Source organism: Periplaneta americana, chromosome 9 (genome assembly GCF_040183065.1).
Source record: "Periplaneta americana isolate PAMFEO1 chromosome 9, P.americana_PAMFEO1_priV1, whole genome shotgun sequence".
NCBI lineage: Eukaryota > Metazoa > Arthropoda > Insecta > Blattodea > Blattidae > Periplaneta > Periplaneta americana.
This window is the reverse complement of record NC_091125.1, coordinates 177,277,793-177,539,224: the sequence shown is the minus strand read 5'-3', so window position 1 is coordinate 177,539,224 and position 261,432 is coordinate 177,277,793. Positions and strand designations below refer to the sequence as shown.

At 36.7% G+C, this 261,432-nt stretch overlaps 10 protein-coding genes across 12 annotated transcripts; 4 read left to right on the top strand and 6 right to left on the bottom strand.

The window, feature by feature from the left end:
* Nucleotides 1-2,105: 2,105 nt before the first annotated feature.
* On the bottom strand, nucleotides 2,106-18,775 carry mats (MOB kinase activator-like 1). The gene is made up of 5 exons (XM_069836548.1): nucleotides 18,347-18,775; nucleotides 12,769-12,935; nucleotides 12,456-12,683; nucleotides 11,860-12,023; nucleotides 2,106-9,768 (listed from the first exon to the last, which is right to left on the bottom strand). The coding sequence occupies exons 1-5, from the start codon at nucleotides 18,358-18,360 to the stop codon at nucleotides 9,688-9,690; spliced, it is 654 nt and encodes a 217-aa protein (XP_069692649.1). The 5' UTR covers nucleotides 18,361-18,775; the 3' UTR covers nucleotides 2,106-9,687.
* Nucleotides 18,776-20,605: 1,830 nt separating this feature from the next.
* On the top strand, nucleotides 20,606-55,226 carry LOC138706815 (heterogeneous nuclear ribonucleoprotein F-like). Its single transcript, XM_069836544.1, has 11 exons — nucleotides 20,606-20,762; nucleotides 23,150-23,289; nucleotides 27,583-27,741; nucleotides 27,959-28,102; nucleotides 31,941-32,079; nucleotides 48,137-48,312; nucleotides 50,043-50,347; nucleotides 50,676-50,795; nucleotides 53,298-53,454; nucleotides 53,999-54,073; nucleotides 54,481-55,226. Exons 2-11 carry the CDS (start codon nucleotides 23,193-23,195, stop codon nucleotides 54,522-54,524), a joined length of 1,416 nt encoding a protein of 471 aa, XP_069692645.1. The 5' UTR covers nucleotides 20,606-20,762; nucleotides 23,150-23,192; the 3' UTR covers nucleotides 54,525-55,226.
* An 11,276-nt stretch (nucleotides 55,227-66,502) lies between these two features.
* LOC138706814 (eclosion hormone-like) lies at nucleotides 66,503-75,670 on the bottom strand. The gene is made up of 2 exons (XM_069836543.1): nucleotides 75,609-75,670; nucleotides 66,503-67,851 (listed from the first exon to the last, which is right to left on the bottom strand). Exon 2 carries the CDS (start codon nucleotides 67,839-67,841, stop codon nucleotides 67,605-67,607), a length of 237 nt encoding a protein of 78 aa, XP_069692644.1. The 5' UTR covers nucleotides 67,842-67,851; nucleotides 75,609-75,670; the 3' UTR covers nucleotides 66,503-67,604.
* A 19,998-nt stretch (nucleotides 75,671-95,668) lies between these two features.
* LOC138706810 (UDP-N-acetylglucosamine transporter TMEM241 homolog) lies at nucleotides 95,669-106,407 on the bottom strand. 2 transcript variants are annotated; one of them, XM_069836537.1, is made up of 5 exons: nucleotides 106,047-106,394; nucleotides 103,997-104,203; nucleotides 100,654-100,815; nucleotides 100,182-100,309; nucleotides 95,669-98,001 (listed from the first exon to the last, which is right to left on the bottom strand). In XM_069836537.1, exons 1-5 carry the CDS (start codon nucleotides 106,173-106,175, stop codon nucleotides 97,662-97,664), a joined length of 966 nt encoding a protein of 321 aa, XP_069692638.1. In that variant the 5' UTR covers nucleotides 106,176-106,394; the 3' UTR covers nucleotides 95,669-97,661. The 2 variants fall into 2 exon arrangements, with proteins under 2 accessions (XP_069692638.1, XP_069692639.1); XM_069836538.1 differs by lacking the exon at nucleotides 100,182-100,309 and having other exon boundaries at nucleotides 106,047-106,407.
* Nucleotides 106,408-106,508: 101 nt separating this feature from the next.
* On the top strand, nucleotides 106,509-127,053 carry EloB (elongin B). The gene is made up of 4 exons (XM_069836542.1): nucleotides 106,509-106,664; nucleotides 110,742-110,835; nucleotides 119,637-119,778; nucleotides 121,984-127,053. The coding sequence occupies exons 1-4, from the start codon at nucleotides 106,662-106,664 to the stop codon at nucleotides 122,093-122,095; spliced, it is 351 nt and encodes a 116-aa protein (XP_069692643.1). The 5' UTR covers nucleotides 106,509-106,661; the 3' UTR covers nucleotides 122,096-127,053.
* A 4,631-nt stretch (nucleotides 127,054-131,684) lies between these two features.
* LOC138706811 (esterase OVCA2) lies at nucleotides 131,685-147,939 on the bottom strand. The gene is made up of 5 exons (XM_069836540.1): nucleotides 147,690-147,939; nucleotides 144,351-144,516; nucleotides 139,946-140,143; nucleotides 136,029-136,169; nucleotides 131,685-135,325 (listed from the first exon to the last, which is right to left on the bottom strand). The coding sequence occupies exons 1-5, from the start codon at nucleotides 147,720-147,722 to the stop codon at nucleotides 135,114-135,116; spliced, it is 750 nt and encodes a 249-aa protein (XP_069692641.1). The 5' UTR covers nucleotides 147,723-147,939; the 3' UTR covers nucleotides 131,685-135,113.
* A 178-nt stretch (nucleotides 147,940-148,117) lies between these two features.
* LOC138706807 (WD repeat-containing protein 36) lies at nucleotides 148,118-163,637 on the top strand. Its single transcript, XM_069836533.1, has 3 exons — nucleotides 148,118-150,237; nucleotides 151,865-152,139; nucleotides 157,003-163,637. The coding sequence occupies exons 1-3, from the start codon at nucleotides 148,707-148,709 to the stop codon at nucleotides 157,861-157,863; spliced, it is 2,667 nt and encodes an 888-aa protein (XP_069692634.1). The 5' UTR covers nucleotides 148,118-148,706; the 3' UTR covers nucleotides 157,864-163,637.
* Nucleotides 160,640-167,145, bottom strand: Ndc1 (Nuclear division cycle 1). Its single transcript, XM_069836536.1, has one exon. It carries the CDS (start codon nucleotides 167,070-167,072, stop codon nucleotides 165,348-165,350), a length of 1,725 nt encoding a protein of 574 aa, XP_069692637.1. The 5' UTR covers nucleotides 167,073-167,145; the 3' UTR covers nucleotides 160,640-165,347.
* Nucleotides 167,146-168,129: 984 nt separating this feature from the next.
* On the top strand, nucleotides 168,130-256,298 carry LOC138706808 (heterogeneous nuclear ribonucleoprotein U-like protein 1). 2 transcript variants are annotated; one of them, XM_069836535.1, is made up of 17 exons: nucleotides 168,130-168,255; nucleotides 209,411-209,640; nucleotides 214,145-214,323; nucleotides 214,727-214,791; nucleotides 217,555-217,697; nucleotides 217,785-217,881; nucleotides 219,816-219,928; nucleotides 220,280-220,540; nucleotides 220,626-220,748; nucleotides 220,944-221,072; nucleotides 241,971-242,139; nucleotides 243,410-243,613; nucleotides 244,131-244,209; nucleotides 245,818-245,998; nucleotides 248,992-249,163; nucleotides 251,067-251,209; nucleotides 252,822-256,298. In XM_069836535.1, the coding sequence occupies exons 1-17, from the start codon at nucleotides 168,207-168,209 to the stop codon at nucleotides 252,933-252,935; spliced, it is 2,451 nt and encodes an 816-aa protein (XP_069692636.1). In that variant the 5' UTR covers nucleotides 168,130-168,206; the 3' UTR covers nucleotides 252,936-256,298. The 2 variants fall into 2 exon arrangements, with proteins under 2 accessions (XP_069692636.1, XP_069692635.1); XM_069836534.1 differs by lacking the exon at nucleotides 168,130-168,255 and adding an exon at nucleotides 203,430-203,692.
* On the bottom strand, nucleotides 173,896-203,255 carry LOC138706812 (dynein regulatory complex protein 8). The gene is made up of 5 exons (XM_069836541.1): nucleotides 203,228-203,255; nucleotides 200,621-200,731; nucleotides 190,414-190,537; nucleotides 185,083-185,293; nucleotides 173,896-174,478 (listed from the first exon to the last, which is right to left on the bottom strand). The coding sequence occupies exons 1-5, from the start codon at nucleotides 203,238-203,240 to the stop codon at nucleotides 174,470-174,472; spliced, it is 468 nt and encodes a 155-aa protein (XP_069692642.1). The 5' UTR covers nucleotides 203,241-203,255; the 3' UTR covers nucleotides 173,896-174,469.
* Nucleotides 256,299-261,432: the final 5,134 nt, after the last annotated feature.

Here is a 261,432-nt window from a genome sequence, read left to right as displayed (position 1 = left end):
TAAAGTTGCAGTATACTCCTCTTCCCTTCTGTGGATAATTACACCAAGCTTGAAATTCCCTTCGCCTAAGTAACAGTCTCAATTGTTTAGTAGGGGATCGGGATTGGGCTGTGGTTTAAATATTCAGCTTTTGCACACAGTGATTTTTATGGCCTCATAATCTCTAATGCCGGTACTTTGCTCTTCACCGTTCGCCCATATGAAGCCACGGTCATTTCCCAGAGTGCACCATAGAAGGCTGGTCTATGGCTACACCCGTGATGATGGAGATTTGTTGGGATGCCACGGAGAAAACCCCATGTTACCTGGACCATGGGCAAGTTATAAATCAGGGTACACTGGGGATCGAACCTGGTTTCATGGGATTGTAAGTCCTGTGCCCTAGCCACTAGACTACCGTAGCAGCTATTTTAGTCTACTATTGATATTTAGTTGTTGGAAATACGCTTCCCACATGTCTCGTAGAATTGAGAGGTCTTTGAATTTGTAACTTGACTACAACATGCTTTTCGGAATGTCACTTGCGAGTTGTATTTCTTTTACAGCACTTTTAATTAAATTTCTGCTTTTATTAAAAATCTTGTGGGAATTATGTTAATAGAAGCTGTTTGAAAGAGAGATACCAGAGTAGGCCCTATAAATTGATTGATTTATTAATAACTGTAAATTTTTATGAGATTGCAACTCATGTGTTGTCATAAGACTTCCCAGGTTCCTTTTTTTGGGGTTTTATAATGTATGATTTTCGTTAAAAATTGAAGTTTTATGAAAAGATGCTACTCGGTATTTAATTTTGTCGTCTTTATCAGTGCAGCAGGTGTTGCATACATTGTTCCAATTCAGGTTTTTCAGGATTAATTGTTAAACCTATTTCTTGTCGAATCGGGCCTCCCTGCATCATTCCACAGATAACTTATTTCATCAGTTCGCCCATTGCGGGTTTATATTTGTACTTAGTTTTCTGTGACAAGCTTCATGAGAACTTCCACACAGGCAATGGAGATGCTGAATAGTTGCTACTAATGTCTGTGACCGATGCTGTTGAATGTTTCTGCTTTTCTGAGAATTCCTTCACTTAAATTTATGTTAATAAATAATCCAGGAGTCATCCTTCGTGCTTCCCAGTATTTTGATACAAGCTCATGGTGAAAAAATAAGATGTAGAGATGAAGAACAATAGTATCTGAAACAAGCAATGCAAACAAGAGACCATGGAAGCAAAATAAAGAAGATAAACGTGAACAGTGGACAGCTTCAAACACTTGGGGTGTACTATAAGCAGTAACATAAGCTGCTGCCGGGAAGTCAAAAGGAGGATAGCAATGGCCAAGGAAGCTTTTACTAGAAAAAGGAGCATCTTCTGCAAGCCTCTGAAAAAAGAACTAAGGAAGAGACTAGTGAAGTGCTTTGTGTGGAGTGTAGCATTGTGCGAGGCAGAATCATAGACATTATGACGAAGTGAAGAGACAAATAGAAGCATTTGAAATGTGGATATGGAGAAGAATGGAGCTTGTGAAATGGACAGACAGAATAAGAAATATAGCTGTGTTGGAAAGGGTGGGTGAAGAAAGAATGATACTGAAAATGATCAGGAAGAGAAAAAGAAATTGGTTGGGTCACTTCCTCCTGAAGGATGCACTGGAAGGAATGGTGAATGGAAGAAAAGTTCGGGGCAGAAGAAGAAATCAGATGATAGACGACATTAAGATATATGGATCATATGAGAAGACTAAGAGAAAGGCAGAAAATTTGGAAAGATTGGAGAATGCGATTTGCAGTGAAAGACCTACCCTTGAGCAGAAAATTATGAATGATCGAATGAGTGTCTGAAAGTACAAACATTTACAAATTCCTCCTATGAAAACAATGACGGGAGAGGGAGTTGGCTGGGGACAGGAATGTTTCTTTGCACTAGGGGAAATCCTCCTCATTCCACCTTGTTAGCAGGTGACCTTTGTGCAGTTACAAGAGACATCTGATGTAAATCATGCTACAATAATCCTCTGGTATGATGCATACAGTAACTGTTTATGCAGAGAGCCAAACATCTCTAACATGAGTGGGGTGGAACAAGGAAGACAGAGGGATGAGTCACACACGACAGCTCTGTGTTTACCACTAAAATATTTATACAAGGTATTTAAGTTTACATTACTAGCATACATAAATAATGTGATAAAAAATTTGTGCTCGTGTTGATAAATTACATAGCATTGTTTCACAATTTTTTTAATACTTCGGTACATCACTATTATAATATTATTGTTGTGTAATTCACAAAATACTTTGGCAATTCTTTCTGTTCTATACTATGAAGCTGTCCAATTCCCTTGAACTACATCCATTGTGCACTGGAACAAATTTTAAGGAATATCACATTAGTTTTAAGGCCGTAGAAATGTGTTAAATGCTGGGTTAGCAATCTTCAATTTTAATTCAAAACAAATTCTGTCAAACCAAACATACAATTAAGATTTTGTGTCTGAACTTGCAAACTTCAAAACCAACATGTTTTTGTATCCTTTAGTTCACATGTCCCAAGATCACACTAGCTAATGTAGGCACCATAAAATAGTTTGAAAATAACAAAGGTCAGTTTTATCTCGACTACAAGAACCAGTACACACTGCTGATCCATTCGCTCCACACATTACACATCCTTTTCTGCGTCTTGTATAAAAATCACATCACGACGTCTGCTGCCTTGAGTGTGGCCTTCCAGAAACTATTTACATTAACTACAGTTGCATTAAGCATTTTCATTGCAAAGCCAATATATGAAAATAAATTTCTACTGCACTGGGTAATCTGCTTACACATTGCAGAGGATGTAAACTCAGAGACATCAAAACATTCATCGGATGGCTACAAAAACATCCTGCTATCATGTATAAAATAATATGTTAGCTTCCCTTTCCTGTTGTAGACGAAAAATACCGCTCTGATATACTGTAGCTCATGTCCAGACGTGTCATGGCATCACATTTCCAGTTCAGTGTAACACAGGTTGCCTACAAGGACATTACTTGGTTTATAAATTCCTCCACATTGGAAACAACAAAATTTCAAGAACTGAATTTCCGTGATTTCACTTCTTTTTTTTTTCTTTCCAATGACAACCATTCAACATATAAATACACCTAGACGCGTTACTGCCTTGAAAACACATAATATAACAATTGTCAGGGGAAACATTACATCCTGCAGCACTACTAATAATACACGGATCTCGTAAGGCAAGCTACATCTGCATTCCAACTGCTGTAACCTAACGTTTATCTTTAGCACCAATATGCAGCACTCGTTATGGGGAGTGATCAAGAACAGTCCCTTTCTTTGCGTAATTTTGTATGAAATACGAGGTCCGTCCATTGTATTACCTGGCTGTTGTATTGACTTCGAGAGCAGTGCCACATGCCAGCTGTGGTTTTATATAGAAACCAAAATGCCATGTCAACAAATTGATCTTACAAGGGAACCGTCTCAACTGGGCCACGGCTATTTGGATAAAAAAAATTATACAAGCTAATTTTTGTATGATAAACAACGTGGTAATAGTCGCTCATGCCGCTTTTTTTTTTGTTATTAATGATATAAAAAACTTTAAACAAGGACGTAGATATGCCACTTATGCGCTAAATGCAAGCAAAACAAGCGCCAAGTTCTAAAACTATAGTCTTCATTCTTATTTAATTTGATAGACATACCTTCATATAAATGTAACATATTACATTCAATTTAAATTTTAAACTAATCTTATCAATGGTAGTGTGGATTCAAAACGAAGTGGTTCGAACAAAGGGCCATGGAACAGTACAGAGATATTTTAACAAATGCTGCTTCTTCACAGTCTTCCATTGCTACTGTTAACTTGAAGTAGAGTTTGAAGAATATTTCGAAAACCAATATCCATTTTGTTTGTTACATATCCAGATTGCCGCCACGCATCTCGTGCAGTAGGGCGGAACAGAACTGATGTTGGAGAACAGAATGTAATGTTTGTTAAAAACTCTATCATGCAAAGTTCCTGTACTATTTTAATTATAATTTTGGTCTGAAATAGTCTTATATTATCCGAATTACAATATAACTATACTGTCGGAAAAGTAAACTTCAAGTGGCTGCACAAACGTTGTGGTCTTGGGAATTATTTGCATCTGAATTGTTTTAATATTTAAAAGCATCTTCATTTCACGGTCATTACAAATGTTTTTATCAGTTTGTCCACTTCATGAGTCTAGTACAAGTAATATATCATCCTTAACATCAGGCATCTTTTCACATGGTTTTTCGTGAGTTTTCCCTTAATTGCTAGCATCAATCACAAGATTAAATGGGGTTTCCCTTTCAATAGTTCAACTTTGGGTCCAAACTCTCCTTTCGGTTCTTGGAAACAAAGGTAAATTCGAGTACTTAAGGTACCAGCTGATGAAATATGGACCTGTATAGTATAAGAGAGCGTCATAGAAGATAATGATTGCACAACTGCATAGCTATGCTTTTCACTTGTCTGTGATGAAGTCCTACTAGATAACATCTCGTATCCAGATCGAGACTGGTCGGTGTTGAATACACAGTCAGCGTTGTATGGTGTTTCTGAAATAATTTTGTTTATATTTGTCAAAAGTTTTGCTGTTTCAATTAGCATAGACTCATCCTGTTTTCTTTCTTAAAATGTCGCAGAATCTTTTCAGATGCAAGTAGCCGTTAATTGTGTGTGTTTTTTATAATACAGCCCAGTCTAAATTCGTGGACAGTTAGGTTCGGTTGGCGGGATATCTTGAACGCCTGTAGCAACTCCTTTTTTTTTTATAGTGTCCCGTATGTTGGACTGGGAGGTTTTTTTTAGCATATTTTACTGTACACATATTTATTTTTTTTGTTGTAAATATAATCGGATTATTGTTGTTTCTGCGGGCTTTTAGGCTCTCATAATGAGCTGTAGTCTTTTTGTACTTGTCAAGAATGTTTGCATTTTTTCGTATGTGGACCACTCGTTTTTCAGGACTTCAAGTTTCATATTCACTAGTGGAAGGTCCTAGATCGGATTCTGAATGTATACCTCCTTGATATAAAGTTTCACCACTATCCGAATAATTATCAACGTCCAAGTGTCACACGTTGCAATAAATATCCTGTTTTTTTATATTTGTCAATATAAGTTGTAGAAGTTCATAAACAAATGCTTCACCTTCTGCTCCTTCTCCGACCATTTCACCATAAAACTTATCAACTTCCAGTTTCAAAATGTTCACAACACTAATGGGATTAATGCACATCATAATATAAGTTTCCTATTCAATACAAAATGTAAACACAAAAATAGTCCGTTCCTTACGAAAGAAACATAAGACAAAATACGAGTAATACAGATGCAACAAACTGTGCTCGTGGATCCCATCTATTTTCAGCCGCAGAGAGCGCCCGCCATAGCGGTCACGTTCAGCTCAAGAGCAGAATAAGTCTATGTGTTCGAATTTCACGATTTTATATATCGCTAATAACAAAAAAGCGACTATTACCACATTGTTTTATCATACAAAAATCAGCTCGTATAATTTTTTTTATTCAAATAGTCGAGGGCCAGTTGGGACAGTTCCCTTGTTAGCCTGTCTCTGTATGTTTCCTTCTTTGATATCTGACACCAGTAAGAGTTCTTACTTATTAATTATGAATTGTAACTAAGTAAGTTTGTTTAGACATGAATAAATATAAAATCACAGATTCTGCTTTAAGGAGAAATTGAGGCGAAATTTGGAGCATTGTTTTGTTTTTAAAGATACACATTATGCTCTCCAGCTAATACCCATCTTGTTTTGCAGTAAAAGTGTCCTTGCTACACAATAGAAGAAAGCAAATGGTCTGTTGTATAACTCCTGGCAGTCATTTTCAGAATTGGCAAAGGAATTTTCTTGTCTTCACTTCTGATTGAACCTACTTCTTATTTAATGTTAGTTGTATGCATGAATAGGCTACCAAATTATAGGACGCGTCTACTGCAACTGTTGTAGAAACGTTTCATGGCATTCATTGTATCTGAGCAAATACTGTACATCTGCCCAGACTTCTTTTCCGTACTAACATCCCCAGTCTGTTGAAATCTGTTTTCTTTCACTCTGTGACTTAATGAAGGGGTCTAAAAGCTATGCAGTGTATGACTGATTAATCACAGATATTAAATAACCTACGTCAGCTGAATGATTGGAATGGTGATTCACAACTCACTTCACTGATGAAATACACATTCAAAATTGTCTTCAGCTCAGTTGACCAAAAATGAGTCGCCTATAATTCTTCTTCTTCTTCTTCCCTTCACATATTAGGCCCTGTGGCCTGGTACGATCTCACAGTTCAATTTTCAACCAGCATTTCATTGGACGACCTAGAGATCTCTTCCCATTTGGACAATAGTGAAACTTGGCTTTTGGGATTCTATTTATATGCACGCAATGCAGACGATTTATCCATTCGTTCTGATAATGTTATATGTGACGCATAACAAGTTCTAATTGAAGAGCTTGCGGGAAAAAGAATGAATGTCACATTTCTATTAAGGATTACATAATGATCTAATTGAGTCTATAACTGCAAGATGTAGTGCTGTTTCTATAGAAAATAAAGGAAAGGATTACTGTATTCGTGGTGATAATTCTCCTTTTTACCATTTTTCATAAGAACACCATTAAATTTCGCAGTAATCCATTGAATTAGATAATGACATCAACCTTAAGAAAACTGTGACATTCATCGTTTTTCCCGCAAACTCTTCAATTGTAATTCTTCCATTACATTTATGATCCCATTTGGTGTATCCTGCTGTGTATCTAATCGATTTCATTTCATTAGCTGTTACTCTGCTTTAGTCTTTCTTCCTCAATGTCCATGGCTCACTACTGTAACAAAGTACAGGTCTCGCCAAGGTCTTGTATAGGCGAATTCTAGTATGTCTTTGCACTAAAGAAGGTTTCATAATATTGTAATTATTTCCATTGTTTTGGTGTATTTCTCTGGAAGTCCACCTCATCGAAAAAATGTAACATGTATCCCAGATATATAAATGAACTTCATCTCTATAATATTTTGTAATTCAAACATTTTTCTAGGCACAGGGTATTTTCTGCAGAAGGGCGTCACTATAACTCGATACAAGTTGCCACAGTGGTCTATTGGCTAAAGCGCTGGACTTATAATCCTGTGGACCTGGGTTCGATCCCCAATTTATAACTTGTGTTGGACAAGCCCATGGTCCAGGTAGGTTTTCTCTGGGAGCTTTGGTTGTCCATCTTATCTCATCACAGCTGTAGTGCACAGCACACCCTGTCTACAGAAGAACCCCGACCAGCAGAGTATCCAGCTGTCTTTCTCTCACTCTTTTCTTTCTTTGCTGCAGAAAAACGTATGTAGAGCTATACCATATATTCTTTTCAGGTGTCTGTTATTATAAGCCTTTATCCTTACATATTACTATCTGCGATAATGGGAACAGTTACTACTAGGTCACTACCTGCTTTCAAAGAAATAGTCCCAAGAACATCCACAAAATTTAGAGCAAACCCGTGCAGCATTCAGTCGTTGTTCTACTGTTCGAGTGCCCGTACTTCATAATTTCTATGCAAAATATCTTCCACGGGTGTCAAAAATACAAATAATTGATCAGTTTGGAAAAAGAGAAACCGTGGCTCATCTCGCATCAGAATATGAGACTGGCGTTGCAAATGTGCGCGATTTAATTAAAAACAAAGATAAAGTGTATAAAGTCTGTAAATCTACAACAGGAAACCTCTACTATTCCTATCCTTCCACAAAGAATCAACGCAAGGGATTTACTTGACCCTTATAGACCGGTTGTTGACAACCGGACCTAACTTCTGATTCACAATCTAGACCACGGAGGAAATTATGAAACTGCGTTTTGCACTTAATTTATAAAAGTATTTTATGGTACAGATTATCCGTCCAGTCCACCCCCTTGATTACCACAGGTTCTACTGTATATAACAGGCTTCGTGACGAACAGCCAAGTACCACCATTAGCAAATAATAATAATTCAATACTATTAACAACAGTCTTAAGGGAAATTGTGCTAAATATTTCTTCACATTGAAGATAAATTGAGCCCTGATAAAAAAAAAAAAAGTTACGATTATGGTCATTCCAAATTGAAGGTAAAGCCTTGCCTAATATCTCACAATGGCTACCAGGAGTTACATATGTGGGGCACTTGCTGACGTGACCCAAGATGCCTGATTGAAACATTCTAGGTGAAGGTAAAAAGTTAGGTGAAAAATTTTTTAATTCCCAGTTGCCCTATGCATCGCATATTTTTGTGAAGAAACATTTTCGACATTTTAATATTGAACCAGATGTCAGAAAAGAATGACATACAGAGGGACATTTAGTTTAAGAAGTTACAGAATAAATTATATTTGTTTCCTTGTAATATAGATTAGGAAAATTAAATTTGTCCCTTCTTTTCTTTACTGAATCAATTTTATTTTAACAATTTAAGCCTATAGTTCTTTTACTTATAACTAGCTCACATCCATTTGTAACCAACATAAAAGTGTCGATATTTTCAAGTGTTGGGTTCATCACCTGATATTTGAAAAACCAGGGGTTTGCAGTCCACTAGAATGTTGGTTTTAGACACTGGTCACCTGAGTGCCCAAGTGGAAAGTTTTTGTGGGGCATTCCTGTTCCCCTTGCCTTCAGTCATGAGAGATGCTTGTGTAAGTGCCCGGCTTTGGAAGATCAGATCAGATTGAAATAAGAGAAAAGTATATTTATAAATTAAATTTTATTTACAAAACTATTAGAGATACAAAATTGGAATAGTTTAAAGAAAAAAAGTGTTCTCAGAGTATAAAATAAAACATAGTTTCTACAATTTGTAGAAACTTCAGACATGAATATTTTATGCTATCTGTAATGTAACTCTTTTTTTATGTCCCTTTTACAGTTGTGAAATAGAATGGTGTTATTTGCCTGCAAGACATAAGAGGACCAAAAAGTCTGCCATGCTAATCGCTGCTGGCAACTTGACAATTACAACAGCCAGCCAAATAGGTCAGAACATACCGCGATATAAGTACTGCCTGGCTAATGCCACTCAATACAACTCAAGGACGAATTGGTTTCCTACAAGTTAAGTACTTCCCTGCCAGACAACCGAGCTGAAGGATATGCTAATTCATTCACTATCCATGAGGATGACTAGCCGCTGGTAGATTCCCGTAGACCACCAGACACGTTAAGGACTTTTTGACTGGGCTTATGCTTTAGATCTTGGCCTCATGGCGAGCTCTGAGGACATAATGTTAATGCATAACGAGACAATTGTGAATGTATGTAGTTAACAACAGACTGGTGCTAGCAATACGTATAGAAAGCAATTGTAAGTATTAAATTGGACGAGGAAGGGATATAATTATATACCAATCCACTCTTGACTCCAGACCCTTCAGTTCAGTTGATCTTCATGGTTCTCGTTATGCTTGATGTATACTCACAGGGTTTAATTAATTTTGCTAATTTTATTAGTTTGTTACTTTGAGTTCAGCAGCATATGTTGGACTTTTCTTGCTCATAGCTGTACCAATGGCCCAACATGGGAACTCACTATTCAAGGCATTCTTAAACACCAACAGGAACAAGCTACAGTAGTTCATGTCATGCAGCAGAGATGTTCATCGACACTCCTTTGCAGTCAACTTTTCGATCAGTTCTTGAAGAGGTGCAAGCTCCCTTCTGTCAATAAGATTGAATTCCTGAAACAGAAGATAGTTTACTTGAACACAGGATATGTAACAATATTATTCAATATAATAGCCTGTTGTACTAAGTACAATGAGCACGTAATACCATTGTTCATCTGAGTCAGTTATAGCTGGCTATATTATGGTTCCATGCCTGTACATTTGATAACAACTGTTGTCGTCGTTTTCAGTATCAGTTCATACTATTCAGACACAATGGCATGGTATGTAACAGAGAGACAGTTTCTGCAAACAAAACGAAACAGGAGGAATGTCTTCAACCACCCCTTCTGGACCATAACGCCATGTTTTCTTCCTGTATGTCTTGTGCTTTGTGCATTAAAAGATTTCACAAGAATTAAAACTGTAGTTTCGCTGTACACTGATGTCTGATTGGTAGTGCGTTATTTCATGGCTGATCGTATAACTTTACAAATCTATAATATCTGGAAAAATAAATAAACGAGTTTCATAAGATAGAGGATTAGTGACAGGTTAGGTTTGGTTTGTTCTGGCTTTTGGTATGCTTTGCATATACACTTTGGTAGAAAAGTACACAGATTTACCCTGGACCGAAGAAAGTGTTTTCCTGCATAGTGCAACATCAAGATGGTACCACTGGGCTGCATGATCATTGTGTGTGAAAATGGAGAAAACAAGCGGTCAGGTATATCAGATGGATTTGTAGCGTTCGCAATGATCACATTGTGTGCTGCAATTCCAATGTTATTTTCAATTATTTAAGTATGTTTTTTCCTCCAATGTTTGGTAAGTCTCACTAAAATTCCAAGTAGCTTTGGAGTAAATGTAGGTCACTTTGTTTGAAAAACATTGGCTTATTAGACAATATGGGTAGCAAGAAAAAATGTCCTTGCACATCCTTCTTGATGACCTGAATTAGGAACTGCTCTTCAGCTGCTGAGGAGTTGAAAGGTATATGAGATTGCATGAGACAAATATTTTGAAATCCTATTCAGTTAGTGATAACAAAGAAGATCTTAGCTGTGTCAGATAAGACTTACTGTATCCAAGAAAGTTAAAAGTATTTACTTATTCGATAACACCATATTCAGTTTCTATTTGTCCTTTTATTATGAACACCACCACCTTAATCTTTTCGCTTGGAACTGTAAGTTTGTGTATTTCTTTTTGTTTGCATATTTCAAATTAAATGTTCTTCCCATTAAAGTGGAGAATTAGGTACAGCAGCTTTCAACCATGCCGTTACGATGAGAGTCACCTGTAACTAAGTACACGATGTCGCCAACATATGGACATATTTATCTCTCCTCTGTCGTTCTTAATATTACTGAGAGATAGTGCCACTGTTTGCGACAAGGTTAGGTAGGGTTTGATGAGAGAGATCAGTATCAATTAGGTGTAGTGTTAGGGTTAGATAGGGTCTGATGAGGGGATATATTAGTGACAAGTAGGCCCACTGTTTGCAACAAAGTTACGTAGGGTTTGATGAGAGAGATTAGTATCAATTAGGTGTAGTGTTAGGGTTAGATAGGGTCTGATGAGGGGATATATTAGTGACAAGTAGGCCCACTGTTTGCAACAAAGTTACGTAGGGTTTGATGAGAGAGATTAGTATCAATTAGAAAAGGTTTCAACGATTTAATTATGTTTTCTTTCCTGTATGTAGTGTGAGGTGATAGCTCATTTAACCCTGCAGCGACGTCTCCTAGAAAAATTACCAATATTTTCGTTTCTCAAATTAGTGGATTTCAACGATATTCCCCAGACTACAAAATATTTGTTCTCCATTTTGCTGTGATAACAGGTTATGATATCTTCGAAAATGTGCATTTTCTCTTTGTGCATTACAAATTCCTCATTATATGCCATAAATCTTGCACTTGACTAGTGCAGTAAATATAGACATGTATTTTACTAGCAACATTTCGAATCTGTTTTATTTGACATGGCCCGGTGACTAGTGGCAGGCGCAGTCTGTGCTGCTGTACTGTCTGAATTCTCCACTTGTTCCGTTCTTTCAGAATCTAATATACAAGGACGATTCTCTCACATAATTAAAATGTATATGAGAATTTATTCTCATCTACCTACTGAAGTAACATGTTACTGGCTGAACAGTACCTGAACAAAGAAGATGAAATGCTTGAAGGATGTGTTTAGATGTGCCTCCTCGCCTAACTGGACCACTTCTGAAAAATGCTGATGGTAGATATGAGCATAGACTCGAAACAATCTCTTCAGAATTGTTTTTGCTATTGAAAGGAAATTTTTAGGGAAAGGAACACCTGAAACAAAAAACAGGAAGAGCTTATCAACTCACAACTGTATACTGTAAATTGCAAAGGAAGGTAAGATGTGCAATCAGTTCAGATTTTTTATGGACCAGTTTATTGTTTCATCTTCAAAATTCGCTCATCTGTGTCAGCTGATGTAACAAGTGAATGAATAACATATCAATTGCAAGATTGTAGGGTTCCAGTGTCAATGGATTTGAAGAAGATTTTGGAATTTTACAGAGATTTGATTTCTCAGACATTTCAGAACAGGTTACATCTCCCAGGTCTTAGGACATCTTACCCAATAGAACCCTGAAAATGAAACTTACTGTATAATGTAGTTACAAAACATCGGAGAAATCAAACTTCAATAAACCCAAAATCATCATCTGAGCATCACGATAAAGTGCCGAACCAACACAATGTGAACAATAATCTGACCTATTTTGGAGGGGAAAAGCGTCTCATCATCCAGCTGATCCTGCACCCACGTCATGAGATAGTCAATGTACTTGGGAGCAGAGCACTTTATGGGCTTCTTGACTGTCAGCCCATCAGCCCAGTGATATTCGTATTTTGGTCCTGCCGACATGATGGGGCAACTTTCTTCTGTGCAGAATTCTGTGATGGTGCCATACAACATGTTGATCTGATTGAAGAAATCCACAGCTGCAACAAACAACATGCATGTGGAATACAGAAGTGTGTTGGAAGGCTAAAGACCGAAAGCTGAAGGGAAGGGTAGGCCACTTACTGTTGACTGCAACCCACTCGTTCAGGTCCTCTCCTTCCGGAAGCATGACAGCAAGGCGCAGGTTGCCGGAGCCCAGCGTGGCAGCGGCATGCTTCATCAGGTCGTACTGGTGAGTGCCCTCTGGGATGTTCTTCTTTGGCTTGAATGTCTTCGAAGAACGGCTTCCACTGTGATAAGTGAATTAATGGTAGAGAGACAGCAGGATTCAAAGCTCTTTCTTGTATGTGTAACTGCCTGGGTCATATACAATCTGTAAATCCTGGATGAGAATGGTAAGTCAACGAACTGCCACTTCTACTATTATCTACTATCTCTGGCTCGAGAGCTCTATTATCACATGCTCTGCTCGTGGCTAGTAGTACACAAACAAAACTCAGATCCAAGAGCAGTATTAAAGGTAAGTCAGCATTGTATTCTGTGATTTAAATTTAAATATAGTGAACAGTTCAACACAATCCAAAAATTGCAAATTTGTAATGAAAGTTTTATACATTTTTAAAAACAGATATCAGCATTAAGCTAATGGCATAGTAAAAAACATGAATTCTAGTTCACCAATATTGCGCTAACATGTGCTAAAGTCGTCTGCAAAATGTACAGAAGCCTGCTAGCAAACTAATCTTCTAAATTACCTCAATAACTGTAACATTAATTTTATGACTGTTGAAATATAAAGAAGATAACTTATGTCCAATATGCGGCTCACAGCCATCTAATAACGGACTTCCATTTCGTTATAATCAAAAGTAAATTCAGATCTGCTCAAAAACAAATTCGGATGGAGCAAAAGATAAATCTGAGAAATTATATTGGCTAATCCCCAGATAATACCCCAAGTGTCACACACAAATCAGCTATTACAATGTTCAGATTGATAACAGGTCATGATTGTTTGACAAGCCATCTGCACAGGGTAGCAATTTGCCTGTGTGTTATGTGATGCAGCTGAAGAGATGAACATGGAACACAGCATTGCTACAAGGAGATGACATCTTACAAAAATACTGGAGTGCAAGATGGCAAATGACTTCATTGTCAAGTGCGTAGGCATTCAAATGTACGAAGGAGAAAAATAATAACTAGTAGTGGAGAGTTGGCATGTCTGCATTCATGAGAGAAATTTTGCCGTTTTTATTGCTTGAATTAGTATAGAAATAGAATATTGTCATGGATTCATGGAAGGCAATTAACAGCTGAGGACAACAATTGCTGACAGTGTGCATTTCATTATCGGAAGCTAAAGGTGAAGGGCTAGAGCAGTAGTGTCAGAGTTGTAAGCTCCGAAACCAGTTGTGGTGCTAGAGACGTCCAGTCGGAGCGTGAACTTGCTTATGTCTGTGGAAGCACCGGAGTTACAGTGGAGTGCTCCGCTCCGTTTAGGCTGTGTCTGACAACGCTGGGTTAGAGGAAGTGTAAGAAAGTGAAGGGAGGAAAGAGACATTACGTGTAACTGAAATTCGTGAATAATCCTTGGAGCAGAAATGAAACGTAATATTCTAAGTGGAGAACACAAAATGAGAGGCAGAAGGATTGGGCGAGAATATGGAGAACCTGAAAACCATCTTAACAATTCTTTGGACTGAAATTCATAAAAGGGTGGGCAAAATAAGTAAGATCCTGCAGTAAAAACGTTGATGTCATGAATCCTGAGTCTCCCAGACATAAATTTAGTGAATACGAAAATCCGTTTTCCTTCTGTGAATTGAAAACAATATGTTCTGATGACCTAAACAAAAAGTATGAACATCTGGCTAATGTAGACTATATCATTGTTACCGTCGTCGTCGTTGTCTAGTCAACTGTCAAGACAGGATTCAACCTCATAAGTGACACCAATAAGGCATCACTCATGAGGCAACTTGATTATGGTGACCTTTTAAATCTATGTGAGCATCTCAAGGAATGCACCATTCTTGATTAAAATTCTGCATTGTACAAAGTAATTTCAGGCAACTGATGCTGGAGGTCACACACAATGTTAGAACTGGCTTTCACTAATGTGTATGGAAAATAATATCCTGGCTTCAAGCAAATTATAAAGGAATTCTCTACAGATGATCAATAATAAAGGATTCCTGGCAATTTCAAAATGTCCGTCTCTGAGTATGATTTACCAACCAAGTATCATTTGTACATATGTTGAAATTGTTGTTTTTCAAGTTCAGGACTCGTTATATTGTTCAGCTGTTTGTACTGACTAATCTTTGCTGTACCGGTACATCATGTTTTTTATGTTAAAACACTGATTTTGTTGGCAGTACAGTAGCCTAATTTACATTTTTACTCCGAGTAGTTGTGTAGCAGGGCCCAGTGCACTGTGCCTATAATGCTGTAAAGGCAGCCCTGGTGGCACTTGCTTTGCTACCCAAACTCTTCACTTATGTAGGCCTATAATCTGAACATCCATTCTTATCAATCAAACGTAGGTATTATAATCGGTGGACCTTACAATCTTATCTAAACGAAACTAAAAATTATGGCATGCATATAGGTTAAATGTTGCTCAATATAATCATTTCATGAAGATAATCGATTTTTAAAAATGAACTATACAGAAGTACAAAGTTGCATAGGCAATTCGTGAGCTATGGCTATATTGACGATAATTGTAATTATCACTTCCCCGTCCAGTCGACGCGGGTAGCAAACACCATATTAACTTCTTCAAAATCAGTTCAACACAATCCAGATATAATTATTGATCTTTCACTTCTCATTTTTGCGCGAAGCGTTTGTCACCGATCTATCTCATCAAATCCTACTAAACCTATCACTATTTGTCACTAATCTATTTCATCAAACCCTACCTAACCTTTAGCGATTCGCAAATTTATAATTAAAAATTACTGTGCATTATAAAACGCATAACATGATCAACTTATGCTATGATGTAAACATAAACTAATCTCAAACGTAAAGAAAAGTAGAGCCGGTTAAGTACGCTCGGTGTATATGCATTGTTTAACTGATGATATCCTACGTAGCATTTGCTTTGCTACACAAACTTCTCACAGATATATAAAATTTTACCTACACTAAACGTGTAATTGCCATTCTTTCTGACACACAAAATCCAAACAGAACACAAAATTGTGGCATGAACTTACGTTTGTAAATTCAGAGCTACCGCCCAGCATAGAGATGGCCGATATTTCACAAACCGATATTTTGTCACAGGTATTTTTTTGTCACAGATAAACCTGTGACTGATGATGCGAAATATCTGTGACAAAATATCGCTATCGAAATCTGCTCCGTATTCAGTACTCTGTGACTGTTGCAACGTCTGCGACTGATATTTTCTCCTCTACGTCGTGGGTTTGCGCATGTGCATGATACAATAACAGCAATCGGGCGGTGGTATTTGATTATTTTTTCGTGATATTTTGTTCAATATTATTTTTTTCAAAGTGATGATGTGTTGCAAAGTTATTAGCGGCATTATAATAATACAATCATGAATCTAACATTTTGTTTTCATATTAAGTCTATATGTTTTATAAATATTTTATATATTCCCCCGAGATCTTCACATTTTCATATTACTGTGAATATATATTAATGTATAAGTATTTTCCACTCAATTTTTACGCAGTAACAATATTTTTTTTAGTTATACTATTAATTACAAACAGAATAGTTACAGGAGCCTACATTATTTTAATAACTTTACATGTACTTCTCTCATTTATGTATGATCCAGTTTCAATGTATAGCTCAAACACGAACAGTGCAGGGTAGTATTAATTAAAATAATTAAACTTAAAATAAAATTATTTGTAATAAGTTCATTACCGGTATGTTGTTTATGGTTATTAACTCTTAGGAAATCGCACAGTGCTTTCTAACATTGGTACTCGTGTGGGGTGTTATTTTACCCAATTAATAGGCCTAATCAATGTTCTAAACTTGACATTTAGTGATATTTATCTAGGTATTGTTAAAATCATCAACTTGCAAGTAATTTTCAACTTTTAAATATAATAATATGGGGTATTAGCAAAAATTGTCGATTTTATAAATTCCAAAAAGATCTGACATCTAGCAGACACTGCTCCAACAAATCGTTCTCATTGCCCTTGCACACTTTTAAAATAGACCTACACTTACACATAAATGGGATAATTAATTACATTTGAAAATAAGGGGTATCAAACGTAAATCATGTTAGTTCATTCCGTATCACTGAACGTTATGCTCTTCCGAACTTTCGAAGCATTTCTCACAAGCCGACAACAGCACCTATAGAATTAAAACCGAACGAGATAAAACTTATTTGGCTAAACTAACCTTGAGGTAGTTTCCTTCGTATTACCCTTATACACCTTGCATATACGAATCTGTGACAGGTTAGGTTTGGTTAGTTTAGGCTTTGTTATGCCTTAGATATACGATCAACTGCATCTCCACAAACAATCAAATTCGACGATTTTCACATCCGAAATCACCGAAACTGCCTCAGCGCTAGTTTAACCTGAGCAACTGTCTCTCCACAAAAAAATTCCTTATAAATGCAATGATTTTCACATCCGAAATTGCCGAAACTACTTCAGCGCTAGTTTCACCATCTTATTATAAATGATGTAGTGATTACACGATTTAAATAATAATAATAATAATAATAATAATAATAATAATAATAATACCATTGGTTACCAATACTTTATCTTGTGTAAAATCCTGTCTGAACAACTGTCTTGTTCTGTAATTATTTTCTATTGTTTTTCCGAATACTTATGTTTCGTTAATTTTTATTCTGACTCAATATTATAATGTTAATGCACGACTTAAAATAATTTATCGATTATATTATATACAATAAAAAGGATCAATTTTTAAAACGATTAGGATAATCACATAACCTCAATTTCTCCGTACCCAACTACATTAAAAATTATCAACTGATTTCGTATCTACAATCAACTACGATATAACCTCTTGGTATATGAGGTTAACTTTTTACATGTTACTGTTCAGTTAGATTAGTATTTATTTGTTAATGGTACATGTACATAATTTATTTGTTGGATTTTCCCATATAAACCACTGAAATGTGGCGTGTATAGAGAAATCATATTCACATTGCACTGCTCTTCAATATTTCCTGTTAATTTTTATCGGTGTGACAAAATATCGGTATAATTCATGCATATTGTGCTTACTTAGCGATATAAAATATCGGTGTGACAAAATCACAGATAAAAGTCACAGATATTTAATTGTCACAGTCACAGTTGTCACAGATACTTGAAAATATCGTTTAAGCTCAACTCTAGCCCAGCATAATTCGCACTGGTGTTATAAATCAGAAGTCCATAAGCATCAAATGACTATGGAGATATGTGACTTAATACAATAAAATTATTTAATCCTGGATAATCCATTTTTAAAGGAGAAGCAAATAAATGTATAAAGTTGCTGACAACTTATTATTAGTTCCCCCGTCCAGTTGACACTAGAGTAATGAATAAATGAATAACATGGTAAACAGTTCGTACAACTAAAACAACACCATCCTTAAGTTTTCTTTGTGGAATATAAACACACAATGTTATCAAATACATAATTGAAAACTTACAATAGGAAGCTCATTATGTGATTCCAAATCCTTGTCTGGTCTACGATAGAAGACACCACTATCAGTTATGTGAAACTGACAGTCTACTTCAACTTATTTTTGTAATGTTAATAATGTTAAAATGTGGGTTTCAAAATTATCATGTCCATTTGTCTGTCACTCAGTAAATATCCACAGCTGAGTTCACCGCAAATATGGCCGACAACACGTAATTTCCGCTTATGCGCAGAGACCATAACGTTAGTACATTGCAGGCATTGTATGCATCAACGATCTAGAATGATTGGTAATGCATCTTCGAGCATTCTAAAGTACTTTTATGTTCGAAGGTATGCATATTGCATTTCAAAAAGCTTTCAGTGCAATGAATCAAATTAGTTTCGAGAATGCTGTGCATATGAACATTTGTCAACAATATTGCCGACTTTCATCAATCGTATCTCCCGAGCCCCTACCATGTTTCCAAATTGAAGCAGCGAAAATACATCACTTGCAGAGTTTCTTCTCTGCAAGGGATTTCGAAAACGCAATTTGAATTCGTATTGTATTGCGTATCCGAAAGCTGAATGTTTTTCTTTATAGGAATACTACTACTGTCTAGTATATTCAGTCACGAAGCTCAATACGTAGTAAATATGCATCCATAGATAGTTGCTAACCACTAGGATCGCTACTATCGCCTCATTACAGACAATGCGAAATAGTACCTGCACAGTCTCTTGTTCCTAGTACCCTCATAAACTCAAACTTTGTGACATCCTAGTGGTTAGCAACTATCTATGTTTGTATATTTAGTAAGTATTGAGCTTCGTGACTGTATGTAGTAGACTGTGATTGCATAGAACAGCCCATTGTTGCCAGCTGGACGGAAATTCCGTCAAAACTGACGGAATTTCAACGTAGCGGACGGGGAAAAAGTTCCTTTGACGGGTGACGGATTTTCTGGCGGAAATTACAATTTACATCATTTTTTTTTTTTTACTTTTTTAGCTGCTGTCATTTCTAATTATTTAACTTTTGGGGGGAGCGTAGACCAACCCAGCACATCAACTGCAGATGATGTGGATGGATAATTATTTTAATAAAAATTGCTAAGTTAGCCAAATTTTCTTTTTAATTTTATATAGATATATTTAGTGAGTCTTATTACTTTTAATTTTGACGGATTCTGACGGATTTCCAGGTGCTAGACTGACGGGAATACAAGTTATGTGTTGGCAACACTGGTACAGCCGTCTGCTAGCCAGTGGTTCTCCCAAAGCATGGCGGCGGACGCAAGCTTCAATTTGTCCCTACTCAAAACTTCTGCGCTGCCTCGGCTGTAGGGGCTTGGTATATATTAGACCAACAAGCACAATGTATTCTGTGCTCGTTGTACTAGACTGTGGTACTATAGGAACAATAGACTGTGCGATCGCTACGATCCTAGTCGCTAGCAACTAAAGTTCAAATGCCATTGGATGCATATTCCCTACGTATTGAGCTTGTTTTTTTTTTTTTTAAAGATGGGACGTGACAGGAGCGTTGCGATCGGAAAAACAACTGAATGTCACATAGCGTAGTAGGCCTGTTGCTATGGTAACAATGGTTGAGTTGTCAAACTTACAGTTCGCACGTGGCGAGTACTTACTAGCTCTCTTGGCGACATTTATTGTGCATACAATGTTAGCATTGGTACGTTTCATCTTTGATTCTCTGTCGATTTTTGTATTGTTTTCTTACCTTCGCGTCAATTGTCAATGAATGTTTTAACGTCAGCCATCTTAACGACAATTGCTACCTTCCATCAGCTGGCAGCGTGGTAGTCCATATTGGCAACATGGCACTGTAGTTCCAAGCTCGGCCGCTTAACTGTCATGTCCCATCTTTCAGAAAAACAAGTATGATAATCTTGTATTATACTTCTTATTCAGAATATTGCTTTTCAAAATTCAGGATCCTAAGGTCTACCAAAATTGTTGGTCAGATGTTTACAATTAAAATCTATCAACGTGGAACCAGAGAATAGCAACTCCATGGAGTACTATAGGAAAATCGCAATGTGCAAGAGTGCGTTTATAATTCTGTGCTGAGCCATGGCTAAATATATAATTAAATATTCATCCATGGCTGAGCTTTGTCAACGATGTTTGAATTACTACACTGCAGAGCATAGGGGTGTCCTGTGTCTCAAGATTCAGACCAAAGAGTTTGTAAGTATTACAAACTCTTTGGTTTAGACAGTTCACAAACTCCATCAACTACAAAGTTGTGAAAGCAACCAATTATAGCGATTGTAACACAATTTCCGAAGCTACTACTTCCGCTTGACGCCATTCGAATTTGGTATTCTTTATGGACGCCATTTTGACTTAGTTGGGTGTTTGTGAGTTTACAGCGGAGATATTTTGGCATATTACACAGTGTTTAAATATTGGTAAGTTGTATCTGCTTTAAGTATATTTTTCGATTTAAGCGAATTAAGAGCACTTTGTTATATAATTGGTCATAAATGTATGATTTGAATCATCGCAGTATTGAACTTGGATTTCTTAATTAATTTTCACCATCAGAATGCAGGAACGTGGTTATTTATCTTTGGAAGTGTACTTTTTAGAAGGATAATATGAAGTATTTAATTATGTGTAAGTATATGTTTATAATAGCTATTGAAAGTGTCCATAGATATTTACACTTACTCGAAATGCTTTGTCGGACTTCCAACTATGTATCTTCATTGCAGTTGGAATTTGTTTAGGGAAAATTTCAGTATACCGATTCCTCACTGACAATTATATCTTAAAATACTAAAAATAGCGGATTTGTCTGTGTTTGTTAAATGCGCATCATCATACTATGAAAAGACACTTTTCAGTGCCAATAATTTATTTTGTATGCACAAGGTTGGACTTCTGAAGTAAGAGGGAAAGTATGGAATCCTTGTTCTGAAAGTTATCGGGCGCGCTTCCGAACAGGGGGAGCGGTATTTCCTCTAAGGTTAGAGCCCAGTTTAGGTGTGTGTGTGTGTATTAATCGAAAATTAGGGGCTAGAAAATATTGAGAATAGGACGCATGTTTATACGACATTTTTTTTCGATTAATATACACACACCTAAACTGGGCTCTAACCTTAGGGGAAATGCCACTGCCCCTGTTCGGAAGCGCGCCCGTGGGTTTCAGTGTTGCCAACATAGTAATAATACTACACACGTAATCAAACCAAACCTAACCTTTTCATAATACTACACCTAATCAAACCTAACCTAACCTGTCATATAATATACCTAATCAGACCTAATACTACACGCCTGTAGTAACATACCTGACATTTAGTATCATTTCGTTTTCATGTATTGCCGGCTCTGCCAATCGTGTCGGTTTCCATCTAGTAGATCATACTATTTATTACTAATTCGAAGAAGCAATGACGACTTTCATAATAATTACATTTTACATGTTTCGTGATATACTAAATGTGTTAATGTAGTAATAATTCTATATAGCCTATGGTACAATAAGATTTGAAATGTGTTGTGGTTGTGATAAAAGTATTGATAATTGGTTTATGGCGTCACATTGGCAGTGATAAAAATGTGCAGTATTCGTTCAGTGGCTGGTGGAGGCTCTAGATTGACCCAGAAATAATATAAAAGGGTTATGGCGAAGTTATCTTTGGGGCAGCGGAAGGCTTCCCCCCCCCCCCGCTATAAACCCCCCCAGTTGTATCGTAAATGCAATGAATATCGTCTTTGCAGGTAGAGGAAGCATTGACACACAAATGTAGCCTATATAGATAATGTCATTTTAGTGCTAGTAGTCACCTTAGGCCTATATCTAATTCGCATCTACATTCAATGAACGAGACGTTTTGAAGTAATAAAACACTGGATATCGTTCGTAAATTGAAGTTGGTACATTGCATTGACAGTTCACTGCTCACTGTTTACCGTTGATTTCACTGGGTGCTGGTTAACTGTCGTGTTAAGGGAACGACTGCTTAAACTCTATTTTCAATGGGCCTACCCTTTTTTTGGATAAACTCCAGAACATGGATTGCACCCTTTCCCTCTTACTTCAAAATTCCAACCTTGTGCACACAAAATAAATTATTGGCACTGAAAAGTGCCTTTTCGTAAATATAATGCACATTCGACAAACGCAGACAAATCTGCTCTGTTATCGAGTGTCTAATGATATGAAGGTAATAATGGCAGCGAAATGAGTCTAGGGTTCAGCTCCGAAAGTTACCCAGCATTTGCTCTTAATGGGTTGAGGGAAAACAGGACAGCATCAAATTTCTTACAGCACCTGTGTTGTCAGTAATGCCTCCTATGGAAACTGTTAACACACATTGGCGCAAATTCTGTTTTGTTTATGAATTGCTTCATGCTTTTATTTCAAAGGTACTGCAAGATAACACTAAGAAAGAATAATTCTCGATATAGCTTCCATACTGCAGTTCCCTTCTCAGACTGAAAGGGACAGGACATCAGTTCCATTTTCAAGTCCATCTACAATACCCATAAAGGAATATTTTCGAATTTCATTGCATGCTTTTGTTCTGCACATGTTAGTCTGCTCAATCATACTACCAGCCTTTCAGAAGGTTTCTCTGTGCATTGTATTTTTTTTCATCCGTTCCTTGGTCCCAATTCCTTGTTTCTTGTTGAAATATTCGCTTTGTTGAAAAGTGTTTTTACAATTTAGCATTTGGGCAGCATACTGATACATGAATTCACGTCAAACATGTTGTGAGAAAGGTTGGAAAAGTCAAGTTCGAAAGAATATAATTGCAATTGTTGTAATTGGTGTGAACTATTTCAGAAGTACCTAGTTCACCAGCTGCAAGGTATTTCTTTTAAGAAGCATGTCTGGCTCCGGAGACCACGATGATGAGAGCTATGTTGTGAAGCTGCGAGGCTTGCCCTGGTCGACCACAGTTGACGAGATCCTCAAATTCTTCAGTAAGTAAATAGTAATAATAATAATAAACATACCCATATAGAGTGTGGATTTGTCGAACTTACGCCGTTTACAGCACTTCATCAAATGTGTGAAAGGTTGCGGGTTCGATCCTGGGCCAGGTCGATGGCATTTAAGTGTGCTTAAATGCAACAGGCTCATGTCAGTAGATTTACTGGCATGTAAAAGAACTCCTGCGGGATAAATTCCAGCACATTCGGCAAAGCTGATATAACCTCTGCATTTGCGAGCGTCTTTAATAAAACATAACATCAAATGTGTACGAACAGATCTCTTACACAAGACTACTATGTTATTCTTTGTTTTGTTTGTTTGTTGATCAAGTGTTATAAATAATCTGTAACAGAGAGATATGTTCAAGAGGTAAATTAGGTGCAGAATATATATCCTTTTCCCTAGTCTTGTGAGCCAGGTGAAAGCCGAAGCTGGACTTGGACAGATTCACACTACATGAGATTGTTGGAAATACATTATTTCATTAAAGAAGGTACACGTGGACATACCCAAGGAACGAAAGGAGATATCAACTGGTTACTGGCACAGGAAAGATTTCGAAATTGCTTAAGAAAATGCAAATACTCGACCAAGAGTGGCTATTAACTCAAGATCATGTCCTAACCGATAGGCGAAGTAGATGGAAGACAGGTGACGAAGATATTGGACGTGGAAAAATTGATGAACAAAGAGGAGAGAAGAAAATTTTCAAGAGAAAGCTGCTGAATTAGAACCCACACCTGAAAATAGTAACGAGTACTGGATTCACCTAAAAAGCTGTATACAAATAACAGCAGAAGAAACAGCAGTGAAAGTATGAGAATTAAAAAAACCGTAGGTCATAGGGAAAATGTTAGAGAAGATGGAGGAAAGGAGAAAATGGAAAAACATCAACATTGAAGGTAGGAGAAACTACAGAAAACAACGAACTAAGAAGAGAAACTGATTAAGGAAAAGAAGACTGGATGAAAGAGAAATTTGAAGAAATAGAGGATGTAGAGAGAAAAGGAAGATATGATTTAATGTACTGCAAAGTTAATGGACATCACAAATAAGAATAGGAAATCCATGTGGTTGATAGAAGACGAAATCAGCAATGAAATAACAAACAAGTAATATTGAACAGATGAACGAAATATGTAAAAGAGTTATATGAGACAAAGAATTGTCCAGATAACATAGCTATAGAAGATGAAGCAGCTATATCAGAAGACAAAGAATTTTTTGTTCTAAGGGAAGAAGTTGAGGTAGCCCTTTAGGGAAATGAAAAATGGAATGGCAACAGGAATTGATGGAATCCTCATTGAATAGTGAAATGTTTTGGTGAAGACGACATTTTTTTTCATTATGCAACGAAATACACAAGTATGAGAGGCGAATGGCCTGAAGATTTCACAGAGACATTGTTGCTGCCAATACTGAAGAAAAATAGCAAGAAATGTAACTAGTTGAGGACTACCAGCCTGTTATCACACTTGGTTAATGTTCCTAATGATGAATAATCACCATCATGCTATTTCAGCATGGTTAATAAGAAAAATGTCCCTCTACTTTGAAGCCCCGTAGAAAATATAAAGCTTTGAAGAAGGCTGTGCATAAATACCACATCTCAAATCTTAAAAATGTGAGAAGAAAAAAAACTCGTAGCATGACAGGGTTCTCTAGATATGAAGTACGTACAAAACTGTGCCAGCAGAAGTGCAGGCTTTTAATGATGACAAAGGTGGTCCAACAAAATATTAATGTAAAAACGCCTAGCAATACTAGCAGGAGGGAAGGAAATGTCTAAATTATTGTGGATTTTATTAATTGTCATCTTAACAGAAGTTTTGGGATTTCGTAGTGAGATTAAAAAAATACAATCTGATCCATTTGGGAAAACATAAAATAAAATGACTATAAAATTTGTAATGGGGGTGCTGTAGAATTCATTTCAGTTCTAATATGATACTGAAGCACGGGAGTTTTGCATCATCATTGTTACCACATAAGAAACAAAAGGAGTTATCAGCAAAACCTACTAAACAAAATGCTTCTTCTATAGATGACAAAGCAATCTTCCATGTCGGTGGGCGACTGAATAGTGATGTGAAAATTAGCATGTCTCACATGAACTCGAACAAGCTAGTCCAAAAGTTAGTTTGGTGCACCATAAGTCTTATGATCTGTGTGGGCCATTTATCTTCGCAGAGGAAACAGTTCGACCAGGACATGTTGAAAAACTTTTAGAACCACAACTGCAACAGAAAAACATGGGTATCGTGTTCCAACAGGATGGTGCACCACCTCATTGGGCAACAGATGTCTGTGATTATCTGGACGCATTTGACAACTGGTGTGGCCTCCATATTCCCCGGACCTGACACCCTGATTTCTTCCTCTGGTGTTTTGTGAAGAATGATGTGTATGCACAGCAACTTAGACATATTCATGATCTCAGAGCAAAGATTTTTTCAGCTTTTGCGAAAGTTCCCCCTGAGATGTTAGCCCACACATGGGAGGAATGAGCCATGTTAGTGATGGTGGGCACGTTGCATGTACAAATTATTTAACAGTAAATAGCAACAGTTCTCATTTTATCACGTTTTTATTTTGTCTTCCCAAACGGATCAATTTGTTTATTAGTACGAAAATATATTTTAGAGTTAGGAATATAGGTACATGTATTATTTTCAAAAATGTGAAGAAATGGGGTTTCATACATGGCCTCCTGAGCCCTGAAACATTTGTTTTATTTTAAAAGTTCAGTATTATTCTACACTTCAAAAAAAAATCACTGAAAAATACTGAACAAATTCTGCAGGTTACAGTTAGGACACAAATGCAGGTATATTGTGCTGTACTTCAGATCTCTGCACATATATGTTATATTGTATGAAGTATGGTGAGGTATGCTATACCCTGTGCTCAGGAGGATATGACCTTTAAATTCACCTTCATCTATGTATTGAAATATACTTGTTTGCCTTTTTCCTTACTCTTTTAGCTCTCATCTTCTATTTTGTTCTTGTATTGTTTTGTATGCTTTGTCTAATGGCAACCTCTAATTTGAGGAAGCTCTGATAAATAAATAAAATGTAATTTATGAGTATGCAATATTTACTAGCTATACAGTATATACATTTTTAGGCAGACGTCCTATTTTTAGTTCTCATAACGAATCTATTTAATACTAAAAAATGCTGTATTTGTATTGAATAAGTCTAAAATGGAAATATTTATTTATTTATTTATTTATTTATTCTGGTGTAGTTAAGGCCATCAGGCCTTCTCTTCCACAACACCAGGAATAGAAATACTATAATATAGAAAAACAGAGAAAAAAACACTATACAAAATAAAGCTATACAAAAAATAGAGAGAGCGATAGAGAGAAAAACCACTATAAACAAAGTAAAGCCACAGGAAAATATACACAAGTTGCAGTCACACAAACTTTAAATGAGTGATTAAGTATCATAATTAATTGTATCCTAACTAATTAACTAACATAAACAAGAAACTTGCAATTATAATCTAGATTAAAAAAGAAAAAGAAAAAAAAACGCAAATCAATACTTCTAGCAATACCTAAAAACATTAACTAAGACAAAATTTTCCAATTTAATTTTGAATTGTGATAAAGTCCGGCAGTCCCTGATGTCATTAGGTAATGAATTCTAGAGGCGAGGTATTTCTACAGTATAGGAAGATGAGTATAAAGACGTTCTATGATGAGGGATAGAAAGAAGTGCTTGATGTCGGTTTCGAAGAGTTGTAAGAAATTGAAAGCGCGATAACAGATAATTCGGAGTAGAAGTATGCATGATTCTAAACAGAAGAGACAGTGAATGTATTGTTCTTCGTTCCTTCAGACACACCCATGAAAGTAACTGGAGGGAAGGTGTTATATGGTCAAATTTACGAGTATTGCAGATGAATCGTATGCACACATTATGAACACGTTGTAGTCTCTCAGCTGAATGAACTTACATTAGTTAGCAAGGAACCGCAGTAATTAAAATGGGGCATTACAAGCATCTGAATAAGATTGTTTTTTAGACTAAGTGGTAGAAATTCTTTCATATGGAACAATATTCTCTGTTCTGTAAAATTTACCAAATGCTTTATTTAGTACAAGTTACATTGTTTGTAACATAAATATTGTTGTTACTGGATCAAATATTTTTTGAGAATAATAAGAGATTATTGTGGAGAATGTTAGATCGCTAGGTAGTGACATGTTACAATAGCATGTATGATATGAAAAGTATGTAATATTAAAATATTGTGTTCTGCAGGTGACTGCAGCATAAAGGATGGAAAACTTGGTATACACATGACCATGTCGAGAGAAGGACGTCCTAGTGGTGAGGCTTATGTGGAAATGGAAACAGATGAGGATATAGAGAAAGCTTGTAAAAAGGATAGAGACCACATGGGACATAGATATATCGAAGGTATGTATATATTTAAATTTCCGAAACAGAAAATGCATAATTGAGAGTAATCTCCTCTCCCCACTCCTACCCTTTCCCCTCTCCTCTCCTCTCCTCCGAAGAAAATGTGTGGTTTATGTGTCTGTGCGTGCAGATTGGAAAATGCAGAAGCTTGGAGTTTATGGAATTTATTAATTTGAATCTGACTTTTGATACAAGCACTGCGCCTCTGTTTCAGTGTTCAAGGCCAAAAGATCTGAAATGGAATGGGTTGTAAAACGTAGTGGCTTGAACTTGGAAAATGCTATGGATGATGGTTGTGTGAGGCTTCGGGGACTACCATTTGGCTGCTCAAAGGAAGAGATAGCGCAGTTCTTTTCAGGTATGCTAGTACATGACAAACGTTATTCTTTAAGATGCCATGTTACTGCAATGAAAATGCCACTGATAATTAGGTGGTCATTTTAAAGCTATTATTTTGACAATATAAATTTCATTGATTCGTTTGTTAATTGATCAATCAAAAAGGGATCAAATTGACAATCGGTTGACCAATGTTCATTTCTTATATTATGTGAGCAGAATTAATTAAAAGAATGAAATGCAAACTTTGTTACATATCTAGTTACAACTTTCAGTGAGTTGTAAATATTGTTTAATGATGACTGAAATAGCATGATGGTGATTATTCGTCATTAGGAACATTTGACTGAATTAAAAAAGAGAAATACAGACAATTGTGCATAATGAGCTCTGTGTATTGTGTGTCATTCCGTAGTGTGTGTATTAAATTCAGATTGTTGATCATGTACCTTTGAGTTTTACATTTCTGTTTTTACTTTTTTATGCTTGTAGTCAGTAAAAAATCGCTTGTAATGTTGTTCCCTATGAATTATCACCATCAACCTATTTGATTTTCACATCATTGACTCTTTAATATGGAAATTTTAATTTTACTGATGCTGAGAGTGCATTGCAAAGACAGTAATTTTATTTTATTATTTTGGGCTCTTGTAATGATGCATTCAAATTTACAGTTTGTTTACAATTTTTTTCACTGTTGTTTAGGGAACTAGCGTACTTGCATAATGCATCATTTATTGTATTTACTCGTGTAATAGACACACTTTTTCCCATAATTCTTTTATTAAAAATACAGCTTGCGTATTACATGAGACGAGAAAATTTTAGGGAAAAAAATCATTACTGACATCCCACATGACAGTCGCATGAGAGTGTCAATATATCAAACGCATACGAGCAGCAATAATGTAAATTAATGAAACATTGTAGCACAGTGTAAACTAAAACTGAATACAAATAAACCAAAAGCTAGATATACTTTGTGAAGGCAACGCTACCATTATTCTTACCCTATACACTGTCAGTACTGGCTTAGTATCACTGTCATCCTCTACTGCACAATCACTTCTGAACCACCAAGAGCATTCTAAATGCCTGTCTTCAAAAAAATTTCTGTAACTACTGCTGGCGATATCATGTCTGAACCCTATCTTATCCAATCATACAAATCATTTCTATTGTTGATCACCGGGTTTTTTTCCGTCAGCATAATTTTGTTGCTCCCATCTGATGCCCGTGCAGTTTCTTGAAATGTGACCCTTGCGCGAAAAGGGACCTAAAGTCGTGGAAGGAAATTTTACAGGAGAACAAAATAACGAATTTGCGGTGTAAAACTGCATTTGTATGTTTTGACATTTTGCGCTACCTGTAGGCTTTTTTTTTACATATTAAACTAGGACGTAGTTTTACACAATGCTTCTTAAATACCTAAATCTTTCTTATAGTTGCTAAGAAAACAAATGAAAACTTTAATTTGCATTTTTCTCGAAAAGTATATAAACTAATATCAACATTCAATAAGTAATATATTAAAAACTATAGCACCTAGAACCATGAATTAAAAAAAAAAATGCTCAGTATTTCATCCTCTTTTTGAAACCACAAAAAAAAAAAATAAAAATAAAAATCCGACTTTAGGTCCCATTTCCTGCAACTAGTCACATATTGTCTTAAATGGTTCTTCATGCCAACATCTAAAGATTGGAGAATAGAAGTGAGACCACCAGGTATTACTGCAATATTAGTTATAATTTCTGAAAGAATTTTCTTAGTTTTGTCTCTTAGATGACGTCAAAAACTATGACACTTCAGCAGAGCCGGCTGCCGAAGTATAACACCAGGCGGTGTTGCTACACTGCCTTCACCCAATCTCATACCATATCACCATCCACCCTTTTAACTTTTACTCTAACATGAATCCCTTGAGATTATTTAATTTTCAGCATGGTTTTTCTTTTGAAGATAGCATACGGTGGTGATTTCCTCCCATCTGCAGTTGCTGCAGCAGTTTTCTTGCAACTGGTTGTATGTATTAGTTCACTGCTTTCTCCCTTCTTAGCTATTGTTGCGCTAGTCAGGTATCAAAGTAGACAGTTTTATCTGCGTTGCCTATTTATGACAACAAATAGTTCTTATTCTTCTTTATTTGAATTATGAACCTGTGAAATTTTACGATGTTATGCTTGAAATCTCGCGGCATTCCCTGACAAAGATACGTTGTTCTGAGTGAGAGCCCATTTCGTCTTATAAAACTGCATATTCATTCCTGCTTGCTTGAAATTCAGTGAAACTGATGACCATACTTCTTGCAGTTATAGATGCTCTGTGTTGCAACATTTCATGTGAAGCACCAACTCCATTACACAACTCAGTTACATATTGCTATAGTTCATGTTCAGTAGCTGTTCTACTTCCCACTCTTCGGACCTCTAAATGAATTTCCAAAAGTGCCTGTTTCTGTTTTCACCAGTTACGCACATTGCATTTACAAACTGACAGGCAGCCTTATTTCCATGAACTTCTGGAAATTTAATTACTTTTAGCTTGAAATTTGCACTTATTGGGGTTCATTATGAAGCAACACAATAATAACCACAGAATGCAAGCACCACTACAGGAGACAAATGCTGCTCACAGCATGTTGAAAAGAACCAGCTGATCACAATCCATTTTTATATTTTAAAAAGAACCAGTCGTAATAAATGAACTCTTCATTTTAAAATTTGAAACATGAGTAGTGCATCCAACATTACAGTTGTATATTACCTTAGGTAGCAATTGGAAATGTATTCTACATTATGCGAGGATTTTTTCCCCTACATATTACTGTCAAAAATTGGGGTGCATACATTATGCAGTGTTGTCTATTATGTGAGTAAATATGGTATGCCCATTTTACTGAGAAGTATATAATAGAACTGTGTGCAGATCATGTATATTACATTATTGATGATTGGGCGGTATATATATTTTTAAAGAGTTTTTATTTTTACGTGGTCCATACCGAACAGTGAACAGTTCCAATTATTGGCATTTTGTGCAGTTGGTGTGTCTGCAATTCCATTGATGTAGAATAACCAGGCACCAATACATATTCTGAATTAGCTGGATCTCAGCTCTCTCTCTCCTGTTTGTACACAATCTAATGGTGTGCACTTGATTACATAAAAATCCGGTCCCTAATTATTACCAAGCACCATTTTTATCCAACATAATACAGTTGGATGCTCTAGTCATTTGGCTAGGTGCGCCTTCTACAAATGTTTGGCAAGGACTGCTATGATCAGCTAGTGTGATCAGACTGATCGACTATTACTTTGCCCTTTAATGTTGGAGAATGAAATTGTTCTCAATGGCAGATTCTGCTGAATGGCTGCCTTCAGAAGTTAACATGGAACTAGACATGTTGTGTAATAACTTCATTGCATAGCTGAGGAAATAAGATGCAAAAATTTCTAACAAATTCTTGCCCTTGTCAAGAATCATCTTTGCCGGTATTACTCTCTGTATTATCGTACAATTGAAGATAATTCATATATAAGGAATTGTACACTGCCAAGCTAGTGGAGATATTGTTATTAGAATCGAACTTACACTTCTGAAAATTGTTCGAAAACTGTGCCATGTTTATCTGCCACATTCTTCTGCAGTTTGTTAGTCATTTAACATACATGTTTGAATGTTAGAAGCAGTTGAGCACGGGACATGGAGTTAGCCATTAGCTTGGTTGTTGAAAACTTTGTAATGCACTCTCTGCAGCACTGAGATTCTTCCTCTGCTCATTGGATCTGAATACTTTGTTATCAATCTAATTTTGTTGTGTGTTGATTGTGGGCATATGTTTATTGGTTGGGTAGGGTTGGAGATAGTACCCAACGGGATTTCCCTACCGACTGACTACACGGGAAGGAGTACGGGGGAGGCTTACGTTCAGTTTGTAAACAAAGAAGTGGCAGAGAAAGCTCTGCAGAAACACAAGGATAAAATAGGACACAGGTGGGGAAGGCTGATATGGAAGGGAGGGACCGGGTGGGCTGAAAACCCAAACCTCCTGTTCTACTACGGTATACCTCACTCTGTCTTATAATGCATCAGCTGGCTGGGTGCGTGTCTGTGTACATTGTAGAGTAAATTGATAATCTGCCAAGGGCTTGGGGTGCTCTCAAGGTAGGTGCTTGCAATTCATAATACTGTATTGACTTCATCATCAGGTAAGAAGGGATTTTTATAAAGTAATGTTGATCTGTTTTAGTAAAGATGAAATCTATATAGACAATTGAATTCACATGGCAGAGCAATGGCCAGACTTGGAGAGAATATGACGCAGACTTGTCTTGATGTGAACCTTGAAAATGATCGTAACCCTTTTGCTGCTGAGTTCGGTATGCCACCAATCATTAATCTAACACATTCATATTACATGTGTTGAGTTTGTTTCGTGTATGTGAAGCTATGCAGCAGAAAGGTTAACTCTTCGTTATCATCCTCTAATTTCGTAATTTGAAAATGGTTTGTTATTAGAGATACACAGTCCAGAAATGTAACACAGATAATGGATCATTATGTTATTGCTGTTATCCTAATAAGCCATTTTGGTTTATGAAATATTTGCTTGAGATTTGATTACACATGTAAATGTGAGTTACAATTTCTAGCTCTGTGAAATCTCTTGACTAGTATGTTTATGAAAAATCTTTTAAGAACTAAGCTTTGCTATAAACAAAGTCATATACAGATGTTTCAGAATTCAACTGAAGAAATTTAGGGGGTCCTAGGTAAGTATTTTGAGGTAGGGAGCTAGGTATCTGCGGGTTCAAACTTGCACGTAATTTTTTGGGCCAGTATGCCTCTGATTGAATCTACACATGGCATAATGGATACAGTCTCTGTGGCACTATTGTAACAGGATGAAGTCGAAATTCAAACTTCAGCAGGTACTTTCTCTTTAACTAATGTAACTTTTAAACTCGTGTTGGAACATTAAAAAGCCAGCTCTAGTTATTTTTGCAATGTGCGTAATAATGACAGTAATTATCTTATTACTAAGATGTACCGAAGTACATATATTTCCATGTAGGAATTCTGCATTCCATATGGTGAAGAAAGGGTAGAACCGAGAAAAATTCTCTCTGCGACCTGGATTCGAACCCGGGTTTTCAGTTCTACGTTCTGATTCTTTATCCACTAAGCCACACTGGATTCAAATTCCAATGTCAGGTTGAATCCTTCTCAGTTTAAGTTCTACCTTTCTGTTCTGCGTTGGTGCCTACCCTCATGTACTGTGTCATCATTCTTCACCATATAGTAATTATATTATTCAGATGGGTGAAGAAAGAATGTACAGTGGAACCTCCCCTTCCCACTTTTTTTTTTTTTTTTACACTTTTTAGAGGACTGACGGGAAAAAAAAATTAAATTACATGGAAGTGTAAATGACAGGAAATGCAAGACATTAATTAAAAAGTTCAGCATTATCTGTCAATCTAATGTGGCCACAGTTTAATCATCTTAACACAAAATAAATTACAATTAACTGTACACCATTTGAAAAAAAAAAGTGAAATCTTTGTTTGCACTCGCTTCTTTTGCATTTGAATCTGTTCCACCTCTGTATTGCATCCAGATGCACTTGCAGCACATCGCCTCAAGATGATGAGAGCATCAAGAGATGGCCACTATTAATAAGGAGAAATGTGCACAAGTGTGCAAGAGTTGATTTGTTATTATTCTTTGTTGTATTCGCTAATCGACTTGATTCTGTTCTTGCATTTTATTATGTGATATCTTTCACAGAACTGATCACAGAGTTCGCACACGCATTCCAGACTAGGAGAGTGGTAGTGTTGGGTCTTGTGGTGGTAGCCATGGATCGCCAGACTTGTTATTGTATGTCGTAGATCTTGGTTGGGTCCTGCCCAAGTTCTGTCGGTCATCGCGTTTGTGCTATAGAAGTCATGCCAAATCTCGTCTCTTTTCTGTCTCCTTTCCTCTAGCAGTCTGGTCGAACTCTCGGTAGATGGCAGTTTGTACCGTAGGTCTTCTATTAAGAAATTTTCCCTCGCCAACTCGTAGGCTATTCTCGATGGCGCGTGTTTTGAGATCCCGAGAGCTGCTTTCAAGAACCGCGCTTTGACGATTTCCGTAGTTCTGAGATCTCTTAGGCTTAGGTTGGTCCATATGATGTCAGTGCCGTAGGTTATTATTGGGACAATTTTTGCCTCGAAGAGCCTAATAGCAGTGTCCAGGCTGAGCTGCCTTACATTCTTAATATCATAATTGCCTTGATTGCTGATGTTGCCCTTTCTTTGACATGGATCTGGAAGGACTTTGTCGTTGTTTGCAGTCTTACTCCCAAATATTTAAATGCGTTGGTGACTTTTAGTGGTTCATTTTTTTAGTAGAGCGTGTCGTCCGTCTTTCTACCTCCCCTCCTGAACTCATTTGTACTGTTTTGTCTTTGTTGATCTGGAGCGGGTGTTCGTCTGCCCAGTTTACAATCCGGTTAAAGGTTTCTTGCACGTCTTCTTTCTTTGTTGAGCCTAGGGCCATGTCATCGGCGTATATAAACAAGGAGGTTGTGGGCAGGCAAACTTGAGTTACATCAGCCGTAGCGATGTTAAAAAGCAATGGACTCAGCAGGTCTCCCTGTAATATCCCTCTGGTTTGGGTGATTCCTTCTGATATTGTGACAGTGTCATTTTGGCCACTATCGATACCTATATTAAGATCTGAGTATTGGAGATGGTCTTGTCTCTTATACTGTGTCCAACTCATACTTTGAACTAAGAATGTATTTACGTTTTTTGCTGTAGGGCCACTTTGCCTGAAAGAAAGTTCGATGTTCGATTGGTTCTTGATTTTAGTGTTCAATGTAGACACGGAGAGCCCAACTCTTTCGCAAGTTGAACACTTGTTACCACGTGAGAATCTGCACTTTGTGGAATTTTCATATTCTCTTCTATAGGAATATCTTTCTTCTTCATACTCGGAAAAACACTTGAAATGATTTTAATGTGTGTTCAATCAGCTTAGCCTATATTAGGCAATAAATTACAATGTACAACATAGTGAACCGAAAGACTGAGATACAACACAGCATCAGTTACAAGGATGCCAACAGTATGATTCGAGAATCAGACATTCGATATTAATATTGATCGATATGTGCTGAGTCAGCAAGATCGACCATTTACTACAATTGAAATACTGATATTGAAATTCAGTGCATCCACACGAAAAAGAACCTGAAATAATGGGAAATACATCTTATGAGTTGTTGATGGCAGAAAAACAGTATTTTGGAGGTGTAGATGAATAGATGGGATGAGCAGAAAGTTACGTAAATGAAGGAAAACTTAAATTGCGAGAATGTAAAAATGGGTTTGCACTGTAGTTTGATAAATGCATATTCATTACTCTGGACAAGTCACAGTATGTTTTTCAATTAATAGTGTACATAAATTGTGTCTACCAGTAGAAAATATCTTAACAAAATGGATAAATGAGAAAAGAAATTTCACTTTTTATCATTCTTAGAGGAGGAAATAAGCAATAGTCAAGAATAAAATTACTGTGCAGTGTAGTATGTACATAAAGGAAGACAAATTATTCCTTTACTATTATTCACTGCTAGTTGGAAAACAAATTATAGAAATTGTTCAAAGTAACGACCTCCATCTTAAGTATAGTATTTTTCTGCAACAAATCGAGTACTTTTTCTGAAGTTTATAAATTATTTTGACTTAACCATTAGAAACTACGTACAACTAATTTCCTACAACTTCAACATTAAAATGGGACAAAAATTCATGAAAACAACATAGAACACAAAAATTCATGAACTCATCACCTCTGCAACCACAAGCCAGCGTGTTTCTAAAAATACCTGAGCTCCATAGGAGTGCAATATAACTGACTCAATCTCAAATGAACCATTGGCTAGTACTGTACGGTACTGTACTCTTACCTGAAACAATGCACGAGTTAACAAATAAAAAAAAGCCAAAACAGAAAACCCCATAGATAAAATACTTACTATTAAACCGAACTCAATATCAATAAAGCAATCTTTTTAAAATCATATTCAAAATTAGCTCCTAAACCAGCCATAAATATTTTAAACCAGAGGAAAGAGAAAATTCATAAGTGTCATCAATAAAGTTACTGGTACTGGGATTAAAAAAAATGTACCACAGTGACGCTCAAACATACTAAGTTTTGACCTCAGATCTGACGTGTTGCCCTTACACCACAATCTGTTCTGAGATAGGTTACAATAACGAAAATGAATGAGTGTGAAAGAGGCAGTGCAGTAACATGCTGGCAGTTTTACAGATTTTGTGAAGGCTAATTCTTAGCAGTTGAGCTTCATCCAATCCCTAATAAGGTTCGAAACCTATTTCATTTTAATATTGGATTGTGAGCATCAAATGTAAACAACTTTAACAGATGATCTAATTCAGATACTTTTTGTGGGTTCCCTATCTCAAATTGTTTACCTACAACCCCTCTATAACCAGATAAATTTCTTCAATTGAATTCTGAAACACCCTGTATGTAGATAAGATTGAGCCAATTTAGGTGGTAAACTGTGCATAGGAAGAGGAAGCAGTTGACCTGTATCAGTAAATTGCTACTTTTGTCATTGGATCAGAAAAACGAGAAAAATCTAATGCTGGATAGTCATAAGTTGCAGGTTGTAGACAAAGTTCATGGTGTGATAGTAAGCAATTACAAAGTACTGTGTAAGGTTACAATGTGAAATATATAGGAGACTGGTTATAATGTTTTCATGCAAGAAAGTAGTCCACCCACTTTATTGTAAATATAAAAGGGTGCTTGTTCTTTGAAACAGAAAGTGATAAAAAATATTGCAGTATTTGAGGAATGTATCTTCTTTTACACACTATTGTAATGTGTTGAATTGCAGTTAATGTTAAGTAAAGTAGTGATTTCTTGTTTGCTTTGGTTTTCCATTAAATTAGTTGAGACAGTGAGCCTTCGATTTCAGAAGCTTCGGTGAGTTGATGGCAGTGAAACATGTTATGCATAGGAGACAGTCAGATGTCTAGTTCATAATGTTTATTCCTATAAAACTTGAGTTCAAATACCAAAAAGAAATAGGTGTATATTTAAGAAAACGAATAAGAAAATTTAGGGGTAAAAAAGCTTCCATTATTTGAGATGGTGTAAAGTTTATAAGCTTACGCATATTCCATTAAAATAATTCTTTCATTTTCATATGGATAACATAATTATTGTAAGAAAGTCTGTAATCTGGTAATTTGAAGCACATTTATGCAACTCTTTCTTGAAATAGCAGTATGCACTCAGTTTTGCTAGCGTAAAAGAATTTTGAATTTTGAGAATGCTACAGGACATTTTAAATTCTTCTCTTTTAAAATCGTGCAAAACTCTGATTTAAACACTTCTTTTTCTTACCTTTTCAAACCCTCTGTGTTATACTGCACAGTAAAGGTGTCTTAACTAGTAAAATTCTGTAATAAACATCAGTCATTCATATTTAACCTATAACTGTCTGGGAGATGCATCACTAGTTTAATTTCGTCATTGCAAGAAACGGACATTTGAGACGAGCAATAAGGCCAGTGATGTCTAATTTCAGTTGTTTAGGTACAAGAAGAAATATCTCCTAGATTATTGGTTCATCAGTATCAGCTTGCCAATTCTGGATGAACGTAATATTATATTAGTTACAACCTTTAAAAAAAATAATCCCCCTGAATTTGTTGCAACCAAACCTTGTTGGGGGTGATTGACAGGTATCTGTTCGGCTCTCTAGACATTGCATTGTGACACAGCAGTTGACACTGGAGACAAATCATTCTGTAATCGAAGTGTCTACCAGTAACGAAAGTAACCAAAAAGTGACTAATTTGTGGTAACTATAAAGTAACTAACTTTTGTTCCACATTTTCGTTAGGCACCCTGGTTCATATGTCCATACTTTGGACCGATTGTGTAATACATACAGTGCTGAAGGATGAGTGGAACAGAGAAAAATTCTCTCCGGCACCTGGATTTGAACCCAGGTTTTCAGCTCTATGTGCTGACGCTCTATCCACTAAGCCACGCCGGATTCCCATCCCGATGTCGGATCGAATTTTATCAGTTTGTTTTATCTCTTGGGTTCCCTCTAGTGGCCTACCCTCATGCACTGCGTCATAGAGGTGGAACTTAAACTGAGAGGATTCGATCCGACATCGGGATGGGAATCCAGTGTGGCTTAGTGGATAGAGCGTCAGCATGTAGAGCTGAAAACCCGTGTTCAAATCCCGGTGCCAGAGAGAATTTTTCTCTGTTCCATTCATCCTTCAGCATATGACACAGAATTTCTGCACAGAAATATCACATGTACTTCGGTATATCGTAATAGCCATGATAGTGTTTTACAAAATGGCAGGCATAAATTGTCAAATTACTTTCCAGAGCAACAATAAAATTTCTCGGACAGTGTAGTTGCATTTTAAAAAAACTTGGCTTGTGAACTTGATTATGACTTGTGTGTTCACCTACTGTCAGTAGCCCCAAAAGGCATATTTGTTATAAGGATTCAAATTGAGATGAACCACAATTGACAAGAGTCCATATGCCAAAAGGAAAAGATGTTATGAATCCAACTATTCTGGAAAGCTGAGCCACGAAATAAACTTAAATATTTTCTATACAATATATTAAATTTGTCTCGACCATCTCCAACAGATTTCGCCATATTGTACATGGTGACTTGGCTGTGTTTCTGATTAAAAAAGTATTGAGATACCCCTGTGATAGCTGTATATTGTATGTTCATTTTTCGGTTTGATTATTAGATGTAAATTATTAATTGCCTTTTGCATTTGATAAATTAAATAATTGAGGTTTCAAATAAAACAACAGCCCAAGTTTAGAAAACCAAATTTTACAGGAGACGGTTTTATTTGAATTATTAATATCTGGGTTGCATTTTATTAACAAGTTTTATGTTATAGTTTTACATAGTCAAACTGCATACAGCATCAAGTTTTAATGTTTGTATGCTTGTTGGGTACAGAATAATTAAAGCTTATCTAACTAACCTTGACTTGACACGTTTTATTTTAGCTCTTCTTTGGTGTACTGAATTAGATTTTGCTTCATTATAAATATACTAAATGAATATAAATTCACATAAGCAATAATGTCTGCACAAAATATATTTCAGACAGAAATAGAAAATTAGCTTACATCTGAATATCGATTATTAGGAAATCCATAACATTATAGCAATACTCTAGTAATCCTAGTAGTTTCTGTTTTGTTGATTACGTCAAGAACTATGTTCTTTTGAATCAGAATTTTGGTATCTGACTCTTCACATTCTCCACAGACAGATTTTGGATGGGCAAATGTGTAATGGAAATTATTTCGAGGGGAGGAGGGGGGAGAATATTGAAAGCTGCATGCTGCCCTTTACTCAACATTTTGTTCTGCATACCTCTTGCTGAATGTTGTTGGAAAAGTTTTGCTCCTCGCCACAGTTTTTCATTATCTTAAGCTTTTTGTCTCCATTGTGCAGCCTTAGCATTTTCAGACGAATTTTACAATCAGATTCGCTCGAAACTTCGTTCAGCTGGCGAGCATCCTCCATTTTTCAGATTTGTCAACCCAGTGACTTTGCAGCAACACACAATTCCAAATCAGCAGTAACGAAACAATGACCAAAGTGATAAACTTGGGAGATTGTTGAAAGCTGACATCACTAACATGTATAGACATGGACTTGGGGAGGTCAGTCTGCCTTAGCAGAACTAACACCTCAAGAAATCTGAATTTCGTAAAAGAGGTGACTTGGGGGCTGTTGTTTTATTTGGTACCTCGATCAATTAGTGTTTAACCTAAAAATTAATTGCAAAACTTTTCTGTATGACAGTTTAAAATCATACAAATCGCCAGCTTTTGTAACACAGAATTGTGCATGACCATCACTGGTTTAAATATTCGGTAGAGGAATAGTTTTAAAAAAAGTTTGTTTTCAGTATCTCGAAAATTTGGTAAATGCATTACGAGCATGAGAGCCTGCATCATGCTTACACAGTTTTTGTTCCCCCCCACCCTAAAAAAATACGTCTTATTTGTTGGATTAGAGATTGCTTCTTTTTCCAACTTTGATCTACATTCTTCCAGTCTGTAGTCAGCCAGCATACCAAGTTTTGAAAGCATTGATTTACTGAGAGACCAAAAATTCTGTCAAGAATCTCATGACCTTATGTCTTGTTTTATAGTACAGATGAAATAATTATTAACTTTTAAACATTTTAAAGCAGAAAAAATTCAAGTGCAGTAGTAATGTTTTGCTTTATGTTTTAAATATCCATTTTTGAACAATTTTTAAGTTGACATTAGTATTTTGATGTGAATATGTGCATATGATTCTTTTTGTAGGAAAGTTCACTTTATAATAAGGAGAAAATAGGAATGAATATAACAGGGATAGGAATATAATTTGAATATTTTTTTAACTCCCATGTTAGGCATTATAGATTGGTGCAGAGTTAATGTAGGTTTTTGGAGGAATGAGCATACACATAGCTTACAATTCAAGTCGTGTAACATAAGTGATGTAACTGTTGTGAGGAGGTCTTTCTGTGCAAGAGAACCGAAAATCATTCATTTTTATTTAGAAGGAAACTATTTTTCTTAGGATTCTAGTGAAACCCTTATTTACATTTTTCTGGTGACTGACAAGTATTACAGAATTATTTGCGAAAGAAATTTGAATACATTGATTAACAATAACACAGGCCTGTGAAATTAAATTTTTGTTTTGCAGCACAGGATTGAACAGATTTCTAAATCTAATTTTAGTGTGCTGAATTGAAATCTGCTTACCATTTTTTTCGTATCATGTACAATTTTTTTGCTATGCGGAAAATAAATATTTAATTTTTTTTTAGCAATTTCTAATTTTTACATACACATCAATATGCTTGAAACACTGAACACTGTAAAACATGATCAAATCTCATTTGTAAAGATACCACAGTTTAAAATGAATCACAAAATTTTGAACATAGGCTACCTTACTTACTTACTTACAAATGGCTTTTAAAGAACCTGAAGGTTCATTGTCGCCCTCACATAAGCCCGCCATTGGTCCCTATCGTGTGCAAGATTAATCCAGTCTCTATCATCATATCCCACCTCCCTCAAATCCATTTTAATATTATCCTCCCATCTACGTCTCGGCCTCCCCAAAGGTCTTTTTCCCTCCGGTCTCCCAACTAACACTCTATATGCATTTCTGGATTCGCCCATATGTGCTACATGCCCTGCCCATCGCAAACGTCTGGATTTAATGTTCCTAATTATGTCAGGTGAAGAATACAATGTGTGCAGTTCTGCGTTGTGTAACTTTCTCCATTCTCCTGTAACTTCATCCCTCTTAGCCCCAAATATTTTCCTAAGCACCTTATTCTCAAACATCCTTAACCTATGTTCCTCTCTCAGAGTGAGAGTCCAAGTTTCACAACCATACAGACAACTGGTAATATAACTGTTTTATAAATTCTAACTTTCAGATTTTTTGACAGCAGACTAGATGACAAAAGCTTCTCAACCGAATAATAACAGGCATTTCCCATATTTATTCTGCGTTCAATTTCCTCCCGAGTGTCATTCCTGCTTGTTACTGTTGCTCCAAATATTTGAACCTCTTCACCCCTTCGAAGGACAAATCTCCAATTTTTATATTTCCATTTCGTACAATATTCTGGTCACGAGACATAATCATATACTTTATCTTTCTGGGATTTACTTCCAAACCGATCGCTTTACTTGCTTCAAGTAAAATTTCTGTGTTTTCCCTAATCGTTTGTGGATTTTCTCCTAGCATATTCACGTCATCCGCATAGACAAGAAGCTGATGTAACCCGTTCAATTCCAAACCCTGCCTGTTATCCTGAACTTTCCTAATGGCATATTCTAAAGCGAAACATAGACTACCTTAGAGAAATTATTTTGTCTTCCGCTTCGTTGAAAACAAAATGCTCAGTTGACTAGCATTTGTGATCCTGACAAGGTTTTATCTGTTATTCGACACTAAGATTAGTGAACTGTGATGGACACATCCCAATGACTCAATACTTAGTTTGTATTTATTGGATGTCCTGATGGAAGCTCTCATGCTGCTTTTACTTAGGCTGGACGCGCACGTACTCGTATTTAGCGAAATTGTTTTAAGCAGAAACGTTTTTGTTGATTGCAGAATCTGAAAACAATTTCTTTCCAGCAAACGTTTTTGAAACATTGATGTCATATGAGACAAGAAGCAAAAACAGGAATCAGTCTTGGAAAGATGTGGATGATGCAGTTGTAGTGCAGTGTTGGATGGAAATTACTTGTGCAGAAGACCCAGACAAATGTTTATGAAGGCATCCGTTAAATGAAAAGGAAGTAAAGAAAACACTTTGGAGAAAAGTTTATAAATACATTTGAGTATGGGTGATATGCGATTAGTGACAAAATAAAAAAAGTGATTAGGATTCGTTAAAGTATTTCACTAACACAAAGAATGTTTGTTTCTTTAATGGCCAATTTCATCAACATCTGTTGAAGCTAAATGATCTGTTAGAACTATTTTAACAGGAGATTTAACAGAATGTCTGTTTCATCAACATACATTAAGACTAATGACTTGTTAAAACTTCTGTTAGTTTAATGCCCTGTACTCCATCTGTTGATTTTAACAAGTTGTTAAGATAGCTGGCAGACGAAATGCAGTTATACTTGGAGGAGCAGATGGAGCTATACCATGAAGAAATGATTTTTTTTCTTTTATCAAATGGAACATTTCTGGAGAGATGCAGACTCTCCAAGGTGTTGTTTTCAATGTTACAAGAAACTGAAGTGAGGTTATATTATCCATCAGAAAGAAATTATCGGCACCTATGCAACATCTACTCATAACCCTAAAATTTTTTATGCTGGGGTTTTGAAAGCAACTGCAAGTCATGTAGTTTATAAAGTTCCTGCTGCTATTGCCACAATGAGACAACACTACGTTATTTTTCCATAGGAGAGGAATATCGAAATGTAATGAGAAACTTTTATGAAATAGTTCCAGGAGTCGCGCATATAGAAATTAGTCTTCCATTGGTGACAAGTGAGATTTTTTTAAATCGAGACAGTTTTTTCGTTAGTATTTCTCGCTATAATAATGCGTTTTTATCTCTAGCTGCTCTCTTTTCAACATTTCATTTTCTTTTTTCAGTTCTAGCAATTATTCTTTAGTCTTAAATTCTTTCACATAGATAGGAACTTTGCACTGCTATGTCTACATCTGGAAGATTGTGTTATTTTTCTTTTCATTGAAGAGGTACTTGAGTGGCAGGAGATTGTGTTATGTTTTCCCTCCCCCCCCCCCCCCAAAATAAATGTCAGATTATTATAAATTGTTCAGTAACCTACATTTTCATTAATTATAGTAATAATATTGTTTAGTATGTTCTGCGTGCACTTGAAACTGCTGTATTTTCAGCTTCATTGTAAATTATTGTAATGTAAGCTCTTCCTCAGCAAGAACTACTGGGATATTGGCACCACTAATAATGTTTTCACCTGAAAAGTGTAATTTTAACCAAATGTGAATGTACAGAACTAATTAATTCTCTATACAGAGCTATACAAAATGATTATTTGTAGGCCTACTGCTACAGTCAGTGAAATAAAATGTGTGTGTGTCTAATGTCTACCCACTTCACTTTGCGTGATTCAAGTTCCGCATACTGCGGATAGATGGCAGGTCTGTGACCCATTTTCATATTGTGCACCACTTCAGCAGGCCACATTATGCATGATGTGTATCTGTGAGGAGTTATGTCGTGTACTAGGGTGAGTGTATGTTAAGTGTTCATGTAAGTGTAGTGTAGAGAATGGGTGAGGATGATGAGGAAGGGAGAAGGGGAAAACTGATGCCGGCACGTAGCCTACTCCTGTCGAATAGCACCAAGGGGGCCACCAAGCTTAACATCCTCATCCGATGGACGAATCACTATCAACAGTGACATGTGCCTTCCCTTCATATGCACTCAGAGAGTGAAATAAAATGTGAAATACGTTTGTTTTTAAGTGTTTGTTAGGGGATCTTTGCCATTATATTCAGCATTGCAATCCTATTGATTTGGCAACGATTTAATTTGTTGCTTAATTATTGGCAACACTTTTGAATTGGTATCCTCTGTTCCTCCTCCAGTTCTGAAATGTTCGAGTTTCTCAGTTGCTTCAGCTTTTTATGCATATTTTTTTTCACATTATCATAAAATAATTTAACTACTTTACAATTCACTTTGTTACATTCATTTACATGTTGCAATGCATTCTGTTTGTCCCTGATACAAATGTAATCCGTTCTCTTATTTTCAGTAAGGCACTATTTGTGAATTAAGTTAGTTGCCAACTCATAATTACAACAAAACACTTTACATCTTCTGTTCTTGATCCATTTCTATTACTAGTTTCATTACTCAACTGATCTGTACAAAGTTAATGCAAGATTTTCCCGGCATACACTTTGAACATGATAAAAACAAAATAGTAACACCACCTGAATCGAGGCAGCATTCTGAAAGGAATCCTAGATTCTCATAACGCAATAAGTTTAACAATGCATTACTTAACAGATGTTGATAAACACGCTCCTTTTAACAAATTGTTAAATTACTTACAACTTGTTATGTAACTCCATTAAGCTACTGGGTGAGCAGAACAGGTTTCACGGTCAGCTGGCTATGCCAGTCCAGACGACCTGTTTACTGTTCACCCAGTGCTATGAAACGTTTGTTGATGTAACTGGTCATTTAAGTGCATGTAAATAAGCATGTGCTACGAATAAAGTTTTCAATAATAATGATAATGTTACTAATTTTGAAACTAATCAACATACGTTTTTAAAACAAAACTACATTGAATATATACAGTCCGTATAAAAACTCAATGTGTTGGTTAACATGTAAATTAAAATGCTCCCAAGGATTGCTTGGTTGGAACTTATGAGGGTTTTTTTTGTTGACAGTGGATAGACCTCATCAACCACTTTCCATGAAGGACAATTTTTCAGCTTCTATTTATTTCCATATTCACCACACCTGTGGAGTAACGGTCAGCGCGTCTGGCCGCGAAACCAGGTGGCCCGGGTTCGAATCCCGGTCGGGGCAAGTTACCTGGTTGAGGTTTTTTCCGGGGTTTTCCCTCAACCCAATACGAGCAAATGCTGGGTAACTTTCGGTGCTGGGCCCTGGACTCATTTCACCGGCATTATCACCTTCATTTCATTCAGACGCTAAATAATCTAGATGTTGATACAGCGTCGTAAAATAACCCAATAAAATAAATAAATTTTCATATTCACAAACATTTGCTCGCAACTCATTCAGGACACTACTGTACCTGTTGTAATAATTTCACACCACTGCAAACCACGTTGACAGGGAAACCTGCACAATGTTCTGACTCCACGCAACGGTCAGTGTTCGTGCTACGAGGAGCCCTAGGTCTACTGTATCATGCTATACAGAAACTTTGCGTTTTGCTCAGTCATGGTTAAATTTGCTCAGTTGTGCTGTACAGCATTTTTACTTTTTGCTCAAACATACTGTACAGCATTTTTTGTAATTATGCGAGATGAATGTGCGGCATTGTTTTTGCTTAAAACACTTTTGCTAGATGAATGTGCGCCCAGCGTTAATAAGTTTTTCAGGAAATATTCATGTCGGTACCTTCAACTTCTTGAGCACAGTTTTTAGAATATGCTCATATTATACCCAGGCCGTTGCAACCTTGCACCTGGCAGCTTAGCGTGGTGTTGGTAGTGAGAGATGCGACATTGCCACAGTGACTACTTACTATGCAGAGTTTGCTATTCTGCTCTGTTAATTCAAATGATAATTATTATGTAACTATGTTCTTTGTTGCTATCCTTTGATATCCTCTGTGTTAAATTATCTGCAGGAATGAATGGATGGCCATACATACCGACAAATTCCTTCATTTGCACCAATTCTGTTGTCTGACTATTTACGCAAGTGTAAATGCAATTTACCATTTTTTATGACATTTCACAACAGCTAAAAATTATTTATAACTTCATAACACTAACATACAAATTACGTACATGATAGTAACACTACGTAACATAAGCAAACTGACAAGAAAGCAGCATGAGTAGCTAATAGAAAATGCTGTGTTCTGATTGGTTCTTCTCTTTCACCCAAGTGTTTTCTTTTTGGCCAATCTATAACTTCCCAATCTCTTTCTCTGGCTTTAGAGTCCCATTGACACAAAAAGCATGAAAATTTGGTGTACCCTTCTTGTCCCAATAAAATACTGCATACCTGCACATGGAAAAAATAAGTAGGCTAATTATAATGATGTCGCTTATGGCACAGCAAAGGCTAAAGTCGTATGCCTAGCAATTCTAATACTGAAATGGCAAAGTTTTAATTTTGTGTTAATTACAGAATTGTACGTGATACGCAGAAACTAGTATTTGGAAATCAGGGCATTGAATTTGATCTTTATGACGTAAAATATTCCGTGCTGCAAAATCTTTGCAGATTGTGTAATAATAAAATAAGAATCGTTGATTTTATTAATTTAAGAAAAAAATGTAAATGCATTGAGGATTTCATTAATTAATGCAATTCAATGACAATGCTGATGAACTATTGCACAAAGATATCTTACGTTCATCTTTTCATCTGTTATGTTTTTCTTTGTCAGGTATTGTAGCACTTGTTGTACTAGTACGAAAGTTCTGCATCAATTTTTACATTTACATTGCATATGTATCTCTCTTCGATAATGTACGAAGCCATACACAGAGGTACTAGTGATCTCTTTTCTGCTATGTAATGGTACATTTGAACCATAACTGGTCTCAGAGTGCACATTAATTGCACTGTTTGGAAATTAACTGATTCTGTGGTAGTGACACTGCCATTGTGTAAAGGGAGGGCTTCACTGCATGTGTTGCAAAGAACTGTTTTTGGATGGAACCTTGTTATATAGGTCGAAAAGTAAAACGACGATTCCTGACGAAAGTTACGTTTATCTGATACATAGCCAAGACACTCCATTGCTGCAGAATTGAATCTAGTTTTCATGGTAATCTCTAGAATATGTAGTCAGTAGAGTAGAATGAAAACATTGAGCACGTTCGTGATTTGTGTGGGTGGTGGTTGTGGGCACCACAGTGTTGTGGTAACGACCCTGTATGCCCAGCTCAAATATAATTTTAGTTAAGGTTATTTCTGGTTGTGAATGCATAGTAGCTGGTAAGAGTAATTGTCTGCAGTTTGCTATTGAAGGTCAGTATTGTCCATCTATGTGGATAATGAACATTGTTAATAGTGTTGTGTATTTTCCAGCTCTGAGAACAGACTCATTTGACTAGCAAATACACTGCATTGTTTGTATGTATGTTTTGGCTCTTCACGAGTTTCTGGCATTGCCACAAACAGATATCAGTTCCGATCATTTGTTTACTTTCCTATTATAATTTTCTTTTAAGTTTAATAAATATCATGGCAGAAGTACATACTTCCGTCAGCCCAAACTTTAAAGGGGCTGTATGTGGAGGACTGATGTAAATAACTACAATCTGTAGTCCAGGCTATAAAAAACATGAGCAAGGTGTTTGAAAGAAACTCTGTGATCTGTCTGAAATAGGGGGGAGGAGGAGAAGAATTGTAATGTGAAACAAAACTGTAGTGCAAGATATTTTAAGACGAGTATTAAAAAAAACTTAATACTCTGAGTGAAAAAATCTTAACACAGGTTTGATTTTGTTTTCCTTGTTTTAATTATTTCTGAGATGGTTGTAAACGAAGCAATTTTGTACAAAGTGAAATAGAACCAGTTTATTTTATACCTGATAGTTACCTAGAAGCAATTAGGTGGACAAAACTGATGATTGGAAAGCTGGATTTAACATTAATATATGCAAATTGATGATAAAATTACATAATATACAAAAGTGTTTGTCCACATTATGACTATAATCCTGTGTCTTATTCAGGTACATCGAAATATTCCGTAGCAGCTTGTCAGAAGTTCGAGCTGCTATTGGACCTAAGATGCGTCCTATGGGACCAGGGGGATTCAATCAGAGACCGGCTCCTTATGATCGAGGTGATCGATTCGGAGGGATGAATCGCTACAACAATATTGGAAGAGGATCTCGTAGCTTTAAAGGTGAACATAACCATATGACATTATCTGATCTGTGATGCGATAATAGTGTTGAGAAGTGTGCAAGTTTTGTGTTATAATAGGTGTCTTACATACCACCATATTAATACACCTAATTGTAAGCTATGTGTTTTAAATAAAGGTGAATAGGAGGTTTTGTTAAAATACCTACAACTTGGATATGGATACATGACATTCTGTGTTATATTCAAGTCTAACCGAAAATCATTGTAGATGTGACAGTATGGGTAAAATTTTGTGTAGTTTCGGAGGCCCTGTGTAACTGTTCTTCTTAGAGTTGTCAGCAAAATGAAGGAATTTACATATTTCGAGTCTGTTCCTTGAAATCATGTCACCAAACCCTGGAGTAGATATTATTCTTTTTGTGGAGAAATAGCTTATTGTCGGTTTGTTTACTATTCCCATCACCATAAATAGTGCGATCACAACATACATTTCATTCACAGTGACAGAAAACCAATTTGTAACGGAGACCTTGGGCTAAGATCTTAATGATGATAAATTGTTGCACATAACGATTGGTTTCAGCAACAATGGTCTCAAATGTATTTTCAGCTCCATTTAAGGACCATTGTTGTCGGAGAAAACCTCATGCTGGACAGCATAATTGTCCATACTTTCCCACTTCTGAGAAGAATGTTCACTTTCTCGATTGTCAGCTAACGCATCATCAGTCTCTTCCACACCTCTTATGGCATCGGCAAGAGCCAAGTCATCAAAGCATCGTCTTCACTGTCACTTTACTAGATTCATCAGTTGTTTCTAGTAAAACCTCTCTGATTTCGTCACTTTTCAGTGCTTGGCCAGATTTGATGTGAAGACAATGATAGGGTGGGGGGGAAATAGCTCGAAACAATATATTCATTCATAGCTATGAACAGCTTGTGTTTCGTCTGTATGTAGGCTTACTTCTGATTGCACCACACATCAGGACCACGAATTCTCAGAAGCTGAGGTCTTAAGAAGTCGAATAAGATTGAGGCAAAGCCATGATCCATATACAAATCAGTAACAAAGACACACCTTTATATAAAAAAAAAGAGAACATACTTCGAAATTTTATGAAATATGTGATGCTGCGTGAGAATAGAAATCGCTACTATCAACATTCCCCTCACAAATATATATATTTTTTTAATCCAATACCACCAGGTTGTCTTTTCGACATTTCTGGTCTTCTCTCCTGGCTGTGGCTTAGTTGTAACCCACTTCTGAGGTTGGGGCGCCTGGAAGGCGGAGTTACATTACCCCGATGATGTGATAGGATGATTATGATAATGTAGTGCCAGGAGAGGTCTTAAATCTAAACTTAACCTAAATTCCAGACCATGAATGAACACAGGAATAATCCCCTTTAAGGAAAAATTCCTGTGCTCTAACCGGGAATCGAACCCGGGACCTCATGAACTATAGCCAGAAGCTCTGACCACTAGACCATGAGGCTGGTCCCCTCACAAATATAAAGAGATAAGTATGAAACTGTGTAGAAATGGATACGTCGAATCTTCATTTACAAAGATATACCACTACATGAAAAATATCTGAACATTTGTAGTCGTCACAGTGATTTCAGTTATGAAATAGGCCAAGCACCGACATTGGCGGAAAGAGGTTAAATGTGTTGATTTGGGACAAACCATTGGACCAAGTCCTTGGGGATTCAACTCATCCTGGAGCAGTAAAGCATTTCTAGTTCATTTTTGTGACTCCAGGTTTTGGGGACTTCGATGATGGACCAAGTCCTTGGGGATTCAACTCATCCTGGGGCAGTGGTGGTGGCCCAGGTCTGCGAGGCAACTTGGGAGGACGTGGTGGTGGTCTGAACATGAATATGAACATGAATTCCGGTGGTTTTGGTGGACTGGGTATGGGCCGTGGAGGTCGAGCTGGTGGGGGTGCCGGAGGAGGAAACTGGAGCAGTAACGGAACTGGATTGGGTGGAGGGGGTGGTGGCGGTGGCCACTGCATTCACATGAGAGGTTTACCGTTCAGAGCAACCCAGTCAGACATTGCTGATGTGAGTACCATTACACGTGAAGATGTAACGCTTCATGATAATAATGATGTAGCTTTCATGGACTTAAGCTGCTTGGGATCTTGTTTCAAAAGTCGTTTCATGTCTCTCCCCTGACTTCCTTCTGTTACACAGGAGGATACGTTCAAACTCGCCCCTACACCGCCATTTAAGCTTCCAAATACATATAGACATTATCATAGTTTATAGTTCATTACTGGAAATATTATTTCAGGATTTTGCATTTTATTAGAATCCTTGCTCTGGGTTTGGGTGTAGAACATAGGTAGTGATTATGAACACCTTGTATAATATAGTAATATTCTTTCAGTTCTTCAGACCAGCGGTGCCAATAAACATTCGTCTTCTTTATGACAACAGTGGACGTGCATCTGGAGAAGCAGATGTTGAATTTGCAACTCACGAAGAAGCTGTCAAAGGAATGTCCAAAGTAAGTTCATAGTTACAACTTCGACTTGATGCTGTGCCTCGACACATTTTTGCTATGTAGATCATTAAATTATTCAAATAAACTTCACTAACGGAGGCCTTTTTTTTTTAAGTTAATTACCACTATATGTAAATAACTGAAATTTATTGTTTCAGTACAAATTCAAATTCTTATGTGTTCGTATTATTTTCACAATCTGCGTGTGTTGTGGATTCTTGTGGTCATGATAGCTCAGAAATAAAGCTCTTGTTGTGATACTTGAACTGTGTAGTGTAAATTATTATTGGGAAAATTGCTAGACGATTTCGTTTTATGTGGTTGATGTGCCTGTCTCTGAAGATTCAAACCTGGCTGAGGATCATCATGTATATAAAATACAGCATATCGAGTACACATTTTATCCAGGATGGAAAGTGAATCTATGTGAACTAAGTTTGTTGCAAGCAAAAGAAGAAATTGTCAACAATGGTGATTGACCACCTGCAATAAGCTACTTTCAGAAGCAGCTGACATATTGATGTACTCTCGTTTTTTAATCAAAACTAGCATCTGTAAGAGTAGATTGTTGCACACACACACACACACACACACACCAAGAAGGAAGAAGAACCAAAGGATTTGCTACTGAAGTCCCATACTTCTTGCTTAACCCAGTGGACTCATATTTGGGGATGAATGTGCAGTGTGTTGTAAAAAAGTTGATAAAAAATGTGTGTGTATCCAGTGCCTACCCATATTGTGGTTAGGTGGCATGACTGTGATCCATTTTCAAGTTGCATTCCACGCTATGCATGATATGTATCTGTGTGGAGAGTATGAGGGTGAGTTTAAGTGTAGTAGAGGGAATGCGTGAGGATAATGAAGAAGAGAGAGAGCCTGTACTGGCATGTAGCCTACTCCTGTCAGATAGCACCAAGGGGCCCATCTGACAGACAAATGACTATCAACAATGACATGTGCCTCTCTTCATATGCACTGCACAGATACGAGGGTGAATCAAATGTAAACAAGACTTATTTTTTTATTTGCCAAGTACATATCACTTTTCTACATAATCTCCTGCTTTAGAAATGCACTTAGCCCATGTAATGACGGCTTGGTGATGCCCTAAAACGAATGGGGTTGTGTCATCAGCCAAGTGCGCACGAAACCTTCCATGTCTGCGTTATCCTCAAATCGTTAGTCTTCTAGTGCCTCCTTGAGTGGTCCAAAGAGATGAAAAATCGCGGAGCGATAGGTTTGGGCTGTATGGAGAGTGGTCGAGTGATGTCCTCATTTCTCCCAATTTATGACGAGTGAGAGATGCAGTGTGGGGCCGGGTGTTGTTATGAAGGAGAATGACATCTTGTATTGGTTGGCCACGTCATTTGCAACTTTAACTTCACTCTAAAAGTCACAGTAATATGCTGCTTTGATGGTGCGACGCGAGTGCAAAAGACCACGCCAAACAAAAAACACAGTTGCAAGCACCTGCCAGCTGACAGCAAAGTCTTGGCTTTCCCTCACCCTTCCTTCGGCACTCTTACTTGTTTTTTTTGACTTGGACGTGTAGTGGTGTACCCACGTTTCATCACAGGTGAAGACGCGATTCAAAAATGCATTCCCTACATCTGCAAACCTTGCTGAGTGCCTCTCGCTGACCTTTAGGCGTGCCACCTTCTGTTCTTCAGTCAAAAGCTGAGGAACCCACTGAATCTCACACTGTGTTGTCAGCTGTGCTCTGTGAAGCTGCATGCCACCTTGCTGCGCATGTTGCCATGATACACATTACAATGATTTATCATGCGATGTCTAAAACTACTAGTATAAACATATTGTTTAAATTGTAACGAAGTGTTCTTATAAGCAAGTTTAATTTAGCGATATTCTTTGTATATTATACATTTTATTATTTTAGAAGGAACTATTTTAATGTGATGAAGAAAATCACAAGCATGAGCTTAGAGGCGTTGTGCGTTCAATAGCCAATCAGGAACCATCATGCCATTGCATTTATTTACATTTACTTCGATCTTTAGCTGAAAGAGAGTAGCACAGAGCTAACTAAGACAATCACAAGATTTTAATGCAGAATTTATCAGAGGCTGTGCAGAAAGTATGTAAGGTGTGGTTAATGTCGCACTCATCAAACAAAGCAGAGAGCAGCACATGTACACGGGAGAGTCGGTAAGTTACCCCAGAACCATTGAATGATGCTGTAGATTATCGTAACATTTTAAAAGAGCTAAAGATAGGTTCGTTATCTGTTTAAACCGACATCAAATGTTTCTTGTGGAGCTCTTTTGGAACCAAGCAATTTAAACATTTTGAACTGATTCTTACATGGGAACCACTCACTCAGATTCACTCAAACATGTGATCAACAATTAAGACTGACCATAGTAGCAGTGTAATGCAGTAGAATATCTTTCTTGGCTGCAGAAGCATTTTGCAAAGGATTGAGCCAACTCTGTGCTGTGGTCCTAAATCGTGTAGTTGCATATTTTATTTTTTTTCTTGTAGGATAAAGGTCACATGCAGCATCGGTACATAGAGTTATTCCTAAATTCCACACCTGGAAATGCTGGCGGAGGCAGTGGCGGAATAGGCAGCGGTAACTTCGGAAGTATGGGTGGTGGTGGTTTCGGAGGTGGTACTGGAGGTGGCGGCTTCGGAGGAGGTAAAAACTCGATATGAACTATTGTTAGTCTGTAAAATTCTAAGAAATAGCTACAGATACGTAAATTTTCCATCATGTCATTTTGTCTCTAGTGGCTGGTCAAATGCGAAGCCTCTATGTGCTGGCTGGCAATGTTTGGTACTGGCATTATTTCTAAAATTGTAGTAAATTCTCATTCTTTCACACTAAATCAATATCGAAATTCTTGAACATACGTAATGTCGAGTCCTCTCTTCTGCTAAATTCTCACTTTAAGCAACTTGCTTCAAAATATAAATAAAAGCAGTTTCATACTGCAGGGCTTTATATTCATACAGCCATTCGAGCTGAACATAGAAAAGTAAAAATATCCCAGTCCAGTGTAATTCAGATCTGGACTGCTTTGTGCACATTTGACAGTGTGAATTTGTACTTCCCCTTTGTTAATAAGTTAGCTCAAATTCTTTCTCTTGTGGTTCAGCTATAATTTATGTGCATTGTTGTTTGTCCATGGCAGAATTAAGATGGAGAGGCATTGCATGATCGAACTTGTGTGTGGTTGCAGGTCTCGGCAGTAGTTTCCAGCGAGGTTACTCCGGCAACTTGGGAAGTGGCATGGGGTACAGTAGCCAGATGGGAGGTAGTAATTATAGTTCATTTTAAAATTTATGATGCATGTCTCTCACGTATGATAATGTGATTAGACTATTTCTTTGAGGAAATTTTATTGTGGCTCGTGTTTGAAGGCAGGTGTACCAACACCACAGCTTGCTGTGTACCGATCTCGTGTAGTGACATTGCGCAAATTGTGCGTGCACGATGTTTTGTTAAGATTTAACTGCCTTTTGTTACAAAGCCATTTGTATAATTTCACGGATTTTGAACAATGGCTTCCTCAGTTACAGCTGATTATTATGAAAGAACTTTAATTTGTTGTTCGATTCAGATACTGGCCTATGTGTGTGAAGAAAATCATACTGAACTTTCGATATCAAAATGAAGTAGTCTTAGTTTCTACCTTAATAAAATTGTATGTAATTTAAACAGATTTGGAGAGTGAAGCAGATTTGAAGAGTGAAGAATGTTGGTAACTAGATGTTCATGATTGGATGCATACAGCACTACAACTATTGACAGTATTCATTAAATTGTTGATTTGTACCATCAGGAACAAGTCTGTGAAGTTTAATGAGCAAAATTGTGTTGTACTTCATAGTATGAGAACATAAACTTCCATATAGTAACACATTTTCGCCATTTAAAGAATATTTTATAATTATGGGGTATGAAATTGGAGTGTTAGGCAGGGGATAAAATGCATTTACCTGGTTGTTGTAGATATTTCTGTTAGCAACACAATTTTGTGGACATGTAAACTGGTTGATGTATACATTTCTTGTATCAACACAATTTTGTGGACAATCAACTTTAATTTGTATATTCAGTTGATTTAAAACTTTTTGAATGTGTGCTCCTTTGCGCACACCACAATATAGATAAACCGAAGGTAAATTCTCCACTTTATATTTGAACTTTTAACAACTCAGATATTTCAGTTTTGAATCGAAAAGAAAAGGTTACATCCAGGACAATCACAGAACCTTTTTCCAAGTTGTGTTTCACGGAAGAGTGTAAAATTGTGTTGACTGTATGTGGAAATTTAATGACAAGAAATTACGATTATTTAGGATTTGGTTATTTTTCCAAATGTTAATCCAAAATAACATGTGGATGTAGTTTTGTGTAACTATACAGTACAAGTATCATCAAAATTAAATGTTTTGTAATTTTTACATACAGTACTTTATTTTTTATGGAGCAGCACAGAATTTTATCTTATTGAAGATTTATCACATCCTGGTGAACTTAGGTGGCTTTCATTTTTTCGTACTCAACAACACGCAGTTGGTGGCATCATAATGGAGTTGCTTCATGTACACTGGACCTTCTTTAATACCTTTATCGATATGAATGATTGTACCTTAAATTCTTTCCTTTTGTCCATCCTTAATCCTTGCAAGATTAGAGTATATGATAAGCAGTCGCAACAAAATAAGGCTGATGAACTTCAGATAAAAGCAGATTACAAAGTGATTGTTGTTGAAGCTGTATGTATTAGATTCCTGTCGTCAACAGTGAAGTCAATATTAGCTACGAAGTGCCTTCCTAAAGTGGTACTGAACTAAAAATCACATTCTGGAACGATATATTCTAAACAACATGCATTTAATTATACACACAAACCATCCTACGACTAATGGTTTCCAAGTAACACTCTAAACGTGGATACTTGCAATGCACGTGAGTACATTCAGAGCTTCTGGCTATAGTTCATGAGGTCCCGGGTTCGATTCCCGGTTAGAGCACAGGAATTTTTCCTTAAAGGGGATTATTCCTGTGTTCATTCATGGTCTGGAATTTAGGTTAAGTTTAGATTTAAAACTTCTCCTGGCACCACATTATCATAATCACCCTATCACATCATCGGGGTAATGTAACTCTGCCTTCCAGGCGCCCCAACCTCAGAAGTGGGTTACAACTGGTCAGGAGAGAAGACCAGAAATGTCGAAAAGACAACCTGGTGGCATTGGATTAAAAAAAAAAAACATTCCTACTTTAGCTAATCATGTTATGTTGACTACAATTAATGTCCATATCGCGAAAAATACCGTTCTTCTTCTTTCCATAGCCAAGCGTTACGCAGCTGCGAGCTTTCACAACACAAGCCATAGATGAGGCAGTGTGATGGCAATAGCAGTGGTAGACAAAATTTCTTTTCTCGTATATTGAGAACCATTTGATATTTTGAGTTGTGGTTTTCAGTGCTGTAATCAGCTCTCTGTTGTCTACAACATATTATGAAAAAATAATTTTTTGTTCAGTGCCCCTTTAAAATATGCGTCATTTGTGCTTCTAGAAGCTGGTTTCCAATGGTGGTTTTCATTAGTCAGTATAGATCTCTGTGATGTCCTGAATTTTTTCCTTTCAATAAACTGGAAATTATGTCAAAACATTACAATTGCATGAACATGATGTGAATGTAGCTTTGTTTGGGAATAACATTCTGCAGTACTTAATTCACATTATTGTCTTAAATGGAGATCACAGAGCAACATTTGTACAAACAGATTGTATCTTTCCCAGAGAACATGATGAGCTGCTCACAGCCACTTGTGACAAGGTTCAAGAATCTCTGGAGCTCTAGATTATACGACTCAAGTTAAATGTCAATTCTGATGAACTAATACATTTATGTGAGTAAAATATAGAGGATCCTTGCATTTAATGCAGTAATATATTGAGAGTTATACTGGGTAGGCCAAAGAAACAAGAGATTTTCAAATAGTGCAATGAAACTTTTAGATATTGTAACAGATCCATCATAAGCCCCTGTCATGAATTTCACACAATCTGAACAAATGCCTACACAGTGAATCCAGTCTTGCAGTAGTGCCCAGGTAACATGTCTTCTACTGATTCCCCATTAACATGTGCCAAAACTGACAGAGTGGCTAAATCGGGAACATAGTTGATTTCTCAACTTGATTCCCCCTCCCCTCTCCTCCAAAAAGAATACTAGAAACATTTCCGAAATTACATTTTCAGCGTAGTTTGTCATGTTGTTTATCTGACAGTAGATCATGTTGACCTTATTTGTAAAAGATTTTCCAAGCATGGACACCCAAATAATTAAATGTTTTTAGCAATTCTGTAGCTACTGTGATAAAATGCTTTGAGAGCATTTTCATTGTGTCTGTCCCGTTTTTAAATTGCTCCTAAGCGCAGACTGCTTTCAGCCAAACATTCATTTCAGATGTGTACAGATATGGTTTTATAATGAGTGTCATACAACTCAATTGTCAGTCATAAGGAGTTAAACACAAGTTTGTGATTTGAGAAGTTTGAAGTCAATGCAAAAACATTTCCTGTAGTATGAACTCAAAATGCAAGTCAATTTTATTAACCGATTAAGGCAGTGGTGGGCAGATACTACCCTCCACACAGAGGAGAGTTTGTGTTGTAGGGGAATGTGCAGTGGCCAACATAATATAAGGTATGAGCACACATCACCTCTGCTGTGTGTTAAGCATGCTCTCATTAATGTTTTACAATTAAATTAATTGTACACATTCTATTACAAGAAGTTAATATAGAAATAAATGACAATTACCTTAATGTCCATGCTGACTGAGCAATGTCTGAACTTTCATTTGAAGGTAGTGAATACACTATGAATTGGGAAATACTAGATTTTAATTGTTCATCCACCAGATATGAAATATCTTCTATTCTTCTCCCTATAGTTAGTAGTACGATGAGACAGACTAATGCTTTCATATTGTTCCTTTTATTCAGGAGATATAACACTGGTCACACTTTTAAACATGTTTAAACAAATTCCCTGTCACTAAAAGGTTTCAATGATTTTGCGACTTCTCATGCAACTGTGTAACTGGTAAGAATTTCCTTTTGTTTTCGAGTCAAGGCATTTGCCTCCTCTCTATTCTGGTTACTTAATATTTCGATTTTTAATTTTTCAAGCTACTCCGTATATTCTGGCCCTATAAATTGAAATAGAGGGAAATAGAAACGATAGAGCGAAATTTTGTTTAAAAATTTGTGAAAACAGAAAAATGATTTAGCCAATATTATTATTTCAGCTTATTGTGTAGGCATTAAACTTCAAACGACGATTACTTATCTGTAATTAAGCATGCTTCTTATGACATGTATATGTCTGTGCGTTCCTGTGATGATCTTGTTGCATAGTAAGTATATCACATTTTCTCCATAAACATAACAGAAACCACACCTAGGGAGCCACTGCCTTGGAGAATATTGACTTTTCCGGCTATTAGACCTGGCAGTAACAAATAATTACGCCTGCCCGCTGTCACGACTGTAATAATTTAGTCAGGTATAGAGGTCACAATTTTTATCTTCTTTTAGCATTGATCAACAGTTTTTTCTCCTGGTATCTGATCTTCCTGAGGCATCTGCCCCACCAGATATGGTGCACCCTGGACAGTCACTTCTCAGCACTAGTGACATCCATGAGCTGTTCTGCCATTGAAAAAAGGAATATGAAAGAGATGACATTTCTTAATCATGTCTAAAAGTCTATCCCCTCTCAGTTGCTGAATCTGAAATGTTGAAATTTTTCTCTGTTCTGCCGATTCTTCACCATATAGCTTCATTATTGTGGTAATTGGAACGTTGGTTGGAGTTTTGTCTTGCATGTTGTAGTGATGTGGTTAGTTTAAGGAAATAGCTGGTTTAGTGAGACAGTTATATTTTATGGAATTCGCGTCATGCAGAAGTTTATACGAATTACTTAGACAATTTAATTCTAGTCTGATAGAACAAATTTTTTGTGAGTTGGTAACAGTGGTCTTTGAAAAGGAAACTGCATTTCAAGAAGACAGATACTGTACCCAGAAGAGTGAAATAAATATTACTTACTTACAGAATTACAATGTATACAGACATCTTTCTGTGCCTGAAATTTATCTTCCTTCTCCACTTTTGGCTGTCCATCCAGTCCTCTTTCATCCCTGTTTCAGACTTCTTGTATCCATGAGTTGCAAAGCCTGCCTAAATTTTTTTTCTTAGATCGACACCATTCCTACACCTTTCTGAGTAATCTCTTGTATTGCATTACTCGTACCAGTTCACTGGATACTATTGTCACAAGTCATCTTGATCTTTACATCCCCTAGGTTGTCTTTCAAACTGCATGTACTCGTCAACGTAATGGCACAGCATGGATGTTTCTCCCCCAGGTAACACGACTCTTTTCTGAAAATATTCGTCCTTTCATTGCAAGTGTAAAAAAACTTGGTTCAGCCACTGGCAGTATGAAATTAGGTACCTTCTCACGACACTCCAGTTTTCAGCCTAGTAGGTCTTCACTAATCTGTAAAGGGTAAGCATTTAAATATCTTGTGCAACCACCTCCTCTCTCATCAGGGCTGGGATCATTGGCGGAGTTACCAGATATAATTCTATACATTATGCTATATAGGCTACATTAGATATATTATGTATATATTTTTATAATATTATTTTACAGGCTTCTAATTTACAATTTTGCACAATTTATATCGCTATCATTATTGACATCATCATCGTCATCGTCGTTTGGTCCAAAAATAATTTATTTCGTCAATGGCATACATTCTTCTGGACTTCTGAAGGTATTTTTCCTCAATACAGTGAAATGTTTTCATTACCCATTCTGATACTCTGCTATCACAGCACAGAGTCCTTTCATTGTCAAATTTCTGAGTTAGACAAAGTAATGTCTGCCGTCATATTGTGTGTTCAAATAAGCTATAGTCTTTCACCTTATCCCAGGCTAACTCGACTGCTGTTGTGAGGAGGTAAGTGAAGACTTTATGACCATGTGCTACCAAAAGCTTGTCTACCTGGCATTATCAAACTTGATAATGCTCTCTGTAGGTGAAGTAAGTGATACGCTACAACTTTGGCAAAGGCATTTTGTTTCTGTGATTTCCTCCAATACAAATTTCACAATATTATTTACTTCCGATACAGCATTGTTAAATATATTTTTTATTGCGGTTATGTTTCTGTTAATTTTCATATCTAATACAGTGGTCATCAGCACTCGCTGAAATGGGTAACGGTAAGCTGTGCAACGGTATTTGCACCCTCATGCAGAAAGAGGAGGTAGAAAGCGCACATGGCCAACAGCCATGGATACACATTGGTCCTGTATGAGACTCTTGCCCGAGGGTGCACTGTGCTGATGACTGCTGGTCTAATCCTCCCTACAGTTTTTATGATACAGTAATCTTAAGCTCTTTTTAGATTGACAAAATGTGAAGTGAACTTCTTTATCCACATCAGAATTCCTCTCCTTCAGCTTTCTAACCCATTTCCCGGAGATCTGGATAAACCAATTGAAAGTTCTCCAAAGGAAATTTTGTTTGCCAGGAGATATGTCTGACATTCTAGATAATATATACCTAGATTGTTCGGTGTTATAGGCTTTGACGGTAACAACTTTTGTCAAGTTTACTATGCTGCCATCTAGTTACATAAGGAATCACGTTATAATTCCCATTTGCATTGCATTACCAACCTACTGTACTGCCATCCCGTGTTCGTTTATGGCAGAAGGGTGGCGATCCTGGCAGTTCTCTTCAAAGTGCAACCGATTTTAACACAGGAATGGGCAATCTATATGTAATCTGGGCTGACATGATGTTTTGTACAGAATGTAAATATAAAGGTCTCGGCTTCAAAGGTCAATGGGAAGCATGTTTACAGTATCTCATTATGTGTAAAACTTTTTGAATCTTGTCTCTACAAGAAACATCATAGCAGAAAAGAAGGTGTATTTAAGAAAGTCAAAATTCCACCTGAAAAATCTGGAAATAACATGTTAATAAACGACAAAATCTTAGGAAGCACGTGTGTAGCAAATGGGGTGCGCATCCACATAAAGGGAGAGGTGTTATTTTATTTCAGTCGATAGAATTTGTTTTCTTAAATTGGATGTATCTTCTCTGAATGACGAGATGCAATTAAGATGAATGAGTGCGTGACACATGAGAAGTCTTTCCTTGGACAGTTTCGATTGCAGATATTGTAACAGAATTGAATGTTGGCACGTCCTAGGATTCTGCCAACATGAACTTCTGAGAAATTCACGCCATCACAATATCAGAAGACTTATTAGCACGAGCCCTTAAACATGAAGAGGTGCACTGTGTTGCATCTGAATTAGAAGAGCATATTGTGAATTTTTTTCAACTCAACAATAGGATTTTATTCTTCCAACAATAATTCCTTTCTACAATTCGCCTTAAACGCTCTCGTCAACAATTGGATTTTCACTCAACACAGTATTCGTTATAGCACTCCACTGACGACAATGACAATTTACTTGGACTAGTACGAACAACAATGAACTGTTAATCTTCACTAATATTTACAAATCAGAACTATTAGTTCTCAGTTCACAGTTCTTCTATCTCAGTCACTCGAGTTCACAGTATCTCGAACCACAGACCTTCAGAGACAGTTCACTGTACTCGAACTCAGGTCCCTCCAACTGCGGTCCACTGCACTCGAACTCAGGTCCCTCCAACTGCGGTCCACTGCACTCGAACTCTGGCCTTCGGATGCTGATACAGTTGCGGACGCACACTCGAGTCGAACTCCGGTACACAAGACTGGCTTGCTTGCTCTGGCTTTCTCACTGACTGGCTGACTAATCAACTGAAAACTGCTGTCGTTCCTTCGTGTCCGTAATTTATAACCACAGCGACGTAGCCTCGAAAGTTCCACGCGTCTCTAGAGATGGCACTCCAGAAAAATCCAGAGCCCTCTCCTCTCTACCAGCACCAGATGCGCGCGCACTCTCTCGCCGCGTAGGCCCTTTCCCCTTACTTCTCTCCGCCGCGCGCCATCCCCGCGCGATCTGCTTTCTTGTGGGACGCTGGTCGTGAGTTCGAATCTCACGTCGCTGTCACAATATCATGGCTGTAGACAAATAGTAAAGGTTTTGTGTCAGATAAAAGTGTTAGGTTTGAGACAAATCAGTCCCAATCATCTGAGGTGAACAAAGAAAAATTTATGAATCCACTATCTCATATTTTTTAAGGAAAATATCAGATGGAAGGTGTGAATTAATGATCCGAGCTAGGGTTACCATCCCACAATTAATTGTTACAATTTTAAAAAGTTTTGAAATTGACATAATTCCAAGATTAAAAAATCAGTGGCAGTCCTCAAAAACATTAAAATGAAACATAGTCCCCTTCATTTTTAGTTTGTTTTTGCATAATTTGCTTGAACTGATTCTTATTTTCTGTTTGCATAATCTTGATTCAATACCTTTGCGTAATCTTTACTCAGTACTTAAATTTCTACCAATTATTATTACCACCTGTTTTTTTTTTAAGATGGGACATGACAAAAGCGCTGTGATCAGGAAAACAACTTAATATCACCGAAAGTAGCTTTGAAAATCAAGGGAATTGAAAGTGATCATGACTTTCTTTCTCCTGAAAAATCTGTTTAAATGCACATAGCGTATTTTGGAAGTGCAGCGACATGTCTGCGAGTTGCATGCTGAAACTATAGGAGACGAATGTGTGAAGAAGCTAGTGCTGTGAAATATGACGTCATAGCAGTGTATAAGGCTAGAATTGGGAGGTGGAATAATATAAGTATTAAGTTAACATGCAAAGAAAGTGAGAGTGAAGGTGCTGAAGTCAGAATAATATTTTATGCTATTAGTGATTGGAAATGTGGAACTTAATCCTGGGCCTGAAATGGAGATGGAAAAACTACAAGTGATATTGGAAAATCAATATAAAGAATTTTCAACGAATGAAATGACATCAGTGATCTAAAAACTATGTTTCCTTCTTTCTTCCAAAAGTTTGAATTGATCCAAACGACATTCAAGGAGTGAAAGAGTATTCTTATTAGATGAAGGAAGAAATGGACAAATTTGCTGAAGGAACCATAGATCACCTGAAGAAGTGTGTTGTGCTAGTACAGGTTGCAGGATTGGGGAAGAGAGGGGTGGAAGCATGGGGAAATAGTTTGTTCCCTCCATCTACAAGGTCGAAGCCTTCAGTGACGTATCAGTAACGTTTGGCAAGCACACTGAATACATATCTCGCTTCCCCTACCATAACCAATGACGCGAGGGTTGAAGGAAAGGGATGAGTTATGTGTCTCGACTTGTGACGTCCGCCACAATTGTAGCACAGTTTTGCATCCCTGTGCTAGTACAACAAAGGAAAAATAATATTGTTATTTTCGGCATAAATGAATCTGGTAATGAGAGAAATTCTGGAACTATGAATATTATGTCGGATTAGGAATAGAAGATTCAGATTGGTGGATTGATTGCGTGAGGTGACTGATTCTACTAAAATTCATATCTTTAGCCAAGAAAATGCACGTTTCCGCGAAATACAAATACTTCGCAGGTACGAAAATTCGTACCTATTGAAAATGATTTTTATGTACAAATGAGGAATACAAGATATGAATTTTAAAATTATTGAATGGATGCTAAAAGAAGAGGTCACAGAGCATTTTTAAGATGAGATAAATTAATTGTGAATGGGAGACAATTTGATTTAAAATACTGTAGAAGACATTATCATTGATTCAAACTGGAGACAATCAGCTACAACTGCTTGCAAGAAAGGAAGTGACTCGGCGCAGTCTGATCCAGGAGAAGCAAGCAGACATGAGGCACGTGTAGCTCGTTGGTACTGCACCAGAGATTGAGTGACGTGCCAACAGACTTACGAAATTGTTTTGAAACTACTGACAACAATACAAATATTCGAGTATAGTAGTAACAAGAAGCCACAGGGTTTATAACATGAATACGTTAACCTGAATCTTGAGTGATCCCAGATACATTAGAAATTTGATAAAAATTAGTAATAGAAGCTTATATGATTTGTTACACGAAGTACAGTGCCTGTCAAAAGTTTAAGACACCCCTTTTAAAAACAACACTTTTGTGAATATAGGTTCATATACTTTTTTTTAATTGATGCTGCTGAAGTTGTACAGGGACATCATTTTATTTTTACTTCAATTTTTATTGTACCTGAGTTTTTGAATGTACTTCACTCCCACCCCTTCTACTAGTAAACTTCCAACCGTTCACGACACAGAGCCGAGGGCGCGTAAGCAGTACTGAGTGAGTACAGTACGTTCCAGAAATATGTTCGCGTTTTCCAGTGACGAAAGAGCTTTCAATATTGAATCATATTTTCGCACAGGTACTGTCGTCCGTTTGCATACGTCGCATCCCGGTTTCCCCTACCTGCTTCTGTTCGCTCCTCTGTAAAGTCTAGTAGCTGGGCTGTCTTAGCTCTTTTCTGAAAACATTAATTTCTGTTAGGAATTGGACGTCTACGTAATATTACACAAGTATTTAAAATAACTTAAATAAAAGGGTCTCGTTAAGTAATTAACTGTCACGTGATTCCCTCCCCACTTTCTACGACCCTGCGACAAAACCACTTGAACGGACAGTAGATAGCATTTCTGAGTAATTTTATCTTTTCGGATCGGGCAGAAGTGAAGATTGAATTTACAGTACGTAAGGTACTCTTTTATAGAGTAGGTATAGAATTATTTCAACATGAGTTACTCGTACGAAGTACGAACCTGGTAATTGGAATTAGGTACAATAGTCTATAGTGTGATAATATGCACAAAAGAACTGAAGCCTGTATCGAAATGAACGGCCACCATTTTAAAAAATGTGTTTAAATATCCATATTATGATTATTTTTCAATTTAACTTCATTCTCTATATTGTACGCTAATGTGCTGTAGACAGTATAATATACACTGCATAATGAATACGTCCGCATGGATAGCTCAATTCGTGAGTAAAAACACTAAGTGTTAATACTGTACTGTATTTTGATTAAACAAAAATCGTAATGAAAATTATCAAACTCAAAATTGCGATATTTCCTAGTTTACGTAAATTGATGAACTACTTTTCTTCCCTCTTATACCTACTCCAGTCATGGAAGGGGTAGCAAACGGTGTTTCCTGTTTCAATCGTTAATAGAAAGGTATAGCCAGATTAATATTAAAAATGTTAGTAAAAATAAAATGATGTCCCTGTATATTTGGGTCATGAAGACATGCATTTTGAAACCTTTTGCAATTTTTTATGTGCTTTAGTTTCTGAGATATGTCAAAGTTTACGTTTATAGAAGTTCCGCATTTTTAAAATAAAACACGTCAGATGAGGTCCGCGACTGCTTATTCAATATATTCGCAGCTACCCTCCATATCTCTTCTATCCGCAACCTGAGGACGCGCCATGTTGTGGTTATAGGGAGACATTAATTAAAACCCTGGCATGATATGCTTACTACCTTGACCTTAATTCTTTATAGTATTCCTGCAAAGTAGGTTATCTGCATTAATAGGCATGCAGTCGAATGATGGGGCTTCTGCATACTTTGATAGAATAACGATACCCTGGTTGTTGGATTTGTAGAAGATGATCTACAGCTTGATCTGCACATTATCTTGGTCAGTTCTCAAACAGCTTTTGTAAATCCTGCAGGTTCCTGACGTCAGTGTATTGTCGGGTGAGTATTACTATTGTTACTGCATTCTCACAAAGAACATACGTGATGCGTATATTGTTGCTAGAGTAGCAATTTCTGTGCTGTGCAAGAATAAAATGACTAGAAAAAAAAGTCGACAGCAATTCGGAAGGCGGTAGTCTGCTAGCGTTTGCGTCGAGAGAGAGAGATAGAGAGAGCAAGGCAGCGTACAACATTGCCACATCGTACTTCACGCGCACGTGCGATGCAAATAGTGCAGGAGAGAATTTAAATTATCAAAAGACAATAATGACCTTAGCCTTTGATTACTGTAAGCATGACACCAAACAAACCCTGTTTCCTTCACTAACAATATTCTTTGCACGGTTCTCAGTCCCACACCACATGCTTCTGGAGTCGTTTCTTGCATGTTGGCAACGTTGCAGTCAGCATCAAGATGGCCGATAGCGTTGTGCTCGTTAACGTTTTTAAAATAATTATACACAAACAATATTTTCCGCACCTACCTGTGCAATACTTGTTTTTTTTTTTTACAGTCTCTTCTTCCATTTATTAATCTTACATATACACACACACACACAGCAAATGTTAGTTTTACTTATTCAATGTATTGAAACACTCACACGTGAACAAACGAACTTGGGAAGTTCTTGTTATAGACTGATTCCGATTGGTTCTGCTGTACAAGCTTGTGACGTCACATGCCAGAAATGCTACGGCGCATATAGCAGCCGACTGTCTTCCGAACTGCCGTCTAGTCTAGATGTGAAACTTTTCTGAACGACATGTTCATATAAAGGACACACGGTCCTAGAGTCTGAGGAACAGCGGTCAGCTGTGTCAACGATATTGGGAGCGCACTGGAAACTTCCGTGTGGAGTTTTATCAAATAACTGTATTTAATGCTAGTCTTTGTTAACAGATGTTAGGACGAGAAAGGATTTGTGTGAAAATAAATATAAAATGAGAAATTGTAAAATAATATTTCACCTTTTACTCATTGTAATGGGGTAACAAAAAACAAAGACAAAAAACATTATATCATGATTGACAATATATACATAAAAAGATTTACAGTTTCATTTATAATCAAATTTTATAAAACGAGACATATATATAATTTAAGGCAACCCCTGAATGCATTACACACGCATTACACAAACTACATAATATCACAGTCCATACAAAATATTTAAATCAAATTGTTTATCCCTAGTTCTATTGCAGTTCTGGTGCATCTTTTATTAATTCTTCTAAGCATTATTGGCATGAAAAAATATTTGGTCCCTAGGCAACAATGCTTCAATATTTCTTCAGTAATTTAAGATTTAAAGTAGGCTACTGTACTTGGCACATGTAAAATGAAGACCTAATGACCGAACTGTTTGATTCTTTCGATGGTTAGTGGGGTTTAAAAAGGGCGCGTCAGCTACTATGGCTACTTGCGCCCTTATCTAAAATCTTTCACTAAACACAAATACAATACAATAACCAGAATACTTAGAAGAACTAAAAAGCATTGTCACGGTTAAAACTAGGCAAACAAATGCAGTTTCAACATAAAAAGATTCTTTCGAAATAACCAGATTTCCTTAGACACTAAGCAGAAACTTGAAGAATGACGAAACGGGGTCGAGATCTTTTTGTTCGGAGCCCATTAATGCAGATGGAATGTTGGATTATATTTTTCTGTCAAATTACAATGTCTGTGAACTACTTTCCAGCTGTTGTCAAATTAGATAGATCTCGACACAAAATCTGTATAGACATTACGTGGAAAAACATCTAATGTACAACTATGTCTTCCTAAAGACGAAATTGAATTTTTCGAAACTATTTGTAAAGGGTTGCGGTAAAATCTGTTAAAACAAATGAGATTTAAATGATATCCTAGTAAGGTAAAGATCTGATAATACTATGAGTGCTGAAACGCATTTCCACGTAATCCTGCAGAAGATACGGAAGGTAACGGAAAGCAAGAACGTAGTTGAAACGGTTCGCTTGCATACTCATCCAGTATAAACATATTTGACGTCATTCGCTGCCAACATGTGATGCGAGAAGCTATTCGAACTTGTTGAGGAAGGGCGCGATGGAGGCGACGTCCTCGCAGTCGGGGATCATCTTGCCCTTGAACTTGACACAGGCGTCCGCGCACAACTGGCCCTCGAAGTAGGGGCCGAACATCTTCTTGCACTGCGCGCAGTTCCGGATGCAGACGCCGATGGAGTACGTGGTGGCGTCGCCCGGCACGACGGCCAGCACCAGCAGGGACAGAGCCAACAGCGCGCGACCGCACATGACGTCACTACTGCAACAAGAAAGGAAGCGCAGACGACAATTTATTGTTTGTTTCTCTCGTTTGGCAACAATTCAGGCTTTTATCATCTTGTATATTATATCACCAGCATGAACCGGTCAGGTTTAGGTTCAGCCGAGCCTGTTCCTACATTCAAGATGATCTTGCTGCCCGCCTCGCTGCGCTTTAGACAAAATAATGAGCATTAAATGGATACAAAAACCAAAATGCCAATTTGACGTCGTTCGTCTGTCATGCGGAAGGGAGCAGGTTCGAGCCTCATGTCTGTAGGTTATTGTTATTATCATCATCATTATTTATTTCGTTTTGGGTTATCATTTGAGTTATGAGCAAGAAAAAGATATTTCTACAAAATCGAATTACGTTAACTATGCACTCAATACTATTAAGACATCTTGAAACCTTCTCTTGTCCAAAAACATACAATAATTAAAGCCTATAAAACACTGGCGAAACCTATTCTCGTGTATGGAAGTGAAGCTTGGATCACACGTAAATGTGATGAACATCGAATCACTGCCAATGAAATTAAGTTTTTAAGAAGAGCTGCTGGCTATACTGGATTAGACAAGAAGAAAAATTAGGATATTTTGAAAGGATTACATATCAACTCAATTTTAGAGAAAATTAAAAATTATAGACAAATAGAAATCTCATGCCACGCCGAGCCGAGCCGAGCACTACATTTCGGCCCTTCGGGTCGTCCGCTGAAACGATAGCGTGAGATCCTAACAGGCCACCAGGCTTAACACGTGATAGGAAGAAGAAGAAGAAGAAGAACGTTAAAATGGAGTTTTACATCTTGGGACCGATGTTTCAGTTTGTTTAACAAAAAGTGGAATAATTATAGCTCAGTCTCTATGGGTTATTATTAGACTTGACCTTGAAGTAATGTTACAAGAGTTAGGGGTAGAAAAATTAGCTTAATCTTTTCACTACTTTCGGATATATGCATGGGTTGGCAACACTGCTGTGGAAGCGAAACGAGACGGAATTAATTATCCTCACTTTAGTCTATATCTAACTTATCTCACAGTAATGGACTTTCCCTTCCGACCCAAAGCGCATGCGCTGTGGCGAGAAGGAGATAGTCTTGTTGAATTACCGATCCAAACTTGTGTTTCCGCCATGTTCACAAAACGCGAATAGCGAAGTTGGTTGAAAATGCCATGTGCCCAACAAGACAAAGTCATGTGGGGAAACGGCGTTACCATACAGAACAGTGGCGAGGTGGGTTAGGGCTTCCAATGAGGGACGTGACTCGTCCGGGGCGCGACGTCGGACCCGAGCCAAGAGATAGGATTATCGCTGCGTACCTGAGAGTGAGGAAAACTGCATCGCGGTGGGTACGATACGACGCCGCTCAAACTCAGTTGGAGACACTTTCCTATTGCGCTTGATGAGACGTAAGCACTAATCCAATAAATGACGTCACCACGCGTCGTGTAGTGTGAAAGTTAAGGTGGTTCTAGCACAGACGGACGTTTATGCCTTGCGAAGGAAGCGGCAACACTTTTTGGAGAACCCTTCCACCATTTTGCGGGGTAACGCTCGGGCACACGTGGCATACTCTGCAGCTGGGGTTGGGAAGTGCTGTGAATATGACGTGATCCCAAAGATGAGGGAGCCACTTCGTGGCATTCGATTCCCGAGATTCGCTCAACTGCTGCAGGGATACTACGACCTCCACATCGCTGGCAACGAGTTCCACACAGACATCAACCTTTGTATTAGGGGCGCGAATTACGTGGAGGAAGCTGCTGCATGTCTGGCGTGGTCAAAGTAGCTTTTCTGACAGAAAAGGAGAAGTTCTTGATTACGTAATGAAGAAACTGGATTTAGTGAACTATATCGATGACGTCATATCATTGTAAGGAATATTACCTAAGTGACAATTTATGTAGAGTGTTTAAAAAATGGACCGGAAGTAATTACTGAACTAGCTAAGAACAGTCCGTGCTTGAATTGCAGTGAAACACCGGCATCTTGTTCTGAATTGACACCCGGTCCCAGCAGAGGAACGTCGTAGGAAACTGAGGAAAGAAGCAAGAAATCTAAGTGGAGGCATTATTAGCAAGTAACTAACTCACGCTGGCTGGTCAGATCAGTTTACAGTCGGAATAACGTTGAAACGGAGATTTAGAGGACATGTTTTTGTTTGTTTTTTCATAATTGTGTTTTATTTTATTTTTTTTTAGGAAAACAAGCTATCTTACAATTTTTTTTCCAGTCCAGCCTAATAGTAACTGATAGAATAGTAGTTGGGCATTAATTATTCCAGTTTTTGTTGAACAAACTGAAACATCGGTCCAAAGGGTCTAAAATTCCATTGAATGTCATTCAAGAGATGAGCTCTAACCCGCTCCTCTCCGTGTAACACATAGATGTCTTAATCGTCTTAGCAATGGCGTAGCGTAACAACGGTAACAATCAAGATGAAGTTAGTAATTAGTCTTAAAGTTAATTGAAGGTAAGTTCCTGAGAGTATAGTACACTGTACCATACTTCATGCACAGAGATCCGAAGGGTAGTATAATATGTCTACATTTGTGTCCTAACTGTAGAAAACAATTAATAGCTTGTTCAACCATGGAGAATACTAAAAATCTTTCAGATGGTATACAGAAAAATACAGGGTGTCATTTAAAATGTTTCCGATGACGTCACAACTCACAACAACGATATCAAGAATGGTTTGTTTTTGTGCAAAAGTCTCTTTCAAAATATACTATTTGACATGTGCGAGCGTTTTTCGAAAAAAAAAAAAAAAAAAAAAAAAAAACATTTCCATTTAGCTATAGCAGAAAATATGCGTGACTTTTGAAACAATTGTTAGGAAAAATCTCTGTATATATGAGACAAGCAAAGGACTGCATAAAACCTCTTTTTGCCAGTAGAGATGCCGGCATCGTGTATTTTCGTGAAATTGTCGAAATCGTCTTCCGCAGCGTCGCACTATTTTGCCCTTAGCAAAACTGGCTTCAAATTTGGACGAGTCCTTAAGAGTTTGTGAGAGCTGCACCAAATCAAGCAAGTCCTGATGTGACACGATAAATGCGGCACATGTTTATCTTGAATATTCCTTATTTCATCTTCAAAATTAATCTTTCTGTGATCAGCAATCAATTACATATAATCTCTAAACACCTCTGATTGAGGTTCTGGCTGATATGTGGCAGTACATCTCACTTGTTTGTCTGTAGCTAGTCAGCGATATATGCTATGGAGGGAGAAAGGAACTGGCCTTCCTACCCAATTATCTCCCGGCTTAGTTGTCTCATGAGTGATGCCTTATTGGTGTCACTTATGAGGTTCGGGCAGTTCACTAAACAACACCAATCCCCACTGTCGTAGCATAGGCACGTTGTGCTGTACAAATGTTTGTTTTCTTTCTTAAACTAATCCATCTTTACGGAAGTGTCATATAACTCGGTATTCGAAACGGCCCAGCTGGACTCGAAATAATATAATATAGTCTACTGCGGTAGAGATGGCACTTGAGCCGTGATTGGTTGACGCTTACCTCAAGTTCCTCAACAGCGACAGAGCACCACAGCGCCGGAATACGGGTCGACCAGAACTAACGCAACCCCTCGAGAGAAAGGAGTTGGGTTGCCATCACGGATTTCTAGATGGGTCAGGACCAAGGTTGCTTCCGGTCTTCTACTTCCGGGAGCTATTTCTAACAATGCACAGGGCTCGTAATTGCAGAGAATCAATCTTGATTTGGTTGCTGTGGACTTCCTAGTTGACGTGGCTATTTTTAAAAATGTATTCAGCAGGGTTGCATCAAGCAGCCTTGACAGCTGATACAGTTATATCGTGACTCAGGCACTTCTTTTACTGAGGCGATTATCTGCACGAGAAGTGATGGTGCACTTCATGAAGGAAAGGATTTCATTAATGTATATGCGTCACCTTGTCATTTGTGAAGTGTGGCAATAAACGTTTTGTGTCTGCTTATCATTACAAAACGCCATAATTATCTATTCTGTGGTGTATGTGTGTATGTCTATAAATATTTTCAAAATAGGAGACAATATATGTGGCGACATGTTTAATTTGAACGTGAAATATATGACGGCTATTATATATTTTTTTAATATTCAAAGTATTTCTCTAACATATGTTGGTACTTTTGTAACGATGGAGCATTTCATAATTTTACGATGATTGACGAGACACTGGTAGAAATTCATAATTCCGCCATTTTTAGTGAAGTTACGAGGTAATTGTAGGCGAGTTGTGATCAGATTATGTACAAGATTTCTGATCAAATGTTCATTATTTACGTATGTAGCGTTAAAATGATTAAATAAAATACTTCCTGTCAAATAGCAATTCAATTTAAGAACCAAGCTGCAGTGTTGGCAGCTAATTCGTCCCTCGTGGACGGACTGTGTTGTAAGCTTCATTTCAGTTGATCGCGAAGACACGCGAGTAAACACAACGGTTGATAATCAGTGGAACCCATTTGGCCTGTTCTAGTGAAACATTAGTGTATATTCATAAAGAAGGAGCAAATTTCACCGCTCTTATTCTCAAAGCACTGTAATCCCTTTGTTTAGCCGGTAATATGATAGCATATAATTTCGGGTTCCTGGGAATAAATCGTTGGAAATTGTTTCATTTTACCTTAAAACAGTCTGAAAGTTAAATACCAAATACATAGAGGAAGTACAGTATAGTGATACTTGAAAAGTCGGATTCGTAATGTTCATAAACATTATCGATATCGAAAGGTGCCGTGTGCTTGTCTATCATTCTGCTCTCCTCAGACTTGGCTCTAACACAGTCAGACTAGTTTTTTTTCTTTAATTTTTAAGTATCACAATTATGTTGTCAAAATACCATTTATTTGAAAAGTTAAAATTAAACTTATTAAAAGTTAATTAATAATTTTTTATGTAAGCATTTGATTAATTTCGCTTCCAATCTTTCGTTACACGTGATTTATTCGTTGAATGTATTTGACTTTCTTCTGCTCTTTATTTGGTATTTCTTTTCTTATCTCCCATGCCATCATTCGAATTTTTCATCTTTAGACTAATATAAATTGATTCATTTACAAAGCACGTATGTATTGGTACACGAAATATCACAATTATTGTTAAGATAGGTACTAAATTTAGAAAGAAAAAAAAAAAAAAGGAAATAAAGAGAAGCTTTCCTTGTAGGAATCCAGTGTGTCCTTGAGACTCGTTCAGATTTATTAGCCGAGCCGCTAATTGCCACTTGTAGTGACTGACAGGTGGGTGCGCGTTCCTAACCCAGAGCAAGGACTGCTTTTTCAATCATCTCCTGTTGCCAAGCGTGCTTTACATTTCAGGTCACTGATACAGCCACCCAAAGAGTGCACGATATCATTTAGAACTGTTCCCAAAAGTTGAATTCTTAATTATTCCACAATGCAATTCACACATCAAATTGAAGGCGTCTCCTACAACTGAATCGTATCGTTCAAGTTCGTTTCTTAAATAGCCTTTGCAGTTGAAAGTAAAATCACATGCTTCGAAGTAAGTATGCCAGTAGAAAATTTTTGAATAAAAGAAAATACACACAAAAAGAAAAGTTATGAAAATAATCTCAAGGTTCTAATATTTTTGAGAGAGAAGAACACGAGGAAGATATTTAACTCAGGTTTCAGAAATCAGCATTTATCGAAATCCCACTGCGACTTGTTATGCAAGCGTCCTAGCGGAATATGCAGAATGCCACAACCCACGGAGAACTTCTCAAGCCCATAAATATAGAGGGAGCGCGAGAAAATTACGATTGTGACGTTGACAGACGAGTACTAAGCATATAAAGCATTAAGAACGCCAGCCTTGCTATTTAGTAGCACATACTAGTAGGCTATTTTACGACGCTTTATCAACATCTTAGGTTATTTAGCGTCTGAATGAGATGAAGGTGATAATGCCGGTGAAATGAGTCCGGGGTCCAGCACCGAAAGTTACCCAGCATTTGCTCATATTGGATTGAGGGAAAACCCCGGAAAAAACCTCGACCAGGTAACTTGCCCCGACCGGGAATCGAATTCCTGGGCCACCTGGTTTCGCGGCCAGACGCGCTAACCGTTACTCCACAGGTGTGGACAGTAGCCTACTACATATATAAAGCATTTAGAACGCCAGCGGATGTGGATGTAACACTGTAAGAAACATGCCCTCCGAAAATACCTTTATTAAATAATATTCCGATATACTGTACCACGGTCAAGCTATAACGGAGGAGAAGGTAAATGACATCCCACATAACTCCGTTTATGGGGATTCTATAGTTTTGCTTTGCCCCCCCCCCCCCTCACTCCCCAAGGAAACGTTCTCTTTCCGCCTATGCTTTCGATGTACCCCAATCGAGTTGACCTCAAGCGCCTGCAAAAAGCTGAGTCGACTTCACGCGAAACCCGATCGTTGGAGAAGTTGCGGAGTCAACATGGTCAGGCGAAATAGAAAAATATTGTACTGTTCTCCAACCAGGAGATCAACCGTGAAAGGAATGTGCTTACTATTGCGTCATCTATTGGAGCGAAGTAGATAGATAATATTATCGTTATAACGTCTGTTTAAAAACCATGCGCTCTCCTGCATTTGTTATTTCCTGTATGGAGAGATTAAAAGACCAGGAGATTAACAGTGATCTAATTTTGTAACTAGGGTAGTATAAACATGTGTGTATCAATGTTATTGTTTGTGCTGTGACAGCGAGCCAATAGAGATAAGAGTACCCACGTGTGTGACCTTATGACATCAACATTCATTCACAGCATTACCCCGCTTCGTCTCATCCGGCAGAGACTTTCTCGTGGTTGGAGCGCAGTATTCTGGCTACAGTGTATTAATTTATTGGTGTGTGTATTCAAAGCAATAATTGGCACATGTAACCAAAACTGGCAGCCGTTTTGACACGATTTAGATTTCACACGAATCGAACAAAATTTGTCAGCCTTAACTTATGTAGAAGTCGCGGTCTTGGTCAGATCTGCGCTGTAGGACTGTAAAGTAACATGCCTAAACATGATTTCACGGGCGGCGCATTTTACAATGATGGGAAGTTGTAAAATGCCAGAAGCCTCCTCAGCCCGACAACAAATTGTTGCGCTTGTCTCAATTCAGTAATAGTTGTGCTCCCCTTCGCAGATCAGGACAGGGTTATCAAGACACGGCTGCGTTCTTAATAATAAATCATATTCCCACCTATTAACTGATATATATTTGATTGTTACAATAAATTGTTCGCATGTTGGTACTAATGAATTGCACGTTTCTGTGTGGCCTGGTTTCTCGTAGTTATTTACCTTTCTCTGTTGTTCCGTCGCAGTCCAACATCCCGAGCGAGGCACTAATTGTGCTAGTACAGTCTTCACTCACAACACCTTGGAAGTGTTTTGGACATTGGTTTTCCTTTATTTTATTTTACTGCGACATCTAATGCTTCAAAGTAGATTTCATGTTCAAATATTTGAAATGTCTGAAATTCCAGATATTTAAAAGAAGGAACTTATTTTGTTACAGTTTTTATATTTAATTAGCATTTTCCTTCGAATACCATAATTTTGGTCCCTTTTCCAATGCTTAGGATATACTGTACGTTCATAATAACACTTAACTACAGAATGTATATTTCGACGCAGACTGCAAACTAAGTGGAAGTTACAAAACGGAAATGTCCGATACAAATGACCGTAGAAAACAAATTCTAGTTCTGCAGCTAATTCCAGACTTTGAAGACATGCACTCACTCACCTATTCGAAGCGTCCAAGAAGGTGCAGATCGGGTTAGAATGTTGTGATGCATCGAAGAGGGATCTTCTGCTTATATAGAACGAGAATCCAATAATCAGATTACTGGCTTCCATTACCGCAGATGCCTGGCCGCGGGCGTTCTTCCTGCGCAGACCCCCGCCAGTCCTTCCTGAAGTGACGCCGTCGCAGCGTCTGGAAATTAGAAACAATGTGAAGGCTATGAAGCATGGCTGGCGCCGTGCACCACGATTCCCTGCATGCGGCGCTCTTCTATAGCGTCCTCCCTAATGACAGTCGTCCATTCTTGGCGATCTGGTTAAATTTACTTTATTATTATTATTATTATTATTATTATTATTATTATTATTATTATTATTATATAGAAGATCAGCGAGACATTCGAAATTATAAACAATTAGAAATATAGATATAGGAGATGAAATGAACATTGAACATTCTGTTTTGGATTATGTGAGATATAAGCAGTTGGCCTGGTATGGGCATGTGAGAAGAATGCCAGAAGAAAGGTTACCTAAAATGGTGCTAGAATGATGTTCGCCTGGGAGAAGAAGGAAAGGGAGATCTCGAAATTCATGGTTATAAGAGATCAGAACAGGGATGAGAGACTGCAGACTGAACGACGTGGATTGGATGGACAGAAAAGAGTGGAGAACAAGAATAAGACTTTAGGTACAGAAAGATGCGTAAACATTAGAAATCTGTATATAAATAAAAACATTATTATTATTATTATTATTATTATTATTATTATTATTATTATTATTATTATTATTATTATTATTATTATTAAGGCATATGGCTCGGTTAAGAGAGAAGTTTTATATAATATTCTTATTGAATTTGGTATTCCGAAGAAACTAGTTCGATTAATTAAAATGTGTCCCAGTGAAACGTACAGCAGAATCCGTATAGGTCAGTTTCTGTCAGATGCTTTTCCAATTCACTGCGGGCTAAAGCAAGGAGATGCACTATCACCTTTACTTTTTAACTTTGCTCTAGAGTATGCCATTAGGAAAGTTCAGGATAACAGAGAGGGTTTGGAATTGAACGGATTACATCAGCTGCTTGTCTATGCGGATGACGTGAATATGTTAGGAGAAAATCCACAAACGATTAGGGAAAACACGGGAATTTTACTGGAAGCAAGTAAAGAGATAGGTTTGGAAGTAAATCCCGAAAAGACAAAGTATATGATTATGTCTCGTGACCAGAATATTGTACGAAATGGGAATATAAACATTGGAGATTTATATTTTGAAGAGGTGGAGAAGTTCAAATATCTTGGAGCAACAGTAACAAATATAAATGATACTCGGGAGGAAATTAAACACAGAATAAATATGGGAAATGCCTGTTATTATTCGGTTGAAAAGCTTTTATCATCCAGTCTACTGTCAAAAAATCTGAAAGTTAGAATTTATAAAACAGTTATATTACCGGTTGTTTTTATGATTGTGAAACTTGGACTGTCACTTTGAGAGAGGAACACAGGTTAAGGGTGTTTGAGAATAAGGTGCTTAGGAAAATATTTGGGGCTAAGAGGGATGACGTTACAGGAGAATGGAGAAAGTTACACAACACAGAACTGCACGCATTGTATTCTTCACCTGACATAATTAGGACCATTAAATCCAGACGTTTGAGATGGGCAGGGACTGTAGCACGTATGGGCGAATCTGGAAATATATATAGAGTGTTAGTTGGGAGGCCGGAGGGAAAAAGACCTTTAGGGAGGCCGAGACGTAGATGGGAAGATAATATTATATGGATTTGAGGGAGGTGGGATATGATAGAGAATGGATTAATGTTGCTCAGGATAGGGACCAATGGCGGGCTTATGTGAGGGCGGCAATGAACCTCCGGGTTCCTTAAAAGCCGGTAAGTAAGTAAGTATTATTATTATTATTATTATTATTATTATTATTATTATTATTATTATTATTATTATTATTATTATTATTGTTGTTGTTGTTGTTGTTTGGCTATTTAACGAAGCTGTTCCAACAACTAGGTTATTTAGCATCGAAGGAATTGGTGATAGCGAGATGAGGCCGAGGATTCGCCGGAATACTGACATTCGCCTTACGGTTGGGGGAAAAACTCGGATAAAAAATTAATCAATCACTCAGCCCAAGCACAACTTCGGATCAGTAGGCAAACAAGCCTGTACGCACGTGGTCTTTTATCCTTTCAACTAGCCTACTTGTTTCAGATCCTGCGTCCTACACCTCGGCTGAGGATACACACAGATCTGATCCCTGCGATGAAAGGAAAATGAAGCTCGTCGTCGAGAAGGCCACTCACCTCAATAACACAGTATAGCGGCGAGAACTTGTAGTAGTAGTAGTAGTAATAATAATAATAATAATAATAATAATAATAATAATAATAATAATAATAATAACAGCAACAAAGACGTCTTTTTCACTTATATATTTAATTTTATTGATTATATCTACGGTCAACGAGTCAAAGTCAGGATAGGAGAAGAAATGTCAGAAGAAAGTGAAATAGGAAGAGGAGTACGACAAGGATGCCCTTTATCACCTACCCTGTTCAACGTCTACTTGGGGGATTTAGTGAAAAACTGTTTTCAGAACAAGGGAGGTGTGATAGTAGGAGGAAGGAGAATAAAGTGTGTAAGATTTGCTGATGATATGGCGTTGTTAGCAGAAGAGGAGATGATACTAAAGCATATGCTACTGGAGCTAAATGACAGCTGTGAGCAGTATGGGATGAAGATAAATGCTAACAAGACGAAGACCATGCTTATCGGAAGAAAAGTAAAGAAAATAAACTTGCGAATTCTAAATGAGGCAGTAGAGCAAGTGGACAGCTTCAAATACTTGGGGTGTACTATAAGCAGTAACATGAGCTGCTGCCAGGAAGTCAAAAGGAGGATAGCAATGGCAAAGGAAGCTTTTAATAGAAAAAGGAGCATCTTCTGCGGACCTCTGGAAAAAGAGCTAAGGAAGAGACTAGTGAAGTGCTTTGTATGGAGTGTAGCATTGTATGGGGGCAGAAAATGGACATTGCGACGAAGTGAAGAGAAACGACTAGAACCATTTGAAAATTTTGAAATGTGGATATGGAGAAGAATGGAACGTGTGAACTGGACAGACAGAATAAGAAACAAAGCTGTGTTGGAAAGAGTGGGTCAAGAAAGAATGATGCTGAAAATGATCATAAAAAAGAAAAGGAGTTGGCTGGGGTCACTGGCTGAGAAGAAACTGCCTACTGAAGGATGCACTGGAAGGAATGGTGAACGGGAGAAGAGTTCGAGGCAGAAGAAGATATCAGATGAGACGACATTAAGATATATGAATCATATTAGGAGACAAAGAGGAAGGCAGGAAATAGGAAAGACTGGAGAATACTGGGTTTGCAGTGAAAGACCTGCCCTTGGGCAGAACACTGTGAATAAAAAAGTCTACGGTTTTTTCGTGTAACAGGTTGTGGAATAGAGTGCCCTATTGCCTGCCAACCTAGGGTACAGAAACCAAATCAGCATGTTTTGGAAGGAAATTCTTTAGAGAAATGATGTTCTGCTCATCAGTAATCTATAATATATGTTTTTACTTGGTTATTTAACGACGCTGTATCATCTACGAGATTATTTAGAGTCGATGGAATTGATGACATGTAGGTCTAGTTCTGACTTATCCCGTCCTATTTTTTAAATGACTGAAGATTTTCACAGATTTTTCTGAGCACTTGAGGTCAAGAGAAAGTAATCAAAAACAGCTGTTTTTAATGACTGTTAACTTTGTAGCACACAGATCACACACATCTAGCATCTCTTAGGGCCGTATTCATAGACATTTTTAGCGCGGGTTTCCGGTGGATGATCAGCGTTTTTCGTATTCATAAACCAGTGTTAGCTATAGGATATGATTTGAATTCTGTACTAGTAACCAGTGGATATCCGGGGCTAGCTTAGTACGCTCGTAGCGCGTGCTGCGAAATGTCTATGAATAGCACCCTAAGTGCTTTCTGGCTCAGCTCATAGATGGCGTTACTTGTCAACAATGTGACTGAACGTGTCTGCCCAACAGCAGTCCTATACCGATAATGTGAATACGGCTTAATTTAATAACCTGCCACACTCGCATTCAGATCAGGGAACTGTTCTTCTTCAAGGAAGATTCCCCGACAGCGGAGTCGGGAATTGAACCCGGCACATCCAGATGTGGAAGCCACATAGGTGCTGACATCTTAAAATTCTTGAAACATGCTCATGTCATGTTACAAACTGCGCTACCTATGTTTATAAACTCGTAAACATACGGAAACATCTTGGAAAATAGATGAAGCAATGGGAACATTTATCGTTGTTGTTAATTAATATAAAATATAAATCTAGTCACTGTTATTTTTGCAAACTACTTCCTCATTTTGTTATGAAAATATGAAATAAATACTTAAAAACATAAGCTATATAATCACTCACCTACGATGATAGTGTTTCTCCCTACAGCTCTTTTACTGATGAACTCGTTGTCTATTCCATCGATGTTAAGCTTCTTTCGCACAATGCCGGATTTAGGTATAGTGTCGCCCCTTCAACTCCCACAAACAGTTTACGAGCAGCTATTATACAAGTCATGTTTAGCTTAAATTAGTCTTAAATGAAATGTTACATTGCAGGAAACAGTAAATTACTGGAATCAAAATACAGGCTTCTTACTTGTGAATTATAAAGATTTCCTTCGCACTTTCTTCGTAGAGAAAGCATTGATGATGTCATCAAGTCGATCATTCTGACGAAGCACATTAGATCAGAAACATAATTATTCAGACTTATTCATTGTTGGAACAAAGGCAGGCTGTGGTTTATTGTTAAGTATTGGTTTTGTTGGTGGTGTAATTATTACGAGTAGGCTACTGTAGTTCGTACTTCGATAGGAAATATAAAGTAAATTGAAAAATATACTCCAACTCTTTGCGGAATAAACCTTTCACATTGAATTATATAGTGCGTATGCTAGAAAGTGATTAAATAGTATTATACATCTTGATTACACAACTTTTAACACTGTACCACTTCGGAATATGTATGATATGACTTTATTGTGTTAAATTCTAACGTACCTTGTTTACATGTTGTGAAGATGACCCATAAATAGGTCGAAACATGTAAACAAGGTACGTTAGAATTTAAAACAAGAAAGTCTTATCATACATATTCCTAAATAGTATTGTTGACGACATACTACATTGGAAATGTAACTGAAAGTTGTGGTTACTGTTCATAGCGATAAATAATAAACACTCATCCAATTTGATTTTCAACAATACATTCTTTTCGGAATATTTATGATAGGAACTTTCTTGTGTTAAATATTATTCACGTACCTTGTTAACATGTTTCGACCTATTTTCGGTCATCTTCGGAACTGGTCGTTGTTGGTCTTGGTGCCTCTTGTTTCCTACGACCAGTTCCGAAGATGACCGAAAATAGGACGAAACATATTAACAAGGTACGTGAATAATATTTAACACAAGAAAGTTCCTATCATAAATATTCCGAAGTGATATAGTGTTAAAAGTTGTGTAATCAAGATGTATAATGCATTCTTGTTTATATGAGCAATTAAATTTAAGCATTTTCAAAGTACAGAGTGATTTATGTAGAGCTAACAAATTTCTTTCTTTCTTTATTTCAAAACGAATGGTGCTATCCACAATTTGTTTACCTCAAATGTAGAGTATCTTTGGGAGATTACTAACCTCTATAGCAAATGTTACAAATTCTTTATTTATTCGGCTGGAAATTCATTTAACGACCAGTTTTTAACGTCAAATTAAGCAGAAGTTTTGATTCTGTCACGAGATGCGCAGATGTTTATTCTTTATTCCTTATGTGTTGGCAACTGCTTTCGACATTTTGTTTTAGTCAATGAAAATGCAACACTGGATTACGAATTCACTCACAACTACTCAAAAGCATACCGGTACCAGAGAGAATTTGATGCTCGTAATCCCCACAAAGAGACAAAATACTGGGACCGGTGTATCTGATATCTCCTTTTGTCCTTTGGGCATGTCCACGTGTGTTTTCTTCTTTTATGTTGTTGGAATAATGCATTTCCAACAATCATTGCATTCCTTTTACAGAAATTCACCAAAGATTTTCCTCTCTCATTTTTCCCCAATCCATATTTTCCAACTATTCTTCCATCTTGCCCTTCTCCAACTACTGCATTCCAGGCGCCCATTAGGGTTATGCATGCTCCCTTCTTCTCCTTCCCAACTACCTATTCTATCTTTGTCATAGCTTTCTTCTTTTCTTCGTCTGCTAATCCATTATGTGGCATGTAAATTTGCACTAGCATAGAGATCCCAGACATCTCAATTTTGAAGCCTTTGTCCCATGTCCCATCCAGATGTCTCACAGGACCTATTTTTGTACCGCTTTTTTGATGTTGCTTTTCTAGATCTCGTTTTGCTTTATGATTTCATGTGCCGACCTTGAAAACCAGATCATTTTTGTAGTATTTTTTTTAATTTTTGTTGCATTATGTCGTGTACATTTAACAATGTGAGTCCATGAACAGGAAGTAGGCAGGGAACTTAGTAAAAAAAAACGTACCACAACAATGACAATAGGTGTTCGTATAAAATATTTGAATATATTTTTATATTTGTAATGTACAGTATAGAGCTATATAAAATATATTTAAATGCACTCCCTAGTTCGTTTTTGAACTACCTACAACTTATTCGCAACAATGAGCCTGCCTCGTAATCATGTGACTGTCGTATCACCGGCCACAAATCTTGACTGTTAAGCAATATAATTATGATTGAAGAAAGGCAAGTCAATAGTCTTTGTTTAGTGATAGTGACATAAGCGAAAGTATGTGTTTTAAGGTGTAATTATAGTGAAACATAATTTCAGTAATTTTTTTTTTTACTTCCTTTCGGAAAATCGGAAGATTTTGACTCAGATACATACTCGTATATTCGTAGTTTTTTTTTAAATTATAGCAATTATTTCTTCTTCAGTTGCAGATCTTAAAATATATGGTACTGTTGCTACATCTCTGTTAGTTAAGAATGCAGAGTTATTGTTTTTCTATGGCAAATTGTTACTTAATACGCTGTCTGCAATCCTTATATAGTAATCATTAAAAGCATTAGCAATCTCCATGAGTCATTTAAACTTCTGTCATTATCATTAACATGAATATTCTTTATATTAAATGTTTCTCCCAAACTCATTTTGTGATATTCCACATTGCCTTTCATTTATTATTTTAAGTATTGATATATTTGTTATCATGTGGCTTTTTTTCTTCCCTAATGACTTCGTTCTAAACTTGTTCGTACTATAATACGTTTTAAATTCTTCAGTTGCATTGTGATCTTTCAGAAATCTGCCAAGGAACCTTAATATTCCACTAGACTCTTTTATACCTGAGGCTATCTATTTCTTTTGCTGATAATTGATTTTTATTCCCTTTATGGGCAGAGCATTATGAAAGCAGTACGTAAACGATCTTAGAAATTGATATAAGTAGTATTTGCAGACTCCCAAGATATCCTCTCTAATAACTAATTTAAATATTGTATATTTTCATCGATTAAAGTTCTCGTTAACACTTTGTTAAAACATAAAATTTACTTAGTTATACGTTAAAAAGTGTTAAAATTGTTAAAAAAGGTATATACCTTCGACAGACGGCCCGTTTTGACGCTATGTCACGTCATCCTCAGTGTCTCTCAAGAGACAATTTTAATCCTTTGTAATGTATGACTAAGGCCGGGTGCACACAGAATCAGACGCGACGCGACGCGGCGCGGCGCGACGCTACGTTTTGCTTTACAACGCCTCGCGACAGCTTAAAACTGTCTGCTCGCGACAACTGATTTGCTGGCTGTGGGATTGGAAAACTGGCCTAGGCTAGAAAATGGCGTCAATAATTGAGGACTGTCTATATGAAAAATTCTATTGTAGTTGCTTATTATTTCCTAAGGACGCAAGCTCCTAAAAATCTATACGATTGAAAGAGTCTTAAAATTAAAACGTCATTTTTTATGTTATGACCAGACATCGGATTCTAGGGCAAATGCCTATTTTGTTTCTTTAGGAGAAAAGTAAAAATAATTATTAATATTTGTGTTTCATGGAAATTGAAAGGTATTCAAAGAGTTTTATAGTGCCCTAAAATGCCCTAAACCGGTTATTAGAGCCTAATTTGTTAATATTCGCCTAAAATGCCTAACTCACTGTAAAGTTTCGCATTTTACTCTTACTTTTTCTAATTTATACATGCATTCACTGCGAAATTTAAGGCATTTAAAAAGTGGAAAGTTTGCTTCACACCGGCCATGAAACCATTGATAAAGGAAACAAAATGTTTTGAATCTCACGACACTCGCAATAGATTTCACCGAATTTAACATGTTTGGAGGCATAAATGCCGACAAAGAACCAACCTTAGTTTTGAAGCAGGCAATAATCACAACATGTGCTGCTACCGATTCAGAGATATACTATACTATAAAAATGACTGTTTTCGGTCTGAAACCGATTAGCTGTACTGCCCTTCAGAGTGTCATAAAATCACAATTTTTGGAGAAAGAGTGTTTTTGAAATATTTATGAAAAGTCGTAAAACTGCGAATTAGTAGGGTAAACCGTTACAAAATATTTAAAAGAATGGCCCTCCTAGTGTTAACACTACCAGGAAATGCAACAATAAGTGGAACTTTGTATTTTTGTCCAATTGAATCTCAATAACAACGGTTCATTTGAATGCTCGTTAACAGTTGCTCTTTCCCTCACCTTATTTGTGTTGAGAAGTTTTGAGCGGTAGGACGTTTTCCTGTGAAGTTTAACGCCATAATGCCGAAAAATATAAGTGCAAAATCTACATTGATCCGGCAATGGATAACAGAATATTCAGAATTCACTTATGATGGAAAAATAATATTCTGCAAGATTTGTAGCAAACAGGTATGTAACAATAGTTGAAATATATAAATTCTATTAATTTTAATGAGTAGGCCTATAATATTTATACATTGACTGAGCTATCCTGAGGTATAATTCTTTTTAAGACCACTACACTTTAACCTTTTAAATTCCGATAGTTAAAGTATTTGCAGGTCATTAAAATTTTGATTGTTCGAACCCACTAACTTTGTGATAGAAATACGGCAATACAACAATTAGGATTTTATTTTAATTCAGTTTACTTTACATTTTTAGATTTCGCAAGAAAAGAAGTGCCACCTAAAGCAGCATGTGCAAGGAGCGGCTCATAAAGCTAAAGCTCAGCAGAAAAATCAACTGCAACAAACTTTACTAACACAGCCTACTTCATCCAATTTCAGCAGCAATTTCTATGCTGATTTAACCAGAGCGTTTGTTGCTGCTAACATTCCCTGAAATGTATTGAAAATCCGGTTTTAAGACAGTTTTTACAAAAATACTGCAAACAAAATATCCCATCTGAGTCGACCCTAAGAAAAAATTACTTAGACAGAATATACAATGAAACTTTAGCTTCCATTCGGGAGGATATAGGTGATTCTTACATATGGGTCTCTGTGGATGAAACCTGAGATCCTATGAATAGGTATATAGCAAATATGGTAGTAGGAAAACTTAGTCCTGATGGACCTTCGATTCCACACCTCGTATGTGTTAAGGAACTTTCGAAAGTGAATAGTCAAGCCATTGCTTATTTTGTAAATAAAGTCCTACAGTCTTTATACTCAGGTAATATAGACGATTCTAAAGTTCTGTTGTTTTGTACTGATGCTGCCTCATACATCGTTGCTGCAACTCCACTTCTTAAAACATTTTATACTAACCTCACGCATGTAACCTGTCTAGCACATGTCCTTCACAGGGTTTCTGAAACAATCCGGAATGAATTTCCTCTTGTCAATTCGTTTATTTCTAACACAAAAAAAATGTTTTTGTAAAGCCCCATCCAGGATTTCAATATTCAGAGAGAACTTTCCAGATATCCCACTCCCACCTCAGCCGGTTGTTACACGATGGGGAACCTGGATTCAGTCAGTGGTGTATTATTCAGAGTATTTTAAAGAAGTGGTCACAGTTATTGATAAATTACCTGAAACTGATAGTGCAGCGTGTGTGAAGGCAGTGAAAGATTGTCTGAATGACTCACGAGTGAAAAACGATATTGCCTACATAACATCAAACTTTTCTTTCATACCTGCAAGCATTGAACAATTTGAACGTGAAAAACAATCTCTTTGTAGCCAAATAGCAATAGTAAAGGAAGCTCAAGTGAACATACATTCTGCTGAACATACATACAAACTGGGAAAAAAGGTAAAAATAAGTGGGACAACGTATTAAATAAGAATGTAGGATTTTCATTGTTGGAAAAAGTATCAAGAGTGATATCGGGGGAAAGTGTAAATGTTCCAGTAAGTATTGATGTTTCTATTGTACCTAATTTAAAATTTGCGCCTCTCACATCAGTTTCGGTTGAAAGAAGTTTTTCTGCTTTCAAAATGATTCTCAGTGACAAAAGGCAAAGGTTAACTGTGGAGAATTTAGAAAAAATTCTGGTGGTGTACTGTGCAGATAATTATAATAAAGTCTGAGCATGGAACTGAATTTCAATAACTTAAAATGAGTATTCTTGATATCAATAATCATTATTTCATTAGTTTCAATATATTAAATTTGTGCAGCTCTGTTTATAAATATAATATAATATTCTTTTTTAATGTTTGAACATACTTTTTTGTGCGTATTTTAGTGTATAACTAAAAATTTCAGTGAAAGAAATAAGTATGATACCTTGATGTGCCTAAAATGCCTATTTTCATTAAAATAGAGCCTAATTTTACAAATTTTGAGCTTATTTTAGGCGCCTAAAACTGCAATTTTAGTGCCTAAAAATCCGATGTCTAGTTATGACTACTTCATGACTCACAATAAAGAAAAATAATATATTAAATCAATAATGAGTGATAGTTTAGAGCAGAGAATTAGGCTTACTACAAATTACACTGGTCGTCAGTCATTTTGCGCCAGACATAAAACTAACAAATTCTTAATAATTTAGACCTCCTGAATTAAAAAATAACAAGCAAAATGTTCCATCACTTCGGGTTTTCGAGATGCACAATATAATTAAATTTTTATGCATTTAATTTAAAAATCACCGTATTTCGTGTGTAACTATTTTCTTTTACAAATGTGAAGACCCATTATGTGAAAACAAATGTAGTATATGTAGGGCACCATGATAGAAGCACTTGTAGAAAGGGAAATTATTTTATTGCCCTTCTACGAGTCTATTTGGAGGGAGTGAAACAGGTTCGCGGTATAAATTCACTTGAGTTTACCTGATTTTACTTGAGATGTGCATTTTTTACACAGTGAGCTTAATTACATTACTGTAGTTTATATCTTGCAATATATCACCATGTCAAATCCACTTCTAGAAGCGGAAATTGTTTTATTGTCCTTTTCGGTTCCATTTGGAGGGGAAGAAACAGGTTCGCCGTATGAAAACGCTTCAGTTTACCAGGATATTTCTGTGGTGTTAGTATTCTGTGTAGGACGTGTAGGCTATTTCTTTAAAGTGTGCTTTAATGATAATATTCAAAGTATGAATGGTTTATATGTGCGGATTTGAAGGTTTTAGCAATGCTTTTTGGAATGCAATTAGGCTACACAAAATTTTGCTGCTTTCTGTACGAATTGGACAGTCGCGCTCCAGATATTTTATTTTTATTTTATTTTATTGGGTTATTTTACGACGCTTTTTCACCATCTAGGTTATTTAGCGTCCGAATGAAATGAAGGTGATAATGCCGGTGAAATGAGCCCGGGGTCCAGCACCGAAAGTTACCCAGCATTTTCTCGTATTGGGTTGAGGGAAAACCCGGGAAAAAACCTCAACCAGGTAACTTTCCCCAACCGGGATTCGAACCGGGCCACCTGGTTTCGCAGCCAGACGCGCTGACCGTTACTCCACAGGTGTGGACTCGCGCTCGAGATATGCATTATAAAATAAAACGACAATCACTAGAGCCAGGGAAGAAAAATGTTATACATCAACCCCTTGTACCTCAAAGCGAAGTAATTTTACCCCTTTTACGCAATAAGTTAGGGTTAATGAAGAATTTTGTTAAAGGGATAAATTATAAAACTGAAGCATTTAAAAATATCCAGGAAAAATTTCCTGCTATTAATAATCGGTGGCGCTACACCCCGTGAAGAGCCCAGACCGACCAGCCGGCTGCTGGCCTCACGTCCACATGCCAAAACAGAGGTGGACGATCATCCAACTAGAATGGAGGTATTGTGTGGTTAGCACGATGATCCCCCCAGTCCTTATATCTGGCTTTCGCAACCGGCTTTCGCTACCTATCGTAGCTCCCCAAGTGCATCACGATGCTAGGTGGGCACCGGTCCCATACATTGGCCGAAATTTCATGAGAAAATTTCTTCCCCCATGAGGACTCGGACCAGCGCGCATTCCTTAACATTTCCTGCTATTAGTGGTTCAAAATTAAAAGAGGGAGTTCTCAATGGACCACAAATTAGAGAAATAATGGACAATCACTTCGAATCTTTGCTGGAAGGAAAAGAGACAGCCGTCTGGATTGCATTCAAGGAGGTTGAATTAATTTTCTGGATAACTGTAGAAGTGAGAACTATGAAGAACTAGTGAAAAATTTACTGTTGGCGTATTAAACTAGGGGTTGTAAAATTTCCCTGAAAATTCACTTCCTTCACTCACATCTTGACTTTTTTTCCCGAGAATTGTGCGATTTCAGTGATGAGCATGATGAGCGCTTCCACAAGAAATTTCAACTATGGAAAAAGATACCAAGTACAATGGAGTACCAATATGCTAGCAGACTATTGTTGGACTTTAGCTCGTGATGTACCTGATGCCCAGTGTAAAAGAAAATGAAGAAAAAGAAAGCTGTAATCTTCTGAAAAGTGAATATTTAGCCTTATTGTCATTATATAAAACAATATTTTGAATAGATATAAATTCCAAAATTTCTCAAAAACCGTAACCAACAACTGTTTTTATTGTCATATTCGTATTCAGGAGGCTCAAATTATGTAGAAAACATATATCACATGTCTAGCGCAAAAAAAAAGTTAACATTTGTTACGCAGTGTTATTATTATAAATTATGATTCACCTGGTGCTTTCATCTCATTTGCAATTTTTCACATATTTTCAGAAACCACATTATTCTCGTGATATTGTTTCAAAGATTGTACAGAATATATCTTTCCTGTACTAAATCAACTAATTTATCCGCATCGAGCTCCATTATGAATAATGTGCACTACACAACAATAGTATTTTTTGTAGATAATGACAGCGTGCAATCATAGCCACTACTAACGCATGCGCAGTACACTGCCGCTATCAGACTGTCTCCTCGCGACGAACTTCTAGCAGTCATTCGAAGCTGTCTCTTCGTGTCGCCTTGTGTCTCCTCGCGACCGTCGCGCCGCGTCTGATTCTGTGTGCACCGCACCATAAGAAATCAATGGGAGACAAGTACCACGAGACAAAATGTCGCGTCGCGCCGCGCCGCGTCTGATTCTGTGTGCACCCGCCCTAAGTAAATTTTATGTATATTTTCATCCTCTCATAGTCTAATTATTTCGAATTAATTGTATTCTTTAAGTTTTTATGTTGCATTTTCATTTTCAATTCTATAATTTGTGCAAAATGATCAGGGAATTTTTTAGTAAACTTAATTCCCATCACTTAACGTAACTGGCATCAAATTGGGTATGTCAATTGTTGTCCTAAGCCTCTTAGTAAATTAAAACTGTAATACAACTGATTCCAAAATGATAATAATTAACTAACTTTACTTACCCGTACTCGACAATGTTACTATATTAAGAAGTAAATTTGGAGCAGAAGACCAATGGAACTTGTTCTATTTATTTAGGTCAGGAAACCTTTCATTTTATATACAACAGATACAATTTACAAAGATGATTACATTCCATCTATTATTTCTTGTGACCCTTTATTAGTTTACTTACATGATATTCTCTTATGAGTAGCTGTGCAATTATCATTTTAACTGGCAGTACATATAAGAGTTACATCTTGATTAACATAATTTTGGTTGAGATATATTTTCATTCAATAAAATGTCATTAAAATTCAAGTTACGTAGAAATAAATACAAAGTCCCACATACATTACTGTGGGGTTTCGATTATTGTCGTTAATTCGTTGCACAAAACTGCAACGATTATCAAAATGGCGGTCACTGGATCATCTAAACCCATGCTATTGCGACAATTCATTCTTAAAATAAAACATATTATTGGTAGCCAGATATGAATATCTTTATTTTAGGTTATAACTTTGAAAAAAATATATGTTATAAGTAATATCATTCCATAGCATTATCAGACTGGTTTAATTTAATAAAAAATTATTAAATCTATCCTACATTCTTTCTTAAAGGACGTTAACCAAATTGTGGGTTTCGATGGAATTCTTCTTTTTTTAATATTACAATTAGTAGATGCCTACGCAACAAGATTCCCGAAATCAAAGATAAGGCAAGTTACTGGATGCTTGAGATTGTGTAAATGTTAATTATCCAGGCCAAATGTACTAGTCCATGATCCAGACAAAATTATGACTAGTAGAATTTAGACAATAATCGGAGTGCAATCATATTTATGAAATATCACGCCATGGATACATGTATCTACCGTAAAATAAAACAAATAATTAAGGAAATTTCTTACCGATGTCAAGAACAGTAAAATAACTGTTCGGGAATGAATGCTTGACATTTGATGCATGTAACTTGATTCATAAATATACTCCGTTGAACAGTATGGATCATCATCTTATTCTGTATTATATCCATGAAAATCTTCAAATCGACTTTTTCGTGTTATCACAACAATTTCCTTGTACTGAGCGAAAACGAAATGGCTTGTTAGTTACCAGTGCTCCATAGTATTTGAGACGTCAGGTTTCAAAATCGAACAATTCCAGCTTCAATTAATTTGAGATATGCAAAATCTTAATTCATGGAAGAGACGAAAGTTTTGTAAGCAAATAATAAGTCTGAAAACTGAGATTAGCTTTAAAACTATACCATGCAGTTCCCAGAGCTGATTCAGAACTGGAATTACCCGATTTTGAAAATTGTTAAAACTGCTTACAGACAACAAACATAACAAATGTCAATTCAAGTGGCAATTTATCACTTATCTTTCCTTGTTGGCGCCAGAACCAAAGTTAATCACCTACCTTCAAAAACACTTAAAAATATCATCCACGTGATACTAATATCATAAACTATTAAGGCAAGATGATATATATATATATATATATATATATATATATATATATATATATATACATACTAGGTTCAAAAAGTTCCCGGAATTTACTAGTACCATAGAAACAACGTACCTTAAACACTATTCTACAGCATTCCCTTCAAAATAGTTGCCTTCCGCAACAACACACTCTTGCCAACGCGTGTAGAGTTCCTGGAAGCAGGCCTGGAAGCCATTTTGTGAAACCCATCTTAGTGCTGTCGTCGCGTTTGCGATAACCTCTTCAACATTGAATCTCCGTCCTTTCAGATGACTTTTCAGACGGGGAAACAAAAAGTAATCAGGTGGTGAGAGATCAGGAGAGTATGGTGGATGATCCAAAGCAGTTATGTTGTGCCTGGCAAGAAAATTCTTTACAATAATTGCGCGATGAGCAGGTGCATTGTCATGCATAAGGAACCAGTTGTTTTCTACCCACTTTTCTGGACGTTTCCTTCTCACTGCGTCCCGGAAGCGACGGAGGATTTCTACGTACAATTCTTTCGTTACAGTACGACCTTCTGGAATGAACTCATGGTGGATGAGACCCTGAGAGTCGAAGAAAACTTCCAACATAACTTTGCCTTTGGAAGTGTCCCTAGGAAATTTTTGCTTCCGAGGAGATGTTTTCGATTTCCACTCAGATGACTGTCGTTTAGGGACTGGGTCGTACAAGTAGCACCAAGTTTCATCACCAGCAATAATTTTGTTTAAGAAATCACCATCCTCATCAGCCATACTGATCATGTCCCCAGCAAGAGTCATTCTTGTTTCTTTCTGTTCTGCCGACAACATTTTCGGAACTAACTTCTGAGACACGTAATGCATGTTGAGATGCTTGTGAAGAACATTGTGTACACTTCCGACTGATATTCCGACCTCTGCTGCTATCTCTTTTATGGTTTTACGTCGGTCGTCCCTCACAACATTACGCACACGCTGAGCGATTGCTTCATTTGTTGCAGTTGTTGGTCGGCCGCTGCGTACGTCATCTTTGATGCTATCGCGGCCACCAGAAAAGCGTTTATGCCAGGCATACACTTGAGTTTTTTTCGTTGCTGCTTCGCCATATGCTTCTTCCAACAATCTTAATGTCTCTGCAGGAGTTTTGTGTAACAAAACACAGAACTTGATGTTTGTACGTTGCTCTGTGGACATAATTACAAAATGCGACGAACAAACAAAACACTATGATAAACAATTGCCTACAACTCAAAACCAACAATCGCCATTATCAACAAACTTTAAGGAAATGACATCATGAATGTTACCAACAAAACAAATGTATAATATCTCTTGTTATATATTAATACGAAAAATGGTAGTAAAATTCCGGGAACTTTTTGAACCCAGTAGTATATATATATATATATATATACTTCTATGAAGTGTGATTATCAGAGTAGGATGAACTTTCATGTAATCTGTTTTCACCAAATTCATTAAGAGAGTCGTAATTAAGAACTTAAACTGGATCCAACCAGTTCTAACCCTGAGACCTTCGAAATTCCTGCCTGACAGCTTCTATTACACACAATATGCGATTCTGTGATGTCGATCTTAAAACACTTGAGGTAAAGCCTAGATTATGATGAAAGGTAGGAAGTTCGTACCGAAACTGGTAAGTTGTACGAGCTTGGACTGTATACAGTATCTACCGAATTAACAGTAGCAATGCAGCTTTAAAGATCAACAAACATGTACAGTCGAGTGGTAACCAAACTTGCCTTTGTGCCATGTGCCAATCATCCAGAGAAAAAGAAACAGAATGAACAATAAAATTACTATTGGAAAAAACAGACAATGACTGGCAATTAGAGTAATTCACATTATACATAGATCGAGAAAGAATAAAATTACCTGTCTACTCGAGTCAGATTTAATCCACCGAGTTAACTCTGTGGTAGCGTGTCTGCCTCCAGACTAGCCGGCCTGCGTTCGATCCCTGGCAGGGTCAGAAATTTTCATGTAAAATTTCTACCTTGGAACTAGGAGAATGGCAGTGCAATCACTAGATTGTGCACCAATATGCCGGTTAAATCCCAAATCTCTCTGCAGTGAATATGAAGGGAAGGCATATGTCACTGTTGACAGTGATTCGTCCGTTGGATGGGGATGTTAAGCCTAGCAACCCCCTTGGTGCTATTCAACAGGAGTAGGCTACATGCTGGCACCAGGTTTACCCTTCTCCCTTCCTCGTCATCATCACCCATTCCATATACTATACTACACGAACAGTTACATATACACTCATCCTAGTACACAACATAGGCCTGCGTCTGGCCGTGAAACCAGGTGGCCTGGGTTCAATTCCTGGTCGGGGCAAGTTACCTGGTTGAGGTTTTTTCCGGGGTTTTCCCTCAGCCCAATACGAGCAAATGCTGGGTAATTTTCGGTGCTGGACCCCGGACTCATTTCACCGGCATTATCACCTTTATCTCATTCAGATGCTAAATAACCTGAGATGTTGATAAAGCATCGTAAAATAACCTACTAAAAAAAAACATAGGCCTAACTGTCAACAGGTACAGCGTGGCCTGCCGATGTGGTGTGCAACTAGAAAGTGGCTCACAATCCTGCCATCCATCTTCTGTATGCGGAACCCGAATCACGTAAAGTGAAGTGGGTAGGCATTGGATACATACATGAGTCAGATTTTGAATCTTGTACCTCCCATGCAAAGAAGGATATTCCACATAGCCCTACTGTATAATTGTTACGTAAATACGATGAATTTATTTAATAACCAAAACGTTAGTTAATATTTAGGACATCATAGACGATCAGTGATACATTAGGTATGGTTTGTTGATTGTTGAGGTTTTTGCCATACTCTGTATATACGTTTTTTCGTAGGCATACCAAAACCCTAAACAAACCAAACCTAACCTTCCATTTATTACTGGCTATTGTGTATAATTCCTGAATTAGTTACTTTTACCATACCATATGTATATATTTCTTAGCACAGGGTCTCTGAACTAATATTCATTTTGTAGATTATGTTTCCACGTTACATAATTTCCCGTAAATTTTTTCTCGGTTTGCTCAAATAATATGATTGCCAGCAAATCTTGAAGTACTGAATTCAACTACGTGTAACTGAAAGTTTTTCATATTGAATCAGTGCTTTTTCTTTTATTGTCATTTTGATGCTGTTAATATTAGTGAGGAATCTCATAGAATCTATTGGAGTTGTTTTGATTCCACCAGCAACGAGTCTGAGAGCTTGGTTTTGAACATATTCTACTTCGTTCATGAAAGGTGAAGTAATTAAAATTTCTCCGCAGTATGTCAGCACTGGTTGTATAAACATTTTGTATGTAGTGCTCAAAGTATTCCTAGAGCATCCCCATTTCTTTCCTGCTAGTCTTTTTAGAAGGGAGAATCTTTTACGAGCTTTTTCAGAAATGTATTTCAAATGGTTGCTCCATGTTAACTTACTATCGAAAATAACTCCAAGATATTTGGATTCATAAGTCCTAGGAAGGTGTTGGCCATTGTATTGGATATTGAATTCTCTTTCTTTTTTACCAAGTGAAAATATTTGGTAGTTACTTTTGCTTAAATTGAGTGTCATCAAATTTGATGTATTCCATTCATGTAGTTGATTTAGAGCTTTAAGAGCATAATTTTGAATTTTGTCTCTATGTCTGTAAGATCCGGAAGTCCACAAAACTATATCATCTGCAAATAATGCTGTTTTCATGTTTGATTCCTCTAATAGGGAGGGTAAGTCATTTATATAAATATTGAATAAAGTTGTGCTGAGGACAGCGCCCTGAGGTAGACCTCGATATGTTTCTCTGTAACTAGAAAGTGAGTTATTGAATTTAGTGGCAATGAATCTTTGACTAAGGAATTCTGATATCCATCTGAACATATTGCTGGAGATACCTAATTTCTGGAGTTTTAGTAATAATTTATTTCTCCAAACAGAGTCATATGCTAGCTGAAAGTCAATAAATATTGCCAAGGTATCTTCTTTCTTGTTAAAACTGTCTTTTATTTCTTGGCCGAGGCGTATGACTTGTTCATTGGTAGAGTGTAGTTGTCGAAAACCGGCTTGTCTTGGTGATAAAAGATTATGGGATTCTAAATACCAAGTTAATCTGTTGGAGATCATGGACTCCATGGTTTTTGCTATCATGCTTAACAGTGCTATTGGTCGATAACTATTAACATCATGAGCAGGTTTCCCTTTTTTGTGAATTGGTACAATGATTGCTTTTTTCCAAGCTGCAGGAATTGAGGTGTTCCATGATAAATTGAAAATGGATAAAAGTACAGACTTGGCTTTTTCCCCCAGATGTTAAAAAAATTCGGAATGAATGTTGTCGGGGCCAGGAGACTTCTTGGTTTTTAAATTTTGTATAGCTATAGTTAATTCTTTGGAAGTAAAATTTTGATGAAATATTTCAGGTTTTGTGATATTACTAGTAATATTTTTTTTTTATTATTTTTATGTGAGATGTATAGTATACACAGAAGACAGCTAGTGATCTATATGCATGGCTGCACTCAACCTGAAAACTATGTTTTGGTACAAACTTCCTACCTTGAATTATGATGTTCTTTACGTAAGATAATGTGACAGGTCTGAACATAACACACGGAGTCATATACCAGCTTAACTTAAACTTTACGTGGTCAAGGTTTTTCTTCCAGTTATAAGTTTCATGACCCAGACCAGTCAGTCAGTGTAGGCGCGGTAATCTTTTTGAATTTGCTTTCTTTTTTTTTTTTTTAACAGCAAAAACAAAAGAATACACGAGAAGTAATGGTGGACTTTACTAGCACTAATTAGAAAACCACTATATTGAGGATAAAGTATCTGACCTTGGAGCACGGATATGATTGTATAGCCTGTGCACGATATTACTGCACTGCTGTGTACATCCGAGACACGACGTAGATAATCTTAAAAATAATGTACAGATTCAGCGTGTAAACACACCCCAACAACAATGAGTATAAAGAATAATGTAAAATATAATGTGTATGATTAGTAATCATTATAAAAATAACTTTAAAATCTTCTCTCAAAGTTTTTTAAGTTCTTTTAAATTTATGTGGGTGCACAAATAACATATTTCAACAAAAGTAATTTATCTCAGGTTGTTTTTCAATAATATTTTAAGGGTCCACTGCAAAAAGGGGAAATGTCGTAAATTTGTGAAAAATCATATGAAAGTTCAGTACTATAGTTCAAAGGGAGTAGAATACAATACACTTTGTTGCACTGCAAGAAAGATGATAGTACATCATGTTGACGAATTGGTATACAACACAAAAAAGGGGGAATGTTATCAAATGCTTGGCTGTGGATGTTCCTCGTCTTTGTTGCACAGGGGTCAATTGGATTAGTTTAGTTTCGCTAAATAAGCATGTTCTGTAATTAGTCTTAATTTTGCTTCTGCCAATTTATGGGGTGTTTGTGGAATGATCTCTGGTTTATTGATTAAAATATTCCATTTTTTATCCTTAGCTTGTTTGTGTATATTTGTCTTTATATTTATTTTTAATTAGTCTTTTTATAGATATGAAAGTAAATTCTTAGTTTTACTTGGAATTAATTTGAAACCTTTTCTGCAAGGAGATCAGCAGTTTCGTTGCCAGCAATTCCACAATGTGCAGGTATCCATTCATTGCAAGTGGACTTTTTTCTGTAACTTGTGAAGTAGTTGTATCATTTTCTAGCATTCCTGAATTTGGATTGACAAAATTTGATGCGAATTAAGTGCATAGATTGCTGCCTTAAAATCTGTGAATACGACAGTTTTTTTTTAAATTTGTCTATTCTATATAAGAGCTGTTGTAACACAATATGAATGGCCGTTATTTCTATATCAAAATTTGTTGTATGATATCCAACTGGTTGATAAAATGAGAATAATTCGCATGTAGCTCCTGATCCTGTGAAGCATTCTCCTATTATTCACAGCTTCCAGTGCTAGAGCCTTCAATGTAAGTTTCGATGTAACTAATTCTTCTAATTCCAGTTGGGTGTTAATCGGTTGAAAGGTTAAAGGATTTTCTCTGATCTTTAGATTGAGGAAGATTGTAACTTTTGATAGGAAGTCAAAGTTTAAATTTCATTTCCTGCAAAATGAAATAAATTCGACATTCCCCTTTTTGCAGTGGACTCTACATTTGTTTATTCTGCTTCAACTCACCTAATACAGTACACATGGACATCTAAACTAAAGTTGTCAGAATTTGTGTCTTGTAAAAAAAGCTACTTTCAGTGAGAATTAAAATAATGTTCAGCACAATGCATACAGAAATGGCTGCTGCTTCTTAGTTTTACACTGTCATTCCATTAAATTATAACGGAAGAACACTGTCTTACATATACGCCACAATGTCTGCTGAAGTGTAAAACACAGAGTTTCAATCTTGTTAATGAAAATACACTTGTAATGGAGTGAAAGTAGTTAAAAATCACATTCTGCTTGAAGTCTGCCATCATTCACCTAATCGCAACTATTTTTTGATACTCCGAACATTAAAGCTAATATTCTGTCCACTCCTTACTTCAGTGTACATGTCAGTCCGAACACCTGCTGGAAAATATCCGTTACAAAATAATATACAACTATAAAAATATACCATTATGTTCTTCTCATAAAAATATCACTTGCTGAGCACAAGGAGTATAAATAAATGCACACAAACAATAGAGTTCCATTCTTAGATGTCCAGCATGTCGTCGTGCTTCTCGAGGGACTCGTAGTCTGCGGGGATCAGGATGCTGGACACCAGGTTGGCAGCTGCGAAGCCCCACACCGAGAAGGAGAGGTCCGGGCTGAACACGGGCAGCGCGACGACACAGGCGAACAGCTTGGCGAGCGCCTGAGTGCGCTGGAAGCGCTGGTCGGCACGCAGCCTGGCCGTCCACAGCTGCAGCAGGATGCCGAGCACCCCACTGAGCACGCAGCCCACGTAGAAGCGCACCTGGCGGCGGTGCTGGAAGTGCAGAACGGAGAACGCCTCTTCCAAGTAGAAGCTGGATGGCGCAAGCACCACCACACTGTGACCATTAATGCAGCGTTACTGATACAGCTTTCTACCTGCCTGCATGTTTTACTAGGAAGTTAATGGGCTTTTGTTTCGAGAAATAACACAATACTTAAAAAACTCGTAAAATAATTGTATATATACAGGATGGGTTACAAATCGCTTTCCCCAACACTTCCTTATATTTAATTACATTCAATTGACATTTGACTACACATTTCTTTACAGATTTTGTTCAAAATGGAGGCCCTGTTTCTCGATACACAATTCACAACGTTTAGACACTGATTTACAGATGGCAGAATATAACTCACGATTTTCATCGACTTTCACGAAAGACGGTTCGATCATCTGTCGCAATTGATACAGATTCTGCGGTTTCTGAGCAAAAACATTCTTTTTCATCACCAATGCTGTGTTCTACTGTGCTTCCACCAACGTTGTAGCACAAAAACACGTTGTTCTGTGGGTAATTTGCGATTCGTTGCAAGAAACTAGCAGTTATTGCATAGAGGCGCAACCCAACACAATAAAACAAAACAACAACAATAACAAGACATAACATCGGAAAAACAGTTGACACACAAACATTATTACACCAGCTATTCGTTTATTCAAGTTATGACATCTGTATATCTGTACAGGTATGAAACCTAAGAACGAATATTGGGGAAAGCAACTTTTGACCCACCTTGTATTTTTATTACATAAGATGACATGATACAGACACTACATCCCAAAAAACTTCGATATCTGAGAAATTAATTACCATTTACGCAATCATACCTCCAATAATTGAGAATTGGCATGTTACAAAATGTAATTCTATGAATGACTTCGCAAAATGACATAACCCTAACCCGCGCTGTGGACTCACATTACACAAAATGCAGTTGGTTCGAGTCCTCATGGAGGAAGAAATTTTCATGAAACTTCGACCACTGTATGGGACCAGTGCTCACCCAGCATCGTGATGCACTTGGGAAGCTATTACAATAGGTAGCAAAATCCGGTTACAAAAGCCAGCTGTAACGACTGGGCAGATCATCTGTTGGTACCACCCCCTCCACATACTATGTTACGTCATGGAGCACAGTAGATAGTGTTTCCATTGGCGAACTGTTTACTTTACAAGATCAAAAGGTTATTAATTAATCAGCATAACTAAAACAATGTATTTCTGACAATAAATTACTTCCAAGCATATTACTCTGTGGGAACGATGTGGACATTTAGCAGAAATTAACTCTACAATATTTGGTTCCATTCACTCGTAGTATAGAAGGTAAATTAGAGTCAATAATTCAGAATCGTTTTATCATTCAAAACTGAAAATAATTTCTCACAATTATGTACAGTGATACAAACATTGCTGCCAAATGTCCATGAAAATTATGCAAATTAGGAGCCTCTTTTTGGTTTATCAATTTATATAGCTCAACCCTGACTTTCCACAGTTCTGCAGGCGAGTTACCGCTCTGCAAGCAAATACACTCATATGTGGGGTTTTCTAGTTTGACTGAAAGTTGTAACAATGCGTGAGTGCACCAATGAACATTGTTCTGGTTTTTTTTGTTTGTGTACACATTGATGCGTGGAAGGTGTGTGTTACGAACTATAGCTCGCCTCGTGGTGTAAGGGGCAAAGTAAGGAGTGACACAAAACAGCATCTCTGTGCTAACCACAAGATACCTCCATTCTGGTTAGATGATCGTTCACCTCTGTCATGAGACCGGCAAAACAGACTAAAGTGTCCTCAATTAATATGTATGGAATTATCCTTCCAATTAGAAACTTCCTCCGATAAAAATTTTAGAACTCAATCCTCATTTCTTTCATATCATTGCATCTCAGTACCTATGGAAGCACTTCCAGGCACTACTTTATTACGAAAAAGAAAAAAAAAAAACTTCATTACATCTCCTCCATCACATTTGAAAACTAGCAACAGTTATTCTCAAACACCCTATATAGATGTTGTAGTTGTAAAAGTATTCCATGTTAAGAAAAAAGCATTGGTCTTATAGGCCTCGCCTAGTGCACTGTACAAGCTATGTGATAGGTAGGCGTTGCTGGTCATTTGATGGAATAGCCCATATGCTCAATGCTTTTTTCTTAACGTGGAATCTGCTAGCAGGTAGCCTGTATGAGCTGGACTGGTGTTATTTTAAATGTATGTAAATTAAAAGTTACCTAAAGAAATTACTGTAGTAAAGTTTGTCCATTTCAGTGAATCGTGGATTTGTTATGCGTGAGTGCAAGGTCTGCGCAGTGAGGAACAGGATGTGGGCCAGCAGCCAGGAGTACCCGGAGTCAGCAAACTGCACGCACACACATCAGTTAAATGTCAGACTTCATGTGTAGGTAATTCTCTACAAGCAGTAATTACCGATCAATTCTCACCCACCCAAAATTAAATTCTTGGGATAGTATTGTAAATTGTCCCTATACTCCACTCTTCTTAAGTACTTGGAAATCAGTTTGTTTCTGGAAAAAATGCAGACTTCGTGGGCTAAAAGAAAAGTGTGGTTTCTTACATAGCAAATCCTATGGTCTAACTTGACTGCATTTCTAATTCGAAACCTAACCATCTGTAAGGTTTTATTTAACGAACAAATGACCCTGAAGACCTCTAGCAGGGACATGCCATAAATCTACGACTCACCGGCATGCTGATGTCCAGCAAGATGATGGAGACTGCAGTGCCCAGACTGATGACCCCAGCCGTTACCTGCACCAAGCCTGGGTTCAGGGGACTAGCAGAGTAGTCTAACAGGAAGATGCAGGCCAGCGGGAGGTTGCACACTGACACGAACACCGGTACGGGCTGTGGGGAGAGCGGAGCACAATCAATTCTTTGATACTAGACATGCTACATGACACGCGACACTTCTTTTGATCCGTGACCTGAGAAAGAGTGATGCATCCCAAGATAACATGACAGCAAGCATGTTCAGTAGCAGAATCTTTAAATAGGTGATTAATATACTTTAATATGTGGAACTGCTGAGCAGCTCGAGTGAGGTAAAATACAGAATAAGAAACTTGGTCACTAACAGGCACATACGGAAATAATTCTAATGTCTGAGAAGACGCACCAAACAGAGTTGTGAATGAAAACACAGTCATTAAAATTGAAATACATTATTTTGTATTTTCAAAGGATTTTAGAAGTATTTTGTTCTTGTACAGGCCATTCGTTATCTCGTGAAACCTACCTGCGCGTGAGGGGAAGCAGAAAGTGGGCTGAGAAGCTTCCCTCCCTCACTACCTCACTTACCACCACCATAAGGTTCTAATTGTAAGCTATGCTTTCATCAGATAACAAATGACCTATAATTGAAATACAGACAACTGATGAATATTTATTTAAAAAGGTACTTCACCTTTAAAAGATGCAAAGTTTGAAACTTAGAATAATATTGTAAAATCTTGAAACTAATGCTTATTCCGAATTTAATGCAAAATCAGAATACAGTATATGCTATTATCAATTTTACTTAAAAACAGACCAAATGTCAGGTTAGTACAGCTCTTCCAAGTCACTGTGCAGGAGGTTCAACTTGTTTGACCTGCCCAGAAGCGATGTAGCTATTCTGACACTGACTGCAGTCCACTGCTGCACCTTACTGAACATCCCTACCACTGCTGCACTCCATGACAGCCAAACAAACACTTGTCAGATGCACTGCAGTAATATACAGCAAACCAACTCACTTAACTATCCTATGAAAATGAAAAGTAACAAACAGCAACGTTTCAATACGTATTTTTAAGAATAAAAGGAGTTATTAATAATATATTTAAACCCACAAAATCTCCAAACAGTACCCGATTAAAAATGGATAACACTTTGGCCCTTCCAATATTAATAGAAGACACTAAAAGCCAAGGAAAAATCAAGAATTAGAGCATCTGAAATTCAACTTATGAGAAACACTGCACAATGTACGCGTATTCTGTCAGATTATAAGAAAAAATGAAGAAATTCTATTATTAATTAAAAGTTGTCTCAGTTTTAGATAAAAACCAGAAATGTGGCTACAAAAATAAATAACTTGTCCAACACATGGCACGAAAACCTCTCCCAACAATAGTTAAATATCATCAACCTGGAGTAGTGGCTGTCAGCACGTGCTGAAATAAGGAGTGCATCGCAATATGCACCGTCGTGCAGAAGGGAGAGGGAGAGAGAAAGCATACCTGCCAGCAGCCATGGATGCATGCTATTGCAATGTATTATCTGCAGGTAAGAGACACTAGCCCGAGGGTGCACTGTGCTGATGACCGCCACTCTAGAGAATGACAAGAAAGACTTGTAAATGAGCTATTAGACAACTGAGACTGGAACTAATCAACCAAAGCTATGCAGGCTATCATTATGGTGATGGTGATGGTGATGGTGATGGTGGTGGTGGTGGTGGTGGTGGTGGTGGTGGTGATGATGATGATGATGAAAATAATAATAATAATAATAATAATAATAATAATAATAATAACAATAATAATAATAATAATAATCCCTGTTATTATTAGTATTATTGTAAATCGAAAGTCGAACAATAAAATGCCAAAAGCAATCCTGAATTATAATGGGAAAAAGTCATTAAGGGCGTCATAGGAAATGGTGAAAAGAAAACTTTGGTAGATCATAACAGATCTTCAAGGACTGCAATCTATGAGGATTATCATAATCACCACCACCACCACCACCACCACCACCACCACCACCACCACCACCACCGTCATCATCATCATCATGACATCTTAAGCATTTATCACTGAGGTTGCGAAAGTGAAGAACATGACAAATGTTAATATGGTGCAGTCTTGTTTCCCAGAGTCCAACCCTTTAAGACAGCGTTCAATGTACAGCATGTGGTCAGGGACATCCACAGGAAGATGCAAAATTTCTTTAAGTGCACTCTTCAGGACTTTGTCATTATTTTGTAAAAAGGTTCTAGGAATTTTACTTAATGGAATTATTTGTAAAGGGCATATGAGAGTTGGCGATATTGAAGAAGGCAAAAGTGATCTGATCTGTAAAGTTAACACCCAAATAACGTATCGTGTTAGTTATGCCATGATCTTCGATTTCACAGTTGTAAAGAACTAAGTTATCATTACATAATTGATCTTCCCGAATTGAAAGGACTGATCATTTGGGAATATTAATTTCGAGACCAATTTTTATGAATGACCATTCTTGTTCATTTTTCTCCTGCTGTAGGGTCTCTGCCTATGATCACTGTGTCATCTGCAAAACTCGTTGCAGTTAGTCTGGAAGAAATAGTCATACTGTGAAGTTACCGAATCTTCCGAAAGTTCATTCAGAATATGGTTGGTAATAACGGGGATCCCTGTGCAAAACTCCACATTTGAAAATGATTGGTTTGGTTTTCAATTTGTGTCGTACTGTCAAGCTGTGGATTCATTATTAATTCTGAAAGTTTGGTGGGCAGGCATATCAGAAGGCCGCAATACTGCACTGAGACGATTATAGCCAACATTGTGGAAAGCTTTTCGAATGTCCAAAAAGACGATACAGGCCCTCTCTTTCTTTTGTTTAACTGACTGGAGGATACATGTGTTCCTGGAGAATTAGTATAGTCTCTCTGGTGTTCATTGAAATTGACGTAACTGTGGAGGCGCTCTCTCGATTACTTTCCGAACAACTGAACAAATTGTTACTGGGTGCCAGTCAGATAATAATACACCAAAGTTGGTAGTGGTAGTGATGTTGATGAAGAGAGATTAATGGAGGAACAAAGACACTAACACCCATTTCAAAATCGTATTTTTTTTTTACAAAAAACTCCACTAAGAACTTACCAGAATTTCAGCCCAGGCCTTTGAAGTGGAAAGCTGATGCTCTAATGGTGTACCTAAATTATAATTGAATCACAGTATCGGTATACTGAAAGGATTTACCCTGTAACTTAGCAATCCTTTGTACCGGCACTGCACTCCAGATGTCTGGTTTGCTCTTATCCCATATCTGCACTTACCAGAGCTGCTAATGCTTTCGATCCTGCCACAATAGCTCCGAGGAAATACAAGCAATGTGGTAAAAGGTTGATTACTGTTGCTTTATCTAGCAGAGTCACATCTAACTGCTTCTTCATCGTCAGAAACTTTAATATTAAAACGCCAACTAATGTCTGCCATCCTTGAAAGATCGTAGGATATGTAAACTTCAATACTGAGAGCACATACTGCAAATGAACACAGAATGCCACATATTAATATTTCTGAGAACAGCACACAATGGATACAAGTTACGGTATTTTGCGGAGTCCTGGGCATGTGGCATATATTTATATGAGCATACACTACTGCGCATAAAAATTGCAGTTTTCGGTATGTAAGACGCACCCCGTTTAAGAACATTACAATTCGAGAGGGCAGGGGTGTGTCTTGTAGATTCATCAAAGTTTTACAGAAACTGACAGGCGTTCTTTTCAATGAGATATTGCCTCCCTACTTCATCCCAACTCGCCAAATGGAACAAAACATTAATTTAACATGCAATTCGTACGTTTTAAATATCTGCAAGTGATATTCCGTCCCACGTTAGCGTTGATATCTAATATTACTTCTTTCAAGGAAGAAAGGCTACTCAAAAGTCGATGAAATGAGATGGAAATGTGGAGAATTGGAAAAATACGAAGAGATTACAGAAGGTAATTTGCTAGGAGACGTCATTGCATATAGACCACTTTTACACTAAACCTAAACTTAGTGTATACAACATATACTAAAACACTAACCTAACCTAACGTAACCTGTCATAGATTAAGGAAAAGGTTAGGTTAGTTTAGGGTTTTAGTATATCTTGCAAAAACAAATTTTAGGCTTAGTGTAAAAGTGGTCTATATGCAACGACGTCTCCTAGCAAATCACCCCAGAGAATTAGAAGAAATCCTGTCCTAAAACGCTTCTTCGTTCTTACACATTTCACAGGTTTTTGTCGATTAGCGAACTAGGCCTATTGTATTTTTGGTGAGAAAAAATAAGCTAAATGATCAATGGCTTGGGCAATGAAAACAATTCTACAGGCCCACATCACTGACAATTTAGACAGCTTTGTGGACTGCTTCAAAAATTTTTCAGTAACTAGTATCGAGCATTTATTAGTGTAGTGGTATGTTCCAATTATCTGTTTGCACCTTTAGCTTGGGAACTGAAGTTAAATGGCTAGGTACTGGGAGCACTACAGTTGAAGTTTAGAGAAAACAAAAATATGAGCCAAGAGCTCACTAATTAGTAAATAAAGCATATTTAATTGTGAAAGTAATAAACATTCTGAAGTGCATCTTCTCATGAAGGACGCGTTGGTCGAAATTGACTCCAGACTGCTAAATGAAATGTGATTTGTCTTGAGAAGTGTCATATGTGTTCTTGTGGTTGTTATTTGCTAATGTCGAAATTATTTATAATTAATGTTGAAATTTTATATGTTATATTTTAGTTAATGGACTGTGTTGTATTTTAATTCTGTTGTAGCTTAGTAATTATGTGTACTTTTGGCATGTCCCATATCATGTACGTGATCAGTTGGATGCAATACATGAATATGAATTAGATTAAATTACTGGTTTCGAACAGTAGCATAGTCCACACCTGTGGAGTAACGGTCAGCGCGTCTGGCCGCGAAACCAGGTGGCCCGGGTTCGATTCCCGGTTGGGGCAAGTTATCTGGTTGAGGTTTTTTCCGGGGTTTTCCCTCAACCCAATTTGAGCAAATGCTGGGTAACTTTCGGTGCTGGACCCCGGACTCATTTCACCGGCATTATCACCTTCATCTCATGCAGACGCTAAATAACCATAGATGTTGATAAAGCGTCGTAAAATAACCTACTAAAAAAACAGTAGCATAGTTTATATTTAACTTTCAAGACGACTCAACACCGCTGAATAGGACTACATTCTGACTTCTCGGTTTATCCTTATGGGAATTATCACATAGTGTATAATTCGTATGTTATAAATTAAAGAAGAATAACGTTTTCTTTATCCTTTTCGCTAATAATTTATCCATACGCAGGTTATGTTTACCTTATTCACAAATATCGCCGAAACAAATAAAACTATATATGTAATATACTCAGAGTATTCTGATTTAATTACAAATTTTATTGCATGTTTCCATAATTGAAAATATTCATGTACTTTTGAAGTGTACATTGCCACGTTTATTTTCAGAGTTTCAGACGGTCACTTCTTGAAAACATAAACATATCTACAAACATCTGACAGTAGATTTGAACGTATTCCTTCAGAGACAGATTTTTCTCCGACTTCACGAAAATCGACGAAAATAATTACATAGATCTTGATTAATACAATATTGCTAATCATCATTATTACGTGTTAAATGCCTCTAAAGCGCTTTCAACGTTGTATTCGTCTGTATACTTAAGTTAACTGATTTCAGTATAAAACACTATGAATATGAGCATAATGAACTTCATAAGTTCAAATCAAGGATCCGATAGCTGACCACAAGAAGTTACCATTAAGCGTAACGGAATATATGAGAACACACACATGTTTTCAGAGTTGCAGTATTCATAAACTGCGTTGGGTGTTATCTGGCACAAATTCTATTTCGTACTTCGTTACTGGAGTGCGAATAACTTTGGAGATTGCTAAACAGACAACTCCTTTAAAATGGTATGAATAGTTTGATTTTTTACATAATAATATTCCATGCATGGTGTGAAAAAAGTAATATATGGAATAATAGGTTATCTCACCGCCCTGATGTACATGCTTTATATTTTGGAATTTCTCTATACCTATTAATTACGTGGAATTGTTTATTTAAAATTGAGGCCGCAATTCTTATTTTAAGGAAGACTTTAGTTTCTAGATGCCATACATTGGAGCGTGTGTACCTCATCCGCAGTACTAAGACAAATGGATCCGAGAGTGACCATATAATTTTTGAGTCGTTTTACGACTACACGTAAGAGACTGAATTGGTGCATGTTTTAAAAGAGGGAGGATTGATTATTTTCTTTATGACGAATAAATAAAATAACATTTATTGAATCATTACTATAGGCCTGTTGTTTTTTAATGTCTCTCTAGAAGTTAGGTCGCTATGGTCCCTAATTCTTCACGAATATCTGCCGGTTTCTTTAAATTCTGTTGCGATATTAAAATATGAACTTGGAGTACTTTTTATTTTTTTAAGATTGACATGTTGTAGAAGTAGAATTAACATTTTCCAGAAATATGAATTGTATTAGGCCTAAATTAGTTTGGTTTTCTTACCATTTAGTATATTACCGAAATCATCTTCAGTATGGTTGAAAATAACTAACCTATTTAGCATTTTGATGTAATTTCACATATAAGATTAATGTGATTTAGTTTAGCTAGTTATCACTATTGTAATTGCGGTTGCCAGGTGTCCCACGTATATTTGAGATTGTAAAAGCTTGTCCCTTACGGAACGTCCAAAATCTCGTATTTACGAACCAGTAAAAGAATGAATTTTTACAGTAGTGCTGGGTGAAACTAGCGCTGAGGTAGTTCCGGCAATTTTGGAAGTGAAAATGGTTGAATTTGTAAGTGATTTTTTTGTGGAGCTGGATTTGAAGAGTTAAGAATTTTACGGATAAATATTCGAAGAAAAGAAAATTGTTTGGAAATGTAAATTACATTGAAAAGAGGTTGCGTGATAATGGAAGTGCAAACGTTTGTGATTTCTAGTGAAGGGAAGGAACACAGGGATATAAAACACACAATACAATGTAATGTGAAGAACGCAAAACTTGTATTAATTCAATAACCACTGAAAAGTAGTGAAGCACAACACATCTTAAAAATGAAATAAACACAAAGTTTCCATAATGTAACTTAGTTTGTATGTCCGCCATTACGCTAGCCAGTAGTGACAACACCACTAAACAAAATTCACCAGGCTTTGAAAATCCTTCACAGATTCGTATATGCAAGGCATAACAAAAGCCTAAACTAACCTAACCTAACCTGTCACAGATTATGGAACGAAATAATTTTTAAAACCACAAAATGTCTGATATAAACAAAATTAACCATTTATGATTCGACCCTACGTGTCCTTGTTTAGTACACTACAGTAGAACATCTATTATCCGTGGTAATGAAGGGGATGAACAGAACGGTTAATCGAAAAAATCGGATAATCCGTACCATAAAATGTTTTCATAAATTAAGTGCATAATACTTTCGGTTTCGTAATTTCCCCCATGGTGTTGTGCTTAGCATGCTAGATATTACAGTAGATCAGAAGTTCACTAATAAATCTGGTTGTTAGCGATAGGCTTTTAAGGGCCACAGAAATTTCTTGTAATGCACTGGCTGGCTGAAGAAAGATAGAAATAGTAAAGGTCTCGTATTGTGGATTTACATACTGTATATTATTATTATTATTATTATTATTATTATTATTATTATTATTATTATTAAATCGTGCACAGTTGTAACGTCAATCTCGTATTCTGATGTGAGATGAGTTACTTTCCCTTTTTCCAAACCGCTGAATTATTTGCATTTTTTCGATACTTAAGTTATCAAACACGTTTTCTTTTGACAGACATTTTGAATAGAAGTTGCACAGAAGGGCCACTGGAAAAGTAGGACAAGACTGAGTGGTGCACGGATTTGCAATAAATTGTGCGGAAGATTTTGGGGTAGCCTAATTTCTTTGAAAGCAGGTAGTGCCTATTTTACAAGTTGGGAAAACATCCACAAGTAGTTGTTCCTGTTGGCGGCAGTGGTAGCAGTACTGTATAATGGTAAAGCCTTGGAATAACATACTCTAGAAAAAAATACATACTAATATAAGGTACAACACAGTACTACATTTTTTTTTCTGCAGCAAAAAAAGTAAAATTGAGTGAAAGATAGTCGGATAATTCGCCAATCTGTTAATAGGGTGATGGATAAAGAGGGATAAGTCAATTTGCAATGTATGTAAACTTCTCTTCTTTGGTACTGAACAAAATCCCTTTGTCACAAAATACGGAGCACTGTAACTGCATCGTTGATGACTTAATCTCTTTAACACAAGAAAGAAGTGACTGTGAACAGTTCAAATCTATAGTTATCCCATACTTAACCCCCTTTATACGAGCACCCTCGAGTTGGGGTACTACTGTATAATGTTCACAGAAATGTTTGCAGACATTTATTTCATCATAGTTTTCCTTAAATGTTCCTGTCATTTGGAATTAATGAGTTCATTTGTTTCCGTGGTCAGTTTCTTCCTGTTGCTCCATACACACTGACTTCACATGGTAGTCACAGGTATCACTTACAGGCCAATAATATAGTGATGCTGGACCATGTGGATGCATAAACTTAACAGCTGTGTCCCTTTCATCAGTATTTACTGCTTCTACAAATCCTATGTGAATCATATACACAAGCCATGTAGAAGTTTGCATACTGACTGTAATCATTGCATGTGTCTTCAAAAATCATATTGTGAGACAATGTTGTAATGTTCATCAGCACTTACCCTGTTGACACCAATTTTATTTATTGACAAAGGTACAAATGATTTAGACTGTGAATATCAGGAATTGTAATAGCTTCCTGGAATTCATTCATTCATTCGAACACAGCTTCAATATCTCTGTTTCCCTACAGAAGTTATAGATGACCAGGGCAGAAGTTGTCTAGGCTTTAAGGATCTTCTGCAAATTAGAGTTTTAAAGTTCCACCAATAAGTCTTACCATCATATGGTGACTTACCATGACTAGTGGCAAAAAATGACCATTTTCCAGTTAAATTATAAAAGTCTTGGCTATGATAACACAGGTTAAAAAATTCTTACAGTTCTTACATTATGTAGCACAACTATCAGTAAAGTATTCAGTATTTGTTAAATTTGGCAGAAATAATAATATAATTGGTTGTGTTTTGTTTAGGTACAGAGTGAAGTGGGTATAACTGCATTAATTTTAAGAACAGAATCTTTAGGTTGTAAGTAACCAAAAAGTCAAATGTCATATTGGTATTTGAATAATGGTTTAGCAGAAAAGAAATAGGACCCTAATTTGTGTCTGAAGTTTGAATCCCACTTGTGATAAAATTATTGAATATTGAGATGTATGCGTGGTAAGGTAATGTGAAGAGGAAACTGAAAAAATATTCCTTTGTCATTTGCTTGAAAAATGCTTCATTTGTGTAATAATGTACAAAATTAACTGATTAAAAACACATTTAAGTGTGACGGAACATTCAGGGAAGTCTGACATCGCTGCACTTAAAGGTTGCTCGGCAAGTGTAGCCTACATTGTCTAGCTGCGCTCTTATGCTGCACCTCAGTAGTAGCAAGTCTTATGCAAGTCTTTTCGTAGAATTCCAAAAGGTGAAGTCGATTAAGAACAATTCCAGAATGTACTAATTTTGAGTACCGTACTTAGATATGGGTAGATAGATATGCTGCTTACCAGATCGTGTCTATTGACTTTATGTCACATAAGAAATGGTACATCGAAATGAGAAGATAGTTTTTTCAATTACAGCCTGAGCAATATAGATCTTGGTTGTAATAAGTTCATATAAATGTATTATAATCTTTTAATGTTTTCCTAATTTCTAAGGAAAAACTATTGATATGTTTCACTCTAGTTCACTGCACTTTGCACCCATGAGCAAGGATCAGCTGTAAAATAACATGCTTTTAAAGTACGGTATAGGTGCTGATTTATGAAATTCTGTGGTTAATAGGGATGCATTTCTCATTGCAGGACGTTTTTCTTATGATACGGAGGAAAAAACTTACTATTTTCACAGATGCAAAGGACACCACGACAGTACTGGAATTAAAGAAGATTATAGAAGGTGAGTTACAAAGCCTGGAAGTTTGGGCCAGTCTCATCAGGAAGAACTGCATGTTATGAATCTAACTTTATTGCAAATTCAGATGACCATCTCCTTGGGACAACATTGATATTCTTAAAATGCTGCTTCAATCATGACAATACACAGTTAGTGGCTGAACTGTTGTGGAATATTTACTTGGAGTCTAGGATTGATGAATTCTGAAAATACTTTTGGTGTCACTGAATTTACGACTGCTTTGAATAGAAATTAAGCAAGTGAAACGAAATAGGCCCTATAGGATAAGCCAAATTATACAATACATTACTTAGGACTTTGTATAAGTCTAAGAAGTTGGAGCGAATATATTATAATTGAGACATTCTCTGAAGTAAGAATTTAACTCAAAAATCTTGAATTTGAAATAACAGAGCATCAGACATTTTAGATCTTCTATAACAGCAGTGCACAGAACAACATTCAAATGTTTCTAGAGGGCGCTTCATTTGTTAGAGGGAACATACATTGAGTTGTTATTCCAGGGAATGCCTCAATTTCAGTACATAAAAAGAAAAAATAAACACAACTGATAATAGCAGAGGGATAAACTTTTTAAACTCGGGATGTAAATTTATACGTATATTCTAAAAAAATAAACTATATAGACATGAAAATAGTATCGGATGCAGCATTAGTGATTGCAGGTATCGAGCCCTTATACTTGACTGGAGCAGCTGACGCAGAACTTACACTACTTCGAAAGGAGCGCACATATGAGGACACACTTTTAAAGATGGAGGTTGAGAAACCGACCCATCTCTTAACATCCGGACACCCAGTTTCTTTTTACGTCTTCGTCAAATACACCAGTTGCATGAGTAACCACAATGTACAGATCTTTATAGATGGATCAGAAATATCTAAAGAAGGTGCTATTGATCAGGTCGGATGCGCTTTTGTTGTATTCTGCAATGCCCAAGAAATCTACACACAGGCGAACAAACTTTCACCTGAATGCTCCATTGCTTAAGCCAAGCTATTAGCCATTAGGTAGACACTGATATGGACTGAACTTCGTAATTATAATTGTTGTATTTACAGTTATTCTCAAATAGCCCTTAAAACTATATATAATAAGTTTAACTTAAGTCCTCTGGCAATGAAAATCAGAAGAAATTTAGTACCTTGTGACAAACACATCTGCTTCTCATGAATGTGGAACAGCAGGAAATGAAAGAACTGACGAGCTGGCAAAAAGTGCTGCAGTTTCAAACTCCAATTTCAGCTATAGTCTATGCCGTTATTCATATGCGAAAAGAAAAATAAATGAGCGCATAATGAATAGGTGGAACAATCAGTGGCTATGCAGTACAAAGGTTTCAGTTACAAGAGAAATCTTTTTTCCTAGGAGCGACACACACTTAAATAGCAACAAAATTATACCGGATTTTATACTAACGCAATTTTCGTCAGATCAAGGAAAATTTGGCTCTTATTTAGAACGATTTAAATTACATAAGGAAAATGGTTACTTATGTATCTGTAAGGAACAGCAAACCGTGGACCACCTTTTGTTTCATTGTCCGGTATTCGAAAACAAAAGATTTCTTTTGGTCGGACATTTACACTTTTGTAATGTAATATGTGACAAACCATTATTCAGTGTGTTCAGGAAAACATGTTGCTATAAATAGTTTTGTAATTTTATATATAATATATTTAAGAACTTGTAAGTAATTAATAATAAGAAGAAGAACCGCACAATGTGCATATAGTTAGTAACCTAATTACGATTCACAAAATTTTGTTAATGACACTGTTCTACGTTCGCACTTCGCTGCATGGTATCTGTCACAAATGTTTCCGCAGAGCTTACATACACAGTGATCATTCGGCTGGTGGTATTTTTCGACGCTACATAGTTTGAAGTGAAACCCATGGACTGCGAATCGCGTCATCACATGTCTCAATTCGTAATTGGCCTTCTTCCATTCTGTGTTAAGCATTGCGTCCGTGGCTTAGAACTCCGTACATATATCTGCTCTCTTTGCCTTTAGTTCCTGGAGTAGGTCCTCATATGCCTTCGTAGATGTCAGTAGCAGTTGATATCTCAGATCTTCGATGTAGAAAGATTCCTTGGACAATACGTAGGTAAGATGCGATGGGGTGTATTTGGATAGACATAATGCTTTTTTCAGGAATGTCGCTTTCACTCTCTCATTGTCTGCTAGATTGTTTTTCCTTAGGTGTTCCCATATTAAATCTATTCCATATGTTATTATGGGTGTGATTTTGAGCTCGAAAAGCTTCATTGCTGTCGACAGGGATATCTTGTGTAGGTTTTTTATTCCGTTCATGGCTATCACTGCTGCTGCTGCTGCTCTTTCCTTTACATGCAGTGTGTATACATTGCCCTGCGTCTGCATGGTGATCCCTAGATATTTGAAGTGTGGGACTCTTGTCAGTGGTTCCGTTCCATACATTATGACGTCGTTGACTGCTGCTCTACCTCCTCTCCTGAACGTCATTGTGACTGTCTTCCTTTCGTTTAGGTGTAGCTCATGTTTGTTTGCCCATTCTTTAAGGTGATTGAATGCTGTCTGAAGGTCTTCTATGTCTGTGGATAGAATCACCATGTCATCCGGATAGGCGTAGATTTTGACATTGTCTGCTTCAATGTCTTTGTAGACATCTGATGTTACTATGTTGAATAGGAGCGGGCTTAGCGGATCGCCCTGTAGCACTTCATTTGTCTGTTCCAGTGGCTGAGATCTGTCGATATTGTCGTCAATTTGCACATAGTTACTTTCCATGATGTTCCTTAATAGTCTTGTGATGTAGTTCTTTCCAGTGATGTTCTCTAGTTTATCTATAAGCATTGTTGTGTTCACGAGATCGAAAGCCTTTGTATATAAAGACTGCATGTAGTTTCCCTTTTTGCTTATTTAGTGCTTCTTCTATGTGTTCCTGGAGGCACATCACCACCTGAAGCGTTTACTTCCCTTTTACTTGGGGGGTCCGGTGCGTCAGGGTTCAGACAGTTCACACAGACAAGCAAAATAAAACTTGTAATTAATTCAAATGTAGTATATATATGTTAATTTTAAGTAGCAAGACTGGGTTACCCATATCAAATTTATTCTTATTATAATAATATAAACTATCAGTCTATAAATATAACCCTAATATACTTACAGCTGAAATAGGGTTCAAGAAATTGTCTATTCAAATAAATAAATAATCAGTATTGGCAAACATAGAATTATTTTTGCGAAGGAAAGTCTTATTCTGATGGATAGGTTATTATTGCTTGTTTGATTTTAAAAAGCTTCTCCTCTCTGCCCAAAGGTAACTTTATTGTATATAATTCAGTACGATATAGTTGTACTGTATGTTACAAATTCAGTAAACATGGAATGTGTATGTAGTCGGTAATCCCGAAAGTCTGTTTTTGAATGCTTATAATCTCGTCTCTCTCTCTTCAGTCTCCATTAGGCAAGGTATCGGTTGTATTAAAGGGTTGTTATGTTATAAAAGTACCTGTAGCTCTCTCTGCTTACCTCCAGAATGAAGAGTGGTGCTCTTCATGCATCATGGTGCACCGGTTACCTGGCTAACATAGCGTTCTTGTTTTGAAGAGTCTGACTTCTTCGTATTTATGTTGAAGCAGATCCCCAAGTTTGAGAGTCACAATAGTCGGACGAGAGATTTGTACAGACCCAGAAACAAAATTTGGGCCACCTGAATTTTGTTTCTGGGTCTATACAATAAAAGTTTTTACCGAAGGTCAAGTCAGAATGTTTTTAAATGATTTGTTAATTTGTCGAATCCTGTGCCTGATCTTTTTGACTAAGTTATTTGAATTCCCATGTACTTCCACTATCTAGAATAAGACCAAGACACCTGACAGATTGTGATGTAGGTATTGCTTCCCTCTCTCCATCTGAAGTTACAAGATGTTTAACAATGTTTCTGCTATATACGAAGTTGACCAGAGAGTTCGTTATTATTCAATGCTTGCACCATGCATCGTAACTTCACAGTAAATGAGCCATTGATTTACAAGTGCCTTTGCTGAGAATGGTAATGCTATATGCAGAATATGCAGTAATAAAATTATTATTAGTTGAAAAGTCAGATGTGTACATGATATATGGAAAAGGTCCAAGGACACTATCTTGAGGGACACCAGATTGAATGATTTGCACTTCAGAATGGATTAATTCAAGCTTTACAGCAAAGGTGCATTTTATGAGATAAGACTGAATGATGGTATGGCAAGTATCTGAACTTGTAGATACAAATCCAATAGTTGCTATGCACAGACGTGGCAAAATTTTCCTTTGTTAAATGCACAATGGTAGACTGGAACAGCTTACCTGCGGCAATCTTTCAGGGTGGTCCTCTCAAAATCAGTACATTTAACGAAAGGTTGAAAAGATTAGACTGCAAATGTAATTTTATTGTAGGTGCAGTGTAATTATCTAAGTTGTGTCATGTAATTAATTAAGTTGATGCGTAATTAATTAAGATGATATGAAATTGAGTTGATATGTAAATAAATTAAGGTGATATGTAATTAATTAAGATATTATGTAATTAAGTTGATTTGTAATTAATTAAGATGATATTTTAATTACTTAAATTGGCAATAGCCTAGTTGTGTGAAATACAAGTACTTATAAGTTAGGTTTACTTTTGCTTATTGCAGGCATTATTATAGAATAGTTTTTATTTATTGTCCTAGGTTTATTGCGTCTATTTATTTATAGTTAGAAATAAATTTAGGTTTATTTTATTTTATTTTACTTTTTTTTCTTTTTCTTTTATTGCTGTAATTATTGTATAATTATAATGGTATTATTGTATATTACAGTATATATCACTGCCACCGCTTGTATACCCAATTGTAGTGTTAATAAATGTTGTTGTTTTCTAATGCCAGGCGTTTGACAATAAAGTCATTTGACCTCTTGCACTCCAATATTTTTCAATGATATTGTCATGGTCAGCCACTGACGCACAGATTTTGAGGTGTTCCGAATCCATTTCTTGATTTGAGTTGCACAATGGGCAGTTAAGGGACTGATATATTCCAATTCTATGCAGATGCTTGGCCAAACAGTCATGGCCTGTTGCCAATCTAAATGCAGCTACCGACGATTTGCGTGGTAAATCGGGAATCAACTGTGGATTATGATGCAGAGAGTTCCATTTTTTCCCATGTTAATACATACATACATACATACATACATTCTTGAGCATTCAAAAATATTTGGATTTGTATGCAATCACACTCTGTCAGAGGCTAGTGCTCCAAAACTGTTTTAATAATTTTTAATGGTGATTTTCTGAACACTCTCTTTGCTTTGTGAACTCTGTTGTGAATGTCTTTCACTTTAAAAATAAAAACCCATGAAAAAGAGATCATAACTGCTAGTTTCAGGTTGTACAGGTTCTGAACTCTATCAATATAAAATACTTTAGAGTAAGAATAAATACAGATGGAAGTATCCCAAAATGAGAAGATGCTACGACAAGATGGGTTGGAAGCTCAGGTGACATTTATGTAGGATGAGGTGTATCCTTTTACAAGTAACGTAAAGAATATTTTAGAAAAATGATCTGTTCAGTAGAGAGGTTGTTATGTCAGTATATACATTAATTTCCTTGTGTTCAGTTCATAAATGAGATACAAATGTGTTGTTGATACGTCAGCTTTGTGTCATAAAGAAATCTGTTTTTGAACAACACCAAGAGATCTCCCCTCCCACAGTCCATTCATTTACAATGGAGTAATTTTTTTGAATACACAAGAAATGTTTAATGCTTTAAGAGTTGCTGATTGTGTGCTAGTTCATTTTTCTGTCATCCCACACAATGTTTCTATTAAAAGAATGTTTTCGTTGTTAAATATGTAGGAGTCAGATGAAAGAAATTCATTGTATAATCAGCAGGGAACGGATTTATATGGACTAAAAATATATGAAATATGTAAATATATATGTAGTTATTTTTACCAAAATATGGAATTAAATATGGATTTTTACCAAAATATGGAATTAAATATGGACTTAAAATTATAAAAAAATGACTATGTACGTTAAATATTGGTACATTTTAATCAAACTAAACAAAAAATATAATGGACGTACCTTATCTTCCAATGTAGTTTCAACAAAACACAATTTTTATTGTCTGTTACCATAACAATAGGTTACAAACATTTCTTTCAAGTGCTGAAAAGTGAATCTTCTTCTATTGTCTCTGAGGATAGATTTATACTGACTAAAAGAGCGTTCGACGTCACAAGAAGTAACTGGTACATAATTCAATTTCACAATGTCTGCTGGGGATAAGTCCAAGTTAATCTTCACTGTTGATTCACCACTCATCACAGCAACAACCTTTTGTAGTTCTTCATATCCAGGGTTTTTTGAAAGTACAGTGTCCACCTTAGCTCTTACTGCATCTGCAACTTTACCTCTACCACGATTCAGTTGTTCCACAGTACTATTTATAATTTCAGAACTTTCAGATAGTGAAAGGTGCCTATTTTGGAGACTTTTGAGCGTTTTTATGATGCATGAAAATGTATGCTGAATGTGAGCTAAGTCATTCTTCACACTTATGTCACAGGTAACTGTTTTCGCAGTATCAATTGAGACTGCATCTTCAGAGTCCAATGCAAGGAGAACATTGTTAATAGAGTCTATATGTTCGGCATAATATTCAACTGCTTCTAGCCATGTACCCCATCTAGTTAAAATTGGCTTTGGTGGCAATGGAATTTCAGGGTACATTTCTTTCAACACGTTAACTCTACTGGGAGCTTTGAGAAATACTTTTTTCACTGATGAAATCAACAAATCTACTTTAGGGAAATTGTCTCTGACCACTTCTGCCACACGATGAAATGCATGCGCCACACAAGTAAAATGAGTCAATTTAGGATATACAACAGATAATGCTTGTCCAGCTTTGACCATATAAGGGGCAGCATCGCTAATAAAGAATAACACATTATCGTACATAATACCCTTTGGCCACAGGATACCCATAGCTTCGTTGAACAGTTTAACTATAGTTTTGTTATTGCACTTTTCTAGAACATCACAATGTAAAAGAATTCGTTCAGAATATTGTTCACTTAACAAACCGATAACTACATTACCAACAAGTCTACCTTCTTTGTCGGGAGTCTCATCAATGGAAACCCAAATTGAACTATCTTTAATTTAATCTCTTATCTTCTGTATTGTCTCATCGTAGATGGATGGAGCATACGTCTTCCTAAGTGTTGACTCATCCGGGATTGTATGTTGAGTATATTTTTCAAGGAATTCCCTGAAGACCTTATTCTTTAGTTTGTAGAGAGGAATATCAGCAGAGATGAGAGAACGGCACAGGTCGATGTTAAACTCAGATCTTACATTCGATGTTGTTGGTTGTGTTAAAAACAATTGTCTCTGCTTGGAATTTAGTTGTTTGTTGGCCTGATGTTTACTAGTTGTAATGTGTTGTTGCACCAGGAACTTTTGTGTAGATGATACTGCACACTGACACAAATTACAAAATAATATTTTATTGTCAGTTGATAAACCATCTTCTTTAAATTCTGAAATGTAACTTGTTAGTTTTGATTTTAAATTGACTGAATGACGTACTTTTGGCATATTTACCGTCTTTATAGTATGATTTACAAAACTGAACCTATGTGTACTCTGACTGGCATTTAACTGTTGAGCTGCACAACTGAAGTCTGTTAAAAATTTTAAATTAAATTAATACAGTTTTGTAACTTACTTTCCCATTGTTGATAGGACTGCTAATTTTCAAATAACTCTGATGTTAAAGGGATTACTGAACATGTGTTTAAATCTCTATTGTTGAAATGTATTTTTAAAAGTTAATGGAATTTTGTTTTGTTTTATTGTTAAACCTAATATAATATGGACTGTTTTATATGAAATATGGAAAATATATGGAAATTAACGAAAATATGTACTAAACTCTAAAATATGGAAAAATATGGAAAATAAAAGTAGGATTTTTCAACCCTACACATTGTGAAACATAAAGATAATGCAAAATATAAATTATATTAGCTTTATAAGTAAATATGTATTTACATATAAATCCTTTCCCTGATAATCAGTAAGAGTATTGTAGGCCTATGTAACTTCGTAGTATTTTACTTTTGAGAAATATCATACATATTTATGCAACACACTATATATTTTTTTCCTCTGTTCTACCCATCCTTCATCATATGGTAACACAGAATACCTGCACGGAAATATCATATGTACTTCGGTACATCATAATAATGTGATATGCATAAGTAATCACTTAGTGATTCAAAATCGGATCCCGGCCACTTAGTCACTCGTAATGAGTGCACCTCTGTACATAGTGTGTTGGACATTGTGCCACTGTCACATATTCTGTGACACAGTACATGAGGGTAGGGAAAACTGAGAGGGATTCAATCCGGTGTGGCTTAGTGGATAAAGCGTCAGCACGTAGAGCTGGAAACCCGGCTTCGGGTCCCGGTGCTGAAGAGAATTTTTCTCTGTTCCACCCGTCCTTCATCAACACACTATAGTTGTTCATGAAACTTTCATCTTCATAAAAATACAAACAGTAAATATGGAACATGTCAGGCATTTTTTCATATTGTCCTGCTTTTTCGTTCAAATTTCCTGCATTGTAAAATTTTAATATGGTGATGTAGGTCATTGACTAATGGATACACTGTGCTTCTAAACTTGCAGTGTTCACATGTGTGGGGGATTCTAATGACGTTACATCTGTTGCAGGCATTCTCAAAGTTACCCCAAGCAACCAGCAACTGTTCAAGGATAACCAAGTCATGGAGGACGAGAAGACTCTGCAGGACTACGGTCTGACATCGAGCTCTGCCAAGGCCCAGTGCCCTGGCTCTGTAGGATTAGCAGTTAGGTAAACATGTTTATAGAATGTTAGTTGGGAGTCCTGAGGGAAAAAGACTTTTGGGGAGGCAGAGACGTAAATGGGAAGATAATATTGAAATGGATTTGAGGAAGGTGGAATATTATGGTAGGGACTGGATTAATCTTGCTCAGGATAGGGGCCGATGGCGGACTTATATGAGGGTGGCAATGAACCTCCAGATTCTCTAAAAGCCATTTGTAAGTAAGTAAGTATAAATTTGGCAGTTTTACTATTTAAATGAGTGTAATGAGTAGACATTGGATGTTTAGGAAAATGCCTATTTTATTTGAATGTTCATATTTAAAGACTTTAGTAAATGTGCACGAGTCATGAGAAATGACGCATTCTGATGAAGTTTGATCTCGCCTTTTTTACTTGAATATGTATTTTTTTTTCGCCATTTTCTTGCTTTTATATGTACCGTTTTTGCCTTTTTTTTATATGACTACTCACTCAACAATACTGCATTTATTTCTGCGTTCGGAACTAAGGAAATTGCAGTTCTTATAGCAGCCATAGATATGGACACCCTGTTGTTGTTTCGCTAACTCTGGACTCGACCTTGTCCTCACCAGCACTGCTACTGACTCCATCACTGACCTACCCCATTAATTTTAATTTAATTACGGTTTATTTAACGACGCTCGCAACTGCAAAGGTTATATCAGCATCACCGGTGTGCTGGAATTTTGTCCCGCAGGAGTTCTTTTACATGCCACTAAATCTACTGACATGAGCCTGTTGCATTTAAGCACACTTAAATGCCATCGACTTGGACTAGGATCGAACCCGCAACCTCGGGCACAGAAGGCCAGCGCTATGCCAATTCTGCCACCCAGAGCGACCCTACCCTATTAATTCCTGGCTTAGTTGCCTCATGAGTGATACCTGCTATATCGCTTTGATACGTATTTCGAGGTGGACATGAACGACAGATTATATTATTGGCTGCCAGCCTCCAGTCCTGATTAACATTTTCCTCTGCAAATGCAAGGCAGAACAAGTCGGTGAAAAGCTTTCTTTACTGCTTTTACTGCCCTGCAGATTGAAGCAGGTTCTTTTCTGCTTCTGCAACCAATCTGCTGGACTGTGTTATCAGGAAGTTCAAGTTACCTCCAGAGAGCCCTGCATCCCTCACGAGAGAAAGAAGAGCTTCTTTACACATTTGATTTCTGCACACATGGTCCCCCATTACCCCTCAGTTGATTACTGCCTTCCCTTACCTCGCAGTTACTGTACTTGCATACATTCATAAATGACATATTTATAATCAAGTCAAAATGGATGTGTTGCAATAAAAATGGTATGCCCAAAATAAAAACAGAAAGAAAGATAATAAAATTTACAGTAAATAATTTTTAAATTGTCACATATATGAAACCCAGTCTCTGTAAGCTCTGTCATTGCCTATCCATCTTTGCCTTGCTTTCTTTTTGGATTGACTCAAAATACAGTTTCTTTTTTCAGTCTGAACATGTAACGTCATCACTACAGTGTAATGTATTTATATAACAATGTATATTGTACTTTATTTTACTTCGTATTATTTTATTTAACAAAATTTAATTTCACCACTTCCACGTGTAATGCATAATTTAGATATTGTAAACATTGTCTGGTGATTGAAGACGTTTGCAGTAAGTGACGTATCATTACATTAAAGAACAAATTATTATTTGTATTTTCCTTAAATTTGTTTTGATGTAGGATATAACTTAATGACAAAATTCTGTTTCTGTGAAACAGTCTTCAAATGATGATTAACCAGTACTTTTCGATACAAATAAAAACAAATAAGCAAAGAGAAGATATAAATTAACGAAAATGAATTTACATGAAGATGTATAAATGTAAAAATGGAGTTTTAAAATACAAAGATCACAGAACCAGACGCGAGAAGCACGTGCTTTACTGTGAGCTATGAGCAGTTTTGTATTATACAAGATCATGGCTGAATCACATTTGCTTCGTGTATGATGCTCACGCATCACTTGTGAGGAGGAAAATTCACTCTCCAAGAGTTAGATTTTTTTTGTCCAAGGCTGTAAATATCATTTCCTGGTGAATACAAGATTTTAAAGCTCTTCCCAAAACAAGCACCCATATCTGTTCTAGTAGACGGTCTCGAACTGGCCAGAATTTTCCGTTCTGACTCGGAAGGCTCTTACTTCCTGATTGCTCTTCATGTTGCAGGTTAGAAAATGGCGAATTTGAACAGCTAGACCTAACACCTTTCTCGTCTCCGCCCGACTTGCCAGATGTTATGAAGTCCCAGGAAACCAATGGCCAGGAGCAGTCATCTTGAACGGCAGAAAGAGCAGTACACAGGCCTGAATCGTCATCACTAATCACACCAAAGACAGGGATTGTCAGCTTCTAATTGGTAGACTGAGGTGCTGTTAATTTATTGCATATTCACAAGGGGACAGTCCAGTGTTCCTAGTTGTTACTGTTGAGTTGTGTGTGGATAATTAAAGTCAATTCTTTTATGTTAACCCGTTTTGTTTTTCATCGTCTTCTAGCTCTACTCAAATTATGTAAGTTGGAGAGGAAATATATTGTAACAGACTAGGGTTGGCACGTGTATGTATTAATCAGCCTGCATGTATCATGCAGGCACAAGCATTAATGCCTTGAACACTTTTGTAAAATGTATGTTTTGGATCCTAAAACTGTATAAATTGTAGCAATTCTAAGGTATTGTGTAAGATATAAATATACCATATAGCAAAATTACTTTAAGTCATTCCAGCGATATTTCGTGTTGAAGGTCCTAAGTAAGGCATGCAGACCAGACGTGTAGACTCCATAAACAGAAATTCTAACTTATTAAATGAAGTGGATGAAATGCACATACAAATTATTCTTACAAGGAGACATGTTTTTGGAAAGACAGAAACTCATAATATAGGAAGAAGTAGAGTAAAGCTAAATTCTAAGATGCTCACAGGCTGCCATGTTAGACAGCAAAAGTTGCGAGTTCGAGAGGTTTTTTTTTTTTTTGTTACATTACTCTACGAATATAATTGTCACTATAATTTATTTCTGGACATTGTTAAGGCAATGTCTTACTTTGAGCTAATCGTTTCAACACCAGGCTTCGAAATCATTGAACTTTCACAGACTGCTTGTATATGAGGCACATGGTAGATGTCTTGAAAGTTTGTTATGATTGCACTTCTGTGTTTACTGTTAAAAAGGCCAGTCTGTTCCACATCCTTGTCACTGACGGGGTGGAGATAAAGCACAGGATTGGTAGAGTTGCAACACTCACATACATACGGAGATAAGCACTTTTAATCTTCCTCATCACTGGAGCTGCTGTTGTCCAGGTTCCAAAGTAAATAATCTTCCTTCATTTTATTAGTTGTTGAACACAATCCTCCGCGGTTTCTTTTTGAATTGAGGTTTGAAATAAAGACCTAATTTGTGTGAGTTCGAAAGTGCTATTGTTCCTACACTGCAAGAGAGTTGTGCCGAGAAAGGCTTACCATACAGGTGCAGTCAAAAGAGCCACAGTTCCTAAGTGGTAAACTAACATTGCGTTCGCTGCTATTAAATTCAGTACCTACATGGTTACAGGGGGCGGCTGGATAGCTCAGTTGGTAGAGCAGCTGGCTATGGACTGAAAGGTCCTGGGTTCGGTCCCAGGTGGTGTCAGGATTTTTTCTCGTTGCCAAACTTTCAGAACGGCCCCAAGGTTCACTCAGACTCCTATAAAATTGAGTACCGGGTCTTTCCCCGGGGGTAAAAGGCGGTCAGAGCGTGGTGCTGATCACACCACCTCATTCTAGTGCCAAGGTCACGGAAAGCATGGGGCTCTACCTCCATGCCCCCCAAGTGCCTTCATGGCACATGACGGGAATACCTTTTTTTACCTTACCTACATGGTTACAGACTTCAACAACGATCATTTACTCGAATTACTTGAAATTAAATTATAATTATGATTCGTGACTTAGAAGTCAATTAATTAAAAGCATTAACGAACTTCACATGTCTTTTCGTTGTAATACTTTCATGACTGTATGATTCAAATATTAAGATTAACCAAGGGACTACTTTCTTTGGAAGCATATTAATTAGCTGTGCATGAATCATCCTATCTCCAATTGTGAAGAGTGTACAAGGTGAATGCCACTCTTCCTTGTTTACATCAGGCTGGGATATAGAATTATAATATAAATGTGTTTGTGTGTAAAGTTTGCTGAGCTGGTGTTACAGTAAGAAAAGCAGTAATACCGTTCCTCTCCAATTTTAAACTTATGGGGAACATGTTTAGAATTAAATTACAGTGATAATTGAAAACATGGAATAATAAATATAGAAAAGAATGAACTGAACAGGTTCGAATTCTGTATTATCGCCAAGTGACAGAAGCAGAAAGAAGGTAAATGTCTTAATGAGGCAACTTTTGTTACCAATAACTTGACAACTTTCGAGCATTGTATAATATGTCTTTGTTTTGTATCCATTAACTTAATTAAAATTGATGATCCCGATGTATCACAGCCTTGTTGCTTGCTTCTATTGCATGTTTTATGTTCAATGGTTCATTTAAAAAAATGAAAATTTTTGTTTGAAAAGCATCACACTTCCCCTGGCTTCTATAAAATTACACCTATAATTTTCTTCATTGCCTTGAGAGGGCATAAGAAGCTTAAACAGTACACTTCCTCAAAATAAAATAAAAAAGCAGTGTGTGTTGCTATTTATAATTTTGCCAATACTTTTGCACACCTTTTTATTATAAACTTGAGGTCTAGTGTACTGTGTAAATCCTTGTAGTCATTAAATCTTAACATGACTACCTCGTAAATCAAGATTCAAAATATTTGTTCCTTTGGGAACTTGTAGCAGATATGGAAAGTAGTATGATCAAAAGGTTGCTTGTGTGTTAGTACAACTTCTAACAAATTAATATTGATGAAGCATCTATCTACAGTGTTCTACACAATACAAATGTGGGAAAGAAGAGGCTATTGCTTAAATTCTGCTGTCCTTTGTAACTCTGATCTGGCTTCATACCGAGAATAATAGTGATTTTTCTGTCAGTCCCGTCCATATTAGGAGGTTTGCTATCCCCACTTGTATATTTTTGCTGCTGTACATAAGCATATCAAGTATTCATTATTGTTCTGTGAGAGTGATTGGTTGACCACTCAATATAAAACAGGCCCAGAGTATTCTGTGTGTTATATGATCGACGGGTGAATTAGAGGCCAGGCTTGTAGCAGTGCAAATCAGCGAGACATGAATACAGTGCTTCCAGAATAATGTAATGGCACTGTGATGTGGTTTGGGTCCAGGGCAAACGACGTGCCATGATTTACAAAATGGTTGCTTTGTCATGGTTAAAGATAGCCAGAGCATGACAGTAACCATTCTTGTAGACTTTGGAAATGAATACCTTTTAATCCACAGTCTTTCTCAAAGTGTGTCACGTCAAACATGTAGCTTACTACAGTAGATAGTCTTTTGTCTGAATGTTGTGGAGGAACTTGAACTCTGAGTGCAACCTAAAAGTGGAGCACTGCTTGTGCATGGTCTGTGATTCACTCGTCTCATGATGAGGCTGCAGTTGGTTCGATCCCTGTTCTTTGGGTGGTGATTGTACACGAGGTATGGCAGCTGTCATGTCACGTGTTCCTTCTCCTTCTCCCCCCCTCCCCTTGTTTTAATAACTCGTCGCAAGTGGGCTGTTCTAACTTCAGCTGTCTTACCAAACTCAATGCTAATTGTTGTGTGCAGTAATTTTTTCCGACATTAAGCTATATCCTTTTTGCACAATAATTGACTTCTGTTGTGCGAACCTTTATAATTCGCACATGCATCACAAGATGGTCATTATCTGTAGTTCTGGATTGCGAGGGGAAATTTTCTTTGGCCTCTCCAACTGCATGGAATGCTAAACATACTGCAGATAAGTTACTATTCAATCATGTGCTGCAGGCCTAAAATAATAGTTTATTATAATTAATAAATGAGTGACATCATAGATGCAGACCAAGAAGTTGACCAAATAAGCTTGTAATTCGTGATGTGCATAAGTGGATTGGCAGCTCGTATTTCTCCCTCGTACTTGGACAGCTGTCATGCTTCCTTCATAAAAAAACCTATAGTCATGACATGAGGCATTCCCTGGAATAACAGCTTAACGTACATTAAATTGTTTTTCCTTTTCCAGCATATGTTGAATTCATAATAGTACATCCTTCCTTATAGCATATTATTTCCCTCCAACAAACGCAGTGCCCTCTAGAAATATTAGGATATCATTGTGCGCAAGGCTGTTGTACCAGATGATGCTCTCTGTATCAAATTCAAGACTTTGTAGTTAAGTTCTTGCATCAGGGAACGCCTCAATTTATTCCGAAGATGTAATATTAAAGAAAGCATTGATCACTATGGACCTGAAGATGCAGAATATTTAACTCTTAACAAAGTGAAAGTATTTATTATTTCTTGCTTCATAATTACCGCATGTACACGAATACTCTGCACATCGTAATTTTAGGAGAGAAAAAAAATAAAGGTGAAGGGGTACCAGCCATATTTCAAATAATGTGTGCACCCCAGTTTTTCGCTATATTATGGAAAAAATATGCACGGAGTATTCACGTATATACAGTAATTTGCATATTCCAGCAGAAGAAAAAAAGGAGCAATTCTTGGCCCACCTTGTCCTGTTTTATTTAGCATGTCAAATGCGTGATGTGTGGCAACTTAGGGACGGTATGGTGCAGTGAGCAGCAGCTGTGCACTGTGCTGAAAGTCATACTCCCAGAATTCCAAAATGTTCTTTTAAATTCCTCAGGTTTCTTGTCTCAAATGCATTTTACTTCGCAGTGCATGTCGGTATAATGGGATGAGGAAGAACTTACGTGTTGCTTTGTAACCAGGACTTCCTTGATGAATAACTGAGCGAATGGTTGAATTTGTTCTACAATCGAAAATTTTCGGTGTTAGCAGTTTTGATTCACAGAATGTAAAATTCAGCATGAATTAAGGTAAATTTTTGCCAAGTCTTGTAATACATTCAAATCTGCTGTGTAAAGGTGATTGGTACCGGTGTTGCATTATTATCGAGTACATCATGATGAAAGTGGAACGTTTTTCCATTTTTCACTCAATTTTTTTTAAGGTGAGAAACATGGATTATGGTATTTACATATCAGTTTATCATTGGACACTGTTCCGTTCCCAACATTATGATTTTATATGAGAATAAACATTATTTTGAAAATGTACTGTAAACCACAATTCTGTCTCTCTTCTCAAGGTGTAGTGGAATTCAACCCTTCTCTTTGGTTTCTGCCATTAATATTTTTCCCTGTTTGAAAATGTTGTCTTTTAATATTGTACAAATGCAGTTATGTACAGTAAAACCTCTTTTTTTACGATTCGCTAGCAGACTAATTATTTTTCACCTAAATGCAAGGTTTTCTTACTAGGGAACGTTCACTTCTTATAAACAAGAAAAGGCTCAGAGCAGAAACTGAAACACCTTTAAGCCACTACTTAATATCCATTAAATTTACTACTAGCAATCACAGATTCACAAACACAACATATTCTCACAAAATAAGTTACATATTTTTAAGTACTGCAAACAAGCTTTCTTTGAATTATGTGGCCAGGGAGAGCAATGGGCTAGGAGTTGGAAGATCCCAGGTGACAAACTTCCAGAACGATACTGAGGTCCACTAAGGCTCCTATCAAATTAAGTATCGAGGGGTAAAAGATGGTCAGAGTGCGGTACCGACCGTACCACCTCATTCTAGTGCCAAGGTCATGAAAGCATGGTGCCCTACTTCCATGCCCCCCCCCCCCCATGGTGGATACCGAGACATTGATGCAGTGTACTGCTGTATGCAAGGTATGGCAGACACTGTCCACAAATGTTTCGAATTTCGCTAAAATTCACAAATCCATTCAAATATATAGGGTCCTTCAAAAATAATTTCAAAGTTTAGAAAGTGTTATAAATATAGGGTGTAAATAAATTGGTGTCAAATATTTGGGGGGCGTATTTCTAACAACAAAACATTGAAAAACTTTCATATGGATATGGTTCTGAAAATGCTTGGTTTCAGAGTCTGTCCTCACCTTGAGTTCTGAAGAGTAGTCAACTTAAATTGCTTTCATGTTGCTACTTTTTCTTTAAAATAGGCCATTGAGATTTGTTTTCCTTTGTTTGATTGTCATCTTATTTCTGACATCTGACACCATGTATCTCTGCCGAAGGATGCTGCTCCACCTCGCTTCTAGTCATTTGAATCACCGTTTGAGATCCATTGAACACCAGATTTAAATCCAATGGACATTTGAAGTTTATAATTTTTGCAATTCCTGCACTTAATATTGACATTCTTAGAGAGTGTATCCTAAAAGAATTTGAACAAATACGAAACACTCCAGGCATTCTCAACAGAGTATGCCAGAATGTGGAATGCATTAATACAGGAGGAGGCCACTTTGATACATTTCTTTGCAATAAGTTGCTGAATATCACTTGTAGTATGAGCTTGTTTGTTACCAACGAAGTAGCATAACTCTGAAACGAAGCATTTTCAGGTTTTTGACTGTTTATATGAAAGTTTTTCAATGTTCTGCTTTTTAGGAATATGTCCCCAAAATATTTTACATCAATTTATAAACATCCTGTATTATAATATTTGAGGGAGAAAAAAAAAGCAAGACAAAAACATCACAGTGTTGGGCAAACAATGGGGTTTGATTTTTACAAAACTTTGGGAATATGTTCACTGTTCTCTTGTTCAAACACATTCTTTCTGCATTTTGCCGACAGTATCTTGGAATATTCCAGTTTCTTGCGAGATAGCATCTTTAGTTGCTGCAGGGTTGTTGGGTGTCCATGAGAACTCGTTCTTTAAGGTAATTCCATAACCAAAAGTTGGCTGGATTGAGACCTGGAGATCATGGAGGCCATATTTTTTAGGAAGTGCCTACCACTAAACATCTGTGTAATTAATAGTTTTGCAGAGGTGTAGATGTGGACCGGTGCACCATCTTGCATGAAGATTGTTTCTCAGCCTAGGGGTGGCAAAGTTCTGCAGCACTTGTCGGTTACTGTGTCAGTCTGGATCAGTGATGAAGGACTTGTTGAATTAAAACCTGGCGTTCATTTTCAGACAGTAATTAACTCCATTTTTGTAGCAGTACTAATAGAATTAAACAAAATGGTAACTATGGAAATTAAAAACTCAGTGATGTTTTTTATACCTCAAATATCATAAATAACTCTTTGAAGTTTGAAGTGACTTTTGAATTACTCCATATTTCTTAGAGCAGTAACGTTAAAATGAGGTTTTACTGTACTATGTCGTATTCTTCATTGTGTTTTTCACATTTTCAGTCTGAATTTTATTTCTGTGTACATGTGTGGCTTGATTTGAATGTACCATATTTACTTGACTCAAAGCCAAATACTGTTTGAAGGAAAAACAGTAAAACTTCATTTATACGTTTTATGAAGAAAAATGTATAGCTGAAAACTTAATGCGAAGAACGAGTTGTCAATTTAGTAAAATTTTCGTAAGAGAAATTTAAAACTTCATGAGCCTATAATATGGTACTGAAATTTATAACATATATTCTTGAAGAATGTAAGATTACTTTTAGAACATCTTAGAACCAAAGCTGGCTGATATGTTACATTTCAAACTCCAATCTAGAAAATTTCACAAACCTGACTTTCCTTCTTCCCCTGTGATACTGCTCAGTTACATCTTGGTGCGTTTCTAAAGCAGTAACAGCGTCGTTAAGATTGTTGGAGGCAAGCTTGGACAGCTTCGAATTTCAAAGTGGGCCGCATCTTTTAATTTTCAGCTAAATATATTTAGAACTTATAAATAACGTTTCATATCTCCCTGGGTTTAAAATACAGTTTTGTAAGTGTTAAAAACATATATCTGAAGTAAATTAATATGAAACATATAGGAATTTTGTTGGGACCTCAGAAAAAAAAACTAATATGTGTGAAAAATATGTAAGTGCAAAATGTATAAAAGAAGTTTTATTGTGTATGGGCTATTCCATATGAAATCGATCAGTAAAAACCTCGCATTTTTTTAATACTCTAATTTTTTCCCTATTTATACAAGGTGCCGAGGAGAGTGCATTTTCAAAAATATACTATCGAAAGTCAAACGATTTTCTTATTATTAAGCAACAAATTTAGCGTATTTTATAAAAACAAGCCTTTCAGCGCTCAGAACTCTGAAACCATTTACTGCAGAACATTGAACGAGAGCTCATTTTGAAGCTGACATTTGGTAGGTTATGATAAGAAGTAATCCTTATTTTTATTGTATACAGAGAGACAGATAATCTGATTTTATTTACATTTAGGCTTTTTGCAAATTTGTAAAAATGTAAGAAATATTGAGAAAAAACCTTGCATTATTAGGAGGGATTCGGCATTGTTTGCTTAGTGGTATGGCAATAAGTTTCGAGGGTATTAAATAGATTATTTCCACACGCCTAGACTTGAATTGCGCAGTACCGCACGCACTGGCCGAGAGCTGAAGATAAATGAGCGTTGGGCGTCATTTTACTCCTGTGTTTATGAAAACTTGTGATAAAGCTAGCCCAGCTATGCGCTATTAGACGAAACATCACGTGTTTGTCTCCTGGCCTTGCTTGTCTCGGCTAGCTCCCGCCTCACAGTCAGCTGGTTAGTTCACACGCGTGCTATTTATTTTCTTTATTTGATATTTTCAATACTTTATCAATGGTGCACCAGTAAAAAATATGTGTTTATTTGTACTGTCAATGCGGAATCTAACCATATATTTTAAAAATATTTTTTCGTGGGCAAAGACGTCTTAATGAAGAAAAATCTAAATTTCTCCATTTCCATAAAAAGTAAGAAAATCTGTTTATATGTCAATATAAACTTTAATTTCTCAGCATCAAAATAAACCATGATTTTGATCATTGGGTGAAAGGGTTTCGGAGCCACAACAGTTTAAAGTTGCTAATTTTATGAAAATACGATAAATTAAAATATTTTTAATTTAAACACTATGAAGTTCTGATGCCTCAAACTTTGCACAAAGCATTGTATCACAGTTGTTAACAGACAGAAAAAGTTTCATTGTATTTAAAAATTGCAAGGTCAATTTTCTCTATATTTCGGTCGATTTGAGATGGAATAGCCCGTATGTTCTAGCATTGTTGCAGCCTTTGTTGTTGGTGAATTTGGATATAATCGGAGTAGAATATTTATATACAAATGACGTTTTTATCTACCAAGATTTGTCTTACAAGGCAGAAAATTTCTACATCTCACTGATTTATTTCTGGAATTAATTGAATTATATGATAATTTTAAATAGCTTTTGAAAATAATAAATGGACAGATTTTTCAGTGACAGACATTACTTGATTTAGCACTGGAAGGAATTCAGTGGCAAGAAGAGAGCAAAGTTTGTTCCATTTTATTTGTCACATGTAGCCAGTTTGACACTTCTCTTTAATTCAGAGCATTGAGCACGGAACAGATCACTGAACATGCAAATCTGGCGTTCAGGTAGTAGCTCCCTGTAAAGCAGGTTTGAATAAGTTCAAGGAAAAATTGTTTCAGGGACGGGTATCGATCCCAGGACCCTTCGCTTAGTGCACGAATGCTCTACCAACTGAGCTACCCCAGGAACTATACAGCCCATTTGAGTGGTGTGGATATAAAGGAAGAATTGGGGAGCGTTTTTGCAAAAGTCGATAGATGTAGAAATTTTCGGAAGTGAGTTACATATGGATATCGTATGTTTTCTAGCTCCGGAATCGATCTATGAAATCAGATTTACCAAAACTTGATTCATACCGTATGTAGAGACTACCAAACCTTCCAGGTTTTTTTCGAAACTCAATAGATCCTGTCACTTAGTGTAATTTCTGTAAAATCTTGATTTCTGCATCTATCGACTTTTGCAAAAACGCTCCTCAATTATGACTGTCGTTTATAGTTCCTGGGGTAGCTCAGTCGGTAGAGCATTCGTGCACTAAGTGAAGGGTTCCGGGATCAATACCTGGCCTAGGAACAATTTTTTCTTGAAATTACTGAATAGTTTATTATTATTGGCAACATTGATCATGCAGAACTAGACAGTCAGTTGACTAAGTCTAGAGTCATGTTCAGTTTGATAAGATATAAGTTGCGTTCACATCTCCTTCTCATCAAATTTAAGTTCGCATTTTAACATTGTAATGAGATGATCTCAGCTTAAAGGTGCAAAAGTCAGTTGTTATGCAGTTAGCTTGGCATCTCAGTGCTGTTGGGAATACAGTAGTAGCCGACACAGACTTCTTCAGTTTATATTACTCCTAACCTTTATAAGGAAGAGATTACCGAAATTTGGCTGAAGTGCCCCTTGCATTAATATGTGACACACAACTTAAGGAATTGATGAAAAGTTTATCTTGTTTTAATGGTACATAATAGAATCTCTTTGTATGCTATATGCAGATTAGATTATAGCATTTATCTTACATAAGGTTAACTAAGTGTTTTTGCTATGTTAATAAAAAACTTGTATGCATTACAGACATAATATACATTTAAAAAATTCCAACTTTGCTGTAAAACAATTTGAAATCATTTCAGTTTCATAAATGAAATGATCCTTCACAAGCCATAAACTACATTCTTCCCTCGCACTCAAAGCTCTGTCTGTTGGCCACCTTCATATATGAACAATTTGTTTCCTTATGTAAACTTTGTAACATATTTTAAGATAGGTAACATGTAACATAATGTGTTTCGTCCAAGATTTGGATACAAAAGTTTATTTTGATGAAACATATATGCATATGTAATTATACCATTTCATCTGGTACCATTTCTAGTGATTATGAGAGAAATAAAAAGTTTCAACTCCTGTTCTGATGAAAGACTTTCTTGATGCAGCCACTGAAACCAGTTCTTTGACGGGACATGTTGGGTGTGGACACCATCACAAGTCTGCTGTGGTTGAGTGCAATTTATTTCTCTCATTTGTAAGGCAGAGGTCGATGAGTATTCATTGAGGGAATGTATATGTATGTAAAAGAGAAAAAGAAATTGTGTGGCAAAACAAAAAACTTAAATATCCTGAGAGGCCTCTACCATGGATAAATATATAATAGGATGCAAAACTTAATGAGTTTCCCGTAATACATACTAGAGGTGCTGTTGTATAAATTGATCTTGCTGCCATCTATTTCTGGGAGGGGCGTTATTACATCTAGCAGCGCACCAAGTAGCAAAAAGAGTAATTACTCCATGCATTTAGCAGCGCACCTGGTGACGAAAATGTTAAACTGTGCAGAAAGTATTCCCTCCCACCCTCATCGATATTCAAAACTAACCCAATTTAAAATAAAAGAGTTACAGTTTTATTCCTCACAGCATCTCCTACTGAAAATTCTTACCGGAGCCAACGGGAAGATAAAAGAGACGATGTGTTTTACACTACCCGATTAAAATATAACCAGACAGAGACAAAAAATAAAGCAAAAGGTTAGATAATTGGGATTGTATTCTTTGGGTATTTATTGTACAGCACAATGGAAAAGTCTGCAAGAACTACTTAGATAATTCAATTTATTGTATTACTATTACTTTACAATACATTCAACACTATTTTTACAACGTCCATAAACATCACTGTTTAACATATACTGCTTATACACACACGTATCACTTTATGTTCACTTAATAGCAAGTTTCAGTCCGCCATCTCGGCTCTTCGACTCTCCCGTACAGCAATATCTCGAACGGATAAATAGAGAACTCTGGGTAATGTACCCAACACGTAGTTCTAATATTCATCACCTACGACGTTGGGTGCTGATCACCTTATTTCAAACCCCCAAATCCAGATGGTGCTGACCGCAGTTTCGCATCCTATTATATATTTATCCATGCCTCTACCATGTAGAAATATAATATTTTATGCTCGACCATGCCGAAATGTAGTAATTATATACCTGGTAGCAGTCCTTTAATGCATGTCATTAAAGTACACCTACTCATTAAAGTACAGGCGTTCAGCCAATTACAACTCAGCTTACAGGTGTTCAGCCAATGACAAGTCAGCTTTGTACTATTATAAAACCGCAAGTATCGATTATTCTCGGATATGCAATCGAAAGAGAATTAGTGAAAAGTCACGGAGGCTGAAAATCCAATACTGTCGCAGAAGGTTATGTTCTGTTACTATAATAATTAGCGTTAATTGTAAATAATATTCAAATAAATTCAATTTGTCATCTCGTTTTTCAATGTCGAATTCAATAATCAAGGTTATATCAAGTTTAACGGGATTACATCAAGGTCAATGACATTATTGTTCCTCGGAAAAAATCAATACTTTCGCGTCTGCGCACATCTCACAATTCACGACCTAGAACAAGGTCACTTCCGATCTTGTCAAATACAAATAAAATGTATACATCTGAATAATTTCAAGTTAGAAATACGGTCGAGCATAAAAAGTCGTATGAAACTCGCCTATAATGGTAATTAAGAAGCTCGTATGAAAATTATGAAACTCGCTTGTGCTCGTTTCATAACCATCCATACTCACTTCTTAATTACTATCATTATAGGCTCGTTGCATAATGTACTGATATTTGGTTAACAGACTTACAAAACAGGTTCTTTGAAGTAATGTGCTTACTGACAAAAAACCTTAATGGGTCTGAATGATCTGCGAGACGTGTACAAGAGGGGGAAACAAAACTGTTGAAAGAATTAGTCCTAAGATTACGATCAGATATATAATTTTTATAATTGGATGTTTTAAGTAAAGTAAGGAACGAAAAAACTGGACGCAGATCTAGTCTTTTGTGATGTAGTATGATCAGCAATCTTGTGAGTCTTCATTCTAGGAGGCCAAAAATATGTTTGCAGAAATAATTGTGAGGCGTTTAATTTATGACAGAAGAATTGCTGCTGGCACTAACAGTACCAGCACTGATTAATGCAGTTTAGTGTAGAACTTGCTGTTGCGAGGAGCCAGGATTCAGATAGCTAAATTGCCTCCAGAGATGAGGGATGATGACCGGCAGAATTGAATTTTAATGTGAGTGATAAATTGCTCTAAATTTTTCATTCAGGGACAAAATTCAGGCCTCTCAGCTTTGCTTTCCTTCTGAAAGAACCATGCTATGCTACCTATGGATTTTTTATCAATAATTGTAAAGGTTAACAATGCACAAGGGACTCGAGGAAGGAAACCGACTGTAAGGCCCCAATGATATGCATATTTGTTTGGACACAAATTTATTGTCCTGTTGGTACAGTGATGCTAATACTATCACGTTGGTACTTCTGCTGCATCTTCAACCTGCTCCAAGACGTAGCTCCCCACTCGAACCTGTTTTTGCTGCCTCTCCTGCTCCTGCTGCCGCTGCTCCAGGAAGCGGATGTACCCGGCTCGCTGCAGTGCAGACGCAGGAACGAAGTGTCCCCCTGGGTGCGTCAGCACTTCTGCATGCTCGAACTGTTTCACTAGCAGCTCGCTTCTCTCTGAAAAGCAATGTGTACAAACTCCACACTTCATCTTCATTGGGGAGCACATGACTCCTTTACCGATGTGCTCAACACTGTAGCATGATATTAGGGTCATTCCATGTGAAAGCAGCAAAATTAGCCTGAATGCTGTGGCATACTTCTTTCAAATGTATCTGAGATTTTGTAAAAAAGTAACTATGAATATTTAAAAAAAAAAACTGCAAAATATTTTGTCCCAAATTACAATAGAAGTAGTATGAAACTTGTAAGAAATTTGTTTATTCATGCTTGCAATTGGTTGGTTCCATCTAATCAATCACCTGCAGTGCCGCATTTGTTGGTTTACGAGGAAAGTGAAGTCGGTTTATGTGTGGACAAAAACTGCTTCACAGAGTATCACACAGCTGTAAAATAGGACCATAACATGCAAAATGGGCAGCTTTCAACTACATGCAAATAAAACTGAATTTTTAAAACTTTTGTTACATAATAAAAACGACAGTGCAAAATGATATTTCTTTCTCTTTAAAATGGCCTTTACATCATAATTTTTTCATGTATATACCAGAAAAATTAAAGGTTTTCCAAGAGTTTGCACTAAAATTTAAATGCCCTATGGCTGCCTCTGCTAAAGGATAAAACTGAGTAGTTTATGAAGTTTATAGCAAGAAGGAGACATATCTATTACTAGTGTGCCCGACTGCAAGCCATACCTCACCTTTTGTGATCATGTTGTCCGTCTCTCCAATCACATGCAGTGATGGCACTGATGCCTCCTTGAAGTAGTAGTTGAGGTGAGGGTGACAGAGTGACTTGAAGCCAGCCACTAGGATAGCAAAGCGGAATTCGTATTTCAACCCTACGAGATGGAAGATCACACTCAGTGTCTGCGTACTGTACACTGCTACGTTCAATGAGTAATTTCTACTGAGGATGCATACCTTCATTAGATTCTTATAGGAGTATGCAGAACTATATATATTTTATCAAGCCAAAAGTCACATTATTTCGGCAATCTTATTAGTACTGGTCGACACAGCGAACATGAGTATCGGCAACTGGCGGAACCATATGCAGGGTGATTCAGACCACCCGTAAGTCATTTATTTCGGAAACTAGTGCATTAAAATTTTCGAGACAAAAATATTTATAACTGAACCACATGTGAACTTTCACTTGAGCTTGAATTCATCAATCAGCCCTAATAGAAAGTAGGATCAGTGGCGTATCACTTTCAAATTTCAAATAAGGTACCATTTGATAGAGATATCTGAGATAGTATCAAAATTGCAGCTGAGCAGAGGATAGGTTATTATGAAACTAAGAAAAAGGAACCGTGGTTTGATGAAGATTGTTGCATGGTAGTAGAAAGAAGGAACCAGGCAAAATTGAAATTCTTACAGGATCCAGTTGAGGCAAATAGAGATAATTATTTCAATAAAAGATGGGAAGCAAATCGTACACTTAGGAATAAAAAGAGAGATTACTTGAAGGAAAAACTGAATGAGGTGGAAACAAACAGTAAAAATAAAAACATTAGAGATTTACATAAGGACATAAAGGAATTTAAGAATGGATATCAGGCAAGGGTAAACGTGATCAAGGATGAAAATGGTGACTTGCTTGCAGACTCTCATTCAATCTTGAACAGATGGAAAAACTATTTTGGGCAACTACTAAATATACATAAGCCAAATAGAAATGATTGGGACGAAATTCAAATACAAACTGCTGAGCCATTTATACCTGCACCCACACTTTCTAAAGTCAAAATTGCGATAGAAAATCTGAAAAATTATAAGTCTCCAGGTATCATTCAAATTCCAGCAGAATTAATACAAGAGGGTGGAAGCGTATTACCTAACGAAATTTATAAGCTTGTACTTGCTATTTGGGAAAAGGAAATTGTACCAGAACAATGGAAGGAGTCCATAATCGTACCTATCTTTAAGAAGGGGGACAAGACTAACTGTAGTAACTCTCGAGGAATATCACTTTTGTTGACATCGTACAAAATTTTCTCGAATATTCTTTTGAGAGATTAAATCCATATGTAGATGAAATTATTGGGGATCATCAGTGTGGTTTTAGGCATAATAGATCGACTATACATCAGTTTTTATTCGACAGATAATGGAGAAAAAAATGGAAGTATAAGGGTACAGTGCATCAGTTATTTTTAGAGTTAAAAAAGGCATATGACTTGATTAAGAGAGAAGTTTTATATGATATTCTTATATTCCTAAGAAACTAACTAGTTCGATTAATTAAAATGTGTCTCAATGAAATGTACAGCAGAGTCCGTATAGATCAGTTTCTGTCAGATGCGTTTCCAATTCACTGTGGGCTAAAGCAAGGAGATGCACTATCACCTTTACTTTTTAACTTTGCTCTAGAGTATGCCATTAGGAAAGTCCAGGATAACAGAGAGGGTTTGCAATTGAACGGGTTACATCAGCTGCTTGTCTATGCGGATGACGTGAATATGTTAGGAGAAAATCCACAAACAGTTAGGGAAAACACGGAAATTTTACTTGAAGCAAGTAAAGCGATAGGTTTGGAAGTAAATCCCGAAAAGACAAAATATATGATTATGTCTCGTGACCAGATTATTGTACGAAATGGAAATATAAAAACTGGAAATTTATCCTTTGAAGAGGTGAAAAAATTCAAATACCTGGGAGCAACAGTAACAAATATAAATGATACTCGGGAGGAAATTAAACACAGAATAAATATGGGAAATGCGTGTTATTATTCGGTTGAGAAGCTTTTATCATCCAGTCTGCTGTAAAAAAATCTGAAAGTTAGAATTTATAAAACAGTTATATTACCGATTGTTCTTTATGGTTGTTAAACTTGGACTCTCACTTTGAGAGAAGAACATAGGTTAAGGGTGTTTGAGAATAAGGTGCTTAGGAAAATATTTTGGGCTAAGAGGGATAGGGACCAATGGGGCTTGTGAGGGCAGCAATGAACCTCCAGGTTCCTTAAAAGCCAGTAAGTAAGTAAGGGCATAGTTACTTCCTTTTGATATACAAGACAGTGAATGAGTTTGGAGCCTATTTGCTTAATTGCAATTTCGTCTTTGTAAATATAGTGATTTGAAATTCAAATAAATATGAGTTTAATGAACATTTTAATGTTGTTGTTTTCTAATGCCAGGCGTTTGACATTAAAGTCATTTGACCTCTTGCACTCCAATATTTTTCAAAGATATTATCATGACCAGCCACTGAAGCACAGATTTTGAGGTGTTCCGAATCCATTTCTTGGTTTGAGTTGCACAATGGGCAGTTAGGGGACTGATATATTCCAATTCTATGCAGGTGTTTGGCCAAACAATCATGGCCTGTTGCCAATCTAAATGCAGCTACAGACGATTTTCGTGGTAAATCGGGAATTAACTGTGGATTTTGATGCAGAGAGTTCCATTTTTTCCCTTGAGATTGTGTTATCAAATTTTGTTTGTTGAAGTCTAAGTATGTAGATTTAATAAATCTCTTCACAGAGTAATACGTAGATTTAGTAACAGGTCTGTAAGTAGCAGTGCTGCCCTTCTTTGCTAAAGCATCCGCATTCTCGTTTCCCAGGATTCCACAATGGGATGGTATCCATTGGAATACAATTCTTTTATTGAGTGATATTAATTGAGAGAGCATTTTAGTTATTTCTGCTGTTTGAAGAGAATGGTGTATACCTATTAAACCCTTAAATATTAGACCTATGAACTATATCCAGGGACATACAAAACTTTGGGCACCATAGGAGGCTGTCGGGAAATTGGTCTACACAACTGGCTTCACATGTGTGAAAAAATTATTCCTATGTCCGTTTTTGTTAACGTTATGTATTTTTTTTTACTTGGTTATTTAACGACGCTGCATAAACTAATAGGTTATTTAGCATCCATGTGCTTGATGATAGGGATATGGTATTTGGCGAAATAAGGCCGAGAATTCGCAATAGATTACCTGATATTCGCCTTACAGTTGGAGAAAACGGAAAAAACCTAACCAGGTAATCAGCCCAAGCGGGAATTGAACCCCTGCCCGAGCGCAACTCCTGTTTGGCAGGCAAGCGCCTTAGCTGACTGAGCTACTCCGGTGACATTATTATGTATTAATCATAACAGTTTAAAGTGAATCAAAGTTTTTTTTTAATTATTATTGGTGGATATTTAACTGTTCACCATTCATCCATATGAATCCAGTTATGTCCAATTTACCAGCCCAGGGTGCGCCATATTATTTTATAATTTTGTGATTACCAGCTGCAGTAAATGGTTTGTGGTTTGGTTTAAAGGAATCACTGCTTCATCTTCTGCTTTTCTGTGCCACAATATTTTATGATATTATAAGCAATATATGTAGGCTGGCCGTGCGAAATGGGTCGTTGGTTAGGAGACTTTAGCTCACTTTACACAAGAATATCCTTTTTCAGACTGATTGGGGCAGCATGTAAAGTTCAACAATGTTCTTTATGTGACCATTGGTAGTGCTAGCTATTGCGGCAAACTCCATGTAACCGAGCAATAGCAGCGCTCCAATCCGATACGCATATTCCCTGTGTTGACCAGTAATGTTCTAACAACAGAACTCGACTGTCAAGGTAAGACACAAGTAAACCACTCACAGTTCATTTCCTGCATTCCACATAAAACTCCCACGAAAGCAGCTCCTTGGGAAAAACCCAGAAACCCGTCAAACGGACCTTTTTCTTCACATGTCTCCTCTATGAGCTTCAAACTGCTCTCAAATCCCAAGCAAACGTCAGAAGGCTTCTTGGAATCGAATGTCATATCTTCACTGCTGAACCACCAGCCATACTGGTCTAGTGAAGAAAAACACAAATTAATATTCAACATTTATTTCTTACTGACTAACTTTTACAACTTTTTTACCATGTTAACTTTTTAGGAAATTACCTGGCTGACTAGTTTCGAGGTGTTATTCCTCATTGTCCAAAGCCTAGTCACGTTTCTTCACACTTTTATGTAATGACATACGAGTATATCAGAGTTTTTAATTTGATTAAAACAAATACACATCCAGAGCATAATTTGATGAGAAATGCGAGTGGATGCCGTGTTCCCAGTATACTATTTCACATGGAAAAGGCCATTTTTTTCACTTCTTAACTTTTAACAGTTAGTGGGGTTTAAAAAGGGTGTGTCAGCTACTATGGCTATTTGCACCCTTAATTTTTAATATCTTTCTTCATTAAACTATCTGACAACAATACCTGAGATATGCCAGCATTCCCTTATGCGAAGAAGACAAAATTAATTTCAATATTTTTCAACAATGCATGTGTTCAAATTCAAACCATTTACTTTTTCTTAACCAACAGTGTTCAATCTGTTACATCAGTTGCGCGCATATAGTTTGTTGTTACTACTTGTAATCCGAACACATCTATTATCTTATTTGTTGCAATGAGAGAATTTAAATTAAAATACGAGTTATTAGTATTTCCACAGAGGCAAGTTGGGTTGTTCAACATGTAAAGAGATACAGCATTTAAAATTGAATAAAGAGGGAATTTGGTGGGACTCACTGACGGAAATAAAACAAGCTCAGCTTATATAATTGAGAAGGGTTCGAAAGGACATTTAATTGCATGCAGACAAGATAAAGAAATGCAGGAGAAAGCTCTAGAAAATTCTGTACGTTAATTGAACAGCAAAAGGAAGTGTTTGACAGTACAAGGAAAGTGGTTTGCACAGCTTAAATGGAAAAGGACTGCAGATTGGCGAAGCCCTACACAGCAATTTCAGTTGTGTCAACGTCACAGTCTGCTATGTTCATGTTTAATACCGGTAGCTAATAAATCCAGAATTGTTCATATTAGATCATAAGGTAGTCAAGGACGTCATTGAATTTTAGAAATCAGATCCAGACAGACAGAAGCTGAACTTTTTCTCCATGTTAATTGAGTGACAATTTCATTAGAATGTCCACCGCTGTGGAGTAATGGGTAGCATGAATGGCCATGAAACAAGCGGACCTGGGTTCAAATCCTGGTTGGGACAAGTTACCTGGTTGAGGTTTTCCCTCAACCCACTAACTAGCTCAGAACCTCTCGCCTCCCTGAGGAGACACTACAATTATTACTTAATAATTGGCTAAATAAACAGTGATGCAATAAAAGTAATATTATACACATAAAAGCCAATGTTTTGAGATAACTAATTGATATATTTAATTATATTCATAAACCAAGTGACAGAAATATCTTAGCTCACCTGCACGAAGTGTTCCTTTGACTTCACTCTTGAACCCAACATTTTCATTACAATGTCACCAATGTCTAATTCGCTCCACAATAGGAAAAATAACTTAAAAAAATGGGGTCATCTGTTGGCAAAAGCTTGTACAATTTCGAAAACAATATCAGTATTTCTTCTTAGATTACCGCGAATTTTAAACACATGTTGTTAGCGTCTCTCACAGGAGACGCCGGGTCTGAGGAGGTTATTAAGAGCAAATGCTGGATAACTTTCGGCTCATTTTTCTGACATTATTACCTCCATTTCACTCAGATGCTAGGTAACTGTTGCAATTGATAAAGTGTCGTCAAATAAACCAAAATATGTTTATATATGTAGCGATGGTGATAGTGTTATGCAATTCTGGTATCTTGCAAAAACTCGAGAGAAATTACCACAGAGGTTTTGAATGGCATTGCTTGTGTCACAGAGTTCAATTAGTAGTTGCTGATCCCTTTGGTGTGATTTATCATCTATCAGTCTCTTAAAAATCAACATGAAATTTGTTATGTAACCAAAGTGCCCAGAGCAGTAAAAGCAGTACCAGGCTCTGAATGCCCATTTCACTAGATGCTCAACTCACATGACCCACTTGCAAAAGAACTGCTCCAAACATAAGTCCTTGCATTGATGTTCTAGAAGAAGATACTATCCCATGACAGTACTTCCAAAAGGACAGTACTACTATTTCCTCTTTAAATAATCTGTGGCGCTACAGCCCACAAAGGGCCAAGACTGAACAGCCGGCTACTGGCCTCACGGCCACATGCCAAAGCAGAGGTGGACGATCATCCAACCAGAATGGAGGTATTGTGTGGTTAGCACGATAAGACCCCAGCCATTATAGCTGGTTTGCGTAACTGGATTTCGCTACCTATCGTAGGTCCCCAAGTGCATCACGATGCTGGGCGGGCACCAGTCCCATACACTGGCCGAAATTTCAACTATTTCCTCTTTATATAGAACAATTACAAGGTAATAAGAGCTATAGAATAGTTAAAAGGAAATCCCAGGTGTCTGCATGAAAGCAGCTGAAAAAGCAATTGAAGAGGGACATTTCAAAGATGATACACTAGTCCCTAGAAGAAAATCGAGCTGTGACTACCGAGATTAATAGAAAACGGGAAAATCTGAAAGAACAGAACAGAGAAGCTCCGCCCACTATCCCTTTCATTAGGAAGTAGGGGTTTAGGGTGGGATGACACCTAGTGGAAAAAAGTGGAACTGAAAACACCACCTACGAAGCAAAAATAGAACTACGTTCTATGTCGCCCTTCTCTCCTCTCTCTTCCTCTCTCCATCTTTATCTTTATTTCTTCGCTTATGGTGGGATTTGACGTGTCGAAGTTGCTTACCGAACACACGCTATGACTAACGAGGAACACTTTAAGCCAGCAACTGACTCACTGTGAGCAAATGTGCACGGCGAATGCTTGCCTCAGAAGTAGTCCAGACTTAATTCTTGTTTGATATGTCGAATACAGTAGTCGCGAGTGCTGCTTTCATTCGTATGGGATGGTGTTATTTGCAAAAGAACAAAAATCAGAAACGATTGTTGCAAGCGAATCTAATACAGAGATAGAAGTGTTAATGGTGCACTGAATTTATGGATTATTTTGAAAAATTGAGAAATCAGTAGTTAATATAAAAATTCATTAGAATATTTTCTACATATTTCGAGAACTTGGTTGATGTAATTGACCCAAAAGTTGCAAAGACGACACTGCATTCAGTTTCATAAAATCTGTTATATAGGAGAGAATTTATTAATACTCTCTAAAACCACCTCATATGAAAGAGTAGTTCCTCTTATATAAACGTTATGAGACTTTGCACAGAAAAATAGACTCTACCTGTAACTCCTGTGGAAAGTTTTATAAAATCCGTTGAACAATAGAAAACTTATTCATTGTCTAGATGCACGCCCTGTAAAGAAATAGCTTCTCTTATAGAAACGTAATCAGAGTTTGTACACAAAAATATATGCTACCTGTAACTCCTGTACAGAGTTTAATATAAATCTGTCACATAGGAGAGAAGTTGTTAATTTTGTCCCACTAGAGTTGTACTCTGTGCTCGCTGACTTGTAATGTAAAACCGACAACCGAGGGGAGTATTCATGCTCACATCGAGCAGCTCGTTCTCCTGCACTGACTAACAAATGCTCTGCTCAAGTCAGTCACCAGCCATGATGAAAAGGGGGAAAATGGATCTACCTATATTCAGCAGGGAGTGAGGAGAGACTGAGTCTCCAACAGTTCTATGCTAAGTATGGTCAAATTTGTTATCTGTGTAATTGTCACCAAGTGAGGGCTGTCGAATGCACAGCCTTAGTGACAATTTGAAACACAGCCCGCTCCTCGATGACAGTGACAATTTTAGATTCTTTATGAAAGAAATCGGAATTTTGGCGAGCATGAAGTGGCCCTATAATATTATCAGTTCATGGGTGGCAGGAGAACTGAGACTGCTTTGTATTCTCCTATCCAACTTCAGACCAGGTCTACGTATAGTGGAGAGAAAATTCCTCAACAATTGAAGCCCATGTTGATACTCTCCCTGTACCACTTCTGACTGGAAAAAGCTTCAGCACAATGAACTTAAAACTGAACTGAGTTTTGATGTTGTAACTGTACACTGCATGGGTACACAGAGTAAAACAAAAGCAAAATGGCGAATCTACATGTGCAGTACTCCAGCCTGTGAAAAAATTTTAGGCGAGTCCCCTCACTCCTCTTTGTTAGAATTAGGTTCTGGAGACATCCTTACCACTTGATTCCGTTTCTTCATTTGCAGATGAAGAGTCAGCTACTGGAATCTTATTTGGAGCGGTTATGAAGTGAAGTTCCGCGTGTTTCTTCAGTGCTTTTCTCAAACCACCAAGTTTCTGCCTGAATACATCTCCGTTCTGGCGGTATCCATGGAGACATAATATCTGTCAAAATGTGGGGAAATATACACAGTTGAAGGCTCTTCTTTCCAACGTGTGATGAGTCTAGTTTTCTCAATTATATTATATATGGCAAAATAACTACCAAAAATGCATTATAAACCATTGGACATCAAATTACAACTTTTCTTAGGCTTTATGAATTTTAAAAATATAACAAACTGCTGTGACATCTCTTCAAGCATGTAAACCTCCACATTCATAAACAGCTAACACGCTACTGTTTACAGGTAAAGTCTCCCTCATTGTTGTAACAATGTCACGTGACAATAAAACGAAAGTAATTCTCCAGAGAAAGTACAATTTTCTTTTGTATCGCTGGTTTTTGTGAGATATATGTAGGCCTATACTGAAAAGCACTTACTTTACAGTTACATAAAAATCGTACTAACGTAACATGGGAGAAGTCCAGGACGAATTGAAGGAAAATGGTCAGTTTCCCTGCTATTGCTTCCTGAACCTCTCCAGGTGTTATATTTGTAACATGTAGGGAGAGGACTTAAGCTGCTTCTACACGGTTCAATTTTCCATGCGCGTATGCATGCAATGTGGGAAGTATATTGAAAGAATAAAGTTTAAAACGAGCATTCAATTAAGATGCATTAAGATTTTGTGCCTACATGGTGCACCGGTTTGAAAGTCATCTTGACTGCGTATATTTATTAAGTAATATTAATATCAAACTTGCATGCATTGCTTGAAACAAAAGATGAATCGTGCATATGTACCTTAACAGTGCAAGTATCAAACGATTTTTATGTTGAATGTATCTATGGCTGCAGACTTCATAAATGAAACTGATCCGATATATAAATTGCGTATTTATATTGTGCGACGATAACAGAAGTAACCCTAGAAAAAAAATGGACCATGAGGAAAATTTTCTCTGTAATATGTTATTATCTAATGCCGGGCTTTGGCAACGAAGCCATTAGCGTTCTTGCTCTCCAATATTTCTCTTCTCTGTAATATTAGTCTGTGCAATAAATTAACATGTGCAATTATTTTCCTTTCTATTCCAAATTAATACGAGATAGTACAGACTCGGCAACTTCAAGACTGTCTTTTATAAATTCAATAAATTCCCTTTGAAAAATATTGGAGTGCAAGAGGTCAAATGACTTCATTGTCAAATGCCTGGCATTAGAAAACAACGACAACAACATGTTGTTGTTTTCTAATGCCAGGCGTTTGACGATAAAGTCATTTGACCTCTTGCACTCCAATATTTTTCAAAGATATTATCATGGTCAGCCACTGAAGCACAGATTTTGAGGTGTTCCGAATCCATTTCTTGGTTTGAGTTGCACAATGGGCAGTTAGGGGACTGATATATTCCAATTCTATGCAGGTGTTTGGCCAAACAATCATGGCCTGTTGCCAATCTAAATGCAGCTACAGACGATTTTCGTGTAAATCGGGAATTAACTGTGGATTATGATGCAGAGTTCCATTTTTTCCCTTGGGATTGAGTTATCAAATTTTGTTTGTTGAAGTCTAAGTATGTAGATTTAATAAATCTTTTCACAGAGTAATATGTAGCTTTAGTAACAGGTCTGTAAGTAGCAGTGCTGCCCTTCTTTGCTAAAGCATCCGCATTCTCGTTTCCCAGGATTCCACAATGGGATGGTATCCATTGGAATACAATTCTTTTATTGAGTGATATTAATTGAGAGAACATTTTAGATATTTCTGCTGTTTGAGATGAAGGTGTGTGTTGAGACTATTGATAGAATAGCTGCTTTGGAGTCTGACAATATAACTACATTCTTAAATTTATTGATGTGGCATAGAAGATTCCTGAGACTTTCACTTATTGCAATGATTTCTCCATCAAAACTTGTTGTTCCATATCCAAGAGATCTATAAAGTGAGAAGAGACAGCACGTAACACCTGCACCGGCACCTTGTTCTCTGGAGATCAAGGATCCGTCAGTGTATAAATGAAGTCAGTTTTGTGGAAGGTACCTAATATTGTCTCTAAAGACAATTGTTTCATTATTTCAGTGTTTACTTCTGATTTCAGTATTTCTTCTGTTAAATTTAGATTATACTCTATATTTAATAGAGTTAAAGGGTTTGGTTTAATTTGTAGGCCTAAGTTTTCTTTTAAATTCGGTATATTGATTTTCTGTTTTAATTCTTGAACCATGGATATGAAACTTTTTTTGAGTTTTTAGTCTGCAGAGAGGACTGTATGAATGCTAATTGTTTCCTGGTAATCTGATAAGTTTTTCATATTGAATCAGTGCTTTTTCTTTTATTGTCATTTTGATGCTGTTAATATTAGTGAGGGATCTCATAGAATCTACTGGAGTTGTTTTGATTCCACCAGTAATGAGTCTGAGAGCTTGGTTTTGAACATATTCTATGTCGTTTATGAAAGGTGAAGTAATAAAATTTCTCCGCAGTATGTCAGCACTGGCTGTATAAACATTTTGTATGTAGTGTTCAAAGTATTCCTAGAGCATCACTATTTCTTTCCTGCTAGTCTTTTTAGAAGGGAGAATCTTTTACGAGCTTTTTCAGAAATGTATTTCAAATGGTTGCTCCATGTTAACTTACTACCAAAAATAACTCCAAGATAGCCTATTTGGATTCATAAGTCCTACGAAGGTGTTGGCCATTGTATTGGATATTGAATTATCTTTCTTTTTTACCAAGTGAAAATATTTGGTAGTTACTTTTGCTTGAATTGAATCAAATTTGATGTATTCCATTCATGTAGTTGATTTAGAGCTTTAAGAGCAGAATTTTGAATTTTGTCTCTATGTCTGTAAGATCCGGAAATCCACAAAAGTATATCATCTGCAAATAGTGCTGTTTTCATGTTTGATTCCTCTAATAGGGAGGGTAAGTCATTTATATAAATATTGAAGTTGTGCTGAGGACAGCACCCTGAGGTAACCTCGATATGTTTGTAACTAGAAAGTGAGTTATTGAATTTAGTGGCAATGAATCTTTGACTAAGGAATTCTGATATCCATCTGAACACATTGCTGGAGATACCTAATTTCTGGAGTTTTAGTACATAATAATTTATTTCTCCAGAGTCATATGCTAACTGAAAGTCAATAAATATTGCCAAGATATCTTCTTTCTTGTTAAAATTCTATTCATTCATATAAATTATAGGTTACATCCAAATTGTTACTTACTTTCAGTAATTTATTATTATTGGGCGTACTCATATTTTGTCACGGAACACCAATATATACGACAGATCCCACTCCCCCACAGACCAATAAGGTTATGGAAATACAATTCAATTTTGAAAAGTGCAATAGTTAATAAACCAATATGAATTCAAACATCTGTAATTTATATTATGTTCTTTTATTCGCGATTAGGAATATTAGGACACGTTATTTTGATTAGAGGGATTTCTAAGACCTATGGAGGCACTGCCATCGTGATCTACTAGTTGTTCTGTGTTTACTAAGGTTCGTTCCAACAAGCGGTTCATGGATCAGTTCATGTACGGTTCCTGTACCATCTTATGCGCATGCGCTAGTTGAGCATCTGCTTTGGGATTGAAATTGGACTGGACGCTGTTGGAACGCTTTCGCGGATCGTTATGTACTAAATCCAGAGATGCTATAACTGTGATCATCTTTGCTAAGAACGGGATGCTTATTATTATCGTTTTGCAGAATTTCGATCATTTTCTATAAAAAGATGACAAAAAATATGAAAGGCAAGAATTCCGTTAATTCAATGTCGTGTACTGGGGACTCTCATCTAAAAATAGTTATTTTTTCTTATTAATGTATTTACGTTATTTATTATACTCTTAAACAAAGCTGCATGTTGAAATTGTAATTGACTATTTCAATACCCAAATAGCTTCCATTCCCTTTCTTTTTGGAGAAAATTTAAATTAAATGTCTAGTTTTATTATTCGTCTGTTATTTGTCTATGGTCTGTACTGTCACTTTTCATCTTTAACCTCACAGTCGATCACTAGAATACTAGATCGCGCCAGGTAAGCAATGGCTGGCTGGTACCAAGATAAGGGTTATGTGTAATGTTGGGCCATGTGGTTTAGTTGGTTATATTTTATATCCAAGATTTGCAATTATTTTGATTTTCAACACATAATTGTGCTTTATTAATATCCTTATGACGTGTAAAATAAGAATATTTACGTTTTAGTTGTGTAGTGAGATATATAAATGGCTCAATCAAGTAAAATATTTATGAGCAATAGAGCTCTAGGTTATGTTAGTAATCATGTCCCATTAGTAGTGAGATACATTCGTTCTAGAAAAGAGAATTTGGTCGTAACATGCGTTGGACAGGCGTTTCACACATATGGATGTTCAAGATTCACCTTGCTTAGTGTTAGTGCTTTACATTTTGGGGATATAACGTGTTTGGCTGCTGATTCTTACCACATATTTACTGCGAGTAACAATGAAATTTTTGCATGGAGACGAGGAACAGAACTCAAGCACAGGTATGTTGGACATTCAAGTTCAGTGCACATTATATTACCGTTTGGTCCCCATCTTCTTTCCGTAGACGAGAGGAATGTTCTTAAAATATGGGATATAAAATCCGAAGAACTTTATTTGGAATTAACATTTGACAACCCCACATTTCATGTAACAACTATACTTCACCCAAGCACATATTTGAATAAGATATTATTAGGGAGTGAGCAAGGATCTATGCAGCTATGGAACATTCACTCGGCAAAGCAGATTTATGTTTTCAAAAGTTGGGCATCGGCTATAACCGTGTTGGAACAGTCCCCGGCCGTCGATGTTGTGGCAGTCGGTCTAGCAAGCGGAAAAATTATTCTTCACAATCTGAAGTTCGATGAAACTATTATGGAGTTTATGCAGGACTGGGGCCTTGTAACTAATCTCACTTTTCGAACTGACGGACATCCCGTATTAGTTTCGGGAAGTCTGTCGGGCCACGTCGTGTTCTGGAACTTGGAGGAGCGGAAGGTGACGAGTCAGCTTGTGGGCGCCCATAACAATGCGGTTACGGGGCTGCAGTGTCTCCCCAACGAGCCCTTAATGCTGACATCGTCCCCGGACAACTCGTTGAAGATGTGGATATTCGACATGCCGGATGGCGGGGCGCGCCTGCTGCATATTCGCGAGGGCCACGGGGCGCCGCCCTCCTCGGTGCGGTTCCACGGGAGCAGCGGCCACAACTTGCTGAGCGCGGGCGGAGACTCTTCGCTCAGGATCTTCTCCACCATCACGGAAACCTTCAACAAGAGCCTCGGGCACGCGTCCTACAATCGGAAGCTGTCGAAGAAGAAGCGGAGGAGTGTGAAGGACCCTCTGCGGATGCCGCCCATCGTGCACTTCACCTCCGAGACCGCGCGCGAGAAGGAGTGGGACAACATCGCGGCCACCCACCTCGGGCTGGCGACGGTCACGACCTGGTCCTACGACAAGCTGAAGATGGGCGACCTCCAGCTGCTGCCCGACCGCTTCGAGCCCAAGGGGGGTGTCACCGCGAGCTGCCTATGCCTCACCAGCTGCGGGAACTTCGCCGTGATTGGCTACAGCTCGGGCCACGTGGACAGGTTCAACATACAGTCGGGCCTGCACAGAGGGAGCTACGGGTACCCCACCGCACACCCGGGGTCTGTGAGGGGCGTGGCAACCGACAACTTGAACCAGGTGGTGGTCACCGGCGGGGGCGAGGCTCTGGTCAAGTTCTGGGCGTTCAAGACTCCAGGTAAGCCCCATCCATTTTCAGCAATATCGCTTCTTTGTAAGTAGGCCTATAATTCTCTCTGATAACTTGCTATACGATTTTGTCAGTTTTCTGGAACCCATCGATGTTCTAAGAAATTTGTTTTCTGAGGAATTCAAGTTCCAGATAACATATGATTTGGTACAATTCTGCACGGCTATGTGTGATACAGGGTTCTCAACATATGATATTTTCCTCACGCCGCAAGTTCAGTGACAGTTTATATTATGTTTTTTTTGCGCCATTTCGCCTCTGCACTATATAGGCATGGGCAGTGGCAGTTTATATGTTTTTTTTGCGCCATGTAGCTCTGGATCAGCAGGACAGCGAGTCTGCCGACTGAGCTACATCGGTGGCTCTACTAAAAATATAGAGTACATAGCCAATCAGATTATTAAATTTACAAACGCAAACGATTATTCTTCAGTTGAGCTATAACATATAATACATAACAAGTAAGTTACGGTAATTCAATTTAAGGCATAAACAATTTAATCAGTTAAGATACACAGAAATTGATAATACATATCATGCAAATTACTTCAAATTACAAACATAAACAATTCATTGATAGAGCTATACAGATTACTATTCAGTTTAAAGCATATACAATTAATCAGCCAAACTATACAAACATATGCAATACAAAGTAAACAGATTAATTCAATTTACAAGCATACTTTCGTTAAGCTATACAAATTTCTACAATTCATATCAAATAGATTAATTCAATTTATAATTATAAACAATTCATCAGTTGAGCTATACAGACTACTATTTATTCATTTTAAAAGCATATAGAGTTCATCAGCCAGACTATCCAAACATATACAATACATAGTAAATAAATTAATTCAATTTACAAACATATTTTCGTTAAGCTAGACTATACAAAATTGTACAATTCATATCTAGTAGATTAATTCAATTTATAAGCTTAAACAATTCATCAGTTGAGCTATACAGTCTACTATTCAATTTACAGCATTGATTCAACAGTTTGAAAAAAGTGATATGCAGAACAAAGAAGTAGATCGTGAAGAAAAAGAGACATTATGAACCTTGCTCATATATCTGGAAGAAAAATATTATAGCCTATACCTGAAAATGCGCTGGGAGATAATCAGATGGAACTATTTGAAAATTTTGTGTAAATTTTTTTTTATAGATTTCAGAATACATGGACACATTAAAAATTCCAGGATATGTCTACACAAATTCTAATTTATTCTTTTTTATTGTAAATCACCATTTGTACAGTTTTATAAATGAATAATAAAATTATTCGGTTCTAGGGATGGCTGCTAATAAAAAAATTGGAAAAAGTAAGCTTAAATGTGTGAATTTTTTTCATATACAAAGAAATTATGTGGCTGTAACTGAACAGTACTTTTTGTTACAGGACAGAGCCTGTCCCTTTTTGGGTTATCTCTTCTCTCTCTGCAACATGTACTATGTAAGAATTAACTCTTTTTTTTTTATTTTTTGTCTCTCGTCATCCAGCTGTCATCTTTGTGGTATAAATGATTTCTAAAGGGACTTAGAGTCACTGGGAGTTGAGCCATATGCAGTTGTAGTAATACTTGCTGCCCTGTTTGTGTCCTTGAAGGGCCCTCGCCACTGACAAAGCTGAATGTCGAGGAGTCAGTTTCATTCTTCCGGTCACATCATGACAGTTCCATGCTGGCGGCGGCTCTGGAAGACTTCACCATTGTTGTGATAGACTTGGACATGCACGTGGTCGTCAGGAAGTTCCAAGGTCACACAGGACAGCTTACTGATGCGGCGTTCAGCCCAGACTCGAGGTGGCTGGTGACAGCTGCCATGGACTGCACCATCTGCACCTGGGAAGTCCCTTCTTCACAGCTCATCGATTGCTTCAAGGTTCGTATACCGTCCTATAAAATGAGATAAAGAAACGTTCAGACTAATGAGTTGAATTTCTGGTAAGTGCACACGATTGCCCTGTTGCAGGAGTGAGGCAGTTAGGAGAGATCTTGGCATGTTTTCTGTTAATGAAAAACCAAATGTTTTAAGACAAGACTAACATATAGATGTTAACCATCAGGAATAAAAGGAGGTAATGTTATACTGTTGTCGTTGACACTTAGACCCATTTCTACGATCGCCAGTAGAATTTTATGGTTACTTTTACTGGAACTTTACCAACAGTTTGATTTTACAATATACGGTTAGAAGCCATGTCCTGGTAAAATACTGCCAACTGAGACTTATCTTTAACGTAATGTATCTTCCAGTAAAGTCCTAACTGGATGATATTTTGAGGTTATGTGTTCTTGTCAACTGGATAAAATGACGAAAAGAAATTGTGTAGTGTTTTGAAAGCGATACTGGTGATGAACACTTCGAGATAAATGTATTAAGACCATATATATAGGATATAACGAAAATAGTGAGCAAAACTTAAAACTTCAGGTATGGATTCCTCATATGTAGAGGAGAAAAAAGGTTATATGAACATGGGTCTGGAAATGCCTGGTTGCCGCGCCATAGAGGTTACATGGAGGATCATTGTGCACTACAAACGTACGTATTGGTTGATTAATGTTTCAGTCTGTGTACATTTGTTTACAGGAACTGTTCAAAATGTTCACCTTCTGCCTGAATACAGGCCACAGTTCGTCACATTGACGCCCGGACCTGCTTCCAAATTCCTGACGTAGTACGTATTGTCCGACAGTGTTGCTCAATTCACACACATTTCAGTCTGGATGTACGTAGACATCTTAATGCGACATTCTCTGGGCGATGGATAGGGCGAGGTGGAACAACAACCTGGCCTCCACGCTCACCAGATTTAAACCCACTGTACTTCTGCTTGTGGGGGCACTTAAAGTCGCATGTGTATTTAACTCCTGTGAACAATGTGAAAACGCTCCGCCTGCGAATTGAGCAACACTGTTGGACAATACGTGCTACGCCTGGAATTTGGGAGCAGGTCTGGACGTCAATGTGATGACGAACTGTGGCCTGTATTCAGTTTTTGAACAGTTCCTATAAACAAATGTACACAGACTGAAACATTAATTAACTAATACCTAAGTTTTGTGGTGCACAATGATTCTCCTTGTAACCCCTATAGCGAGGCAACCAGGCACATCCAGATCCATGTTCATATAACCTTTTTTTTCTTGTCTACATATGAGGAATTTATACCTGAAGTTTTGTCCACTATTTTCGTTACACTCTGTATAACAAATTATTAGGGAAATTTGGACCATCAAGAGTGTTCTAAGCCATTTCGCTTGACAAAACTTCATTTTTATTACTTCTTCGTCTTATTTATAAAGAAATTCGTCATAAGATGGAGCAGTAAATTCTCATGCTATGCTCATGTTATTCAGTATTCTTTCATACTGTTTTCTGTCAATTATTAATAGTTTCAAGAAACAAATTCGTTCTCAGAAATTATACATTTTAAGCACATTGATTGTTCTTAAGTATACAAATAGTGATACATGTAAGCAAATTACCCACATACATGAAGCTTCAGAAACCAGAAGTGAAGTTTAAGATAATAAACGAAACTTTTTTCATGTAGCAGAATTTTGTAAGTTTTGGACGGAAGATCCTGAGGTCATCCAGTCTGATTTCGGGATCTTCCTCACTCGCAAAGGTGAATTCCGGACTAGAATTTACTTTCCATCTACCGGAACGTTCTGTCTGTTGTCCTTAGGAGGTGGTCCCAGCATTGAGCTGATCCCTTACTAGGGGAGACCCTCCATTGTCTGTGTTTTGTGTGTGATCCACAGAATTATCCCTCTGCTATGAGCACTTGCTTGTAAGACCCAGAAAGGAGGTTAAATGGATAAAGATATGAGAGACTGTATAATCCCAAATTCTAACCAAAAATGTAATAGAACAGTGCTTTGGTGTTCGGGAAAGAGAGTTACCAGTACTACCACTAGGTCTAATAATAAAAGTAGGAATCACTGCTTATGCGGTATACATAACATGGAAAATGTGAACCTCCTCCTGAGACAAATACTACCTTGCAGCTTATGGAGTCCATCTAACTGTGAAACGAGCGGGCCTGGGTTCAAATCCTGGTTGGGACAAGTTACCTGATTGAGGTTTTTTGCGGGTTTTTTCCTCAACCCATTAAGAGCAGATACTGGGTAACTTTCGGCACTGGACACATTTCGCCGGCATTATCACCTTCATCTCACTCAGATGCTAGATAACCACAGCAGTTGATAAAGCGTCGTAAAATAACTAATTAAAAAAAGCGTACAGAGTACATGTGCCATACATTGTTGTTGATGTAACCCACAAACCACAGGGAGAAGTTTGCTCATTTCAGACTATTTTGCTGTGCTGTAAGATAATTTGTTGTTACACAGGAAGTTGTTATGGTACATTTAGTTTCAAGATTTCAGGAATCATACTCTTTTGTTGTTGTTTTTAAATTAAGACCTTCGATTTTTTTTTTTCATATTCCTTTCATTTCCATTTTTTCTGTATTTCACATGCTTTTCTTCTTCAATGTAGATTTTTCTTTGCTCCCAAGCAAACATCTCTGTTAGGAGTAGGCCTTCCTATTTTCTTCTTTTTATGAAAAGAAACTAATTCAGTATCCCTAACGAATTTTAATATTCCTTCTGACGAGAACAACCACTTGTTCTTTATATACTTACCCTGAAAACAGTGACTCTTAACAAATGTTATATTGCAGTTGTATTAATGGATAATAATGAAACACAAATATAAATCACTTAATTTATGTTTGTCATAACAAACCTTCTTTTACCAGTTTTGTCAAATAACATTTGGACTGGTTTCCAATTCAATCGAAATATCTGTCTACAAGATCATCATTCGTTCCAAGATGAGTGTATGAAATGATAATTCTATACTTAACAAACTAACAGTCTTACATATTTTCAAAGAAATATTTTAAAATATAATAGCCAAGATTAAAAAATGTCATTAGTGATAAATATACCGTCAAATGGATTATCCAGTCCAACAGTGCCAGTACCCATTAAACCCATCAGTATTTCAGAACTTGTGAAATTTTGTGGCTGGCTTACTTCCCCCATTTGCTAGAAAGAATAATTATTATTTCTTCTCTCAGTCAATTCTTCCTTCAATTTCTTTTTCATGTTTTCGTAGGTACATTATGTCTTAAATTTTTACCTCGTCTTTTGGTGCCACTTACAGCTTCAGATCTTTCGAATACATCATCCCATGCTTTATTTTCCTGTTACAAAAATTTAAAAGGTTTCATGAAAAAAAGTGGTTTTAATCCGTAGAAAAAATATATTGTTCTATAACGAAGGTCTTAAGTACAATTAAAAAGAGAACTTCCAAGGGGCTTTCAAGCAGTGCCGAGATCGTTGGAATAAGTTTGTATGTGCAGGAAGGGACAAAAATTGTGTCATGAAAAAAATGAAATATATGTTCATGGTTGAAAAACTTGATCACACCTCGCAGCCGCTTGCAACACTGTCCTCTATTTCCTTATGTTGCGAGTGTTGACTGCGCAAACCCTTAATTTTTAGCCACTTTCGAGTGCTTCAAACTCCTGCCTAAATCACAATGCAGCTAATTTAATCTCCAAACTGATTTGTTTCCGTGTTACACCTGCCATCATTAACAACACTCGAATCTGGTCAGGAAGCATTAAGGCAAATTCTGTTGAAGGTCACGTGCAGATAGAGTCTATTGTAACAGACTGCTTGCACAGAATGCTGGCTGGGTTGGCCAACAAAAGTATGAAAGAGGGTGGACGAAATAACACGAAAACATCTTTAAGAGAGCAATATCAAGTGAAATGTGAAATGTTGAACACGAAAACCAAGGAAAAAAATGATTATTACGTTTTTATCGTTCTGTTGAGGTTCCTCCAATTTGACCATCCCAGTAATGATGGATGACTGGATTAAACATATTTAAAATATAGAAAATATGCTGGGATAAATCAAATTTATCATTGCAGCAGGGTTTATCGTTATATCACTTTTCCTTGTACTGAGGTTCGATTGTAATTGCTTAGGACGAATGTTAATAATAGTATACAGTATTGTTTTACATCCGTCCTTTGAAAGTTTTGCTTTGACTGTAGGCTACTGTTGATTACTGGACAAGTAATGATATGCTTAGTATAGCTAATATCATAATGAACTAGTACTGATTTCTTTTATTATTCCCTTCAGTTTTGAATGCTAAATACGAAGTAAAATATTATTACAAACATTTCAGTATATCAACAGCTGTTCTATGTGAATTTGTCCAAAATTAATTACGGACTTAAAGTGCAGAGTTTCTGAATTAAATGAGATAATCATCTTATTTTCGGAGGTTATAAAATGGTCGTACTGTTAGCAAATGGCTAGAGTGTTGGTTTCTATGCCAGTGCGAATCTAGGAGAGTTGAAGTGACATTTGTGATGCACAAAGATTGTGCTGGAACAGGTTTGGTATGGGCAGTGTCGTGATCGAATTGACGACATATACAGTAGTACTCATCCATGAAATCACACTGCATAAATGAATGGCAATGTAAGAAACAAAATTTCATCTTCTCTTCAGAGAGCACAGTATGTTCATTAGTTTAAACGTTTTTATGGATATAGAAATGTCATTAGTTACATGATATGGAAGTGAATTGTTACAAAATGCATAGAACGTGTAATATGAAAGTGTTCTATCAAAACACTCATTTATTCTGTCAGCATTTCAAATGATTGTCAGATTTTATAACTGCAGTTTTGTGCTTCTGCAGGTGGATGCAGCGTGCACGTCCCTGAGCTTCTCTCCAGTCGGTGATCTGCTGGCCACGACGCACGTCAATTATCTGGGCGTCTTTCTGTGGTCTAACCGGACATTGTACTCTCATGTGTCACTGCGTCCCATCACTGGGATGTCTGATGTGCCATTATTGAAGTTTCCAACAACGAGCGGTGAAGAGGGAGAGCTTGTGGAAGATGCGGATCCTGGTGATGGTGACTCCGACTTCAAGTCCCCACAGCAGATCAGCGAGGCGTTTGTGTCGCTCTCTTCACTTGCAAACTCGAGATGGCAACATCTGCTGGATATCGACATTGTGAGGAAGCGAAACAAACCCAAGGCGCCACCCAAAGCTCCAAAGGCTGCACCTTTCTTCCTCCCCACTCTGCCATCCTTGAATCTTCAGTTTGACTTAAGTAAGTCACAAGGAACAGAAGGCTCGAGCAAGTTCAGCCTGCCTTCGAGTTTCCAAACTCTTACAGGATTTGGGAAGCTGCTGACTGGAGCTGCAGAGACGGGCGACTTCGAGCCCGCGCTCACCCAGCTGAAGTCACTGAGTCCATCACTTATCGACGCGGAAGTCTCTTCTCTGAGTCCTGAAGGAGGGGGGTCCGTGGAGCTGCTGCTCCTGTTCATGAGGCTGCTGGAGTCCATGCTGTGCAGCAAGAAGGACTTCGAACTGGCACAGGCTTATCTTGGACTGCTGCTCAAATCACACGGACATCGGATTGCAGCCGAGAAACGGCTCAGAGACTACCTGCCCAATGTGCAGATCTGCCAGACCAGAAGCTGGGAGACCTTGCAGCACCAGCTGTTTTATAACCTCTGTGTGGTGCAGACACTCAAGGGAATGTGACTTCTGTTTGGTTATGAATGCTTCTAAGTAATCAAGTAGATCGAGAATAGCTATATCCCATTTCCTTCAGCCTTAACAATTCCATTTGAAGCACATTCCATCTGTCCTTAGAATGGTGTGATGTGCATCGTGCAACATCAGGTCTACTTGAACAGACCATCGTACAGGAAAACAGCTGTTCATTCATTACTTTGTATATAGCTGCCCAGTCATAATGGTAAAATGGCAGTTTCTGTTAGAAATTGGATATCAAATACGTCTGAATTATATCATAATAATCATAGCTTAATATTCACGATTTAATTTAAGATTTATTCTTATTTGTAATATTGTTTCATTAACTATTCATACATTATTTCTCTGTATTTTTGTATCCAGTATATTCTACATTACAATGAGCCTAAGTTTTCAAGTTGTAGTATGTTACATTATTACCAGGATATATAGCATGTTTCATAGCCTATTTCATGAAGTGTTATAATTTTATTATATTGTACCAATGACTTTGTACTTCAGTTTGATTTGTGATGAACTGAAAGAGAAGGCCTCATGGCCTTAACTCCATCCTAATAAATAATTCTAGTTCTAATAAAATAACTACATATGACATGACCAGGTGATCATAAAAATTAAGAATGTATGATGAATATTTTTACTCTTGTCTAAGAAATTCGGGGTATCAGAGACACAGCCACAAGTTTATGCGTGAATATGTCGCTGATAGAATTACTTAAGATAAAGGTCAGCGGTGACAATCAACATCTCTGCTGCCCAGATACATTTGCTAGAAGTAGTCATCTTGTATGCATTGACAGTAAACATGTGTCGTTTGCTATAGTAACCGTCATGCTCTATCTTTTGCTACCCATTGTTATTACGTTCACTCCCATTTGCGCGGAATATGCCCTGAGATTGTGAATTTTCTCTCTTCACTCAAATTTAGTCGTAAATTTTTTCAATTTAATTTATCGACTTCTGATTGTTCTTCAGTTGAGATTGTAGCTTGGTTTCTTACGAATTGTTTGACATCACTATGAACGATCTATCACTTCACATGGAGTTACACTGTGTCGGCTGCCGTGCAGTCTGCCAATTCGTACCTCCCATGTATTGCTTGATGACGTCATCTACTCCAACTCAAGGTCACGTTGAATACATTGATCCTTTGCTTGTCGATCACCATTTACTTCACTGGAATATGTTGTGTAGTTTAGAAATTATAAGCATGACAAAACTTGCCTGAAAATGTGTCAGTTGACTTTCTGGGATGTACTGAACCAGGCTTATAGAGTATTAACGTCAAAAACGATGAATATATATATATATATATATATATATATATATATATCAAGGTAGATTACCTGTACATAGATGTCAAATTAGAATTATTTAGAGAGTGAGAGGAAAATTAAGGCAATAATGAAATCAATCAGGTTTATTTGTGTACATACAAATGAGCAAACCCCTAATGTCATGGTCGAATTTCCTGTGTACTTGAAGTAGTTTTGCCTAGGCTTCTTCCCTTATGTTTTTATATTTCATTCTTATAATCCTCTTACCTACTCTGCTTGCAAAGATGTCTCCAGCCAAGAAAATAAAGCAGGATTCTTTTAAATGCCAGTAAATCTACTGACATGAGCCTGTCTCATTTAAACACACTTAAATGCCATCGACCTGGGCCGGGATCGAACCCGCAACCAACTATGCTACCGAGACCGACTCTGCATATCAAGCTTTGTTAATGCCATACAGACAATACGGAACAGTACACAGTTGAGCAGCGAGATCTGTGAAAATGAAAACCCTAAAAAGTATCGTAAGGTCAAATGGATTCAGAGGGTTGCGGCAGCCAAGGAAGTGTGTGATGTCATTATCACACAAGCTAACACCCGATTCCACGTCACAGATCATCTGGTATTATTTTCTCTTCTGTGTCAAGAAAAATTTGAATGCTACAAAAGCTCATTTCCTGAAAATGACCTAAATGTACGTGTGAAGCTTTTTCCAATGTTCTTTAAAGACAAAATAAAAGCAGAACTCACTATGTTGTATCAGAAACAAGAATTCAGAAATATCAGCGATGCAGTCAAGCTCTTGCAGTTTCTTCTATCTGAGAACTTGCAGGCCTCATTTTTCAGAAGTTGTGAAACTACTACGCATAGCTATCACCATACCAATGACAACTTCCGAATCAGAACATTGCTTTTCGTGTTTGAAGAGAGTGAAATCCTATCTTAGAAATACGATGAGAGAAGAGAGACTGACCACATTAGCAATGTTTTCCATTGTAATGACTATGTTAAACGACATCGGATTTTAATAAGATGATTCAAAAGTTTGCAATCTACAAGACAAGGCACATGGATCTAACCTTTAAATAAGGTGAATTGCATGGTTTATTTTTGTATGTAGCCCCCCACTGAATTAAATACCCACGAGCCGCCACTGTAACAGACTGAGGGAACCACGAGAAAAACTTCAATCAGGTTGGCCAGTCCTGTGGTTTGAACCAGGGACCTCCCAAATACGAGTCTCAAACTCAAGTATCTGAGCTAACATGCTCGGTAATTTATAATTATGACAATGTTACAGTTTATTTCGCTTGTGAATGCAGCACTCACACCATGTCACATGGCACTCGAAAGCAGCACCAGTACCCTTCAATCAGTGATCACAGGCAGACGGGTAGAATGTTTCATTGAAATCAGGATTAAAATTACAGTGGACAGATTTTTCATTGAGACAATGCGAGGAAATCTTCTCTTGAGAAAACGTGTTTTCATCAGAATTCATTACATTCACTTTACATTTTTTGTACATTTTATTACAAATAAAGGCAAATAAAACAAAAATATTTACACAGTTGATAAGTCCCAGAAGACATTAAACATAGAAACTGAACACTTCCTTGTATCTGTCAATTGTTGAATAATTACATTTACATATGAAAGTAGCATGTATGAAAATATATTTCAAATTTGCAGACATTACATGACACCTTACAATACACCAACACACACCTAGTCCAGTTACAAAATTACAACATTCAGTTGATGTAGATGTGCATTCCAGAAAACATAATAACTGCTGACAAGTCTGGACATGGTGAATCATTTTAATATTTTTGTGAACATTTTTCATCCCAAAATTAGTAGCTATTTACATAAAATGTATATAAAAATGTTAATGATATAAATCTCTACAACTTTCAGTCCCTGTTAAAAAAAAAACCCAAGAACAACACATACACAGAGAGACGCAGTAATCCATTATTTGTATCTCACTGACATTATATACACTTTCTTAGATACAGTTGACTTTAAAATCTAACATAACATTTCAGAGTTGCAATTCATAATACATATTCGACATAATAATAACAATAATAATTGTAACTTCGGTGGCAAAGTTCAGTAAGAAAGACTATTGTTTAATGGTAAGCATTATCTTAGAATACTTTTTCCCTCTTGGCTGTCTGTTGTAATTGAATACCCCCAGAATAAGGGTCTAAGGCACCGCACATTGCTACTCCAGCATAACAGTTCATACAATGTTGCAGCCATGACAGATTGCTGACGAGGTTACAATAGAACAATCAGTGAGGAATGGGAGGTTTAGTTATGGATTGAGGATGGCAGTGAAATACAATGTTTAATATGTAAATATATATATATTTGTAAAAAAGCAATGTCAAACATCATTATGAGAAACACAAAGGCGAATGTGGACATCATTCGGAAAAAGAGAGAAACAAATTGATGTCAGTACTGCAGGCAGACTACAATTATTATAATTTAAATTACAGTGTAACGCTGTTAATGCACTTGTCAGGGTCTGTGGCCTTCAAGAGTAATAAGGGGACAGCGCTGTAGAGGAGAAATTATTTATGAAATGGGGAAAGCAATTTAGACACCACTTCACAGGAAACATATTATATTGTGCATTGAGTACAGTGTAAAATGCAAATAAGAGTTCATTTCATATGAAAAAAAAGTGTTAGATTGTTGTTTAGTGTGTTTGTACTAGGGCACAACATTTACAACGCTAGGAGCAACTAATATATTTGCAAAGCATATTTACTGCTCTGAGGGCTTCGTTTGGTGTGGGGACACTTTCATCTGCACTGCCTTCATCTTGGATGGTAGTGCAGCATGAACAGCAATCATGTTGCCAACACTGTGGATCTCTGAGATCACTAGACCATTGCCAACTGACACAAGATCCTCCAAGTTAACTTCTCCTGTACAGGAGCCCAATGCATTATGAAAGGGGCTTTCATTTCACAATTGTTTTACCATTTTGCACTGCACACTCCACAGAATTCAAAGGTTGACTAATTTACAGGAATGGATTGACAGGGAGACTTTTGAGTGTTAAAGGAAAGTACCATTCAGTGCAACTTCCGACAGTGCCCACCAGAGGGTTTTTCAGAGGATAAAATTTATTTTTTTGCACTCATGGATCCTCAGTACAGACACAGTGGCATATTTCTTCACCATGCTTTTAAAACCTTACAAGTTTCGCAATTTATATGGAATTTTTTTACTCATTTCCGACCCGCATAGTGCTACAAGCAGAATTTGGAAGTGTTATGCAGGATTATATACGAAATATCCAGAGCGTAATGAACAGGGTAGCATTAAAGGCAGGAGCCTACTAACAAGGATCTACTGTTTTAAATTAATATTAGTATCATATTTCTTCTTTTTAAGTATACATATATAATTTAAACTTATCTTTGAGATGGTCTTTCAGCATTTTAAGAGAGAAGTTTCAACATGGATCACCCAACTTCTTCTCAAACTTTATTTTGTTACTCATTGAATTATGTAGTCAATTCTGAAAAATTCTATACAATCTTAATCACCTGTCAGAGAACTTCAATACAGAATTAAGTGATTTCATTTCTATGAATTCCAAATCTGACCTCCTTAGTCTTTTCTTTGAAACTAAATGCATCAGCACATTGCAACTGGAGCTAATAACAGGACTGGTGCCAGGCAACTCAAATAAGTCTATAATAAAACAGATATTACATCATTCTATAAGACATTACATCCATAGAAATATCCACTTTAATGGAGTTTGTTCTGGAAATAATTTCAATATTTGATAGCATGTACAGGTGCGAACTGAGGACTTCATTCTCCTGGGTGCAAAGAACAATCGGAAGAATGTCAGAGACTTGTAACTGAAAATTCAGTAATTCCAATATTGAAAAAGTAGTTTCAAACAAAACCAGACAAAATTCTGGCGATGGTTCTGTAATAACATAATTTAATAATTTTGTTTTTACTTAGGTGTTGTGAGTGATTCGCGAAAAGCATCAAAGTTATGTATTAATTTTAAACCTAGTGTATATAAAAAGAAAGCTTATTTTCAATGTAGAAATGGTTTACAAACAATTCACTTTTTCTCTTTCTCTTTCTGGTTCTTAAAAACTCCTTGCTTTGTGATCTGTTTCTGTGCGCTTGTGTATTAAATAATTAGTACATATTCTGCCTTTGACTGAGGTTCTGGCTGATATGTACATCTATCATCAGGCAGTACATCTCACTTGACGATGTGTGTCAGAGGAAGAACAATTGTTTGTATGCATCTGAAATCTGATTAGTGTAATATGCATTTAATTGGCAATGTATGCAATGGAGGGAGAAAGAAACTGGCCACCCTATCCCATTGTCTCCTGACTTATTGCCTCATGAGAGGTGCCTTATGTTATATATGAGGTTCACATCTGTCTTCGGACAGTTGACTAAACAAAAAAAAAACAACAGTACATACTCTGAAATTTAGTAGTAACGAAAGTTATTCTAATATAATTACTGCCTTCATCCTGCTGCCTACTATGCATGCTCATGATCAAGGTCAAGCTCTTCTGCTGTAGTTGCGAGCTAACACGTCATCCCTGGTCTAAGGCATGTGTTTTCGCAATTGAGTTGAATCCTTATTCAGTTCAACAATTTTTTGGCAAAACTCAGGGGCGTATTTTGAGGCTACTGGGGCTACCGGTGGTAGCCCAAGGAAATTACAAAAGAAAAAGTTTATAATATAACATAATGTAATAATTCTGTATTATTAGTTTTACCATAGTAATTAAAATTAAAGTAATTGTTAGATATATTTTGTGTAATAATAGGGTCAGCAGTAGCCCAAACCCTTTAACCAGTATACGCCACTGGCAAAACTTCAGTACCCCCACACTACACATGGGAGAGAAAACTTACTTAATACAGAAACTTAAATCAGACATCAGTCCCGTGTGTGATGTGGGATGATAGCAAAGATTGGCCTTTTTTTTTTTAACGTCTAATATTTCAAACCTGAATATGTCTTATGTTTATTGAGCATTGCAAATCGCTGTATTCATCTCACGAATTCAGTTACAAGATGTGACCATAAGTACAAAATCAATAATTACAATTTGACCTCTCAAAGGGCTCTACAGGATGGTGCAGGAAATGTCCTACACTGAGAGTGGCATATAATATTCACTTTGTTGCCTCATAATCTCTCTGGGACGAACCCTCATGTTTGTGACCATTTCACAACACATTTCCTCTGTTAATCCTTGGAAAAAAAAAAAAAATCAGAATGGCCACTTGCAGTTGCAACACATTTTATAAGGTATTCTCACAAGGATTAATATTGGGGCAGTGTGACACCTCATGTCTCTGAAACATCTGCGTGGAGTAGTGAGATATACAACTCAGCAGAAGCAAAGCTAGCCTCAATATCTCTGGTGTACGGACTGTGGCGTCTGTACACCATCCGTCTGCAGAGAGCCAACATGTTCCCGAGTCTGGCTGCACTCTTTGTTTCACCGTTTTCAATTCTGTTCCAGTGTCAGCCATCCCTTGTCCAACAGTTTCACAAACTGAAGTAGGTGGCGCTCTCATTTGCAATGTTCACAAGTGCTACCATATACTGAACTAAGGCTAATAGTCATAAAATTTGAAAGTTCTAAACATTTTATTATACATTTTCAGTGTATGGCATTTACAGAGTGGTAGTATGGACTATTCTAAATAAAAAAAAAGTTCATATAAACGTGTGTCCACTTTTCAAATTGTTGTGGAGAAGATATAGAGAGTAAACCATTGAACAGATCTTCATATTGTAGGAAATGATAGTATAGTAAAAGTTAAGTTAAGCCCTTGCTGACATAATAGTAATGGCACATGGTCTTTCACTGAAGAACTCCATTAAGAAATGTCTCTTGAAAATGGTACATAGCCTACTGTCTCTCAAATCTCATAGGCTAGTCTTTTCGAGAAATCACCCAATACAACAGTTGACACGATACAAAAGTTAGGAGAAGACGTGAACTGCCAACTGCAAGCCTATATGAGAGCGCTGATGTAGGTGCTGAGTGGCTTGTCAGGTCGCCTCTCTCCCTCTTCGAGCTGTATGCTGCTCCAACATTTGTAACAAGAGTGAATATTGCATAGCTAAGTTCATTTCTCCACTGTTTGAACATTCGATCAGCCCTCTCTGAAGGCCAGGAAGCAGTGCAGCTGCTGCAGGGCGTCCTTGCTGAGTGGCAGCTCCTTCACGAAGTCGCCGAACGCGATGCAGATGCAGTACAGGCTGCGCTTCACGGCAGACCGGAGAGCTGCCTTCATGCGTGCTTCGTGCTCGGCACGCTGCACCCGCTTGTAGTTGCCCGCCTTCTGCAGCCTGTCCACGCTCTGCTTCAGGCACAGCAGGGCGGCGATGATGGCGGGCAGGTCCTTCTGCACTACGCCGTACGCGTCTTCGCTGAACGAGGTGGCGGCGAGGCGTGACAGGCCCTGCACGGCCCACACCACCGGCTGCGCCTGTGCCAGCTGGAACCGCACCTTGGCATCGGGCAGCTCGCCGAACGCGAAGCAGATACCCGGCTTCTTGCACAGCGCATCCAAGGTCTGCACCCACTGCAGCTTGAGAGCACGGATGGCGGACTCGAAGGGGGTGGGTTGCAGAGGGGGCGCTCCTCCCTGTGACTGGCACGCGAGATCTGCTGCCCGCAGGGACATGTTCCTCATCCTAAATGTCGACGTGATCGGTGTGGACTCTTGGACTGGCGCAGTTTGCTTCGTGTCTGCCATGGGCTGGCCCTCGCTGTTTGCTCTGTTCAAGTTCTCCGTGAAAGTGTTTATGAGCTTCAGGCCCTCCTCTACCACAGCATTCCAATTGTGTGGATGTCCCCCGGGCTGACTCAGTGTGAAGAGCTCTTCCCTTCTTGCTCGGTCCTTCTCGGCAAGTATTTTCAGGTCCAGAAAGCCCAAATGCTGGATGATAGGAATGTCCGCCATGGCCAGCGCCTGGTACAGAGTGGGGCAATCGTGGTGCCCGAACATCGCGGTGACGGGGAACACCGTGTGTTCTGTGAGGGTCACTTGAAACAGAAGCTTCATAGTGTACATGGTCAACATGAACATGCTAGAGAAGAACCACGCATAAAACAGTAGTGATAAGTTCAAGAACCCGAAGATGGTGTCGAGCGATCGGTCTTCAACATTGTAACCGACAAGATCCTGGACAAAATACTGTATGGTTCCTCCTTTCCAGTAATACAATATGACAAAGTACAATGTCGGTGTGAATGCATCAACCATTGCCTGCTTCAAAAGTGGCTGTAACTCCGCTTTTACTTGTAAAAATTTCAACTGCTGTACTACTGGAAATAACAAGGCCTTAGATCCGAAAATATAATTATGAAGAAAGAAATAAATACCTATCCATACTCCATTTAATATCAAGAAGATATATTCTTCCACCAAGCAGTTTCTCTTAGGTTCAGTTCCGCATTCTGTAACCAATTTACTGTACTTTCCTCCAAGCAAAGAGAGATATATCCAAGTGATAAATCCACCGATGATGACATGCAGTATGCAGATTATCAAATTTCGAAGAGAAAATATATTGCAGAAAATTGAAAATCGACTACCACAATACTTATTAACCATGACAAAATCTTTGCAACACACCATACCTTGTGCACATATCACCATGCCTAGAGGACAAATATATAACCACGTTCCCAAAGACACGCTTATGGCTACAGAATGTTGAATCCATATAACAGGATGCCAAGGGTTGAAATTAATTATTACCAAAAATGCGATCAAGAACAAAGCCTGCAGAATAATACTCCAAAATATAGCCGTTGCAATTCTCCACAAGAAAATGTCTCTATACGTCAGATTACCAATTGCAATATTCATGATTGGTTATCCTTCACTTACACTATTTTCTTTACAAAAACGATTCACAAACAAATATATTATGCTTACTGCTATTACTATAAACTTCTTCCAATAACTTGGTATTGCAAATTTAATATCCTTTAAGATTATTTGACAAAATGTAATCAACTATCACGCCGACTTCTTTAAAGGTTATATTTATTTAACTTTACCGGCCAATGTAATTCAATTTTCTACGTCCAGTTCCGAAATGTTACCAAGTTACCAACATAGAATTTCCCGCGCAATTGAACATGTTTAACACTGTGTTGGAAATGCCATTAATTTGTACTGTGATAGTTAAATAATACGTGGAATTGATTCCTCACATAACAGATTTACTTTCATATCAAATAGTTTTTGTGAACACCTAATAAAATGCATTCTTTGTAATTGCTGGAAGCAAGGCGCTCTGGTGGCTAGCTTGCTGAATTTCGAAGGTAGGTTCCTTGCTATTTTCCGTGATGGTTTGCAGGCTGAAACCAAAGATGATCGTATAATTGCGGTTTTTTTCGACCCTCATTTTGCTGCAGCAAAGGCATGAAGCGCTTTAAAAAAACGCACGGATCGTGCACTGTCGTGTCATGGTTGTGTGTTCTGCTTTGGTTCTGCTGTATTGTTTGTAATGAGCACAATGTAAAAACAATATGTTAATGGCTTATGAGCGAACATGTCAACGGACCAGTTAATACTACCGGGTCAAGAAATAGTTTATGCTCTATTTTCTTTGAACGAGATGACAGTACGGAAATTTCGCAAAATCTTGCTAACGTTAAACTATAAAACGTCTTTGCGTTGCACAGAGAACAACTTGTACAGCCGCCATGACAGCCATCGAACTTTCCAGCAGTTGTTCCTATTTCGCTGCAGCGTGATGTTATTATTGGCGATCGGTCCGGTGAGATGGATCAACGAGATACTCGAATTGACAGATAGTGGCCAAAATGGCGCCGGAAGCGATAGGAGCATGTTTACCACATGGTTTTGTTATGACTTTTTTTTTTTGTGTGTGTCAATTACGTCGTAAAATAGGTCGTTTGTGTTGTGTACTGGGTTGTAATTCTATTTGTGGATCTGTATCTCATATTTCGTCGTTTAAGTTCCTGAAAAATAATGCTTTACGAGACAAATGGTTTGGATGCATACATCGTGACAATTCCAGGTTCAGGAAATTTGTTATTGTCTTTCTAACTCGTTGTTTAGTCAACTGTCGGAATACAGGTCTGAACCTCACAAATTATACCAACAAGGCACCAGTTATGAGGCAACTAAGCCAGGAGATAATATGGTAGGGTGCAGTCCATGTTCTGGAGTTTATCCAACATTTGTTATTAAGGAAGATAATTTTCCTTTCGTAAATGGTGATGCTTTTCGTGTTTCCCTGGAAATTTTGAATCTTACCAATGATGCCTAACCAACCTTCATCCATACTGTCAATCATTCTAGCTCCCAGAAAGAATCCATATCAACGGGGAGAGAAGAAGAATTTTTCAGAGTGCCTTATTTGCAATTTTGATCAGTTTCAAAGTGAGGTTCAGGAAAGAAGTGTGGCTTCATTTATGACTGTTGTTAAAGGTTATTTTCTTGAATATGAAAGATGACAGTATATCAGAAATTCCTTCATTAATAACTGTACCTACAAAGGTGTTCAACAGAGGGGGGGGGACGCTTCAAACAAATTTTAGAGAAAAGTGAAAAGAGGTCATGAAGTATTGTGTAAAAGTGACAAAACGTAAAGAATTGAAATTCAGAAGGAATTAGGCCGAGGACACAAGGCTATGTGTACAACCATGTATTAAAAAGATAAAATGTAAGCTAATTTATTTCTATTTTCATTAGTACCGGTAGTAATAGTAATAGCAGCAGTAGCTGTATTAGTAGTAATATTGGCCCATCGTGTTTAATTGTGTTATCCTTTTGAATGCCCAACAGACATTAGTGAACGTTTGCATTCCTACTTACACGAAGTTCTGGGTATGATTTTCAACTTACTGAAAATATTTTCAGGCTGCGTTTGCACTGTCAGGTACATTATAATAGTGTGTTTCTACTCGTACTTATCTTGTTGTCTCACCTGTGAAATTGAACCTAACATTGTTCATAAATTAACGCTGGACGTTCATTTAACACACAATTTAGTAATTCAACGTAACAAATACGAAAAATATAACTCTCTTGACCCAATGATATGGCGGAACTGTCTATATTAGTGTCGTGCAATGTTCGAACGTGAGAGGAGATATCAAGATGGGCTACTACAAACTTCGCCCTACTCCATAGGTAGCCTATCCCATCAGTACGTGGAAATGTAGGATGTAAACTAAAGTAACCGAATCAGTTGAAAACCAGTCAGAGACTTTTCGTTCAGTTCATGTTTGCCGAGTCTCTGCAGAACAGAGGCTTCTTTTGCATTTGTTCAATCTTTTCATTTCCTTACATATTCTCGGCGCCTTTCTTCTTAGTCCCACCTCTCCTTGCGCCGTTATGCTTTAGCTGCATTTACATGGTTCAATTTCAGGGCTATTAGTTCGGTAACGCATTCTCAGTTGCTTGTTGGAACAAACGTACCAGTATAATAAAAATCTGAACGTGCCAAACGAATTTTTTCTGATAAGTGAGCGCCTGCATCTTGGTATCAGTTTCCATATTATTGTTTTTCTGGTTATATGTTTTGCCTGAAAGACAAGATTATTTACAATGTGTTTAATTACAGGTGTCAACAATGAGTTCTTAAATCCATGAGAGCAGAGTTAGACAAGTTATTGTAGAATTTGTGATATTCATTTTAAAACAAGACGTTCAAGGTAGAGCATCCACCTATCACAGTAAATGAATATTACACACTTCTATCACAGCCACAACACATTTCAATTTTTATTGCACTAGGCCTACAGTATATACTCATATATGGAAATATCACTACTTTAACACATAATTACATTCTCTATCCCTGATGTTATAGCCTGTTACTTCATAATTATGTACTTTTTGTTGCTTTATTTTTCACAAGCAGAAAAAATTTAAATGGATTGGGAAGAGGCTGCTTGACGGGCCCTTTCTCGAACCTCACCAAGAGAGCTAGATTGATGGAGGGGACTGTGCAGCATAGACCCTTGCAAGGTTCCAGGGCCGGCCATTATATAAACTGGTAAAAAATTGCGTCTCTTCAGATGCATGGTATATACAGAGGGTTCAGTGGTCACTGGAAATGAAAACAAAAGCTCTTAATGTTTATGTACGGAGCCCAAGTGTCTAAGAATGATTAGGAAGTTATTAAATTTCCCTTTGAAGGCTACGCTGCTTACTGATGTTGATTTTAGTCATAAACTATTTGACATATTAAGGAATGCATGTTGCATAATGACTGAGACTGGTAAAGTATATTATTGTCTTACATGGGATGAAATATCTTTAAAAGCAAACTTGTGCTACAATATTAATGAAAACATTGTAGATGACTTTGAAACATTCTAACAATTATTCATCTGATAGAAAAAGAAATTGCAAATTTATTTTAGCCCTCTTGCTGTTGATGAAAATGGCTGGTTTGGCAGCCGTGACTTTTGGGTTGCAGCATTCTTCACACATCACAGTATGAGAGTTGTGCAGTGCTGCAAAAGCAGCAAACCAGCCTTTTTATGTCCTGTGTGTAGGCTATAACCATATAGGAGATATTAATAAAGATGAAATGCGCACAATGTGCATAGTTGTTTGTATTTATTGTCATGGAGGAGATATATTTCCTCTAAAGTTATAATAGCTTTGCCAAATGCAGACGATTTTACTTCGTGCATCTCACTGCCTGCTGAATCGCATCCTGTGCCTGCTCCTTGCACACTACTGTGAATATTACCAGGCCACCAGCATAACTCAAGCGGTAGCATGTTTGTCTGGGCATGGGTTCCATTCCCACTTGGGTTGATTACCTTTTTGGATTCCCCCCCCCCCCCCCGAGGTTTTCCCTAACTGTAAGGCAATTGTCATGTAATCTATGGCGAATCCTCGGCCTCATCTTGCCAAATACCGTTTTGCTATCACCAGTTCCATCGATGCTAAATAATCCAGTAGCTTATACAGCGTCGTTAAATAACCAAGCAAAAGAAAATTAAAGAAAAACATCGGTATATGCAGAGCATCCTAAAATAACGATTGTTGTGACGTCCGTAAGTACTTGAGCAGGGAAACGATGGTGCAGGGTGTCTGGATCCTTCCGTGTTAATATTAATAGTGAACTTGAAACTTCATTTGTTTCAAAGCTGTGCTACAAGCAAACAAAAGTTGTACTTAATGGTTTTGTAACATATAAATACAATTATGCAAGTATGCTTCTTAGATGTTGACCAAAATTATTACTAAAGTCCGCTTTTGCTGTTCATACCAAAAATAAAAAAAAATATGCTTTGAAAAAAAAGGGGCGCATTTGCATTTAAAATGCATTACGGGATTTATTGCCCAAATATTGTTTTATATTTTGGTCACAAAAATTCCGTGCGAGTAAGTGCTGATTTTTTAAAATCTCAGTATAAACTTGAACTTCATGACCGAAAATTTAGTTTTTAATTCAGTAACTTCGAACATTGTTATTACAGTATTAACATGGAATAAATTAATTAAACGTTATATAAACCAGAAGTGCATACTTAGAACAGACTTCTGCTTAAACACAACACAGAACGATCTTCCCTTGCATCGCTCACAACTGGATGAGGAACGCCTAAATGCTTATTAATCATCATCAATTTCCTGTTGTTAATCTTTCCAAATCCCTTTCTGCGTTGCAGACTTCTTGTTAGTGTTCAAGTATAAATTGAGACCTTCATGAGGAATAGTTGGACTCTCCTCGTTATATCACACTGTCTGAAGTAAGTGTGCCATAAGGTTATGCACCCTCAGCAAACTTCAGCAAGATTATAATTAAGCTTAAAAATCTGGTTTTGGGTATTAAAGACCTCCTTTGTCTAATTTCTGTATAAATCGCATCAAAGGCTGCTATTGACACAGGAACTGCATAGTGTTTTTTTCCTCTATCACACACACCAATGCTGGGGATGCTGTTTGCAGGTTGATGAAGACTGGCATACAAGGCTCGCAGATGCTTCCAAGTAAAACAGAGCTATGCTGAGGAAGAGTAGCAGTAACAGTAGTAATTTCTTTCAAGAGACATCTCTGATCTCTCCTCATGAGCAATGTTAGCATCTGGTGCCAAACTCAAAAGACTAGATTTTAAAATTCTTTTTATTGCATGTTAGGCTGCCCTTGAGGTGGTCGTGTTATCGCATCCTCCACCCATCCTTGTAGCTTCCACTGGATCACCAGAAGAAGCCATTCTGTAGGAGATGAATGACGCAAGAAGCTGTCAATTCAGTTGTGAAAATTAGGGTGTCATGAGTTTCTTTTGTCAACCCTTTCAAATGACAGGTTTCAGATTCAGTTTGCAGTTCATTTGTGTAATCATAAAAATCATCTTTCAACTACTGGAGATAGTCGTCAGCTGCAGGATAGAACATCATACTATCTGGATTGCTTCGTCATAGATGTTACATTTTGTCACTTATGTATAGTAAAAAGTTTGTATACATTTTTCATAAATGTATTGTTGGTCATGCTTCTGAAAAATTTACCTGAAGTATTAGACATGAATGCTTGTCCTCCATATATCCAAACTGCATGCAACTTCCAGTGAAAATGTCTGTACAGCACAAAGATCGTTCATTTTCTCAAATGCTTTCTTGTTAGAAATTGGATGGGTTTCACGTCCTGCTCCTTGTGTAGCTTGTGTATTTTCTTGATGAATTTTAAACTGATGATTCATTCTGTCTGCCATATCATGATCTAGAAACTGTGAATGGATGAATTTAAATACTATTATAGTCACAATCATGCCATGATATGAAAGAAAAATTACACAACCTCGAGCGGGAATCGAACCTGCGACTTCCTGTTCTCCGGTCAGGCGCTCTACCACTGAGCTATCGAGTTCGTCTCACGCCAAAGGCTTGGAATTATCCTTTCATACTGGCGACTCTGTTATAGAGTACTGTCCATAGCGTCTGATCTAGTCAGCACTGCGTATGGGTTGAAAGAAACTTTACAAATGTAATCTTCATCTTACGATGTTTGGTGACGTATGAAGATTACATTTGTAAAGTTTCTTTCCAGCCATAAGCAGTGCTGACTAGATCAGACGCTATGGACAGTACTCTATAACAGAGTCGCCAGTATGAAAGGATAATTCCAAGCCTTTGGTGTGAGACGAACTCGATAGCTCAGTGGTAGAGCGCCTGACCGGAGAACAGGAAGTCGCAGGTTCGATTCCCGCTCGAGGTTGTGTAATTTTTCTTTCATACCATGGCATGATTGTGACTATAATAGTATTTAAATTCATTAATATGTCACATCAACGGACGTATACACGTCACCAAACATCGTAGGATGAAGATTACATCTGTGAATGGATGTTTTTGATGAGGTGGCAGTAATCAAAACTTAAATATAATTTGTATTGCAAGTTACATGGTGTACTATACAAGGCTGTAGCTCTCTCAGTATTAGTTTTATGGTTACAAATCGAAGCATAATTATGAAATCCACAGTCTTCTATAGTTTTCAACACTTGTTGAACCAATATGAGCAGATCATTTACTTGTAAATTTCTTACCATGAAGTATGATGCGGGATTAGTACATAACCCATGAGAAGGTAAAAATGAAAGTTCTTTTTTTCCAATGAATGTGGTATTCATCAAGGTTATTAAGACCTGAACTTTTCATTTTGTCCAAGGAGAATCCACATTTCTATCAAGAGACTAAACAAACCCCATCCCACGTTATGATTTGAGTGAGGATAACGTATCAGCTGGCTGCACCGTATTTTTGTGATGGCCGATTAATTAGACGACTTACCTTCGTGTGATTAAGGAATCATTGCTTCCTGAATTCCAGAGGAAAGACGTATCTGACCTCATTTTGCTACGAGTGTGAAAATGCGTTTCATCGAGGTTTTCTTAGATGGATGGATTTATCAGGGATCTGAGAACTTTCCTTCACTTTTGACATGATTATCATGAAGCCCAAAGTTTATATTTAAGATTGTAAATTTGTAGAAGCTACAAGATAATGGATAGTTTGAAAAAAGATTTAGATTTTCTGGAAATATAACAAACAGTTCTGTGCTAAATTTCAAAACTCTGGCATATATAAATGATAAAATATAATTAAATAAAATTTAGAAGACATAGATCTGTGTGTACGTGCACTACTTTGGTAGTGATGATGTATCGCAGCTATGCTATTGTTAATATTTATGGAAATATTTTTCATATATTCTCTTCTAAGAACTAATCAGTGACTATGTCATGCCAGCATATCTGTCTTAATTCAGTCGACCTGAAATTAAAAGAAAATACAATGTTATTTATTTCACAGTATATAAGTGGAAATGTTTCTATGGAAGCATAAACCACTTTGGGATAGAATGTAAAGAAAAGTGTGCTAATAAATATGACAACTGAACTGGCTGTTTGCTGTGCTAATCGAATTGTTCTTACAGATAATTTGCAGCAAAATTGATTTTTATTTTATTTACAGAGCACTTGAACAGTGGTAAGAGCTCTCAGCCACATTTTCTAAGCTTTGAAGCAGTTCATACTGTTTTGCTTGAGGACTAGTATGTCTACAGAAACATATGGTATCTTAACAATTGCACGAGATGGTAATATACAGGGTGATTGGAGTAACTGCTATTTACAGAGCTTATTTCTGAAGACATTTTGAGCAAAAGATATCTCATAAGCATGGGTCATATTCTCAATATTTTCACAGTTAAACTAATCTTCCTCAACTTGGTGAGGTTGCCAAAGACAAAAAATGTTAAACAGTAACATTAAAAATGTCTTACAAGAACTTTGTTTACAATAAACTGAAATTTACAGTAGATGTTTTACAATAATGAAAATTTGCAGTAAAATAAAAAAAATACCGATAAAAAATAAAATAGAATGAGAAAATTCAACTATAATTTAAATTGAAGTATGTGTCGCTGTAAAATCTGCAGAAAACCCTTCAAAGATATCAAGAAATTTCCTTAATTGTTGTTGTTGGGACTCCAAATTTATGACAGAATGACACGAATTGTTTTGTTATGGTCCCTCTAGCGCCCACCATTAATCTGATGACTTCTATATCCCTGAGTTTATATGTTGTTTTGTAATAAGGAATAGTTGGTTCATAAATTGCCCTTTTCTCTGGATTAACCTCCTCGGATTGATTCTAATGCGTCTTGAATCTGATGGTTGGATCCAGAATATAACCTTTTGTCTCTCCAGGTTTAAATGTAATAATACCAATCTGCCGAAGACTTCCGGCTTCTGCTATTCCATTGGCTTCTTCATAGTTAGTGTAGCCTTTGGACTTTAGGCATGTTGTGATTACAGACCTGATCTTGTGATGCCTGCTGTTACAAAGAGTTTCGCCAAATGGGCATGAACCAAAGACATGAGCCAAAGTTTCAACCTCACTGTGGCATCTTGAGTTTTGCCTGGAACAGCGCATACAGGAGCAACATTACAGTCATCTTTAGCACATCTCTCCACTCGGAGCCTGTATGGTGTTTGCAGGAGTGAAGTCTTGATATAAGCTGAATGAACTATTCAGAAGTTATCATTTCTTTAATTGGCCAGTATTCTGAAGCTAAAAATGTGTTATTAATTTCTTAGTTCCTTTGTACAGTTTTTCTTTTTCGCTTTTCAACTACAAAATTACATTATTCTTATGCACTTTTACAACAATTGTTACAAATCATGCCTCTCTTGTAAACTCTTGAAGACTATACATTAGGACGAGTTCGAATTGGCCTCCTTCACTGCTATTACGAATGCAATAGACAATATGCATATGCATTGAGAAGATACCGAATGTTACATGGATTGAGAAATGGACCCTGCTCTGTAAAATCATTTCGTAAGTTTGATGAACAAATTTGAGGAAACTGGTTCAGTTGCCGATAGAAAGCAATCGGGTGGACCAAAATTAGTAGAAAATGAAGTAAGTGCTGCTCTAGTTTTACGAGAAGTCCAAGAAGTTAGTGAAAATTCAGATTATAATGCTTGTAGTGTTAATAAAGTTGCAAAGCATCTGGGCATGAGTTATTCAACAGTGTGGCGAATTCTGAGAAGATAACTTCGGTTTTATCCTTATAAAATGAAAATGCGTTTTGAACTCAAAGAACAAGATGGGCTTTGTAAAAACACTATTGCACAACAAATTTGGTGATCGTGTAATTAGTAGGCATTTTTCGAGCAGTTGGCCTTCTAGGTCATCAGACAGAAATCCAGCTGACTGCTGGTTATGGAGTTATCTAAAAGGAAAGGTACTTCTTAGTAGACCTGCTACACGTGAGGAACTGAAACAGTCAATATCGGATGTCATTGAAAACATCCCTAGGAATGTGCTTACTAAAGCTGTTTATAGCATAGAAGAAAGACTATTTCTTATTGAACAACACGGTGGTGGTCATATTTAATTTTTTAGCGTTTTAATAAAATCCCATTTCTTTACAAACAAATTGATGTTTTTATTTTTGTGGAATCTAAAATTTGACAAACTTATTACCATTTCAGAAAGAGAACTTACTTTTGAATATCCTTATACATCAGCCTATGTAACCCCGCATTCAGCTGGTCAGTCAAGCAGATCATCTGTCTGCAGCACCCCCAACTAGTAGGAAACATGTTTTGCTCACTTGAAGATAAATATCTACACCTCTTCCAAAGATGTCGAAAATGTTGTCCTCTGACATCCACACATATTTGATACCACTTTAAGAAATCCCCATCACTCACCTGAGTTCTTTCGTGTAATTTGAAAGACTTTCTCTGCAAGTGTTTTATCTTAGTTCATCTTTGGTAGGCCTATATCGCCTGGTGTGAGATCTGGAAGTCAAGGAGGCCAGTTATCCAGTCCCCTTAAATTTCATTGGCTGTATGCACAGACCATTCTTCCTCAGTTAATTCGGTGAAAAATGCTTGAAGGATCTCATCTCTAAACCAAAACCCACATCATAAAAGATTGGCCCTATTATTCTTTCACATCATGAAGTGGAGTTCGTGAAGGATGTGTGAGCGGCAGTCAAATGAAAAATGGTCACCATGCATATATCTCATGGTGGACAAGTTGGTATCACTGGAATTTGATTGCTGAACTGGCATCTAGTGGTGACTCGCGAAAGCACAGTTACAACCTCTGCTTACACACTAGTCGTTCATTTATTGTGCTCGAAGTGAGGTTAGAGATACGTGTGTTTGTCCAACATCACTAATGGTGGCCAGTAAAGAAGAACAGGTGTAGTGCGATTTTTGATTGGTGAAGGAGTAGGAGGACGAGAAATCCATTGTCACATGTCTGCTGTTTACGGCAAACACAGCATGTCAAGTGTGCTTGTACTGGAATGGCACAAGAGGGACGCGTGTCACTGCAAGACAGTGCTCCTGCTGTTATTGCTGAGGTTGCTGGTCTTGTAGGGGAAATCGACAAATTACTGTGGAAGAATTTTATTGTTTGGTGGGAATAAGTCACGGTTCCGTACACGTCATTGTGACGAAGCACCTGCATTACCGAAAAATCTGCGTGCAATGGGTTCCACATCAGTTGATGGAGGAACAAAAAACAAATAGAATGGCTGTTTCACTGAGTCACTTGCAACGATACCACGAGGAAGAATATGCATTTCTGTTCCGTATTGTCACTGGGGACGAAGCGTGGTGTCGCCATTGTGAACCGGAGAGCAAATGGCAGAGCCAACACTGGAAACACATGGATTGTCTCCCACCAAAAAAGTTCAAAGCAATACACACAAGTTCTGGTAAAGCCATGTTGACATCCTTCTTCGATTTTAGGGATCCTCTGCCTGTTGAATTTCTCGAACATAGGCCCACAGTCAGTGCACAGCGTTATGAGGAAACTTTACAGAAACTGAGATGCATCATCAAGTCAAAATGCCCTGGAATGCTATCGAACAGCATTATCCTTCTTCACGATGATGCCTGCCCACATACTGCCAACTCTGTGAGGAATACTATCAGACATTTGGTTGGGAAATGCTTCAACACTCCCCTACAGCCCAGATCTCTCCCCATACGATTTTCGCATTTGTGGAGAGTTGAAGAAAGATATTCGTGAACTTCGTTTTGCATCGGATGAAGATGTGTGACTGGGTAAAGAACTGTTCGGTGGACAGCCCACAAACATTTTCAAGAGTGGGATTGACCATCTTGTCTTGGCCGGATTAGAAGAGTCTGCTGTATTTTGGAGTCAACAGAATACAAAAATGAACATTAGCAGAGCTTTAACTGTGAGAAGAAGCGACATAAGATGAAGTTACACATAGTGTGACTGGCAGATTACATCAGCTTGAGCTAATTTTAATAGTACTGTAATACCAGCACTTACTTCGGGATATAAATATAATGGTGTGGCCTGAATACAGAAATGTCAAGCACACCATAATTTGTATTGTGAGTGTTGACATTAAATACATATACACATATTATAGTCAATATAGACATGGTGTAAATAAAGGGAAAGGAGGTAGTATTGATAAAAACAAGACTAAAACCTCTAACAATCATGGGCCTTAAAATTAATATTTTTGGACAAACAAGGACTGTGAAATTGGTATTGTATCGACAGCATATCTTCCAATGTGAGCTCTTTGCTCCTTTCTTATTGCAATGCAGATGACATACCCAAAAAGAAACGACAAAGAGCTTACATTTAAGAGGTATGCTGTTATTTTACAGTACCTTCAAATATATTAATTTTAGGACCCATGTCTATTGAACATTTTTCTCTTGTTTTTATGAATACTATCTGTTCTCAAAATATTAACCATTTTTTCTTAACATTCTGTATAAGTGCGAATTGGAGCATTTCTTTTTGAGGAATGGTATACAAACCATCCAGAATTTGTGTGCATCCATTCCCAGGAGAATTGAGGCTATTATCATACACCATATTAGGTGGGTGTTCATATTATTTTGTTCAACCTCTGTAGGCTTACCAGCATTTTTAAGTTCTGCACAATCAATCCATCAGATAAAATGTATTTGATATTCGTTACATAGTAATGATAAAGCCAAATAACTAGTCCCTGTTCTGTTTTCAAATTGACATATTCTTGCTCTTCTCTCTCGTCATGGTACCAGCTGACCAATATGAGTCAGTCCAGTTGTGGAAATGCAATAAAATGTGATGATTATACATATACACCACACACAGCCGCGTGATGAATACGTCGCTGATAGAATTACTGTGAAGGTAAATGCCAGCAGTAACAATCAACATCTCTCCTTTCCAGATACCCTGAAAACCCATTACATCTTCGCTGTGCTGGGACTCTTGGGAGCAGCCATCTTGTATGCACAGACAGTAACACGTCAGTTGCTAAAGCAACTATCGTGCTCTAGCGTTGCTACCTGTTGCTTTTCATTTGTGTTGCATGTGCCTCGACATTGTGAATTTCTCTCTTCCCTTGTGAATTTTTTTAATTTAGTTTGTCGACTACTGATTGTTGCTCAATTTAGATTGTAGCTTAGTTCGTTATGAATTGTTTGACACCACTGAGAACATTTTATCACTTTGCATTCTCGAGTTACACTGCCACGAGACCCAGCAATTCGTGCAACTTTTCTCCTACCATTATTGCTATTCACTCAAACTCAAGGCCACGTTGGATACATTGATCCTTCATCTCTCGATTGCCATTCACTTCACTGAAATATGTATTCAAATTATAGGCGCAGGAAAACTCGTCCACAGATGTGTTGGTCTGCTTTCTGGGCTGGCACCTTAGTACTGGACCAAACGTATAGACGTATTCACGTCAAAAAAGTACGAATATTGAAATGTATAGTGCAGAAGGTTAAGGTAATGTAAATACCATTTGTCTGTTATCAGCATGTTGATAAACTATATTACTTCTATGACAAGAAGTCCACACCTGTGGAGTAATGGTTAGCACATCTAGCTGCGAAACCAGGTAGCCCGGGTTCGATTCCCGATTGGGGCAAGTTACTTGGTTGAGGTTTTTTCCGGGGTTTTCCCTCAACCCAATATGAGCAAATGCTGGGTAACTTTCGGTGCTGGACCTCGGACTCATTTCACCGGCATTATCACCTTCATCTCATTCAGACGCTAAATAACCTAAGATGTTGATAAAGTGTCGTAAAATAACCTACTAAAATAAAAAAAAATCTATGACAAGATAATACTTTATTCACATAGTAGTGCTGTATAAACATGAATCTTAACAATAATTATTATAGAAGGCTATTTATTAATGCAATCTTTGAGTGTACGTAAATTTAAAGTTGCAATAATTTCTTTTCATCATTCACATAGACTATAATTTAAATTGGTGGTTGTTTAGCTAGTGTTTGAAATGTTTTCTTTTTAGGATCTACTGATACTTCTGGTGGAGGAATGAAGCTGTATATATCTCCAAATGTACTAACCTGCAAATAATGTAATACATGCACTTAATTATGGGTAAAATATACATAAATATGTATTAGTTGAACTACTCTGCCTGCAAAGTGTAAAAAATGACATTCTATTTGTATGTATTGGGGTTTTCTTACAACATTTAGGACTTGATAATATTCACTCATGAGGGCTATGGAACTTCCAGGCATTTAGTTGGAAAACTCACTACCATGTTAAGATTTAAGAGAAAATTCAGTGTCAGTGGAAAATTATATACTTCTAAGAGAATGTGTCTTTAGCATATAATTCTAGGAAATCTCATAACAAATGTTTATTAGAGATATTTAATTGTACAGGTTAGGGCGAGATTGTGTGATCTGAAGGTGCATCTATACTGTTAAATTTTCCATGCATTTATGCATGCAATCTGGAGAGAATATTGAAAGAATCGAGTTGAAAATGAATGTTCATTTAAGATGTGTGCAGATCTTACATCTACATGGTGCACTGTATTGAACTCCATCTTCACTACATATACATATTAATTAATATTAAATATCTATCCAATACTTAGGCCTACTTGATTCGCAAAGTTGTGGTTGAACACCCCATAGGCACTCGTATTTGCGATAATGTTCAATAAACCTAATCGTACTTGCTGCCATTTTCAGCTTAAAAAGTCCATCATCATCAAACAAAACAATTTTCAGTTTATTCACGGCCACCTAGAATAATTAGTTGCTCACTACATGCTGCTGTTGAACGAAATACGCACAAGATACCCACCAGCAATGGGTAGCTTTCAATTGCCGCATGTGCTCTCATTTTTAGTGGAAAAAACATGCACAATTGAATACGTAAAGGTACATCTACACGGTTCAACTTTTCTTTCAACTTTACACATTCAAGCAATGCATACAAGATTAATATTTAATATTAATTAAAATATCTACATAGTGAAGGTGACATTCAAAACGGTGCACCATGTAGGCACAAAATCTTCATTTATCTTAATTGAACACGCATTTTAAATTTGATTATTTTAATATTCTTCCCAGATTGCATGCATACACGCATGGAAAATTGAACTGTGTAGATACAGCTTAAAAGTTGAACCGTGTAGATGCAGCTTAAAAGTTGAACCGTGTAGAAGCAGCTTAAAAGTTGAACCGTGTAGAAGCAGCTTAAAAGTTGAACCGTGTAGACGCACCTAAAGAGTACTGGGAAGCAGGAGGAAAATGATGGAAAAATCAAATACCTGTCATTGGAAACAAATAAGCAATTCTAAGAACTGTACTGTGAATGTTTATAAGAGACATTTATTAATGATATGTATGTGATATAGGGCCCGGATATATATGCACTGAAAATACCTAAAATATGCATGCAAATATGCACTAAAAATGTTGAAAATATGCATTAAAAACAAAACAGTATGCACTAACCAAATCTTGCAACTGTACTGTGGTTGGTTTTTTCCAACACTTTGCATGAAAGTAAATGAGGCTTGCTGGGTTCTTTTGGACATAATTTACCCACTATGAAGTTCGCCACACGAATCTGTTGATTCATCAACCAAAATCCATACGCAGTTCCCTCCTATGTCAAACAGTATTGAATCTAGGATAGAAGCATGTAGCGAAAGTAAATAATTTTTTCTAAGAGTGGATTCATCCAGTGTCCTCTGATTAAGACACATTTTTGAAAAAATGATCGCAGATGTGGATTATTTAATTTATGCAGTGGAATGTTCTGCATACAAAAGCTTTACAAAGGTCAGCGGAAAATGTACTAACTTCAAACCGTGATTTCACCTGAGTTAAAAGTACCTGTTGCATGTTCTTACCATTTTGTTTTGACCAAAGATATGCAGTTGTTTTCGAATGCTGTTCCAGTTAAAACTTTTTCTCGCATTTCACAGTCTTCTCACATACTTGACAATACACTACATCGCCGTCACTTGAATAGTCACTATTGCCTGAAACCCACTGTTTAATGAAAAAGGATTTAGTGGACTTATCTTTAGGCATTTTTAGTTTAATCTGACAGAACACCGCATAAACTATTAGTAGGTGGAAAAAGAAGTTAACAGATGAATACCTGCGGTCCTGTCGACACAAACTTTGAGATGATACTGCATTGAGGAAGGAATGTAAGAAATTCCTTCTGTGAAAAAGGTCTGCAACGTCCATCTACCTGCATGTATTGTGAGATTGGAAATATGGCCCCGTTAACATTTCACTTGAAATAGGAAGGTTATTGTGGTGCCAAGGGATGTCTGACATACAAATTCATTACTAGATTTACAGTTCGTTCAGAACTGTGAGCTAATTGATCATACATAAACTAAATAAATGCCGAAATATGCACTAACCCTCAAAATATGCATTTGCATATGCGCATATGCATTTTCGAAAAATCCGGGCCCTAGTGATATATCATCATCATCGTAGGAAATCTGAAGATGATGATTGATGATACAAAACATCGAAACTAGTCATTAAGGTAAAATTACCAACATAGTTTCAATAATAATTCCGTAAAATTAAAAAGTTGCTTATTTTACAGATATAGATATTATTAATGATACACAAGTTCTAAAAGTGTGTAATCAAGAATGAATATTTTAGTTGTGCACATTCAATGTACAGTTTTAGGGACGCATTGTAATGTTTATCAGAAACATTTATTTAGTTGTGCACATCCAACATACAGTTTTAGGGACACATTGTAATGTTTATCAGAAACATTTATTTAGTTGTGCACATCCAACATACAGTTTTAGGGACACATTGTAATGTTTATCAGAAACATTTATTTAGTTGTGCACATTCAACATACAGTTTTAGGGACACATTGTAATGTTTATCAGAAACATTTATTTAGTTGTGCACATTCAACATACAGTTTTAGGGACACATTGTAATGTTTATCAGAAACATTTATTTAGTTGTGCACATTCAACGTACAGTTTTAGGGATACATTGTAATGTTTATCAGAAACATTTATTTAGTTGTGCACATTCAACATACAGTTTTAGGGACACATTGTAATGTTTATCAGAAACATTTATTTAGTTGTGCACATTCAACGTACAGTTTTAGGGACACATTGTAATGTTTATCAGAAACATTTATTTAGTTGTGCACATTCAACGTACAGTTTTAGGGACACATTGTAATGTTTATCAGAAACATTTATTTAGTTGTGCACATTCAACATACAGTTTTAGGGACACATTGTAATGTTTATCAGAAACATTTATTTAGTTGTGCACATTCAACGTACAGTTTTAGGGACACATTGTAATGTTTATCAGAAACATTTATTTAGTTGTGCACATTCAACATACAGTTTTAGGGACACATTGTAATGTTTATCAGAAACATTTATTTAGTTGTGCACATTCAACGTACAGTTTTAGGGACACATTGTAATGTTTATCAGAAACATTTATTTAGTTGTGCACATCCAACATACAGTTTTAGGGACACATTGTAATGTTTATCAGAAACATTTATTTAGTTGTGCACATTCAATGCACAGTTTTAGGGACACATTGTAATGTTTATCAGAAACATTTATTTAGTTGTGCACATTCAACATACAGTTTTAGGAACACATTGTAATGTTTATCAGAAACATTTATTTAGTTGTGCACATTGAATGCACAGTTTTAGGGACACATTGTAATGTTTATCAGAAACATTTATTTAGTTGTGCACATTCAATGCACAGTTTTAGGGACGCATTGTAATGTTTATCAGAAACATTTATTTAGTTGTGCACATTCAACGTACAGTTTTAGGGACACATTGTAATGTTTATCAGAAACATTTATTTAGTTGTGCACATTCAACATACAGTTTTAGGAACACATTGTAATGTTTATCAGAAACATTTATTTAGTTGTGCACATTCAATGCACAGTTTTAGGGACACATTGTAATGTTTATCAGAAACATTTATTTAGTTGTGCACATTCAATGCACAGTTTTAGGAACACATTGTAATGTTTATCAGAAACATTTATTTAGTTGTGCACATTCAACGTACAGTTTTAGGGACACATTGTAATGTTTATCAGAAACAGTTATTTAGTTGTGCACATTCAACATACAGTTTTAGGAACACATTGTAATGTTTATCAGAAACATTTATTTAGTTGTGCACATTCAATGCACAGTTTTAGGGACACATTGTAATGTTTATCAGAAACATTTATTTAGTTGTGCAGCTCAGAGAGTGATTGTTCACCAGTGGCAGTGGCGCCAAGTGTCTTCTCTGAACTGCACATACTCGTAGCCATTTCTATACCAACTACAGTTGAATTCCTTCCATCGCAGAACTGATTATAGAAGCACGTGCCTCTATTGTATAGAAATAAAACATAGCAATATGATAATGGGATATGCAAGTAAAGTTCTGAAATTCTCTTACCAACTGCACTTTCGCAATTCATTGAATCCTTAAAACTTGTGCAAGTAAAACATAGACAAGGAATACTTGCCATGAGCTGATTGATGTAGTACTCATAAGGAATGTGTCCAGTGTCTGCATCCACAGCGACGGCCATCATTTCGTCCAGTTCCTCCTGTGTGAAGGGCTCTCCTTCTTCCATCATAATTTTACTGAGGAACTCTCTTGTCAGATAACCCTTGCCGTCACAGTCAAGAGTTAGGAAGGCTTTTAGTAACTTCTCTGGTGATGCAGGTTGTAGCCTATATGAAAATTATCTCAAATATAGTAAGCTTAAAAAAATACTCAAAATTTTACAGTTTTTTTTTTTTCGTAGTTTATGCTCACTTATGCAAGTGCAAATTGGACATTGAATCAAACAGATGTAAGAAACAAGTGAGCAGAGAGGAAACGGAGTGGAAGCAACTGTATGTATCTGACTAGAGACGGTAAATTTTACTTTTTACTAATGAACAGCTCTTATTTGTAGAGTTAGCACATTTTAATTTCTTTTCCAAATTATGATAAAAATTCATCATCATGAACTTCATTGTTAAGGTCATGTGATCTGTGGCAATATTTTAAGAAAGATGGCCTTGATCCCTGCACCGATGTCTCGGGCCTCTGTGTCCTATTGGCCTATATGCGAAAATTAATTTTGAAAGTCTCTCTCTCTCTCTCTCCTCATTCTTTGTTATATGCTTGATAGTGTTAAATTTCTGTGATTATACAAGGAACTTGTAATTTTTTGCAGATATGCGAGGCGCGTCTAAAGTAACTTTCCCACTCATCCCACAGCTAGCAAACCATATGTTGCGCGAAGCGACTGCGTGTACGTGATAGAGTAATGTCCTGGCATGGCGCATGCGCTAGCGGAACGTCCCAAGTGCTCTCAGTAGCTTCGTTGCATTGGTTGAAGATGGACGCTCCTATTCCAGCTCCCGACACATGTGAAGTGCGATCAGTGATAAAGTTTTTGAATGCACAGGGCATAGCGCCGATTGAAATTGATCATCAGCTAGCAAACCATAATGTCGCGCAACATATGGTTTGCTAGCTGTGGGACGAGTGGGAAAGTTACTTTATGGACGCGCCTCGTATCTATATTTCTTTGATGGTCCAATCTCGTTATACCCAACATGGATCTTAAAAAGTGCATCTGGGCTGCTTTAAGTTTCTGTGAATTTTGTTTGTTTAAAATCCAAATTTCGCTGCCATAACTGAGTGCTGCTTTTGACGTAATGTTATCATGTACGTAATCTGAATTTTGTAGCCACTGTCATCTGTTTACCGAAATGTCTTCTAATGACTGTATTATTTTTATTGTATTTTTGTATTTTGACATCTAGAGTAGTTTTATCTTCTGAAAATAAATTAATAAGTTTCTTAAATAATAACTAATAATAATAATAATAATAATAATAATAATAATAATATTGATAATAAATTTATTTATTCTGGTGGCATTAAGGACACCAGAAATATGTATACATACAGCGAAAAACAAATTAATAACGTTCATTCAAACAAAACAAGAATGTTTACAGTAACAATAACACAAAACAGAAAAGATAATGCAAAAACATTAAACATTCTAAATTTGTATACTATTAAATAAAGCTTAAGATCTATATTAACATTATTAGTCTAAATAACTAAACGAGAAAGGGCAATTAATAATGTAAACAAGAAATACAGTACAGAGAGAGGCTGTAATCTAGTAACTTATTAATAATAAATTTCCTTAGACAAAAATGCGTTTCTAACTTAATTTTGAATTTCAATAGTGTCCGGCAATCACTGATGTCACCGGGTATAGGTAGAGAATTCCAATGATACTGTACAGGAGGATGAATATAGTGACGTTCTGTGATGAGGGATAGAAAGAAATGCTTTATTCTGATTGTGTACTGCTGCTAGGTAAGTAGGAGTAGAGGTATGCAAGAGTTTAAACAGCAGTGTCAGCGAATGCATGATTCTTCGTTCCTTGAGGCGAACCCATGGTGTTACATGATCAAATTTGCGCATATTGCAAGTGGATCTAATACATATACAAGCCATACCTGCGCTCTTTGCTGCTTCCCAGGTCTAACTTTAAACAGCATTCTTATAAATGAGCTCAATCCATCTGCCCTTCAGTTTAGAAGTCGGGCATCTTGCATTCCAAGTTAGACAGTCTTAGATGCAGAGGTCAATGGAATAGACGGCATTCGCTTGCTCTGAAGTTCACTCTGTAGATAATATGATGATAATTGTTGGGGTCGAATATATTTATCACACACGCAGAGGTAAGTGTGTATGGGGTTATCTGACAAGAGGTAAGTCTCCAGACTTTGGCTGCTGCTTGATTTGTTAGACTGTAGCACTCTCCACATTAAGTGCGAGAAACAAACGATACTGGGAGCATGTGATAGAGATTTGTGTAAATTGCAACTCCATACTGTTGTAATGCAATGGTGGAATTTGTAAGCATTGTGTATGTTTACTGTATTTTGTTTCTGTGCTTATCCATCTGGTGAAGAAAACTGTATTCTTATCTCAGGCTCTAGTGGTCACAACATACACTTCTCTGCAGCTATGGTAGTCATGCACGCCATAAGAAGAGTAACCTCAGTAATTTGCTTTATGTAATTATTTTATTTTCTTACTGAGATTGTGCTTAATGTGGAATAAATTAATTATAACAAAACGAAGATACGGCATTTTCAATAATGTATCATATTGTATTGTCCTAAAATGTAGAAATACGTGTTAAATGCCTGCCGATATGAGAATATTTTACATTCCTCCTGGGACACTCTGTATATTACACCTGCAGTGACTCTCAAGGCCTGCTTAATTCATACATGTTGAGATCCTTATCAAGAACCTAATTAAGCATATTTGCCTAACCTGAGTCCTTAGTCGTACTGCTTATGCTTACATTGTGTCTCCCACTGGATGTATTACAAAGACACTGAAGTGGACCATTAACTAAGAAACTATATGTTTCAAGTACTGTATTTGATCAACTCGAGAAGAACAGATTTTAACATCAAATCTCATAATAATTAAGTCCCCCCCCCCCAGGACATCGGAAGTTATATTCAAAAGTTTCAAATTTTATTATAACAAAGGAAGTACTTCAGTGTGTATGTCAAGAAACATCACGAACTAACTTACTTAATGGCTTTTAAGGAACTCGGAGGTTCATTGCTGACTCCACATAATCCCACCATCAGTCCCAATCCTGTGCAAGATTAATCTAATCTCTATCATCATATCCCATCTCCCTCAAATCCATTTTAATATTATCCTCCCATCTACATCTTGGCCTCCCAAAAGGTATTTTTCCCTGCTTCCTTCCAACTAACACTCTAAATACATTTCTGGATTCGCCCAATGTGCTACATTACGAACTATGAAACAAAAGATTCGCGTTGATATCACGCCTCTCAGCCTGTGCTAGTGTGTGTGGCAAACCAAGTCTTACGTGTTTCTAAACTTAAGAACATATACATTATTCTCACAATGTGCTATTATGCTATATGCATATGTATGTATTTATCTAAGAAGCAACTATAACCCTAACATACACGTATATAATGGTAAAGTAGGATATATACACAGATGACCCGAGGTTGCAGGTTCAATCCCGGCTCAGGTCGATGGCATTAAGTGTGCTTAAATGTGACAGTCTCATGTCACTAAATTTACTGACATGTAAAAGAACTCTGCAGGACAAAATTCTGGCACACCGGCGACGCTGATATAACTTCAGCAGCTGTGAGCGTCATTAAATAAAACAATTTAATTATACCTGTAATAAAATAGGTTCAGTAATGTATGATATTCTTAGAAAACAAGTTATGAAAAATTTTTGATGCAAAAGGACTATGTTTTGCTTAGGTTTACACGCTTCATTTTCACATTAATTTTGTTACCCACAAACAATTCGTGTTATAAAATTGAAGCTGAATCAGATCCGCCATCTTGACTGTTCATGAAATCCGAATTGAATTAAGCACTCACAGAAAAAGTTTTCAGTAATTTTTTATTTTTTTTCCCTATTTTCAAAAGTAGCATACTAATTTGAATTTCAGCAAATTAACTTTTAAAAGTGTGAGATGTTCATTAACACTTCAGTTGTATCTTGTTTAGTGTGTCATGGCCTGAAAATTGAGTTAAAATTCCTGCAAATCCGAGTGGAATTTGTTCTCCCGAGGTACTGTCACCTCATCGTTACAGTTCGTGATGGGAAGCTCGCCATATTGTAACTCTTTGCATTAACCTGGTGCACCACGAGGGGGTGGAGTTACACCACACGTCAATGAAGGACACTTTAACAGAACCTCGAAGACAGGTAGTAGCTTATTTCAGATTGTTCACAGGACAGGATTGTCTCAACAAAGTAAACTGAATAATGATAACAAACTGTGCAATATGTAACAAGAATGAAATTTTGAACAAACAGCTCCAAAGTGGACTCAAATAAAAGGAATAACAGCAACATTGGAGCACTTTATTTGAAAGATAGAGAAAGAATGATGCAAATCAACTTTTAATTGCCATTCAACAACAACACCTTATCATTAAAAAAGCTACTGCACCATGTCATGTTCCAATGAGACAGTTGACATACACGAATCACATAACCAAAGAAAGTTATTAAATTGGAGCCCACAACTGAATTATTGTTGTTTCTTTGCATATGTGAACTATCAGTCATCAGATAAAAATGCCAGACACTCCTTTTTAATAAGTCTTTTTGTTTCTTTTTTTTCCCCCCCATGATATATACCAATTTACAAATGCCCTAAACTAATGATTCCATTATTAAGGGTGGTATTCCTCAATTGTTATTTTATCACTATTATTAGTATTATTACAATAAAATTCTTTTTGAAGCACGTTTGTTCCATCTAAAAGCCATTTTTTTTTAGTAAACTTCTTAAGAGTTCATCGACTGTGCTTTCTTTCAAAACAGATAATAGTTTCCAGTTTGATGGTACTGTCGTGCGTGGATATTAAAATTCGTCTATAATTGTTTATGTAGATGGTGATGGAAGTCATTAATAGAAACTTTGTACTCTTCTGATGAGAATCTCTTCTTTGTGGGTGAAGGCAACTTTCCAGCTTTCTTTTCTGATATTCTTAGTAGTACCTGACAACATTTCTGGGATAAGCAGCTTTCTAGTTCAGTAATTGGCAGTCAGCTTTTTGTGTGAATTTCTGACATAGTAGCAAGGATTCATAAATTTCACAAAGATTTACAGAGAACTAATATAAAGTATGATATTGGGCAGATGCAGGGTCTCTCACCTCCTATACCACACCGCATTGCCAAATGTATTTTTTCATGTTGCAAACTGTAAGTCGAGAAAAATATGATTAAAGTCCAAACCTTCGCTCTTCGATGATATGCGATACAGTTGGCAGAAATCTGTCCAGTTTGACACTGCCTGATGTTTCTTCATCTTCTACTGCCACAAGAATTTCCTGTATTTCAGCCTCACTGGGACAGCAGCCTGAAAGAGATATCATTGTGCTGCAGTAAACGTAAGATCCAGTGCTTTGCTTCTTGTACTTACTGCATATATCAAAAGATCCTTATTCACACTTTTCACTTTGGGGTGAACTTCTGCAGCCAGAAACAATTTCCTATAAGGAACAACTGTGAACCCATCTGTTGCATGTGCCAGAACGAACTTCAAGCTACTGCACAGTACTGTTCTCGTCTCACATGCCGGCACATTCTGTGACGATTGTGACAACACTATGGCAGAGTATTCCACTCTTTGCTGCGGTGGTGCTCTAGAATCAGCACTGTTCGCTGCACAGCAGTTGCTGTAGTGCTTCAGGCAGCTGAGCTGATAAGGCATTGTTGATCTTTAAGTCTGTTCAGTAACTTAGGGTATGAATGCAACGATGGGAGCCTGTCAGGTAGCTGTGGTGGGGGAAATGAACTGCTATAACACCGCACACGTTGACTCACAGTTGGTTACTTTCCTGCTAGCTTATATCAATCAATATTCTTAATGTATCCATCTGTTTGCTGACAACATAAAGTCCACTATAGTCTAGTCAGTTGTTTTTCACGAGAAATGAGGGGTATTTTGATCGATGTTCATTATAGATGCCTGTTGCTAGTAGGGTGAGGGGGCTTAAACTTGTTGTTTAAGCTAACAAGTAACAAAGAGGTACCCACAGAAGCTGCATTAACACCAACGCAGTCCCACTATATTTATCAGCTCCATGAATGACTGCAGTCATTCTTTCAAGCTTGCAGCACAAGTCTCGGTTTGGTACAGAGTGACACTGAAGAGGTGATTGTTGGTGGTCCGTGGACCAGATTTCAGGTAGGGACGACTTTTATTAATTATTTGTAACTTTACTGAAGTATTTGTGCTTTTAATTTATACAAATTTGTGTTCTATTTTAAACTATGTGCATTCGGTTGAGTCTTGATTCTTAACTCACCGTAACTTGAAAACCAGTAACGATTTTGAGTAGTGATAACTTTTAAAAGTAATTTCCATTCTTTCTCAACATTCCTCTCGTTTTGACCCCATCTAACATAAAAAACAAAAAAGTTTGCTGCTTATTAACTTGAAGGTGTAAATATCTATTTTGAACAGATTACTTCGAAGTTAGTATTTTTTTTTCTCACTTTTAGAAACCAGATTTTGATTTCGAATGTTTTTCTATGTTTCTATTGGCGTAAGAATAAAAAATTTATAGCGCGATTGATTGAACTCATAGGAGTGAGTTACGACATGATAAATGTTTAACAAAGCGGGAAATATCGTCTTTGGCTGCCAACTCCTACATAAGAACCATGGCTATGAACAAATGCCATACCGAGCTTCTTTGCATTTCACAAAACTGCTAGTCTTAAAGCTTAGGTGTCAACGTGTTTGTACCCTTAGGCTTGACTTGCTCTGTACTTAACCTAGGACGGACAGTTAACAACTTAGATCTACACGTGATGTCACAAGTTATGGAAGCAGATTTTGATTATTGGATTTGTTTCTTAATTTCATCAATTATGACTTAGATGATATTCTGTGCTGTGGAGTTCTGTAAGAGGATCATAGTGCATCTAAATGATTTGCTTTGTTGAGGGAATCAAAACTTTTATGATGACTACTAAATGTAAGCTTGTCTGCAGTTCAATTCGGTGAGAATATATCCTTTTGTCCACTGGACACCAGAGCAAGCATGACTTTCATGCTCATAGCATGTGAAGCTTGGTGTCATTCATAATGATGAAGTCTACGCCTTATCAACTAGACATTTTAATTGGAAGAAACACCAAATAACATTTTTAATTTATTTCATGCTTCTCTGTAGCAGCACTTAAGTTGTTCAGATCACAAAATTCAGTTCTGCTCCACACTTCTCATCCTGAAAAAAACTGAGAACACCACCAAGAGAATAGCTTATTTTTGTTCTTATAATGATATGCTGAAAAATGTCATTGTACACTTGCGTCTTAGTTCTATGGAATACTGACTTTGAACATGGTTTCCCAAAATGTATATTATGGATAGTTTTTCAACAAAACTAAGGTAGGAAACTTCCTTTTCTCAGTGTCGTTCAATTTTTGCATTTCACAATAAATAGCATATTCTGCTTATAATGATAAATACTCTCTCGGGTTTATGTGGTAGAACTCAATCAGCACTACCACCACTATAAATGCAGACACAGTCAGGGCTCTAAAAAGAAAATAGAACAGACAGTGTAATAGTACAAGAGGAGTTGAATGACTTAACTCCATGTTGAGTGGGGAATATGATTCTGGTTTTTGTTGTGTGTAGTCGCCAAGTGCAATGCAGAAATAACAGGTCTACAATCTGAAACAAATTTTAATCGCAACAGATCATCTTCTTAATGTATCCAGCTGTTTGCTGACAACTGTTCTGACAGTTTGATGAACATCTGAGATCTGGATGAGGCTTGCAATTTAAAATTATTTTTAGATACTTTTGTGATAAATAGTGTCTGATTGGTTGAATATTACATTCAATATCTAGGGCAACAGTTGATGTGGTTTTTGGTACTCCTAGGCATAATCTTAAGGCTGAGTTTTGAAGAACAGAAATTTTTTGTAGATGAGTTGCTGATGCTCCTCCCCATATTTCACATCAATAGGTCAATTTTGATCATATACAGGGTGCGGCATTTAACGTTTCCCATTTTAAGTTGGCGATTCTGTTCACATTGTTGGTAAAACATGTTTGCAAACACAGGGATTCGGTGCAGCAAAGCCTTTAGTTAACCATGGAACGTTGGCCGGTGCAACAGCTCATTTTCTGTGTTGAACAGTTTGTTTCAACCAAGTCAATTGTTGCTGTCCAGCGCGAGTTTAGGCGGATTTTTGGTGATAATCAACGTGGAGTTGCACCATCACGAAAAATAATCAGTGTGTGGGTGCGTGAGTGGCGTGAAACGGGATCGGTTCAAAACAAAGCCCGAGTTCGTCAGAAAATGGCGCGGACTCCTGATAATGTCGAACGTGTGAGAACGGCTCTTCAGAGAAGTCTGTATCGTTCTGTGCGGCGTCATTCTCGGATCATGAATTTGTCGGACAGAAGTGTGCGAAGAATATTACACAATGATTTGCACTTCCATCCATATAAACTCCAGGTCGCACAAAAATTAACAGTAGTAAACAAAGCCCTGCACGTCCAATGTTGTCAGAGAATGCTGCAATTGTTTAACACTCACAATGACTTTCACAGCTGCCTGATAATGAGTGACGAAGCAAATTTCTGTCTCAATGGTTATGTAAACAAGCAGAACTTTAGTTATTGGGCCCCACAAAATCCACGTGAAATCTTTGAACGACCACTACACAGTCCTAAGGTCGTAGTCTGGTGTGCAGTTGCAGCAGAGGGTATCATTGGTCCTTACTTTTTCGAGGACGCTAATGGTGCTGCGGTGACTGTGAACTCTGAGCTTTACAACATAATGTTGACAACTTTTTTCCTGCCTGAGTTGAGACGCCATAACTGGAACATTCAGCGCCTGTGGTTTCAACAGGATGGAGCCACATCCCATGCTGCTTTCCCTGGGCGACCTATCTCCAGATCAGGTGACATTCAGTGGCCCTCTGTTTCCCCTAATCTCACTGCACCAAACTTCTTTTTGTGGGGGTATCTTAAGAGTAAGGTCTACGGTCGTATCCTTCATGACATCGAGGACCTTAAAACCGCGATTCGTGAAGAAATTGCTGATGTTACACCTGAAACATTGCGGCGAGTAATGGTCGGTGTGCAGGGAAGATTGCAACAATACATTGACGCCAATGGAGGACATCTTAAAGACATTATTTTCAAAACATAAGATGTACTGTAATTCCAAGATTATAATGGTTGTAAACTGATTAATTTCTTGTAATTTACTTGTAAACTAAATAAGTTATGGGGGTTTGAAAATAGGAAACGTTAAATGCCGCACCCTGTATAAGCATTATAAAACAGATGCACTGTCGTGATATCTGATTCCCATTTCTTATTAGCTATGATCTTCAAGAGATTTAATCGTGGTAGACACTGCAAAAGCAACATTGGTGAAACGTGTTTTTCATAAAAAACTTTTCATCAAAAATGAATCCTAGGATCTTAGGAGTTAGATTGTACTGAATTTCTTGATTATTCAAATAAATATAAGTTTTTTAAGCTATACCTTCTTGTGGAGACAGTATATTCAGTTTTGACTGTGAGATAGATCCAATTAAGATGCCCAATTATTGATATTATTTACAGCTGTTTGTATAACTCTTAATGATTCATTTGAATCGTTGTTTGCAGCCCATATTGTAACATCATCTGCATAGATACTTTGTTTTACCTCAGGTGGAACAACATCAGGTAAGTCATGTAATATTATATTAAATAAATTTGGGCTTAAAACAGAACCTTGAGGTATACCACTTGTAATTTTTTTTGGATAAAGATAAATGGTTATTTACTGAGGTTTGAATTGTTTTTCATTAGGAAAAGAATGTAGAAATCTTAGCATTCTGCCTTTGATACCAAGTTTCATAGATTGTAATAAAATGGGTCTGTGAGGAGTGTTATCAAAAGTGGCTCCAAAGTCTATCATTACAGCTAATGTGGTCTTCTTTTCTGTGAAACGTTTATAAATTTCTTGAGCAAAATATAATAGAGCTTCAGTTGTGCCACATGATAGTCTAAGACCAAACTGATACGGACTTAAAAGATTGAAAGTTTTAAATCTCCAGGTTAATCTTCTGTGAACAATGCGTTCCAGTAATTTAGGATGTTAAAGATATTGGTCTGTATGATTTAGGGTCTAATTTGTCTTTACCTGGTTTGAGAATAGGAATTACAATTGCATTTTTCCAGGTTTTAGGATAAAATCCTGTTTTCCAAATATTATTGAAGAGATGGAGAATTTCTTGCCTAATTTTATCAGAGGAATTTAATAACATGCTGTTATGGATTTCATCTTCTCTTGTAACAGAGTCCACACCTGTGGAGTAACAGCACATCTAGCCGCGAAAGCAGGTGGCCCGGGTTCGATTCCCGGTCAGAGCAAGTTACCTGGTTGAAGTTTTTTCCGGGGTTTTCCCTCAACCCAATATGAGCAAATGCTGGGTAACTTTCGGTGTTGGACCTTGGACTCATTTCACCGGCATTATCACCTTCATCTCATTCAGATGCTAAATAACCTAAGCTGTTTATAAAGCGTCGTAAAATAACCTACTAACCTACTACTCCTGTAGCAGAATTGTGTAGCTCTGATATTTCTTCAGTGGTAAAAGCATTGTCTGTTATATAATTGCCATAGATGAAAGTAGAATTTTCTAGATCATTTTTTCACGGTGATTACGCAAATGTATTCAGTTTTGTTTTATCACATACAGATTTTGAATTATAACTAACACAAAATGCATTATTACAAATTCATAGGAACTACAAGTATAGTAGCATAAATACATAGTAACTACAAGTAGTCCACATCTGTGGAGTAACGGTCAGCACGTCTGGCTGTGAAACCAGGTGGCCCGGGTTCGAATCCCAGTCGGGGCAAGTTACCTGGTTGAGGTATTTTCCGGGGTTTTCCCTCAACCCAATACGAGCAAATGCTGGGTAACTTTCGGTGCTGGACCCCAGACTCATTTCACCGGCATTATCACCTTCATTTCATTCAGACCCTAAATAACCTAGATGTTGATACAGCATCGTAAAATAACCCAATAACTACAAGTATAGTAACAAATACATAGTAACTACAAGTATAGTAATAAATACATAGTAAGTACAAGTATAGTAGCATAAATACATAGTAACTACAAGTAAGTTATAGTAATAAATTACAAGTATAGTAACAAATACATAGTAACTACAAGTATAGTAGTATAAATACATAGTAACTACAAGTAACTTACAGTAACATAAATACATAGTAACTACAAGTATAGTAATAAATACATAGTAACTACAAGTATAGTAGCATAAATACATAGTAACTACAAGTAAGTTATAGTAATAAATACATAGTAATTACAAGTATAGTAACATAAATATATAGTAACTACAAGTATAGTAGTATAAATACATAGTAACTACAAGTATAGTAGTATAAATGCATAGTAACTACAAGTATAGTAGTATAAATATATAGTAACTACAAGTATAGTAGTATAAATATATAGTAACTACAAGTATAGTAGTATAAATACATAGTAACTACAAGTAACTTACAGTAACATAAATACATAGTAACTACAAGTATAGTAGTATAAATATATAGTAACTACAAGTATAGTAGTATAAATATTTAGTAACTACAAGTATAGTAGTATAAATACATAGTAACTACAAGTAACTTACAGTAACATAAATACATAGTAACTACAAGTATAGTAATAAATACATAGTAACTACAAGTATAGTAGCATAAATACATAGTAACTACAAGTATAGTAGCATAAATACATAGTAACTACAAGTAAGTTATAGTAATAAATACATAGTAATTACAAGTATAGTAACAAATATATAGTAACTACAAGTATAGTAGTATAAATACATAGTAACTACAAGTATAGTAACATAAATATATAGTAACTACAAGTATAGTAGTATAAATACATAGTAACTACAAGTATAGTAGTATAAATACATAGGAACTACAAGTATAGTAGTATAAATATATAGTAACTACAAGTATAGTAGTATAAATACATAGTAACTACAAGTATAGTAGTATAAATATATAGTAACTACAAGTATAGTAATATAAATACATAGTAACTACAAGTATAGTAGTATAAATACAGAGTAACTACAAGTAACTTACAGTAACATAAATACATAGTAACTTCTGACAAAAGAGGACTTGACACATATTATAAATATTAATTATTAGGTATGTACTGAACTTATATTAATATTTATAAATAACAAAGTACATAAAGCTATAAATGCTTATAACAAATGATTCTCTTTTGTTAAGTTTACTGAGCCATCATGACAATAACATCCAGCAATAATCCGCCATCATGGACTCATTCCAGAAGCCCTGGTAACGTTTTCCATCAACTTAATGTGTTGGTGAAATCTTTCACTTATCTCGTCACTAACTTCACTGAGGTTTGTTGGGGAAAAAACCTAAATGTGAATGCAGAAAATGAAGTTTCAATGAAATGCGACAACTCATCTCTTTATACAAATCCAACAATTCTTACACTCCTTGTTTGTAGTCAGAAGACTTTGTATTGCCTAGAAAGTTCATGCAAAGCCACTTGTAGCTTTTCCAAGCTCTATTTCGATACCATTCAAAGCATTTTCAACCATTTCTTCCTGCTGGGTCCTAATAAAACGCTTTCTTTCAGTTTCGCAGCTGAGATATAACTAAATCTTTCACTCAGATACAAGAATCCTCTTGAATTTCTCTTTCCAAGTGTTTTAACAGAGCTTTTAGCCAAGCCAAGCTTTATATTTAGGGGTGAAAGCGAGTCAAACAGTGGGATGTGTTGGACATTCTCTTCTCCTGAGTTATAAGTGGTTCTTGGTGTCTGATGTAATATTCTTCTAGATTTCTACTGTCCCATAGGTACAGGAAGAAGCAGAATTTTGTAAAGCCCCTTGCATACCCAATAACAGACCAAAGACTTTAAATCTTGATAGAGACTTCACTGGTGGAGACTATATTGAATAGCTTCTAGTACTAGTTTTCATAACTCTCTTTTAAATGAGCAGTTGGCAATGGGTACGGGAGGTTTTAAATTTCCATTTGCAAAAGAACTGCCATCGAACTCCTCTGGGAAGAGTCAATCAACAGCCTCGCATCTGATGCACTATGCTGCTGTTTCATTTCCTCAAACAGAACATCCACATCGTTACAGAAGACCATCAGACCATAAAAAAAAAGAATGTTTATATAAAATTGTGGTCCTTGTTTTGTAATGGCTGATTCTGACTTTCTTATCAAGAAGATTTTCCTCCTTTAATCTGGAAGCCAACAGTTCTGCATTGTGAAATGTCTCTAAGAGATCATTTAATTCATATTGTGTAAATAGTTGTGGTTCAGAATTTGACATCTCAGGAATGTAGTGGGGATCAGACGGACAGTATTATCTAAATATTATATTTCTTGAAAAATTTCAATTTCATTTTTTGGGAGATTTGGAATTGATAAGTTATCATCATGGGGGACTGGTCTCATTGCAGATGCACAGTTAAGATATACAGTTTTATGTTTGCTCTTTGCTGAAAGCACCTTTATATTCACAGAATAAAAATAGCAGAACAGGAAATAAGTGCACATAGCGATACAGTGTGCCGCACAAAGGAAGGGCTACAGCTGAGCATAAGAAATTGAAAGCAGAGCATAGAGTAAGGTTGCCAGACATCCCCATTTCCCGGGGACATTCCCCGAAGTTTGCTTTCTGTCCCCGGACAAATTTCGTCCCTGGATTTTCAGTCTTAATTATTAATATGGTTTAATGATCCTTGCACATTGATGTGATAAATTTTGCTAATACGATGTTGCTGCTTTTTCATGATGCCACAATCAAAACTGAAGGTGAGTAACTGCAGTCGAGTCTTCTGTTGTTATCGAAGTTAATAGAAAGACTAAAGATACATTAATCAATTTATTAGAGCAACTTTTGGGCATTTTTAGTAGTGGTTCTTATTTCACAACCAATGGAGTGTAATTAGTTACCACTGCCACCGGGTATATACCCACTGCAGTGTGAATAAATACATACATACATACAAATTCTTAGTGTTATTCATTCACAAAAATAAGATATCTACATATATTGCTGAGACATCTTCTGGGAAGAGACAGTCCATTATTTTTCTTCAAATGTAGATGGAATTGACCTGGATGAAGATAATTTATGTGATGAAATTCCTTCTGTAAAGAAATATATAACTTGAGAGAAAATCACAAAGTGAGTAGAATTTTTAAAATTTTTTTCTGAGATAATGATTTCCTGTGCATAACTCCAGATGCTGATTGAACTATCTCTATGTCTTCGTGAAATAAGCTTCAGTGGAGAGAGTTTCTTCAATGAACATGATATGGAAATCCTAAAAATCCAGAATGAGTTTTGAAACTGTTCGTGCAATAGTTGCTATCTTAACCAACTTGGACATGATGTCAGAAATTTGCTGAAAAATTGGGATTAGAGAAGACTTACTAAAAATTCATTCTTTTGAAAAAAAAAAAAAAAAACATTAGTTTAGCCTGTAAACAGAATTAGGACTAGTAGTCTGTTTTAATTCTTTAAATTGTGTGAAAACAATATAAGTTAACGCAATCTACTAGAACTGTTAGAAGTATTTTTTATATGTTGATATCTGTCCCTGGAAATTGTGAAAAAAATCTAGTAAGCTTACCTTAGAGTATAATAAATTAAGAATAAATAAAAAACTACACATGATAGAAAAATACTACAACATATGAACTCAGCACATCAATCTCTATCACGTGAATCGATTAGTTTTTCGGTGAGAAATCATTGTTGATCTGTGAAATAGAAGAAATGCAATAAATAAAATAATTTTTATTTCTTTTGAGCTTACACAGAGGAATGGACCAGAAATCACTTTTTTTCCAAGCAGATCTCTAAATAGGTTTTTTGCAGCTTTTTTTTCCTTTATACTATGAATAAAATTCATGTGCAATTCTTGAACATTTGACAGACCACTGTATTAATATGTGCAGCTGTCTGGTCACGTCTACATCTTTCTCCTTACTAATTTGGGTATTGACTGTCACAAAAAAAATAACGGGAAGAGAAGAATAAGGACAATACAAGGAACGCAAGGGGAATACAAAGAGAGCTGCTATTGTGTAGACTGAAATTTGGTTTTTGGAGTTAAACTTGTCATATATATATATATATATTAAAATTAGGCTACGAGAAAACAGTTTAGGCCATGTGAAATTCCTGGAAGTGAAGGAATTTACTCTTTATGCAGTAGTCTACATTAAATTCATTAGTGGGAGGAAACATTCGCACAGACTTGTATTTGTTTAGGTTAGGACCACGTAAATTTAAGTAATGGCAGCTCTCCCACTGGTCATAACGTCAAAATGGTGGATTATGCTGTACTTACCAAGGGAGCGTATGATTGTACCAACTTCTCGAACATCAACTGTGTTGCTGCTTGCATGATCAAAAATTATGAAAGCTTCTATAATTTTTTTGTCCAAATCTGATAAGGTTGCTGTAAAATACATGAAAGTTTGTTACTATATTATTAATGGATGGATGGATAATGATACAATCTTTTTAGTGAATGGAAAATAGAGAATGCCTTCTTACATGTATATTTAATATGTGTATCCTAATTGAGATTAGATTCAAAATGCACCCTGAGATTTTTTACGGTACAACTAAATGGGATGATAGTTTTATTCAGTTTCACAGGTGGGATATTCAGGCTGTTGACATCAGGAATTAATATACGGTTCGCGAACAGAATAGCCTGTGTTTTACATGCGTTTAGGTTAAGTCCAAATTGTTGAGACCAGGAAGAGATGGAATCAATATCTTCTTTAAGACTATTAATGCTGTTATTTAGTGCATCAGGACGGGCTGAAATATACAATTGAACGTCGTCTGCATATATATAATATCTACAGTGCTTAAATGATTTAGAAATACCATTTATATAAATAGAGAAGAGCAAAGGGCCTAATACTGAACCCTGAGGAACTTCTGTGTCTACAGTATGCCAGGATGAGAAACGGTTATTAGATATGACACGCTGCTGGCGGCCAGTAAGGTAGGAATGTATCAAGAGGAGTAGAATCTACTGTTTGCAGACGATGCTGCTATAATTTCTCAACATGAAGATGCTCTCATCCTTGATCGACAAATTCAAACTGCTCTTAATGTAATAGACAAATGGTCCCAACAGTCCTTTAAAGTGTCAAGTCAAAATGTTTACATTGCGAAAATATCCCGCAGCTTTCGTTAAACAATACTGTTCTCCCGGACCTCCCTCATAATGAACCAGTGAAATATCAGCTGTGCACTTGGATATTAAGCTGCTTTGGAAACACATTCAACAAACATTACAAAAAGCCGAACAGCGTTCCAGTCAAGTACGATCCCTCATTAACAGAAGATCAACTGTATATGCAGACATAAAAATTCTGCTGTTCAAGACATTAATCAGACTTATGGTCACATATGGATGCCTAAATTGGGGGTGGTGCAGCATATTGTCATCTAAATAAATTTCAAATTTTTCAGAACAAATTTTTACGATCAACTGTTAATGCACGTTGGTACATAAGAAACATCGGTTACACATTGATCTTCAGGTTCAACCAATAAAAGAACACATTAAAAAACTTTCCCATGATTTTTTCTTCAATTTACTCCTTCCCTGCTTCTCCTTCTGAAATCTTCAATCTTGGCCAGGACTTAACTTCTCCTTTTTGCATCCATAACAAAACGCTAGTACCACATTCATAATGAAGTTTGCAAATTCCTAATGAAACAATTAATCTTGAATGGCTCATTCTTTTGCACTTTTTCTTATAAATGTTAAATATTTTAGCAAAGTGTTCATATGTAATCATTATTTAAAATCTTTCAATATGATCCTATATTACCATTTATGTAGGATACGGGATAGGAGTCTTTCTCTGGACTTCATTCTCAGATTTACTGTTCACTTAAACAGAATAAAAAAAAAACACTTTCTGTTCCTTTTCTAATTTAAATTTTGACTATTTTCTACATTCATTCCCACTTAATCTTTTCGCACTCTAACTTAATAATTAATAACTTAAGACTGTAAATCACAGCAGCCCATCTTTAAGCACATCATAAAATAATATACTGGTTCATTTAAACTGCTAAGATTAATCATAATACATAATTATTAATTACATATTAGTAACCAGTAATGAAATCATAAGTGAGTTCGTCCTCTTCTCTACCTCAGCACGTTAAAAGTTAACCGCACCATACAAAAATGTTGACTGAACTGTTTGTCACTGCACTGACTGCCATTGTACAATTGACGACACCGCTTTTTTTACTCGAGAATGACAGTCAATGTTTTCTAGGAAACCACGTTCCTTTGCCTCTAAGGAAACGTTTTAGTAATGTCATTCACCATCATTATTCGGCCACTAGACTATGGTACTGCAACATCTAGTGTTAGGTGTCAAGTTTTAACGCGGATAAACTTGATACCCGTATCTCTAAACCAACAGTAATGAACGACTTCCGTTTTAGGGAGTTTAGGACTGTAACAAAGTGTTTTTTTTTTTTTATATATATAACAAATTTCTTTGATGTTATACGCATTTTATGTTTGATAATAAACCTTACAAGAACTATACTTATGGCTTTTAGAGAACCCAGTGGTTCATTGTTGCCCTCACATAAGCCTGCCTTTGGTCCCTATCCTGAGCAAGATTAATCCAGTCTCTACCATCATATCCCATCTATGTCTCGACCTCCTCAAAGATCCTTTTCTCCTCCAGCGTCCCAACTAACACTCTATATGCATTTTTGGATTCGTCCATACAAGAACTATAATAATAAATAACAATCCGTGACGCTACAGCCCTTTAAGTGCCCAGGTCGACCATCCGGATGCTGGGTTACGGCCACATGCCGAAGTAGAGGTGGACGATCATCCAATACAAGAATTATAGTGCACTTATAATTATTATAATATAGTTATAAAATAGCAAACCTTCTTCTGCCATATTTAAATAAAACTATTGCCATGACAACGAAAATTTCTTCACCAATGATGCAAGAACGCGCTTACAATTAACCAATGGGCTGGTAGGAGTGTATTGATGCTATCTTGCATATGATTCTTTCATTGGTGAAGAGAGAAGCGTCTATAGAGATTCTAGTGTCCTTCACCAATCCGAGAGTTCTTTACAAAGTAAATTTAATACGCACGCCATCTTAAACATAACAAGAAGCCGAAAGCTACTGTGTATAAAGTGTTAGTTACTTTCATATAATTTGTATTTGACAAGTGTGTAATTGTAATAGAAATCACAGGCAAAAATGAGTAGTAATATGGATTTATCAAAACTAAAAGTAGTGGAACTCCGTGCTGAATTATCATCTCGAGGGTTGGATTCTAAAGGAAACAAACCTGTTCTTATTGACAGACTGAAAGAAGCGTTGGATCGAGAGGCAGGTTAGTGAAATTATGTTTTAATTACATAACCAGGAACCCATAACTATATTAGATGGTGTTAATTCATTAGTATTGTAAACGGACGTAAAATTAGCTATGTATAAGCGTACATCAGTATTGCCAACATAGATTTTTCCTTTGCTTGGTCTCAGTAAGTGGAAATGGGTAACATCTACAATTTAATTCTTCATGCGAAAATATTACACGCGTTTCATATTAATGGAATGCTTTCTAACTTATTACTGACATACATTTTGGTAATGTTAAGGATACGACATAGTGGTAGTTAGGTACTTCGATGCAAATAATCCATTTTGCGGCTTTCATCTACCAGTGCTACTTCTGCTTACTGTGTATTATTCGCATGTTGCTTTAAAACAGGTATTACAACTGTTGTGGATCTTTTCGCAGGGACCATTGGCCATAATATTTAAAATACAAGTTTGTGAATTGTTCAAGATGTTACAACGTCGTGTTGGTTAGAGGTTAGATTGTGTGGCAATGAGAAGCCTACATGGTCGGCAAACACAGCAGTTTATACATATCACAAAATCTGTAACGCCTGTATATATCATACACAAGGAGCTTTTCGGCACCATACAGGGGCAGTGACGAAATTACACTAAAAACCGTTGCTTACGAGATTATAGTGGTGAAATAAATATCGTAATAGGCCTGCTGATTAATCTGTAATGAATAGTAATAGTAGGCCTAAATGCTGTAATATTTTAGTAAGTGTAAATAGTCTTTAAATTAGAAGTTAGAATTAAATTAAATTAGGAAGTTAGTCTGCAATATATGTGATTAGAAATGGTTTCCGCATTTGAGGATTTCCCAAAACATAAACAAGTATCTCAGGATTCTCAGGGACAGTTAGTCTGCAATATATGTGATTAGAAATGGTTTCCGCATTTGAGGATTTCCCAAAACATAAACAAGTATCTCAGGATTCTCAGGGACATTTTTTTAAATAGAATTTTGCCGCCCTTAAGCATATGCGCATCTGCTCTCCACGATCCACATTTCTCTTTCAGTAATGTCTGCATCTTGCTCCTCTGAGGTGTTTTCTGTCGTCACTCATGACTAAATTTAATGAACGCATAAAGAAAAAATCTTTGGTATATCATACGGTGATAGTTGCACCTTACCACAACGAATAATTACAGTAATTATTAATAATTTATTACTCGTAATGTAATAATATTTGATTTGACTTGGAGGATGAGGGAAGTACGTTACACTAAACTCGGCATGCACAACATTAAAAATCGCATTGCTGCGTAAGTTGTATCCTAAATAATGCAAATCGTATATGTATTCAGGAGTAATAGGCCTAATTAACCATTGTCTCAGAATATTATATTTCACCATTACAAAAGATTTTTAATCATACTCTTCCTCGAAAATATTGAATAATGCTATTGCTTGTCTTATGGCAAGACAAACTAAGAACTATACTAGTTTAATAATAATAGTAATGTCTGATGTAGTAATATTACATTTTTTTAAACAAGTAAAATATTATAACAAAGTACTGGCTTGTTTTTCTGTCAAGCACTTCTCCACGATCGTTCAATTTAAATCCAAACGTTTCACCGAGTTTACCTCTCAAATTCTCATAGGCCTATGACATAATGGAGTTTACACTTTTCACAAACTACAGAAAACTGATTTTTTTTCTTTATCAAACTAAACACACAACCTTCTGATACAAAGTCAGTACAGAAACTGCAACTGCAAAACTACAGCAGTCGAAACAGAAGACTGACCCCTATGGTAATCGAATTACCAAATTTTAGAAAGAGAAGAAGGTAGTTACGCTCTCACTTGCACACAGTGTAGACATGGTTATTTTATAAGGGATGAGGGGGACGAATCCCAGAAAGGTATGTATTTCATATGCTAGGAAGATTAGCTGACAACAAGGTGGAAGTTTCTTGGAAAACCATAAAACTTAATAAGGGTTTCGCATTGTGTTTCAACTTTCAATAGAGGCAGACTAGGTCACTGTCCTCATATCTCCATCTCTTTCTGAAGTGTTTGTGCAAAGATTTTTCCTACGCTACCTGGTTTACAGTTAGAAAATAACAGTACTATTGTGCTTCTAAGTAAGCAATTTCCAAGAGAAATATTGTCGGAATTTTTAACATGAGTTTATATTAACAAAATAATAATAATTAATATCAACTACAACCGATTAATTTTAATCGACTCAATTATTCGATTAAATATTTTTGATCGATTAATCTCACAACAGAAATTGATCGATTAATCGATTAAATCCCACAACACTAATTTTACGAAAAGGAAATTGTTCGGAAATGTAAATTAGGTGTGAAATGAGAGGTGCGTGGTAAAAGGAAGTGAAATTTGCGATTTCTAGTGAAGGAAAGGAACGTAGGGGCATAAAACACACAATATGATGTAATGTGAAGAACGCAAAACTTGTATTAATCCAATAACCGCTGAAAAATAATGAAGCACAACAAATATTGTAACTTTGTTTTCAAGTCGGCCATTACGCTGACATCACTTAATAAAAATCACCAGGTTTTGAAAATCCTGCATTGATTCGTATATGCAAGGCATAATGAAGGTCAAGTCTGGTCTAGCCTAGCCTAGCCTAGCCTAGCCTAGCCTAACCTAACCTAACCTAGCCTAGCCTAACCTAACCTAGCCTACCCTAGCCTAGCCTAACCTCTCACAGATTTGTATATGTAGGCCTATATACAAAACATCACAAAAGCCTATAAACTAACCTAGCCTATTGTTAGTGACTCGTAAATCCGGCCCTGTAACGAATTTCACCCACTCCACTTCTAACAGTCTGCACGCTGTCAACAAACACGTAGCGGGTAGAGAACAGACTGCCCTGCTACTGCTACCATTGAAAAAGGAAACATTTTACTCACCGATGAATCATAATGGTGTTGCCTCAGTTATATTAGCCTCAGAAACCATTTTAGCTGTATTTGAGAACAGCCATCCCAACTGAACACATTAATCTGTTCATATATTTTATTTACTATTATGTATTACTTGCTTATTTTCTGTTACAAAAAAAGGGCGCTGTTTAAAAAAACAGCCCTATATGAACGGTTGGATACACTTAGTTAAATCACACGAGAAATGATAAAATTCAAACATTAACCGAAATGACATTGCAAGAACGGACGAATTCACATTGCATATTTCTGACAACAAAATCAGACGGGAAATAAGATTGAAAAGATTTCTAAGGCCCTTTGTAAATTACTACGTACATTAGTTCGCCGAAATTAACTATTTCATCAAACATTTGTGACGGATGGTAATTAAAACATTATTGGAAACTTCGACTGACACGTCCTAAATGTAATATATCAAATAGCAAATACACATTAAAGCGATCTGAAGACGACTATAGCTACATCTAAATAGTAAATACTAGTTTGCTATTATGCAGTTTAATTAGTAACGGGAAAAAGTTATGCCAATCCAGTCACAGTCCTTTCAATAGCTGTAAATGAATTAACATACTCTTATAAATAAATTGCGAGATAATCACATTCATCAGTAATTTCAAAATTGTTTCCATAAGCTAACTGCAAATTAAGAGAAAGTGCCAGCCAGCACTTTGTTGTAAAAATAGAATAAAATAATACTTTTAAGAAGTCGGTTGTGAAAGTAGCTAGCAATAAATGTTCACAAGAAAGAAGTGTAGGGTCCACAATTACGACAGCATGTGTTTCCCAACTAGGCAGTCCGTAGTTCCATTCCTGACGTGGGATGAAATTTATCTCTATGCCACAGGACTCGGTAGTTCTTGCACTTGCCCTGTAACATCTCCACGATGGTCCTGTATTGTGAGAGATATGTCATCCCCTACATCTTGTTGGCTTGTTGATCGGTTAAGGCATAGATAAAACAAGACAAAGAAAGAAGTTGTGTACGAAGGAAGACCTGCCAAAGGATAGCAAAACTCCTTCGAATCATTAAGAAATGGACAAAGACCTAAAGTAACGAAAAAGTTCATTACGCGTCATCATCAGTAATTATCAAATCAGGCTTGGCATTGGAATCAGGTTCCCGCTTTCAAACTAGGCAGAGGGAGTCGGATGTTAACACCAAATGAGTAAGTCCAAGGCGACATTTATTATTACTAGAAACTTGAAACAATTATAAAGAAGAACACACCTGAGAACCTGACCACCTGACAACTATAAACTGACTGACAAACTCTCGCTACTGAAACGTGTGGTGGGTGGGGAGCAGTTTCCACCCCTAACTTCTCCAAGTCCTAGGGCTGGATTTCCAGTCACTAACAGAACCTAATCTGTCACAGACTCGTATAGCCTATGCAAAGCATACGCTAAGTGTATGTTAGCATGAAACTTCCGTAATGTCACCAAAGTCATATTGTACCTGTACTTTGGATTTGGTCCTAAAGTTTCAGAGTTAATTTAAACTCAGTTTTTTTGCTTCTCTTGTAAAATTTTCTTTTTGGCAGTTAGCAGGTTTACCCTCTAAGCCGACGATATGACTATTATAGGGGAGACAAGCGAAGTGGGAACAGAACTACCTCAGCACTTGTTTAAACCAATTTCCTTTTCTTCAAATGTATCCTATAAAATCGTTCAGTTTCCAAATCCATTTCCATAAAAATCCCTTACAAATTCAACCATTTTCAGTACCAAAATCACAGAAACTAATTCCGCGCTAGTTTCTCCCAAACACAGATACAAGTATCAGTGTTAGATGTACAGTGACATCAAAAACTTTTTCCTTACATTTATATTGTACCTTGTTGGTCATGTGGCTGAATCTCTATGAATATTGCATGTTGCCATTATCACGTCTAAAGATAAACTCTACAGTCCTGCATTAAATAAATAAAAAAATATATTATACCTTGTTTTTTGACTATAGGCTACCATGCAGGCTTTGCTTAATTGTAAGTTTTAGTTTAGTTGGTAATATTTTACACTGCATAGGTACAATCAGGACATAAGTGGTATATGTGAAAAGGTAGTGGCTGCTACTATGCACGATAAAGAAAAACGGAATTAAAACCTAAGTCATATACTGCAAGGACAACATCCAGCTCATCAGATGATACGGACACCGACGAAACTGATGGTGAGAAAGACCAGTGCCTTCTAGGAAATTACCCATTATTGCATCATATAGTGATGTGTGTGATTTTAGAGTTTATACAAGCTGGTGCATAGCACGATCAAGAGTGAGTCTCTGAGCATCATGACAATTTGTGCCGCTAGGTTCGCCTCGCAGTCCTGTTAAGTGATGAATAGTTCCATTACTAAGGATTGTGTATCGTGAAAATTATTTGATTAATTTTGCATTACTGATCGAGTATGAAGATTATAAACATGCCAAGCATATTACAGTCTTATGTGAGATTTATTGATGACTTGAATGGGATGGTCTGTTCTATTGATACAAATGCCTGTGCTGCTAGAACTTATAATTTACACAGTGGTTTGGCAATTCCATCATTCCGTAGAAAGGTTTATTTTTTTATCTCGAGCTCAGGAGCACAACCTGAACACAAATCCAGCATGTGCCCCTGGCTTAAGTTAGTTGTAGCAGCGGAAGGTTGTGGGCCAGGTTACTGGCTGGAATTCATGCTTGGTTAAGGTTGTGCATATGTGTTAAATAAGTTGGGAACAAGGTGCAAGAAGTTATTTTTTCCCATAGTAACTAAAGAATTTGCTTCAGCTCAAGAGCAGGAAGAGGAGGAAGCAGGAGGCAGTGGCAGTACTGGTAAGGTGGAGGACAGACCACAGAACACTTCTGAACTAGAAGAAGAAGAAGAAGAAGAATCAAAACCCGAGCCTCAGATTAAACAAGAGCGCGAACCAGAGGCAGAACAGCACAGGATGGAGGAACCCGCGCTGCAGGCTGTCAAAGTGGAAGCTGAAGTCAAAGAGAATGTTCAAAAAGAAAAGGTAAGCTTAGGAAATAATTAACTGTGTATTTTTATGACTGCTTCCTGGGAATTACTATCATGTACCTCAGTCAGAGAATAAGTAATGAATATTGTGATTTGAAAGTCCATTATTGGGAATATAAAAAAATGAAGTAGGGTAGAGATCTAGATGCGTAGTACAACCTGAAAAAATAGGCTTTAATGTCATTTTTGTCACTATAAAATAGCATGTTTGTACGAAGAGAGAGTGAGAGTGGATTTACAATAAGCAGATTTTTACCTAACCCACTCTTGCCTACTTACGTCATACTCAGAAGTGTGGCTTTGTCATATTGACCAGTGTGGGTGGCTGCCTTGAAACTAATTCCTTGCATGACGTCATGTATGCACATCACCTTCCTCACTGCCTTGTTTATTTAAACATTCGTCTTAGCGTCATAGTTTCATTACAGTTTGTATATGTTTCTTTTTCCTCCCATATCATTTCAGATAATTGACATTTATAAGCTATTAGATTTTTACACACATTCTAATGAAATGTTATGGTTTCAACAGGCACTGTTGTGTATTTTTGTGCACTTTGTAGACTGATGTCTGTTCATGAGATGTAAGTTAGTAAAAGGGACTTACTCTACCTGAAATATAAAATTATTGTTTAATTATAGATAAACACATCTGCTTGTACAAGCATCTTATCTAAAATGAAATGATTCAATCTTCAAATAATAATAATAATGATATTGAGCTGTTGCAGAATTAATACACATATATAATTACGTGGCTTACAAAGAGGCATATGGTCTGCCATCACTTTAGTTTCCCCTTCAACAAATTACATGTACTGTACTATATGGGTAATACAAGACTTTAATAATTGAGAATTCAACATTCCGAAATTAGACGAGGAAGTAAGCAACATTATCAAGTCGCAATTTAAAAAAAGTTTACTGCTTTAGGAAGTGCAGACGAAGTTTAGGAGTTTAATGTTAATAGCATGTGGGGAAAAAAATCAGAAATAATACCAAAGGTTATTATGAAACTAAGAAAAAGAAACTGTGGTTTGATGAAGATTGTTGCACGGTAGTAGAAAGAAGGAAACAGGCAAAATTGAAATTCTTACAGAATCCAGTCTAGGCAAATAGAGATAATTATTTCAATGAAAGACGGGAAGCAAGTCGTACACTTAGGAATAAAGAGAGAGATTACTTGAAGGAAAAACTGAATGAGGTAGGAACAAATAGTAAGAATAAAAACAATGAGATTTATATAAGGGTATAAAGGAATTTAAGAACAGATATTAGGCAAGGGTAAACGTGATCAAGGATGAGAATGGTGACTTGCTTGCAGACTCTCATTCAATCCTGATCAGATGAAAAAACTATTTTGCGCAACTACTAAATGTGCATGGGCCAGATATAAATGATTGGGACGAAATTGAAATACAAACTGCTGAGCCATTTATACCCACACTTTCTGAAGTCGAAATTGCGATAGAAAATCTGAAAAATTATAAGTATCGATCAAATTCCAGCAGAATTAATACAAGAGGATGGAAGCGCATTATCTAACGAAATTTATAAGCTTGTACTTGCTATTTGGGAAAAGGAAATTGTACCAGAATAATGGAAGGAGTCCATAATCGTACCTATTTTTAAGAAGGGGGACAAGACTAACTGTAGTAACTTTTGAGGAATATCACTTTTGTTAACGTCGTACAAAATTTTGTCCAATATTCTTTTGAGAAGATTAACTCCATATCTAGATGAAATTATTAAGGATCATCAGTGTGGTTTTAGGTGTAATAGATCGACTATTGATCAGATTTTTTGTATTTGACAGATAATGGAGAAAAAATGGGAGTATAACAGCACAGTACATCAGTTATTCGTAGATTTCAAAAAGACATATGACTCGGTAGAGAGAGAAGTTTCATAAATATTCTTATAGAATTTGGTATTCCCAAGAAACTTGTGCAATTAATTAAAATGTGTCTCATTGAAACGTACAGCAGAGTCTGTTTAGGCCAGTTTCTGTGTGATGCTTTTCCAATTTACTGTGGACTAAAGCAAGAAGATGCAATATCTCCTTTACTTTTTAACTTTGCTCTAGAATATGTAATTAGGAAAGTTCAAGATAAGAGAGTGTTTGGAATTGAACTAGTTACATCAGTTGCTTGGTTGTGTGGATAACGTGAATATGCTAGGAGAAAGTCTACAAATTATTAGAGAAAACACGGGAATTTTACTCGAAGCGAGTAAGGAGATGGGTTTGGAAGTAAATTCCGGAAGAAAAAAAAAACTAAGTTTATGATCTTGGAGAGGTGGAAAAATTCAAATATCTTGGAGCAATAGTAACTAATATAAATGACTCTCGAGAGGAAATTAAACACAGAATAAATATGGGAAATGCCTGTTATTATTTGATTGATAAGCTTTTGTCATCCAATCAGCTCTTAAAAAAACTGAAAGTTATAAATTATAAAATAATTTTATTACCGATTGTTCTATATGGTTGTGAAACTTGGACTCTTACTTTGAGAGAGGAACTGAAGTTAAGAGTGTTCGAGAATAAGGTGCTTAGGAAAGTATTTGGTGCTAAGAGGGATAAAGTTACAGGAGAATGGAGAAAGTTGCACAAACAGAACTGCACGCATTGTATTCTTCACCTGACATAATTAGGATAGGGACTGTTGGCAGGCTTATATGAGGGCAGCAATGAACCTCTGGGCTTTCTAAAGCCATTTGCAAGTAAGTAATCATTGAGAAACCATTAATAACCGCTTAGAAGAGTATGATTCGTGTGAACTGCTTCTCCACGCTTGCATTCGAAATCTATGAAGTCTGGATCATCATTCACTGCTGTTAGAACATCTGAAGTTGATGCTTCATTTTTCAAAGTAGAACTCCTGGACTTCCATATTGAAGGAAATTCTTGATATAGTTAATTGCCGTATACAATTCCTTACTCCAAAGAATATGTCTGGACTTATGTAATCAATCTGGATCTTCAAATGGAGTTGTGCAGACCGAATTCTCACATTGCAGACTCTCCATCCAAATAGTCTTTCTTAACTTTAATCATAACAAAGAATTGTAGAAATGTTATTGTACCAATAAAATATAAAGTTATTATATTTAGCCTGCTTAAATACAAACATTACATTATCATAGAATGCTGAAATGGCTGTCTTGAGTTAGGAGGAGATTCTCTGCGCCATTCTGCAGCAATTGCGAGATTTTTGCTGATACAAAATATCTTGATACACGTTAATTTAAAGTAGAGTCTCGAAATGCTGTTCCTTCTGCTAAGATGTATGCCTCACATTACATTGTTTAAAATGTTGGTAGCAACATGGAGAAGTTCTTGTTTTTTGATATTGCTGATTTCTGTACAAATGTTGTCTTTCAGTTCACGTAGCTTATGTGGATTTTTGGCATACTGTACACTGTCACTGTTAATGTCCCCCATAAATAGAAATCTCGAGGATTTAAATTGGGTGAGAGGCCAGCCACAATTGTCGACTAATAACGCAGTCATCAAAAATCTTCCTAATCCAATTTATTGAGATCTGCAGTATGCATGAAATAAGTATGTCTTTTCTTTATCTGTCAATTCATGAAAGAACGGAAACATTGCGTTATTAACATAACATTCAGTATTTACTGTGTTCTTGAAAAAACACTGCACATTGGGTGAGAATTGAAATCTAGCTAGAAGAAGTAAGTCAGTTTCTATTTCTCAGATCTTACTGTTTATTTATTTATTTAAAATAGTACCTATAAATTTCTGTTTCAACTTCAATCACATTACAATTATTTCTCTACTATTTCATTGAAAATGATTACACTCGTACCTGATAATCAGTTGACACCTTCCTCATATTCCACTTCTTTCTCATTATCATCTTGGCCTTCTTCTTCTTCTGCTAACTCTTTTTGAAACACTTTTTGTTCATGCTGATGCCTCACTTGGTTCATTTAATAGGTTTCGCACTTTTGGCAGAGAATCTTTAAACGCGTGTGAGATATAATGGGGTCTGAACTACAAGAAACAAATTAAGGACGTCCTGCGTGTTCTTTTTTCACGAAAATTTTCGTGGATGCTCTTTCTCTGAACCTCATCACATGTTTATGCCTTGCCTCTTCAAGATAACATTCCAGTTGGTAAAATGACGGATTCAATGACTTGGCCATGAATTAAAATGTTGTGAGCAGTGACATGCAGAGATTGCGTGTAGCAGTTTGTGACAGTGGAGCTTGTGGTAGAGTTTTAGTTTCAGTTAATTACACTAAAAATCAGTACATGGAAACTTGACCAGACATGCTGTCATTGTGAGGGATGAAAACTGGTGCAGTAGATAATGCGGTTGATCAGTTATAGTGAAAGCGTGTTAAAATGTCCTGATTTTTCAAGAGTAAATATCGTTCAGGTATCCACTGTTGTTGTTATTATTACTATTATTATTATTATTATTATTATTATTATTATTATTATTATTATTATTATTGTTGTTATTGTTATAGATGGAAACTGAAAGTTCAACAGAAATTAAGACAGAAAAGAAGCCTGAAGTAATAGAAGTGAAAGATGAGCCAGAAGAGAAAATGGCAGTTGATATTAAAGATGAAAACCGTGACCGCAGGGATAGAGAAGAGCGTCGTGGAGAGAAACGTAGACGATCCCCAAGTCCCCCACGCCGAAGGTACGTCAGAAGTATAGTAAAGCTTATTCAAAGCAGTGTTACAAAGGACCGAATTTATTTTATAAATTGGATAAGTTTCCACATAATACAAAATTACGGAAGTCTTAAGAAATTTTATTAACATGAGTTCCTGCTTCCATAAGAAGATTACTTGCCTGTTCATGAGTGAGGACTCATTCGCTCTATCAGGGGCTGAGAAATGATGGTCCACCTGTTGACATCAGACTCACTCAGACTTGGACAGTCATTGCATACATATAGTGCAGGGGCTGCTCCGTCAGGGTTCAGCCAAGCCAACCCAATAGAAACAAGATCATGGCTCAATAAGAATGTTTGTAACTTATCTTTGGCTAATGCTATAGAAGTGCATTGAAGATAATACATTTTATTTATTTTTTTCCAGAAGTCCTCCAAGGAAACCAGATGATGAACCGGAATATGACGAAACATCTGTTTTTCTTAGCTGGTGTAAGTTTCATTGTTACTGTATTAAACATTAATAATAATAATTATAATCATAGCATGCATTTAGTATGTGTTGCATTGGCAATGTACAGGAAAGTTTTTAGTGTTCTTCTGTATGCTGGGAGTTAACAGCTGCAATATTTTGGAATCTTTTCTTAAGAGCTGAAGGTTGAGCCTGTTACTCCAAACATTTATGAACGATGTCTCATACCATACTTCAGCTTCCAGTATTTCGTGTGGAAATTGAAACTACCAGCTCTCTGTATGCAGAAACAGCTTGGCCTCACGTTATGCAGTTGCACAGTGGGGACTAACTCTGCACAATGTTAGCTGTAGATACAGTTGCTAGGGCAGAATAAAAGCTGTCGTATTAACAGCTATTCAAGCAATAACATCTTTCAGCAGCTGCACTACCAGCAAAATATGTGAAATTCAGAATATCCTAAAGATGCTTCATCGCTTGCAGTGGATCCCAGCTCATTGTGGTGTGTATGGCAATGAATTAGCCAAGAAAGGCTCCAATATTCTGCAATGATTACAAAAATGTATCCTTCTATTTAGCAAAAATTATAATAAAGATAAATGGTCTGTTGGCAGTATAAATAAGTCACTGTTATCATTAAAACTCCGGTGCCAGACCAGAGTCACTATTGAAGAAGCAGTGGCCAAGTTCTGCTTAATTGGCCGGTCACCTGCACAGAATGTCTGTTTACTCGATTTCAATTTATGTTTGTGTGAAAAGGAAAATTCAATTATGAACTGAGATCATCTGAAAAAAATGCTGCACACTACAAAACTTCAGGCATGGACCTTTGTCAAAATTGTACAGTGGAATCTCGATCCATCGTTTTTAAGGGAAGAAGGAAAAAAACGATAAATATGAGAAAATGATAATACCAGGAAACCATAAATAATTACCATATTTAGGTGTATAATAGACTCAATAGAGTTATCAACGCATCCCACTGTTTCCTAGACAATTTAAGAGGGAAATACCGACATAATCAATGCATCTAATTTTAACAATTATCTTAAATAATGCAAAATCATAATGGACATGCCTCGTAATATTTTTTTTTTTTGCGTGCGTGCGTTTTTTTTTCCCCCTCTGGATTTAACAATGAAGTCATCATCCTTCTTGCTTCCCAATATTTTGATGCAAGGTCCACAAATGTCCTAAGAGTTTCACAATTAGCCAGGTGCTCCATCTCCATGTCCTCTTCTCTGGTGCACAGTAAGCATTTAGGTGAATTCAGTACTCCAATACGATGGAGGTGTTTACTGAGGCAATCATGACCAGTAATCAATCTAAACATGGCCATGGCAGATTTTCGAGGTAGATCAGTAATTAGTTTTGGATCTTTGAATGATTCTTTCCATTTTGAATTTTGATGTTTTGCTTGTTCGCTGTTACTTATTCTTTTTATGACTCGTTTTATTGATTCATATGGGATATTCTTGTTTGTAAACTTGGGATAAAAAGTCTGTTGTTTGCTTAAATTGGGTATACAATGAAAAACTGGATGATTATTGATTACACTAAATACACCTTTATTAGAAGACTATGTACACTATTTCTTGCAGAAAAAGTCTGTGATTTAGCTTCTGTTTTGTGCACATTTTAGCCTGAATTCTATAATGAATTTGAGATAATAAAACTGATATAAACAGAAAGGTGGAGTTCCACCACTTCCCACACCACTGTGCCCAGCGATTGTCTAATCTGGATGTTAATCGATGCAGTTCTGTTAGCACTGCAGTTAACATTGCATCAGATTTCATAATATGCAATCTAACCGTTACTTATTTACTTACTTACTGACTTTTAAGGAACCCGCAGGTTCATTGCCACCCTCACATAAGCCCGCCATCAGTCCCTATCCTGTGCAAGATTAATCCAGTCTCTATCAGCATATTCCACCTCCCTCAAATCCATTTTAATATTATCCTCGATGTAACCATTAGGAAGGTTTAAACTGTAAGATGAAAGCAGTGCTATTCAGCCTGTGGTACACATCACACTGACAGATAGGGTATGTGAAAATGCTGACATATGTATTTTATTATACTTGTTGATAAGTATTGCAGTTTGCATATTTTCGTTTGCAATATAACATCTTATTTTTCCTTGCTTCAGTAAGGTTTTACATAATTCATTACCATTATTATTGCATCAATAACTACGGTACCTATGTAAAATATGGTATTAATTTATTTTGCTTTTGCACACATTAATAATAGAGCAGCTGGCTACGGAAGGTCCGGGGTTCGATCCCAGGTGGTGACAGGATTTTTTCTCATTGCCAAACTTTCAGAACGACCCTGAGGTTCACTCAGCCTCCTATAAAATTGAGTACCGGGTCTTTCCCGGGAGTAAAAGGCGGTCAGAGCATGGTGCCGACCACACCACCTCATTCTAGTGCCGAGGTCATGGAAAGCATGGGGCTCTACCTCCATGCCCCCCAAGTGCCTTCATGGCATGTTACAGGAATACCTTTACCTTTTTTTTTTACACATTAATAATGGTCTTTTGTTATTTCTCATATAATTGCAATGTAGTTCAGGGATACGAAAGTAAAAAATACAATTACTGGAAAGAATAACCGGTTAAAGTTACTTGAAAAAGTATTTATTCTCTGTGCCTCAGAGTTTTCATGTAGACTATACACACACACACACACACACACATACATACACACATACATACATACACACATTTTTTTATTTGTTTATGTATTTTTTTATTTATTTGCTTGTTTATTGCAGATGATTCTGACTTGAATCTTGTTATTGACAAAGAAAACTTCTCTTCTGCTGCCCCCATGTTTGATCACGGTTTTGGCTATATCTGGGCTGGAGCAAGAGCAACATACGGCTTTAAGAAGGGCAAAGTGTTCTATGAAGTGAAGGTTAGTTTGCCTTATATGAGTATTTATTTCCTTGTAAGATAAAGTATTATTTGTCAAGATTTTAAGAATGAAATAATATGTTTACAGTTGATGGAAAATTGTGATGTATCTCACTTAGAAGATGAACCAAGCCCCCATGTTGTGAGAGTTGGCTGGTCTACAGATGACACCTCCATGCAGCTAGGTAAGATCTTCCTTCACTTGGCCTGAATATAGTATGGTCATAAGTTTTCACAGAAGAATAAAATATCTCGGTGTACTAAAATATGATCTCCACTTTGAAGGTGATTCATTTATTCATAGTGTTCTGCTCAAGGACAGGTCTTTCACTGCAAACCCATCATTCTCCAATATTTCCTTTTTTCTGCCTTCCTCTTAGTCTCCGCATATGATCCATATATATCTTAATGTCGTCTACCATCTGATATCTTCTTCTGTCCCGAACTCTTCTCCCGTTTGCCATTCCTTCCAATGCAGCCTTCAGTATGCAGCCTAGAAAGTGATATACAATAAAAATTCACGAATTTGGAGCTGTTTTCAGTTCCAGCCCTTAGCAAATTCCTCTTCACTCTCAGTGTTCGTCATCGTCATCTTTCTTTTTTTCCCATCTCTTTTTTTCTCCTCCCCTGTTCTCTCTTCTCTTACCTTACCTTCTATTTTCATCACGTCTTAGCCTTCTATTTTCATCTCTTTCCTGTACTGTTCTGTCTTATCTTATCCTCTCTTCTCCACTCCTCTTAGCCTTCTATTTCTCTCCCCCCTTTCCCCCTCCTTATCTCCCGAACTGTAACTGGATTCTTCTTCAGACTGGTAATGTTATCAGTTCTTTCTGAAACCCTTCATGATTGAGTCGCTGTTAATATCTCGTGCTGTAATTATTCCTTGGGCCTGCAGCTTGGTTTTTTAATTTGCCTGTTGGGGTCAGAGCATGATTCCTTTCAAGCAGCTATTCTATATACTTTCTGTGCAGATAGTCCTTAAATAGTTTATTACGTCTGGCACTTACAGTTGAGATGTAATTTCTGCTACCGGTACCTGCTTCTTGATTTAACAGATCACCCAGTCTGGCATCCAGCTCTATTCTCTTTTTAAAATTACATATGGTGGCTGTTTCTGATTATTATCATCATGGCAGTAATGTAGATAAACACAGGCTTTGATCCTTTTGTATTCACTGTCACACTTGATGGCATTTCAGAGAATACTGAGGTTTGCCCATCTTTCCAAAAAGACCCTTGTTTTGTTATATGTCACTGTGCCTACACTACTTCGTAAGTTTTCACAAATTATGAAGTATGCTTCATTTGCACATCTACAATGTTTAGAAAGACAAACTCTATTTCTTTAAATCTGTTAGTCTCCAGACCTCTGATTTTCTTATTGAACAGGAGTGTAGAAATTATTCTCCAGTTTTATACCAAGTTGTATACCGGTATTGAAAAACAGAACTGTTCAGCAGCTTGAACATTGTTAGTCCTTTTTGCCTCCATTGCAGCTTGGAGCTTAAAATTAAAATAATTTTTTTCTTGTCTCTTTACTCATTTTCGATGCAGTAGAGCCTTTTCTTTCATTATCACAGTACCGATGTTTCTTTTCTGCTACTTCAAAGTTTGTAAAAGAATATTACAGATATAATGAAGGTTCTCGAAACTTGAAAAAGGAAGGGAAAGATTACAACATCGAAAAACAATGGAAATTTCTTTAAATTTTCTCATTTTTGGCCAAAATAGTACATCGTTGGTTGTTGAACTGTGATTGTTGACTATCTCAACAGCATATGTGCATCATAGTTCATTCATCCACAGTAATTTGTTTGCATAACTGTCATAGATCTACTGAACCTCTAAACAAACTTACACATGTTTGAAGAAATTGAAACTGTATGTGAAAGCAATATTAATAAAATTTGGTACTGGGAAGTAGTTGTCAGTCAGGTGCTTTGTTTGACAGTCTGGCCAATGGACAAGTAACGTGAATCGTATGAGAGCTAGACTGTGATTGTAATACGAGTGTTGTTTCTATGCAAAATAAATCGTACTAGAGTCTGTGGTGCTTGTACAAACCTGATGGTGACTGATTGTTGTGTTCTCCACACAAATAATGCTTATTGATTTGCAGGAGAAGAACCTTTGTCTTATGGTTATGGTGGAACTGGTAAAGCCTCTACAGACTGCAAATTCAAGGATTATGGAAAACCTTTTCAAGTGGGTGATGTTGTTGGTGCATTTTTGGTGAGTGGTGTAGCTTATATCATATTGCAGCTGTAAAAAGTTATTATTGCAAGAAAAAGAATTGTACAGATTTTGTTTCATTACTCGACTAATTTCCACTCTTACCTCGTAACTAAAGTATTGCAGGAGAAGAATTTGCTTGACAAGAAAGAATATGATGAATTTGTGTTCGTAAATAAATTAAAGTTGTTGAGGAATGATCTGCATTTGTATATCGAATAATGGCGTGCTCTTTGGTTTAGGTTATTGCAAGGAAATTCGTTGTCGTTTGTATATGCTATAACACTTGGCTTTAAAAATTTGTAGATATTATGAGTGGAATAATTTACATTGTTTGTATTCTGCATACAGGACTTGGACAGTGATGCCATTACAATGACATTCACGGTTAATGGAGAGATGCAAGGAATAGCTTACAAGATCCTTCGCTCTGAACTTCAGGGTAAGGCTCTCTTTCCACATATCTTAAGCAAGAATACCAAATTTAAGTGCAACTTCGGCAGTGAAGAATGCTGGTTTCCACCTCTAGAAGGCTATGCTTTTGTGGGACTTGTACCATTGGACCAGAGAGTTAGTGGTGCACGGCGTCCGGAGAAGAGAGAGGATTGTGAGGTAATTCTGCTTGTCAAGTATGTAAGTTGCTGAAGTAGCTTCATTCTGATTCAGTAAATATTCACTTGGATCTTATTTTTCACAGATGATCATGATGTGTGGACTACCTGGTTGCGGCAAAACAACTTGGGCGAATGAATATTATGCAAAGCACTTGGACAAGAAATACAACATTCTTGGAACAAACAACTTGATTGATAAAATGAAGGTAATGGATAGTGGCTAACATGTGTGGAGGCCAATGTGTTAACTGCTGAGCCCACACAAAGATTATTATTCTTGTTGGTTCAGTATAAAATGCTTGCAATGAAAAGTGCTAGCTTGTAGATCAGTGGAGGAATGTTGTAGAATCTTGTTAGCTTTGTGGATGGTGTGTCTTGCCAACGAGTTGCATTGTTTTCAGATGATGGGTCTTCCAAGAAAGAGGAACTATGCAGGGCGCTGGGATGTGCTCATTGATAAGTGCACTAAATGTTTGGTGAAGCTGTTGGATGTAGCATCCCGCCGCAGGAGGAATTACATTCTTGATCAGGTAATTTCCGCTGCCTTTTTGCGTTTGGTGCCTAGCTATGTTTTAAAATGGCTTTCATTCCACTCTGGCAGGCAGGTATGACTGACGCATGATCAGAAATAGCCATGACGGGATTTAGAATTCTAAGGTTCTTCATACTTGTCTTACCATTCTTCTACAGAATGTATCTCTTGGTTTCATTAACATAAACTGTCATGACTTGAATTTGATTCATAAATCGCTGTGTGATGTTTTTGATGCAAAACTGTAGGAATTTTTTCTTCATTTCATAGGCTAATTGAAATGTGTACAATTTTCTGAGTAGTTCATATCACTAGTAAGCACTTGAAAGGAGCCTTTCTAGAGAAATGGAAAGTAAAGTTGGTTATGGGTTATATTGAGTATGTATTTCATTGAATTCAGACTTTGTAGGAGGGGATCAAGGAAATGAGAGAGGTTTTGATTGAAGGAGCAGTTAAAGTGGGATATAATGAGGCACTTGGTGATAATACATATTGCAGATAGGAAGTGTGCTGTTGATTTGTTATAACTCGAAGCTATTAAAAGGAGAGATAACGCATTATTATTATTATTATTATTATTATTATTATTATTATTATTATTAACAACAACAACCTTATTCCTTTGTTATGATCGTGCCAAAGACTCAGTCTCGGCTTTATAACAAGTTCTTTTTTATGGTGATGGGTTGTTAGCCTTTCACCCAACCCCCAAGCTGGAGGACTACCCTTTATCGATTATCCGTGACTCCTTATTCGATATATTCGCACCTAACCTCCATATCTGGAGACTATTTCCTCTATCTGCAACCTGAGGATATGCCATGCCGTGATGTACATAGACCAAATAGGAAAATAATCAGAGCGATATTCAAACACAAACTGCTGAGCCATTTATACCCAAACCCACACTTTCTGAAGTCGAAATTGTGATAGAAACTCTGAAAAAATACAAATCTCCAGGTATCTTTCAAATTCCAGCAGAATTAATACAAGAGGGTGGAAACAAATAGCTGGTGACATTTATAAGCTTGTACTTGCTATTTGGGAAAAGGAAATTGTACCAGAACAATGGAAGGAGTCCATAATTGAACCCGTCTTTAAGAAGGGGGGAAAGACTAACTGTAGTAACTTTCGAGGAATATCACTTTTTTTGATGTCGTACAAAATCTTGTCCAATATTCTTTTGAGAAATTGGATTAAAATAATTGGGGATCATGAGTGTTATTATAGGTGTAACAGATCGACTAGCTATTGATCAGATTTTTTGTATTTGACAGATATTGGAGAAAAAATGGAATTAAAAGGGTACAGTACATCAGTTATTCATGGATTTCAAAAAGGCATATGACTGGTTTTAGGGAGAAGTTTTATATAATATTCCTATTGAATTTGGTATTCCCAAGAATAGTTCAATTAATTAAAATGTGTCTGAGTGAAACGTACAGCAGAGTCCATATAGACCAGTTTCTGTGTGATGCTTTTCCAATTCACTGAGGGCTAAAGCAAGGAGATGCACTATCACCTTCACTTTTTAACTTTGCTCTAGAATATGCCATTAGGAAAGTTTAGAATAACAGAGAGGGTTTGGAATTGAACGGGTTACATCAGCTGCTTAGTTACGTGGATGACGTGAATATGTTAGGAAAAAATCCACAAACAGTTTGGGAAAACACGGGAATTTTACTTGAAGCAAGTAAGGAGATAGGTTTGGATGTAAATCCGAAAAGACGAAGTTTATGATTATGTCTTGTGACCAGAACATAGTACGAAACGGAAATATAAAGATAGAAAATACAAGTTTTGGAGAGGTGGAAAAATTAAAATACCTTGAAGCAACAGTAAGAAATATAAATAACGCTTGGGAGGAAATTAAACAGAATAAATATGTGAAACGCCTGTTACTAATTGGTTGATGAGTTTTTGTCATCCAGCCTGCTCTTAAAAAAACTGACGGAATTTATAAATCAATTATATTACCAGTTGTTCTGTATGGTTGTGAAACTTGGACTCTCACATTGAAAGAGAAACAAGTTAAGAGCATTCGAGAATATGGTGCTTAGGAAAGTATTTAGGGCTAAGAAGGATGAAGTTACAGGAGAATGGAGAAAATTACACTACGGAGAACTGCACGCAGTGTATTCTTCACCGGACATAATTAGGAACATTAAATCCAGACGTTTGAGAAGGGCAGGGCATGTAGTACTTATGGACGAATCTAGAAATGTATATAGAGAAGACCTGAGGAGAAGAAACCTGTGGGAGCTATGATAGGTAGCGAAATATGGTTGCAAAAGCCAGCTATAATGGCGGGGGGGGGGGGGGGGATCATCATGCTAACCACATGTTATCTCCATTCTGGTTGGATGATCGTCCACCTCTGCTTCAGCATGTGGGCTTGAGGCCAGCAGCTGGCTGGTTGGTCTGGGCCCTTCATGGGCTGTAGCACCACGTATTATTATTATTATTATTATTATTATTATTATTATTATTATTATTATTATTATTAACATAAATAAACGAAAGTTGAAAAAAATATTGGCCTTTAAATAAATAGATATAAGAACTAAAATTATACTTGATTGTTTTTATTATTTAGGTTTTTAACATTTCTTCCACAGAAAACAAAGATATTTTGGAAAAAAGTTGATAAATTCAACAATCTCTGTGACATGATTAAAAGGACTTTTAAAAATACAAGGAGAAAAACTAAAATGGTTTTCTAAAAGACAATGACTGTTCCTATCATGTTATTACAAACTGCCTCCCAGTGGAGATAGACTCTTAAGCCGCAGTATGTTGACATATAAATACAGAGTAGAATAAGAATAAGAAGAAGAAAAATTGATATGTATACTAAAATCTAATAAAAATATATCTTAAGAGTGTAAAAAATGATTATTTAAAATTTGACATGGACTTTTTGAAAACTATTGTGCAATGTCATCTATTAAAGATTTAGGTAAACCAAATTGTTTCCTAAACATATTAAAGAATTTTGGAATAACACCCCAGGTCCCGATAAAAAACCTGTGTGTTTAAGATAGTATTTTTCTTTAAAGTACTCAATATTTCTTTTCCTCTGGCTGGTCAACATTCCATTTGTATCTAATTGTAGGCTCTGATACTAAGGTGTAAATAGTGGATACGATGAAAGAATCTGCTCACTTACATTTTTTATACAGCAGATCCAGGCGTTGATTCTTCTTGGTTACAAAAGTATCAGTTACTCGTTCCTTGAAATTCTGATCAGTACCCCAGCTCATATATAGATTGCTCATTCCTATGTTAAAATTGGTTGCACTTTGAAGAGAACAACCACCAGGATCGCCACCTGTCTGCTGTAAACGAACATGAGATGGCAGTAAAGTCGCTAATGCAGTTCAAATAGGAGTTATGCCGTGACTCCTTATGTAACAACTAGATGGCAGCAATGTAAACCTGACAAAAGTTGTTACCATCAAAGCCTATAACGCCTAGCAATCTGGGTATATATGATCTAGGTCAGTACCAACTTGTTTTTCCTCCTGTTAAAATTTGTGCACTCATACTACTAATACCGTGTAGTATATATCAGAAGTTGTATATCCAGTATGCCTTAATAAGTTACAATATTATCCAACTATTAATGTTATATACAGAACAATATATATATCAGACGTCATATATCCGGTATGCCTTACAAGTCACACTACATTATCCAATTTCTATTAATGTTATATACAGTACAATGTATTAGAAGTCGTATATTGAGTATACCTTACCAAGTGACACTACATTATCCAAATATTATTAATGTTGTATAAAGAAAAAATATATTAGAAGTTGTATCTCCAGTATGCCTTCCGAAATCAAACTGTATTATCCAAGTACTATTAATGTTATACACAGAACGATATTTTAGAAGTCCTATCTCCAGTATGCCTTATCAAGTCACACTATATTATCCAAATACCATTAATGCTGTATACAGTACAATGTATTAGAAGTCGTATATCTGGTACGCCTTACGAAGTCACATTATATTATCCAAATGCTATTAATATTATATACAGTACAATGTATTAGAAGTCGTATATCTGGTATCCTTTACCAAGTCACTATATTAACCAAATACCATTAATGCTCTATACAGTACAATGTATTAGAAGTCGTATATCTGGTACGCCTTACGAAGTCACATTATATTATCCAAATGCTATTAATATTATATACAGTACAATGTATTAGAAGTCGTATATCTGGTATCCTTTACCAAGTCACTATATTAACCAAATATCATTAATGCTGTATACAGTACAATGTATTAGAAGTCATATATCTGGTATGCCTTACGAAGTCACATTATATTACCCAAATGCTATTAATATTATATACAGTATAATGTATTAGAAGTCATATATCTGGTATCCTTTACCAAGTCACTATATTAACCAAATACCATTAATGCTGTATACAGTACAATGTATTAGAAGTCGTATATCTGGTATCCTTTACCAAGTCACTATATTAACCAAATACCATTAATGCTGTATACAGTACAATGTATTAGAAGTCGTATATCTGGTACGTCTTACGAAGTCACATTATATTATCCAAATGCTATTAATATTATATACAGTACAATGTATTAGAAGTCGTATATCGAGTGATACTATTATCCAAATACTATTAATGTTATGTACAGAAACTGAACACCTAACTTCTACGAGTGAAGTAATAAACACCAGAAAAATTAGGACCGAATTATGCCAGTGAGAGTACAACGCATGGTGCAACTTACCTCAAAAAGGAAAAGGCGTTATTCTGTACAGTAATTCACTCCCTCTAACAAATGGATAACTAAGCCCGATGGAATGACTAGCGGTGAATGGAAGGAGGCTATCAAGATGACTGCCAACGTAAGTGCTATAAGAGTCATACCCGGTAGGTCTCAGGACAACCACTGCAGGCGATGCCTCAGTGAGATAGTAACCCTTGGACATGTCCTGGGAGCCTATCCTTATGACGAAACATTGCGTATACATAGGCACCATGCAATTAGAACTAAATTGACCGATGCCCTTAGAAAACTAAAATACACCGTCTATGAAGAAGTCCACGGAACCGCCGACAATGGCAGTAACAGACGAATTGACATAATCGCCATTAGCGAATCCCTGTCTCAGGGTATAATAATCGACCCCACCATCAGGTTTGAAACATACAAAGAACAGCCCGAAGACGTACATGAGGAGAAACAAGCAATCTACATTCCAACCATCCCGTATTATAAAGATAATACCAACTTCACGATATCAGTGTTACGGGATTGATGTTTGGAGCAAGAGGAACGATACCCAACTTCTCTTCTAAATTCTGTAAGACCCTAGGACTGCACAAATCTTTTCTGAATGAACTGGCCCTTCTCATAATTAGAGAGTCAGTCAAACTTTTACGGAACCACCTATATGGACTCTAATTCAGTGGATGGAAAAATTTGACGCACCATTATCATTTTTCTTTTTCCTTCTTAGCTTTCATTGATTCTTTACTTGAATTTTTTTTTTCTTCTGTAAACTGCCATTGTTTGTTTGTGTATTTGTTTGCCTTTTTTCTTACTCTTTTAGTTCTCATCATCTATTTGTTCTTGTATTGTTTTGTATGCTTTGTCTAATGGCAGCCTCTAATTTGAGGAAGCTCCGATAAATAAATAAAATATTAGAAGTCGTATATACACAATATATTAGAAGTCATATATCCAGTATGCCTTACCAAGTCACACTGAATTATCCAATTACTATTAATGTTATATACACAATATATTAGAAGTCATATATCCAGTATGCCTTATCAAGGCACACTATATTATCCAAATATTATTAATGTTATATACAGTACAATATATTAGAAGTCGTATATCCAGTATGCATTACCAAGTCACGCTATATTATCCAAATACTATTAATATTACATACAGTATAATGTATTAGAAGTCGTATATTGAGTACCAAGTGACACTATATTATCCAAATATTATTAATATTATATACAGTACAATGTATTAGAAGTCGTATATCGAGTATACCTTACCAAGTGACACTATATTATCCAAATACTATTAATGTTATATACAGCATAATGTATTAGAAGTCGTATATCGAGTATACCTTACCAAGTGACACTATATTATCCAAATACTATTAATGTTATATACAGCATAATGTATTAGAAGTCGTATATCGAGTATACCTTACCAAGTGACACTATATTATCCAAATACTATTAATATTATATACAGCATAATGTATTAGAAGTCGTATATCGAGTATACCTTACCAAGTGACACTATATTATCCAAATACTATTAATGTTATATACAGCATAATGTATTAGAAGTCATATATCGAGTATACCTTACCAAGTGACACTATATTATCCAAATACTATTAATGTTATATACAGCATAATGTATTAGAAGTCGTATATCGAGTATACCTTACCAAGTGACACTATATTATCCAAATACTATTAATGTTATATACAGCATAATGTATTAGAAGTCGTATATCGAGTATACCTTACCAAGTGACACTATATTATCCAAATACTATTAATGTTATATACAGCATAATGTATTAGAAGTCATATATCGAGTATACCTTACCAAGTGACACTATATTATCCAAATACTATTAATGTTATATACAGCATAATGTATTAGAAGTCGTATATCGAGTATACCTTACCAAGTGACACTATATTATCCAAATACTATTAATGTTATATACAGCATAATGTATTAGAAGTCGTATATCGAGTATACCTTACCAAGTGACACTATATTATCCAAATACTATTAATGTTATATACAGCATAATGTATTAGAAGTCATATATCGAGTATACCTTACCAAGTGACACTATATTATCCAAATACTATTAATGTTATATACAGCATAATGTATTAGAAGTCGTATATCGAGTATACCTTACCAAGTGACACTATATTATCCAAATACTATTAATATTATATACAGCATAATGTATTAGAAGTCGTATATCGAGTATACCTTACCAAGTGACACTATATTATCCAAATACTATTAATATTATATACATCATAATGTATTAGAAGTCGTATATCGAGTATACCTTACCAAGTGACACTATATTATCCAAATACTATTAATATTATATACAGCATAATGTATTAGAAGTCCTATATCGAGTATACCTTACCAAGTGACACTGTATTATCCAAATACTATTAATATTATATACAGCATAATGTATTAGAAGTCGTATATCGAATATACCTTACCAAGTGACACTATATTATCCAAATACTATTAATGTTATATACAGAACAATATATTAGGAGTCGTATATCGAGTATACCTTACCAAGTGACACTATATTATCCAAATACTATTAATGTTAGATACAGAACAATATATTAGGAGTCGTATATCGAGTATACCTTACCAAGTGACACTATATTATCCAAATACTACTTATATTATATACAGCATAATGTATTAGAAGTCATATATCGAGTATACGTTACCAAGTCATGCTATATTATCCAAATACTATTAATATTATATACAGTATAATGTATTAGAAGTCGTATATCGAGTACCAAGCGACACTATATTATTCAAATATTATTAATATTATATACAGTACAATGTATTAGAAGTCGTATATTGAGTATACCTCACCAAGTGACACTATATTATCCAAATACTATTAATGTTATATACAGCACAATATATTAGGAGTCGTATATCGAGTTTACCTTACCAAGTGACACTATATTATCCAAATACTATTAATGTTATATACAGAACAATATATTAGGAGTCGTATATCGAGTTTACCTTACCAAGTGACACTATATTATCCAAATACTATTAATGTTAGATACAGAACAATATATTAGGAGTCGTATATCCAGTATGCATTTCTAAGTTACACATATTATTAAATACTTTTATGGTTATATACAGAACAATGTATTAGAGGCCCTATATCCGATATGCATTACCAAGTCACACTATATTTTCCAAACACTATTAATGTTACATACAGCACAATATATTAGAAGTCGGATATCCAGTATGCCGTACCTAGTCACAGAATATTATCCTAATACTTATGATTTCTACAGAACTGTGAATATAAAATATTGGAAGTTTCTTATCCAGTATGCAATAGAATGTCACACTACATTATCCAAATGCTTTTAATGTTATATACAGAAAGTATATTAGAAGTAAAAAATTCACTGCATATTACAGTCGTGCTATATTATCCAAATGCTTTTAATGTTATGAAGAAAATAGCATGTCAGAAATGAGACATCCAGTACATGTTACTAAGTCACGCAGAATCGAAGTACTTTTAAAGTTATATAGAGTATAATATTTAAAGAATCAGACATTCCGTACACATTACAGAATCACATTGTTTCAAAGTATTTTCTATAGTTATACAAATGCAATATCTTAGAAGTTAGACATCCAGTACACGTTACTAAGTCACACGGAATCCAAGTACTTTTAAAGTTATATAGGGTATAATATTTAAAGAATCAGACATCCAGTACACATTACAGAATCACATTGTTTCAAAGTATTGTTATACAAAGTGTAGTATCTCAGAAGTTAGACATCCAGTACTCGTTACTAAGTCACACAGAATCGAAGTGCTTTTAAAGTTATGTAGGGTGTAATATATCAAGAGTCAGACATCCAGTACACATTACAGAATCACATTGCTTCAAATTAATTTTTAAAGTTATGTTCAGTACAGTATATCAGAAGTGAGACATCCAGTACTCAGTGCTAAGTCACATAGAATCCAAATACTTTCAAAGTTATATATGGCATAATATATCAAGAGTCAGACATCCAGTACACATTACAGAATCACATTGATTCAAATTAATTTTTAAAGTTATGTTCAGTACAGTTATGTAGGGTATAATATATTAAGAGTCAGACATCCAGTACACTTACAGAATGACATTAATTGAAAGTACTTTTTATAGTTATAATACAGTACAGTATATCAGAATTGAGACATCCAGTACTCCGTACTAAATCACACAGAATCCAAGTACTTTTGTAGTTATATTGGGTGTAATATGTAAAGTGTCAGACATCCAGTACACATTGATTCACAGTACTTTTTATAATTACATACAGTACTCATTGTGGACAGCCGATACGGGGTGGTCCTCCAGCTTGGGGGTTGGGCGAAGGGCTAATAACCCATCACCGTAAAAAACAGCTTGTTACGAATCCCTACAATAAGCCTCGGAATAGGACTGATTCTCTGGCACGACCACAGCAAAGGAATAAGGTTTTGAGATTTGGCACTTGGAACGTAACTAGTCTTTATAGAACAGAAGGGGTAACATTAGTAGCAAAAGAACTAGCTAGATATAGAATAGACTTCGTGGGAGTACAAGAGGTTAGGTTAGATGGGAATGGCTTATCACAAATAGGAGATTACTTGTTGTATTATGGGGAAGGAAACAATAATCACCAATTAGGAACAGGATTCTTTGTTCATAAAAGAATAAAATCAGCAGTAAAAAAGGTCGAATTTATCAGTGACAGGTTATCATATTTAGTACTTAAGGGTAGATGGTGCGACATTATAGTTATAAATGCTCACGCCCAAAGACGACCATATAAAGGATAGCTTCAATGAGGAATTGGAACATACTTTTGATCAGTTCCCTAGATATCACATGAAAATTTTATTGGGGGATTTCAACGCTAAAGTAGGATGGGAGGATATTTTTAGACCAACTATTGGAAAAGAGAGCCTACACGCAATTAGTAGTGACAATGGAGTTAGATTAGTCAACTTTGCCACATCGAAAAATTTAATTGTCAAGAGTACAACATTCCCCCATAAGGATATACATAAATATACTTGGACTTCTCGAGATGGATTGACACACAACCAAATAGATCACATCTTGATAGATAAACGGAGACATACTAGTATAGTAGATATTCGAACTTTCAGGGGTGCAGACTGTAATTCTGACCATTATTTGGTGATTGGAGAATTAAGAGAAAGATTATCAGTAGCCAAGCGAGTAGAGCAACAAGTTAATGTTACTAAATTCAATATTTTGAAATTAAAGGACGAGGAAGCTAAGCAAAATTATCAGGTCGAAATTTCGAATAGGTTTGCCATTTTAGAAAGTTCCGACGAAGTTGAGAAAGAATTAGATGTTAATAGTGTGTGGGAAAATATCAGAGATAGTATCAAAATTGCAGCTGAGCAGAGCATAGGTTATTATGAAACTAAGAAAAAGGAACCGTGGTTTGATGAAGATTGTTGCATGGTAGTAGAAAGAAGGAAACGGGCAAAATTGAAATTCTTACAGGATCCAGTTGAGGAGAAGAGAGATAATTATTTCAATGAAAGACGGGAAGCAAGTCGTACACTTAGGAATAAAAAGAGAGGTTACTTGAAGGAAAAACTGAATGAGGTAGAAACAAATAGTAACAATAAATACAGTCGAGATTTATATAAAGGTATAAAGAAATTTAAGAATGGTTATCAGCCAAGGGTAAACGTGATCAAGGATGAGAATGGTGACTTGCTTGCAGACTCTCCATCAATCCTAAACAGATGGAAAAACTATTTTGCGCAACTACTAAATGTACATAGGCCAAATAGAAATGATCGGGACGAAATTGAAATACAAACTGCTGAGCCATTTATACCCGAACCCACGCTTTCAGAAGTCGAAATTGCTATAGAAAATCTGAAAAAGTACAAGTCTCCAGGTATCGATCAAATTCCAGCAGAATTAATACAAGAGGTTGGAAGTGCATTATATGGCGAAATTTATAAAGTTGTACTTGCTGTTTGGGAAAAGGAAATTGTACCAGAACAATGGAAGGAGTCCATAATTGTACCTATTTTTAAAAAGGGGGACAAAACCATGCTAACTTTCGAGGAATATCACTTTTGTTGACGTCGTACAAAATATTGTCCAATATTCTTTTGAGGAGATTAACTCCGTACGTAGATGAAATTATTGGGGATCATCAGTGCAGTTTTCGGTGTAATAGATCGACTACTGATCAAATTTTTTGTATTCGACAGATAATGAAGAAAAAATGGGAGTATAAGGGTACAGTACATCAGTTATTCATAGATTTCAAAAAGGCATATGACTCGGTTAAGAGGGAAGTATTATATGATATTCTTATTGAATTTGGTATTCCCAAGAAACTAGTTCGATTAATTAAAATGTGTCTCAGTGAAACATACAGCAGAGTCCGTATAGGTCAGTTTCTATCTGATGCTTTTCCAATTCACTGCGGGCTAAAGCAGGGAGATGCACTATCACCTTTACTTTTTAACTTCACTTTAGAATATGCCATCAGGAAAGTTCAGGATAACAGGCAGGGTTTGGAATTGAACAGGTAACATCAGCTTCTTGTCTATGCGGATGATGTGAATATGTTAGGAGAAAACCCACAAACGATTAGGGAAAACACGGAAATGTTACTTGAAGCAAGTAAAGCGATTGGTTTGGAAGTAAATCCCGAAAAGACAAAGTATATGATTATGTCTCGTGACGAGAATATTGTACGAAATGGAAATATAAAAATTGGAGATTTATCCTTCGAAGAGGTGGAAAAATTCAAGTTTCTTGGAGCAACAGTAACAAATATAAATGACACTCGGGAGGAAATTAAACGCAGAATAAACATGGGAAACGCGTGTTATTATTCGGTTGAGAAGCTCTTATCATCCAGTCTGCTGTCCAAAAATCTGAAAGTTAGAATTTATAAAACAGTTATATTACTGGTTGTTCTGTATGGTTGTGAAACTTGGACTCTCACTCTTAGAGAGGAACATAGGTTAAAGGTGTTTGAGAATAAGGTGCTTAGGAAAATATTTGGGGCTAAGCGGGATGAAGTTACAGGAGAATGGAGAAAGTTACACAACGCAGATCTGCACGCATTGTATTCTTCACGTGATATAATTAGGAACATTAAATCCAGACGTTTGAGATGGGCAGGGCATGTAGCACGTATGGACGAATCCAGAAATGCATATAGAGTGTTAGTTGGGAGACCGGAGGGAAAAAGACCTTTGGGGAGGCCGAGACGTAGATGGGAGGATAATATTAAAATGGATTTGAGGGAGGTGGGATATGGTGGTAGAGACTGGATTAATCTTGCACAGGATAGGGACCGCTGGTGGGCTTATGTGAGGGCGGCAATGAACCTTCGGGTTCCTTAAAAGCCAGTAAGTAAGTAAGTAACAGTACTCATTACTGAATCACAGAGAATGCAGTACTGTTAAAGTTATACGAGGTATAATATATGAAGAGTCTGAGATTCAGTACACATTACAGAATCACATTGATTCACAATAATTTTTATGGTTATATACATTACATTGTGTCAGAAGTGAGACATCCAGTACTAATGTGTCAGAAGTGAGACATCCAGTACTTATTACATTGTCAGAAGTGAGACATCCAGTACATATTACATTGTGTCAGAAGTGAGACAGCCAGTACTTATTACATTGTGTCAGAAGTGAGACATCCAGTACTTATTACTATATTATCGAAATACAGAGTCAGGTGGCATGATCTCCATGGTTTGAATTAGCCGCCATGCAGATTTTTTGATAGTTGCACTTGAGTGAGTCAAAGTGAAACTCATACTCTGGGAAGAACTTGTCAATTTTGTTAAAAAAAAAAAATTGTAAGATCTTTCTTAAGTGATACTTTACTGAAGTACAAAATAAACTCTTATTATTTATATATACAAAGCAGACTAATCACTTATTTGTACAAGTACATGAAACAGGTAAAAATAAAACTGATTCACTTCTGTTAGTTTCTTAAAAATCTGTGACATTACAAGCTAATTTCAAACATTACTATTTTGTAGGATAGCCTCTAGCACTTCTAACAGCTCTTAAACGGCTAGGCATAGATCACACAATTTTTCACAGTAAGATGGTCTAATGTTCTCCCATTGTTCACGTAAAGCAGTTTTTAGATCACTTTTGTTCGAATTGTTATATTTTCTTATTGCTAATTCTAAGTGATGCCATAGATTTTCAATAACAATTAAGTCTGGGACTGTGGAGATGTCTTGAGTACTTTTGTGCAATTACATAGCAGCCACATTGACCTTTGTGTTTTGGGTCGTTATGCTGATAATATTTAAATTGATCCACTACACCAAGTTTTTTAGAGCTAGCTGAAAAACGTTTTATATACGTTATCCCATCAATAAAAGTTAACTGACCTACTCCACTAGCTGCCATACACCTCCAGACAGTTACACTACCTCCATCATGTTTAACATTTGGTCGTAAATTCTCATTTGTCATCTTCCTATCTGATCCAAAAAGATTGTACTTGTTCTCATCAGCAAAAATAACTGTCTTTTAGAAGTCGAAATCTTTTCCAATGTGCTCCTTAACGACGTTCAACCTCTTCTTCCTCTTAATTTTGTTAACAAATGGTTTTTTCCTAGCTATTCTTTCATCTGTTACTTTTTCTTGAAATCGAATAATTTCAGGATAATCTTGTTTGTATGTTCCTCAGCCATCACAGCAAGGCTTAGAGCATTAATCATTGCATTTCTCTGTACTTGTCTTATTAGCCAGTGTTTCTCCCTTGGGTTGAACATTTTTTTTCCACCTATTTTTGCTTTATTTTCAATGCTGTGTGCATTTTTGTTCTGCTGATAACACACTGCACAGTTGCATGATTCTTATTCACAATTTTAGCTATTTTTCGGAGAGATTGTCCCTTTTGTAATGAAAAATCATCAGTTCTCTTTCTGTTCTCGAAGACTGACCTCTTTGATGGCCCATGACGACTGGACTGTACTCCGCAACTCCTCACCGAAGTATAGTGCATATGCAGCACAAACTCCCCCACAGCTGTGAATCCAGAGCTGTATGCGTTTTATTTTGACAAGGCTTACCAGCATCGAACTATAAAATCTGTGTAAATTTAGGAATAAGATGAATGACCAGTAGCGACATAATAATACAATGTACGCTGCTTTTATATGTTAATGCCATCATGACGTGGTCAAGTGAACATTGTGCATCTTGTTGAGCGTTTTCAGAAAATGGTGATTGTGATTGCAACACTGTGGCAATTTCGTACCCATTTTAGAGTAGGTCGACACGAAAGAATTCCTAATAAGAAAACCCTACTAATGTGGGTGAGAAATGTCAGGCAAAATGTTCAGCTCTCAAACAGAAGTCAGTCTGGTAGATGTCGCAATGTTCAGGCTCCCAAGGATATCACAACAATGAGGCATTCTGTTACCACATCTCCATAACGTTCAGCCATTAAACATGCTCTGGTATTGGGAATATCTGATCGGAGTGTGAGATGAGTCTTACACCTAGACATGAAGTTCCATCTCTACAAAGTTACGGTGGTTCAGGAACTTCAGCAATGTGACTGGCTCAACCGCCAAGATGCTTGCAGACCATATTGGAAAATGTTCCAGGCGATGCTGTTGTGCTCATTTTGATTTGTTGGGCTGCATATAAAAACACAGCATTTCTTATTGGTCCCCAGAAAACCCTCGAGAAGTGCATCAGCTACCTCTCCACAGCGCGCGTGTTACTGTTAGGTGTTCTGTTGCACAGTTTGCAGTGCTGCAGTTGGTGAAGACATTTAGCGGGTACTGTTGAATACAGCAGACCTCCTTCCAGATCGCAGCCACATAAGGCATGGCATTAGATGCTGACACTAGTGGCCTAATACATTTTTGGGAACAAAAGCCTAGAACTTCTTTCACTAGAAGAGCATTCCTTTTCTTAGTCCACATATTGTTCATTACAGTAATGCGCCTTCACATTCTGAAGTTGAAATTTGAATTAAACCCACATAGCCTATATACCGATGTGTAATAAAATAAAAAGCTCTGGTGGTTTCGCATTTAAGTCAGTATGGATATAATATTCCCTGAAGGTCTAAATGTACTTTCGCTTGTATTCAAGATGGAAATGTTCATACAAGTTTGAGATGCATGTATCACTAGGGTTATATATTATATTTGTATTTACAAGTAAAATCTTACAACATGTCTTTCATTTTATATTACTGACCTTTGTAAGTAGGATGCTTGTGTGGCGTTGATAAGCCCCTGGGGTTTATTTCAGTCATCTTTGTCCTGTTATGTAGCTCACTTTGAAGTAGAAAATGCCTCAATATAAGATGCTGGTGAATGTACCATAGATTCAAATACCTTAACAGTGCAGTACGCTTTTAAGCTTCTGGAATTATTGTTAGATCTCTCATAATAAGGCCATAGATGATTCATCCATGATAAGGGCATCACAGACTATTGCCATATTCTGAACAAAATGAACAGACATTTTAATTTTAGCTAATCTTGCGTATTTAGATGTTTATTTCTTTACTTATTACTGGAGACTTCAGTCTTGAGGCGCTGTGACATCAGGTTAGTAGGCCTATTAATTAGAAATATCACGACGGTCTGCAAACTTGAAATTAACAGATCATAACTATTCTTAAGTGCCAGACCATGGTTTTCGATAAAACAACGAATTTACAAGTGTGTTAGCAAAGGATGTGCGATGTCATTTGTTACTTTTGTGCCAGATATCAAAATCAAATGTTTTCAGACATTTTACATCCTCCATTTCAAAGTGTATTAAAGACTAGTTGAATATAATAAATCTTTTCGAGTTTATATTTTTTCCGGTACGATAACAGCGAGTTTTTGTTTTAGACGGTATGGTGTGCAGCACTGACAGTTTGGAATAATAGAGCCACGCACAGTCACTGTATAGCTTGGAGATATTATCTTTGAAACAAAGTGATGTCAAAATAGCAAAAATTCTTCTGTAAGATGGTAAAATAAACTTCTGAATAGGATCTATGTTGCTCTTGTTATTTATGTTTGTATTCAGGGAGATCATTCTGCCAGACTCTGCTTTGGACGTTGATAGGGACTATAAGAAATAGCTTGTCACGCAACTTCAACAAATGTGCATAGACCAAATAGAAGTGATTGGGCCGAAATTCAAATACAAACTACTGAGCCATTTATACCCGGACTCACACTTTCTGAAGTCGAAATTGTGATAGAAAATCTGAAAAAGTACAAGTCTCCAGGTATCTATCAAATTCCAAGAGAATTAATACAAAATGGTGAAAACGCATTATCTAGTGAAATTTTTAAGCTTATACATTCTGTTTGGGAAAAGGAAATTGTCCATAATCGTACCTATCTTTAAGAAGTGGGAAAAGACTAACTGTAGTAACTTTCGAGGAATATCGGCTTTTATTGATGTCTTACAAAATTTTGTTCAATATTCTTTTGAGAAGATTAACTCCGTATGTAGATGAAATTATTGGGGATCATCAATGTGGTTTTAGGCGTAATAGATCAGATATTCAACAGATATCGGAGAGAAAATGGAGTATAAGGGCACAGTACATCAGTTATTCATAGATTTCAAAAAGGCAAATGACTCTGTTAAGAGAGAAGTTTCATGTGATATTCTTATTGAATTTGGTATTCCCAAGAAACTAGTTCGCTTACTTAAAATATGTCTGGTGAAACTTATAGCAGAGTCCGTATAGGCCAATTTTTGTGTAACACTTTTTCAATTCACTGCGGGCTAAAGCAAGGAGATGCACTATCACCTTTACTTTTTAACTTTGCTCTAGAATATGCCATTAGGAAAGTCCAGGAAAACAGGGAGGTTGAACAGGTTACATTGTTGTTGTTTAGTCAAATGTCCGAAGACAGGTCTGAACCTCACAAGTGATACTAAGAAGGCACCATTTATGAAGCAACTAGGCCAGGAGATAATGGAGTAGGGCGGCCATTTCCTTTCCTCCTCCATTGCATACATTGCCGACTAGCTACATCGACTTATATTAGCTACTTGTCTATGCGGATGACGAGAATATGGTAGGATAAAATCCAGAAACAATTAGGGAAAACATTGGAATTTTACTTGAAGCAAGTAAGGAGATAGGTTTGGACGTAAATCCCGAAAATATATATATATATATATGATTATGTTTCGTAACCAGAACATTGTACGAAATGGAAATATAAACATTGGAAATTTATCTTTTGAAAAAGTGAACAAATTCTAGTACCTTGGAGCAACAGTAAAAAATATAAATGACACTCGAGAGGAAATTAAACACAGAATAAATATGGGAAATGCCTGCTGTTATTGGTTGAGAAGCTTTTATCACCTAGTCTGCTTTCGAAAAATCTGAAAGTTACATTTTATAAAACAGTTATATTACCTGTTCTTCTGTATGGTTGTGAAATTTGGACTCTTACTTTGAGGGAGAAAGAGAGATTAAGAATGTTTGAGAATAAGGTGCTTAGGAAAATATTTGGGGCTAAGAGGGATGAAGTTACAGAAGAATGGAGAAAGTTACACAACACAGAACTGCACACATTGTATTCTTTACCTAATATAATAAGGAACATTAAATCCAGACGTTTGAGATGGGCAGGGCATGTAGCATGTATGAGTGAATTTATAAATGCATATAGAGTGTTAGTTGGCTGAGGGGAAAAGACCTTTGGGGAGGCCAAGGCGTAGACGGGAGTATAATATTAAAATGGATTTGAGGGAGGTGGATATGATGGTAGAGACTGGATTCATCTTGCTGAGGACAGAGAGCGATGACAGGCTTATGTGAGGGCGGCAATGACAAGTAGGCCTACTATAGCTGTGTCTGAAAGTATAGTAGAATGTTAAAATAACTGTATCGGGGCTTTGCAAATGGACATGTCAAGAAATATATTTATTTACTTACTGACTAATTTATTTATTCTAATTTTATTTATTTGTTGGTATATTTGTATAGAAAAATCTATGCTGAAACGGACTAGTTCTTTGCTGAAATGGAAATTATTGCTTTCTGTGAAAATGTTGAAATCAGTTTGTTTTGCAACATCAAGTTGCTGCTTTTGGTTAAAAGTTGTGCCTCCTGACGAAATTAGTTCCTTTAGAAACCAACTTCCTAATTTCTTGAAAGGGAAAAGAATATTCCTCACAAACACTGCTACCATGTTTAATAACTCCATACAATGCTTTAATGCATAAAAGTCATTCACAGAAATACTACTAGGGTACAGAGTCTGCTCACAGTCCTTAATACTTAATGGGTGAGGGAGGGACTGGCTTCAGCTGATACGACATTTTGGAGGTCCATTTCTTTCTCTGAAAGACGAAAGTATGAGAATTGATGAAACTATAAATGTATTGCTTTTGGGGCCTGGTAGACATTGTTACACTCGTGACTGAGTGAGCGAGATGCTGTCTACTCTGCCTTTACCAGATGTGCATCTGAGAGCTTGAACTAACAGACTTGTCAGGTTGTCACATACTTCAGTCCAGAACTTTAGAAACACACCATATTATTATAACAAAAATATATAAAATGTTATTAGTAAAGCAGGCTAAAGCAGGGAGATGCACTATCACCTTTACTTTTTAACTTCGCTTTAGAATATGCCATTAGGAAAGTTCAGGATAACAGGCAGGGTTTGGAATTGAACGGGTTACATCAGCTTCTTGTCTATGCGGATGATGTGAATATGTTAGGAGAAAATACACAAACGATTAGGGAAAACACGGAAATGTTACTCGAAGCAAGTAAAGCGATTGGTTTGGAAGTAAATCCCGAAAAGACAAAGTATATGATTATGTCTCGTGACGAGAATATTGTACGAAATGGAAATATAAAAATTGGAGATTTATCCTTCGAAGAGGTGGAAAAATTGAAATATCTTGGAGCAACAGTAACAAATATAAATGACGCTCGGGAGGAAATTAAACGCAGAATAAATATGGGAAATGTGTGTTATTATTTGGTTGAGAAGCTCTTATCATCCAGTCTGCTGTCCAAAAGTCTGAAAGTTAGAATTTATAAAACAGTTATATTACCGGTTCGTCTGTATGGTTGTGAAACTTGGACTCTCACTCTTAGAGAGGAACATAGGTTAAAGGTGTTTGAGAATAAGGTGCTTAGGAAAATATTTGGGGCTAAGCGGGATGAAGTTACAGGAGAATGGAGAAAGTTACACAACGCAGATCTGCACGCATTGTATTCTTCACGTGATATAATTAGGAACATTAAATCCAGACGTTTGAGATGGGCAGGGCATGTAGCATGTATGGGCGAATCCAGAAATGCATATAGAGTGTTAGTTGGGAGACCGGAGGGAAAAAGACCTTTGGGGAGGCCGAGATGTAGATGGGAGGATAATATTAAAATGGATTTGAGGGAGGTGGGATATGATGATAGAGACTGGATTAATCTTACGCAGGATAGGGACCGCTGGCGGGCTTATGTGAGGGCGGCAATGAATCTTCGGGTTCCTTAAAAGCCATTTGTAAGTAAGTAAGTTATTAGTAACTCCTTCATTAATAAATAGCACACTTTTCCATTTGCATGCTAGTCAGAAATTGAACTGTACGGAAAACTTATGACACACACAGCACTTCGTATTCAGAATCTAGACACTAAAAATTGTGGGGAAGGAATGGCTACTTTCTTGAAACTAATCTTATTTTTCCCTTCGTTATAAATACTCATGCTTACGTGGGTATATGGAGCCAAGGCAAAATTTGAAAACTTGTATTTCTATTGATATATTGAAATGGAATATTTAAATTTCACAGCTTGAAATATTAAATTTAAATGTACGTCTCATGTAATTGAGTTAACTAATTTTAAGATAATTGAAGTCATATGATTTGACATGTTAGTTACTGCTTGTTGATCCCACTAACAGAAGTGGGTCTGCATCACAGACAAGATACATTCTGTAGCAAACCGTCTACTCTTTGTAATAATATAGCTCAGCGTTCATTTTCTGTTTATGTGTTTGGATATTAAACACATACTTTGTGGTTAGGGGAATGACTTTCAACAAATCAAATTGAATTGAAGCATGTTTGTATAGGCTGGGTCACGTCCAAATTTAAATGAAATTGTAATGGTGTAGCAGTTGGGATGATAACCAAAAACTGGAATTTTTGACGATACATTCCTTGTCGAGCCCTATTATTTCTATAAAACAATGTTCATAGCATGCCCGTAATTTCGTATGAACATTATAAATTATGTCAGTGGTTTGATGAAAGGTGAGTTTAATAATTCTGTAGCTTGCTTTTCAGTTCCGGGTGTGAAAGTTTGAGTGAGGTAAGTAGAAAGTTGACATCAGAAAAGAATTGAGTGGCAAGGTAAGTCTGCAGACGAAAAGAGGTGAGTTCTATTTCCTACAACCAGAACGTCAGAATGTAAAGGAATTAGCTGTAGATGAGACGGTAAGTCTTAGTATTAACCTAAAGTATTCATATTTTGAAGCACAGAAGTATGCAGCACTCGTTATCTGAAGGACAGCAACATAATCATATAATTTGTATTACATAACATTGTATTTATGTATTAAGACGATGGCAGCATTATTAGAGTTTGTGCCATGCATTACTTGGATAGATAGTGTCAGGTCAGGCTTACTCTGCAACACACGAGTCGACTGCACTGTGTACTGTATGTCAGTCAGTAGGAGCTAGATAGTCAAGCTGTACTGGAAGCATGAACCCAGATGTGGAGAAAGCCAAACTGTTTATTCAGCCAGAACTTGGTGCTAACGCTCATTTGTTTCCAAGACAGGGCTTCTGGACAGAGGTGAGTATTGGGTAGAGGGGGGAGGGACGCAAGCACTTACCAGCTACTAAACCCATGTGTTGAGCCCTTGTCATTCCAGAGGTGATGATGCTAACAATGTATATGAAGGATATGGAGAGGGGTCCTGGTGACCCCAGCATGGAATCTTAATCATGTCTACAACCTATACATTACACAGACCAATGTCTATCCGTCGGCCCAAAGACGCAAAATGAGGGGTTTTGAGGGCTTCGTACGCCGAGCAGTAGTAGTTGTACCGACAGACGAGGAGTTCAAGAGGCGTTGTGAAAAACGAGAGAAGGTGGAAGGCAAAGATGTTCCGGACTCCGCTGTGCTGGAGATGAAAGGTAACTAAATGGACCAGTCTTCCGTAATACTTCATGCGAAGGCCAGGTTGAATTCTCCTCTTTTTCTACCATTTAGTTGTGGTGCATTGTGATCCTCTGTAGTGTACTACCACTCCCCTTGGCCTGTAACCCGTGTGCATTTATTTATGCTTTGACATTCTTTTAATACTTGTTTTCATTCTCTGTCTCTCTTCCTCGTTGTCAGTGCTTGAAGTGTGTTGGTATGCAGTTTTATGAATTAATTATAATTGAAACTATTGGCATCTTGTTACATATAAGCAAAAATATACAAGGAGGTACCAGGGCTAAATGTGATCATTTTAAAGGCTTAGTTTTATAGTTTGTGAAGAGTTATTTATTATACATGGCTGCTCTTTAACACAGGTCTGTACCATTGTGTGTGTGTGTATATGTGTGTGCGTGCGTGCATATGCGCGCATGCTCTAAAATATTATTTGCCGACATTTTGTCAATGGTTTTAACCTGCTAGTACACAATGTTCTTTCTTGTGACACCTCCTTACTTCCAACAGAACGGGCATAAAGGGTAAGAATTTGTTGCAGGAGCAAGGATGGAAATGTGTTGCTGAGGAATATAGCAGGATGGTTAGTGGAACAGCAAGAGTTGTGATTTTAATCATTTATAGTTATGACGACAAAGTAAGTTATTTGGCTTCTCTCCCAGCCAACTGATATGAAACGTGTGGAGAGATAGAAGATTAATAGGCTCATAAAGAATGTGATGTTATTGTCATCACAACGTACAAAGGTAGCATATTAGTATATCAGAATGTTCTTGTTGAATGTGAGTTTTGCTTGTGATAGTATTAGTGATGCTACATGTAGCCCGGGTCTCTCTGCTACCAATAGTAATCAATGTTTAAAGATGACTTCAAGCACTGATCGTTCATATTGTCACTTTTTTAGTTTGCAGTTTCTCTTACCTGTAATGATCATTTGTTTGGGATCGCGTCTTGAAGTGAAACACGTCAACTTGGATTCTTGAATGTATGTAATACAATTTGGGTCTCAAGAAGGCCAGAAATGTTTATATACTGTGCATGTTTTTTATACATAACTTTATGGTTATTTTTTTCAGTAGTTAATAAACTGATAATTAAGAAAATCAGTTTGGACGATATAAAATATGCAAATATGTTTACTGTTCATAACAAATTTAGCTAATGCGTCATTACACACGTCAAGAATCTAAGGCAACGTGTTGAGGAAGCAGATGAAGAATGCTTACTGAAGTGGTTGTGCTGTTGCAGCGAACTTCGTGCTGCCAGAGGTAGGGGACATTTTCAATCAAGTGGAGTACACCGAATTGTCTGAGGCAGAGTCCCGTCCCTTAGTGGAGCAGTATAACAAAGAAGGACGAGACGCTGGTTATGGTCCGGCACAAAAGCGCCATCGCAATGACAACCGTGATGGACGGGACAGGTCCTCGTTCAGAGGGGGCTTCAGATCGCGAGGTATGCACACCTAAGGGAACCGTAACATTTTGTACACAGTGATAGGTGTGTGACCACAGTATCACACTGCTTTACTGTTGAAGTGTTTCAATGTTTGCACAAAGTTCGTCGTGAAAGCATATAATGTGAAGACTCGAGATAATGTGGATGTCACTTTTTAATTTGCCTTACTACAGTGTTACTAGAATTAAAATAAGTATTTATTCTAAGCTTGTTTGAATGTTATAACAACAGTAAACCGCGTGCCTCTGAATTTACTTGCTACAAAATTGGTGTGCCATTTACAAATAGTTACAAAAGATTTTTCAAAACTGAAACTGTTACGTATTTATTGCAAGCTATAAAAAATCCACAGAGGACAAACTTTTTATTTTGTTGAGAATAATGTTATTATGCTTTAAGTTATGATGAATCATGTGTTCATACTGAGCTGGCTGCAATACAAATAATAGCTGACATGTTGGCATGTTTCTGAAAATATATTGTATCCTAATATGTTTACTGTGATGCACTTCAGGAGGGCCTGACAATAGAAACCGCAGTGGGGGCGGTTGGCAGTCACGAGGCGGAGGAGGTGGGGGAAGCTGGAGAGACAGGTAGGTACAGTGCAGCTTAGGTACAGATGTTATTATTCCAAATTGTAAAGTGATCCTTGGCCTTGTGAATAAATTTCGCAAGACAAGAAGCTTTGCAGATAAGAACACACATGGCATTGGACAGTGCTGGGAAGTTCTCTTCTTCAATCCTTTGCAGGAAATGTTCTGTATTATTGAAGGTACAAAGCATACAGAACTGCGATCATGTGGGTGTAGGCCTATTTTGAATGGCAGAATTTCCCTGATTTCCTTCTGTGGCTTGGTTTCATTTCGATCATCAGCTTCTTGTGATTTTTATCTCTGAGGAATTCTCAAAGGACAAATCCACTTGCACTGGAAGAACTCGGAAGATATCATCTCTTATTTCTCAATGGGAACTGCAGCGAGTGTATGTCATTTCTTAATCGCATGTTTGGAATAAGAGAACATATTTCTTAACTTAGTGAGTAAATAATGTTTCAACTGCTTATGTTAGGCTTCTTCTCACAAGCGACCCTCTCAGGTTTCGAACACATGTAACTCATGTTTAATGAAATTGGGGTACATAAAGTTGGTATCTATAGAAAGAAGAATTTCCAAAGTTTTAATACCCTACCTCATAGATGCTGAATGTAAGCCCCTCAAGGTAATTAGGCACAGCATGGTCGATTGATGTGATAGATCAAGTATGGACATTTTTAACATATCCCACAATCAAGGAGGCCAAGAAAGAGGTTCACTATCATTACGACCAGCACGGCCAAGCCAGCTGACTTCTGACTTCGTTGTGAAAGCGTAGAGTTATGCTGACCTGCCCTGTTGGAAGATGAACTGGGAATGTGCTTTTCCAGTTGCAGCAGGTATGGAAGTACGCCCCATACACTTCCTCATGGCTTACAGCACAGAACATGTTCACCTTAGGGAGTCGTGAATATGTTCCACATAGACACGTGGATTTTCCAACCCCCAGATTCTGATGTTATGTCAAAAGATGAAAAATGGCTCCATCAATAAACACTGAAGATTCGATAAAATCATCAGTTTGAATGGTAATTATATTCAGCATAGATGAAATTGAAACTGTTTGCACAGAATCTCCCTACTGTCTCTGATGGCAGATCTGCTTCCTTGTTTCCTCGCTTACTGGCGGGCATGCAGTTGATTTGCTCATGCAGATGCATCGGAGTATTTCTTAGGCGCGCTTCACTAATGTGGATACTAGTAACTGACGGGTTCATGAAAGTTCAGACTACCACGAGTTTGGGACAACTTGGACTATTGTATTAATGTCTGTCTTGTCACAAATTTTGCATATATAGAATATCTTCAAACAAAAGACATTCCCTACAAAACTATGTGAAGCACTTGTCTGTGACCTTAATAGTTTGGTTTGGGTAGCATATTGTTAAATTTGTAATACTCTGCAGTTTGAACAGAGCCAGCTGCATTGCAGTTTCTCTTCACCACTATTTCATGCGTAGATAGTCTAGTTGCTATATTGAGATAATAATGAAATGTCTTATACAGAATTGAACTTAAATAATTTATTGTGATGTAGCAAGCTGTCAGGCACTTGGTAAGTTTTTTTTTGTAATCATAAAGAGCTGAAGTGTTTTGTCTCTGTTCTAGAAATCAGCCCCACGGTGGTTTTCGAAGTGGTGGGGCAGGTGGTGGTGCTGGTGGTGGTGGTGGTGGTGGTGGATGGAGAGGAGGTCGTGGAGGAGGCAGAGGTGGTGACTCTCATGGAAGCAGAGGTTTTGATCGTAATCGTCCCTCTGGTGGCAATCGTAATCAACAGTCTGGAGGAAAAGTATGTATAATAGTAGTGATGCTACATTGTGTTTAAAGTCGAAGCATCTGGATGTGCAATACAATCATTTTAATGGGTCTATACTGTAAAACCTCTTTAACTAGAATTAGTGGTTATTTCGAAGGATTCTGTTTCCCAGTTTTAAGTATAACAATTTATGTTTTCAAACTTGGATAATACGAAGTATGGTTTATTTGTATTTCGAATACAACTCTTATGTCCCAAACCTATAAAGGAGCCCGTTAATTCGAAATGCATTACTGATACTTTTGGATACCCCTGGGTATTTCCATTATACCTGACACAGCTATGAGAGGAAGTTCCTGACTTTCTGTCTCTGTCACTCCTCAGCACTTGGCTTTGGAAGAGACAATGGACGTGAGAGTTGACTGAGTATGAAGGATAGAGTTGGTAGAACAGCAGTCCTGCCACTCTATCACATTTATCGAAAAGTAATCCACAACAACTTTTTGTGGCAACGTATTAAATTTAATAGGTAAGCAAAACGAAATAATGCAGAAGAAAGCTACAGGTTTTACCTATTTTTCAATACAGGGACCAAGTCTCTCGACACATTTCCCCCATCGTGACACCAGATTCAGTACACCTCGTTCATAGAACTCCGTTTTCTGGGCGTATAACCCCCACCGCATGACTGATTTCACTTCTTCATCTGAACCAAAGCATTGGCCTCCTAGGAATTTTTTCATTGGTCCAAAGAGGTGAAACTCAGATGGTGGGAGGTCTGGGTTACTGCACCTCAGTGCTCTGCCATTGGGTGGAGTGCAGCATGTGCCTGTTGGTAAGATTTACTTGGCCCTTTGTGAAGAACGCACCTCTACGGTCCAGATAGTCAGCACCATACACCTCCAACACTTCACTTGGACTCGGAAAAGGTTAATCAGCTGGGCTAATAAGTGATGTGGTTGACTTTCTTTATGATGAAATTATGTAGTAATAAAAAAAAGAAAACATTTAAAAAATACAAAAGAATCGGTGATAAATAATACTCGTAAGTTTATTTATATCTGTATATACTTTTATTTAGTAATTTCATCATCATTATGTCCTTCACGTGTTACTGTCTCATGCCAGCATCTTTCCAAATTTCTTCTTCCTCTTGGTACATGACAAGAATTTGTTTAGACCATCTAGTGCGATCCATCCTTTCGACATATTTCTTCCACTAAAGTCTGTATTGTTGAACAAAATGAATTATAGGATCTATTTCTATTTCTTTCATTATATCTTCATTTTTACTGTGTAAAAATCCATCTGCCGAAGTTGCAGGCACCCACTATAATTACACTATTTGTTCTGGCTATCATGTATATTTTAGGAAGAGTCACTGGCAATCTGCAAAGCTAACTGCAATAATTTCTTTCCTATAATTGTTCATGTTTATGAGAAAAACATGTGCAGTCAGTGTTAATCACTAGCATAGATCACTGTGTACCTGATCAGATTGTGAGCTAAAATCATTCTGCCTGTACAGATATTCTGAAAGTGATATTGAGGTGTACAGGCAAAAGGTATTAAGTGCATTTAATACTCTTTTCCTGTCAACATTTTGTTTGTAATGGACTTAATAATTTGCGAAGGTTTCATTACTAAGGAACTTTTTTACGGGTTAAGACTTAATTCGTTTTCCCAGTAGACAAAGCACAATTTGTTGTACTTATTACCATTCATAACTCATTTTTCGCATTTTTGGACTTCATACCTTTTCCTTGTTTTCCTTGTAAGCCCACGATTTCAGCTGCTGTCAGCATTTTCTCTTATTGTCCGTGCCTCACAGCCGCAAGTCAGAACTGGTCCAGCTGGTGTGTATAGACTTTTAGCCTCGTATGAGTTTGAACTTGGGAGGATTTGAAGATGGTGTTAAGTACTCCAGTGATTTTTATAAATTTAGATATTGCTATTCTCGGTGTTTAATGGCAAACACACAGATGTTCACGTAGCAACATGTTACTATAGTAAAGTTCGCATAGCTGTAAAGTATCAGCTTACTCTAATTCTTCTGGTCTGCCCAGGACAATTTTTTTTGTCAAAATCCAGACACTCTCAACTTCATAGTGCGCGCTGAAACCCTTTATCTACTTAAACTGAACAGTGTGCAAATAGAATAAGACTGCTTGCTGTTGTAAATGTAAGTGTTATATTTACTCGTGTAATTTTCTCCCTAATTAATTTCCCTGCTAGATATTTAGGACATATTTCAAAGTTGTATTTTCCTCGCGTAATATCTTCCTCTTACATTAAACAAAATTTGGACACTCCTTTCCCCTTCAAACACAGTAGCCTATAGACAAGATCGTTATTCATCTCTTCTATAATGAAAGTCGTATATGATTGCTCTGATGGCACAGAAATGATGTGATGAACGTAGTGGAGTGTGAAATACATAACTTATGTGAATATTTCATGTGCAGAGTTTAACACCAGGCTTCAAAATTAGTCAAGATCAGGATAGAACTGACGCACAAAGAAAAGCCTCAAATTGTTCATAATTTCCCATATATTCTTATTAAACATTGATTTGGTACTACATGAATTGTTTGATGTTATTTATAGTCGTCACATAATTCTCTGCTCGATTTTTCGCCTCCGAATTTTTTTTTTTTTTTTGTTTTTTTTTGGGGGGGGGGATGGAGAAGGATGAGAACTAAATACGGTATGTGCAAATTTGATATATATACATGTACTTAAACTGTACAATTTGTAAATAAAATAAAATGGCTAATTTTTGGGATTGTAAAATTTCCTTTTGGGTGCATACTGAGAATAATAATATTGTCAACATGTGAAATATATGGTTTTCGTGACGCACTCTTTATTGGCCTCTAGTATAATAGTGGAATAGCGTCAAATTTATACTTCATGAAAATATCTGAATCTCTATCCCCATTGTCAATTGTTGGTAGATCTTTAATAGATCATACTGCATCTTTTCAGATTCAGTTCAGTACGCTGCGTGTTTTTATTTGTTTCAGGGGAACTGGGGAGGCTACAACCAGGGAGGAGGTGGAGGCAGTGGTGGCGGCGGTGGTGGAGGAGGAGGAGGAGGAAACTGGGGCAATGCTGGTGGTGGCAACTGGGGAGCACAGGGGTACAACCAGCAAGGCTGGGGGGCACAGCAGAATTATCAGCAGCAGGGTTGGAAAGGTAATTGTGTTATAACAAACATAATGGAAGTAGTTAAATCACTTGTGATGTGCTTAAGTAAGCGTTCTGAATTACGACCATTGGCGTAACTTGGAGGGTGACAGAATCAAAAAAGTTTCCATCCCTTAAACTGAAGTTAAATGTTTGGTAAGACACCACATTATTGAGTGGAAGTACTGACCAAACTTCTCTAGTCTTCTTCTCTTCTTCCTCAAAGGCTTTTCGGGGTCAAATTCATCTATTATAGCAAGAATGTGAGTCTTTCTAATCCAGTACATGGGTTGGATAAAAAGTAATGGCAACAGTTCGATATTTCTGACATGACTTATTCACAGGGGTACAACATTTATGTACCTTCTATATAGTCGCTCTCCTTATTTATTACCTTTTGCCAAATGTTTGGAAGGTGTCGTACACCATCAGCACGTCCATCTTTGTTGATGTTCCGTATTGACCACCCTAAAGCACGGATAAGTTCATCTCTGGTATTGTACCGGGTCCCTCACAGCGGTTCTTTCACTTTGGTGAAAAGATTGTAATCGCATGGATCATGTCGGGTGAGTACGGTGGATGTTCCAGTAGTCCACGTTTTCCGTCTGCCTTGGAAGTACAGCGTGGTGCAGTATTACCCCATCAATGTCATACGCCACAATGAACATCTCCTTCACAGCACTTTGTGTAGGGCGTACTTTCTTTGGACAAGGAGAACTGGGATGCTTCCATTCATTTGATTGGCGTTTCAAGTTTGGTTCAGACGAGCGAGTCCAGGTTTCGTCCATAGCGACGATTCGTCCAAGAAAGTCGTCACCTTCCCTTTGGTACCCATGCAACAAGGCCTTCCCGGAATGCTTTAACCCATCGTGCAACTGTGCGATATGGCAACACTGCATCACCACATGCTTCACGCAGTCCCTGAAAACATTCTTGTGCACTATGACCTTGTGCCATTTCAATTTTGATCCAGGAACGTTGCTCTAGTTTTGTAAGGATGGTCTTAGGGCGCTCACACTATCCCTATGAAAGTGAACGTTATTGGTCATTCACAAATGGATATTTGTGGTACAGTTCTTTGTTAAATGGTATATAATAATAATATTAATCCATGTCCAATATCAGATATTCTTTCTCTTTATTCCGAGAAATATTTTGCTATCATACTGTAGAACACCATTTCCTCTGCTAACATACATAAAAATACGATTGACTTTGTTTTTCTGAATAATGATTCATTTTGCAATCCATAGGAGTAATTGTGATATCCAACATTAAGTTTCAGTATTGTGCTTAACACGTATTGACAGTGTCAGCTACTGACAAGATTTCTTATGGGAAGGCAATAAAGAAAACATTCGCACAAATTAAATTTTTTTGTCTTGAATACATAGTTCAGCTGCTAACACGTTGATCAGTGGTTCCCACTTTTTGAAGGGACAGTTCCCCAATACTTGTCCTCATTCGAAAGTACAAATCCCTGTAAAATTGTAAAATCGAAAACAACGATAATTTTACTCAAAACCAGTGGATACCACCAACTCCTAATGTGTCAGTATCTGCAAGATGAAAAATCAGACCTATTTTTCAATTCTCTTTGGCTCCTTAGTCAGCCTTCCTTATTAATATATTTTTCGAACACTTAAATATGTTGAGTAGTAGTTCATAAGGCCAAGATGTTAACATAACAAGAGCCACAAATAAAACTAACGGACTTACAAGGAAACTTGGTGTTTCTGGTAGACATCATTTGACAAAAAGAAATGTTATTTATTCCAGTGTATTAAAGAACTCGTGAAAAATTTAGCTATGTAACATACGAAATGGCAAATTACATATTTGCTGTGTCTGAAACATAGAGAGCATTTCTGGAAAATGATAGAATGTGCGTTATACCTGACTGTTTTTTCAGGGTATGGTCAACAAGCCAACTATGGCCAGGGCTATCCTCAGCAAGGCTATGGCCAACAAGGTTACGGCAATGGAAATTATGCGAACTGGAACCAGCAGTATTATAACCAAGCCTATGGCGCAGGCACTCAAGGCTGGGGGCAGGTGAGACATTGCTCTTTGTTTCTATTCATCTGGTTGAATTTCTGTTCGTTTTCTAAGAATCTTCTTTTCATTGCATTGAATTGTTGCATCATTGTGCTGATTTCTAGCCATACTGTCGTGATTGCTGCTTGTTACGTTGTGTTTTTAATTATTACTATCTGTTTCATGAGTCATTTGCGGTTCCTTTTGTTCAAGCTTGAGCTGTTTTCAAAATGAGTCATTCCGTGTCAAAGCAACACAGACCACAACCCGACCATCTTGAATAGCCATGAAACTTTACAAATTTAAAGATTTTGTGTTTTTATTGAATATTGTGAAGTATTGAACATTGCTACTGAATACTTTTTTTTTTTTGGAATTAATATTTAAATTAAAAAAAAAAATAAGAGATTTTCGTCTCATTTATTAATGTTAAAATTTAAATAACTCATAAAGCATATTACAATTTTTAAATTATGAAAAAAAAAAAAATTAAAAAAGAAAGGAAAAAAGAAAATCAGCATTAATATCCCATATTTGCTTAAAACTCCCAGGAAAGTCCAGACTGGAACTCTAAATAATTTTGCAAGCAATGAAATATGTAGTTTCTGCTTATAGTACCCTGCACTGCTAACAGCATTATACCAAACCTTGGAAAACATTAATGTTCATTTAAAATTTCACTGTATAATGTTGGTAATCCTGCAGACGTGCTATTCTTAGAATTAACTGGAATATTAACTACAGATGACAGCACTCATTGCATCATGACTCAGCTTTTATTCTAATCTTCGGTTGTGTTTGAGAGAATTCATCATTTTTTATTTTTCAAATTTGTTCAGAATGAGATAATTCGTAAAAAAACAGCTGACCCAGTTGAGATCAATTCAGTTGAGTATTCATTATTATTAACTTTACCAAATTAGATTTTGTCGAGAAATTACTTAAGAAATTGTTCTCTGAATATTAAATCTTTGTATTGACCATATCGGACTATTGAGCCGGTAAACAATGGAAGGGAGGGAAAAAAGGTGTGGAAATGTGCGATGTCTGTGCTCTACATAACAAGCAACAGTCTAGCCATACTCATAACAACAGCTTACTGTGGCGAATCCACATACCTTCAAACTTCATTTAACCACACAATATTTCTAGGAAAAGGAAATCCAAAATAAATAACTAAACGCATACAAATGCATAGATAATGCATTTTGGAGTAGAGAGAGAGTGCCATATCTTGCCTTGGCCAAGACCCTGGAAGCAATTGAAGGTTTTTCTGCTAGGCTCAAGATTATAGAAATCTTGGCGAACTATTTTCGTTCTGTAATGGTTCTCACTTGAGAAGACCTACCGCTGGCCCCTGCATAGCAGAGACCACGGGAGACTTAGGCGGCGTTGTGGCAGAGCAGAGCCGCAGCGGCCAACCTGTACAACGAGCAGGAAGGTGGACTATTTGCATACTAGAGATTTAGAAATTTGGAGGCAGAGAAGAAAAATTTATGTATAGAGAATTCGAAATTTATTGCAACTGTTTAGACAGAATTAAAGCACAAATGAATTGAAGTAAAAAATACAGAAGGCGAAAAGGGAAGAATGTGTTATTAGGATAAGAGGAATTTGAACTCTGTTGCAGGCCAATGCAGATGGAAGCTACGCTGGGTACCCGCAGCAGGGGACGTGGCAGGGCTACGGGCAGGGGGGCTACAACTACGGCAATGCAGGTCCGCAGGCACAGCAGAACAAGTAATGGCGTCCCATCCATAAGCTTACGTTTAGTGCTGATGCAGTAACTGCTTTTTTTTTTACTACTAAATTGATAGTTTCTGTAATGTGTGAAGTAGTTTATGTGTACAGTGTTTTAACAGTCTGCTCAGCCCACACCGCAAGCTGCAGGGATGTGTATGAGCAAAGAGAAGAGTGCTGAAATTTATTTTATTATGTGTTTCACAAAATTATAAATGTTTACTTTTAAATCCTAATTAAAGAATTGCTTTGTGTAGAAAATTGTGCAAAACGAGCTTGGAATTGTTCAGGTCCATTTCTCTGATGTGTACCGTATTAGCTACGGGTGATTTGCAAATAGATCGGCCTTTTTTTGAGTCCTCAGTTTTTACTGGTTAAGGCAGTGGATGAATTAAAAAGTTTCACCTTGTCCTCAAATTAGACAACATTTAAATCTTGTCATTCTTCTGGCTGTCCCAAACTGGCAAGCTATAATATGTGAGAGGAACGCTGACTTTTCTGCATTTGAGCCCATAAGTTAACAGTTTCGAAAGATTTAGGATAAAAATAATATCTGTTATTTCTGTATTCACTTTTAATACTGGTCCCATGATTCATTCTCACGTCATTCTCCTATCTCTTTCAGTACAGACCAAATATCCTAAATAGGACCCATAAATGGGAAATACTGTTTTTTTTTTTAATCCCAAGTATAATACTTAACATATTTATTTATTGTTGATAGCATTGCACTTTTCCCTCCAATTTCTTATTGCGTTCTGTTGAGATTGAGGTTAAATGCCTAATGCTGCAATGGAAAGTGTTTGTAGTCATTCTTCTGGCAAGTTTCAAGTCATTAAAATTGTCAGTAATTCAATATATTTTTCATTTGTAACTAAGGCAATTGTAGTTCTTTATACACGTAGTTTTATTTCCAATCAGCTGTTGGCCGAACAACGGGCAGAGAAATGTCATTCTCCTGGCATGTTATAGACAGGAGAATGACATCTGAGGTTCAGTTTCTTTTTAAATACTCAAGCATAAAAATTGTCATTTATACAATGATTTTTTGCCTATTATAAGAAGTTTCAGATGCCAAGAGCAAAACAAAGCCATGAAGATTGTCTTAAGAGAAAGAGAGGCTGAAAGAAGAAGATATGCAATATTAAAACAGAAGGTAGAAGAAGATCTTCTTTTTTGTAAGAAATGAAAAAATACCTACAAAGACATTTGAAGTTAATACAGAGAGATAGAGAAGATATTGAAGAGGAAGCAGTGGTGGACAAATACGTCAATTTTGTGGCGCAGCAATTCTTTGAAAGCTCTGACAACAGCTAAGATCACATTTTCAAATTCTGAACCTAATGAAACGAATGAAACACGCCAGCCATTTCTGAAAAGATGAAAAAGATAATAGAGAAAGAAAATAAGATGAAAGCTGAAAAGTGCAGGAAGGGACTCCAAAAAGTTGAAACAAAACAGTCATTGGAATCTGGTAGCTTTCCAACACTAAGGAAAAGAGTTGAGGAACTATTGGATTCTAGGGACTGTAGCCAGGTGAGGAAGAAGTCGCTTAGATGCGTCAGGTACTGCAGGGTCAGAGACAAAAATGTGATCTTTGCATATTGAAAAAAATATTGGATGATGAACTCTGCATCTGTTTTGAAAAGAGGCTGCTTAACATGAGTAATGAGTTCTGATCTTGTGACTCATTTGTTAATTTAGAGTAATATAAATTGAAAATAATAATAATAATAATAATAATAATAATATTTTGGTCGCTCATAACTTTGTGAAATACACCTATTTGGTACAAGTAAGAAAATTAAAGCAAAAAGTATACTTCAGTACTATTGGTCATTCTCCTGGTGTATGAAAATAAGTTTTATTTTTTAAGATAAATAGCAGAAAATATAAAATTTTTATCTTGGCCCCACCTTGGAAGTTTGTCTCAAAGTGACAAAGATTACAACCATAAAAAATGATATCAAAATATCCACTATTTAACTCATGCCATTTTTGATCCTAAAAAGACCAAACTATTTGCAAATCACCCCTATAATGATAATAGCATTATTGTCACACGAAATAGCAGAGAGGTTAATATGGATGAGATATATTAATGATTGAAGATTTTTTAGTAAAGGAGGACCGGAACTTAAATACTACCAGCAGATCATCCCTATTATTGAAGTTGCCTTGCTCTCCTGCAGTATAAGCATTACGAGACATGATGTGTACAAGGCTGGGGCGATACAAATTTAACATGGGCTCATCATGTTGTCAAAAGTTCCACGTGAATATTTTAGAATTGAAAAGTGGTTAAATAAAGTTGCAAGGCAAGATTGTCCCTAAAATAGGATTGGTTAACTAGGAAGAATATGTACCGTAGGTAATTTTTCACGTGAAAGATATTTGATGGAATATGTCTGGCCTGTCATGTTACACAGACTTGCAATCAGTTCATGGAAAAACTTCATTTCTTAACCAAATCGTAGGTTTGTATTGCTGCACAATACATTCCATATTATACATGGTAGTGTTCTTTAATTGGGAAATTTCAAGTGGAGTGTTGAGATTTCTGCCTAACCTCTGGGCTTCTTCAGCCTTTTCTGCTGCATTAGCCCTGGGTGTAAGTGGAAAGTAACTTGTATATAATATATTTAATACTTAAAGATTTAAAAATATATTTAATAAGCATAGACTATAAAGAAGATTGCACTCGTGCTATGTGCAGTGAGTATAATCTTGATATTTATGAATTTTCTTCACAGTCCAATGTAATGAAATTCCCAGCACACATTGTAACTTCGTTGGTTCAAGATTACACTTGATTGTTTTCAATTATTACATTTGGGACAGGGAAATCTAAATAAATATTAGGATGCGGTAATCTGGCCCACCCTTCAGGCAAATGTTGTATCTGCTTGGCATACACATCCCTACGTTCCTATGTGAAGCACTTTAGATCATCACGTCTGTTCCGAGCTAATTTCAACTTGGTAACAAATGCAAAACAGTTCTATTTTGTGTACATTATAGTACAGATGTTCATAACTGAATATGTAAAAATTTTTTAGAAGGAATTTCTCCATGATTTGCTATAGTACATTGTACAATTTGACACACTTGCTGCATAGGAGTTTGTGATCTCGTTACCTTGATCCCTTCTAATCTGTCTTCGACATTATTGAATCATGATATTTTACGTACAATTTATTTCCATAAATTTGGAGAAGAAATAGTTACAAGGCAGGCCCGTTGAGGTGTTCTAATTTTGTCTTGAACTCATTTTATGTCCTTGAAAGTGATGTAATTTTTTTATACTGATAAACATGTAAAAGTTGTATGTACAAACTTTTAAGAATACATATTCTGTATGAAGCCATTGATTTTGTTAAAGAACCAGATTTACCTTAAAGCTTTTCATACCTCTATAAATTGCATCGTGGCAACAGTTGGTAGCAGCTCATCTCACCATCACCATGACCTCTACAATGTCCACACCTGTGGGGATACATCAGATGCTGTACAGTGTGGCAATAGGTATGTACAAGCATGGTGACTAAGGATAAATCACCATTCACCAGTTGTTTTCAATCATTGATTAAATTTAGTATAATATTGACAACTGGAAGATTTGCTATAGAAGAATCAAAATTGTTATTTCTTGAAGATAACCTCACTTAAATGCTGACCATTACTTGCAAATGAGTGATTCTGTTATAGCATTAATTTTATCCACAGTTCTCAGGATGAGATGTTGAGTCCGTGGACGTTCTTGGAACACATTACTTTTAAAACATCTGTACTGTAGGATCTGTTCAGTTTGGTGACTTTGAACTTCATACACAAACTACCCTGAGGCGACCGGCATGGCTCAGTCGATTAAGGCCGGTCTGAAGTTGCGCTCGGGTGTGGGTTCGATCCCCGCTTGGCCTGATTACCTGGTTGGGTTTTTTCCGAGGTTTTTCCCAACCATAAGGTGAATGCCAGGTAATATATGGCGAATCCTCGGTCTCATCTCGCTATCACCAATCTCATTGATGCTAAATAACCTACTAGTCGATACAGCGTCGTTAAATAACCAAGCAATTCCCATTCACATGCTACACAGTTGCCATATTCCTGGTGATCATTCATAGATGTGGCAGCTCTCCCTCCATATGGGGCTGAAGGAAAGTCTTCAGTTTTTTCTAAACAAGGGTTGTGATTGGTTATTAACAGATGAAGACTAGATTCTGTGGCAGTAGATAAAGATTTATTCATTACACCAATTAATAGGGGGTAGCAGAGGATCAGTCAGCAAAGGCTTTTCTCTGAAACTGCACTCAATGAAATTGAAGGGACCATACACATTTTCATCCTGGGACCAGTTATTACGAAAGTTGATATTTCGCACCAAATAGTGCAGAGATTGCTGGCACCTTGCTCATTGCACAGCCAGACAGTTGACGAGTGTTATACCGCAGCTGTAGCTGTTCTTGCAGCAAAATCTGTTTGACAACTTCTGTACCAACAATGTGATATGAACTCTTAATCAGGTTTTGTTCGGGATTTCGATTTTGATGCCACTGCATCCCACATGGGTCACAGTGAATCCAGGTGAATGCCCCATATATAACCTGCAGATTTTACACTAAAATGTGCCCGACCATTTTTTATAGGTCGAGCAATTTTATTTTCACCTAAAGGATGTCAGAGGCAACCAAGGACTTCGATATTTTGGGCAGTGCCTGTTAGTTTTCGTGTTGGAAAACAAACAGATGCACCATATGCAGAGAACCGAACAGCAAAATGGAAAATAACCACCAGCCTTCACAAACAATGACAAGAAGTAGGGAACATCAGTGGACTCTATTGCACTGGTAGGCAACAAATGGATGAAGAAGACATAGTCTCCTCCGAATAGTCAAATTTAACAGGTGTTTTTTTTTTTTTTTTTTTACTATGCTCTTGGAGGCACAGAGCTGGGGATGTCTCTGCCCTACACACATCAGCTTTCGTCCTGCTCCACATTCAGCAGAGTTATGGCTGCGAGAAAGTTCACAGGAAGTCTTGAACTTTTTTCAAAAATTAAGTTTTTGTTCGGCATCCCAATTTTCATGCAACAGGTATCACAGGGAATCTAGAACTGTGCTCCATTACATTATAGCCCACTGGTTTGTGCCAGTTACTTTTGATAGGCTAGTCCCCATAAGTGTCGTCAGAGGACCTTGATTTCTGTGCTAGTTTAGTAACTCTGCAGTGTTTCCACTTCTGAAAGAAAAGCGATTTTAACGATTTTTTTTTATTTTGCCAGGCTCTATGCTTTTAGGCAGAGGGTTGTCCTTTGCACTACAGCTATGACTCGGTGACTTACACAGTAATTTGCTAGAAGACATATTCATGTCATATGATGCCACTTTTGCTCTTTTAAGCATGGAAGGAAGCCGAAATTGTTTCCTCCGTCTCTTTCCTTCCTACCTTCCTTCTTCTCGCTTCAGTTCTCTTTTCTGTCTTAGCTGACTTCCTCTATTTCAGTGCCTTTTTTTTTTTTCTTCTTCCCCCCCCCCCCTGCTATGTCTGTGTTTTAATACTACAATTGAGTACTGAATTATTGCATTTATCTACTACCTAAGAGACGAAGTAAAACAATCGTACATACACTAATTTCATAGGAGTGGAATGGTAAATTTTCTGTCTACAATTAAGGAAGGTAGATGTGCTAAATTAAAATCACAATATAAATTCTTTTTTATTGAATCTCAAAATAGCATTCATTCTGAACTTAAAGGTTGATGCGAACAGATTACGTTAACATGTAAAATTCTCTTCACATGAAAATAACACAGTTTTGTAATTATTTCTGGAACAAGAAGTAAACGGAACTTATGGACACATTACACTAAATAAAACTTAGCAATGATACGCAATGAAGTTATAATATTTCACTGAGCTCCATATACTGAAATGGAGAGCCCGATCATACATTACAGCATGGTGTAGGTCGAAAAGGCATTGACTGTGCCGTATTTCGCATTGTGAAACGTATAAATTGTGATATGTTCGTTATCGGTTGTAATAACTGTAAATAGGTAAAATACAATAATTTGAATAATATCCGTAATATGGGACAAGGAGACGTTTGTAGCATTATAAATAGTAAGAAAAAGAGGTCAGAGTTATCCTTCTTCCGAAAGATCCAGGAAGGTGAGTTTATAAAATATAATATATACTTTATGAAAATAATATATAAATCTTATGTATTTCATATTTCAATAGTAGAAGGAAGGTGTTAATTAAAAAAAAAAAAAAAAAAACAACGATATCGAATGTACTATACATATTATCGTCTGCTAGGGAAAGAGTCTGTGATGAGACGACAGTAGCGATCCTGGTGGTTTGCAACTATCTATGGATGCATATTTAGTAAGTATTGAACTCTCGTGACTGTATATAAACTATACTTGTTTTTTTTTTAAGATGGGACATGACAGGAGCGTTGCGATCGGAAAAACAACTGAATGTCACATAGCGTGATAGGCCTGTTGCTATGGTAACAACGGTTGAGTTGCCAAACTTATCGTTCCCACATGGCGAGTGCTTAATAGCTCTCTTGGCGACATTTATTGTGCTATTTTAGTGTTAGCATTGGTACGTTTCGTCTTCGATTCTCTGTATTGTTTTCTTACCTTTGCGTCAATTGTCAATGAATGTTTTAATGTCGGCCTTCTTAACGTCAATTGATACCTTCCATCAGCTGGCAGCGTGGTAGTCTACATTGGCAACATTGAACTGTAGTTCCAAGTTCGGCCGCTTAACTGTCATGTCCCATCTTTCAAAAAAATAAGTATAGTATCTAGCTCGTTGCTGTATATACTAGAGTCTAGTAACTAGACTGTGCTTATACGTCTCCTTCTGCTAAGCTAGTTAAAATATGGCGGCCGGTAGTTCATGCTAGAACCACTAAGAGCGCTGGTACACACTTGAACACTGCCAGAGCCTTCTTTAGTTACAAGCCGGGGCATGGGTAGGTTTGGCAACGCAGAGTGGAGGCGGGAGATTTTAGAGTGATATTGTGTTTGCTCATTGCTTTCGTTATACGTAACGCGTATTTTTTCAATATTACTTCATGCACAAAGGTAAGATCAAGATTCAGAGTAGTGATGTAAATTATTACGGGTTCGAAAATAATGTTTTATTGCAATCAATTAGCTATACTTCAGAATACGGCGTAAGTAGGCTACTTACATACAAAGGCTGCCACTTAAAACAATTACAAAAAAAACAGGTTTTTATTGATAGTACGAAGGTAAATAAATAAATAAAAAAGATATTCCTTGCACCGAAAATAATAAAATCAATAATGCAATAAAGACGTAAGTTCCTACGCAGTATTCTTAAGTTCCATTCAGTTAACAAATTTGTGGCTAGCAAATTGACAATGTTTTGCGACTTAATGGTGTTTCATCTGTGAAAGGTTTAGGATATATTTTAATATTATCTTATGCGATTATCTATCGTGTTTTTCTACAAATATTTCAGATGCCTAGAAAGTGCTGTGTGCCTGTGTGTCGTAGCAACTACACTTATAATTTAAAAAAAAATAAAAACATACTTGTTTTTTTATTGATGGTACAAGGGAAAATAAATAAATACTTAAAGAAATGTTACTTGTACCAAAAATAAATAAAATAATGACGTACTTTCGCAATACCCTATTCCAATCAATTAACCATTATGTGGCTAGTAAATTGACAATGTTTTGCCGCTTAATGTTGTTTCACCTCTGACATGAAAGGTGTAGGATATCATATGCATTTTAATTTCATGTGATTATGTCGTGCTTCTCTATAAATATTTCAGATGTCCAGGAAGCCAGTTTTAGTTTGAACCTGGCCAGTCACCATAACAATACTGTTATCCTAAATTATTTGTTATAAACTTTTTAAAATATAATTTTAAATAAATATAACTACAGAAAACAAGCTAAGAATGTGAATTATGCAAATAGGCCTAAAATAAAATGTAAACAGAAGAAACTATTGACATTCCTATTATAATAAAAGTATGAGGATGTAAATACAGTTAAGCCAAGTAAAACAATCTATGAAAAAATGAAAACACATCCCTTCAACATAATACGTAACAAAACGCAACATTATCTATTAAGTACATGTATGTATCAATTAGCGTAAACTCAGTGGACTTTAAATCCTGCAAATACCAAGTGGGTGAATGTAGAGTATCCAACGCCCACTGAACGAATATTTCACTTTTATCACTGCCAATGTTGCGCTATAATCGTATATGCAAGATAGGCTATAACAAAAACCTAAACTAACCAAACCTAACCTGTCAAAGAAACAACAAGTTATACTAAATATGTGTAAAATTGGCCTATGTCTCTATAGTGGGCGGGACATAAGTAACATTGACCAAACCGGTCAACAAAGTGATTATATGCATGTACAAATTATAGATAGTTCTGACGTATAGCAGGCATTCTGAATCTTCAACAAAACTGCAACATTTATGGG

Excerpts from the sequence above, each read along its gene's own strand:
- Ndc1 (XM_069836536.1), bottom strand. The coding sequence starts at position 167,072 with ATGAATATTGCAATTGGTAATCTGACGTATAGAGACATTTTCTTGTGG.
- LOC138706810 (XM_069836537.1), bottom strand. The coding sequence starts at position 106,175 with ATGTACACTTCAAAAGTACATGAATATTTTCAATTATGGAAACATGCA. Across the intron at positions 100,310-100,653 it reads TGCTGGACATCAGCATGCCG|TTTGCTGACTCCGGGTACTC; the intron begins GTGAGTCGTAGA and ends GTGTGCGTGCAG. Across the intron at positions 98,002-100,181 it reads TACTACAGTAATTTCTTTAG|TGTGGTGGTGCTTGCGCCAT; the intron begins GTAACTTTTAAT and ends TAATGGTCACAG.
- EloB (XM_069836542.1), top strand. Across the intron at positions 110,836-119,636 it reads ATTAAAGAAGATTATAGAAG|GCATTCTCAAAGTTACCCCA; the intron begins GTGAGTTACAAA and ends CATCTGTTGCAG. Across the intron at positions 119,779-121,983 it reads TCTGTAGGATTAGCAGTTAG|GTTAGAAAATGGCGAATTTG; the intron begins GTAAACATGTTT and ends TTCATGTTGCAG.
- LOC138706815 (XM_069836544.1), top strand. The coding sequence starts at position 23,193 with ATGTCTGGCTCCGGAGACCACGATGATGAGAGCTATGTTGTGAAGCTG. Across the intron at positions 48,313-50,042 it reads AGGATCTCGTAGCTTTAAAG|GTTTTGGGGACTTCGATGAT; the intron begins GTGAACATAACC and ends TTGTGACTCCAG. Across the intron at positions 50,796-53,297 it reads CTGTCAAAGGAATGTCCAAA|GATAAAGGTCACATGCAGCA; the intron begins GTAAGTTCATAG and ends TTTTTCTTGTAG.
- LOC138706808 (XM_069836534.1), top strand. The coding sequence starts at position 203,557 with ATGAGTAGTAATATGGATTTATCAAAACTAAAAGTAGTGGAACTCCGT. Across the intron at positions 214,792-217,554 it reads ATCTGTTTTTCTTAGCTGGT|ATGATTCTGACTTGAATCTT; the intron begins GTAAGTTTCATT and ends TGTTTATTGCAG. Across the intron at positions 242,140-243,409 it reads CGCTGTGCTGGAGATGAAAG|CGAACTTCGTGCTGCCAGAG; the intron begins GTAACTAAATGG and ends GTGCTGTTGCAG.
- LOC138706812 (XM_069836541.1), bottom strand. Across the intron at positions 190,538-200,620 it reads TACAATCATACGCTCCCTTG|GCTGCTGTCCCAGTGAGGCT; the intron begins GTAAGTACAGCA and ends TATCTCTTTCAG. Across the intron at positions 185,294-190,413 it reads CATATCATCGAAGAGCGAAG|GCTACAACCTGCATCACCAG; the intron begins GTTTGGACTTTA and ends ATTTTCATATAG.
- mats (XM_069836548.1), bottom strand. Across the intron at positions 12,684-12,768 it reads CGAGTGGGTTGCAGTCAACA|CTGTGGATTTCTTCAATCAG; the intron begins GTAAGTGGCCTA and ends TGTTTGTTGCAG. Across the intron at positions 9,769-11,859 it reads ATTTCATCTTCTTTGTTCAG|GAATTCAATCTTATTGACAG; the intron begins GTACTGTTCAGC and ends CTTCTGTTTCAG.
- LOC138706814 (XM_069836543.1), bottom strand. The coding sequence starts at position 67,841 with ATGTGCGGTCGCGCGCTGTTGGCTCTGTCCCTGCTGGTGCTGGCCGTC.
- LOC138706811 (XM_069836540.1), bottom strand. The coding sequence starts at position 147,722 with ATGAGTACGCCCAATAATAATAAATTACTGAAA. Across the intron at positions 144,517-147,689 it reads ATAATAATAAATTACTGAAA|ATATTATGTCTCCATGGATA; the intron begins GTAAGTAACAAT and ends ACATTTTGACAG. Across the intron at positions 140,144-144,350 it reads TGAAGAAACGGAATCAAGTG|ACCAGTATGGCTGGTGGTTC; the intron begins GTAAGGATGTCT and ends TTTCTTCACTAG.
- LOC138706807 (XM_069836533.1), top strand. The coding sequence starts at position 148,707 with ATGGCTCAATCAAGTAAAATATTTATGAGCAATAGAGCTCTAGGTTAT. Across the intron at positions 150,238-151,864 it reads CTGGGCGTTCAAGACTCCAG|GGCCCTCGCCACTGACAAAG; the intron begins GTAAGCCCCATC and ends GTGTCCTTGAAG. Across the intron at positions 152,140-157,002 it reads AGCTCATCGATTGCTTCAAG|GTGGATGCAGCGTGCACGTC; the intron begins GTTCGTATACCG and ends GTGCTTCTGCAG.